At 36.7% G+C, this 288358-nt stretch overlaps 40 non-coding genes and 11 pseudogenes across 40 annotated transcripts; all 51 read left to right on the forward strand.

The window, feature by feature from the left end:
* Positions 1-778: 778 nt before the first annotated feature.
* LOC127010516 (small subunit ribosomal RNA) lies at positions 779-2773 on the forward strand. The gene has a single exon (XR_007763272.1). It is a non-coding gene; the product is annotated as a small subunit ribosomal RNA (ribosomal RNA).
* Positions 2774-3976: 1203 nt separating this feature from the next.
* LOC127010563 (5.8S ribosomal RNA) lies at positions 3977-4155 on the forward strand. The gene has a single exon (XR_007763311.1). It is a non-coding gene; the product is annotated as a 5.8S ribosomal RNA (ribosomal RNA).
* Positions 4156-4557: 402 nt separating this feature from the next.
* Positions 4558-8528, forward strand: LOC127010551 (large subunit ribosomal RNA). Its single transcript, XR_007763307.1, has one exon. It is a non-coding gene; the product is annotated as a large subunit ribosomal RNA (ribosomal RNA).
* Positions 8529-14222: 5694 nt separating this feature from the next.
* LOC127010517 (small subunit ribosomal RNA) lies at positions 14223-16217 on the forward strand. Its single transcript, XR_007763273.1, has one exon. It is a non-coding gene; the product is annotated as a small subunit ribosomal RNA (ribosomal RNA).
* A 1203-nt stretch (positions 16218-17420) lies between these two features.
* Positions 17421-17599, forward strand: LOC127010574 (5.8S ribosomal RNA). The gene has a single exon (XR_007763312.1). It is a non-coding gene; the product is annotated as a 5.8S ribosomal RNA (ribosomal RNA).
* A 402-nt stretch (positions 17600-18001) lies between these two features.
* Positions 18002-27445, forward strand: LOC127010565 (large subunit ribosomal RNA; annotated as a pseudogene).
* Positions 27446-33741: 6296 nt separating this feature from the next.
* Positions 33742-35736, forward strand: LOC127010535 (small subunit ribosomal RNA). The gene has a single exon (XR_007763291.1). It is a non-coding gene; the product is annotated as a small subunit ribosomal RNA (ribosomal RNA).
* A 1204-nt stretch (positions 35737-36940) lies between these two features.
* On the forward strand, positions 36941-37119 carry LOC127010581 (5.8S ribosomal RNA). The gene has a single exon (XR_007763313.1). It is a non-coding gene; the product is annotated as a 5.8S ribosomal RNA (ribosomal RNA).
* A 402-nt stretch (positions 37120-37521) lies between these two features.
* On the forward strand, positions 37522-47000 carry LOC127010557 (large subunit ribosomal RNA; annotated as a pseudogene).
* A 6434-nt stretch (positions 47001-53434) lies between these two features.
* On the forward strand, positions 53435-55429 carry LOC127010519 (small subunit ribosomal RNA). The gene has a single exon (XR_007763275.1). It is a non-coding gene; the product is annotated as a small subunit ribosomal RNA (ribosomal RNA).
* A 1203-nt stretch (positions 55430-56632) lies between these two features.
* LOC127010582 (5.8S ribosomal RNA) lies at positions 56633-56811 on the forward strand. Its single transcript, XR_007763314.1, has one exon. It is a non-coding gene; the product is annotated as a 5.8S ribosomal RNA (ribosomal RNA).
* A 402-nt stretch (positions 56812-57213) lies between these two features.
* On the forward strand, positions 57214-61184 carry LOC127010550 (large subunit ribosomal RNA). The gene has a single exon (XR_007763306.1). It is a non-coding gene; the product is annotated as a large subunit ribosomal RNA (ribosomal RNA).
* Positions 61185-66916: 5732 nt separating this feature from the next.
* LOC122817935 (small subunit ribosomal RNA) lies at positions 66917-68911 on the forward strand. Its single transcript, XR_006367476.1, has one exon. It is a non-coding gene; the product is annotated as a small subunit ribosomal RNA (ribosomal RNA).
* Positions 68912-70114: 1203 nt separating this feature from the next.
* LOC127010583 (5.8S ribosomal RNA) lies at positions 70115-70293 on the forward strand. The gene has a single exon (XR_007763315.1). It is a non-coding gene; the product is annotated as a 5.8S ribosomal RNA (ribosomal RNA).
* A 402-nt stretch (positions 70294-70695) lies between these two features.
* On the forward strand, positions 70696-74666 carry LOC127010543 (large subunit ribosomal RNA). The gene has a single exon (XR_007763299.1). It is a non-coding gene; the product is annotated as a large subunit ribosomal RNA (ribosomal RNA).
* Positions 74667-80361: 5695 nt separating this feature from the next.
* On the forward strand, positions 80362-82356 carry LOC127010520 (small subunit ribosomal RNA). Its single transcript, XR_007763276.1, has one exon. It is a non-coding gene; the product is annotated as a small subunit ribosomal RNA (ribosomal RNA).
* Positions 82357-83559: 1203 nt separating this feature from the next.
* LOC122817918 (5.8S ribosomal RNA) lies at positions 83560-83738 on the forward strand. The gene has a single exon (XR_006367462.2). It is a non-coding gene; the product is annotated as a 5.8S ribosomal RNA (ribosomal RNA).
* Positions 83739-84140: 402 nt separating this feature from the next.
* LOC122817919 (large subunit ribosomal RNA) lies at positions 84141-88111 on the forward strand. The gene has a single exon (XR_006367463.1). It is a non-coding gene; the product is annotated as a large subunit ribosomal RNA (ribosomal RNA).
* Positions 88112-94256: 6145 nt separating this feature from the next.
* LOC127010521 (small subunit ribosomal RNA) lies at positions 94257-96251 on the forward strand. Its single transcript, XR_007763277.1, has one exon. It is a non-coding gene; the product is annotated as a small subunit ribosomal RNA (ribosomal RNA).
* A 1203-nt stretch (positions 96252-97454) lies between these two features.
* Positions 97455-97633, forward strand: LOC127010584 (5.8S ribosomal RNA). The gene has a single exon (XR_007763316.1). It is a non-coding gene; the product is annotated as a 5.8S ribosomal RNA (ribosomal RNA).
* Positions 97634-98035: 402 nt separating this feature from the next.
* LOC127010555 (large subunit ribosomal RNA) lies at positions 98036-102356 on the forward strand (annotated as a pseudogene).
* A 4671-nt stretch (positions 102357-107027) lies between these two features.
* LOC127010534 (small subunit ribosomal RNA) lies at positions 107028-109022 on the forward strand. Its single transcript, XR_007763290.1, has one exon. It is a non-coding gene; the product is annotated as a small subunit ribosomal RNA (ribosomal RNA).
* A 1203-nt stretch (positions 109023-110225) lies between these two features.
* On the forward strand, positions 110226-110404 carry LOC127010585 (5.8S ribosomal RNA). Its single transcript, XR_007763317.1, has one exon. It is a non-coding gene; the product is annotated as a 5.8S ribosomal RNA (ribosomal RNA).
* A 402-nt stretch (positions 110405-110806) lies between these two features.
* Positions 110807-114777, forward strand: LOC127010549 (large subunit ribosomal RNA). The gene has a single exon (XR_007763305.1). It is a non-coding gene; the product is annotated as a large subunit ribosomal RNA (ribosomal RNA).
* Positions 114778-121071: 6294 nt separating this feature from the next.
* Positions 121072-123066, forward strand: LOC127010522 (small subunit ribosomal RNA). Its single transcript, XR_007763278.1, has one exon. It is a non-coding gene; the product is annotated as a small subunit ribosomal RNA (ribosomal RNA).
* A 1203-nt stretch (positions 123067-124269) lies between these two features.
* LOC127010586 (5.8S ribosomal RNA) lies at positions 124270-124448 on the forward strand. The gene has a single exon (XR_007763318.1). It is a non-coding gene; the product is annotated as a 5.8S ribosomal RNA (ribosomal RNA).
* A 402-nt stretch (positions 124449-124850) lies between these two features.
* On the forward strand, positions 124851-134288 carry LOC127010561 (large subunit ribosomal RNA; annotated as a pseudogene).
* A 5695-nt stretch (positions 134289-139983) lies between these two features.
* LOC127010523 (small subunit ribosomal RNA) lies at positions 139984-141978 on the forward strand. Its single transcript, XR_007763279.1, has one exon. It is a non-coding gene; the product is annotated as a small subunit ribosomal RNA (ribosomal RNA).
* Positions 141979-143183: 1205 nt separating this feature from the next.
* On the forward strand, positions 143184-143362 carry LOC127010587 (5.8S ribosomal RNA). Its single transcript, XR_007763319.1, has one exon. It is a non-coding gene; the product is annotated as a 5.8S ribosomal RNA (ribosomal RNA).
* A 402-nt stretch (positions 143363-143764) lies between these two features.
* LOC127010566 (large subunit ribosomal RNA) lies at positions 143765-153204 on the forward strand (annotated as a pseudogene).
* Positions 153205-159917: 6713 nt separating this feature from the next.
* On the forward strand, positions 159918-161912 carry LOC127010530 (small subunit ribosomal RNA). Its single transcript, XR_007763286.1, has one exon. It is a non-coding gene; the product is annotated as a small subunit ribosomal RNA (ribosomal RNA).
* Positions 161913-162848: 936 nt separating this feature from the next.
* On the forward strand, positions 162849-163027 carry LOC127010588 (5.8S ribosomal RNA). Its single transcript, XR_007763320.1, has one exon. It is a non-coding gene; the product is annotated as a 5.8S ribosomal RNA (ribosomal RNA).
* A 402-nt stretch (positions 163028-163429) lies between these two features.
* Positions 163430-172740, forward strand: LOC127010558 (large subunit ribosomal RNA; annotated as a pseudogene).
* Positions 172741-184411: 11671 nt separating this feature from the next.
* LOC127010589 (5.8S ribosomal RNA) lies at positions 184412-184590 on the forward strand. The gene has a single exon (XR_007763321.1). It is a non-coding gene; the product is annotated as a 5.8S ribosomal RNA (ribosomal RNA).
* A 402-nt stretch (positions 184591-184992) lies between these two features.
* Positions 184993-194392, forward strand: LOC127010572 (large subunit ribosomal RNA; annotated as a pseudogene).
* A 6438-nt stretch (positions 194393-200830) lies between these two features.
* Positions 200831-202825, forward strand: LOC127010506 (small subunit ribosomal RNA). Its single transcript, XR_007763262.1, has one exon. It is a non-coding gene; the product is annotated as a small subunit ribosomal RNA (ribosomal RNA).
* A 1203-nt stretch (positions 202826-204028) lies between these two features.
* On the forward strand, positions 204029-204207 carry LOC127010590 (5.8S ribosomal RNA). The gene has a single exon (XR_007763322.1). It is a non-coding gene; the product is annotated as a 5.8S ribosomal RNA (ribosomal RNA).
* A 403-nt stretch (positions 204208-204610) lies between these two features.
* On the forward strand, positions 204611-207393 carry LOC127010579 (large subunit ribosomal RNA; annotated as a pseudogene).
* A 3920-nt stretch (positions 207394-211313) lies between these two features.
* LOC127010559 (large subunit ribosomal RNA) lies at positions 211314-220701 on the forward strand (annotated as a pseudogene).
* An 8842-nt stretch (positions 220702-229543) lies between these two features.
* On the forward strand, positions 229544-231538 carry LOC127010524 (small subunit ribosomal RNA). Its single transcript, XR_007763280.1, has one exon. It is a non-coding gene; the product is annotated as a small subunit ribosomal RNA (ribosomal RNA).
* Positions 231539-232745: 1207 nt separating this feature from the next.
* On the forward strand, positions 232746-232924 carry LOC127010591 (5.8S ribosomal RNA). Its single transcript, XR_007763323.1, has one exon. It is a non-coding gene; the product is annotated as a 5.8S ribosomal RNA (ribosomal RNA).
* Positions 232925-233326: 402 nt separating this feature from the next.
* On the forward strand, positions 233327-242803 carry LOC122817945 (large subunit ribosomal RNA; annotated as a pseudogene).
* Positions 242804-248450: 5647 nt separating this feature from the next.
* On the forward strand, positions 248451-250445 carry LOC127010533 (small subunit ribosomal RNA). Its single transcript, XR_007763289.1, has one exon. It is a non-coding gene; the product is annotated as a small subunit ribosomal RNA (ribosomal RNA).
* Positions 250446-251648: 1203 nt separating this feature from the next.
* LOC127010593 (5.8S ribosomal RNA) lies at positions 251649-251827 on the forward strand. Its single transcript, XR_007763325.1, has one exon. It is a non-coding gene; the product is annotated as a 5.8S ribosomal RNA (ribosomal RNA).
* Positions 251828-252229: 402 nt separating this feature from the next.
* Positions 252230-256200, forward strand: LOC127010552 (large subunit ribosomal RNA). The gene has a single exon (XR_007763308.1). It is a non-coding gene; the product is annotated as a large subunit ribosomal RNA (ribosomal RNA).
* A 5835-nt stretch (positions 256201-262035) lies between these two features.
* Positions 262036-264030, forward strand: LOC127010505 (small subunit ribosomal RNA). Its single transcript, XR_007763261.1, has one exon. It is a non-coding gene; the product is annotated as a small subunit ribosomal RNA (ribosomal RNA).
* Positions 264031-265235: 1205 nt separating this feature from the next.
* Positions 265236-265414, forward strand: LOC127010594 (5.8S ribosomal RNA). The gene has a single exon (XR_007763326.1). It is a non-coding gene; the product is annotated as a 5.8S ribosomal RNA (ribosomal RNA).
* A 402-nt stretch (positions 265415-265816) lies between these two features.
* Positions 265817-268902, forward strand: LOC127010578 (large subunit ribosomal RNA; annotated as a pseudogene).
* A 7760-nt stretch (positions 268903-276662) lies between these two features.
* LOC122817996 (small subunit ribosomal RNA) lies at positions 276663-278657 on the forward strand. The gene has a single exon (XR_006367531.2). It is a non-coding gene; the product is annotated as a small subunit ribosomal RNA (ribosomal RNA).
* Positions 278658-279862: 1205 nt separating this feature from the next.
* LOC122817995 (5.8S ribosomal RNA) lies at positions 279863-280041 on the forward strand. The gene has a single exon (XR_006367530.1). It is a non-coding gene; the product is annotated as a 5.8S ribosomal RNA (ribosomal RNA).
* A 402-nt stretch (positions 280042-280443) lies between these two features.
* Positions 280444-284414, forward strand: LOC127010548 (large subunit ribosomal RNA). Its single transcript, XR_007763304.1, has one exon. It is a non-coding gene; the product is annotated as a large subunit ribosomal RNA (ribosomal RNA).
* Positions 284415-288358: the final 3944 nt, after the last annotated feature.

Raw genomic sequence — 288358 nt, forward strand, 5'->3', positions numbered from 1 at the left:
CGGTTAATATTTTAAGCCCAAAGATAATAACGTTGAAACAAAGGCCAAGTTTCTATTGTACATAGAATAACAAATTGTTTCCGAATTTTATCGTTAATTTTAGGAGGTAGGCTAACATGATTTATATTATATGTGTATTATTAAATAATAATAGTACATAAAAGTCTACCAAAGAAATATAAAAATGTAATTATGAATACATTTTCAATATTAATATCAACTTATATTGTTGATAATAAAAAATAGCTATTAAGAGAGTTATTTAAGAAATTATATAATATATAATAAAGAGTATATATATAAATAATATATAAGTATATATTATTTAAGAAATAAATATAGTAGTAATAATTATATATATACACTCGGTTCTATTTTATATATTACCAGAGACTTATATGGATATATATAGATAAATTTTAAATTTATCGTCAAAATACAAATGATTAACTCAATATCTTATATTGGTTAAACAAAAATTGTACATGTGTGGATACAATATATTATGTATGTCGAACAAAAATGATATTTTAGAATGAAATGTGCATATATAAAGAAAATATATGAAAAATAAATATTGTGTTTATAAAGAATATGATTCTTTTTGACATCAATAAAAACTTGTTATTATTAGTGGCGAAACAAGTATAAATTGGAAAACAAACGTATACGAATGCTATATAAAAATGGCCGTATTCGATAGAAATAAAATCTATAACAACATATATATTGCTAATTTCTATTCAAAAAATATGAATGAAATATGAATAAAAACATTATTCTGGTTGATCCTGCCAGTAGTTATATGCTTGTCTCAAAGATTAAGCCATGCATGTCTAAGTACACACGAATTAAAAGTGAAACCGCAAAAGGCTCATTATATCAGTTATGGTTCCTTAGATCGTTAACAGTTACTTGGATAACTGTGGTAATTCTAGAGCTAATACATGCAATTAAAACATGAACCTTATGGAACATGTGCTTTTATTAGGCTAAAACCAAGCGATCGCAAGATCGTTATATTGGTTGAACTCTAGATAACATGCAGATCGTATGGTCTTGTACCGACGACAGATCTTTCAAATGTCTGCCCTATCAACTTTTGATGGTAGTATCTAGGACTACCATGGTTGCAACGGGTAACGGGGAATCAGGGTTCGATTCCGGAGAGGGAGCCTGAGAAACGGCTACCACATCTAAGGAAGGCAGCAGGCGCGTAAATTACCCACTCCCAGCTCGGGGAGGTAGTGACGAAAAATAACAATACAGGACTCATATCCGAGGCCCTGTAATTGGAATGAGTACACTTTAAATCCTTTAACAAGGACCAATTGGAGGGCAAGTCTGGTGCCAGCAGCCGCGGTAATTCCAGCTCCAATAGCGTATATTAAAGTTGTTGCGGTTAAAACGTTCGTAGTTGAACTTGTGCTTCATACGGGTAGTACAACTTACAATTGTGGTTAGTACTATACCTTTATGTATGTAAGCGTATTACCGGTGGAGTTCTTACATGTGCTTAGATACTTGTATTTTTTCATATGTTCCTCCTATTTAAAAACCTGCATTAGTGCTCTTAAACGAGTGTTATTGTGGGCCGGTACAATTACTTTGAACAAATTAGAGTGCTTAAAGCAGGCTTCAAATGCCTGAATATTCTGTGCATGGGATAATGAAATAAGACCTCTGTTCTGCTTTCATTGGTTTTCAGATCAAGAGGTAATGATTAATAGAAGCAGTTTGGGGGCATTAGTATTACGACGCGAGAGGTGAAATTCTTGGACCGTCGTAAGACTAACTTAAGCGAAAGCATTTGCCAAAGATGTTTTCATTAATCAAGAACGAAAGTTAGAGGTTCGAAGGCGATCAGATACCGCCCTAGTTCTAACCATAAACGATGCCAGCTAGCAATTGGGTGTAGCTACTTTTATGGCTCTCTCAGTCGCTTCCCGGGAAACCAAAGCTTTTGGGCTCCGGGGGAAGTATGGTTGCAAAGCTGAAACTTAAAGGAATTGACGGAAGGGCACCACCAGGAGTGGAGCCTGCGGCTTAATTTGACTCAACACGGGAAAACTTACCAGGTCCGAACATAAGTGTGTAAGACAGATTGATAGCTCTTTCTCGAATCTATGGGTGGTGGTGCATGGCCGTTCTTAGTTCGTGGAGTGATTTGTCTGGTTAATTCCGATAACGAACGAGACTCAAATATATTAAATAGATATCTTCAGGATTATGGTGTTGAAGCTTATATAGCCTTCATTCATGGTGGCAGTAAAATGTTTATTGTGTTTGAATGTGTTTATATAAGTGGAGCCGTACCTGTTGGTTTGTCCCATTATAAGGACACTAGCTTCTTAAATGGACAAATTGCGTCTAGCAATAATGAGATTGAGCAATAACAGGTCTGTGATGCCCTTAGATGTCCTGGGCTGCACGCGCGCTACAATGAAAGTATCAACGTGTATTTCCTAGACCGAGAGGTCCGGGTAAACCGCTGAACCACTTTCATGCTTGGGATTGTGAACTGAAACTGTTCACATGAACTTGGAATTCCCAGTAAGTGTGAGTCATTAACTCGCATTGATTACGTCCCTGCCCTTTGTACACACCGCCCGTCGCTACTACCGATTGAATTATTTAGTGAGGTCTCCGGACGTGATCACTGTGACGCCTTGCGTGTTACGGTTGTTTCGCAAAAGTTGACCGAACTTGATTATTTAGAGGAAGTAAAAGTCGTAACAAGGTTTCCGTAGGTGAACCTGCGGAAGGATCATTAATGTTTTAATATCCTTACTGTTAATAAAATATTTGTTTATATTATAATAAATACATTATAGTATTACAAATAAAATATGAATTGCCAAAATGTATATGAGATCTATTATAGATCAAATGAAATTTCGAACAAGCAAATCGAAATAATGCAAATATTAAAATTATATATTGTATTTAATACATATGAGAGAAATTAATAAGCAGCCAAAGCAAACAAATAAAAATTCGAACAAGCAAATCGAATTATTAAAATAATAATATTAAATTATTATTGTATATCCTTACCGTTAATAAAATATTTGTTTATATTATAATAAATACATTATAATAATACAAATAAAATATGAATTGCCAAAATGTATATGAGATCTAATATAGATCAAATAAAATTTCGAACAAGCAAATCGAAATAATGCAAATATTAAAATTATATATTGTATTTAATACATATGAGAGAAATAATAAGCAGCCAAAGCAAACAAATAAAAATTCGAACAAGCAAATCGAATTATTAAAATAATAATATTAAATTATTATTGTATATCCTTACCGTTAATAAAATATTTGTTTATATTATAATAAATACATTATAGTAATACAAATAAAATATGAATTGCCAAAATGTATATGATCTAATATAGATCAAATGAAATTTCGAACAAGCAAATCGAAATAATGCAAATATTAAAATTATATATTGTATTTAATACATATGAGAGAAATAATAAGCAGCCAAAACAAACAAATAAAAATTCGAACAAGCAAATCGAATTATTAAAATAATAATATTAAATTATTATTGTATATAAACACAATTAAAATACTGTGTGTATATGGATCATAATATACACGCGTTGCGATATGTATTGTTCATCTCAGTTATGCGCATACATTGGATAATGCAACAACCTAAAATGTACAATGTTGTACCTGGTTTTATACAGGTTAATGTTTTATATAAATTTCAATTTATATCGCTAAAAAAGTATTAATATATATATATATATATTTATTTACAATAAATGCAATTTAAAAAGAAATACTTTGATATATATTGGTTATATAAAACTAAGACATTTCGCAGCATTCGTTTTAGGTATAAAAATAAATTTATTGAAGGAATTGATATATGCCAGTAAAATGGTGTATTTTTAATTTCTTTCAATAAAAACATATTTGACAAAATTAAGAAACCAATTTATAAAACTCTAAGCGGTGGATCACTCGGCTCATGGGTCGATGAAGAACGCAGCAAACTGTGCGTCATCGTGTGAACTGCAGGACACATGAACATCGACATTTTGAACGCATATCGCAGTCCATGCTGTTATGTACTTTAATTAATTTTATAGTGCTGCTTGGACTACATATGGTTGAGGGTTGTAAGACTATGCTAATTAAGTTGCTTATACAAATTTTATAATGAAATTTTATAAGCATATGGTATATTATTGGATAATAATAATTTAATTATTTTATTCATAATATTAAAAAATATATGAAAAACATTATCTCACATTAGTAAATAATTTGAATGTGAAAAACGAAGAGAAATATTTTCTTTTTCAATCAAATGATACTGAGAAATGTCTAGCATAAAAATTTATCTAGAATTGTCTCTTATTAATGATTAGAAAATAGAAAACCGTTGACAATATTATTGTTCTTCGTTGATTCGTTAAATCAAACAAATGCCATTTATATACAGATATTATTAATATAACGAATTTAATAAAATGTTTTATCATTATATATAAAGAATTAATTGCATATAAAAGTTATACACAACCTCAACTCATATGGGACTACCCCCTGAATTTAAGCATATTAATTAGGGGAGGAAAAGAAACTAACAAGGATTTTCTTAGTAGCGGCGAGCGAAAAGAAATCAGTTCAGCACTAAGTCACTTTGTCTATATGGCAAATGTGAGATGCAGTGTATGGAGCGTCAATATTCTAGTATGAGAAATTAACGATTTAAGTCCTTCTTAAATGAGGCCATTTACCCATAGAGGGTGCCAGGCCCGTATAACGTTAATGATTACTAGATGATGTTTCCAAAGAGTCGTGTTGCTTGATAGTGCAGCACTAAGTGGGTGGTAAACTCCATCTAAAACTAAATATAACCATGAGACCGATAGTAAACAAGTACCGTGAGGGAAAGTTGAAAAGAACTCTGAATAGAGAGTTAAACAGTACGTGAAACTGCTTAGAGGTTAAGCCCGATGAACCTGAATATCCGTTATGGAAAATTCATCATTAGAATTGTAATATTTAAACAATATTATGATAATAGTGTGCATTTTTTCCATATAAGGACATTGTAATCTATTAGCATACCAAATTTATCATAAAATATAACTTATAGTTTATTCAAATTAATTTGCTTGCATTTTAACACAGAATAAATGTTATTAATTTGATAAAGTGCTGATAGATTTATATGAATACAGTGCGTTAATTTTTCGGAATTATATAATGGCATAATTATCATTGATTTTTGTGTTTATTATATGCACTTGTAGGATTAACAATGCGAAAGATTCAGGATACCTTCGGGACCCGTCTTGAAACACGGACCAAGGAGTCTAACATATGTGCAAGTTATTGGGATATAAACCTAATAGCGTAATTAACTTGACTAATAATGGGATTAGTTTTTTAACTATTTATAGCTAATTAACACAATCCCGGGGCGTTCTATATAGTTATGTATAATGATATTTATATTATTTATGCCTCTAACTGGAACGTACCTTGAGCATATATGCTGTGACCCGAAAGATGGTGAACTATACTTGATCAGGTTGAAGTCAGGGGAAACCCTGATGGAAGACCGAAACAGTTCTGACGTGCAAATCGATTGTCAGAATTGAGTATAGGGGCGAAAGACCAATCGAACCATCTAGTAGCTGGTTCCTTCCGAAGTTTCCCTCAGAATAGCTGGTGCATTTTAATATTATATAAAATAATCTTATCTGGTAAAGCGAATGATTAGAGGCCTTAGGGTCGAAACGATCTTAACCTATTCTCAAACTTTAAATGGGTAAGAACCTTAACTTTCTTGATATGAAGTTCAAGGTTATGATATAATGTGCCCAGTGGGCCACTTTTGGTAAGCAGAACTGGCGCTGTGGGATGAACCAAACGTAATGTTACGGTGCCCAAATTAACAACTCATGCAGATACCATGAAAGGCGTTGGTTGCTTAAAACAGCAGGACGGTGATCATGGAAGTCGAAATCCGCTAAGGAGTGTGTAACAACTCACCTGCCGAAGCAACTAGCCCTTAAAATGGATGGCGCTTAAGTTGTATACCTATACATTACCGCTAAAGTAGATGATTTATATTACTTGTAATATAAATTTTGAAACTTTAGTGAGTAGGAAGGTACAATGGTATGCGTAGAAGTGTTTGGCGTAAGCCTGCATGGAGCTGCCATTGGTACAGATCTTGGTGGTAGTAGCAAATAATCGAATGAGACCTTGGAGGACTGAAGTGGAGAAGGGTTTCGTGTGAACAGTGGTTGATCACGAGTTAGTCGGTCCTAAGTTCAAGGCGAAAGCCGAAAATTTTCAAGTAAAATACAAATGCCAAACAAATATATATATTATATAAAATCTAGCTAAATTAATATACTTGAATAATTTTGAACGAAAGGGAATACGGTTCCAATTCCGTAACCTGTTGAGTATCCGTTTGTTATTAAATATGGGCCTCGTGCTCATCCTGGCAACAGGAACGACCATAAAGAAGCCGTCGAGAGATATCGGAAGAGTTTTCTTTTCTGTTTTATAGCCGTACTACCATGGAAGTCTTTCGCAGAGAGATATGGTAGATGGGCTAGAAGAGCATGACATATACTGTTGTGTCGATATTTTCTCCTCGGACCTTGAAAATTTATGGTGGGGACACGCAAACTTCTCAACAGGCCGTACCAATATCCGCAGCTGGTCTCCAAGGTGAAGAGTCTCTAGTCGATAGAATAATGTAGGTAAGGGAAGTCGGCAAATTAGATCCGTAACTTCGGGATAAGGATTGGCTCTGAAGATTGAGATAGTCGGGCTTGATTGGGAAACAATAACATGGTTTATGTGCTCGTTCTGGGTAAATAGAGTTTCTAGCATTTATGTTAGTTACTTGTTCCCCGGATAGTTTAGTTACGTAGCCAATTGTGGAACTTTCTTGCTAAAATTTTTAAGAATACTAATTGGGTTAAACCAATTAGTTCTTATTAATTATAACGATTATCAATTAACAATCAATTCAGAACTGGCACGGACTTGGGGAATCCGACTGTCTAATTAAAACAAAGCATTGTGATGGCCCTAGCGGGTGTTGACACAATGTGATTTCTGCCCAGTGCTCTGAATGTCAAAGTGAAGAAATTCAAGTAAGCGCGGGTCAACGGCGGGAGTAACTATGACTCTCTTAAGGTAGCCAAATGCCTCGTCATCTAATTAGTGACGCGCATGAATGGATTAACGAGATTCCTACTGTCCCTATCTACTATCTAGCGAAACCACAGCCAAGGGAACGGGCTTGGAATAATTAGCGGGGAAAGAAGACCCTTTTGAGCTTGACTCTAATCTGGCAGTGTAAGGAGACATAAGAGGTGTAGAATAAGTGGGAGATATTAGACCTCGGTTTGGTATCGCCAATGAAATACCACTACTCTTATTGTTTCCTTACTTACTTGATTAAATGGAACGTGTATCATTTCCTAGCCATTATACGGATATATTTATTATATCTTATGGTATTGGGTTTTGATGCAAGCTTCTTGATCAAAGTATCACGAGTTTGTTATATAATCGCAAACAAATTCTTTAATAAAACGGTGCATTTATGTATTTTTGATTTGAAAATTTGGTATAACTCCAATTACTCAGGTATGATCCAATTCAAGGACATTGCCAGGTAGGGAGTTTGACTGGGGCGGTACATCTCTCAAATAATAACGGAGGTGTCCCAAGGCCAGCTCAGTGCGGACAGAAACCACACATAGAGCAAAAGGGCAAATGCTGACTTGATCTCGGTGTTCAGTACACACAGGGACAGCAAAAGCTCGGCCTATCGATCCTTTTGGTTTAAAGAGTTTTTAACAAGAGGTGTCAGAAAAGTTACCATAGGGATAACTGGCTTGTGGCGGCCAAGCGTTCATAGCGACGTCGCTTTTTGATCCTTCGATGTCGGCTCTTCCTATCATTGTGAAGCAAAATTCACCAAGCGTTGGATTGTTCACCCATGCAAGGGAACGTGAGCTGGGTTTAGACCGTCGTGAGACAGGTTAGTTTTACCCTACTAATGACAAAACGTTGTTGCGACAGCATTCCTGCGTAGTACGAGAGGAACCGCAGGTACGGACCAATGGCACAATACTTGTTCGAGCGAACAGTGGTATGACGCTACGTCCGTTGGATTATGCCTGAACGCCTCTAAGGTCGTATCCGTGCTGGACTGCAATGATAAATAAGGGGCAATTTGCATTGTATGGCTTCTAAACCATTTAAAGTTTATAATTTACTTTTTAAACGACAATGGATGTGATGCCAATGTAATTTGTAACATAGTAAATTGGGAGGATCTTTGATCACCTGATGCCGCGCTAGTTACATATAAAAGCATTATTTAATACAATGACAAAGCCTAGAATCAATTGTAAACGACTTTTGTAACAGGCAAGGTGTTGTAAGTGGTTGAGCAGCTGCCATACTGCGATCCACTGAAGCTTATCCTTTGCTTGATGATTCGATAATAAAATTGCATAATTTATTTGTTGTGTTGAACTTCTTATATAAAGTTCAACCAACAATCTATTTGTATGCATTGATTGTTTGCTTGGCTTTGTGGCGAATTTTTAATCCTTTATATATTACATTCCTAAGGTCTAGATTTTCAAGTAAGAGACCAATTTGATTAACATATCAATATAAGTACAACTCGACCATCTAATAATAACAATATGAATCGTCATCTTATTAGTGACGCGAAGATTGGCAAACATATAATATAAAAATATTCCTAAGGTCTAGATTTTCAAGTAAGAGACCAATTTGATTAACATATCAATATAAGTACAACTCGACCATCTAATAATAACAATATGAATCGTCATCTTATTAGTGACGCGAAGATTGGCAAACATATAATATAAAAATATTCCTAAGGTCTAGATTTTCAAGTAAGAGACCAATTTGATTAACATATCAATATAAGTACAACTCGACCATCTAATAATAATATGAATCGTCATCTTATTAGTGACGCGAAGATTGGCAAACATATAATATAAAAATATTCCTAAGGTCTAGATTTTCAAGTAAGAGACCAATTTGATTAACATATCAATATAAGTACAACTCGACCATCTAATAATAACAATATGAATCGTCATCTTATTAGTGACGCGAAGATTGGCAAACATATAATATAAAAATATTCCTAAGGTCTAGATTTTCAAGTAAGAGACCAATTTGATTAACATATCAATATAAGTACAACTCGACCATCTAATAATAACAATATGAATCGTCATCTTATTAGTGACGCGAAGATTGGCAAACATATAATATAAAAATATTCCTAAGGTCTAGATTTTCAAGTAAGAGACCAATTTGATTAACATATCAATATAAGTACAACTCGACCATCTAATAATAACAATATGAATCGTCATCTTATTAGTGACGCGAAGATTGGCAAACATATAATATAAAAATATTCCTAAGGTCTAGATTTTCAAGTAAGAGACCAATTTGATTAACATATCAATATAAGTACAACTCGACCATCTAATAATAACAATATGAATCGTCATCTTATTAGTGACGCGAAGATTGGCAAACATATAATATAAAAATATTCCTAAGGTCTAGATTTTCAAGTAAGAGACCAATTTGATTAACATATCAATATAAGTACAACTCGACCATCTAATAATAACAATATGAATCGTCATCTTATTACTGACGCGAAGATTGGCAAACATATAATATACAAATATTCCTAAGGTCTAGATTTTCAAGTAAGAGACCAATTTGATTAACATATCAATATAAGTACAACTCGACCATCTAATAATAACAATATGAATCGTCATCTTATTAGTGACGCGAAGATTGGCAAACATATAATATAAAAATATTCCTAAGGTCTAGATTTTCAAGTAAGAGACCAATTTGATTAACATATCAATATAAGTACAACTCGACCATCTAATAATAACAATATGAATCGTCATCTTTTTAGTGACGCGAAGATTGGCAAACATATAATATAAAAATATTCCTAAGGTCTAGAATCTTAAGCAATAGACCAATTCAACTAAGAGTTGACATATAAAAATATGTTCCTTTTAATGTTAGCAAAATTTTATCGTCACATACTGTTAGTGACGCGAACGTTTTTTTCTCCATGTTTATATGAATGTTTATTCAAAGGTAGAAAGGCAGGATCGTTATTTTATAAGTGAAGCGATAAAAAAATATTATGCAATAGGACATCTATTTATAAATATTTTTAAGTCTTAGAAATTCAAGTAAAGAGATTCAAGAAATTCATTCAACTTAGAGCGCACATATAATTAAAACTATTCCTGAGGTTTAGAAACCAAATTAAATAAAGAGGACATATAAACGTATGTGGTATTTTGATGGTAGTAAAAATGTATCGCGATATTATTAGTGACGCGACCAATTTTTATACTCTTTGCTCCATGTGCAAATATATCTAGTGTTTAGATAGTCAATTAAAAATGACAATTTTAACTAAAAGACTTAAAAAAGTGTTTGTCAAACTTATAATTTTGTCAATACTATATAAAACGCCAATCATATCCTTATAAAAGTAAATACGGTATATGGTTATAAATACAAAACCATATATAAATAAAAAAATGAAATCGTATGTATATGGCTTATAGGTATAATACCTATAAGGCATAATAATGTATAATATTAGCAAATATACATATAAAAGTGCATAAATTGTATAGATATGGCATAAAGAAGGCATTTATGAGAATAGCTAGTAGAATTTGCCCATACACTACTAGCGAAATGAGATATTTATACCTAGTGAGGGCGGCACTAGTACTATAAATTGTGGCAAAATAAATCTTATGCAAATGCATAGGATTTTGTCAATACCGTACAAAAAACTAAGTAAAACGTATGGATATTGAAAAATAAATGGATTATATTCATAAAATACGAATATTTCTTGCATTCTCTTGTTATACGAGAGAATATCATACGGAGCGGGCAGCCCCTAGTATAGTAAGCAGTCGAATGGGAGACAGCGTGTCCAAAAACACCTATAGGGAGGTGGTCGTTGGCGGACCTCTCCTCGTATTGGTCAAACTTATGATTTTGTCAATACTATATAAAACGCCAATCATATCCATATAAAAGTGAATACAGTATATGGATATGAATAAAAAACCATACATAAATAAAAAAAAATATGTATAAAAAATTATACATATATTTATATTAAGCAATCGTATGGATGTGGCTTATAGGTATAATACCTATAAGGCATAATAATGTATAATATAGCAAATATACATATAAAAGTGCATGAATTGTATAGATATGGCATATAAGTGACATATTTATGAGAATAGCTAGTAGAATTTGCCCATACACTACTAGCGAAATGAGATATTTATACCTAGTGAGGGCGGCACTAGTACTATAAATTGTGGCAAAATAAATCTTATGCAAATGCATAGGATTTTGTCAATACCGTACAAAAAACTAAGTAAAACGTATGGATATTGAAAAATAAATGGATTATATTCATAAAATACGAATATTTCTTGCATTCTCTTGTTATATGAGAGAATATCATACGGAGCGGGTAGCCCCTAGTATAGTAAGCAGTCGAATGGGAGACAGCGTGTCCAAAAACACCTATAGGGAGGTGGTCGTTGGCGGACCTCTCCTCGTATTGGTCAAACTTATGATTTTGTCAATACTATATAAAACGCCAATCATATCCATATAAAAGTGAATACAGTATATGGATATGAATAAAAAACCATACATAAATAAAAAAAAATATGTATAAAAAATTATACATATATTTATATTAAGCAATCGTATGGATGTGGCTTATAGGTATAATACCTATAAGGCATAATAATGTATAATATAGCAAATATACATATAAAAGTGCATGAATTGTATAGATATGGCATATAAGTGACATATTTATGAGAATAGCTAGTAGAATTTCCCCATACACTACTAGCGAAATGAGATATTTATACCTAGTGAGGGCGGCACTAGTACTATAAATTGTGGCAAAATAAATCTTATGCAAATGCATAGGATTTTGTCAATACCGTACAAAAAACTAAGTAAAACGTATGGATATTGAAAAATAAATGGATTATATTCATAAAATACGAATATTTCTTGCATTCTCTTGTTATATGAGAGAATATCATACGGAGCGGGTAGCCCCTAGTATAGTAAGCAGTCGAATGGGAGACAGCGTGTCCAAAAACACCTATAGGGAGGTGGTCGTTGGCGGACCTCTCCTCGTATTGGTCAAACTTATGATTTTGTCAATACTATATAAAACGCCAATCATATCCATATAAAAGTGAATACAGTATATGGATATGAATAAAAAACCATACATAAATAAAAAAAAAATATGTATAAAAAATTATACATATATTTATATTAAGCAATCGTATGGATGTGGCTTATAGGTATAATACCTATAAGGCATAATAATGTATAATATAGCAAATATACATATAAAAGTGCATGAATTGTATAGATATGGCATATAAGTGACATATTTATGAGAATAGCTAGTAGAATTTGCCCATACACTACTAGCGAAATGAGATATTTATACCTAGTGAGGGCGGCACTAGTACTATAAATTGTGGCAAAATAAATCTTATGCAAATGCATAGGATTTTGTCAATACCATACATAAACCGTATGGATATTGAGAAGTTAATAGATTACATCTATAATATGAGAAGTATTTTAGTATTCTTATTAAATAAGAGAATACTATAAGGGTGAGTGGCAAAGAGAATTGAATATACCCGAATGGGAGACAGCGTGTCCAAAAACTACTATAGGTGGTGTGGCAAATATGAGGAAGGCAATATATCCATATAATGAAAATAAAAGTGCGTTTTCTTATTATATAAGAGAACACTATATGGGTGAGTGGCAAAGTAAATTGAATATACCCGAATGGGAGACAGCGTGTCCAAAAACTACTATAGGTGGTGTGGCAAATATGAGGAAGGCAATATATCCATATAATGAAAATAAAAGTGCGTTTTCTTATTATATAAGAGAACACTATATGGGTGAGTGGCAAAGTAAATTGAATATACCCGAATGGGAGACAGCGTGTCCAAAAACTACTATAGGTGGTGTGGCAAATATGAGGAAGGCAATATATCCATATAATGAATATAAAAGTGCGTTGTCTTATTATATAAGAGAACACTATATGGGTGAGTGGCAAAGTAAATTGAATATACCCGAATGGGAGACAGCGTGTCCAAAAACTACTATAGGATGGTCAATGGGCCGGCCGTCTGCTATTGACATATGTCAGTAGAGAAGATATTATCCGTCAAATTTGTTTCTTTATTCATTTATTTGAATACGAGACTTGGCTCCGCGGTTAATATTTTAAGCCCAAAGATAATAACGTTGAAACAAAGGCCAAGTTTCTATTGTACATAGAATAACAAATTGTTTCCGAATTTTATCGTTAATTTTAGGAGGTAGGCTAACATGATTTATATTATATGTGTATTATTAAATAATAATAGTACATAAAAGTCTACCAAAGAAATATAAAAATGTAATTATGAATACATTTTCAATATTAATATCAACTTATATTGTTGATAATAAAAAATAGCTATTAAGAGAGTTATTTAAGAAATTATATAATATATAATAAAGAGTATATATATAAATAATATATAAGTATATATTATTTAAGAAATAAATATAGTAGTAATAATTATATATATACACTCGGTTCTATTTTATATATTACCAGAGACTTATATGGATATATATAGATAAATTTTAAATTTATCGTCAAAATACAAATGATTAACTCAATATCTTATATTGGTTAAACAAAAATTGTACATGTGTGGATACAATATATTATGTATGTCGAACAAAAATGATATTTTAGAATGAAATGTGCATATATAAAGAAAATATATGAAAAATAAATATTGTGTTTATAAAGAATATGATTCTTTTTGACATCAATAAAAACTTGTTATTATTAGTGGCGAAACAAGTATAAATTGGAAAACAAACGTATACGAATGCTATATAAAAATGGCCGTATTCGATAGAAATAAAATCTATAACAACATATATATTGCTAATTTCTATTCAAAAAATATGAATGAAATATGAATAAAAACATTATTCTGGTTGATCCTGCCAGTAGTTATATGCTTGTCTCAAAGATTAAGCCATGCATGTCTAAGTACACACGAATTAAAAGTGAAACCGCAAAAGGCTCATTATATCAGTTATGGTTCCTTAGATCGTTAACAGTTACTTGGATAACTGTGGTAATTCTAGAGCTAATACATGCAATTAAAACATGAACCTTATGGAACATGTGCTTTTATTAGGCTAAAACCAAGCGATCGCAAGATCGTTATATTGGTTGAACTCTAGATAACATGCAGATCGTATGGTCTTGTACCGACGACAGATCTTTCAAATGTCTGCCCTATCAACTTTTGATGGTAGTATCTAGGACTACCATGGTTGCAACGGGTAACGGGGAATCAGGGTTCGATTCCGGAGAGGGAGCCTGAGAAACGGCTACCACATCTAAGGAAGGCAGCAGGCGCGTAAATTACCCACTCCCAGCTCGGGGAGGTAGTGACGAAAAATAACAATACAGGACTCATATCCGAGGCCCTGTAATTGGAATGAGTACACTTTAAATCCTTTAACAAGGACCAATTGGAGGGCAAGTCTGGTGCCAGCAGCCGCGGTAATTCCAGCTCCAATAGCGTATATTAAAGTTGTTGCGGTTAAAACGTTCGTAGTTGAACTTGTGCTTCATACGGGTAGTACAACTTACAATTGTGGTTAGTACTATACCTTTATGTATGTAAGCGTATTACCGGTGGAGTTCTTACATGTGCTTAGATACTTGTATTTTTTCATATGTTCCTCCTATTTAAAAACCTGCATTAGTGCTCTTAAACGAGTGTTATTGTGGGCCGGTACAATTACTTTGAACAAATTAGAGTGCTTAAAGCAGGCTTCAAATGCCTGAATATTCTGTGCATGGGATAATGAAATAAGACCTCTGTTCTGCTTTCATTGGTTTTCAGATCAAGAGGTAATGATTAATAGAAGCAGTTTGGGGGCATTAGTATTACGACGCGAGAGGTGAAATTCTTGGACCGTCGTAAGACTAACTTAAGCGAAAGCATTTGCCAAAGATGTTTTCATTAATCAAGAACGAAAGTTAGAGGTTCGAAGGCGATCAGATACCGCCCTAGTTCTAACCATAAACGATGCCAGCTAGCAATTGGGTGTAGCTACTTTTATGGCTCTCTCAGTCGCTTCCCGGGAAACCAAAGCTTTTGGGCTCCGGGGGAAGTATGGTTGCAAAGCTGAAACTTAAAGGAATTGACGGAAGGGCACCACCAGGAGTGGAGCCTGCGGCTTAATTTGACTCAACACGGGAAAACTTACCAGGTCCGAACATAAGTGTGTAAGACAGATTGATAGCTCTTTCTCGAATCTATGGGTGGTGGTGCATGGCCGTTCTTAGTTCGTGGAGTGATTTGTCTGGTTAATTCCGATAACGAACGAGACTCAAATATATTAAATAGATATCTTCAGGATTATGGTGTTGAAGCTTATATAGCCTTCATTCATGGTGGCAGTAAAATGTTTATTGTGTTTGAATGTGTTTATATAAGTGGAGCCGTACCTGTTGGTTTGTCCCATTATAAGGACACTAGCTTCTTAAATGGACAAATTGCGTCTAGCAATAATGAGATTGAGCAATAACAGGTCTGTGATGCCCTTAGATGTCCTGGGCTGCACGCGCGCTACAATGAAAGTATCAACGTGTATTTCCTAGACCGAGAGGTCCGGGTAAACCGCTGAACCACTTTCATGCTTGGGATTGTGAACTGAAACTGTTCACATGAACTTGGAATTCCCAGTAAGTGTGAGTCATTAACTCGCATTGATTACGTCCCTGCCCTTTGTACACACCGCCCGTCGCTACTACCGATTGAATTATTTAGTGAGGTCTCCGGACGTGATCACTGTGACGCCTTGCGTGTTACGGTTGTTTCGCAAAAGTTGACCGAACTTGATTATTTAGAGGAAGTAAAAGTCGTAACAAGGTTTCCGTAGGTGAACCTGCGGAAGGATCATTAATGTTTTAATATCCTTACCGTTAATAAAATATTTGTTTATATTATAATAAATACATTATAGTATTACAAATAAAATATGAATTGCCAAAATGTATATGAGATCTATTATAGATCAAATGAAATTTCGAACAAGCAAATCGAAATAATGCAAATATTAAAATTATATATTGTATTTAATACATATGAGAGAAATTAATAAGCAGCCAAAGCAAACAAATAAAAATTCGAACAAGCAAATCGAATTATTAAAATAATAATATTAAATTATTATTGTATATCCTTACCGTTAATAAAATATTTGTTTATATTATAATAAATACATTATAATAATACAAATAAAATATGAATTGCCAAAATGTATATGAGATCTAATATAGATCAAATAAAATTTCGAACAAGCAAATCGAAATAATGCAAATATTAAAATTATATATTGTATTTAATACATATGAGAGAAATAATAAGCAGCCAAAGCAAACAAATAAAAATTCGAACAAGCAAATCGAATTATTAAAATAATAATATTAAATTATTATTGTATATCCTTACCGTTAATAAAATATTTGTTTATATTATAATAAATACATTATAGTAATACAAATAAAATATGAATTGCCAAAATGTATATGATCTAATATAGATCAAATGAAATTTCGAACAAGCAAATCGAAATAATGCAAATATTAAAATTATATATTGTATTTAATACATATGAGAGAAATAATAAGCAGCCAAAACAAACAAATAAAAATTCGAACAAGCAAATCGAATTATTAAAATAATAATATTAAATTATTATTGTATATAAACACAATTAAAATACTGTGTGTATATGGATCATAATATACACGCGTTGCGATATGTATTGTTCATCTCAGTTATGCGCATACATTGGATAATGCAACAACCTAAAATGTACAATGTTGTACCTGGTTTTATACAGGTTAATGTTTTATATAAATTTCAATTTATATCGCTAAAAAAGTATTAATATATATATATATATATTTATTTACAATAAATGCAATTTAAAAAGAAATACTTTGATATATATTGGTTATATAAAACTAAGACATTTCGCAGCATTCGTTTTAGGTATAAAAATAAATTTATTGAAGGAATTGATATATGCCAGTAAAATGGTGTATTTTTAATTTCTTTCAATAAAAACATATTTGACAAAATTAAGAAACCAATTTATAAAACTCTAAGCGGTGGATCACTCGGCTCATGGGTCGATGAAGAACGCAGCAAACTGTGCGTCATCGTGTGAACTGCAGGACACATGAACATCGACATTTTGAACGCATATCGCAGTCCATGCTGTTATGTACTTTAATTAATTTTATAGTGCTGCTTGGACTACATATGGTTGAGGGTTGTAAGACTATGCTAATTAAGTTGCTTATACAAATTTTATAATGAAATTTTATAAGCATATGGTATATTATTGGATAATAATAATTTAATTATTTTATTCATAATATTAAAAAATATATGAAAAACATTATCTCACATTAGTAAATAATTTGAATGTGAAAAACGAAGAGAAATATTTTCTTTTTCAATCAAATGATACTGAGAAATGTCTAGCATAAAAATTTATCTAGAATTGTCTCTTATTAATGATTAGAAAATAGAAAACCGTTGACAATATTATTGTTCTTCGTTGATTCGTTAAATCAAACAAATGCCATTTATATACAGATATTATTAATATAACGAATTTAATAAAATGTTTTATCATTATATATAAAGAATTAATTGCATATAAAAGTTATACACAACCTCAACTCATATGGGATTACCCCCTGAATTTAAGCATATTAATTAGGGGAGGAAAAGAAACTAACAAGGATTTTCTTAGTAGCGGCGAGCGAAAAGAAATCAGTTCAGCACTAAGTCACTTTGTCTATATGGCAAATGTGAGATGCAGTGTATGGAGCGTCAATATTCTAGTATGAGAAATTAACGATTTAAGTCCTTCTTAAATGAGGCCATTTACCCATAGAGGGTGCCAGGCCCGTATAACGTTAATGATTACTAGATGATGTTTCCAAAGAGTCGTGTTGCTTGATAGTGCAGCACTAAGTGGGTGGTAAACTCCATCTAAAACTAAATATAACCATGAGACCGATAGTAAACAAGTACCGTGAGGGAAAGTTGAAAAGAACTCTGAATAGAGAGTTAAACAGTACGTGAAACTGCTTAGAGGTTAAGCCCGATGAACCTGAATATCCGTTATGGAAAATTCATCATTAGAATTGTAATATTTAAACAATATTATGATAATAGTGTGCATTTTTTCCATATAAGGACATTGTAATCTATTAGCATACCAAATTTATCATAAAATATAACTTATAGTTTATTCAAATTAATTTGCTTGCATTTTAACACAGAATAAATGTTATTAATTTGATAAAGTGCTGATAGATTTATATGAATACAGTGCGTTAATTTTTCGGAATTATATAATGGCATAATTATCATTGATTTTTGTGTTTATTATATGCACTTGTAGGATTAACAATGCGAAAGATTCAGGATACCTTCGGGACCCGTCTTGAAACACGGACCAAGGAGTCTAACATATGTGCAAGTTATTGGGATATAAACCTAATAGCGTAATTAACTTGACTAATAATGGGATTAGTTTTTTAACTATTTATAGCTAATTAACACAATCCCGGGGCGTTCTATATAGTTATGTATAATGATATTTATATTATTTATGCCTCTAACTGGAACGTACCTTGAGCATATATGCTGTGACCCGAAAGATGGTGAACTATACTTGATCAGGTTGAAGTCAGGGGAAACCCTGATGGAAGACCGAAACAGTTCTGACGTGCAAATCGATTGTCAGAATTGAGTATAGGGGCGAAAGACCAATCGAACCATCTAGTAGCTGGTTCCTTCCGAAGTTTCCCTCAGGATAGCTGGTGCATTTTAATATTATATAAAATAATCTTATCTGGTAAAGCGAATGATTAGAGGCCTTAGGGTCGAAACGATCTTAACCTATTCTCAAACTTTAAATGGGTAAGAACCTTAACTTTCTTGATATGAAGTTCAAGGTTATGATATAATGTGCCCAGTGGGCCACTTTTGGTAAGCAGAACTGGCGCTGTGGGATGAACCAAACGTAATGTTACGGTGCCCAAATTAACAACTCATGCAGATACCATGAAAGGCGTTGGTTGCTTAAAACAGCAGGACGGTGATCATGGAAGTCGAAATCCGCTAAGGAGTGTGTAACAACTCACCTGCCGAAGCAACTAGCCCTTAAAATGGATGGCGCTTAAGTTGTATACCTATACATTACCGCTAAAGTAGATGATTTATATTACTTGTAATATAAATTTTGAAACTTTAGTGAGTAGGAAGGTACAATGGTATGCGTAGAAGTGTTTGGCGTAAGCCTGCATGGAGCTGCCATTGGTACAGATCTTGGTGGTAGTAGCAAATAATCGAATGAGACCTTGGAGGACTGAAGTGGAGAAGGGTTTCGTGTGAACAGTGGTTGATCACGAGTTAGTCGGTCCTAAGTTCAAGGCGAAAGCCGAAAATTTTCAAGTAAAATACAAATGCCAAACAAATATATATATTATATAAAATCTAGCTAAATTAATATACTTGAATAATTTTGAACGAAAGGGAATACGGTTCCAATTCCGTAACCTGTTGAGTATCCGTTTGTTATTAAATATGGGCCTCGTGCTCATCCTGGCAACAGGAACGACCATAAAGAAGCCGTCGAAAGATATCGGAAGAGTTTTCTTTTCTGTTTTATAGCCGTACTACCATGGAAGTCTTTCGCAGAGAGATATGGTAGATGGGCTAGAAGAGCATGACATATACTGTTGTGTCGATATTTTCTCCTCGGACCTTGAAAATTTATGGTGGGGACACGCAAACTTCTCAACAGGCCGTACCAATATCCGCAGCTGGTCTCCAAGGTGAAGAGTCTCTAGTCGATAGAATAATGTAGGTAAGGGAAGTCGGCAAATTAGATCCGTAACTTCGGGATAAGGATTGGCTCTGAAGATTGAGATAGTCGGGCTTGATTGGGAAACAATAACATGGTTTATGTGCTCGTTCTGGGTAAATAGAGTTTCTAGCATTTATGTTAGTTACTTGTTCCCCGGATAGTTTAGTTACGTAGCCAATTGTGGAACTTTCTTGCTAAAATTTTTAAGAATACTAATTGGGTTAAACCAATTAGTTCTTATTAATTATAACGATTATCAATTAACAATCAATTCAGAACTGGCACGGACTTGGGGAATCCGACTGTCTAATTAAAACAAAGCATTGTGATGGCCCTAGCGGGTGTTGACACAATGTGATTTCTGCCCAGTGCTCTGAATGTCAAAGTGAAGAAATTCAAGTAAGCGCGGGTCAACGGCGGGAGTAACTATGACTCTCTTAAGGTAGCCAAATGCCTCGTCATCTAATTAGTGACGCGCATGAATGGATTAACGAGATTCCTACTGTCCCTATCTACTCAGTCGGTGTTAGATTGCTCGTGCGAACAGACGTGTTTTCCGTACGCTCCGCGAGTGTAGCCAATATTGACTGATAGAGACCAGATACGAAGCTAGAAACAGCACGAAAATTCGTGTTTTGTGCCTGCGAACCCAGTGCGCGTGTTTTCCCTGTGTAAAAGTGGTGAAACCGGGTGAAATTGGGTTTTTCCCATTGGAAATTTTCCATTGCGCCACGTGTGTCACGAGAGAGGCGCTCTCTTGAGAGAGGCGTTAGGCTTATTTAGGCACATTTTGCCTAAAACAGCTGTGCGGTTTGTGTCATCGCTAAACTTTTATCAGCTGATCAGCTGATAGAGCTTTCCGACCAGCTGATAATAAAGGGGTAAGTCCTTGGTGGAAAAGCTTTTGGGTTGGAACTGCCGATAACCGGCGGATGGCGCCACCCAAAATGGATGTTGGAGATTCTGGCAGTGAGAGTGCTAGTAGTAGGGGAAGCAGTGGGGGCAGAGGACGACCCAGAGGTAAGCGCAATAAAGCGCCGCTGAGGGACGCCTCTAGGTGCAAGTTGATGGCACTGGATGCAACTGCCGCTGACACTGCGACAGCCCCTGCCGCTGCCGCTGCCGCTGCCGCTGCCCCTGCTGCTGCCGCTGCCGCTGCCCCTGTCGCTGCCCTTGCCGCAGCCCCTGCCGCTCCCGCAGCCCCCGCCGCTGCTGCATCCTCTGCTGAACACGAGAAGACCTTCGTTGCACCAGCCAGTCCTCTAAAATCCTTCTCGGATAGGGAGTGGAGAGGTAATGGTGCCGTCGCTGCCGAGATGGGGGACATCCGATCGGAGATCGGTAGGATGTTCATGGTCTCCTATGCCAACCCGGCCACAAATGTGAAGGTGCAGTCCGTAGCCAACCGCTACGAGGAGGTTGTTGCAGCCCTCCTTATACGGATTGGAGTGCTTGAGGACCGCCTTAAGAAGCAGGCACCGGTTGCCTCGGCCGTCTCATACGCAGCCGCCGCTGCTAGAGGCGCGCACCTTATCGCCTCACCTGCTGCCCCTGTCGCCCCCTATGCCCCTGTAGCCGCACCGCGGAAAATCCGGGAGACCTGGTCGGCAGTCGTTGCATGTGATGATCCGGCCTTATCAGGGAGGCAAATTGCGGACAAGGTCCGCAAAGAGGTAGCGCCTGCTTTGGGCGTCAGAGTGCATGAGGTGCGAGAGTTGAAGCGGGGCGGCGCGATTATTCGCACGCCATCGCAGGCGGAGATGTCGAAAATCGTTGCCTCCGCAAAATTCGCTGAGGTGGGCCTTAAGGTGTCCAAAAACACTGCCGCAAAACCCAGGGTGACGGTACAGGATGTGGACACCACTGTGACGCCGGATGAGTTCATGATGGAGTTAAAAGAGAAAAACTTCGAGGAGATGTCGCTGAAGGAGTTCCAGAAGGCGGTAGTCCTGGCGACCAAGCCCTGGTCAGCAGCTAACAGCGCCACTATAAACGTGACGCTGGAAGTAGATGATCAGGCTTTGGCCGTTCTCGAAAGCGGGAGGGTGTATATCAAGTGGTTCTCTTACCGCTGCCGCTCTCAAGTGCGCACCTATGCGTGCCACCGATGCCTTGGTTTTGACCACAAAGTCAGCGAGTGTCGGTACGCTAGAGAAAATCAGGTCTGCCGCCAGTGCGGACAGAACGACCACGTCGCGGCGAAGTGCAAAAATGCGGTGGACTGCCGTAACTGCCGCCATAAAGGGCTACCCTCGGGGCACTATATGCTCTCGGTTGGATGCCCGATATATAGCGCTGTGCTAGCCAGGGTGCAAGCTAGACATTAACATGTTCAGCTTCATCCAAGCGAATTGTGGTCGAGGCCGTTGCGCTGTCATCGAGCTTGCAAAGCGGATGAGAGATGCTGGCCACCTGTTCGCACTCATTCAGGAGCCCTATGTGGACGCAGGCAAGCGTCTCACTGGACTCCCTGGAGGCATGAGAATCTTCGCTGACAAAAGGAAGAAAGCTGCCATCATCGTGGACGACCCGTCTGCCATCTGCATGCCCATCGAGACATTGACGACGGATTATGGAGTGTGCGTGAGTGTCACAGGAAAATACGGCACCATTTTTCTGTCCTCCGTATACTGCCAGTACTCAGCTGCCCTGCAGCCCTACACTGACTACCTGGATACGGTTCTGCTGCTAGCCAGCAGGACACCGACAATCCTCGGACTTGATGCGAATGCGGTTTCCCCGATGTGGTTCAGCAAAACTCCAGCTAACTCTGGAGACCGTCTGAATCGCGAACGGGGACAGCACATGGACGAGTGGATCATCGCAAGCGGTGTCTGTGTGCTTAATACGGCCAGCCAGGTGTTCACGTTCGATAATCACCGCTCCAGAAGTGATATCGACGTGACCTTCACCAACGAAGCAGCGCGTGTGTGGGCAACATACGAATGGAGAGTTGACTTCTGGGAGCTGAGTGACCACAACATCATCACTGTTGAGGTTACTCCAGATCCAAGCAGTACCGTTGAGAGCCTAGCTCCGGTACCGCAATGGAGGCTCTCCAATGCAAGTTGGCGAAGATTCAGAGTAGAACTAAGGGATGTAGCTGAATGTCTCGAGGAACTGGAGGAATCGCCGTTGGATGATCATGTGTCAGCCCTTCGCTCCATCGTACACGAAGTGTGCGACAGGGTAATAGGGCGCAGGATACCTGCAGCAAGGGGAAACGTAATATGGTGGAATCCTGAACTGAGTACCAAGCGCCAAGAGGTCAGGAGACTGAGGCGCAGGCTGCAGGCAGCTCGTCGGAGTGGCACCGGCGATGTTGAGCGACTTGCCGCTGGATTAAGGCTTGCCTCAGGCCAGTATAAGAAGCTTATCCTGATGACAAAGGAACAAAACTGGCGGGACTTCGTGGGACGGCACAAGGATGATCCATGGGGGCACGCCTACCGAATATGCCGAGGCCGGAAAAAGACAACCGATCTTGGATGTCTTAGGTCGAACGGCGCGCTACTTACGACATGGCACGACTGCGCAGATATACTCCTCCGCAACTTCTTCCCTGTTGCGGAATCCACAGTGCGTGAGGGTATAACTCCTGCTGCTCCACCGACCCTCGAAGCCTTCGAGGTGGCAACCAGCGTCGCGAAGCTGAGAAGCCGGCGATCGCCGGGAATGGACGGCATCACGGGTGGGATCGTCAAGGAGGTATGGCGTGCTATCCCTCAGCACCTGACGAAGTTGTACTCTCGATGCCTCTCGGAAGGATATTTTCCTGCCGAGTGGAAACACCCGAGAGTGATACCGCTGGTAAAGGGGCCAGATAAGGACAGGAGCGATCCTGCCTCTTATCGTGGCATATGCCTTTTGCCAGTGTTCGGAAAGGTGCTGGAAGGGATCATGGTGAATCGACTGAAGGATGTGCTACCGGATGGCTGCAGATGGCAATTTGGATTTCGGCCTGGACGCTGCGTTGAGGATGCGTGGATGCACGCTAAAAACACCGTTTCCACCAGCCGCGAGAGGAGGGTGCTGGGAATCTTTGTTGATTTCAAGGGTGCCTTCGACAATGTTGAGTGGAACGCGGTGCTGGATCGGCTTATCGACGTCGGCTGTCGAGAGATAGACTTGTGGAAAAGTTATTTCTCCGGTCGAAGTGCCAGTATCATCAGCAGTTACGAAGCGGCCACAGTGTCGGTTACACGGGGCTGCCCGCAAGGGTCCGTCAGTGGTCCATTTATTTGGAACCTACTGATGGATGTGCTGCTTCAGCGCCTGGAGCCACATTGTGCTCTGAGCGCGTTTGCAGATGACTTGCTACTTTTCGTCGATGGGAATTCCCGTGCCGATCTGGAGCGAAAGGGCGAGCAGTTGATGGACATCGTGGGAGCCTGGGGAGCTGAGGTTGGAGTGAGTGTGTCAACCAGCAAGACGGCAATCATGTTGCTGAAAGGGAATCTTTCAGACACTAGGAGACCGACCGTACGGTTTGCTGGAGCAAGCCTGCCATACGTCACCAAATGCCGGTACCTTGGCATCTTAGTCGGCGAGCGGATGAGCTTTCTCCCGCATATCTCTGCTCTCAGAGATCGGCTGGCTGGAGTTGCCGGAGGGCTAGCACGGGTGCTCCGAGTCGATTGGGGGCTCAGCTCCCGTGCTAAGAGGACGATATACAGCGGACTCATGGTCCCCTGTGCACTCTTCGGTGCCTCGGTCTGGTACAAGGCGGCGAGCAAGGGCAAGTCCTTAAGACTCCTCACCTCGTGCCAGAGGACCATCCTATTAGGATGCCTACCGGTATGCCGCACAGTGTCCACGGTGGCACTGCAGGTGCTTGCTGGTGCTCCTCCAATGGATTTAGATGCTCACAGGATGGCAGTGAAGTTTAAGCTCAGAAAGCACGTTCCCCTGGACGAGAGCGACTGGCTCTATGGACAGGACTTGTCTGTGTTGGACTGGAAATCCAAGATGGCTCTGCTAGACGAATGTCTGCTAAATGAGTGGCAACTCAGATGGGACCAAGCGGCTCACGGTTTTGTGACTCGCCAGTTTTTCCCAGAGGCAGCGTTCGTCTACAAGAGGAAGGACTTTGTCTTCACCTTAAGAGCCGGATTCTTGCTGACAGGACACGGGTCGTTCAACGCTTTCCTCCATGGTAGAACCCTCAGCACCACAACCGCATGCTCATGTGGAGAGGAGAGTGAGGACTGGCTTCACGTACTATGTGAGTGCCGCCTCTATAGCGATTTGCGTGACTTGGATGCCCTTGGCATTGTTCGAGTCCAAGAACGATGGAACGTCGCAGGAGTAGTCGAGACCCCAGAACGGATGCGTCTCCTAGGAGCTTTTGCTGATGCTGCCTTCTCGAGGCGTAGGATGGAAGCGACGAGGGATGAACCGCAGGCGCCGGGACAATAGTCCCAAAACCCCCTTGCCGTGTGGCAACGGCGAAGAATACTGCCACAGCTTGTCATTGCTTGTCGTAGGAGGCGACTAATATGACATGGTTGCCCCATCCGAGCTTGTCGGAGCTGAAGGGGTGAGGCCCACCGAGCCTGAAATTTCGGTGCCACGGGTTGAGTGGTTCTCCAAGGCTACTCATTGAGGTCGGCCCCCTTGTGGGAGTTTCGTGGTGGCTGTGGTTGACACCTATATCGCGGGTAGAGTCCCCGGGCTCGACGTGGATGTTGCGTTAATACAACTCGGGTGCTGCGACCCAAAGAACAGTAGAGATTTTAGATAGATCTCGCCCCTATGCAAGGGGGAGTGCTTGCCCGACAAGCAAGTACTTAAATTGCTACTGGGGTGGTTGCTATGTACATAGCTATAGCTTCTAGTCCAGGGCGTTGGTTTGGCGCTTAACCCAGACCCTTGCATTATATACTCCCTTGTGGGTATATTAGAATGCCGTGGCTGTAATCCCTTCAGTGCGGAACACGTCACGTTAAATAAGTTCGGAGGGATCCGAGACACACCTGTCCCTATCTACTATCTAGCGAAACCACAGCCAAGGGAACGGGCTTGGAATAATTAGCGGGGAAAGAAGACCCTTTTGAGCTTGACTCTAATCTGGCAGTGTAAGGAGACATAAGAGGTGTAGAATAAGTGGGAGATATTAGACCTCGGTTTGGTATCGCCAATGAAATACCACTACTCTTATTGTTTCCTTACTTACTTGATTAAATGGAACGTGTATCATTTCCTAGCCATTATACGGATATATTTATTATATCTTATGGTATTGGGTTTTGATGCAAGCTTCTTGATCAAAGTATCACGAGTTTGTTATATAATCGCAAACAAATTCTTTAATAAAACGGTGCATTTATGTATTTTTGATTTGAAAATTTGGTATAACTCCAATTACTCAGGTATGATCCAATTCAAGGACATTGCCAGGTAGGGAGTTTGACTGGGGCGGTACATCTCTCAAATAATAACGGAGGTGTCCCAAGGCCAGCTCAGTGCGGACAGAAACCACACATAGAGCAAAAGGGCAAATGCTGACTTGATCTCGGTGTTCAGTACACACAGGGACAGCAAAAGCTCGGCCTATCGATCCTTTTGGTTTAAAGAGTTTTTAACAAGAGGTGTCAGAAAAGTTACCATAGGGATAACTGGCTTGTGGCGGCCAAGCGTTCATAGCGACGTCGCTTTTTGATCCTTCGATGTCGGCTCTTCCTATCATTGTGAAGCAAAATTCACCAAGCGTTGGATTGTTCACCCATGCAAGGGAACGTGAGCTGGGTTTAGACCGTCGTGAGACAGGTTAGTTTTACCCTACTAATGACAAAACGTTGTTGCGACAGCATTCCTGCGTAGTACGAGAGGAACCGCAGGTACGGACCAATGGCACAATACTTGTTCGAGCGAACAGTGGTATGACGCTACGTCCGTTGGATTATGCCTGAACGCCTCTAAGGTCGTATCCGTGCTGGACTGCAATGATAAATAAGGGGCAATTTGCATTGTATGGCTTCTAAACCATTTAAAGTTTATAATTTACTTTTTAAACGACAATGGATGTGATGCCAATGTAATTTGTAACATAGTAAATTGGGAGGATCTTTGATCACCTGATGCCGCGCTAGTTACATATAAAAGCATTATTTAATACAATGACAAAGCCTAGAATCAATTGTAAACGACTTTTGTAACAGGCAAGGTGTTGTAAGTGGTTGAGCAGCTGCCATACTGCGATCCACTGAAGCTTATCCTTTGCTTGATGATTCGATAATAAAATTGCATAATTTATTTGTTGTGTTGAACTTCTTATATAAAGTTCAACCAACAATCTATTTGTATGCATTGATTGTTTGCTTGGCTTTGTGGCGAATTTTTAATCCTTTATATATTACATTCCTAAGGTCTAGATTTTCAAGTAAGAGACCAATTTGATTAACATATCAATATAAGTACAACTCGACCATCTAATAATAACAATATGAATCGTCATCTTATTAGTGACGCGAAGATTGGCAAACATATAATATAAAAATATTCCTAAGGTCTAGATTTTCAAGTAAGAGACCAATTTGATTAACATATCAATATAAGTACAACTCGACCATCTAATAATAACAATATGAATCGTCATCTTATTAGTGACGCGAAGATTGGCAAACATATAATATAAAAATATTCCTAAGGTCTAGATTTTCAAGTAAGAGACCAATTTGATTAACATATCAATATAAGTACAACTCGACCATCTAATAATAATATGAATCGTCATCTTATTAGTGACGCGAAGATTGGCAAACATATAATATAAAAATATTCCTAAGGTCTAGATTTTCAAGTAAGAGACCAATTTGATTAACATATCAATATAAGTACAACTCGACCATCTAATAATAACAATATGAATCGTCATCTTATTAGTGACGCGAAGATTGGCAAACATATAATATAAAAATATTCCTAAGGTCTAGATTTTCAAGTAAGAGACCAATTTGAATAACATATCAATATAAGTACAACTCGACCATCTAATAATAACAATATGAATCGTCATCTTATTAGTGACGCGAAGATTGGCAAACATATAATATACAAATATTCCTAAGGTCTAGATTTTCAAGTAAGAGACCAATTTGATTAACATATCAATATAAGTACAACTCGACCATCTAATAATAACAATATGAATCGTCATCTTATTAGTGACGCGAAGATTGGCAAACATATAATATAAAAATATTCCTAAGGTCTAGATTTTCAAGTAAGAGACCAATTTGATTAACATATCAATATAAGTACAACTCGACCATCTAATAATAACAATATGAATCGTCATCTTATTAGTGACGCGAAGATTGGCAAACATATAATATAAAAATATTCCTAAGGTCTAGATTTTCAAGTAAGAGACCAATTTGATTAACATATCAATATAAGTACAACTCGACCATCTAATAATAACAATATGAATCGTCATCTTATTACTGACGCGAAGATTGGCAAACATATAATATACAAATATTCCTAAGGTCTAGATTTTCAAGTAAGAGACCAATTTGATTAACATATCAATATAAGTACAACTCGACCATCTAATAATAACAATATGAATCGTCATCTTATTAGTGACGCGAAGATTGGCAAACATATAATATAAAAATATTCCTAAGGTCTAGATTTTCAAGTAAGAGACCAATTTGATTAACATATCAATATAAGTACAACTCGACCATCTAATAATAACAATATGAATCGTCATCTTTTTAGTGACGCGAAGATTGGCAAACATATAATATAAAAATATTCCTAAGGTCTAGAATCTTAAGCAATAGACCAATTCAACTAAGAGTTGACATATAAAAATATGTTCCTTTTAATGTTAGCAAAATTTTATCGTCACATACTGTTAGTGACGCGAACGTTTTTTTCTCCATGTTTATATGAATGTTTATTCAAAGGTAGAAAGGCAGGATCGTTATTTTATAAGTGAAGCGATAAAAAAATTTTATGCAATAGGACATCTATTTATAAATATTTTTAAGTCTTAGAAATTCAAGTAAAGAGATTCAAGAAATTCATTCAACTTAGAGCGCACATATAATTAAAACTATTCCTGAGGTTTAGAAACCAAATTAAATAAAGAGGACATATAAACGTATGTGGTATTTTGATGGTAGTGAAAATGTATCGCGATATTATTAGTGACGCGACCAATTTTTATACTCTTTGCTCCATGTGCAAATATATCTAGTGTTTAGATAGTCAATTAAAAATGACAATTTTAACTAAAAGACTTAAAAAAGTGTTTGTCAAACTTATAATTTTGTCAATACTATATAAAACGCCAATCATATCCTTATAAAAGTAAATACGGTATATGGTTATAAATACAAAACCATATATAAATAAAAAAATGAAATCGTATGTATATGGCTTATAGGTATAATACCTATAAGGCATAATAATGTATAATATTAGCAAATATACATATAAAAGTGCATAAATTGTATAGATATGGCATAAAGAAGGCATTTATGAGAATAGCTAGTAGAATTTGCCCATACACTACTAGCGAAATGAGATATTTATACCTAGTGAGGGCGGCACTAGTACGATAAATTGTGGCAAAATAAATCTTATGCAAATGCATAGGATTTTGTCAATACCGTACAAAAAACTAAGTAAAACGTATGGATATTGAAAAATAAATGGATTATATTCATAAAATACGAATATTTCTTGCATTCTCTTGTTATACGAGAGAATATCATACGGAGCGGGCAGCCCCTAGTATAGTAAGCAGTCGAATGGGAGACAGCGTGTCCAAAAACACCTATAGGGAGGTGGTCGTTGGCGGACCTCTCCTCGTATTGGTCAAACTTATGATTTTGTCAATACTATATAAAACGCCAATCATATCCATATAAAAGTGAATACAGTATATGGATATGAATAAAAAACCATACATAAATAAAAAAAAATATGTATAAAAAATTATACATATATTTATATTAAGCAATCGTATGGATGTGGCTTATAGGTATAATACCTATAAGGCATAATAATGTATAATATAGCAAATATACATATAAAAGTGCATGAATTGTATAGATATGGCATATAAGTGACATATTTATGAGAATAGCTAGTAGAATTTGCCCATACACTACTAGCGAAATGAGATATTTATACCTAGTGAGGGCGGCACTAGTACTATAAATTGTGGCAAAATAAATCTTATGCAAATGCATAGGATTTTGTCAATACCGTACAAAAAACTAAGTAAAACGTATGGATATTGAAAAATAAATGGATTATATTCATAAAATACGAATATTTCTTGCATTCTCTTGTTATATGAGAGAATATCATACGGAGCGGGTAGCCCCTAGTATAGTAAGCAGTCGAATGGGAGACAGCGTGTCCAAAAACACCTATAGGGAGGTGGTCGTTGGCGGACCTCTCCTCGTATTGGTCAAACTTATGATTTTGTCAATACTATATAAAACGCCAATCATATCCATATAAAAGTGAATACAGTATATGGATATGAATAAAAAACCATACATAAATAAAAAAAAATATGTATAAAAAATTATACATATATTTATATTAAGCAATCGTATGGATGTGGCTTATAGGTATAATACCTATAAGGCATAATAATGTATAATATAGCAAATATACATATAAAAGTGCATGAATTGTATAGATATGGCATATAAGTGACATATTTATGAGAATAGCTAGTAGAATTTGCCCATACACTACTAGCGAAATGAGATATTTATACCTAGTGAGGGCGGCACTAGTACTATAAATTGTGGCAAAATAAATCTTATGCAAATGCATAGGATTTTGTCAATACCGTACAAAAAACTAAGTAAAACGTATGGATATTGAAAAATAAATGGATTATATTCATAAAATACGAATATTTCTTGCATTCTCTTGTTATATGAGAGAATATCATACGGAGCGGGTAGCCCCTAGTATAGTAAGCAGTCGAATGGGAGACAGCGTGTCCAAAAACACCTATAGGGAGGTGGTCGTTGGCGGACCTCTCCTCGTATTGGTCAAACTTATGATTTTGTCAATACTATATAAAACGCCAATCATATCCATATAAAATTGAATACAGTATATGGATATGAATAAAAAACCATACATAAATAAAAAAAAAATATGTATAAAAAATTATACATATATTTATATTAAGCAATCGTATGGATGTGGCTTATAGGTATAATACCTATAAGGCATAATAATGTATAATATAGCAAATATACATATAAAAGTGCATGAATTGTATAGATATGGCATATAAGTGACATATTTATGAGAATAGCTAGTAGAATTTCCCCATACACTACTAGCGAAATGAGATATTTATACCTAGTGAGGGCGGCACTAGTACTATAAATTGTGGCAAAATAAATCTTATGCAAATGCATAGGATTTTGTCAATACCGTACAAAAAACTAAGTAAAACGTATGGATATTGAAAAATAAATGGATTATATTCATAAAATACGAATATTTCTTGCATTCTCTTGTTATATGAGAGAATATCATACGGAGCGGGTAGCCCCTAGTATAGTAAGCAGTCGAATGGGAGACAGCGTGTCCAAAAACACCTATAGGGAGGTGGTCGTTGGCGGACCTCTCCTCGTATTGGTCAAACTTATGATTTTGTCAATACTATATAAAACGCCAATCATATCCATATAAAAGTGAATACAGTATATGGATATGAATAAAAAACCATACATAAATAAAAAAAAAATATGTATAAAAAATTATACATATATTTATATTAAGCAATCGTATGGATGTGGCTTATAGGTATAATACCTATAAGGCATAATAATGTATAATATAGCAAATATACATATAAAAGTGCATGAATTGTATAGATATGGCATATAAGTGACATATTTATGAGAATAGCTAGTAGAATTTGCCCATACACTACTAGCGAAATGAGATATTTATACCTAGTGAGGGCGGCACTAGTACTATAAATTGTGGCAAAATAAATCTTATGCAAATGCATAGGATTTTGTCAATACCATACATAAACCGTATGGATATTGAGAAGTTAATAGATTACATCTATAATATGAGAAGTATTTTAGTATTCTTATTAAATAAGAGAATACTATAAGGGTGAGTGGCAAAGAGAATTGAATATACCCGAATGGGAGACAGCGTGTCCAAAAACTACTATAGGTGGTGTGGCAAATATGAGGAAGGCAATATATCCATATAATGAAAATAAAAGTGCGTTTTCTTATTATATAAGAGAACACTATATGGGTGAGTGGCAAAGTAAATTGAATATACCCGAATGGGAGACAGCGTGTCCAAAAACTACTATAGGTGGTGTGGCAAATATGAGGAAGGCAATATATCCATATAATGAAAATAAAAGTGCGTTTTCTTATTATATAAGAGAACACTATATGGGTGAGTGGCAAAGTAAATTGAATATACCCGAATGGGAGACAGCGTGTCCAAAAACTACTATAGGTGGTGTGGCAAATATGAGGAAGGCAATATATCCATATAATGAATATAAAAGTGCGTTGTCTTATTATATAAGAGAACACTATATGGGTGAGTGGCAAAGTAAATTGAATATACCCGAATGGGAGACAGCGTGTCCAAAAACTACTATAGGATGGTCAATGGGCCGGCCGTCTGCTATTGACATATGTCAGTAGAGAAGATATTATCCGTCAAATTTGTTTCTTTATTCATTTATTTGAATACGAGACTTGGCTCCGCGGTTAATATTTTAAGCCCAAAGATAATAACGTTGAAACAAAGGCCAAGTTTCTATTGTACATAGAATAACAAATTGTTTCCGAATTTTATCGTTAATTTTAGGAGGTAGGCTAACATGATTTATATTATATGTGTATTATTAAATAATAATAGTACATAAAAGTCTACCAAAGAAATATAAAAATGTAATTATGAATACATTTTCAATATTAATATCAACTTATATTGTTGATAATAAAAAATAGCTATTAAGAGAGTTATTTAAGAAATTATATAATATATAATAAAGAGTATATATATAAATAATATATAAGTATATATTATTTAAGAAATAAATATAGTAGTAATAATTATATATATACACTCGGTTCTATTTTATATATTACCAGAGACTTATATGGATATATATAGATAAATTTTAAATTTATCGTCAAAATACAAATGATTAACTCAATATCTTATATTGGTTAAACAAAAATTGTACATGTGTGGATACAATATATTATGTATGTCGAACAAAAATGATATTTTAGAATGAAATGTGCATATATAAAGAAAATATATGAAAAATAAATATTGTGTTTATAAAGAATATGATTCTTTTTGACATCAATAAAAACTTGTTATTATTAGTGGCGAAACAAGTATAAATTGGAAAACAAACGTATACGAATGCTATATAAAAATGGCCGTATTCGATAGAAATAAAATCTATAACAACATATATATTGCTAATTTCTATTCAAAAAATATGAATGAAATATGAATAAAAACATTATTCTGGTTGATCCTGCCAGTAGTTATATGCTTGTCTCAAAGATTAAGCCATGCATGTCTAAGTACACACGAATTAAAAGTGAAACCGCAAAAGGCTCATTATATCAGTTATGGTTCCTTAGATCGTTAACAGTTACTTGGATAACTGTGGTAATTCTAGAGCTAATACATGCAATTAAAACATGAACCTTATGGAACATGTGCTTTTATTAGGCTAAAACCAAGCGATCGCAAGATCGTTATATTGGTTGAACTCTAGATAACATGCAGATCGTATGGTCTTGTACCGACGACAGATCTTTCAAATGTCTGCCCTATCAACTTTTGATGGTAGTATCTAGGACTACCATGGTTGCAACGGGTAACGGGGAATCAGGGTTCGATTCCGGAGAGGGAGCCTGAGAAACGGCTACCACATCTAAGGAAGGCAGCAGGCGCGTAAATTACCCACTCCCAGCTCGGGGAGGTAGTGACGAAAAATAACAATACAGGACTCATATCCGAGGCCCTGTAATTGGAATGAGTACACTTTAAATCCTTTAACAAGGACCAATTGGAGGGCAAGTCTGGTGCCAGCAGCCGCGGTAATTCCAGCTCCAATAGCGTATATTAAAGTTGTTGCGGTTAAAACGTTCGTAGTTGAACTTGTGCTTCATACGGGTAGTACAACTTACAATTGTGGTTAGTACTATACCTTTATGTATGTAAGCGTATTACCGGTGGAGTTCTTACATGTGCTTAGATACTTGTATTTTTTCATATGTTCCTCCTATTTAAAAACCTGCATTAGTGCTCTTAAACGAGTGTTATTGTGGGCCGGTACAATTACTTTGAACAAATTAGAGTGCTTAAAGCAGGCTTCAAATGCCTGAATATTCTGTGCATGGGATAATGAAATAAGACCTCTGTTCTGCTTTCATTGGTTTTCAGATCAAGAGGTAATGATTAATAGAAGCAGTTTGGGGGCATTAGTATTACGACGCGAGAGGTGAAATTCTTGGACCGTCGTAAGACTAACTTAAGCGAAAGCATTTGCCAAAGATGTTTTCATTATTCAAGAACGAAAGTTAGAGGTTCGAAGGCGATCAGATACCGCCCTAGTTCTAACCATAAACGATGCCAGCTAGCAATTGGGTGTAGCTACTTTTATGGCTCTCTCAGTCGCTTCCCGGGAAACCAAAGCTTTTGGGCTCCGGGGGAAGTATGGTTGCAAAGCTGAAACTTAAAGGAATTGACGGAAGGGCACCACCAGGAGTGGAGCCTGCGGCTTAATTTGACTCAACACGGGAAAACTTACCAGGTCCGAACATAAGTGTGTAAGACAGATTGATAGCTCTTTCTCGAATCTATGGGTGGTGGTGCATGGCCGTTCTTAGTTCGTGGAGTGATTTGTCTGGTTAATTCCGATAACGAACGAGACTCAAATATATTAAATAGATATCTTCAGGATTATGGTGTTGAAGCTTATATAGCCTTCATTCATGGTGGCAGTAAAATGTTTATTGTGTTTGAATGTGTTTATATAAGTGGAGCCGTACCTGTTGGTTTGTCCCATTATAAGGACACTAGCTTCTTAAATGGACAAATTGCGTCTAGCAATAATGAGATTGAGCAATAACAGGTCTGTGATGCCCTTAGATGTCCTGGGCTGCACGCGCGCTACAATGAAAGTATCAACGTGTATTTCCTAGACCGAGAGGTCCGGGTAAACCGCTGAACCACTTTCATGCTTGGGATTGTGAACTGAAACTGTTCACATGAACTTGGAATTCCCAGTAAGTGTGAGTCATTAACTCGCATTGATTACGTCCCTGCCCTTTGTACACACCGCCCGTCGCTACTACCGATTGAATTATTTAGTGAGGTCTCCGGACGTGATCACTGTGACGCCTTGCGTGTTACGGTTGTTTCGCAAAAGTTGACCGAACTTGATTATTTAGAGGAAGTAAAAGTCGTAACAAGGTTTCCGTAGGTGAACCTGCGGAAGGATCATTAATGTTTTAATATCCTTACCGTTAATAAAATATTTGTTTATATTATAATAAATACATTATAGTATTACAAATAAAATATGAATTGCCAAAATGTATATGAGATCTATTATAGATCAAATGAAATTTCGAACAAGCAAATCGAAATAATGCAAATATTAAAATTATATATTGTATTTAATACATATGAGAGAAATTAATAAGCAGCCAAAGCAAACAAATAAAAATTCGAACAAGCAAATCGAATTATTAAAATAATAATATTAAATTATTATTGTATATCCTTACCGTTAATAAAATATTTGTTTATATTATAATAAATACATTATAATAATACAAATAAAATATGAATTGCCAAAATGTATATGAGATCTAATATAGATCAAATAAAATTTCGAACAAGCAAATCGAAATAATGCAAATATTAAAATTATATATTGTATTTAATACATATGAGAGAAATAATAAGCAGCCAAAGCAAACAAATAAAAATTCGAACAAGCAAATCGAATTATTAAAATAATAATATTAAATTATTATTGTATATCCTTACCGTTAATAAAATATTTGTTTATATTATAATAAATACATTATAGTAATACAAATAAAATATGAATTGCCAAAATGTATATGATCTAATATAGATCAAATGAAATTTCGAACAAGCAAATCGAAATAATGCAAATATTAAAATTATATATTGTATTTAATACATATGAGAGAAATAATAAGCAGCCAAAACAAACAAATAAAAATTCGAACAAGCAAATCGAATTATTAAAATAATAATATTAAATTATTATTGTATATAAACACAATTAAAATACTGTGTGTATATGGACCATAATATACACGCGTTGCGATATGTATTGTTCATCTCAGTTATGCGCATACATTGGATAATGCAACAACCTAAAATGTACAATGTTGTACCTGGTTTTATACAGGTTAATGTTTTATATAAATTTCAATTTATATCGCTAAAAAGTATTAATATATATATATATATATATTTATTTACAATAAATGCAATTTAAAAAGAAATACTTTGATATATATTGGTTATATAAAACTAAGACATTTCGCAGCATTCGTTTTAGGTATAAAAATAAATTTATTGAAGGAATTGATATATGCCAGTAAAATGGTGTATTTTTAATTTCTTTCAATAAAAACATATTTGACAAAATTAAGAAACCAATTTATAAAACTCTAAGCGGTGGATCACTCGGCTCATGGGTCGATGAAGAACGCAGCAAACTGTGCGTCATCGTGTGAACTGCAGGACACATGAACATCGACATTTTGAACGCATATCGCAGTCCATGCTGTTATGTACTTTAATTAATTTTATAGTGCTGCTTGGACTACATATGGTTGAGGGTTGTAAGACTATGCTAATTAAGTTGCTTATACAAATTTTATAATGAAATTTTATAAGCATATGGTATATTATTGGATAATAATAATTTAATTATTTTATTCATAATATTAAAAAATATATGAAAAACATTATCTCACATTAGTAAATAATTTGAATGTGAAAAACGAAGAGAAATATTTTCTTTTTCAATCAAATGATACTGAGAAATGTCTAGCATAAAAATTTATCTAGAATTGTCTCTTATTAATGATTAGAAAATAGAAAACCGTTGACAATATTATTGTTCTTCGTTGATTCGTTAAATCAAACAAATGCCATTTATATACAGATATTATTAATATAACGAATTTAATAAAATGTTTTATCATTATATATAAAGAATTAATTGCATATAAAAGTTATACACAACCTCAACTCATATGGGACTACCCCCTGAATTTAAGCATATTAATTAGGGGAGGAAAAGAAACTAACAAGGATTTTCTTAGTAGCGGCGAGCGAAAAGAAATCAGTTCAGCACTAAGTCACTTTGTCTATATGGCAAATGTGAGATGCAGTGTATGGAGCGTCAATATTCTAGTATGAGAAATTAACGATTTAAGTCCTTCTTAAATGAGGCCATTTACCCATAGAGGGTGCCAGGCCCGTATAACGTTAATGATTACTAGATGATGTTTCCAAAGAGTCGTGTTGCTTGATAGTGCAGCACTAAGTGGGTGGTAAACTCCATCTAAAACTAAATATAACCATGAGACCGATAGTAAACAAGTACCGTGAGGGAAAGTTGAAAAGAACTCTGAATAGAGAGTTAAACAGTACGTGAAACTGCTTAGAGGTTAAGCCCGATGAACCTGAATATCCGTTATGGAAAATTCATCATTAGAATTGTAATATTTAAACAATATTATGATAATAGTGTGCATTTTTTCCATATAAGGACATTGTAATCTATTAGCATACCAAATTTATCATAAAATATAACTTATAGTTTATTCAAATTAATTTGCTTGCATTTTAACACAGAATAAATGTTATTAATTTGATAAAGTGCTGATAGATTTATATGAATACAGTGCGTTAATTTTTCGGAATTATATAATGGCATAATTATCATTGATTTTTGTGTTTATTATATGCACTTGTAGGATTAACAATGCGAAAGATTCAGGATACCTTCGGGACCCGTCTTGAAACACGGACCAAGGAGTCTAACATATGTGCAAGTTATTGGGATATAAACCTAATAGCGTAATTAACTTGACTAATAATGGGATTAGTTTTTTAACTATTTATAGCTAATTAACACAATCCCGGGGCGTTCTATATAGTTATGTATAATGATATTTATATTATTTATGCCTCTAACTGGAACGTACCTTGAGCATATATGCTGTGACCCGAAAGATGGTGAACTATACTTGATCAGGTTGAAGTCAGGGGAAACCCTGATGGAAGACCGAAACAGTTCTGACGTGCAAATCGATTGTCAGAATTGAGTATAGGGGCGAAAGACCAATCGAACCATCTAGTAGCTGGTTCCTTCCGAAGTTTCCCTCAGGATAGCTGGTGCATTTTAATATTATATAAAATAATCTTATCTGGTAAAGCGAATGATTAGAGGCCTTAGGGTCGAAACGATCTTAACCTATTCTCAAACTTTAAATGGGTAAGAACCTTAACTTTCTTGATATGAAGTTCAAGGTTATGATATAATGTGCCCAGTGGGCCACTTTTGGTAAGCAGAACTGGCGCTGTGGGATGAACCAAACGTAATGTTACGGTGCCCAAATTAACAACTCATGCAGATACCATGAAAGGCGTTGGTTGCTTAAAACAGCAGGACGGTGATCATGGAAGTCGAAATCCGCTAAGGAGTGTGTAACAACTCACCTGCCGAAGCAACTAGCCCTTAAAATGGATGGCGCTTAAGTTGTATACCTATACATTACCGCTAAAGTAGATGATTTATATTACTTGTAATATAAATTTTGAAACTTTAGTGAGTAGGAAGGTACAATGGTATGCGTAGAAGTGTTTGGCGTAAGCCTGCATGGAGCTGCCATTGGTACAGATCTTGGTGGTAGTAGCAAATAATCGAATGAGACCTTGGAGGACTGAAGTGGAGAAGGGTTTCGTGTGAACAGTGGTTGATCACGAGTTAGTCGGTCCTAAGTTCAAGGCGAAAGCCGAAAATTTTCAAGTAAAATACAAATGCCAAACAAATATATATATTATATAAAATCTAGCTAAATTAATATACTTGAATAATTTTGAACGAAAGGGAATACGGTTCCAATTCCGTAACCTGTTGAGTATCCGTTTGTTATTAAATATGGGCCTCGTGCTCATCCTGGCAACAGGAACGACCATAAAGAAGCCGTCGAGAGATATCGGAAGAGTTTTCTTTTCTGTTTTATAGCCGTACTACCATGGAAGTCTTTCGCAGAGAGATATGGTAGATGGGCTAGAAGAGCATGACATATACTGTTGTGTCGATATTTTCTCCTCGGACCTTGAAAATTTATGGTGGGGACACGCAAACTTCTCAACAGGCCGTACCAATATCCGCAGCTGGTCTCCAAGGTGAAGAGTCTCTAGTCGATAGAATAATGTAGGTAAGGGAAGTCGGCAAATTAGATCCGTAACTTCGGGATAAGGATTGGCTCTGAAGATTGAGATAGTCGGGCTTGATTGGGAAACAATAACATGGTTTATGTGCTCGTTCTGGGTAAATAGAGTTTCTAGCATTTATGTTAGTTACTTGTTCCCCGGATAGTTTAGTTACGTAGCCAATTGTGGAACTTTCTTGCTAAAATTTTTAAGAATACTAATTGGGTTAAACCAATTAGTTCTTATTAATTATAACGATTATCAATTAACAATCAATTCAGAACTGGCACGGACTTGGGGAATCCGACTGTCTAATTAAAACAAAGCATTGTGATGGCCCTAGCGGGTGTTGACACAATGTGATTTCTGCCCAGTGCTCTGAATGTCAAAGTGAAGAAATTCAAGTAAGCGCGGGTCAACGGCGGGAGTAACTATGACTCTCTTAAGGTAGCCAAATGCCTCGTCATCTAATTAGTGACGCGCATGAATGGATTAACGACGGACGTGTGTTTTCTCGTGGTCCCAATCAAACGGTCATTTCAAAGTTATTTCTGGGTGTACAGAGCTCGAAATTGGACTAAAATTCGCAGTTTAGTGCAAGGAAGACGCCTGTGTAAAAACAATTTTGAAAAGTGAGCGGTAAGAGTGGAAATCGCCGTTTTCCTTTTTGGAAAATTTCCACACGTGCGCGTGGGTGAGTGCAGCCGCGAGAACTTTCGTGAGAGCAAAAGCGGCGAGAGCGAGCTTTCTCTCTCGCAGTCAGCTGTTCTAGCGGGTGTGTGTACCGGCTAAACTTGCGTATCGGGTAAGTGTACTTGCTCGAGTAAGTTTGGTGGTAGGAGGAAAATGGCTCCATCTCCGATGGAGACGGCAGGTGGATGCTCGGGCAGTGAGTCTGCGAGCAGTCGTAGCGGCAGTGTTAGCCGTGATAGGCAGGGTCGGTCGAAGGGAAAGCGTGGCAGAGGTGCAGCTGCGAGGGATGCCTCACAGGCCAAGTATGTGGCCATCGACGGAGGCAGTGGTGGACCGAAGCAACTTGTGGAGAAGACGCTGTCATCGCTGGAGATGCCGCCGCCGCCGGCTCCCGTTGCTGCCATCGTCCCCGCTGCTGGCACTGTCCCCGCTGCCTCCTCTGCCGATGCCTGCGTCGGCGTCGCAGCTGGCGCCGCTGCTGGCGCCGCTGCCACCGGAGAAGGAGAATGCGTAGAGGAGCTCGAGGCAATGGAGATCGTGAGAGGTGGCCTCGGCCGAATTTCCGCGGAGATCGCGAAAATTAGGTCGGAGATCGTGCTGGACGTCACCACCTGCCTGGGACGAAGCTCAACGAGGGAGTTACTCAGAGTCGCCGCAAAGTACGAGGCCCTGATCTCGGCGCTCACGGTGCGCAATGCGATTTTGGAGGACCGGTGGAAGCAAATGAAGAGGACGCCGCTGCCAACGCCGCCACCGCCGCCACCGCCGCCACCGCCGACTATCCAACATGGAGCCGCCCATATGCCCTCGGTGTATGCCACTGCGTACCCCAGCCTGCCGGTGTCCTCTGTCATGCCCCCTGCCGTGCCGGTCCCGATGCCGAGGAAGCCGCGCGAGACCTGGTCGGCTGTGGTTCACAGCTCAGACCCGAATATTTTGGGGCAGCAGCTGGCTGAAAAGGTGCGGAAGGAGATTGCTCCTTCACTAGGAGTCCGTCTACACGAAGTCAGAGGACTGGCGCGTGGCGGTGCCATTATCCGCACCCCGTCGTCCGGGGAAATAAGGAAGGTTGTGGCAAATAGGAAGTTTGCAGAAGCTGGCTTGGAGGTGAAGCAAAGCCCAGCCCAGACTCCAAAAGTTCTGGTCAGCAATGTTGATACTGCGACGCCACCGGCTGATTTTATGAGCGAGTTGTTTAAAAACAACTTCGCAGACCGAATGGACCTGGAGGCCTTCAAAAAGCAGGTGCGGCTAGAGAAATCGTGGTCGCAGGCGGATGGCGCCACTGTAAATGTGACGCTGGAAGTCAGCACCACGGCCCTCGACGTGCTTGACGGCGGCAAGGCGTACATTGGCTGGTTTGCGTACAACTGCCGGGCGTTGGTGCGCACTTACGCATGCCACAGGTGCGTGGGTTTCGACCACAAGGTGAAGGACTGCCGGTATAAGGAGAATGTCTGCCGACAGTGCGGACAAACTGGCCACAGTGCACGCGAGTGCCAGAAGCCGGTGGACTGCCGGAACTGCCGGTTTAAGGGCTACCCGTCGGGACACCACATGCTGTCCCCGGGATGTCCCGTATATGCGGCAGTGCTTGCGAGGGTGAACTCTAGACATTAATGTTTAGGTTCATCCAAGCAAACTGTGGTCGAGGACGAGCGGCGACCATCGAGCTCGGAGTCCGGTTGCTTGAAAGCAAGAGTCTGTTCGCACTGGTTCAGGAGCCTTACGCAGGTGACGAGAGGATAGACGTGTTGCCGGATGGAGTGCGAAGCTTCGTCGATCGGCGAGGGAAGGCAGCCATCTTTGTCAGCCACCAGGATGTCATCTGCATGCCAGTGGAGCCGCTCACCAACAACTACGGCGTGTGTGTGTGCATTAAAGGAAGTTTTGGCTCAATCTTCCTTTGCGCCGCATACTGCCAGTTCGATAGCAGACCAAATGGTAGACCGAACCCGCAACCGGATGAATACAGCTACAACCTCCAGTCGTACCTAAGGTACTTGGATTCTGTCCTGCTGCTGGCCAGCAGTACTCCAGCAATCTTCGGACTTGACGCGAACGCAGCGTCCCCCATGTGGTTTAGTAAACTCCCTCCTCGACCGGAGGGACTAACTAACTACTCCCGGGGTGAGCTGCTGTCCGAGTGGATGCTGACGAAGGGAGCGGTGGTCTTGAACCAACCTAGTCAAAGCTACACGTTCGATAACATAAGATCGCACAGCGATATCGACGTGACATTCGCCAACTCAGCAGGACATATGCTAGCCACATATGAGTGGAGAGTGGACGAGTGGGAATTGAGTGACCACAACGTAATTTCCGTTGTGGCCAGCACCTCGACCGCGAATGCCGTTGGGAGATTATCTCCGGTACCGTCCTGGAACTTCTCCAATGCACGTTGGCGTCTGTTCGAACAGGAATTGGTGAATAGGGCAGCCGAGATTCCGGAAGACTTCCAAGGATTGCCGCTGGACCAACAAGTGTCTAGACTCCGCAGGATGGTGCACGATGTGTGCGACCTTGCGTTGGGAAGGAGAACGCCCGGACAGCCGAGAACGAGGGTAAGTTGGTGGACCGCTGACCTTTGCGCAAAGCGCCGCCAAGTCAGGAGACTCAGGCGCCGTCTTCAGGATGCCAGACGCCATCAGCATGATGACGTGGCCGAGCTGACTGTAGTGGAGCTGAGGCTTGCCACAGCCGACTACAGGAAGCTTATCGTGAGGACCAAGGAGAACAGCTGGAGACGCATCGTGGGAGAAAACTCGCACGATCCCTGGGGGCGCGTCTACAAGATGTGCCGAGGTCGCAAGAGACGGACGGAGATTGGGTGCCTCCGCGTGAATGGCGAGCTGGTCACCAATTGGAGTGACTGTGCGCGAGTGCTCCTCCGCAACTTTTTCCCAGCTGCGGAGTCTGACGCACCGATTGCCCCCGTGGAGGAAATCCCACCGCCCTTGAATGTCTCGGAAGTTGATGCTTGTGTCGCCAGGTTGAAGAGCAAGCGCTCGCCTGGCATGGACGGTATCAACGGGACGATTTGCAAGGCTGTGTGGCGTGCCATACCTCAGCATCTGACGGTGCTGTATTCAAACTGCGTCCGGTCGGGGTACTTCCCCGCAGAGTGGAAATGCCCACGTGTAGTGGCACTGCTCAAGGGACCCGACAAGGACAAGTGCGAACCGTCGTCATATCGCGGAATTTGCCTGCTGCCGGTTTTTGGCAAGGTGCTCGAGGCCATTATGGTGGATCGTGTGAGGGAAGTTCTTCCGGAAGGCTGTAGATGGCAATTCGGATTTCGCCAAGGACGTTGTGTGGAGGACGCTTGGATGCACGTTAAGAGCAGTGTTCATGCCAGCCCGGCGAAATACGTGCTCGGAATTTTCGTGGACTTCAAGGGAGCCTTTGACAACGTGGAATGGAGTGCTGCATTGCGCCGATTAGCCGAACTGGGATGCCGAGAGATGGGCTTGTGGCAGAGCTTTTTCTCAGGCAGAAGCGCAGTGATCCGAAGCAGTTACGAGGCAGTTAATGTTCCCGTAACTAGAGGCTGTCCGCAGGGATCAATCAGCGGCCCATTTATATGGGACTTGCTGATGGACGTTCTGCTCCGACGCCTTGAGTCGTACTGCGCCTTGAGCGCGTACGCGGATGACCTGCTGCTTCTCGTCGAGGGAGAATCCCGAAGCGTGCTAGAGACAAAAGGAGCGCAGCTAATGTCCATCGTAGAAGCGTGGGGGATGGAAGTCGGCGTTGCCGTCTCCACCAGCAAGACGGTGATAATGCTGCTTAAGGAGAACGCCCGCCCACCTTTGGCACGTAATCCTTCGGGTGTGCTTAGTCGGCCCCCAGCGGTCAAGCTTGCTGGAGCAAGCTTGCCGTATGTAAGCAGCTGCCGGTATCTTGGCATCACGGTCGAAGAATGCTTGAAATTCTCCAAGCACTTCACCTCGCTCAAGCAGCGAATGACCGGAGTCGTTGGAGCATTGGTGCGTGTGCTTCGAGCAGACTGGGGATTCAGTCCTCGAGCCAAGCGGACCATCTATGCCGGACTCATGGTACCCTGTGTGCTATTTGGTGCCCCGATATGGTATGTCGATACGACGCAGGAAGTAGTGGCCAGGAAGCGACTTCTTTCTTGCCAGAGGCTCATCCTGCTTGGTAGCCTCCCGGTTTGCCGAACAGTGTCTACTGTGGCACTGCAGGTTCTTGCTGGCGCTCCCCCGCTTGATTTGGTCGCCAAGCAAGTGGCAGCCAAATACAAGCTTAAGCGTGGATACCCGTTGGAGGAGTACGATCTGTGTTATGGCGAGGACCTCACAAGTCTTAGCCGAGGGCAGATGAAGGTGCGTACTGAGCAGTGCATACTGCACGCGTGGCAAGACAGATGGGATAGCGTAGAGTCATCCGGCCGGGTGACCTACAAGTTCATCCCGGATGTCGAATTTGCCTATCGCGATCCTAACTTTGGATTCACGATGCGTACCGGATTCTTGCTTACAGGACATGGATCGCTAAACGCATTTCTGTTTGGTGTCAGAGCGTCGGGCACTGCCGCATGCTCATGTGGCGACCCATATGAGGACTGGCAACATGTTCTATGCGACTGCCCGAACTATGAAGATTTGCGAGACCTCGATGGACTTGGTGTGCAGCAAGTTGGCGAAAGATGGATTGGATTCGATGGCATACTAGCGGATCAGGAGAAGACCAGAAGGCTTACAGCGTTTGCCGAGGAGGCGTTCAACCGGAGGAGGGACTCTTAGTCCTCATCCCTGCCGTGTGGTAGCAGCGAAGAATACTGCCACAGTCTGTCATTGCTTGTCGTAGGAGGCGACTAATATGACATGGTTGCCCCATCCGAGCTTGTCGGAGCTGAAGGGGTGAGGCCCACCGAGCCTGTAATTTTCGGTACCACGGGTTGAGCAGTTATCCAAGGCTGCTCATTGAGGTCGGCCCCCTTGTGGGAGTTTCGTGGTGGCTGTGGTTGACACCTATATCGCGGGTAGAGTCCCCGGGCTCGACGTGGATGTTGCGTTTATACAACTCGGGTGCTGCGACCCAAAGAACAGTAGAGATTTTAGATAGATCTCGCCCCAACGCAAGGGGAAGTGCTTGCCCGACAAGCAAGTACTTAAATTGCTACTGGGGTGGTTGCTATGTACATAGCTATAGCTTCTAGTCCGGGGCGTTGGTCTGGCGCTTAACCTAGACCCGCTGCACTATATGCTCCAAAGTGGGCATATGTGAGTGCCGTGGTTGTAATCCCTTTAGTGTGGAACACGCCACGTTAAATAAGTTCGGAGGGATCCGATTCCCACACTGTCCCTATCTACTATCTAGCGAAACCACAGCCAAGGGAACGGGCTTGGAATAATTAGCGGGGAAAGAAGACCCTTTTGAGCTTGACTCTAATCTGGCAGTGTAAGGAGACATAAGAGGTGTAGAATAAGTGGGAGATATTAGACCTCGGTTTGGTATCGCCAATGAAATACCACTACTCTTATTGTTTCCTTACTTACTTGATTAAATGGAACGTGTATCATTTCCTAGCCATTATACGGATATATTTATTATATCTTATGGTATTGGGTTTTGATGCAAGCTTCTTGATCAAAGTATCACGAGTTTGTTATATAATCGCAAACAAATTCTTTAATAAAACGGTGCATTTATGTATTTTTGATTTGAAAATTTGGTATAACTCCAATTACTCAGGTATGATCCAATTCAAGGACATTGCCAGGTAGGGAGTTTGACTGGGGCGGTACATCTCTCAAATAATAACGGAGGTGTCCCAAGGCCAGCTCAGTGCGGACAGAAACCACACATAGAGCAAAAGGGCAAATGCTGACTTGATCTCGGTGTTCAGTACACACAGGGACAGCAAAAGCTCGGCCTATCGATCCTTTTGGTTTAAAGAGTTTTTAACAAGAGGTGTCAGAAAAGTTACCATAGGGATAACTGGCTTGTGGCGGCCAAGCGTTCATAGCGACGTCGCTTTTTGATCCTTCGATGTCGGCTCTTCCTATCATTGTGAAGCAAAATTCACCAAGCGTTGGATTGTTCACCCATGCAAGGGAACGTGAGCTGGGTTTAGACCGTCGTGAGACAGGTTAGTTTTACCCTACTAATGACAAAACGTTGTTGCGACAGCATTCCTGCGTAGTACGAGAGGAACCGCAGGTACGGACCAATGGCACAATACTTGTTCGAGCGAACAGTGGTATGACGCTACGTCCGTTGGATTATGCCTGAACGCCTCTAAGGTCGTATCCGTGCTGGACTGCAATGATAAATAAGGGGCAATTTGCATTGTATGGCTTCTAAACCATTTAAAGTTTATAATTTACTTTTTAAACGACAATGGATGTGATGCCAATGTAATTTGTAACATAGTAAATTGGGAGGATCTTTGATCACCTGATGCCGCGCTAGTTACATATAAAAGCATTATTTAATACAATGACAAAGCCTAGAATCAATTGTAAACGACTTTTGTAACAGGCAAGGTGTTGTAAGTGGTTGAGCAGCTGCCATACTGCGATCCACTGAAGCTTATCCTTTGCTTGATGATTCGATAATAAAATTGCATAATTTATTTGTTGTGTTGAACTTCTTATATAAAGTTCAACCAACAATCTATTTGTATGCATTGATTGTTTGCTTGGCTTTGTGGCGAATTTTTAATCCTTTATATATTACATTCCTAAGGTCTAGATTTTCAAGTAAGAGACCAATTTGATTAACATATCAATATAAGTACAACTCGACCATCTAATAATAACAATATGAATCGTCATCTTATTAGTGACGCGAAGATTGGCAAACATATAATATAAAAATATTCCTAAGGTCTAGATTTTCAAGTAAGAGACCAATTTGATTAACATATCAATATAAGTACAACTCGACCATCTAATAATAACAATATGAATCGTCATCTTATTAGTGACGCGAAGATTGGCAAACATATAATATAAAAATATTCCTAAGGTCTAGATTTTCAAGTAAGAGACCAATTTGATTAACATATCAATATAAGTACAACTCGACCATCTAATAATAATATGAATCGTCATCTTATTAGTGACGCGAAGATTGGCAAACATATAATATAAAAATATTCCTAAGGTCTAGATTTTCAAGTAAGAGACCAATTTGATTAACATATCAATATAAGTACAACTCGACCATCTAATAATAATATGAATCGTCATCTTATTAGTGACGCGAAGATTGGCAAACATATAATATAAAAATATTCCTAAGGTCTAGATTTTCAAGTAAGAGACCAATTTGATTAACATATCAATATAAGTACAACTCGACCATCTAATAATAACAATATGAATCGTCATCTTATTAGTGACGCGAAGATTGGCAAACATATAATATAAAAATATTCCTAAGGTCTAGATTTTCAAGTAAGAGACCAATTTGATTAACATATCAATATAAGTACAACTCGACCATCTAATAATAACAATATGAATCGTCATCTTATTAGTGACGCGAAGATTGGCAAACATATAATATAAAAATATTCCTAAGGTCTAGATTTTCAAGTAAGAGACCAATTTGATTAACATATCAATATAAGTACAACTCGACCATCTAATAATAACAATATGAATCGTCATCTTATTAGTGACGCGAAGATTGGCAAACATATAATATAAAAATATTCCTAAGGTCTAGATTTTCAAGTAAGAGACCAATTTGATTAACATATCAATATAAGTACAACTCGACCATCTAATAATAACAATATGAATCGTCATCTTATTAGTGACGCGAAGATTGGCAAACATATAATATAAAAATATTCCTAAGGTCTAGATTTTCAAGTAAGAGACCAATTTGATTAACATATCAATATAAGTACAACTCGACCATCTAATAATAACAATATGAATCGTCATCTTATTACTGACGCGAAGATTGGCAAACATATAATATACAAATATTCCTAAGGTCTAGATTTTCAAGTAAGAGACCAATTTGATTAACATATCAATATAAGTACAACTCGACCATCTAATAATAACAATATGAATCGTCATCTTATTAGTGACGCGAAGATTGGCAAACATATAATATAAAAATATTCCTAAGGTCTAGATTTTCAAGTAAGAGACCAATTTGATTAACATATCAATATAAGTACAACTCGACCATCTAATAATAACAATATGAATCGTCATCTTTTTAGTGACGCGAAGATTGGCAAACATATAATATAAAAATATTCCTAAGGTCTAGAATCTTAAGCAATAGACCAATTCAACTAAGAGTTGACATATAAAAATATGTTCCTTTTAATGTTAGCAAAATTTTATCGTCACATACTGTTAGTGACGCGAACGTTTTTTTCTCCATGTTTATATGAATGTTTATTCAAAGGTAGAAAGGCAGGATCGTTATTTTATAAGTGAAGCGATAAAAAAATATTATGCAATAGGACATCTATTTATAAATATTTTTAAGTCTTAGAAATTCAAGTAAAGAGATTCAAGAAATTCATTCAACTTAGAGCGCACATATAATTAAAACTATTCCTGAGGTTTAGAAACCAAATTAAATAAAGAGGACATATAAACGTATGTGGTATTTTGATGGTAGTAAAAATGTATCGCGATATTATTAGTGACGCGACCAATTTTTATACTCTTTGCTCCATGTGCAAATATATCTAGTGTTTAGATAGTCAATTAAAAATGACAATTTTAACTAAAAGACTTAAAAAAGTGTTTGTCAAACTTATAATTTTGTCAATACTATATAAAACGCCAATCATATCCTTATAAAAGTAAATACGGTATATGGTTATAAATACAAAACCATATATAAATAAAAAAATGAAATCGTATGTATATGGCTTATAGGTATAATACCTATAAGGCATAATAATGTATAATATTAGCAAATATACATATAAAAGTGCATAAATTGTATAGATATGGCATAAAGAAGGCATTTATGAGAATAGCTAGTAGAATTTGCCCATACACTACTAGCGAAATGAGATATTTATACCTAGTGAGGGCGGCACTAGTACTATAAATTGTGGCAAAATAAATCTTATGCAAATGCATAGGATTTTGTCAATACCGTACAAAAAACTAAGTAAAACGTATGGATATTGAAAAATAAATGGATTATATTCATAAAATACGAATATTTCTTGCATTCTCTTGTTATACGAGAGAATATCATACGGAGCGGGCAGCCCCTAGTATAGTAAGCAGTCGAATGGGAGACAGCGTGTCCAAAAACACCTATAGGGAGGTGGTCGTTGGCGGACCTCTCCTCGTATTGGTCAAACTTATGATTTTGTCAATACTATATAAAACGCCAATCATATCCATATAAAAGTGAATACAGTATATGGATATGAATAAAAAACCATACATAAATAAAAAAAAATATGTATAAAAAATTATACATATATTTATATTAAGCAATCGTATGGATGTGGCTTATAGGTATAATACCTATAAGGCATAATAATGTATAATATAGCAAATATACATATAAAAGTGCATGAATTGTATAGATATGGCATATAAGTGACATATTTATGAGAATAGCTAGTAGAATTTGCCCATACACTACTAGCGAAATGAGATATTTATACCTAGTGAGGGCGGCACTAGTACTATAAATTGTGGCAAAATAAATCTTATGCAAATGCATAGGATTTTGTCAATACCGTACAAAAAACTAAGTAAAACGTATGGATATTGAAAAATAAATGGATTATATTCATAAAATACGAATATTTCTTGCATTCTCTTGTTATATGAGAGAATATCATACGGAGCGGGTAGCCCCTAGTATAGTAAGCAGTCGAATGGGAGACAGCGTGTCCAAAAACACCTATAGGGAGGTGGTCGTTGGCGGACCTCTCCTCGTATTGGTCAAACTTATGATTTTGTCAATACTATATAAAACGCCAATCATATCCATATAAAAGTGAATACAGTATATGGATATGAATAAAAAACCATACATAAATAAAAAAAAATATGTATAAAAAATTATACATATATTTATATTAAGCAATCGTATGGATGTGGCTTATAGGTATAATACCTATAAGGCATAATAATGTATAATATAGCAAATATACATATAAAAGTGCATGAATTGTATAGATATGGCATATAAGTGACATATTTATGAGAATAGCTAGTAGAATTTGCCCATACACTACTAGCGAAATGAGATATTTATACCTAGTGAGGGCGGCACTAGTACTATAAATTGTGGCAAAATAAATCTTATGCAAATGCATAGGATTTTGTCAATACCGTATAAAAAACTAAGTAAAACGTATGGATATTGAAAAATAAATGGATTATATTCATAAAATACGAATATTTCTTGCATTCTCTTGTTATATGAGAGAATATCATACGGAGCGGGTAGCCCCTAGTATAGTAAGCAGTCGAATGGGAGACAGCGTGTCCAAAAACACCTATAGGGAGGTGGTCGTTGGCGGACCTCTCCTCGTATTGGTCAAACTTATGATTTTGTCAATACTATATAAAACGCCAATCATATCCATATAAAATTGAATACAGTATATGGATATGAATAAAAAACCATACATAAATAAAAAAAAAATATGTATAAAAAATTATACATATATTTATATTAAGCAATCGTATGGATGTGGCTTATAGGTATAATACCTATAAGGCATAATAATGTATAATATAGCAAATATACATATAAAAGTGCATGAATTGTATAGATATGGCATATAAGTGACATATTTATGAGAATAGCTAGTAGAATTTCCCCATACACTACTAGCGAAATGAGATATTTATACCTAGTGAGGGCGGCACTAGTACTATAAATTGTGGCAAAATAAATCTTATGCAAATGCATAGGATTTTGTCAATACCGTACAAAAAACTAAGTAAAACGTATGGATATTGAAAAATAAATGGATTATATTCATAAAATACGAATATTTCTTGCATTCTCTTGTTATATGAGAGAATATCATACGGAGCGGGTAGCCCCTAGTATAGTAAGCAGTCGAATGGGAGACAGCGTGTCCAAAAACACCTATAGGGAGGTGGTCGTTGGCGGACCTCTCCTCGTATTGGTCAAACTTATGATTTTGTCAATACTATATAAAACGCCAATCATATCCATATAAAAGTGAATACAGTATATGGATATGAATAAAAAACCATACATAAATAAAAAAAAAATATGTATAAAAAATTATACATATATTTATATTAAGCAATCGTATGGATGTGGCTTATAGGTATAATACCTATAAGGCATAATAATGTATAATATAGCAAATATACATATAAAAGTGCATGAATTGTATAGATATGGCATATAAGTGACATATTTATGAGAATAGCTAGTAGAATTTGCCCATACACTACTAGCGAAATGAGATATTTATACCTAGTGAGGGCGGCACTAGTACTATAAATTGTGGCAAAATAAATCTTATGCAAATGCATAGGATTTTGTCAATACGATACATAAACCGTATGGATATTGAGAAGTTAATAGATTACATCTATAATATGAGAAGTATTTTAGTATTCTTATTAAATAAGAGAATACTATAAGGGTGAGTGGCAAAGAGAATTGAATATACCCGAATGGGAGACAGCGTGTCCAAAAACTACTATAGGTGGTGTGGCAAATATGAGGAAGGCAATATATCCATATAATGAAAATAAAAGTGCGTTTTCTTATTATATAAGAGAACACTATATGGGTGAGTGGCAAAGTAAATTGAATATACCCGAATGGGAGACAGCGTGTCCAAAAACTACTATAGGTGGTGTGGCAAATATGAGGAAGGCAATATATCCATATAATGAAAATAAAAGTGCGTTTTCTTATTATATAAGAGAACACTATATGGGTGAGTGGCAAAGTAAATTGAATATACCCGAATGGGAGACAGCGTGTCCAAAAACTACTATAGGTGGTGTGGCAAATATGAGGAAGGCAATATATCCATATAATGAATATAAAAGTGCGTTGTCTTATTATATAAGAGAACACTATATGGGTGAGTGGCAAAGTAAATTGAATATACCCGAATGGGAGACAGCGTGTCCAAAAACTACTATAGGATGGTCAATGGGCCGGCCGTCTGCTATTGACATATGTCAGTAGAGAAGATATTATCCGTCAAATTTGTTTCTTTATTCATTTATTTGAATACGAGACTTGGCTCCGCGGTTAATATTTTAAGCCCAAAGATAATAACGTTGAAACAAAGGCCAAGTTTCTATTGTACATAGAATAACAAATTGTTTCCGAATTTTATCGTTAATTTTAGGAGGTAGGCTAACATGATTTATATTATATGTGTATTATTAAATAATAATAGTACATAAAAGTCTACCAAAGAAATATAAAAATGTAATTATGAATACATTTTCAATATTAATATCAACTTATATTGTTGATAATAAAAAATAGCTATTAAGAGAGTTATTTAAGAAATTATATAATATATAATAAAGAGTATATATATAAATAATATATAAGTATATATTATTTAAGAAATAAATATAGTAGTAATAATTATATATATACACTCGGTTCTATTTTATATATTACCAGAGACTTATATGGATATATATAGATAAATTTTAAATTTATCGTCAAAATACAAATGATTAACTCAATATCTTATATTGGTTAAACAAAAATTGTACATGTGTGGATACAATATATTATGTATGTCGAACAAAAATGATATTTTAGAATGAAATGTGCATATATAAAGAAAATATATGAAAAATAAATATTGTGTTTATAAAGAATATGATTCTTTTTGACATCAATAAAAACTTGTTATTATTAGTGGCGAAACAAGTATAAATTGGAAAACAAACGTATACGAATGCTATATAAAAATGGCCGTATTCGATAGAAATAAAATCTATAACAACATATATATTGCTAATTTCTATTCAAAAAATATGAATGAAATATGAATAAAAACATTATTCTGGTTGATCCTGCCAGTAGTTATATGCTTGTCTCAAAGATTAAGCCATGCATGTCTAAGTACACACGAATTAAAAGTGAAACCGCAAAAGGCTCATTATATCAGTTATGGTTCCTTAGATCGTTAACAGTTACTTGGATAACTGTGGTAATTCTAGAGCTAATACATGCAATTAAAACATGAACCTTATGGAACATGTGCTTTTATTAGGCTAAAACCAAGCGATCGCAAGATCGTTATATTGGTTGAACTCTAGATAACATGCAGATCGTATGGTCTTGTACCGACGACAGATCTTTCAAATGTCTGCCCTATCAACTTTTGATGGTAGTATCTAGGACTACCATGGTTGCAACGGGTAACGGGGAATCAGGGTTCGATTCCGGAGAGGGAGCCTGAGAAACGGCTACCACATCTAAGGAAGGCAGCAGGCGCGTAAATTACCCACTCCCAGCTCGGGGAGGTAGTGACGAAAAATAACAATACAGGACTCATATCCGAGGCCCTGTAATTGGAATGAGTACACTTTAAATCCTTTAACAAGGACCAATTGGAGGGCAAGTCTGGTGCCAGCAGCCGCGGTAATTCCAGCTCCAATAGCGTATATTAAAGTTGTTGCGGTTAAAACGTTCGTAGTTGAACTTGTGCTTCATACGGGTAGTACAACTTACAATTGTGGTTAGTACTATACCTTTATGTATGTAAGCGTATTACCGGTGGAGTTCTTACATGTGCTTAGATACTTGTATTTTTTCATATGTTCCTCCTATTTAAAAACCTGCATTAGTGCTCTTAAACGAGTGTTATTGTGGGCCGGTACAATTACTTTGAACAAATTAGAGTGCTTAAAGCAGGCTTCAAATGCCTGAATATTCTGTGCATGGGATAATGAAATAAGACCTCTGTTCTGCTTTCATTGGTTTTCAGATCAAGAGGTAATGATTAATAGAAGCAGTTTGGGGGCATTAGTATTACGACGCGAGAGGTGAAATTCTTGGACCGTCGTAAGACTAACTTAAGCGAAAGCATTTGCCAAAGATGTTTTCATTAATCAAGAACGAAAGTTAGAGGTTCGAAGGCGATCAGATACCGCCCTAGTTCTAACCATAAACGATGCCAGCTAGCAATTGGGTGTAGCTACTTTTATGGCTCTCTCAGTCGCTTCCCGGGAAACCAAAGCTTTTGGGCTCCGGGGGAAGTATGGTTGCAAAGCTGAAACTTAAAGGAATTGACGGAAGGGCACCACCAGGAGTGGAGCCTGCGGCTTAATTTGACTCAACACGGGAAAACTTACCAGGTCCGAACATAAGTGTGTAAGACAGATTGATAGCTCTTTCTCGAATCTATGGGTGGTGGTGCATGGCCGTTCTTAGTTCGTGGAGTGATTTGTCTGGTTAATTCCGATAACGAACGAGACTCAAATATATTAAATAGATATCTTCAGGATTATGGTGTTGAAGCTTATATAGCCTTCATTCATGGTGGCAGTAAAATGTTTATTGTGTTTGAATGTGTTTATATAAGTGGAGCCGTACCTGTTGGTTTGTCCCATTATAAGGACACTAGCTTCTTAAATGGACAAATTGCGTCTAGCAATAATGAGATTGAGCAATAACAGGTCTGTGATGCCCTTAGATGTCCTGGGCTGCACGCGCGCTACAATGAAAGTATCAACGTGTATTTCCTAGACCGAGAGGTCCGGGTAAACCGCTGAACCACTTTCATGCTTGGGATTGTGAACTGAAACTGTTCACATGAACTTGGAATTCCCAGTAAGTGTGAGTCATTAACTCGCATTGATTACGTCCCTGCCCTTTGTACACACCGCCCGTCGCTACTACCGATTGAATTATTTAGTGAGGTCTCCGGACGTGATCACTGTGACGCCTTGCGTGTTACGGTTGTTTCGCAAAAGTTGACCGAACTTGATTATTTAGAGGAAGTAAAAGTCGTAACAAGGTTTCCGTAGGTGAACCTGCGGAAGGATCATTAATGTTTTAATATCCTTACCGTTAATAAAATATTTGTTTATATTATAATAAATACATTATAGTATTACAAATAAAATATGAATTGCCAAAATGTATATGAGATCTATTATAGATCAAATGAAATTTCGAACAAGCAAATCGAAATAATGCAAATATTAAAATTATATATTGTATTTAATACATATGAGAGAAATTAATAAGCAGCCAAAGCAAACAAATAAAAATTCGAACAAGCAAATCGAATTATTAAAATAATAATATTAAATTATTATTGTATATCCTTACCGTTAATAAAATATTTGTTTATATTATAATAAATACATTATAATAATACAAATAAAATATGAATTGCCAAAATGTATATGAGATCTAATATAGATCAAATAAAATTTCGAACAAGCAAATCGAAATAATGCAAATATTAAAATTATATATTGTATTTAATACATATGAGAGAAATAATAAGCAGCCAAAGCAAACAAATAAAAATTCGAACAAGCAAATCGAATTATTAAAATAATAATATTAAATTATTATTGTATATCCTTACCGTTAATAAAATATTTGTTTATATTATAATAAATACATTATAGTAATACAAATAAAATATGAATTGCCAAAATGTATATGATCTAATATAGATCAAATGAAATTTCGAACAAGCAAATCGAAATAATGCAAATATTAAAATTATATATTGTATTTAATACATATGAGAGAAATAATAAGCAGCCAAAACAAACAAATAAAAATTCGAACAAGCAAATCGAATTATTAAAATAATAATATTAAATTATTATTGTATATAAACACAATTAAAATACTGTGTGTATATGGACCATAATATACACGCGTTGCGATATGTATTGTTCATCTCAGTTATGCGCATACATTGGATAATGCAACAACCTAAAATGTACAATGTTGTACCTGGTTTTATACAGGTTAATGTTTTATATAAATTTCAATTTATATCGCTAAAAAAGTATTAATATATATATATATATATTTATTTACAATAAATGCAATTTAAAAAGAAATACTTTGATATATATTGGTTATATAAAACTAAGACATTTCGCAGCATTCGTTTTAGGTATAAAAATAAATTTATTGAAGGAATTGATATATGCCAGTAAAATGGTGTATTTTTAATTTCTTTCAATAAAAACATATTTGACAAAATTAAGAAACCAATTTATAAAACTCTAAGCGGTGGATCACTCGGCTCATGGGTCGATGAAGAACGCAGCAAACTGTGCGTCATCGTGTGAACTGCAGGACACATGAACATCGACATTTTGAACGCATATCGCAGTCCATGCTGTTATGTACTTTAATTAATTTTATAGTGCTGCTTGGACTACATATGGTTGAGGGTTGTAAGACTATGCTAATTAAGTTGCTTATACAAATTTTATAATGAAATTTTATAAGCATATGGTATATTATTGGATAATAATAATTTAATTATTTTATTCATAATATTAAAAAATATATGAAAAACATTATCTCACATTAGTAAATAATTTGAATGTGAAAAACGAAGAGAAATATTTTCTTTTTCAATCAAATGATACTGAGAAATGTCTAGCATAAAAATTTATCTAGAATTGTCTCTTATTAATGATTAGAAAATAGAAAACCGTTGACAATATTATTGTTCTTCGTTGATTCGTTAAATCAAACAAATGCCATTTATATACAGATATTATTAATATAACGAATTTAATAAAATGTTTTATCATTATATATAAAGAATTAATTGCATATAAAAGTTATACACAACCTCAACTCATATGGGACTACCCCCTGAATTTAAGCATATTAATTAGGGGAGGAAAAGAAACTAACAAGGATTTTCTTAGTAGCGGCGAGCGAAAAGAAATCAGTTCAGCACTAAGTCACTTTGTCTATATGGCAAATGTGAGATGCAGTGTATGGAGCGTCAATATTCTAGTATGAGAAATTAACGATTTAAGTCCTTCTTAAATGAGGCCATTTACCCATAGAGGGTGCCAGGCCCGTATAACGTTAATGATTACTAGATGATGTTTCCAAAGAGTCGTGTTGCTTGATAGTGCAGCACTAAGTGGGTGGTAAACTCCATCTAAAACTAAATATAACCATGAGACCGATAGTAAACAAGTACCGTGAGGGAAAGTTGAAAAGAACTCTGAATAGAGAGTTAAACAGTACGTGAAACTGCTTAGAGGTTAAGCCCGATGAACCTGAATATCCGTTATGGAAAATTCATCATTAGAATTGTAATATTTAAACAATATTATGATAATAGTGTGCATTTTTTCCATATAAGGACATTGTAATCTATTAGCATACCAAATTTATCATAAAATATAACTTATAGTTTATTCAAATTAATTTGCTTGCATTTTAACACAGAATAAATGTTATTAATTTGATAAAGTGCTGATAGATTTATATGAATACAGTGCGTTAATTTTTCGGAATTATATAATGGCATAATTATCATTGATTTTTGTGTTTATTATATGCACTTGTAGGATTAACAATGCGAAAGATTCAGGATACCTTCGGGACCCGTCTTGAAACACGGACCAAGGAGTCTAACATATGTGCAAGTTATTGGGATATAAACCTAATAGCGTAATTAACTTGACTAATAATGGGATTAGTTTTTTAACTATTTATAGCTAATTAACACAATCCCGGGGCGTTCTATATAGTTATGTATAATGATATTTATATTATTTATGCCTCTAACTGGAACGTACCTTGAGCATATATGCTGTGACCCGAAAGATGGTGAACTATACTTGATCAGGTTGAAGTCAGGGGAAACCCTGATGGAAGACCGAAACAGTTCTGACGTGCAAATCGATTGTCAGAATTGAGTATAGGGGCGAAAGACCAATCGAACCATCTAGTAGCTGGTTCCTTCCGAAGTTTCCCTCAGGATAGCTGGTGCATTTTAATATTATATAAAATAATCTTATCTGGTAAAGCGAATGATTAGAGGCCTTAGGGTCGAAACGATCTTAACCTATTCTCAAACTTTAAATGGGTAAGAACCTTAACTTTCTTGATATGAAGTTCAAGGTTATGATATAATGTGCCCAGTGGGCCACTTTTGGTAAGCAGAACTGGCGCTGTGGGATGAACCAAACGTAATGTTACGGTGCCCAAATTAACAACTCATGCAGATACCATGAAAGGCGTTGGTTGCTTAAAACAGCAGGACGGTGATCATGGAAGTCGAAATCCGCTAAGGAGTGTGTAACAACTCACCTGCCGAAGCAACTAGCCCTTAAAATGGATGGCGCTTAAGTTGTATACCTATACATTACCGCTAAAGTAGATGATTTATATTACTTGTAATATAAATTTTGAAACTTTAGTGAGTAGGAAGGTACAATGGTATGCGTAGAAGTGTTTGGCGTAAGCCTGCATGGAGCTGCCATTGGTACAGATCTTGGTGGTAGTAGCAAATAATCGAAGGAGACCTTGGAGGACTGAAGTGGAGAAGGGTTTCGTGTGAACAGTGGTTGATCACGAGTTAGTCGGTCCTAAGTTCAAGGCGAAAGCCGAAAATTTTCAAGTAAAATACAAATGCCAAACAAATATATATATTATATAAAATCTAGCTAAATTAATATACTTGAATAATTTTGAACGAAAGGGAATACGGTTCCAATTCCGTAACCTGTTGAGTATCCGTTTGTTATTAAATATGGGCCTCGTGCTCATCCTGGCAACAGGAACGACCATAAAGAAGCCGTCGAGAGATATCGGAAGAGTTTTCTTTTCTGTTTTATAGCCGTACTACCATGGAAGTCTTTCGCAGAGAGATATGGTAGATGGGCTAGAAGAGCATGACATATACTGTTGTGTCGATATTTTCTCCTCGGACCTTGAAAATTTATGGTGGGGACACGCAAACTTCTCAACAGGCCGTACCAATATCCGCAGCTGGTCTCCAAGGTGAAGAGTCTCTAGTCGATAGAATAATGTAGGTAAGGGAAGTCGGCAAATTAGATCCGTAACTTCGGGATAAGGATTGGCTCTGAAGATTGAGATAGTCGGGCTTGATTGGGAAACAATAACATGGTTTATGTGCTCGTTCTGGGTAAATAGAGTTTCTAGCATTTATGTTAGTTACTTGTTCCCCGGATAGTTTAGTTACGTAGCCAATTGTGGAACTTTCTTGCTAAAATTTTTAAGAATACTAATTGGGTTAAACCAATTAGTTCTTATTAATTATAACGATTATCAATTAACAATCAATTCAGAACTGGCACGGACTTGGGGAATCCGACTGTCTAATTAAAACAAAGCATTGTGATGGCCCTAGCGGGTGTTGACACAATGTGATTTCTGCCCAGTGCTCTGAATGTCAAAGTGAAGAAATTCAAGTAAGCGCGGGTCAACGGCGGGAGTAACTATGACTCTCTTAAGGTAGCCAAATGCCTCGTCATCTAATTAGTGACGCGCATGAATGGATTAACGAGATTCCTACTGTCCCTATCTACTATCTAGCGAAACCACAGCCAAGGGAACGGGCTTGGAATAATTAGCGGGGAAAGAAGACCCTTTTGAGCTTGACTCTAATCTGGCAGTGTAAGGAGACATAAGAGGTGTAGAATAAGTGGGAGATATTAGACCTCGGTTTGGTATCGCCAATGAAATACCACTACTCTTATTGTTTCCTTACTTACTTGATTAAATGGAACGTGTATCATTTCCTAGCCATTATACGGATATATTTATTATATCTTATGGTATTGGGTTTTGATGCAAGCTTCTTGATCAAAGTATCACGAGTTTGTTATATAATCGCAAACAAATTCTTTAATAAAACGGTGCATTTATGTATTTTTGATTTGAAAATTTGGTATAACTCCAATTACTCAGGTATGATCCAATTCAAGGACATTGCCAGGTAGGGAGTTTGACTGGGGCGGTACATCTCTCAAATAATAACGGAGGTGTCCCAAGGCCAGCTCAGTGCGGACAGAAACCACACATAGAGCAAAAGGGCAAATGCTGACTTGATCTCGGTGTTCAGTACACACAGGGACAGCAAAAGCTCGGCCTATCGATCCTTTTGGTTTAAAGAGTTTTTAACAAGAGGTGTCAGAAAAGTTACCATAGGGATAACTGGCTTGTGGCGGCCAAGCGTTCATAGCGACGTCGCTTTTTGATCCTTCGATGTCGGCTCTTCCTATCATTGTGAAGCAAAATTCACCAAGCGTTGGATTGTTCACCCATGCAAGGGAACGTGAGCTGGGTTTAGACCGTCGTGAGACAGGTTAGTTTTACCCTACTAATGACAAAACGTTGTTGCGACAGCATTCCTGCGTAGTACGAGAGGAACCGCAGGTACGGACCAATGGCACAATACTTGTTCGAGCGAACAGTGGTATGACGCTACGTCCGTTGGATTATGCCTGAACGCCTCTAAGGTCGTATCCGTGCTGGACTGCAATGATAAATAAGGGGCAATTTGCATTGTATGGCTTCTAAACCATTTAAAGTTTATAATTTACTTTTTAAACGACAATGGATGTGATGCCAATGTAATTTGTAACATAGTAAATTGGGAGGATCTTTGATCACCTGATGCCGCGCTAGTTACATATAAAAGCATTATTTAATACAATGACAAAGCCTAGAATCAATTGTAAACGACTTTTGTAACAGGCAAGGTGTTGTAAGTGGTTGAGCAGCTGCCATACTGCGATCCACTGAAGCTTATCCTTTGCTTGATGATTCGATAATAAAATTGCATAATTTATTTGTTGTGTTGAACTTCTTATATAAAGTTCAACCAACAATCTATTTGTATGCATTGATTGTTTGCTTGGCTTTGTGGCGAATTTTTAATCCTTTATATATTACATTCCTAAGGTCTAGATTTTCAAGTAAGAGACCAATTTGATTAACATATCAATATAAGTACAACTCGACCATCTAATAATAACAATATGAATCGTCATCTTATTAGTGACGCGAAGATTGGCAAACATATAATATAAAAATATTCCTAAGGTCTAGATTTTCAAGTAAGAGACCAATTTGATTAACATATCAATATAAGTACAACTCGACCATCTAATAATAATATGAATCGTCATCTTATTAGTGACGCGAAGATTGGCAAACATATAATATAAAAATATTCCTAAGGTCTAGATTTTCAAGTAAGAGACCAATTTGATTAACATATCAATATAAGTACAACTCGACCATCTAATAATAACAATATGAATCGTCATCTTATTAGTGACGCGAAGATTGGCAAACATATAATATAAAAATATTCCTAAGGTCTAGATTTTCAAGTAAGAGACCAATTTGATTAACATATCAATATAAGTACAACTCGACCATCTAATAATAACAATATGAATCGTCATCTTATTAGTGACGCGAAGATTGGCAAACATATAATATAAAAATATTCCTAAGGTCTAGATTTTCAAGTAAGAGACCAATTTGATTAACATATCAATATAAGTACAACTCGACCATCTAATAATAACAATATGAATCGTCATCTTATTAGTGACGCGAAGATTGGCAAACATATAATATAAAAATATTCCTAAGGTCTAGATTTTCAAGTAAGAGACCAATTTGATTAACATATCAATATAAGTACAACTCGACCATCTAATAATAACAATATGAATCGTCATCTTTTTAGTGACGCGAAGATTGGCAAACATATAATATAAAAATATTCCTAAGGTCTAGAATCTTAAGCAATAGACCAATTCAACTAAGAGTTGACATATAAAAATATGTTCCTTTTAATGTTAGCAAAATTTTATCGTCACATACTGTTAGTGACGCGAACGTTTTTTTCTCCATGTTTATATGAATGTTTATTCAAAGGTAGAAAGGCAGGATCGTTATTTTATAAGTGAAGCGATAAAAAAATATTATGCAATAGGACATCTATTTATAAATATTTTTAAGTCTTAGAAATTCAAGTAAAGAGATTCAAGAAATTCATTCAACTTAGAGCGCACATATAATTAAAACTATTCCTGAGGTTTAGAAACCAAATTAAATAAAGAGGACATATAAACGTATGTGGTATTTTGATGGTAGTAAAAATGTATCGCGATATTATTAGTGACGCGACCAATTTTTATACTCTTTGCTCCATGTGCAAATATATCTAGTGTTTAGATAGTCAATTAAAAATGACAATTTTAACTAAAAGACTTAAAAAAGTGTTTGTCAAACTTATAATTTTGTCAATACTATATAAAACGCCAATCATATCCTTATAAAAGTAAATACGGTATATGGTTATAAATACAAAACCATATATAAATAAAAAAATGAAATCGTATGTATATGGCTTATAGGTATAATACCTATAAGGCATAATAATGTATAATATTAGCAAATATACATATAAAAGTGCATAAATTGTATAGATATGGCATAAAGAAGGCATTTATGAGAATAGCTAGTAGAATTTGCCCATACACTACTAGCGAAATGAGATATTTATACCTAGTGAGGGCGGCACTAGTACTATAAATTGTGGCAAAATAAATCTTATGCAAATGCATAGGATTTTGTCAATACCGTACAAAAAACTAAGTAAAACGTATGGATATTGAAAAATAAATGGATTATATTCATAAAATACGAATATTTCTTGCATTCTCTTGTTATACGAGAGAATATCATACGGAGCGGGCAGCCCCTAGTATACTAAGCAGTCGAATGGGAGACAGCGTGTCCAAAAACACCTATAGGGAGGTGGTCGTTGGCGGACCTCTCCTCGTATTGGTCAAACTTATGATTTTGTCAATACTATATAAAACGCCAATCATATCCATATAAAAGTGAATACAGTATATGGATATGAATAAAAAACCATACATAAATAAAAAAAAATATGTATAAAAAATTATACATATATTTATATTAAGCAATCGTATGGATGTGGCTTATAGGTATAATACCTATAAGGCATAATAATGTATAATATAGCAAATATACATATAAAAGTGCATGAATTGTATAGATATGGCATATAAGTGACATATTTATGAGAATAGCTAGTAGAATTTGCCCATACACTACTAGCGAAATGAGATATTTATACCTAGTGAGGGCGGCACTAGTACTATAAATTGTGGCAAAATAAATCTTATGCAAATGCATAGGATTTTGTCAATACCGTACAAAAAACTAAGTAAAACGTATGGATATTGAAAAATAAATGGATTATATTCATAAAATACGAATATTTCTTGCATTCTCTTGTTATATGAGAGAATATCATACGGAGCGGGTAGCCCCTAGTATAGTAAGCAGTCGAATGGGAGACAGCGTGTCCAAAAACACCTATAGGGAGGTGGTCGTTGGCGGACCTCTCCTCGTATTGGTCAAACTTATGATTTTGTCAATACTATATAAAACGCCAATCATATCCATATAAAAGTGAATACAGTATATGGATATGAATAAAAAACCATACATAAATAAAAAAAAATATGTATAAAAAATTATACATATATTTATATTAAGCAATCGTATGGATGTGGCTTATAGGTATAATACCTATAAGGCATAATAATGTATAATATAGCAAATATACATATAAAAGTGCATGAATTGTATAGATATGGCATATAAGTGACATATTTATGAGAATAGCTAGTAGAATTTGCCCATACACTACTAGCGAAATGAGATATTTATACCTAGTGAGGGCGGCACTAGTACTATAAATTGTGGCAAAATAAATCTTATGCAAATGCATAGGATTTTGTCAATACCGTACAAAAAACTAAGTAAAACGTATGGATATTGAAAAATAAATGGATTATATTCATAAAATACGAATATTTCTTGCATTCTCTTGTTATATGAGAGAATATCATACGGAGCGGGTAGCCCCTAGTATAGTAAGCAGTCGAATGGGAGACAGCGTGTCCAAAAACACCTATAGGGAGGTGGTCGTTGGCGGACCTCTCCTCGTATTGGTCAAACTTATGATTTTGTCAATACTATATAAAACGCCAATCATATCCATATAAAAGTGAATACAGTATATGGATATGAATAAAAAACCATACATAAATAAAAAAAAAATATGTATAAAAAATTATACATATATTTATATTAAGCAATCGTATGGATGTGGCTTATAGGTATAATACCTATAAGGCATAATAATGTATAATATAGCAAATATACATATAAAAGTGCATGAATTGTATAGATATGGCATATAAGTGACATATTTATGAGAATAGCTAGTAGAATTTCCCCATACACTACTAGCGAAATGAGATATTTATACCTAGTGAGGGCGGCACTAGTACTATAAATTGTGGCAAAATAAATCTTATGCAAATGCATAGGATTTTGTCAATACCGTACAAAAAACTAAGTAAAACGTATGGATATTGAAAAATAAATGGATTATATTCATAAAATACGAATATTTCTTGCATTCTCTTGTTATATGAGAGAATATCATACGGAGCGGGTAGCCCCTAGTATAGTAAGCAGTCGAATGGGAGACAGCGTGTCCAAAAACACCTATAGGGAGGTGGTCGTTGGCGGACCTCTCCTCGTATTGGTCAAACTTATGATTTTGTCAATACTATATAAAACGCCAATCATATCCATATAAAAGTGAATACAGTATATGGATATGAATAAAAAACCATACATAAATAAAAAAAAAATATGTATAAAAAATTATACATATATTTATATTAAGCAATCGTATGGATGTGGCTTATAGGTATAATACCTATAAGGCATAATAATGTATAATATAGCAAATATACATATAAAAGTGCATGAATTGTATAGATATGGCATATAAGTGACATATTTATGAGAATAGCTAGTAGAATTTGCCCATACACTACTAGCGAAATGAGATATTTATACCTAGTGAGGGCGGCACTAGTACTATAAATTGTGGCAAAATAAATCTTATGCAAATGCATAGGATTTTGTCAATACCATACATAAACCGTATGGATATTGAGAAGTTAATAGATTACATCTATAATATGAGAAGTATTTTAGTATTCTTATTAAATAAGAGAATACTATAAGGGTGAGTGGCAAAGAGAATTGAATATACCCGAATGGGAGACAGCGTGTCCAAAAACTACTATAGGTGGTGTGGCAAATATGAGGAAGGCAATATATCCATATAATGAAAATAAAAGTGCGTTTTCTTATTATATAAGAGAACACTATATGGGTGAGTGGCAAAGTAAATTGAATATACCCGAATGGGAGACAGCGTGTCCAAAAACTACTATAGGTGGTGTGGCAAATATGAGGAAGGCAATATATCCATATAATGAAAATAAAAGTGCGTTTTCTTATTATATAAGAGAACACTATATGGGTGAGTGGCAAAGTAAATTGAATATACCCGAATGGGAGACAGCGTGTCCAAAAACTACTATAGGTGGTGTGGCAAATATGAGGAAGGCAATATATCCATATAATGAATATAAAAGTGCGTTGTCTTATTATATAAGAGAACACTATATGGGTGAGTGGCAAAGTAAATTGAATATACCCGAATGGGAGACAGCGTGTCCAAAAACTACTATAGGATGGTCAATGGGCCGGCCGTCTGCTATTGACATATGTCAGTAGAGAAGATATTATCCGTCAAATTTGTTTCTTTATTCATTTATTTGAATACGAGACTTGGCTCCGCGGTTAATATTTTAAGCCCAAAGATAATAACGTTGAAACAAAGGCCAAGTTTCTATTGTACATAGAATAACAAATTGTTTCCGAATTTTATCGTTAATTTTAGGAGGTAGGCTAACATGATTTATATTATATGTGTATTATTAAATAATAATAGTACATAAAAGTCTACCAAAGAAATATAAAAATGTAATTATGAATACATTTTCAATATTAATATCAACTTATATTGTTGATAATAAAAAATAGCTATTAAGAGAGTTATTTAAGAAATTATATAATATATAATAAAGAGTATATATATAAATAATATATAAGTATATATTATTTAAGAAATAAATATAGTAGTAATAATTATATATATACACTCGGTTCTATTTTATATATTACCAGAGACTTATATGGATATATATAGATAAATTTTAAATTTATCGTCAAAATACAAATGATTAACTCAATATCTTATATTGGTTAAACAAAAATTGTACATGTGTGGATACAATATATTATGTATGTCGAACAAAAATGATATTTTAGAATGAAATGTGCATATATAAAGAAAATATATGAAAAATAAATATTGTGTTTATAAAGAATATGATTCTTTTTGACATCAATAAAAACTTGTTATTATTAGTGGCGAAACAAGTATAAATTGGAAAACAAACGTATACGAATGCTATATAAAAATGGCCGTATTCGATAGAAATAAAATCTATAACAACATATATATTGCTAATTTCTATTCAAAAAATATGAATGAAATATGAATAAAAACATTATTCTGGTTGATCCTGCCAGTAGTTATATGCTTGTCTCAAAGATTAAGCCATGCATGTCTAAGTACACACGAATTAAAAGTGAAACCGCAAAAGGCTCATTATATCAGTTATGGTTCCTTAGATCGTTAACAGTTACTTGGATAACTGTGGTAATTCTAGAGCTAATACATGCAATTAAAACATGAACCTTATGGAACATGTGCTTTTATTAGGCTAAAACCAAGCGATCGCAAGATCGTTATATTGGTTGAACTCTAGATAACATGCAGATCGTATGGTCTTGTACCGACGACAGATCTTTCAAATGTCTGCCCTATCAACTTTTGATGGTAGTATCTAGGACTACCATGGTTGCAACGGGTAACGGGGAATCAGGGTTCGATTCCGGAGAGGGAGCCTGAGAAACGGCTACCACATCTAAGGAAGGCAGCAGGCGCGTAAATTACCCACTCCCAGCTCGGGGAGGTAGTGACGAAAAATAACAATACAGGACTCATATCCGAGGCCCTGTAATTGGAATGAGTACACTTTAAATCCTTTAACAAGGACCAATTGGAGGGCAAGTCTGGTGCCAGCAGCCGCGGTAATTCCAGCTCCAATAGCGTATATTAAAGTTGTTGCGGTTAAAACGTTCGTAGTTGAACTTGTGCTTCATACGGGTAGTACAACTTACAATTGTGGTTAGTACTATACCTTTATGTATGTAAGCGTATTACCGGTGGAGTTCTTACATGTGCTTAGATACTTGTATTTTTTCATATGTTCCTCCTATTTAAAAACCTGCATTAGTGCTCTTAAACGAGTGTTATTGTGGGCCGGTACAATTACTTTGAACAAATTAGAGTGCTTAAAGCAGGCTTCAAATGCCTGAATATTCTGTGCATGGGATAATGAAATAAGACCTCTGTTCTGCTTTCATTGGTTTTCAGATCAAGAGGTAATGATTAATAGAAGCAGTTTGGGGGCATTAGTATTACGACGCGAGAGGTGAAATTCTTGGACCGTCGTAAGACTAACTTAAGCGAAAGCATTTGCCAAAGATGTTTTCATTAATCAAGAACGAAAGTTAGAGGTTCGAAGGCGATCAGATACCGCCCTAGTTCTAACCATAAACGATGCCAGCTAGCAATTGGGTGTAGCTACTTTTATGGCTCTCTCAGTCGCTTCCCGGGAAACCAAAGCTTTTGGGCTCCGGGGGAAGTATGGTTGCAAAGCTGAAACTTAAAGGAATTGACGGAAGGGCACCACCAGGAGTGGAGCCTGCGGCTTAATTTGACTCAACACGGGAAAACTTACCAGGTCCGAACATAAGTGTGTAAGACAGATTGATAGCTCTTTCTCGAATCTATGGGTGGTGGTGCATGGCCGTTCTTAGTTCGTGGAGTGATTTGTCTGGTTAATTCCGATAACGAACGAGACTCAAATATATTAAATAGATATCTTCAGGATTATGGTGTTGAAGCTTATATAGCCTTCATTCATGGTGGCAGTAAAATGTTTATTGTGTTTGAATGTGTTTATATAAGTGGAGCCGTACCTGTTGGTTTGTCCCATTATAAGGACACTAGCTTCTTAAATGGACAAATTGCGTCTAGCAATAATGAGATTGAGCAATAACAGGTCTGTGATGCCCTTAGATGTCCTGGGCTGCACGCGCGCTACAATGAAAGTATCAACGTGTATTTCCTAGACCGAGAGGTCCGGGTAAACCGCTGAACCACTTTCATGCTTGGGATTGTGAACTGAAACTGTTCACATGAACTTGGAATTCCCAGTAAGTGTGAGTCATTAACTCGCATTGATTACGTCCCTGCCCTTTGTACACACCGCCCGTCGCTACTACCGATTGAATTATTTAGTGAGGTCTCCGGACGTGATCACTGTGACGCCTTGCGTGTTACGGTTGTTTCGCAAAAGTTGACCGAACTTGATTATTTAGAGGAAGTAAAAGTCGTAACAAGGTTTCCGTAGGTGAACCTGCGGAAGGATCATTAATGTTTTAATATCCTTACCGTTAATAAAATATTTGTTTATATTATAATAAATACATTATAGTATTACAAATAAAATATGAATTGCCAAAATGTATATGAGATCTATTATAGATCAAATGAAATTTCGAACAAGCAAATCGAAATAATGCAAATATTAAAATTATATATTGTATTTAATACATATGAGAGAAATTAATAAGCAGCCAAAGCAAACAAATAAAAATTCGAACAAGCAAATCGAATTATTAAAATAATAATATTAAATTATTATTGTATATCCTTACCGTTAATAAAATATTTGTTTATATTATAATAAATACATTATAATAATACAAATAAAATATGAATTGCCAAAATGTATATGAGATCTAATATAGATCAAATAAAATTTCGAACAAGCAAATCGAAATAATGCAAATATTAAAATTATATATTGTATTTAATACATATGAGAGAAATAATAAGCAGCCAAAGCAAACAAATAAAAATTCGAACAAGCAAATCGAATTATTAAAATAATAATATTAAATTATTATTGTATATCCTTACCGTTAATAAAATATTTGTTTATATTATAATAAATACATTATAGTAATACAAATAAAATATGAATTGCCAAAATGTATATGATCTAATATAGATCAAATGAAATTTCGAACAAGCAAATCGAAATAATGCAAATATTAAAATTATATATTGTATTTAATACATATGAGAGAAATAATAAGCAGCCAAAACAAACAAATAAAAATTCGAACAAGCAAATCGAATTATTAAAATAATAATATTAAATTATTATTGTATATAAACACAATTAAAATACTGTGTGTATATGGACCATAATATACACGCGTTGCGATATGTATTGTTCATCTCAGTTATGCGCATACATTGGATAATGCAACAACCTAAAATGTACAATGTTGTACCTGGTTTTATACAGGTTAATGTTTTATATAAATTTCAATTTATATCGCTAAAAAAGTATTAATATATATATATATATATTTATTTACAATAAATGCAATTTAAAAAGAAATACTTTGATATATATTGGTTATATAAAACTAAGACATTTCGCAGCATTCGTTTTAGGTATAAAAATAAATTTATTGAAGGAATTGATATATGCCAGTAAAATGGTGTATTTTTAATTTCTTTCAATAAAAACATATTTGACAAAATTAAGAAACCAATTTATAAAACTCTAAGCGGTGGATCACTCGGCTCATGGGTCGATGAAGAACGCAGCAAACTGTGCGTCATCGTGTGAACTGCAGGACACATGAACATCGACATTTTGAACGCATATCGCAGTCCATGCTGTTATGTACTTTAATTAATTTTATAGTGCTGCTTGGACTACATATGGTTGAGGGTTGTAAGACTATGCTAATTAAGTTGCTTATACAAATTTTATAATGAAATTTTATAAGCATATGGTATATTATTGGATAATAATAATTTAATTATTTTATTCATAATATTAAAAAATATATGAAAAACATTATCTCACATTAGTAAATAATTTGAATGTGAAAAACGAAGAGAAATATTTTCTTTTTCAATCAAATGATACTGAGAAATGTCTAGCATAAAAATTTATCTAGAATTGTCTCTTATTAATGATTAGAAAATAGAAAACCGTTGACAATATTATTGTTCTTCGTTGATTCGTTAAATCAAACAAATGCCATTTATATACAGATATTATTAATATAACGAATTTAATAAAATGTTTTATCATTATATATAAAGAATTAATTGCATATAAAAGTTATACACAACCTCAACTCATATGGGACTACCCCCTGAATTTAAGCATATTAATTAGGGGAGGAAAAGAAACTAACAAGGATTTTCTTAGTAGCGGCGAGCGAAAAGAAATCAGTTCAGCACTAAGTCACTTTGTCTATATGGCAAATGTGAGATGCAGTGTATGGAGCGTCAATATTCTAGTATGAGAAATTAACGATTTAAGTCCTTCTTAAATGAGGCCATTTACCCATAGAGGGTGCCAGGCCCGTATAACGTTAATGATTACTAGATGATGTTTCCAAAGAGTCGTGTTGCTTGATAGTGCAGCACTAAGTGGGTGGTAAACTCCATCTAAAACTAAATATAACCATGAGACCGATAGTAAACAAGTACCGTGAGGGAAAGTTGAAAAGAACTCTGAATAGAGAGTTAAACAGTACGTGAAACTGCTTAGAGGTTAAGCCCGATGAACCTGAATATCCGTTATGGAAAATTCATCATTAGAATTGTAATATTTAAACAATATTATGATAATAGTGTGCATTTTTTCCATATAAGGACATTGTAATCTATTAGCATACCAAATTTATCATAAAATATAACTTATAGTTTATTCAAATTAATTTGCTTGCATTTTAACACAGAATAAATGTTATTAATTTGATAAAGTGCTGATAGATTTATATGAATACAGTGCGTTAATTTTTCGGAATTATATAATGGCATAATTATCATTGATTTTTGTGTTTATTATATGCACTTGTAGGATTAACAATGCGAAAGATTCAGGATACCTTCGGGACCCGTCTTGAAACACGGACCAAGGAGTCTAACATATGTGCAAGTTATTGGGATATAAACCTAATAGCGTAATTAACTTGACTAATAATGGGATTAGTTTTTTAACTATTTATAGCTAATTAACACAATCCCGGGGCGTTCTATATAGTTATGTATAATGATATTTATATTATTTATGCCTCTAACTGGAACGTACCTTGAGCATATATGCTGTGACCCGAAAGATGGTGAACTATACTTGATCAGGTTGAAGTCAGGGGAAACCCTGATGGAAGACCGAAACAGTTCTGACGTGCAAATCGATTGTCAGAATTGAGTATAGGGGCGAAAGACCAATCGAACCATCTAGTAGCTGGTTCCTTCCGAAGTTTCCCTCAGGATAGCTGGTGCATTTTAATATTATATAAAATAATCTTATCTGGTAAAGCGAATGATTAGAGGCCTTAGGGTCGAAACGATCTTAACCTATTCTCAAACTTTAAATGGGTAAGAACCTTAACTTTCTTGATATGAAGTTCAAGGTTATGATATAATGTGCCCAGTGGGCCACTTTTGGTAAGCAGAACTGGCGCTGTGGGATGAACCAAACGTAATGTTACGGTGCCCAAATTAACAACTCATGCAGATACCATGAAAGGCGTTGGTTGCTTAAAACAGCAGGACGGTGATCATGGAAGTCGAAATCCGCTAAGGAGTGTGTAACAACTCACCTGCCGAAGCAACTAGCCCTTAAAATGGATGGCGCTTAAGTTGTATACCTATACATTACCGCTAAAGTAGATGATTTATATTACTTGTAATATAAATTTTGAAACTTTAGTGAGTAGGAAGGTACAATGGTATGCGTAGAAGTGTTTGGCGTAAGCCTGCATGGAGCTGCCATTGGTACAGATCTTGGTGGTAGTAGCAAATAATCGAATGAGACCTTGGAGGACTGAAGTGGAGAAGGGTTTCGTGTGAACAGTGGTTGATCACGAGTTAGTCGGTCCTAAGTTCAAGGCGAAAGCCGAAAATTTTCAAGTAAAATACAAATGCCAAACAAATATATATATTATATAAAATCTAGCTAAATTAATATACTTGAATAATTTTGAACGAAAGGGAATACGGTTCCAATTCCGTAACCTGTTGAGTATCCGTTTGTTATTAAATATGGGCCTCGTGCTCATCCTGGCAACAGGAACGACCATAAAGAAGCCGTCGAGAGATATCGGAAGAGTTTTCTTTTCTGTTTTATAGCCGTACCACCATGGAAGTCTTTCGCAGAGAGATATGGTAGATGGGCTAGAAGAGCATGACATATACTGTTGTGTCGATATTTTCTCCTCGGACCTTGAAAATTTATGGTGGGGACACGCAAACTTCTCAACAGGCCGTACCAATATCCGCAGCTGGTCTCCAAGGTGAAGAGTCTCTAGTCGATAGAATAATGTAGGTAAGGGAAGTCGGCAAATTAGATCCGTAACTTCGGGATAAGGATTGGCTCTGAAGATTGAGATAGTCGGGCTTGATTGGGAAACAATAACATGGTTTATGTGCTCGTTCTGGGTAAATAGAGTTTCTAGCATTTATGTTAGTTACTTGTTCCCCGGATAGTTTAGTTACGTAGCCAATTGTGGAACTTTCTTGCTAAAATTTTTAAGAATACTAATTGGGTTAAACCAATTAGTTCTTATTAATTATAACGATTATCAATTAACAATCAATTCAGAACTGGCACGGACTTGGGGAATCCGACTGTCTAATTAAAACAAAGCATTGTGATGGCCCTAGCGGGTGTTGACACAATGTGATTTCTGCCCAGTGCTCTGAATGTCAAAGTGAAGAAATTCAAGTAAGCGCGGGTCAACGGCGGGAGTAACTATGACTCTCTTAAGGTAGCCAAATGCCTCGTCATCTAATTAGTGACGCGCATGAATGGATTAACGAGATTCCTACTGTCCCTATCTACTATCTAGCGAAACCACAGCCAAGGGAACGGGCTTGGAATAATTAGCGGGGAAAGAAGACCCTTTTGAGCTTGACTCTAATCTGGCAGTGTAAGGAGACATAAGAGGTGTAGAATAAGTGGGAGATATTAGACCTCGGTTTGGTATCGCCAATGAAATACCACTACTCTTATTGTTTCCTTACTTACTTGATTAAATGGAACGTGTATCATTTCCTAGCCATTATACGGATATATTTATTATATCTTATGGTATTGGGTTTTGATGCAAGCTTCTTGATCAAAGTATCACGAGTTTGTTATATAATCGCAAACAAATTCTTTAATAAAACGGTGCATTTATGTATTTTTGATTTGAAAATTTGGTATAACTCCAATTACTCAGGTATGATCCAATTCAAGGACATTGCCAGGTAGGGAGTTTGACTGGGGCGGTACATCTCTCAAATAATAACGGAGGTGTCCCAAGGCCAGCTCAGTGCGGACAGAAACCACACATAGAGCAAAAGGGCAAATGCTGACTTGATCTCGGTGTTCAGTACACACAGGGACAGCAAAAGCTCGGCCTATCGATCCTTTTGGTTTAAAGAGTTTTTAACAAGAGGTGTCAGAAAAGTTACCATAGGGATAACTGGCTTGTGGCGGCCAAGCGTTCATAGCGACGTCGCTTTTTGATCCTTCGATGTCGGCTCTTCCTATCATTGTGAAGCAAAATTCACCAAGCGTTGGATTGTTCACCCATGCAAGGGAACGTGAGCTGGGTTTAGACCGTCGTGAGACAGGTTAGTTTTACCCTACTAATGACAAAACGTTGTTGCGACAGCATTCCTGCGTAGTACGAGAGGAACCGCAGGTACGGACCAATGGCACAATACTTGTTCGAGCGAACAGTGGTATGACGCTACGTCCGTTGGATTATGCCTGAACGCCTCTAAGGTCGTATCCGTGCTGGACTGCAATGATAAATAAGGGGCAATTTGCATTGTATGGCTTCTAAACCATTTAAAGTTTATAATTTACTTTTTAAACGACAATGGATGTGATGCCAATGTAATTTGTAACATAGTAAATTGGGAGGATCTTTGATCACCTGATGCCGCGCTAGTTACATATAAAAGCATTATTTAATACAATGACAAAGCCTAGAATCAATTGTAAACGACTTTTGTAACAGGCAAGGTGTTGTAAGTGGTTGAGCAGCTGCCATACTGCGATCCACTGAAGCTTATCCTTTGCTTGATGATTCGATAATAAAATTGCATAATTTATTTGTTGTGTTGAACTTCTTATATAAAGTTCAACCAACAATCTATTTGTATGCATTGATTGTTTGCTTGGCTTTGTGGCGAATTTTTAATCCTTTATATATTACATTCCTAAGGTCTAGATTTTCAAGTAAGAGACCAATTTGATTAACATATCAATATAAGTACAACTCGACCATCTAATAATAACAATATGAATCGTCATCTTATTAGTGGCGCGAAAATTGGCAAACATATAATATAAAAATATTCCTAAGGTCTAGATTTTCAAGTAAGAGACCAATTTGATTAACATATCAATATAAGTACAACTCGACCATCTAATAATAACAATATGAATCGTCATCTTATTAGTGACGCGAAGATTGGCAAACATATAATATAAAAATATTCCTAAGGTCTAGATTTTCAAGTAAGAGACCAATTTGATTAACATATCAATATAAGTACAACTCGACCATCTAATAATAATATGAATCGTCATCTTATTAGTGACGCGAAGATTGGCAAACATATAATATAAAAATATTCCTAAGGTCTAGATTTTCAAGTAAGAGACCAATTTGATTAACATATCAATATAAGTACAACTCGACCATCTAATAATAACAATATGAATCGTCATCTTATTAGTGACGCGAAGATTGGCAAACATATAATATAAAAATATTCCTAAGGTCTAGATTTTCAAGTAAGAGACCAATTTGATTAACATATCAATATAAGTACAACTCGACCATCTAATAATAACAATATGAATCGTCATCTTATTAGTGACGCGAAGATTGGCAAACATATAATATAAAAATATTCCTAAGGTCTAGATTTTCAAGTAAGAGACCAATTTGATTAACATATCAATATAAGTACAACTCGACCATCTAATAATAACAATATGAATCGTCATCTTATTAGTGACGCGAAGATTGGCAAACATATAATATAAAAATATTCCTAAGGTCTAGATTTTCAAGTAAGAGACCAATTTGATTAACATATCAATATAAGTACAACTCGACCATCTAATAATAACAATATGAATCGTCATCTTATTAGTGACGCGAAGATTGGCAAACATATAATATAAAAATATTCCTAAGGTCTAGATTTTCAAGTAAGAGACCAATTTGATTAACATATCAATATAAGTACAACTCGACCATCTAATAATAACAATATGAATCGTCATCTTATTACTGACGCGAAGATTGGCAAACATATAATATACAAATATTCCTAAGGTCTAGATTTTCAAGTAAGAGACCAATTTGATTAACATATCAATATAAGTACAACTCGACCATCTAATAATAACAATATGAATCGTCATCTTATTAGTGACGCGAAGATTGGCAAACATATAATATAAAAATATTCCTAAGGTCTAGATTTTCAAGTAAGAGACCAATTTGATTAACATATCAATATAAGTACAACTCGACCATCTAATAATAACAATATGAATCGTCATCTTTTTAGTGACGCGAAGATTGGCAAACATATAATATAAAAATATTCCTAAGGTCTAGAATCTTAAGCAATAGACCAATTCAACTAAGAGTTGACATATAAAAATATGTTCCTTTTAATGTTAGCAAAATTTTATCGTCACATACTGTTAGTGACGCGAACGTTTTTTTCTCCATGTTTATATGAATGTTTATTCAAAGGTAGAAAGGCAGGATCGTTATTTTATAAGTGAAGCGATAAAAAAATATTATGCAATAGGACATCTATTTATAAATATTTTTAAGTCTTAGAAATTCAAGTAAAGAGATTCAAGAAATTCATTCAACTTAGAGCGCACATATAATTAAAACTATTCCTGAGGTTTAGAAACCAAATTAAATAAAGAGGACATATAAACGTATGTGGTATTTTGATGGTAGTAAAAATGTATCGCGATATTATTAGTGACGCGACCAATTTTTATACTCTTTGCTCCATGTGCAAATATATCTAGTGTTTAGATAGTCAATTAAAAATGACAATTTTAACTAAAAGACTTAAAAAAGTGTTTGTCAAACTTATAATTTTGTCAATACTATATAAAACGCCAATCATATCCTTATAAAAGTAAATACGGTATATGGTTATAAATACAAAACCATATATAAATAAAAAAATGAAATCGTATGTATATGGCTTATAGGTATAATACCTATAAGGCATAATAATGTATAATATTAGCAAATATACATATAAAAGTGCATAAATTGTATAGATATGGCATAAAGAAGGCATTTATGAGAATAGCTAGTAGAATTTGCCCATACACTACTAGCGAAATGAGATATTTATACCTAGTGAGGGCGGCACTAGTACTATAAATTGTGGCAAAATAAATCTTATGCAAATGCATAGGATTTTGTCAATACCGTACAAAAAACTAAGTAAAACGTATGGATATTGAAAAATAAATGGATTATATTCATAAAATACGAATATTTCTTGCATTCTCTTGTTATACGAGAGAATATCATACGGAGCGGGCAGCCCCTAGTATAGTAAGCAGTCGAATGGGAGACAGCGTGTCCAAAAACACCTATAGGGAGGTGGTCGTTGGCGGACCTCTCCTCGTATTGGTCAAACTTATGATTTTGTCAATACTATATAAAACGCCAATCATATCCATATAAAAGTGAATACAGTATATGGATATGAATAAAAAACCATACATAAATAAAAAAAAATATGTATAAAAAATTATACATATATTTATATTAAGCAATCGTATGGATGTGGCTTATAGGTATAATACCTATAAGGCATAATAATGTATAATATAGCAAATATACATATAAAAGTGCATGAATTGTATAGATATGGCATATAAGTGACATATTTATGAGAATAGCTAGTAGAATTTGCCCATACACTACTAGCGAAATGAGATATTTATACCTAGTGAGGGCGGCACTAGTACTATAAATTGTGGCAAAATAAATCTTATGCAAATGCATAGGATTTTGTCAATACCGTACAAAAAACTAAGTAAAACGTATGGATATTGAAAAATAAATGGATTATATTCATAAAATACGAATATTTCTTGCATTCTCTTGTTATATGAGAGAATATCATACGGAGCGGGTAGCCCCTAGTATAGTAAGCAGTCGAATGGGAGACAGCGTGTCCAAAAACACCTATAGGGAGGTGGTCGTTGGCGGACCTCTCCTCGTATTGGTCAAACTTATGATTTTGTCAATACTATATAAAACGCCAATCATATCCATATAAAATTGAATACAGTATATGGATATGAATAAAAAACCATACATAAATAAAAAAAAAATATGTATAAAAAATTATACATATATTTATATTAAGCAATCGTATGGATGTGGCTTATAGGTATAATACCTATAAGGCATAATAATGTATAATATAGCAAATATACATATAAAAGTGCATGAATTGTATAGATATGGCATATAAGTGACATATTTATGAGAATAGCTAGTAGAATTTCCCCATACACTACTAGCGAAATGAGATATTTATACCTAGTGAGGGCGGCACTAGTACTATAAATTGTGGCAAAATAAATCTTATGCAAATGCATAGGATTTTGTCAATACCGTACAAAAAACTAAGTAAAACGTATGGATATTGAAAAATAAATGGATTATATTCATAAAATACGAATATTTCTTGCATTCTCTTGTTATATGAGAGAATATCATACGGAGCGGGTAGCCCCTAGTATAGTAAGCAGTCGAATGGGAGACAGCGTGTCCAAAAACACCTATAGGGAGGTGGTCGTTGGCGGACCTCTCCTCGTATTGGTCAAACTTATGATTTTGTCAATACTATATAAAACGCCAATCATATCCATATAAAAGTGAATACAGTATATGGATATGAATAAAAAACCATACATAAATAAAAAAAAAATATGTATAAAAAATTATACATATATTTATATTAAGCAATCGTATGGATGTGGCTTATAGGTATAATACCTATAAGGCATAATAATGTATAATATAGCAAATATACATATAAAAGTGCATGAATTGTATAGATATGGCATATAAGTGACATATTTATGAGAATAGCTAGTAGAATTTGCCCATACACTACTAGCGAAATGAGATATTTATACCTAGTGAGGGCGGCACTAGTACTATAAATTGTGGCAAAATAAATCTTATGCAAATGCATAGGATTTTGTCAATACCATACATAAACCGTATGGATATTGAGAAGTTAATAGATTACATCTATAATATGAGAAGTATTTTAGTATTCTTATTAAATAAGAGAATACTATAAGGGTGAGTGGCAAAGAGAATTGAATATACCCGAATGGGAGACAGCGTGTCCAAAAACTACTATAGGTGGTGTGGCAAATATGAGGAAGGCAATATATCCATATAATGAAAATAAAAGTGCGTTTTCTTATTATATAAGAGAACACTATATGGGTGAGTGGCAAAGTAAATTGAATATACCCGAATGGGAGACAGCGTGTCCAAAAACTACTATAGGTGGTGTGGCAAATATGAGGAAGGCAATATATCCATATAATGAAAATAAAAGTGCGTTTTCTTATTATATAAGAGAACACTATATGGGTGAGTGGCAAAGTAAATTGAATATACCCGAATGGGAGACAGCGTGTCCAAAAACTACTATAGGTGGTGTGGCAAATATGAGGAAGGCAATATATCCATATAATGAATATAAAAGTGCGTTGTCTTATTATATAAGAGAACACTATATGGGTGAGTGGCAAAGTAAATTGAATATACCCGAATGGGAGACAGCGTGTCCAAAAACTACTATAGGATGGTCAATGGGCCGGCCGTCTGCTATTGACATATGTCAGTAGAGAAGATATTATCCGTCAAATTTGTTTCTTTATTCATTTATTTGAATACGAGACTTGGCTCCGCGGTTAATATTTTAAGCCCAAAGATAATAACGTTGAAACAAAGGCCAAGTTTCTATTGTACATAGAATAACAAATTGTTTCCGAATTTTATCGTTAATTTTAGGAGGTAGGCTAACATGATTTATATTATATGTGTATTATTAAATAATAATAGTACATAAAAGTCTACCAAAGAAATATAAAAATGTAATTATGAATACATTTTCAATATTAATATCAACTTATATTGTTGATAATAAAAAATAGCTATTAAGAGAGTTATTTAAGAAATTATATAATATATAATAAAGAGTATATATATAAATAATATATAAGTATATATTATTTAAGAAATAAATATAGTAGTAATAATTATATATATACACTCGGTTCTATTTTATATATTACCAGAGACTTATATGGATATATATAGATAAATTTTAAATTTATCGTCAAAATACAAATGATTAACTCAATATCTTATATTGGTTAAACAAAAATTGTACATGTGTGGATACAATATATTATGTATGTCGAACAAAAATGATATTTTAGAATGAAATGTGCATATATAAAGAAAATATATGAAAAATAAATATTGTGTTTATAAAGAATATGATTCTTTTTGACATCAATAAAAACTTGTTATTATTAGTGGCGAAACAAGTATAAATTGGAAAACAAACGTATACGAATGCTATATAAAAATGGCCGTATTCGATAGAAATAAAATCTATAACAACATATATATTGCTAATTTCTATTCAAAAAATATGAATGAAATATGAATAAAAACATTATTCTGGTTGATCCTGCCAGTAGTTATATGCTTGTCTCAAAGATTAAGCCATGCATGTCTAAGTACACACGAATTAAAAGTGAAACCGCAAAAGGCTCATTATATCAGTTATGGTTCCTTAGATCGTTAACAGTTACTTGGATAACTGTGGTAATTCTAGAGCTAATACATGCAATTAAAACATGAACCTTATGGAACATGTGCTTTTATTAGGCTAAAACCAAGCGATCGCAAGATCGTTATATTGGTTGAACTCTAGATAACATGCAGATCGTATGGTCTTGTACCGACGACAGATCTTTCAAATGTCTGCCCTATCAACTTTTGATGGTAGTATCTAGGACTACCATGGTTGCAACGGGTAACGGGGAATCAGGGTTCGATTCCGGAGAGGGAGCCTGAGAAACGGCTACCACATCTAAGGAAGGCAGCAGGCGCGTAAATTACCCACTCCCAGCTCGGGGAGGTAGTGACGAAAAATAACAATACAGGACTCATATCCGAGGCCCTGTAATTGGAATGAGTACACTTTAAATCCTTTAACAAGGACCAATTGGAGGGCAAGTCTGGTGCCAGCAGCCGCGGTAATTCCAGCTCCAATAGCGTATATTAAAGTTGTTGCGGTTAAAACGTTCGTAGTTGAACTTGTGCTTCATACGGGTAGTACAACTTACAATTGTGGTTAGTACTATACCTTTATGTATGTAAGCGTATTACCGGTGGAGTTCTTACATGTGCTTAGATACTTGTATTTTTTCATATGTTCCTCCTATTTAAAAACCTGCATTAGTGCTCTTAAACGAGTGTTATTGTGGGCCGGTACAATTACTTTGAACAAATTAGAGTGCTTAAAGCAGGCTTCAAATGCCTGAATATTCTGTGCATGGGATAATGAAATAAGACCTCTGTTCTGCTTTCATTGGTTTTCAGATCAAGAGGTAATGATTAATAGAAGCAGTTTGGGGGCATTAGTATTACGACGCGAGAGGTGAAATTCTTGGACCGTCGTAAGACTAACTTAAGCGAAAGCATTTGCCAAAGATGTTTTCATTAATCAAGAACGAAAGTTAGAGGTTCGAAGGCGATCAGATACCGCCCTAGTTCTAACCATAAACGATGCCAGCTAGCAATTGGGTGTAGCTACTTTTATGGCTCTCTCAGTCGCTTCCCGGGAAACCAAAGCTTTTGGGCTCCGGGGGAAGTATGGTTGCAAAGCTGAAACTTAAAGGAATTGACGGAAGGGCACCACCAGGAGTGGAGCCTGCGGCTTAATTTGACTCAACACGGGAAAACTTACCAGGTCCGAACATAAGTGTGTAAGACAGATTGATAGCTCTTTCTCGAATCTATGGGTGGTGGTGCATGGCCGTTCTTAGTTCGTGGAGTGATTTGTCTGGTTAATTCCGATAACGAACGAGACTCAAATATATTAAATAGATATCTTCAGGATTATGGTGTTGAAGCTTATATAGCCTTCATTCATGGTGGCAGTAAAATGTTTATTGTGTTTGAATGTGTTTATATAAGTGGAGCCGTACCTGTTGGTTTGTCCCATTATAAGGACACTAGCTTCTTAAATGGACAAATTGCGTCTAGCAATAATGAGATTGAGCAATAACAGGTCTGTGATGCCCTTAGATGTCCTGGGCTGCACGCGCGCTACAATGAAAGTATCAACGTGTATTTCCTAGACCGAGAGGTCCGGGTAAACCGCTGAACCACTTTCATGCTTGGGATTGTGAACTGAAACTGTTCACATGAACTTGGAATTCCCAGTAAGTGTGAGTCATTAACTCGCATTGATTACGTCCCTGCCCTTTGTACACACCGCCCGTCGCTACTACCGATTGAATTATTTAGTGAGGTCTCCGGACGTGATCACTGTGACGCCTTGCGTGTTACGGTTGTTTCGCAAAAGTTGACCGAACTTGATTATTTAGAGGAAGTAAAAGTCGTAACAAGGTTTCCGTAGGTGAACCTGCGGAAGGATCATTAATGTTTTAATATCCTTACCGTTAATAAAATATTTGTTTATATTATAATAAATACATTATAGTATTACAAATAAAATATGAATTGCCAAAATGTATATGAGATCTATTATAGATCAAATGAAATTTCGAACAAGCAAATCGAAATAATGCAAATATTAAAATTATATATTGTATTTAATACATATGAGAGAAATTAATAAGCAGCCAAAGCAAACAAATAAAAATTCGAACAAGCAAATCGAATTATTAAAATAATAATATTAAATTATTATTGTATATCCTTACCGTTAATAAAATATTTGTTTATATTATAATAAATACATTATAATAATACAAATAAAATATGAATTGCCAAAATGTATATGAGATCTAATATAGATCAAATAAAATTTCGAACAAGCAAATCGAAATAATGCAAATATTAAAATTATATATTGTATTTAATACATATGAGAGAAATAATAAGCAGCCAAAGCAAACAAATAAAAATTCGAACAAGCAAATCGAATTATTAAAATAATAATATTAAATTATTATTGTATATCCTTACCGTTAATAAAATATTTGTTTATATTATAATAAATACATTATAGTAATACAAATAAAATATGAATTGCCAAAATGTATATGATCTAATATAGATCAAATGAAATTTCGAACAAGCAAATCGAAATAATGCAAATATTAAAATTATATATTGTATTTAATACATATGAGAGAAATAATAAGCAGCCAAAACAAACAAATAAAAATTCGAACAAGCAAATCGAATTATTAAAATAATAATATTAAATTATTATTGTATATAAACACAATTAAAATACTGTGTGTATATGGACCATAATATACACGCGTTGCGATATGTATTGTTCATCTCAGTTATGCGCATACATTGGATAATGCAACAACCTAAAATGTACAATGTTGTACCTGGTTTTATACAGGTTAATGTTTTATATAAATTTCAATTTATATCGCTAAAAAAGTATTAATATATATATATATATATTTATTTACAATAAATGCAATTTAAAAAGAAATACTTTGATATATATTGGTTATATAAAACTAAGACATTTCGCAGCATTCGTTTTAGGTATAAAAATAAATTTATTGAAGGAATTGATATATGCCAGTAAAATGGTGTATTTTTAATTTCTTTCAATAAAAACATATTTGACAAAATTAAGAAACCAATTTATAAAACTCTAAGCGGTGGATCACTCGGCTCATGGGTCGATGAAGAACGCAGCAAACTGTGCGTCATCGTGTGAACTGCAGGACACATGAACATCGACATTTTGAACGCATATCGCAGTCCATGCTGTTATGTACTTTAATTAATTTTATAGTGCTGCTTGGACTACATATGGTTGAGGGTTGTAAGACTATGCTAATTAAGTTGCTTATACAAATTTTATAATGAAATTTTATAAGCATATGGTATATTATTGGATAATAATAATTTAATTATTTTATTCATAATATTAAAAAATATATGTAAAACATTATCTCACATTAGTAAATAATTTGAATGTGAAAAACGAAGAGAAATATTTTCTTTTTCAATCAAATGATACTGAGAAATGTCTAGCATAAAAATTTATCTAGAATTGTCTCTTATTAATGATTAGAAAATAGAAAACCGTTGACAATATTATTGTTCTTCGTTGATTCGTTAAATCAAACAAATGCCATTTATATACAGATATTATTAATATAACGAATTTAATAAAATGTTTTATCATTATATATAAAGAATTAATTGCATATAAAAGTTATACACAACCTCAACTCATATGGGACTACCCCCTGAATTTAAGCATATTAATTAGGGGAGGAAAAGAAACTAACAAGGATTTTCTTAGTAGCGGCGAGCGAAAAGAAATCAGTTCAGCACTAAGTCACTTTGTCTATATGGCAAATGTGAGATGCAGTGTATGGAGCGTCAATATTCTAGTATGAGAAATTAACGATTTAAGTCCTTCTTAAATGAGGCCATTTACCCATAGAGGGTGCCAGGCCCGTATAACGTTAATGATTACTAGATGATGTTTCCAAAGAGTCGTGTTGCTTGATAGTGCAGCACTAAGTGGGTGGTAAACTCCATCTAAAACTAAATATAACCATGAGACCGATAGTAAACAAGTACCGTGAGGGAAAGTTGAAAAGAACTCTGAATAGAGAGTTAAACAGTACGTGAAACTGCTTAGAGGTTAAGCCCGATGAACCTGAATATCCGTTATGGAAAATTCATCATTAGAATTGTAATATTTAAACAATATTATGATAATAGTGTGCATTTTTTCCATATAAGGACATTGTAATCTATTAGCATACCAAATTTATCATAAAATATAACTTATAGTTTATTCAAATTAATTTGCTTGCATTTTAACACAGAATAAATGTTATTAATTTGATAAAGTGCTGATAGATTTATATGAATACAGTGCGTTAATTTTTCGGAATTATATAATGGCATAATTATCATTGATTTTTGTGTTTATTATATGCACTTGTAGGATTAACAATGCGAAAGATTCAGGATACCTTCGGGACCCGTCTTGAAACACGGACCAAGGAGTCTAACATATGTGCAAGTTATTGGGATATAAACCTAATAGCGTAATTAACTTGACTAATAATGGGATTAGTTTTTTAACTATTTATAGCTAATTAACACAATCCCGGGGCGTTCTATATAGTTATGTATAATGATATTTATATTATTTATGCCTCTAACTGGAACGTACCTTGAGCATATATGCTGTGACCCGAAAGATGGTGAACTATACTTGATCAGGTTGAAGTCAGGGGAAACCCTGATGGAAGACCGAAACAGTTCTGACGTGCAAATCGATTGTCAGAATTGAGTATAGGGGCGAAAGACCAATCGAACCATCTAGTAGCTGGTTCCTTCCGAAGTTTCCCTCAGGATAGCTGGTGCATTTTAATATTATATAAAATAATCTTATCTGGTAAAGCGAATGATTAGAGGCCTTAGGGTCGAAACGATCTTAACCTATTCTCAAACTTTAAATGGGTAAGAACCTTAACTTTCTTGATATGAAGTTCAAGGTTATGATATAATGTGCCCAGTGGGCCACTTTTGGTAAGCAGAACTGGCGCTGTGGGATGAACCAAACGTAATGTTACGGTGCCCAAATTAACAACTCATGCAGATACCATGAAAGGCGTTGGTTGCTTAAAACAGCAGGACGGTGATCATGGAAGTCGAAATCCGCTAAGGAGTGTGTAACAACTCACCTGCCGAAGCAACTAGCCCTTAAAATGGATGGCGCTTAAGTTGTATACCTATACATTACCGCTAAAGTAGATGATTTATATTACTTGTAATATAAATTTTGAAACTTTAGTGAGTAGGAAGGTACAATGGTATGCGTAGAAGTGTTTGGCGTAAGCCTGCATGGAGCTGCCATTGGTACAGATCTTGGTGGTAGTAGCAAATAATCGAATGAGACCTTGGAGGACTGAAGTGGAGAAGGGTTTCGTGTGAACAGTGGTTGATCACGAGTTAGTCGGTCCTAAGTTCAAGGCGAAAGCCGAAAATTTTCAAGTAAAATACAAATGCCAAACAAATATATATATTATATAAAATCTAGCTAAATTAATATACTTGAATAATTTTGAACGAAAGGGAATACGGTTCCAATTCCGTAACCTGTTGAGTATCCGTTTGTTATTAAATATGGGCCTCGTGCTCATCCTGGCAACAGGAACGACCATAAAGAAGCCGTCGAGAGATATCGGAAGAGTTTTCTTTTCTGTTTTATAGCCGTACTACCATGGAAGTCTTTCGCAGAGAGATATGGTAGATGGGCTAGAAGAGCATGACATATACTGTTGTGTCGATATTTTCTCCTCGGACCTTGAAAATTTATGGTGGGGACACGCAAACTTCTCAACAGGCCGTACCAATATCCGCAGCTGGTCTCCAAGGTGAAGAGTCTCTAGTCGATAGAATAATGTAGGTAAGGGAAGTCGGCAAATTAGATCCGTAACTTCGGGATAAGGATTGGCTCTGAAGATTGAGATAGTCGGGCTTGATTGGGAAACAATAACATGGTTTATGTGCTCGTTCTGGGTAAATAGAGTTTCTAGCATTTATGTTAGTTACTTGTTCCCCGGATAGTTTAGTTACGTAGCCAATTGTGGAACTTTCTTGCTAAAATTTTTAAGAATACTAATTGGGTTAAACCAATTAGTTCTTATTAATTATAACGATTATCAATTAACAATCAATTCAGAACTGGCACGGACTTGGGGAATCCGACTGTCTAATTAAAACAAAGCATTGTGATGGCCCTAGCGGGTGTTGACACAATGTGATTTCTGCCCAGTGCTCTGAATGTCAAAGTGAAGAAATTCAAGTAAGCGCGGGTCAACGGCGGGAGTAACTATGACTCTCTTAAGGTAGCCAAATGCCTCGTCATCTAATTAGTGACGCGCATGAATGGATTAACGAGATTCCTACTGTCCCTATCTACTATCTAGCGAAACCACAGCCAAGGGAACGGGCTTGGAATAATTAGCGGGGAAAGAAGACCCTTTTGAGCTTGACTCTAATCTGGCAGTGTAAGGAGACATAAGAGGTGTAGAATAAGTGGGAGATATTAGACCTCGGTTTGGTATCGCCAATGAAATACCACTACTCTTATTGTTTCCTTACTTACTTGATTAAATGGAACGTGTATCATTTCCTAGCCATTATACGGATATATTTATTATATCTTATGGTATTGGGTTTTGATGCAAGCTTCTTGATCAAAGTATCACGAGTTTGTTATATAATCGCAAACAAATTCTTTAATAAAACGGTGCATTTATGTATTTTTGATTTGAAAATTTGGTATAACTCCAATTACTCAGGTATGATCCAATTCAAGGACATTGCCAGGTAGGGAGTTTGACTGGGGCGGTACATCTCTCAAATAATAACGGAGGTGTCCCAAGGCCAGCTCAGTGCGGACAGAAACCACACATAGAGCAAAAGGGCAAATGCTGACTTGATCTCGGTGTTCAGTACACACAGGGACAGCAAAAGCTCGGCCTATCGATCCTTTTGGTTTAAAGAGTTTTTAACAAGAGGTGTCAGAAAAGTTACCATAGGGATAACTGGCTTGTGGCGGCCAAGCGTTCATAGCGACGTCGCTTTTTGATCCTTCGATGTCGGCTCTTCCTATCATTGTGAAGCAAAATTCACCAAGCGTTGGATTGTTCACCCATGCAAGGGAACGTGAGCTGGGTTTAGACCGTCGTGAGACAGGTTAGTTTTACCCTACTAATGACAAAACGTTGTTGCGACAGCATTCCTGCGTAGTACGAGAGGAACCGCAGGTACGGACCAATGGCACAATACTTGTTCGAGCGAACAGTGGTATGACGCTACGTCCGTTGGATTATGCCTGAACGCCTCTAAGGTCGTATCCGTGCTGGACTGCAATGATAAATAAGGGGCAATTTGCATTGTATGGCTTCTAAACCATTTAAAGTTTATAATTTACTTTTTAAACGACAATGGATGTGATGCCAATGTAATTTGTAACATAGTAAATTGGGAGGATCTTTGATCACCTGATGCCGCGCTAGTTACATATAAAAGCATTATTTAATACAATGACAAAGCCTAGAATCAATTGTAAACGACTTTTGTAACAGGCAAGGTGTTGTAAGTGGTTGAGCAGCTGCCATACTGCGATCCACTGAAGCTTATCCTTTGCTTGATGATTCGATAATAAAATTGCATAATTTATTTGTTGTGTTGAACTTCTTATATAAAGTTCAACCAACAATCTATTTGTATGCATTGATTGTTTGCTTGGCTTTGTGGCGAATTTTTAATCCTTTATATATTACATTCCTAAGGTCTAGATTTTCAAGTAAGAGACCAATTTGATTAACATATCAATATAAGTACAACTCGACCATCTAATAATAACAATATGAATCGTCATCTTTTTAGTGACGCGAAGATTGGCAAACATATAATATAAAAATATTCCTAAGGTCTAGATTTTCAAGTAAGAGACCAATTTGATTAACATATCAATATAAGTACAACTCGACCATCTAATAATAACAATATGAATCGTCATCTTATTAGTGACGCGAAGATTGGCAAACATATAATATAAAAATATTCCTAAGGTCTAGATTTTCAAGTAAGAGACCAATTTGATTAACATATCAATATAAGTACAACTCGACCATCTAATAATAATATGAATCGTCATCTTATTAGTGACGCGAAGATTGGCAAACATATAATATAAAAATATTCCTAAGGTCTAGATTTTCAAGTAAGAGACCAATTTGATTAACATATCAATATAAGTACAACTCGACCATCTAATAATAACAATATGAATCGTCATCTTATTAGTGACGCGAAGATTGGCAAACATATAATATACAAATATTCCTAAGGTCTAGATTTTCAAGTAAGAGACCAATTTGATTAACATATCAATATAAGTACAACTCGACCATCTAATAATAACAATATGAATCGTCATCTTATTAGTGACGCGAAGATTGGCAAACATATAATATAAAAATATTCCTAAGGTCTAGATTTTCAAGTAAGAGACCAATTTGATTAACATATCAATATAAGTACAACTCGACCATCTAATAATAACAATATGAATCGTCATCTTATTAGTGACGCGAAGATTGGCAAACATATAATATAAAAATATTCCTAAGGTCTAGATTTTCAAGTAAGAGACCAATTTGATTAACATATCAATATAAGTACAACTCGACCATCTAATAATAACAATATGAATCGTCATCTTATTAGTGACGCGAAGATTGGCAAACATATAATATAAAAATATTCCTAAGGTCTAGATTTTCAAGTAAGAGACCAATTTGATTAACATATCAATATAAGTACAACTCGACCATCTAATAATAACAATATGAATCGTCATCTTATTACTGACGCGAAGATTGGCAAACATATAATATACAAATATTCCTAAGGTCTAGATTTTCAAGTAAGAGACCAATTTGATTAACATATCAATATAAGTACAACTCGACCATCTAATAATAACAATATGAATCGTCATCTTATTAGTGACGCGAAGATTGGCAAACATATAATATAAAAATATTCCTAAGGTCTAGATTTTCAAGTAAGAGACCAATTTGATTAACATATCAATATAAGTACAACTCGACCATCTAATAATAACAATATGAATCGTCATCTTTTTAGTGACGCGAAGATTGGCAAACATATAATATAAAAATATTCCTAAGGTCTAGAATCTTAAGCAATAGACCAATTCAACTAAGAGTTGACATATAAAAATATGTTCCTTTTAATGTTAGCAAAATTTTATCGTCACATACTGTTAGTGACGCGAACGTTTTTTTCTCCATGTTTATATGAATGTTTATTCAAAGGTAGAAAGGCAGGATCGTTATTTTATAAGTGAAGCGATAAAAAAATATTATGCAATAGGACATCTATTTATAAATATTTTTAAGTCTTAGAAATTCAAGTAAAGAGATTCAAGAAATTCATTCAACTTAGAGCGCACATATAATTAAAACTATTCCTGAGGTTTAGAAACCAAATTAAATAAAGAGGACATATAAACGTATGTGGTATTTTGATGGTAGTAAAAATGTAACTCGATATTATTAGTGACGCGACCAATTTTTATACTCTTTGCTCCATGTGCAAATATATCTAGTGTTTAGATAGTCAATTAAAAATGACAATTTTAACTAAAAGACTTAAAAAAGTGTTTGTCAAACTTATAATTTTGTCAATACTATATAAAACGCCAATCATATCCTTATAAAAGTAAATACGGTATATGGTTATAAATACAAAACCATATATAAATAAAAAAATGAAATCGTATGTATATGGCTTATAGGTATAATACCTATAAGGCATAATAATGTATAATATTAGCAAATATACATATAAAAGTGCATAAATTGTATAGATATGGCATAAAGAAGGCATTTATGAGAATAGCTAGTAGAATTTGCCCATACACTACTAGCGAAATGAGATATTTATACCTAGTGAGGGCGGCACTAGTACTATAAATTGTGGCAAAATAAATCTTATGCAAATGCATAGGATTTTGTCAATACCGTACAAAAAACTAAGTAAAACGTATGGATATTGAAAAATAAATGGATTATATTCATAAAATACGAATATTTCTTGCATTCTCTTGTTATACGAGAGAATATCATACGGAGCGGGCAGCCCCTAGTATAGTAAGCAGTCGAATGGGAGACAGCGTGTCCAAAAACACCTATAGGGAGGTGGTCGTTGGCGGACCTCTCCTCGTATTGGTCAAACTTATGATTTTGTCAATACTATATAAAACGCCAATCATATCCATATAAAAGTGAATACAGTATATGGATATGAATAAAAAACCATACATAAATAAAAAAAAATATGTATAAAAAATTATACATATATTTATATTAAGCAATCGTATGGATGTGGCTTATAGGTATAATACCTATAAGGCATAATAATGTATAATATAGCAAATATACATATAAAAGTGCATGAATTGTATAGATATGGCATATAAGTGACATATTTATGAGAATAGCTAGTAGAATTTCCCCATACACTACTAGCGAAATGAGATATTTATACCTAGTGAGGGCGGCACTAGTACTATAAATTGTGGCAAAATAAATCTTATGCAAATGCATAGGATTTTGTCAATACCGTACAAAAAACTAAGTAAAACGTATGGATATTGAAAAATAAATGGATTATATTCATAAAATACGAATATTTCTTGCATTCTCTTGTTATATGAGAGAATATCATACGGAGCGGGTAGCCCCTAGTATAGTAAGCAGTCGAATGGGAGACAGCGTGTCCAAAAACACCTATAGGGAGGTGGTCGTTGGCGGACCTCTCCTCGTATTGGTCAAACTTATGATTTTGTCAATACTATATAAAACGCCAATCATATCCATATAAAAGTGAATACAGTATATGGATATGAATAAAAAACCATACATAAATAAAAAAAAATATGTATAAAAAATTATACATATATTTATATTAAGCAATCGTATGGATGTGGCTTATAGGTATAATACCTATAAGGCATAATAATGTATAATATAGCAAATATACATATAAAAGTGCATGAATTGTATAGATATGGCATATAAGTGACATATTTATGAGAATAGCTAGTAGAATTTGCCCATACACTACTAGCGAAATGAGATATTTATACCTAGTGAGGGCGGCACTAGTACTATAAATTGTGGCAAAATAAATCTTATGCAAATGCATAGGATTTTGTCAATACCGTACAAAAAACTAAGTAAAACGTATGGATATTGAAAAATAAATGGATTATATTCATAAAATACGAATATTTCTTGCATTCTCTTGTTATATGAGAGAATATCATAAGGAGCGGGTAGCCCCTAGTATAGTAAGCAGTCGAATGGGAGACAGCGTGTCCAAAAACACCTATAGGGAGGTGGTCGTTGGCGGACCTCTCCTCGTATTGGTCAAACTTATGATTTTGTCAATACTATATAAAACGCCAATCATATCCATATAAAATTGAATACAGTATATGGATATGAATAAAAAACCATACATAAATAAAAAAAAAATATGTATAAAAAATTATACATATATTTATATTAAGCAATCGTATGGATGTGGCTTATAGGTATAATACATATAAGGCATAATAATGTATAATATAGCAAATATACATATAAAAGTGCATGAATTGTATAGATATGGCATATAAGTGACATATTTATGAGAATAGCTAGTAGAATTTCCCCATACACTACTAGCGAAATGAGATATTTATACCTAGTGAGGGCGGCACTAGTACTATAAATTGTGGCAAAATAAATCTTATGCAAATGCATAGGATTTTGTCAATACCGTACAAAAAACTAAGTAAAACGTATGGATATTGAAAAATAAATGGATTATATTCATAAAATACGAATATTTCTTGCATTCTCTTGTTATATGAGAGAATATCATACGGAGCGGGTAGCCCCTAGTATAGTAAGCAGTCGAATGGGAGACAGCGTGTCCAAAAACACCTATAGGGAGGTGGTCGTTGGCGGACCTCTCCTCGTATTGGTCAAACTTATGATTTTGTCAATACTATATAAAACGCCAATCATATCCATATAAAAGTGAATACAGTATATGGATATGAATAAAAAACCATACATAAATAAAAAAAAATATGTATAAAAAATTATACATATATTTATATTAAGCAATCGTATGGATGTGGCTTATAGGTATAATACCTATAAGGCATAATAATGTATAATATAGCAAATATACATATAAAAGTGCATGAATTGTATAGATATGGCATATAAGTGACATATTTATGAGAATAGCTAGTAGAATTTGCCCATACACTACTAGCGAAATGAGATATTTATACCTAGTGAGGGCGGCACTAGTACTATAAATTGTGGCAAAATAAATCTTATGCAAATGCATAGGATTTTGTCAATACCATACATAAACCGTATGGATATTGAGAAGTTAATAGATTACATCTATAATATGAGAAGTATTTTAGTATTCTTATTAAATAAGAGAATACTATAAGGGTGAGTGGCAAAGAGAATTGAATATACCCGAATGGGAGACAGCGTGTCCAAAAACTACTATAGGTGGTGTGGCAAATATGAGGAAGGCAATATATCCATATAATGAAAATAAAAGTGCGTTTTCTTATTATATAAGAGAACACTATATGGGTGAGTGGCAAAGTAAATTGAATATACCCGAATGGGAGACAGCGTGTCCAAAAACTACTATAGGTGGTGTGGCAAATATGAGGAAGGCAATATATCCATATAATGAAAATAAAAGTGCGTTTTCTTATTATATAAGAGAACACTATATGGGTGAGTGGCAAAGTAAATTGAATATACCCGAATGGGAGACAGCGTGTCCAAAAACTACTATAGGATGGTCAATGGGCCGGCCGTCTGCTATTGACATATGTCAGTAGAGAAGATATTATCCGTCAAATTTGTTTCTTTATTCATTTATTTGAATACGAGACTTGGCTCCGCGGTTAATATTTTAAGCCCAAAGATAATAACGTTGAAACAAAGGCCAAGTTTCTATTGTACATAGAATAACAAATTGTTTCCGAATTTTATCGTTAATTTTAGGAGGTAGGCTAACATGATTTATATTATATGTGTATTATTAAATAATAATAGTACATAAAAGTCTACCAAAGAAATATAAAAATGTAATTATGAATACATTTTCAATATTAATATCAACTTATATTGTTGATAATAAAAAATAGCTATTAAGAGAGTTATTTAAGAAATTATATAATATATAATAAAGAGTATATATATAAATAATATATAAGTATATATTATTTAAGAAATAAATATAGTAGTAATAATTATATATATACACTCGGTTCTATTTTATATATTACCAGAGACTTATATGGATATATATAGATAAATTTTAAATTTATCGTCAAAATACAAATGATTAACTCAATATCTTATATTGGTTAAACAAAAATTGTACATGTGTGGATACAATATATTATGTATGTCGAACAAAAATGATATTTTAGAATGAAATGTGCATATATAAAGAAAATATATGAAAAATAAATATTGTGTTTATAAAGAATATGATTCTTTTTGACATCAATAAAAACTTGTTATTATTAGTGGCGAAACAAGTATAAATTGGAAAACAAACGTATACGAATGCTATATAAAAATGGCCGTATTCGATAGAAATAAAATCTATAACAACATATATATTGCTAATTTCTATTCAAAAAATATGAATGAAATATGAATAAAAACATTATTCTGGTTGATCCTGCCAGTAGTTATATGCTTGTCTCAAAGATTAAGCCATGCATGTCTAAGTACACACGAATTAAAAGTGAAACCGCAAAAGGCTCATTATATCAGTTATGGTTCCTTAGATCGTTAACAGTTACTTGGATAACTGTGGTAATTCTAGAGCTAATACATGCAATTAAAACATGAACCTTATGGAACATGTGCTTTTATTAGGCTAAAACCAAGCGATCGCAAGATCGTTATATTGGTTGAACTCTAGATAACATGCAGATCGTATGGTCTTGTACCGACGACAGATCTTTCAAATGTCTGCCCTATCAACTTTTGATGGTAGTATCTAGGACTACCATGGTTGCAACGGGTAACGGGGAATCAGGGTTCGATTCCGGAGAGGGAGCCTGAGAAACGGCTACCACATCTAAGGAAGGCAGCAGGCGCGTAAATTACCCACTCCCAGCTCGGGGAGGTAGTGACGAAAAATAACAATACAGGACTCATATCCGAGGCCCTGTAATTGGAATGAGTACACTTTAAATCCTTTAACAAGGACCAATTGGAGGGCAAGTCTGGTGCCAGCAGCCGCGGTAATTCCAGCTCCAATAGCGTATATTAAAGTTGTTGCGGTTAAAACGTTCGTAGTTGAACTTGTGCTTCATACGGGTAGTACAACTTACAATTGTGGTTAGTACTATACCTTTATGTATGTAAGCGTATTACCGGTGGAGTTCTTACATGTGCTTAGATACTTGTATTTTTTCATATGTTCCTCCTATTTAAAAACCTGCATTAGTGCTCTTAAACGAGTGTTATTGTGGGCCGGTACAATTACTTTGAACAAATTAGAGTGCTTAAAGCAGGCTTCAAATGCCTGAATATTCTGTGCATGGGATAATGAAATAAGACCTCTGTTCTGCTTTCATTGGTTTTCAGATCAAGAGGTAATGATTAATAGAAGCAGTTTGGGGGCATTAGTATTACGACGCGAGAGGTGAAATTCTTGGACCGTCGTAAGACTAACTTAAGCGAAAGCATTTGCCAAAGATGTTTTCATTAATCAAGAACGAAAGTTAGAGGTTCGAAGGCGATCAGATACCGCCCTAGTTCTAACCATAAACGATGCCAGCTAGCAATTGGGTGTAGCTACTTTTATGGCTCTCTCAGTCGCTTCCCGGGAAACCAAAGCTTTTGGGCTCCGGGGGAAGTATGGTTGCAAAGCTGAAACTTAAAGGAATTGACGGAAGGGCACCACCAGGAGTGGAGCCTGCGGCTTAATTTGACTCAACACGGGAAAACTTACCAGGTCCGAACATAAGTGTGTAAGACAGATTGATAGCTCTTTCTCGAATCTATGGGTGGTGGTGCATGGCCGTTCTTAGTTCGTGGAGTGATTTGTCTGGTTAATTCCGATAACGAACGAGACTCAAATATATTAAATAGATATCTTCAGGATTATGGTGTTGAAGCTTATATAGCCTTCATTCATGGTGGCAGTAAAATGTTTATTGTGTTTGAATGTGTTTATATAAGTGGAGCCGTACCTGTTGGTTTGTCCCATTATAAGGACACTAGCTTCTTAAATGGACAAATTGCGTCTAGCAATAATGAGATTGAGCAATAACAGGTCTGTGATGCCCTTAGATGTCCTGGGCTGCACGCGCGCTACAATGAAAGTATCAACGTGTATTTCCTAGACCGAGAGGTCCGGGTAAACCGCTGAACCACTTTCATGCTTGGGATTGTGAACTGAAACTGTTCACATGAACTTGGAATTCCCAGTAAGTGTGAGTCATTAACTCGCATTGATTACGTCCCTGCCCTTTGTACACACCGCCCGTCGCTACTACCGATTGAATTATTTAGTGAGGTCTCCGGACGTGATCACTGTGACGCCTTGCGTGTTACGGTTGTTTCGCAAAAGTTGACCGAACTTGATTATTTAGAGGAAGTAAAAGTCGTAACAAGGTTTCCGTAGGTGAACCTGCGGAAGGATCATTAATGTTTTAATATCCTTACCGTTAATAAAATATTTGTTTATATTATAATAAATACATTATAGTATTACAAATAAAATATGAATTGCCAAAATGTATATGAGATCTATTATAGATCAAATGAAATTTCGAACAAGCAAATCGAAATAATGCAAATATTAAAATTATATATTGTATTTAATACATATGAGAGAAATTAATAAGCAGCCAAAGCAAACAAATAAAAATTCGAACAAGCAAATCGAATTATTAAAATAATAATATTAAATTATTATTGTATATCCTTACCGTTAATAAAATATTTGTTTATATTATAATAAATACATTATAATAATACAAATAAAATATGAATTGCCAAAATGTATATGAGATCTAATATAGATCAAATAAAATTTCGAACAAGCAAATCGAAATAATGCAAATATTAAAATTATATATTGTATTTAATACATATGAGAGAAATAATAAGCAGCCAAAGCAAACAAATAAAAATTCGAACAAGCAAATCGAATTATTAAAATAATAATATTAAATTATTATTGTATATCCTTACCGTTAATAAAATATTTGTTTATATTATAATAAATACATTATAGTAATACAAATAAAATATGAATTGCCAAAATGTATATGATCTAATATAGATCAAATGAAATTTCGAACAAGCAAATCGAAATAATGCAAATATTAAAATTATATATTGTATTTAATACATATGAGAGAAATAATAAGCAGCCAAAACAAACAAATAAAAATTCGAACAAGCAAATCGAATTATTAAAATAATAATATTAAATTATTATTGTATATAAACACAATTAAAATACTGTGTGTATATGGACCATAATATACACGCGTTGCGATATGTATTGTTCATCTCAGTTATGCGCATACATTGGATAATGCAACAACCTAAAATGTACAATGTTGTACCTGGTTTTATACAGGTTAATGTTTTATATAAATTTCAATTTATATCGCTAAAAAAGTATTAATATATATATATATATATTTATTTACAATAAATGCAATTTAAAAAGAAATACTTTGATATATATTGGTTATATAAAACTAAGACATTTCGCAGCATTCGTTTTAGGTATAAAAATAAATTTATTGAAGGAATTGATATATGCCAGTAAAATGGTGTATTTTTAATTTCTTTCAATAAAAACATATTTGACAAAATTAAGAAACCAATTTATAAAACTCTAAGCGGTGGATCACTCGGCTCATGGGTCGATGAAGAACGCAGCAAACTGTGCGTCATCGTGTGAACTGCAGGACACATGAACATCGACATTTTGAACGCATATCGCAGTCCATGCTGTTATGTACTTTAATTAATTTTATAGTGCTGCTTGGACTACATATGGTTGAGGGTTGTAAGACTATGCTAATTAAGTTGCTTATACAAATTTTATAATGAAATTTTATAAGCATATGGTATATTATTGGATAATAATAATTTAATTATTTTATTCATAATATTAAAAAATATATGAAAAACATTATCTCACATTAGTAAATAATTTGAATGTGAAAAACGAAGAGAAATATTTTCTTTTTCAATCAAATGATACTGAGAAATGTCTAGCATAAAAATTTATCTAGAATTGTCTCTTATTAATGATTAGAAAATAGAAAACCGTTGACAATATTATTGTTCTTCGTTGATTCGTTAAATCAAACAAATGCCATTTATATACAGATATTATTAATATAACGAATTTAATAAAATGTTTTATCATTATATATAAAGAATTAATTGCATATAAAAGTTATACACAACCTCAACTCATATGGGACTACCCCCTGAATTTAAGCATATTAATTAGGGGAGGAAAAGAAACTAACAAGGATTTTCTTAGTAGCGGCGAGCGAAAAGAAATCAGTTCAGCACTAAGTCACTTTGTCTATATGGCAAATGTGAGATGCAGTGTATGGAGCGTCAATATTCTAGTATGAGAAATTAACGATTTAAGTCCTTCTTAAATGAGGCCATTTACCCATAGAGGGTGCCAGGCCCGTATAACGTTAATGATTACTAGATGATGTTTCCAAAGAGTCGTGTTGCTTGATAGTGCAGCACTAAGTGGGTGGTAAACTCCATCTAAAACTAAATATAACCATGAGACCGATAGTAAACAAGTACCGTGAGGGAAAGTTGAAAAGAACTCTGAATAGAGAGTTAAACAGTACGTGAAACTGCTTAGAGGTTAAGCCCGATGAACCTGAATATCCGTTATGGAAAATTCATCATTAGAATTGTAATATTTAAACAATATTATGATAATAGTGTGCATTTTTTCCATATAAGGACATTGTAATCTATTAGCATACCAAATTTATCATAAAATATAACTTATAGTTTATTCAAATTAATTTGCTTGCATTTTAACACAGAATAAATGTTATTAATTTGATAAAGTGCTGATAGATTTATATGAATACAGTGCGTTAATTTTTCGGAATTATATAATGGCATAATTATCATTGATTTTTGTGTTTATTATATGCACTTGTAGGATTAACAATGCGAAAGATTCAGGATACCTTCGGGACCCGTCTTGAAACACGGACCAAGGAGTCTAACATATGTGCAAGTTATTGGGATATAAACCTTATAGCGTAATTAACTTGACTAATAATGGGATTAGTTTTTTAACTATTTATAGCTAATTAACACAATCCCGGGGCGTTCTATATAGTTATGTATAATGATATTTATATTATTTATGCCTCTAACTGGAACGTACCTTGAGCATATATGCTGTGACCCGAAAGATGGTGAACTATACTTGATCAGGTTGAAGTCAGGGGAAACCCTGATGGAAGACCGAAACAGTTCTGACGTGCAAATCGATTGTCAGAATTGAGTATAGGGGCGAAAGACCAATCGAACCATCTAGTAGCTGGTTCCTTCCGAAGTTTCCCTCAGGATAGCTGGTGCATTTTAATATTATATAAAATAATCTTATCTGGTAAAGCGAATGATTAGAGGCCTTAGGGTCGAAACGATCTTAACCTATTCTCAAACTTTAAATGGGTAAGAACCTTAACTTTCTTGATATGAAGTTCAAGGTTATGATATAATGTGCCCAGTGGGCCACTTTTGGTAAGCAGAACTGGCGCTGTGGGATGAACCAAACGTAATGTTACGGTGCCCAAATTAACAACTCATGCAGATACCATGAAAGGCGTTGGTTGCTTAAAACAGCAGGACGGTGATCATGGAAGTCGAAATCCGCTAAGGAGTGTGTAACAACTCACCTGCCGAAGCAACTAGCCCTTAAAATGGATGGCGCTTAAGTTGTATACCTATACATTACCGCTAAAGTAGATGATTTATATTACTTGTAATATAAATTTTGAAACTTTAGTGAGTAGGAAGGTACAATGGTATGCGTAGAAGTGTTTGGCGTAAGCCTGCATGGAGCTGCCATTGGTACAGATCTTGGTGGTAGTAGCAAATAATCGAATGAGACCTTGGAGGACTGAAGTGGAGAAGGGTTTCGTGTGAACAGTGGTTGATCACGAGTTAGTCGGTCCTAAGTTCAAGGCGAAAGCCGAAAATTTTCAAGTAAAATACAAATGCCAAACAAATATATATATTATATAAAATCTAGCTAAATTAATATACTTGAATAATTTTGAACGAAAGGGAATACGGTTCCAATTCCGTAACCTGTTGAGTATCCGTTTGTTATTAAATATGGGCCTCGTGCTCATCCTGGCAACAGGAACGACCATAAAGAAGCCGTCGAGAGATATCGGAAGAGTTTTCTTTTCTGTTTTATAGCCGTACTACCATGGAAGTCTTTCGCAGAGAGATATGGTAGATGGGCTAGAAGAGCATGACATATACTGTTGTGTCGATATTTTCTCCTCGGACCTTGAAAATTTATGGTGGGGACACGCAAACTTCTCAACAGGCCGTACCAATATCCGCAGCTGGTCTCCAAGGTGAAGAGTCTCTAGTCGATAGAATAATGTAGGTAAGGGAAGTCGGCAAATTAGATCCGTAACTTCGGGATAAGGATTGGCTCTGAAGATTGAGATAGTCGGGCTTGATTGGGAAACAATAACATGGTTTATGTGCTCGTTCTGGGTAAATAGAGTTTCTAGCATTTATGTTAGTTACTTGTTCCCCGGATAGTTTAGTTACGTAGCCAATTGTGGAACTTTCTTGCTAAAATTTTTAAGAATACTAATTGGGTTAAACCAATTAGTTCTTATTAATTATAACGATTATCAATTAACAATCAATTCAGAACTGGCACGGACTTGGGGAATCCGACTGTCTAATTAAAACAAAGCATTGTGATGGCCCTAGCGGGTGTTGACACAATGTGATTTCTGCCCAGTGCTCTGAATGTCAAAGTGAAGAAATTCAAGTAAGCGCGGGTCAACGGCGGGAGTAACTATGACTCTCTTAAGGTAGCCAAATGCCTCGTCATCTAATTAGTGACGCGCATGAATGGATTAACGAGATTCCTACTGTCCCTATCTATATCTACCTACCTATATCGCGGGTAGAGTCCCCGGGCTCGACGTGGATGTTGCGTTAATACAACTCGGGTGCTGCGACCCAAAGAACAGTAAAGATTTTAGATAGATCTCGCCCCTATGCAAGGGGGAGTGCTTGCCCGACAAGCAAGTACTTAAATTGCTACTGGGGTGGTTGCTATGTACATAGCTATAGCTTCTAGTCCAGGGCGTTGGTTTGGCGCTTAACCCAGACCCTTGCATTATATACTCCCTTGTGGGTATATTAGAATGCCGTGGCTGTAATCCCTTCAGTGCGGAACACGTCACGTTAAATAAGTTCGGAGGGATCCGAGACACACCTGTCCCTATCTACTATCTAGCGAAACCACAGCCAAGGGAACGGGCTTGGAATAATTAGCGGGGAAAGAAGACCCTTTTGAGCTTGACTCTAATCTGGCAGTGTAAGGAGACATAAGAGGTGTAGAATAAGTGGGAGATATTAGACCTCGGTTTGGTATCGCCAATGAAATACCACTACTCTTATTGTTTCCTTACTTACTTGATTAAATGGAACGTGTATCATTTCCTAGCCATTATACGGATATATTTATTATATCTTATGGTATTGGGTTTTGATGCAAGCTTCTTGATCAAAGTATCACGAGTTTGTTATATAATCGCAAACAAATTCTTTAATAAAACGGTGCATTTATGTATTTTTGATTTGAAAATTTGGTATAACTCCAATTACTCAGGTATGATCCAATTCAAGGACATTGCCAGGTAGGGAGTTTGACTGGGGCGGTACATCTCTCAAATAATAACGGAGGTGTCCCAAGGCCAGCTCAGTGCGGACAGAAACCACACATAGAGCAAAAGGGCAAATGCTGACTTGATCTCGGTGTTCAGTACACACAGGGACAGCAAAAGCTCGGCCTATCGATCCTTTTGGTTTAAAGAGTTTTTAACAAGAGGTGTCAGAAAAGTTACCATAGGGATAACTGGCTTGTGGCGGCCAAGCGTTCATAGCGACGTCGCTTTTTGATCCTTCGATGTCGGCTCTTCCTATCATTGTGAAGCAAAATTCACCAAGCGTTGGATTGTTCACCCATGCAAGGGAACGTGAGCTGGGTTTAGACCGTCGTGAGACAGGTTAGTTTTACCCTACTAATGACAAAACGTTGTTGCGACAGCATTCCTGCGTAGTACGAGAGGAACCGCAGGTACGGACCAATGGCACAATACTTGTTCGAGCGAACAGTGGTATGACGCTACGTCCGTTGGATTATGCCTGAACGCCTCTAAGGTCGTATCCGTGCTGGACTGCAATGATAAATAAGGGGCAATTTGCATTGTATGGCTTCTAAACCATTTAAAGTTTATAATTTACTTTTTAAACGACAATGGATGTGATGCCAATGTAATTTGTAACATAGTAAATTGGGAGGATCTTTGATCACCTGATGCCGCGCTAGTTACATATAAAAGCATTATTTAATACAATGACAAAGCCTAGAATCAATTGTAAACGACTTTTGTAACAGGCAAGGTGTTGTAAGTGGTTGAGCAGCTGCCATACTGCGATCCACTGAAGCTTATCCTTTGCTTGATGATTCGATAATAAAATTGCATAATTTATTTGTTGTGTTGAACTTCTTATATAAAGTTCAACCAACAATCTATTTGTATGCATTGATTGTTTGCTTGGCTTTGTGGCGAATTTTTAATCCTTTATATATTACATTCCTAAGGTCTAGATTTTCAAGTAAGAGACCAATTTGATTAACATATCAATATAAGTACAACTCGACCATCTAATAATAACAATATGAATCGTCATCTTATTAGTGACGCGAAGATTGGCAAACATATAATATAAAAATATTCCTAAGGTCTAGATTTTCAAGTAAGAGACCAATTTGATTAACATATCAATATAAGTACAACTCGACCATCTAATAATAACAATATGAATCGTCATCTTATTAGTGACGCGAAGATTGGCAAACATATAATATAAAAATATTCCTAAGGTCTAGATTTTCAAGTAAGAGACCAATTTGATTAACATATCAATATAAGTACAACTCGACCATCTAATAATAATATGAATCGTCATCTTATTAGTGACGCGAAGATTGGCAAACATATAATATAAAAATATTCCTAAGGTCTAGATTTTCAAGTAAGAGACCAATTTGATTAACATATCAATATAAGTACAACTCGACCATCTAATAATAACAATATGAATCGTCATCTTATTAGTGACGCGAAGATTGGCAAACATATAATATAAAAATATTCCTAAGGTCTAGATTTTCAAGTAAGAGACCAATTTGATTAACATATCAATATAAGTACAACTCGACCATCTAATAATAACAATATGAATCGTCATCTTATTAGTGACGCGAAGATTGGCAAACATATAATATAAAAATATTCCTAAGGTCTAGATTTTCAAGTAAGAGACCAATTTGATTAACATATCAATATAAGTACAACTCGACCATCTAATAATAACAATATGAATCGTCATCTTATTAGTGACGCGAAGATTGGCAAACATATAATATAAAAATATTCCTAAGGTCTAGATTTTCAAGTAAGAGACCAATTTGATTAACATATCAATATAAGTACAACTCGACCATCTAATAATAACAATATGAATCGTCATCTTTTTAGTGACGCGAAGATTGGCAAACATATAATATAAAAATATTCCTAAGGTCTAGAATCTTAAGCAATAGACCAATTCAACTAAGAGTTGACATATAAAAATATGTTCCTTTTAATGTTAGCAAAATTTTATCGTCACATACTGTTAGTGACGCGAACGTTTTTTTCTCCATGTTTATATGAATGTTTATTCAAAGGTAGAAAGGCAGGATCGTTATTTTATAAGTGAAGCGATAAAAAAATATTATGCAATAGGACATCTATTTATAAATATTTTTAAGTCTTAGAAATTCAAGTAAAGAGATTCAAGAAATTCATTCAACTTAGAGCGCACATATAATTAAAACTATTCCTGAGGTTTAGAAACCAAATTAAATAAAGAGGACATATAAACGTATGTGGTATTTTGATGGTAGTAAAAATGTATCGCGATATTATTAGTGACGCGACCAATTTTTATACTCTTTGCTCCATGTGCAAATATATCTAGTGTTTAGATAGTCAATTAAAAATGACAATTTTAACTAAAAGACTTAAAAAAGTGTTTGTCAAACTTATAATTTTGTCAATACTATATAAAACGCCAATCATATCCTTATAAAAGTAAATACGGTATATGGTTATAAATACAAAACCATATATAAATAAAAAAATGAAATCGTATGTATATGGCTTATAGGTATAATACCTATAAGGCATAATAATGTATAATATTAGCAAATATACATATAAAAGTGCATAAATTGTATAGATATGGCATAAAGAAGGCATTTATGAGAATAGCTAGTAGAATTTGCCCATACACTACTAGCGAAATGAGATATTTATACCTAGTGAGGGCGGCACTAGTACTATAAATTGTGGCAAAATAAATCTTATGCAAATGCATAGGATTTTGTCAATACCGTACAAAAAACTAAGTAAAACGTATGGATATTGAAAAATAAATGGATTATATTCATAAAATACGAATATTTCTTGCATTCTCTTGTTATACGAGAGAATATCATACGGAGCGGGCAGCCCCTAGTATAGTAAGCAGTCGAATGGGAGACAGCGTGTCCAAAAACACCTATAGGGAGGTGGTCGTTGGCGGACCTCTCCTCGTATTGGTCAAACTTATGATTTTGTCAATACTATATAAAACGCCAATCATATCCATATAAAAGTGAATACAGTATATGGATATGAATAAAAAACCATACATAAATAAAAAAAAAATATGTATAAAAAATTATACATATATTTATATTAAGCAATCGTATGGATGTGGCTTATAGGTATAATACCTATAAGGCATAATAATGTATAATATAGCAAATATACATATAAAAGTGCATGAATTGTATAGATATGGCATATAAGTGACATATTTATGAGAATAGCTAGTAGAATTTGCCCATACACTACTAGCGAAATGAGATATTTATACCTAGTGAGGGCGGCACTAGTACTATAAATTGTGGCAAAATAAATCTTATGCAAATTCATAGGATTTTGTCAATACCGTACAAAAAACTAAGTAAAACGTATGGATATTGAAAAATAAATGGATTATATTCATAAAATACGAATATTTCTTGCATTCTCTTGTTATATGAGAGAATATCATACGGAGCGGGTAGCCCCTAGTATAGTAAGCAGTCGAATGGGAGACAGCGTGTCCAAAAACACCTATAGGGAGGTGGTCGTTGGCGGACCTCTCCTCGTATTGGTCAAACTTATGATTTTGTCAATACTATATAAAACGCCAATCATATCCATATAAAAGTGAATACAGTATATGGATATGAATAAAAAACCATACATAAATAAAAAAAAAATATGTATAAAAAATTATACATATATTTATATTAAGCAATCGTATGGATGTGGCTTATAGGTATAATACCTATAAGGCATAATAATGTATAATATAGCAAATATACATATAAAAGTGCATGAATTGTATAGATATGGCATATAAGTGACATATTTATGAGAATAGCTAGTAGAATTTGCCCATACACTACTAGCGAAATGAGATATTTATACCTAGTGAGGGCGGCACTAGTACTATAAATTGTGGCAAAATAAATCTTATGCAAATGCATAGGATTTTGTCAATACCATACATAAACCGTATGGATATTGAGAAGTTAATAGATTACATCTATAATATGAGAAGTATTTTAGTATTCTTATTAAATAAGAGAATACTATAAGGGTGAGTGGCAAAGAGAATTGAATATACCCGAATGGGAGACAGCGTGTCCAAAAACTACTATAGGTGGTGTGGCAAATATGAGGAAGGCAATATATCCATATAATGAAAATAAAAGTGCGTTTTCTTATTATATAAGAGAACACTATATGGGTGAGTGGCAAAGTAAATTGAATATACCCGAATGGGAGACAGCGTGTCCAAAAACTACTATAGGTGGTGTGGCAAATATGAGGAAGGCAATATATCCATATAATGAAAATAAAAGTGCGTTTTCTTATTATATAAGAGAACACTATATGGGTGAGTGGCAAAGTAAATTGAATATACCCGAATGGGAGACAGCGTGTCCAAAAACTACTATAGGTGGTGTGGCAAATATGAGGAAGGCAATATATCCATATAATGAATATAAAAGTGCGTTGTCTTATTATATAAGAGAACACTATATGGGTGAGTGGCAAAGTAAATTGAATATACCCGAATGGGAGACAGCGTGTCCAAAAACTACTATAGGATGGTCAATGGGCCGGCCGTCTGCTATTGACATATGTCAGTAGAGAAGATATTATCCGTCAAATTTGTTTCTTTATTCATTTATTTGAATACGAGACTTGGCTCCGCGGTTAATATTTTAAGCCCAAAGATAATAACGTTGAAACAAAGGCCAAGTTTCTATTGTACATAGAATAACAAATTGTTTCCGAATTTTATCGTTAATTTTAGGAGGTAGGCTAACATGATTTATATTATATGTGTATTATTAAATAATAATAGTACATAAAAGTCTACCAAAGAAATATAAAAATGTAATTATGAATACATTTTCAATATTAATATCAACTTATATTGTTGATAATAAAAAATAGCTATTAAGAGAGTTATTTAAGAAATTATATAATATATAATAAAGAGTATATATATAAATAATATATAAGTATATATTATTTAAGAAATAAATATAGTAGTAATAATTATATATATACACTCGGTTCTATTTTATATATTACCAGAGACTTATATGGATATATATAGATAAATTTTAAATTTATCGTCAAAATACAAATGATTAACTCAATATCTTATATTGGTTAAACAAAAATTGTACATGTGTGGATACAATATATTATGTATGTCGAACAAAAATGATATTTTAGAATGAAATGTGCATATATAAAGAAAATATATGAAAAATAAATATTGTGTTTATAAAGAATATGATTCTTTTTGACATCAATAAAAACTTGTTATTATTAGTGGCGAAACAAGTATAAATTGGAAAACAAACGTATACGAATGCTATATAAAAATGGCCGTATTCGATAGAAATAAAATCTATAACAACATATATATTGCTAATTTCTATTCAAAAAATATGAATGAAATATGAATAAAAACATTATTCTGGTTGATCCTGCCAGTAGTTATATGCTTGTCTCAAAGATTAAGCCATGCATGTCTAAGTACACACGAATTAAAAGTGAAACCGCAAAAGGCTCATTATATCAGTTATGGTTCCTTAGATCGTTAACAGTTACTTGGATAACTGTGGTAATTCTAGAGCTAATACATGCAATTAAAACATGAACCTTATGGAACATGTGCTTTTATTAGGCTAAAACCAAGCGATCGCAAGATCGTTATATTGGTTGAACTCTAGATAACATGCAGATCGTATGGTCTTGTACCGACGACAGATCTTTCAAATGTCTGCCCTATCAACTTTTGATGGTAGTATCTAGGACTACCATGGTTGCAACGGGTAACGGGGAATCAGGGTTCGATTCCGGAGAGGGAGCCTGAGAAACGGCTACCACATCTAAGGAAGGCAGCAGGCGCGTAAATTACCCACTCCCAGCTCGGGGAGGTAGTGACGAAAAATAACAATACAGGACTCATATCCGAGGCCCTGTAATTGGAATGAGTACACTTTAAATCCTTTAACAAGGACCAATTGGAGGGCAAGTCTGGTGCCAGCAGCCGCGGTAATTCCAGCTCCAATAGCGTATATTAAAGTTGTTGCGGTTAAAACGTTCGTAGTTGAACTTGTGCTTCATACGGGTAGTACAACTTACAATTGTGGTTAGTACTATACCTTTATGTATGTAAGCGTATTACCGGTGGAGTTCTTACATGTGCTTAGATACTTGTATTTTTTCATATGTTCCTCCTATTTAAAAACCTGCATTAGTGCTCTTAAACGAGTGTTATTGTGGGCCGGTACAATTACTTTGAACAAATTAGAGTGCTTAAAGCAGGCTTCAAATGCCTGAATATTCTGTGCATGGGATAATGAAATAAGACCTCTGTTCTGCTTTCATTGGTTTTCAGATCAAGAGGTAATGATTAATAGAAGCAGTTTGGGGGCATTAGTATTACGACGCGAGAGGTGAAATTCTTGGACCGTCGTAAGACTAACTTAAGCGAAAGCATTTGCCAAAGATGTTTTCATTAATCAAGAACGAAAGTTAGAGGTTCGAAGGCGATCAGATACCGCCCTAGTTCTAACCATAAACGATGCCAGCTAGCAATTGGGTGTAGCTACTTTTATGGCTCTCTCAGTCGCTTCCCGGGAAACCAAAGCTTTTGGGCTCCGGGGGAAGTATGGTTGCAAAGCTGAAACTTAAAGGAATTGACGGAAGGGCACCACCAGGAGTGGAGCCTGCGGCTTAATTTGACTCAACACGGGAAAACTTACCAGGTCCGAACATAAGTGTGTAAGACAGATTGATAGCTCTTTCTCGAATCTATGGGTGGTGGTGCATGGCCGTTCTTAGTTCGTGGAGTGATTTGTCTGGTTAATTCCGATAACGAACGAGACTCAAATATATTAAATAGATATCTTCAGGATTATGGTGTTGAAGCTTATATAGCCTTCATTCATGGTGGCAGTAAAATGTTTATTGTGTTTGAATGTGTTTATATAAGTGGAGCCGTACCTGTTGGTTTGTCCCATTATAAGGACACTAGCTTCTTAAATGGACAAATTGCGTCTAGCAATAATGAGATTGAGCAATAACAGGTCTGTGATGCCCTTAGATGTCCTGGGCTGCACGCGCGCTACAATGAAAGTATCAACGTGTATTTCCTAGACCGAGAGGTCCGGGTAAACCGCTGAACCACTTTCATGCTTGGGATTGTGAACTGAAACTGTTCACATGAACTTGGAATTCCCAGTAAGTGTGAGTCATTACTTCCCATTGATTACGTCCCTGCCCTTTGTACACACCGCCCGTCGCTACTACCGATTGAATTATTTAGTGAGGTCTCCGGACGTGATCACTGTGACGCCTTGCGTGTTACGGTTGTTTCGCAAAAGTTGACCGAACTTGATTATTTAGAGGAAGTAAAAGTCGTAACAAGGTTTCCGTAGGTGAACCTGCGGAAGGATCATTAATGTTTTAATATCCTTACCGTTAATAAAATATTTGTTTATATTATAATAAATACATTATAGTATTACAAATAAAATATGAATTGCCAAAATGTATATGAGATCTATTATAGATCAAATGAAATTTCGAACAAGCAAATCGAAATAATGCAAATATTAAAATTATATATTGTATTTAATACATATGAGAGAAATTAATAAGCAGCCAAAGCAAACAAATAAAAATTCGAACAAGCAAATCGAATTATTAAAATAATAATATTAAATTATTATTGTATATCCTTACCGTTAATAAAATATTTGTTTATATTATAATAAATACATTATAATAATACAAATAAAATATGAATTGCCAAAATGTATATGAGATCTAATATAGATCAAATAAAATTTCGAACAAGCAAATCGAAATAATGCAAATATTAAAATTATATATTGTATTTAATACATATGAGAGAAATAATAAGCAGCCAAAGCAAACAAATAAAAATTCGAACAAGCAAATCGAATTATTAAAATAATAATATTAAATTATTATTGTATATCCTTACCGTTAATAAAATATTTGTTTATATTATAATAAATACATTATAGTAATACAAATAAAATATGAATTGCCAAAATGTATATGATCTAATATAGATCAAATGAAATTTCGAACAAGCAAATCGAAATAATGCAAATATTAAAATTATATATTGTATTTAATACATATGAGAGAAATAATAAGCAGCCAAAACAAACAAATAAAAATTCGAACAAGCAAATCGAATTATTAAAATAATAATATTAAATTATTATTGTATATAAACACAATTAAAATACTGTGTGTATATGGACCATAATATACACGCGTTGCGATATGTATTGTTCATCTCAGTTATGCGCATACATTGGATAATGCAACAACCTAAAATGTACAATGTTGTACCTGGTTTTATACAGGTTAATGTTTTATATAAATTTCAATTTATATCGCTAAAAAAGTATTAATATATATATATATATATTTATTTACAATAAATGCAATTTAAAAAGAAATACTTTGATATATATTGGTTATATAAAACTAAGACATTTCGCAGCATTCGTTTTAGGTATAAAAATAAATTTATTGAAGGAATTGATATATGCCAGTAAAATGGTGTATTTTTAATTTCTTTCAATAAAAACATATTTGACAAAATTAAGAAACCAATTTATAAAACTCTAAGCGGTGGATCACTCGGCTCATGGGTCGATGAAGAACGCAGCAAACTGTGCGTCATCGTGTGAACTGCAGGACACATGAACATCGACATTTTGAACGCATATCGCAGTCCATGCTGTTATGTACTTTAATTAATTTTATAGTGCTGCTTGGACTACATATGGTTGAGGGTTGTAAGACTATGCTAATTAAGTTGCTTAAACAAATTTTATAATGAAATTTTATAAGCATATGGTATATTATTGGATAATAATAATTTAATTATTTTATTCATAATATTAAAAAATATATGAAAAACATTATCTCACATTAGTAAATAATTTGAATGTGAAAAACGAAGAGAAATATTTTCTTTTTCAATCAAATGATACTGAGAAATGTCTAGCATAAAAATTTATCTAGAATTGTCTCTTATTAATGATTAGAAAATAGAAAACCGTTGACAATATTATTGTTCTTCGTTGATTCGTTAAATCAAACAAATGCCATTTATATACAGATATTATTAATATAACGAATTTAATAAAATGTTTTATCATTATATATAAAGAATTAATTGCATATAAAAGTTATACACAACCTCAACTCATATGGGACTACCCCCTGAATTTAAGCATATTAATTAGGGGAGGAAAAGAAACTAACAAGGATTTTCTTAGTAGCGGCGAGCGAAAAGAAATCAGTTCAGCACTAAGTCACTTTGTCTATATGGCAAATGTGGGATGCAGTGTATGGAGCGTCAATATTCTAGTATGAGAAATTAACGATTTAAGTCCTTCTTAAATGAGGCCATTTACCCATAGAGGGTGCCAGGCCCGTATAACGTTAATGATTACTAGATGATGTTTCCAAAGAGTCGTGTTGCTTGATAGTGCAGCACTAAGTGGGTGGTAAACTCCATCTAAAACTAAATATAACCATGAGACCGATAGTAAACAAGTACCGTGAGGGAAAGTTGAAAAGAACTCTGAATAGAGAGTTAAACAGTACGTGAAACTGCTTAGAGGTTAAGCCCGATGAACCTGAATATCCGTTATGGAAAATTCATCATTAGAATTGTAATATTTAAACAATATTATGATAATAGTGTGCATTTTTTCCATATAAGGACATTGTAATCTATTAGCATACCAAATTTATCATAAAATATAACTTATAGTTTATTCAAATTAATTTGCTTGCATTTTAACACAGAATAAATGTTATTAATTTGATAAAGTGCTGATAGATTTATATGAATACAGTGCGTTAATTTTTCGGAATTATATAATGGCATAATTATCATTGATTTTTGTGTTTATTATATGCACTTGTAGGATTAACAATGCGAAAGATTCAGGATACCTTCGGGACCCGTCTTGAAACACGGACCAAGGAGTCTAACATATGTGCAAGTTATTGGGATATAAACCTAATAGCGTAATTAACTTGACTAATAATGGGATTAGTTTTTTAACTATTTATAGCTAATTAACACAATCCCGGGGCGTTCTATATAGTTATGTATAATGATATTTATATTATTTATGCCTCTAACTGGAACGTACCTTGAGCATATATGCTGTGACCCGAAAGATGGTGAACTATACTTGATCAGGTTGAAGTCAGGGGAAACCCTGATGGAAGACCGAAACAGTTCTGACGTGCAAATCGATTGTCAGAATTGAGTATAGGGGCGAAAGACCAATCGAACCATCTAGTAGCTGGTTCCTTCCGAAGTTTCCCTCAGGATAGCTGGTGCATTTTAATATTATATAAAATAATCTTATCTGGTAAAGCGAATGATTAGAGGCCTTAGGGTCGAAACGATCTTAACCTATTCTCAAACTTTAAATGGGTAAGAACCTTAACTTTCTTGATATGAAGTTCAAGGTTATGATATAATGTGCCCAGTGGGCCACTTTTGGTAAGCAGAACTGGCGCTGTGGGATGAACCAAACGTAATGTTACGGTGCCCAAATTAACAACTCATGCAGATACCATGAAAGGCGTTGGTTGCTTAAAACAGCAGGACGGTGATCATGGAAGTCGAAATCCGCTAAGGAGTGTGTAACAACTCACCTGCCGAAGCAACTAGCCCTTAAAATGGATGGCGCTTAAGTTGTATACCTATACATTACCGCTAAAGTAGATGATTTATATTACTTGTAATATAAATTTTGAAACTTTAGTGAGTAGGAAGGTACAATGGTATGCGTAGAAGTGTTTGGCGTAAGCCTGCATGGAGCTGCCATTGGTACAGATCTTGGTGGTAGTAGCAAATAATCGAATGAGACCTTGGAGGACTGAAGTGGAGAAGGGTTTCGTGTGAACAGTGGTTGATCACGAGTTAGTCGGTCCTAAGTTCAAGGCGAAAGCCGAAAATTTTCAAGTAAAATACAAATGCCAAACAAATATATATATTATATAAAATCTAGCTAAATTAATATACTTGAATAATTTTGAACGAAAGGGAATACGGTTCCAATTCCGTAACCTGTTGAGTATCCGTTTGTTATTAAATATGGGCCTCGTGCTCATCCTGGCAACAGGAACGACCATAAAGAAGCCGTCGAGAGATATCGGAAGAGTTTTCTTTTCTGTTTTATAGCCGTACTACCATGGAAGTCTTTCGCAGAGAGATATGGTAGATGGGCTAGAAGAGCATGACATATACTGTTGTGTCGATATTTTCTCCTCGGACCTTGAAAATTTATGGTGGGGACACGCAAACTTCTCAACAGGCCGTACCAATATCCGCAGCTGGTCTCCAAGGTGAAGAGTCTCTAGTCGATAGAATAATGTAGGTAAGGGAAGTCGGCAAATTAGATCCGTAACTTCGGGATAAGGATTGGCTCTGAAGATTGAGATAGTCGGGCTTGATTGGGAAACAATAACATGGTTTATGTGCTCGTTCTGGGTAAATAGAGTTTCTAGCATTTATGTTAGTTACTTGTTCCCCGGATAGTTTAGTTACGTAGCCAATTGTGGAACTTTCTTGCTAAAATTTTTAAGAATACTAATTGGGTTAAACCAATTAGTTCTTATTAATTATAACGATTATCAATTAACAATCAATTCAGAACTGGCACGGACTTGGGGAATCCGACTGTCTAATTAAAACAAAGCATTGTGATGGCCCTAGCGGGTGTTGACACAATGTGATTTCTGCCCAGTGCTCTGAATGTCAAAGTGAAGAAATTCAAGTAAGCGCGGGTCAACGGCGGGAGTAACTATGACTCTCTTAAGGTAGCCAAATGCCTCGTCATCTAATTAGTGACGCGCATGAATGGATTAACGAGATTCCTACTGTCCCTATCTACTATCTAGCGAAACCACAGCCAAGGGAACGGGCTTGGAATAATTAGCGGGGAAAGAAGACCCTTTTGAGCTTGACTCTAATCTGGCAGTGTAAGGAGACATAAGAGGTGTAGAATAAGTGGGAGATATTAGACCTCGGTTTGGTATCGCCAATGAAATACCACTACTCTTATTGTTTCCTTACTTACTTGATTAAATGGAACGTGTATCATTTCCTAGCCATTATACGGATATATTTATTATATCTTATGGTATTGGGTTTTGATGCAAGCTTCTTGATCAAAGTATCACGAGTTTGTTATATAATCGCAAACAAATTCTTTAATAAAACGGTGCATTTATGTATTTTTGATTTGAAAATTTGGTATAACTCCAATTACTCAGGTATGATCCAATTCAAGGACATTGCCAGGTAGGGAGTTTGACTGGGGCGGTACATCTCTCAAATAATAACGGAGGTGTCCCAAGGCCAGCTCAGTGCGGACAGAAACCACACATAGAGCAAAAGGGCAAATGCTGACTTGATCTCGGTGTTCAGTACACACAGGGACAGCAAAAGCTCGGCCTATCGATCCTTTTGGTTTAAAGAGTTTTTAACAAGAGGTGTCAGAAAAGTTACCATAGGGATAACTGGCTTGTGGCGGCCAAGCGTTCATAGCGACGTCGCTTTTTGATCCTTCGATGTCGGCTCTTCCTATCATTGTGAAGCAAAATTCACCAAGCGTTGGATTGTTCACCCATGCAAGGGAACGTGAGCTGGGTTTAGACCGTCGTGAGACAGGTTAGTTTTACCCTACTAATGACAAAACGTTGTTGCGACAGCATTCCTGCGTAGTACGAGAGGAACCGCAGGTACGGACCAATGGCACAATACTTGTTCGAGCGAACAGTGGTATGACGCTACGTCCGTTGGATTATGCCTGAACGCCTCTAAGGTCGTATCCGTGCTGGACTGCAATGATAAATAAGGGGCAATGTGCATTGTATGGCTTCTAAACCATTTAAAGTTTATAATTTACTTTTTAAACGACAATGGATGTGATGCCAATGTAATTTGTAACATAGTAAATTGGGAGGATCTTTGATCACCTGATGCCGCGCTAGTTACATATAAAAGCATTATTTAATACAATGACAAAGCCTAGAATCAATTGTAAACGACTTTTGTAACAGGCAAGGTGTTGTAAGTGGTTGAGCAGCTGCCATACTGCGATCCACTGAAGCTTATCCTTTGCTTGATGATTCGATAATAAAATTGCATAATTTATTTGTTGTGTTGAACTTCTTATATAAAGTTCAACCAACAATCTATTTGTATGCATTGATTGTTTGCTTGGCTTTGTGGCGAATTTTTAATCCTTTATATATTACATTCCTAAGGTCTAGATTTTCAAGTAAGAGACCAATTTGATTAACATATCAATATAAGTACAACTCGACCATCTAATAATAACAATATGAATCGTCATCTTATTAGTGACGCGAAGATTGGCAAACATATAATATAAAAATATTCCTAAGGTCTAGATTTTCAAGTAAGAGACCAATTTGATTAACATATCAATATAAGTACAACTCGACCATCTAATAATAACAATATGAATCGTCATCTTATTAGTGACGCGAAGATTGGCAAACATATAATATAAAAATATTCCTAAGGTCTAGATTTTCAAGTAAGAGACCAATTTGATTAACATATCAATATAAGTACAACTCGACCATCTAATAATAATATGAATCGTCATCTTATTAGTGACGCGAAGATTGGCAAACATATAATATAAAAATATTCCTAAGGTCTAGATTTTCAAGTAAGAGACCAATTTGATTAACATATCAATATAAGTACAACTCGACCATCTAATAATAACAATATGAATCGTCATCTTATTAGTGACGCGAAGATTGGCAAACATATAATATAAAAATATTCCTAAGGTCTAGATTTTCAAGTAAGAGACCAATTTGATTAACATATCAATATAAGTACAACTCGACCATCTAATAATAACAATATGAATCGTCATCTTATTAGTGACGCGAAGATTGGCAAACATATAATATAAAAATATTCCTAAGGTCTAGATTTTCAAGTAAGAGACCAATTTGATTAACATATCAATATAAGTACAACTCGACCATCTAATAATAACAATATGAATCGTCATCTTATTAGTGACGCGAAGATTGGCAAACATATAATATAAAAATATTCCTAAGGTCTAGATTTTCAAGTAAGAGACCAATTTGATTAACATATCAATATAAGTACAACTCGACCATCTAATAATAACAATATGAATCGTCATCTTATTAGTGACGCGAAGATTGGCAAACATATAATATAAAAATATTCCTAAGGTCTAGATTTTCAAGTAAGAGACCAATTTGATTAACATATCAATATAAGTACAACTCGACCATCTAATAATAACAATATGAATCGTCATCTTATTACTGACGCGAAGATTGGCAAACATATAATATACAAATATTCCTAAGGTCTAGATTTTCAAGTAAGAGACCAATTTGATTAACATATCAATATAAGTACAACTCGACCATCTAATAATAACAATATGAATCGTCATCTTATTAGTGACGCGAAGATTGGCAAACATATAATATAAAAATATTCCTAAGGTCTAGATTTTCAAGTAAGAGACCAATTTGATTAACATATCAATATAAGTACAACTCGACCATCTAATAATAACAATATGAATCGTCATCTTTTTAGTGACGCGAAGATTGGCAAACATATAATATAAAAATATTCCTAAGGTCTAGAATCTTAAGCAATAGACCAATTCAACTAAGAGTTGACATATAAAAATATGTTCCTTTTAATGTTAGCAAAATTTTATCGTCACATACTGTTAGTGACGCGAACGTTTTTTTCTCCATGTTTATATGAATGTTTATTCAAAGGTAGAAAGGCAGGATCGTTATTTTATAAGTGAAGCGATAAAAAAATATTATGCAATAGGACATCTATTTATAAATATTTTTAAGTCTTAGAAATTCAAGTAAAGAGATTCAAGAAATTCATTCAACTTAGAGCGCACATATAATTAAAACTATTCCTGAGGTTTAGAAACCAAATTAAATAAAGAGGACATATAAACGTATGTGGTATTTTGATGGTAGTAAAAATGTATCGCGATATTATTAGTGACGCGACCAATTTTTATACTCTTTGCTCCATGTGCAAATATATCTAGTGTTTAGATAGTCAATTAAAAATGACAATTTTAACTAAAAGACTTAAAAAAGTGTTTGTCAAACTTATAATTTTGTCAATACTATATAAAACGCCAATCATATCCTTATAAAAGTAAATACGGTATATGGTTATAAATACAAAACCATATATAAATAAAAAAATGAAATCGTATGTATATGGCTTATAGGTATAATACCTATAAGGCATAATAATGTATAATATTAGCAAATATACATATAAAAGTGCATAAATTGTATAGATATGGCATAAAGAAGGCATTTATGAGAATAGCTAGTAGAATTTGCCCATACACTACTAGCGAAATGAGATATTTATACCTAGTGAGGGCGGCACTAGTACTATAAATTGTGGCAAAATAAATCTTATGCAAATGCATAGGATTTTGTCAATACCGTACAAAAAACTAAGTAAAACGTATGGATATTGAAAAATAAATGGATTATATTCATAAAATACGAATATTTCTTGCATTCTCTTGTTATACGAGAGAATATCATACGGAGCGGGCAGCCCCTAGTATACTAAGCAGTCGAATGGGAGACAGCGTGTCCAAAAACACCTATAGGGAGGTGGTCGTTGGCGGACCTCTCCTCGTATTGGTCAAACTTATGATTTTGTCAATACTATATAAAACGCCAATCATATCCATATAAAAGTGAATACAGTATATGGATATGAATAAAAAACCATACATAAATAAAAAAAAATATGTATAAAAAATTATACATATATTTATATTAAGCAATCGTATGGATGTGGCTTATAGGTATAATACCTATAAGGCATAATAATGTATAATATAGCAAATATACATATAAAAGTGCATGAATTGTATAGATATGGCATATAAGTGACATATTTATGAGAATAGCTAGTAGAATTTGCCCATACACTACTAGCGAAATGAGATATTTATACCTAGTGAGGGCGGCACTAGTACTATAAATTGTGGCAAAATAAATCTTATGCAAATGCATAGGATTTTGTCAATACCGTACAAAAAACTAAGTAAAACGTATGGATATTGAAAAATAAATGGATTATATTCATAAAATACGAATATTTCTTGCATTCTCTTGTTATATGAGAGAATATCATACGGAGCGGGTAGCCCCTAGTATAGTAAGCAGTCGAATGGGAGACAGCGTGTCCAAAAACACCTATAGGGAGGTGGTCGTTGGCGGACCTCTCCTCGTATTGGTCAAACTTATGATTTTGTCAATACTATATAAAACGCCAATCATATCCATATAAAAGTGAATACAGTATATGGATATGAATAAAAAACCATACATAAATAAAAAAAAATATGTATAAAAAATTATACATATATTTATATTAAGCAATCGTATGGATGTGGCTTATAGGTATAATACCTATAAGGCATAATAATGTATAATATAGCAAATATACATATAAAAGTGCATGAATTGTATAGATATGGCATATAAGTGACATATTTATGAGAATAGCTAGTAGAATTTGCCCATACACTACTAGCGAAATGAGATATTTATACCTAGTGAGGGCGGCACTAGTACTATAAATTGTGGCAAAATAAATCTTATGCAAATGCATAGGATTTTGTCAATACCGTACAAAAAACTAAGTAAAACGTATGGATATTGAAAAATAAATGGATTATATTCATAAAATACGAATATTTCTTGCATTCTCTTGTTATATGAGAGAATATCATACGGAGCGGGTAGCCCCTAGTATAGTAAGCAGTCGAATGGGAGACAGCGTGTCCAAAAACACCTATAGGGAGGTGGTCGTTGGCGGACCTCTCCTCGTATTGGTCAAACTTATGATTTTGTCAATACTATATAAAACGCCAATCATATCCATATAAAATTGAATACAGTATATGGATATGAATAAAAAACCATACATAAATAAAAAAAAAATATGTATAAAAAATTATACATATATTTATATTAAGCAATCGTATGGATGTGGCTTATAGGTATAATACCTATAAGGCATAATAATGTATAATATAGCAAATATACATATAAAAGTGCATGAATTGTATAGATATGGCATATAAGTGACATATTTATGAGAATAGCTAGTAGAATTTCCCCATACACTACTAGCGAAATGAGATATTTATACCTAGTGAGGGCGGCACTAGTACTATAAATTGTGGCAATATAAATCTTATGCAAATGCATAGGATTTTGTCAATACCGTACAAAAAACTAAGTAAAACGTATGGATATTGAAAAATAAATGGATTATATTCATAAAATACGAATATTTCTTGCATTCTCTTGTTATATGAGAGAATATCATACGGAGCGGGTAGCCCCTAGTATAGTAAGCAGTCGAATGGGAGACAGCGTGTCCAAAAACACCTATAGGGAGGTGGTCGTTGGCGGACCTCTCCTCGTATTGGTCAAACTTATGATTTTGTCAATACTATATAAAACGCCAATCATATCCATATAAAAGTGAATACAGTATATGGATATGAATAAAAAACCATACATAAATAAAAAAAAAATATGTATAAAAAATTATACATATATTTATATTAAGCAATCGTATGGATGTGGCTTATAGGTATAATACCTATAAGGCATAATAATGTATAATATAGCAAATATACATATAAAAGTGCATGAATTGTATAGATATGGCATATAAGTGACATATTTATGAGAATAGCTAGTAGAATTTGCCCATACACTACTAGCGAAATGAGATATTTATACCTAGTGAGGGCGGCACTAGTACTATAAATTGTGGCAAAATAAATCTTATGCAAATGCATAGGATTTTGTCAATACCATACATAAACCGTATGGATATTGAGAAGTTAATAGATTACATCTATAATATGAGAAGTATTTTAGTATTCTTATTAAATAAGAGAATACTATAAGGGTGAGTGGCAAAGAGAATTGAATATACCCGAATGGGAGACAGCGTGTCCAAAAACTACTATAGGTGGTGTGGCAAATATGAGGAAGGCAATATATCCATATAATGAAAATAAAAGTGCGTTTTCTTATTATATAAGAGAACACTATATGGGTGAGTGGCAAAGTAAATTGAATATACCCGAATGGGAGACAGCGTGTCCAAAAACTACTATAGGTGGTGTGGCAAATATGAGGAAGGCAATATATCCATATAATGAAAATAAAAGTGCGTTTTCTTATTATATAAGAGAACACTATATGGGTGAGTGGCAAAGTAAATTGAATATACCCGAATGGGAGACAGCGTGTCCAAAAACTACTATAGGTGGTGTGGCAAATATGAGGAAGGCAATATATCCATATAATGAATATAAAAGTGCGTTGTCTTATTATATAAGAGAACACTATATGGGTGAGTGGCAAAGTAAATTGAATATACCCGAATGGGAGACAGCGTGTCCAAAAACTACTATAGGATGGTCAATGGGCCGGCCGTCTGCTATTGACATATGTCAGTAGAGAAGATATTATCCGTCAAATTTGTTTCTTTATTCATTTATTTGAATACGAGACTTGGCTCCGCGGTTAATATTTTAAGCCCAAAGATAATAACGTTGAAACAAAGGCCAAGTTTCTATTGTACATAGAATAACAAATTGTTTCCGAATTTTATCGTTAATTTTAGGAGGTAGGCTAACATGATTTATATTATATGTGTATTATTAAATAATAATAGTACATAAAAGTCTACCAAAGAAATATAAAAATGTAATTATGAATACATTTTCAATATTAATATCAACTTATATTGTTGATAATAAAAAATAGCTATTAAGAGAGTTATTTAAGAAATTATATAATATATAATAAAGAGTATATATATAAATAATATATAAGTATATTATTTAAGAAATAAATATAGTAGTAATAATTATATATATACACTCGGTTCTATTTTATATATTACCAGAGACTTATATGGATATATATAGATAAATTTTAAATTTATCGTCAAAATACAAATGATTAACTCAATATCTTATATTGGTTAAACAAAAATTGTACATGTGTGGATACAATATATTATGTATGTCGAACAAAAATGATATTTTAGAATGAAATGTGCATATATAAAGAAAATATATGAAAAATAAATATTGTGTTTATAAAGAATATGATTCTTTTTGACATCAATAAAAACTTGTTATTATTAGTGGCGAAACAAGTATAAATTGGAAAACAAACGTATACGAATGCTATATAAAAATGGCCGTATTCGATAGAAATAAAATCTATAACAACATATATATTGCTAATTTCTATTCAAAAAATATGAATGAAATATGAATAAAAACATTATTCTGGTTGATCCTGCCAGTAGTTATATGCTTGTCTCAAAGATTAAGCCATGCATGTCTAAGTACACACGAATTAAAAGTGAAACCGCAAAAGGCTCATTATATCAGTTATGGTTCCTTAGATCGTTAACAGTTACTTGGATAACTGTGGTAATTCTAGAGCTAATACATGCAATTAAAACATGAACCTTATGGAACATGTGCTTTTATTAGGCTAAAACCAAGCGATCGCAAGATCGTTATATTGGTTGAACTCTAGATAACATGCAGATCGTATGGTCTTGTACCGACGACAGATCTTTCAAATGTCTGCCCTATCAACTTTTGATGGTAGTATCTAGGACTACCATGGTTGCAACGGGTAACGGGGAATCAGGGTTCGATTCCGGAGAGGGAGCCTGAGAAACGGCTACCACATCTAAGGAAGGCAGCAGGCGCGTAAATTACCCACTCCCAGCTCGGGGAGGTAGTGACGAAAAATAACAATACAGGACTCATATCCGAGGCCCTGTAATTGGAATGAGTACACTTTAAATCCTTTAACAAGGACCAATTGGAGGGCAAGTCTGGTGCCAGCAGCCGCGGTAATTCCAGCTCCAATAGCGTATATTAAAGTTGTTGCGGTTAAAACGTTCGTAGTTGAACTTGTGCTTCATACGGGTAGTACAACTTACAATTGTGGTTAGTACTATACCTTTATGTATGTAAGCGTATTACCGGTGGAGTTCTTACATGTGCTTAGATACTTGTATTTTTTCATATGTTCCTCCTATTTAAAAACCTGCATTAGTGCTCTTAAACGAGTGTTATTGTGGGCCGGTACAATTACTTTGAACAAATTAGAGTGCTTAAAGCAGGCTTCAAATGCCTGAATATTCTGTGCATGGGATAATGAAATAAGACCTCTGTTCTGCTTTCATTGGTTTTCAGATCAAGAGGTAATGATTAATAGAAGCAGTTTGGGGGCATTAGTATTACGACGCGAGAGGTGAAATTCTTGGACCGTCGTAAGACTAACTTAAGCGAAAGCATTTGCCAAAGATGTTTTCATTAATCAAGAACGAAAGTTAGAGGTTCGAAGGCGATCAGATACCGCCCTAGTTCTAACCATAAACGATGCCAGCTAGCAATTGGGTGTAGCTACTTTTATGGCTCTCTCAGTCGCTTCCCGGGAAACCAAAGCTTTTGGGCTCCGGGGGAAGTATGGTTGCAAAGCTGAAACTTAAAGGAATTGACGGAAGGGCACCACCAGGAGTGGAGCCTGCGGCTTAATTTGACTCAACACGGGAAAACTTACCAGGTCCGAACATAAGTGTGTAAGACAGATTGATAGCTCTTTCTCGAATCTATGGGTGGTGGTGCATGGCCGTTCTTAGTTCGTGGAGTGATTTGTCTGGTTAATTCCGATAACGAACGAGACTCAAATATATTAAATAGATATCTTCAGGATTATGGTGTTGAAGCTTATATAGCCTTCATTCATGGTGGCAGTAAAATGTTTATTGTGTTTGAATGTGTTTATATAAGTGGAGCCGTACCTGTTGGTTTGTCCCATTATAAGGACACTAGCTTCTTAAATGGACAAATTGCGTCTAGCAATAATGAGATTGAGCAATAACAGGTCTGTGATGCCCTTAGATGTCCTGGGCTGCACGCGCGCTACAATGAAAGTATCAACGTGTATTTCCTAGACCGAGAGGTCCGGGTAAACCGCTGAACCACTTTCATGCTTGGGATTGTGAACTGAAACTGTTCACATGAACTTGGAATTCCCAGTAAGTGTGAGTCATTAACTCGCATTGATTACGTCCCTGCCCTTTGTACACACCGCCCGTCGCTACTACCGATTGAATTATTTAGTGAGGTCTCCGGACGTGATCACTGTGACGCCTTGCGTGTTACGGTTGTTTCGCAAAAGTTGACCGAACTTGATTATTTAGAGGAAGTAAAAGTCGTAACAAGGTTTCCGTAGGTGAACCTGCGGAAGGATCATTAATGTTTTAATATCCTTACCGTTAATAAAATATTTGTTTATATTATAATAAATACATTATAGTATTACAAATAAAATATGAATTGCCAAAATGTATATGAGATCTATTATAGATCAAATGAAATTTCGAACAAGCAAATCGAAATAATGCAAATATTAAAATTATATATTGTATTTAATACATATGAGAGAAATTAATAAGCAGCCAAAGCAAACAAATAAAAATTCGAGCAAGCAAATCGAATTATTAAAATAATAATATTAAATTATTATTGTATATCCTTACCGTTAATAAAATATTTGTTTATATTATAATAAATACATTATAATAATACAAATAAAATATGAATTGCCAAAATGTATATGAGATCTAATATAGATCAAATAAAATTTCGAACAAGCAAATCGAAATAATGCAAATATTAAAATTATATATTGTATTTAATACATATGAGAGAAATAATAAGCAGCCAAAGCAAACAAATAAAAATTCGAACAAGCAAATCGAATTATTAAAATAATAATATTAAATTATTATTGTATATCCTTACCGTTAATAAAATATTTGTTTATATTATAATAAATACATTATAGTAATACAAATAAAATATGAATTGCCAAAATGTATATGATCTAATATAGATCAAATGAAATTTCGAACAAGCAAATCGAAATAATGCAAATATTAAAATTATATATTGTATTTAATACATATGAGAGAAATAATAAGCAGCCAAAACAAACAAATAAAAATTCGAACAAGCAAATCGAATTATTAAAATAATAATATTAAATTATTATTGTATATAAACACAATTAAAATACTGTGTGTATATGGACCATAATATACACGCGTTGCGATATGTATTGTTCATCTCAGTTATGCGCATACATTGGATAATGCAACAACCTAAAATGTACAATGTTGTACCTGGTTTTATACAGGTTAATGTTTTATATAAATTTCAATTTATATCGCTAAAAAAGTATTAATATATATATATATATATTTATTTACAATAAATGCAATTTAAAAAGAAATACTTTGATATATATTGGTTATATAAAACTAAGACATTTCGCAGCATTCGTTTTAGGTATAAAAATAAATTTATTGAAGGAATTGATATATGCCAGTAAAATGGTGTATTTTTAATTTCTTTCAATAAAAACATATTTGACAAAATTAAGAAACCAATTTATAAAACTCTAAGCGGTGGATCACTCGGCTCATGGGTCGATGAAGAACGCAGCAAACTGTGCGTCATCGTGTGAACTGCAGGACACATGAACATCGACATTTTGAACGCATATCGCAGTCCATGCTGTTATGTACTTTAATTAATTTTATAGTGCTGCTTGGACTACATATGGTTGAGGGTTGTAAGACTATGCTAATTAAGTTGCTTATACAAATTTTATAATGAAATTTTATAAGCATATGGTATATTATTGGATAATAATAATTTAATTATTTTATTCATAATATTAAAAAATATATGAAAAACATTATCTCACATTAGTAAATAATTTGAATGTGAAAAACGAAGAGAAATATTTTCTTTTTCAATCAAATGATACTGAGAAATGTCTAGCATAAAAATTTATCTAGAATTGTCTCTTATTAATGATTAGAAAATAGAAAACCGTTGACAATATTATTGTTCTTCGTTGATTCGTTAAATCAAACAAATGCCATTTATATACAGATATTATTAATATAACGAATTTAATAAAATGTTTTATCATTATATATAAAGAATTAATTGCATATAAAAGTTATACACAACCTCAACTCATATGGGACTACCCCCTGAATTTAAGCATATTAATTAGGGGAGGAAAAGAAACTAACAAGGATTTTCTTAGTAGCGGCGAGCGAAAAGAAATCAGTTCAGCACTAAGTCACTTTGTCTATATGGCAAATGTGAGATGCAGTGTATGGAGCGTCAATATTCTAGTATGAGAAATTAACGATTTAAGTCCTTCTTAAATGAGGCCATTTACCCATAGAGGGTGCCAGGCCCGTATAACGTTAATGATTACTAGATGATGTTTCCAAAGAGTCGTGTTGCTTGATAGTGCAGCACTAAGTGGGTGGTAAACTCCATCTAAAACTAAATATAACCATGAGACCGATAGTAAACAAGTACCGTGAGGGAAAGTTGAAAAGAACTCTGAATAGAGAGTTAAACAGTACGTGAAACTGCTTAGAGGTTAAGCCCGATGAACCTGAATATCCGTTATGGAAAATTCATCATTAGAATTGTAATATTTAAACAATATTATGATAATAGTGTGCATTTTTTCCATATAAGGACATTGTAATCTATTAGCATACCAAATTTATCATAAAATATAACTTATAGTTTATTCAAATTAATTTGCTTGCATTTTAACACAGAATAAATGTTATTAATTTGATAAAGTGCTGATAGATTTATATGAATACAGTGCGTTAATTTTTCGGAATTATATAATGGCATAATTATCATTGATTTTTGTGTTTATTATATGCACTTGTAGGATTAACAATGCGAAAGATTCAGGATACCTTCGGGACCCGTCTTGAAACACGGACCAAGGAGTCTAACATATGTGCAAGTTATTGGGATATAAACCTAATAGCGTAATTAACTTGACTAATAATGGGATTAGTTTTTTAACTATTTATAGCTAATTAACACAATCCCGGGGCGTTCTATATAGTTATGTATAATGATATTTATATTATTTATGCCTCTAACTGGAACGTACCTTGAGCATATATGCTGTGACCCGAAAGATGGTGAACTATACTTGATCAGGTTGAAGTCAGGGGAAACCCTGATGGAAGACCGAAACAGTTCTGACGTGCAAATCGATTGTCAGAATTGAGTATAGGGGCGAAAGACCAATCGAACCATCTAGTAGCTGGTTCCTTCCGAAGTTTCCCTCAGGATAGCTGGTGCATTTTAATATTATATAAAATAATCTTATCTGGTAAAGCGAATGATTAGAGGCCTTAGGGTCGAAACGATCTTAACCTATTCTCAAACTTTAAATGGGTAAGAACCTTAACTTTCTTGATATGAAGTTCAAGGTTATGATATAATGTGCCCAGTGGGCCACTTTTGGTAAGCAGAACTGGCGCTGTGGGATGAACCAAACGTAATGTTACGGTGCCCAAATTAACAACTCATGCAGATACCATGAAAGGCGTTGGTTGCTTAAAACAGCAGGACGGTGATCATGGAAGTCGAAATCCGCTAAGGAGTGTGTAACAACTCACCTGCCGAAGCAACTAGCCCTTAAAATGGATGGCGCTTAAGTTGTATACCTATACATTACCGCTAAAGTAGATGATTTATATTACTTGTAATATAAATTTTGAAACTTTAGTGAGTAGGAAGGTACAATGGTATGCGTAGAAGTGTTTGGCGTAAGCCTGCATGGAGCTGCCATTGGTACAGATCTTGGTGGTAGTAGCAAATAATCGAATGAGACCTTGGAGGACTGAAGTGGAGAAGGGTTTCGTGTGAACAGTGGTTGATCACGAGTTAGTCGGTCCTAAGTTCAAGGCGAAAGCCGAAAATTTTCAAGTAAAATACAAATGCCAAACAAATATATATATTATATAAAATCTAGCTAAATTAATATACTTGAATAATTTTGAACGAAAGGGAATACGGTTCCAATTCCGTAACCTGTTGAGTATCCGTTTGTTATTAAATATGGGCCTCGTGCTCATCCTGGCAACAGGAACGACCATAAAGAAGCCGTCGAGAGATATCGGAAGAGTTTTCTTTTCTGTTTTATAGCCGTACTACCATGGAAGTCTTTCGCAGAGAGATATGGTAGATGGGCTAGAAGAGCATGACATATACTGTTGTGTCGATATTTTCTCCTCGGACCTTGAAAATTTATGGTGGGGACACGCAAACTTCTCAACAGGCCGTACCAATATCCGCAGCTGGTCTCCAAGGTGAAGAGTCTCTAGTCGATAGAATAATGTAGGTAAGGGAAGTCGGCAAATTAGATCCGTAACTTCGGGATAAGGATTGGCTCTGAAGATTGAGATAGTCGGGCTTGATTGGGAAACAATAACATGGTTTATGTGCTCGTTCTGGGTAAATAGAGTTTCTAGCATTTATGTTAGTTACTTGTTCCCCGGATAGTTTAGTTACGTAGCCAATTGTGGAACTTTCTTGCTAAAATTTTTAAGAATACTAATTGGGTTAAACCAATTAGTTCTTATTAATTATAACGATTATCAATTAACAATCAATTCAGAACTGGCACGGACTTGGGGAATCCGACTGTCTAATTAAAACAAAGCATTGTGATGGCCCTAGCGGGTGTTGACACAATGTGATTTCTGCCCAGTGCTCTGAATGTCAAAGTGAAGAAATTCAAGTAAGCGCGGGTCAACGGCGGGAGTAACTATGACTCTCTTAAGGTAGCCAAATGCCTCGTCATCTAATTAGTGACGCGCATGAATGGATTAACGAGATTCCTACTGTCCCTATCTACTCAGTCGGTGTTAGATTGCTCGTGCGAACAGACGTGTTTTCCGTACGCTCCGCGAGTGTAGCCAATATTGACTGATAGAGACCAGATACGAAGCTAGAAACAGCACGAAAATTCGTGTTTTGTGCCTGCGAACCCAGTGCGCGTGTTTTCCCTGTGTAAAAGTGGTGAAACCGGGTGAAATTGGGTTTTTCCCATTGGAAATTTTCCATTGCGCCACGTGTGTCACGAGAGAGGCGCTCTCTTGAGAGAGGCGTTAGGCTTATTTAGGCACATTTTGCCTAAAACAGCTGTGCGGTTTGTGTCATCGCTAAACTTTTATCAGCTGATCAGCTGATAGAGCTTTCCGACCAGCTGATAATAAAGGGGTAAGTCCTTGGTGGAAAAGCTTTTGGGTTGGAACTGCCGATAACCGGCGGATGGCGCCACCCAAAATGGATGTTGGAGATTCTGGCAGTGAGAGTGCTAGTAGTAGGGGAAGCAGTGGGGGCAGAGGACGACCCAGAGGTAAGCGCAATAAAGCGCCGCTGAGGGACGCCTCTAGGTGCAAGTTGATGGCACTGGATGCAACTGCCGCTGACACTGCGACAGCCCCTGCCGCTGCCGCTGCCGCTGCCCCTGCTGCTGCCGCTGCCGCTGACCCTGTCGCTGCCCTTGCCGCAGCCCCTGCCGCTCCCGCAGCCCCCGCCGCTGCTGCATCCTATGCTGAACACGAGAAGACCTTCGTTGCACCAGCCAGTCCTCTAAAATCCTTCTCGGATAGGGAGTGGAGAGGTAATGGTGCCGTCGCTGCCGAGATGGGGGACATCCGATCGGAGATCGGTAGGATGTTCATGGTCTCCTATGCCAACCCGGCCACAAATGTGAAGGTGCAGTCCGTAGCCAACCGCCACGAGGAGGTTGTTGCAGCCCTCCTTATACGGATTGGAGTGCTTGAGGACCGCCTTAAGAAGCAGACACCGGTTGCCTCGGCCGTCTCATACGCAGCCGCCGCTGCTAGAGGCGCGCACCTTATCGCCTCACCTGCTGCCCCTGTCGCCCCCTATGCCCCTGTAGCCGCACCGCGGAAAATCCGGGAGACCTGGTCGGCAGTCGTTGCATGTGATGATCCGGCCTTATCAGGGAGGCAAATTGCGGACAAGGTCCGCAAAGAGGTAGCGCCTGCTTTGGGCGTCAGAGTGCATGAGGTGCGAGAGTTGAAGCGGGGCGGCGCGATTATTCGCACGCCATCGCAGGCGGAGATGTCGAAAATCGTTGCCTCCGCAAAATTCGCTGAGGTGGGCCTTAAGGTGTCCAAAAACACTGCCGCAAAACCCAGGGTGACGGTACAGGATGTGGACACCACTGTGACGCCGGATGAGTTCATGATGGAGTTAAAAGAGAAAAACTTCGAGGAGATGTCGCTGAAGGAGTTCCAGAAGGCGGTAGTCCTGGCGACCAAGCCCTGGTCAGCAGCTAACAGCGCCACTATAAACGTGACGCTGGAAGTAGATGATCAGGCGTTGGCCGTTCTCGAAAGCGGGAGGGTGTATATCAAGTGGTTCTCTTACCGCTGCCGCTCTCAAGTGCGCACCTATGCGTGCCACCGATGCCTTGGTTTTGACCACAAAGTCAGCGAGTGTCGGTACGCTAGAGAAAACCAGGTCTGCCGCCAGTGCGGACAGAACGACCACGTCGCGGCGAAGTGCAAAAATGCGGTGGACTGCCGTAACTGCCGCCATAAAGGGCTACCCTCGGGGCACTATATGCTCTCGGGTGGATGCCCGATATATAGCGCTGTGCTAGCCAGGGTGCAAGCTAGACATTAACATGTTCAGCTTCATCCAAGCGAATTGTGGTCGAGGCCGTTGCGCTGTCATCGAGCTTGCAAAGCGGATGAGAGATGCTGGCCACCTGTTCGCACTCATTCAGGAGCCCTATGTGGACGCAGGCAAGCGTCTCACTGGACTCCCTGGAGGCATGAGAATCTTCGCTGACAAAAGGAAGAAAGCTGCCATCATCGTGGACGACCCGTCTGCCATCTGCATGCCCATCGAGACATTGACGACGGATTATGGAGTGTGCGTGAGTGTCACAGGAAAATACGGCACCATTTTTCTGTCCTCCGTATACTGCCAGTACTCAGCTGCCCTGCAGCCCTACACTGACTACCTGGATACGGTTCTGCTGCTAGCCAGCAGGACACCGACAATCCTCGGACTTGATGCGAATGCGGTTTCCCCGATGTGGTTCAGCAAAACTCCAGCTAACTCTGGAGACCGTCTGAATCGCGAACGGGGACAGCACATGGACGAGTGGATCATCGCAAGCGGTGTCTGTGTGCTTAATACGGCCAGCCAGGTGTTCACGTTCGATAATCACCGCTCCAGAAGTGATATCGACGTGACCTTCACCAACGAAGCAGCGCGTGTGTGGGCAACATACGAATGGAGAGTTGACTTCTGGGAGCTGAGTGACCACAACATCATCACTGTTGAGGTTACTCCAGATCCAAGCAGTACTGTTGAGAGCCTAGCTCCGGTACCGCAATGGAGGCTCTCCAATGCAAGTTGGCGAAGATTCAGAGTAGAACTAAGGGATGTAGCTGAATGTCTCGAGGAACTGGAGGAATCGCCGTTGGATGATCATGTGTCAGCCCTTCGCTCCATCGTACACGAAGTGTGCGACAGGGTAATAGGGCGCAGGATACCTGCAGCAAGGGGAAACGTAATATGGTGGAATCCTGAACTGAGTACCAAGCGCCAAGAGGTCAGGAGACTGAGGCGCAGGCTGCAGGCAGCTCGTCGGAGTGGCACCGGCGATGTTGAGCGACTTGCCGCTGGATTAAGGCTTGCCTCAGGCCAGTATAAGAAGCTTATCCTGATGACAAAGGAACAAAACTGGCGGGACTTCGTGGGACGGCACAAGGATGATCCATGGGGGCACGCCTACCGAATATGCCGAGGCCGGAAAAAGACAACCGATCTTGGATGTCTTAGGTCGAACGGCGCGCTACTTACGACATGGCACGACTGCGCAGATATACTCCTCCGCAACTTCTTCCCTGTTGCGGAATCCACAGTGCGTGAGGGTATAACTCCTGCTGCTCCACCGACCCTCGAAGCCTTCGAGGTGGCAACCAGCGTCGCGAAGCTGAGAAGCCGGCGATCGCCGGGAATGGACGGCATCACGGGTGGGATCGTCAAGGAGGTATGGCGTGCTATCCCTCAGCACCTGACGAAGTTGTACTCTCGATGCCTCTCGGAAGGATATTTTCCTGCCGAGTGGAAACACCCGAGAGTGATACCGCTGGTAAAGGGGCCAGATAAGGACAGGAGCGATCCTGCCTCTTATCGTGGCATATGCCTTTTGCCAGTGTTCGGAAAGGTGCTGGAAGGGATCATGGTGAATCGACTGAAGGATGTGCTACCGGATGGCTGCAGATGGCAATTTGGATTTCGGCCTGGACGCTGCGTTGAGGATGCGTGGATGCACGCTAAAAACACCGTTTCCACCAGCCGCGAGAGGAGGGTGCTGGGAATCTTTGTTGATTTCAAGGGTGCCTTCGACAATGTTGAGTGGAACGCGGTGCTGGATCGGCTTATCGACGTCGGCTGTCGAGAGATAGACTTGTGGAAAAGTTATTTCTCCGGTCGAAGTGCCAGTATCATCAGCAGTTACGAAGCGGCCACAGTGTCGGTTACACGGGGCTGCCCGCAAGGGTCCGTCAGTGGTCCATTTATTTGGAACCTACTGATGGATGTGCTGCTTCAGCGCCTGGAGCCACATTGTGCTCTGAGCGCGTTTGCAGATGACTTGCTACTTTTCGTCGATGGGAATTCCCGTGCCGATCTGGAGCGAAAGGGTGAGCAGTTGATGGACATCGTGGGAGCCTGGGGAGCTGAGGTTGGAGTGAGTGTGTCAACCAGCAAGACGGCAATCATGTTGCTGAAAGGGAATCTTTCAGACACTAGGAGACCGACGGTACGGTTTGCTGGAGCAAGCCTGCCATACGTCACCAAATGCCGGTACCTTGGCATCTTAGTCGGCGAGCGGATGAGCTTTCTCCCGCATATCTCTGCTCTCAGAGATCGGCTGGCTGGAGTTGCCGGAGGGCTAGCACGGGTGCTCCGAGTCGATTGGGGGCTCAGCTCCCGTGCTAAGAGGACGATATACAGCGGACTCATGGTCCCCTGTGCACTCTTCGGTGCCTCGGTCTGGTACAAGGCGGCGAGCAAGGGCAAGTCCTTAAGACTCCTCACCTCGTGCCAGAGGACCATCCTATTAGGATGCCTACCGGTATGCCGCACAGTGTCCACGGTGGCACTGCAGGTGCTTGCTGGTGCTCCTCCAATGGATTTAGATGCTCACAGGATGGCAGTGAAGTTTAAGCTCAGAAAGCACGTTCCCCTGGACGAGAGCGACTGGCTCTATGGACAGGACTTGTCTGTGTTGGACTGGAAATCCAAGATGGCTCTGCTAGACGAATGTCTGCTAAATGAGTGGCAACTCAGATGGGACCAAGCGGCTCACGGTTTTGTGACTCGCCAGTTTTTCCCAGAGGCAGCGTTCGTCTACAAGAGGAAGGACTTTGTCTTCACCTTAAGAGCCGGATTCTTGCTGACAGGACACGGGTCGTTCAACGCTTTCCTCCATGGTAGAACCCTCAGCACCACAACCGCATGCTCATGTGGAGAGGAGAGTGAGGACTGGCTTCACGTACTATGTGAGTGCCGCCTCTATAGCGATTTGCGTGACTTGGATGCCCTTGGCATTGTTCGAGTCCAAGAACGATGGAACGTCGCAGGAGTAGTCGAGACCCCAGAACGGATGCGTCTCCTAGGAGCTTTTGCTGATGCTGCCTTCTCGAGGCGTAGGATGGAAGCGACGAGGGATGAACCGCAGGCGCCGGGACAATAGTCCCAAAACCCCCTTGCCGTGTGGCAACGGCGAAGAATACTGCCACAGCTTGTCATTGCTTGTCGTAGGAGGCGACTAATATGACATGGTTGCCCCATCCGAGCTTGTCGGAGCTGAAGGGGTGAGGCCCACCGAGCCTGAAATTTCGGTGCCACGGGTTGAGTGGTTCTCCAAGGCTACTCATTGAGGTCGGCCCCCTAGTGGGAGTTTCGTGGTGGCTGTGGTTGACACCTATATCGCGGGTAGAGTCCCCGGGCTCGACGTGGATGTTGCGTTAATACAACTCGGGTGCTGCGACCCAAAGAACAGTAGAGATTTTAGATAGATCTCGCCCCTATGCAAGGGGGAGTGCTTGCCCGACAAGCAAGTACTTAAATTGCTACTGGGGTGGTTGCTATGTACATAGCTATAGCTTCTAGTCCAGGGCGTTGGTTTGGCGCTTAACCCAGACCCTTGCATTATATACTCCCTTGTGGGTATATTAGAATGCCGTGGCTGTAATCCCTTCAGTGCGGAACACGTCACGTTAAATAAGTTCGGAGGGATCCGAGACACACCTGTCCCTATCTACTATCTAGCGAAACCACAGCCAAGGGAACGGGCTTGGAATAATTAGCGGGGAAAGAAGACCCTTTTGAGCTTGACTCTAATCTGGCAGTGTAAGGAGACATAAGAGGTGTAGAATAAGTGGGAGATATTAGACCTCGGTTTGGTATCGCCAATGAAATACCACTACTCTTATTGTTTCCTTACTTACTTGATTAAATGGAACGTGTATCATTTCCTAGCCATTATACGGATATATTTATTATATCTTATGGTATTGGGTTTTGATGCAAGCTTCTTGATCAAAGTATCACGAGTTTGTTATATAATCGCAAACAAATTCTTTAATAAAACGGTGCATTTATGTATTTTTGATTTGAAAATTTGGTATAACTCCAATTACTCAGGTATGATCCAATTCAAGGACATTGCCAGGTAGGGAGTTTGACTGGGGCGGTACATCTCTCAAATAATAACGGAGGTGTCCCAAGGCCAGCTCAGTGCGGACAGAAACCACACATAGAGCAAAAGGGCAAATGCTGACTTGATCTCGGTGTTCAGTACACACAGGGACAGCAAAAGCTCGGCCTATCGATCCTTTTGGTTTAAAGAGTTTTTAACAAGAGGTGTCAGAAAAGTTACCATAGGGATAACTGGCTTGTGGCGGCCAAGCGTTCATAGCGACGTCGCTTTTTGATCCTTCGATGTCGGCTCTTCCTATCATTGTGAAGCAAAATTCACCAAGCGTTGGATTGTTCACCCATGCAAGGGAACGTGAGCTGGGTTTAGACCGTCGTGAGACAGGTTAGTTTTACCCTACTAATGACAAAACGTTGTTGCGACAGCATTCCTGCGTAGTACGAGAGGAACCGCAGGTACGGACCAATGGCACAATACTTGTTCGAGCGAACAGTGGTATGACGCTACGTCCGTTGGATTATGCCTGAACGCCTCTAAGGTCGTATCCGTGCTGGACTGCAATGATAAATAAGGGGCAATTTGCATTGTATGGCTTCTAAACCATTTAAAGTTTATAATTTACTTTTTAAACGACAATGGATGTGATGCCAATGTAATTTGTAACATAGTAAATTGGGAGGATCTTTGATCACCTGATGCCGCGCTAGTTACATATAAAAGCATTATTTAATACAATGACAAAGCCTAGAATCAATTGTAAACGACTTTTGTAACAGGCAAGGTGTTGTAAGTGGTTGAGCAGCTGCCATACTGCGATCCACTGAAGCTTATCCTTTGCTTGATGATTCGATAATAAAATTGCATAATTTATTTGTTGTGTTGAACTTCTTATATAAAGTTCAACCAACAATCTATTTGTATGCATTGATTGTTTGCTTGGCTTTGTGGCGAATTTTTAATCCTTTATATATTACATTCCTAAGGTCTAGATTTTCAAGTAAGAGACCAATTTGATTAACATATCAATATAAGTACAACTCGACCATCTAATAATAACAATATGAATCGTCATCTTATTAGTGACGCGAAGATTGGCAAACATATAATATAAAAATATTCCTAAGGTCTAGATTTTCAAGTAAGAGACCAATTTGATTAACATATCAATATAAGTACAACTCGACCATCTAATAATAACAATATGAATCGTCATCTTATTAGTGACGCGAAGATTGGCAAACATATAATATAAAAATATTCCTAAGGTCTAGATTTTCAAGTAAGAGACCAATTTGATTAACATATCAATATAAGTACAACTCGACCATCTAATAATAATATGAATCGTCATCTTATTAGTGACGCGAAGATTGGCAAACATATAATATAAAAATATTCCTAAGGTCTAGATTTTCAAGTAAGAGACCAATTTGATTAACATATCAATATAAGTACAACTCGACCATCTAATAATAACAATATGAATCGTCATCTTATTAGTGACGCGAAGATTGGCAAACATATAATATAAAAATATTCCTAAGGTCTAGATTTTCAAGTAAGAGACCAATTTGATTAACATATCAATATAAGTACAACTCGACCATCTAATAATAACAATATGAATCGTCATCTTATTAGTGACGCGAAGATTGGCAAACATATAATATAAAAATATTCCTAAGGTCTAGATTTTCAAGTAAGAGACCAATTTGATTAACATATCAATATAAGTACAACTCGACCATCTAATAATAACAATATGAATCGTCATCTTATTAGTGACGCGAAGATTGGCAAACATATAATATAAAAATATTCCTAAGGTCTAGATTTTCAAGTAAGAGACCAATTTGATTAACATATCAATATAAGTACAACTCGACCATCTAATAATAACAATATGAATCGTCATCTTATTAGTGACGCGAAGATTGGCAAACATATAATATAAAAATATTCCTAAGGTCTAGATTTTCAAGTAAGAGACCAATTTGATTAACATATCAATATAAGTACAACTCGACCATCTAATAATAACAATATGAATCGTCATCTTATTACTGACGCGAAGATTGGCAAACATATAATATACAAATATTCCTAAGGTCTAGATTTTCAAGTAAGAGACCAATTTGATTAACATATCAATATAAGTACAACTCGACCATCTAATAATAACAATATGAATCGTCATCTTATTAGTGACGCGAAGATTGGCAAACATATAATATAAAAATATTCCTAAGGTCTAGATTTTCAAGTAAGAGACCAATTTGATTAACATATCAATATAAGTACAACTCGACCATCTAATAATAACAATATGAATCGTCATCTTTTTAGTGACGCGAAGATTGGCAAACATATAATATAAAAATATTCCTAAGGTCTAGAATCTTAAGCAATAGACCAATTCAACTAAGAGTTGACATATAAAAATATGTTCCTTTTAATGTTAGCAAAATTTTATCGTCACATACTGTTAGTGACGCGAACGTTTTTTTCTCCATGTTTATATGAATGTTTATTCAAAGGTAGAAAGGCAGGATCGTTATTTTATAAGTGAAGCGATAAAAAAATATTATGCAATAGGACATCTATTTATAAATATTTTTAAGTCTTAGAAATTCAAGTAAAGAGATTCAAGAAATTCATTCAACTTAGAGCGCACATATAATTAAAACTATTCCTGAGGTTTAGAAACCAAATTAAATAAAGAGGACATATAAACGTATGTGGTATTTTGATGGTAGTAAAAATGTATCGCGATATTATTAGTGACGCGACCAATTTTTATACTCTTTGCTCCATGTGCAAATATATCTAGTGTTTAGATAGTCAATTAAAAATGACAATTTTAACTAAAAGACTTAAAAAAGTGTTTGTCAAACTTATAATTTTGTCAATACTATATAAAACGCCAATCATATCCTTATAAAAGTAAATGCGGTATATGGTTATAAATACAAAACCATATATAAATAAAAAAATGAAATCGTATGTATATGGCTTATAGGTATAATACCTATAAGGCATAATAATGTATAATATTAGCAAATATACATATAAAAGTGCATAAATTGTATAGATATGGCATAAAGAAGGCATTTATGAGAATAGCTAGTAGAATTTGCCCATACACTACTAGCGAAATGAGATATTTATACCTAGTGAGGGCGGCACTAGTACTATAAATTGTGGCAAAATAAATCTTATGCAAATGCATAGGATTTTGTCAATACCGTACAAAAAACTAAGTAAAACGTATGGATATTGAAAAATAAATGGATTATATTCATAAAATACGAATATTTCTTGCATTCTCTTGTTATACGAGAGAATATCATACGGAGCGGGCAGCCCCTAGTATAGTAAGCAGTCGAATGGGAGACAGCGTGTCCAAAAACACCTATAGGGAGGTGGTCGTTGGCGGACCTCTCCTCGTATTGGTCAAACTTATGATTTTGTCAATACTATATAAAACGCCAATCATATCCATATAAAAGTGAATACAGTATATGGATATGAATAAAAAACCATACATAAATAAAAAAAAATATGTATAAAAAATTATACATATATTTATATTAAGCAATCGTATGGATGTGGCTTATAGGTATAATACCTATAAGGCATAATAATGTATAATATAGCAAATATACATATAAAAGTGCATGAATTGTATAGATATGGCATATAAGTGACATATTTATGAGAATAGCTAGTAGAATTTGCCCATACACTACTAGCGAAATGAGATATTTATACCTAGTGAGGGCGGCACTAGTACTATAAATTGTGGCAAAATAAATCTTATGCAAATGCATAGGATTTTGTCAATACCGTACAAAAAACTAAGTAAAACGTATGGATATTGAAAAATAAATGGATTATATTCATAAAATACGAATATTTCTTGCATTCTCTTGTTATATGAGAGAATATCATACGGAGCGGGTAGCCCCTAGTATAGTAAGCAGTCGAATGGGAGACAGCGTGTCCAAAAACACCTATAGGGAGGTGGTCGTTGGCGGACCTCTCCTCGTATTGGTCAAACTTATGATTTTGTCAATACTATATAAAACGCCAATCATATCCATATAAAATTGAATACAGTATATGGATATGAATAAAAAACCATACATAAATAAAAAAAAAATATGTATAAAAAATTATACATATATTTATATTAAGCAATCGTATGGATGTGGCTTATAGGTATAATACCTATAAGGCATAATAATGTATAATATAGCAAATATACATATAAAAGTGCATGAATTGTATAGATATGGCATATAAGTGACATATTTATGAGAATAGCTAGTAGAATTTCCCCATACACTACTAGCGAAATGAGATATTTATACCTAGTGAGGGCGGCACTAGTACTATAAATTGTGGCAAAATAAATCTTATGCAAATGCATAGGATTTTGTCAATACCGTACAAAAAACTAAGTAAAACGTATGGATATTGAAAAATAAATGGATTATATTCATAAAATACGAATATTTCTTGCATTCTCTTGTTATATGAGAGAATATCATACGGAGCGGGTAGCCCCTAGTATAGTAAGCAGTCGAATGGGAGACAGCGTGTCCAAAAACACCTATAGGGAGGTGGTCGTTGGCGGACCTCTCCTCGTATTGGTCAAACTTATGATTTTGTCAATACTATATAAAACGCCAATCATATCCATATAAAAGTGAATACAGTATATGGATATGAATAAAAAACCATACATAAATAAAAAAAAAATATGTATAAAAAATTATACATATATTTATATTAAGCAATCGTATGGATGTGGCTTATAGGTATAATACCTATAAGGCATAATAATGTATAATATAGCAAATATACATATAAAAGTGCATGAATTGTATAGATATGGCATATAAGTGACATATTTATGAGAATAGCTAGTAGAATTTGCCCATACACTACTAGCGAAATGAGATATTTATACCTAGTGAGGGCGGCACTAGTACTATAAATTGTGGCAAAATAAATCTTATGCAAATGCATAGGATTTTGTCAATACCATACATAAACCGTATGGATATTGAGAAGTTAATAGATTACATCTATAATATGAGAAGTATTTTAGTATTCTTATTAAATAAGAGAATACTATAAGGGTGAGTGGCAAAGAGAATTGAATATACCCGAATGGGAGACAGCGTGTCCAAAAACTACTATAGGTGGTGTGGCAAATATGAGGAAGGCAATATATCCATATAATGAAAATAAAAGTGCGTTTTCTTATTATATAAGAGAACACTATATGGGTGAGTGGCAAAGTAAATTGAATATACCCGAATGGGAGACAGCGTGTCCAAAAACTACTATAGGTGGTGTGGCAAATATGAGGAAGGCAATATATCCATATAATGAAAATAAAAGTGCGTTTTCTTATTATATAAGAGAACACTATATGGGTGAGTGGCAAAGTAAATTGAATATACCCGAATGGGAGACAGCGTGTCCAAAAACTACTATAGGTGGTGTGGCAAATATGAGGAAGGCAATATATCCATATAATGAATATAAAAGTGCGTTGTCTTATTATATAAGAGAACACTATATGGGTGAGTGGCAAAGTAAATTGAATATACCCGAATGGGAGACAGCGTGTCCAAAAACTACTATAGGATGGTCAATGGGCCGGCCGTCTGCTATTGACATATGTCAGTAGAGAAGATATTATCCGTCAAATTTGTTTCTTTATTCATTTATTTGAATACGAGACTTGGCTCCGCGGTTAATATTTTAAGCCCAAAGATAATAACGTTGAAACAAAGGCCAAGTTTCTATTGTACATAGAATAACAAATTGTTTCCGAATTTTATCGTTAATTTTAGGAGGTAGGCTAACATGATTTATATTATATGTGTATTATTAAATAATAATAGTACATAAAAGTCTACCAAAGAAATATAAAAATGTAATTATGAATACATTTTCAATATTAATATCAACTTATATTGTTGATAATAAAAAATAGCTATTAAGAGAGTTATTTAAGAAATTATATAATATATAATAAAGAGTATATATATAAATAATATATAAGTATATATTATTTAAGAAATAAATATAGTAGTAATAATTATATATATACACTCGGTTCTATTTTATATATTACCAGAGACTTATATGGATATATATAGATAAATTTTAAATTTATCGTCAAAATACAAATGATTAACTCAATATCTTATATTGGTTAAACAAAAATTGTACATGTGTGGATACAATATATTATGTATGTCGAACAAAAATGATATTTTAGAATGAAATGTGCATATATAAAGAAAATATATGAAAAATAAATATTGTGTTTATAAAGAATATGATTCTTTTTGACATCAATAAAAACTTGTTATTATTAGTGGCGAAACAAGTATAAATTGGAAAACAAACGTATACGAATGCTATATAAAAATGGCCGTATTCGATAGAAATAAAATCTATAACAACATATATATTGCTAATTTCTATTCAAAAAATATGAATGAAATATGAATAAAAACATTATTCTGGTTGATCCTGCCAGTAGTTATATGCTTGTCTCAAAGATTAAGCCATGCATGTCTAAGTACACACGAATTAAAAGTGAAACCGCAAAAGGCTCATTATATCAGTTATGGTTCCTTAGATCGTTAACAGTTACTTGGATAACTGTGGTAATTCTAGAGCTAATACATGCAATTAAAACATGAACCTTATGGAACATGTGCTTTTATTAGGCTAAAACCAAGCGATCGCAAGATCGTTATATTGGTTGAACTCTAGATAACATGCAGATCGTATGGTCTTGTACCGACGACAGATCTTTCAAATGTCTGCCCTATCAACTTTTGATGGTAGTATCTAGGACTACCATGGTTGCAACGGGTAACGGGGAATCAGGGTTCGATTCCGGAGAGGGAGCCTGAGAAACGGCTACCACATCTAAGGAAGGCAGCAGGCGCGTAAATTACCCACTCCCAGCTCGGGGAGGTAGTGACGAAAAATAACAATACAGGACTCATATCCGAGGCCCTGTAATTGGAATGAGTACACTTTAAATCCTTTAACAAGGACCAATTGGAGGGCAAGTCTGGTGCCAGCAGCCGCGGTAATTCCAGCTCCAATAGCGTATATTAAAGTTGTTGCGGTTAAAACGTTCGTAGTTGAACTTGTGCTTCATACGGGTAGTACAACTTACAATTGTGGTTAGTACTATACCTTTATGTATGTAAGCGTATTACCGGTGGAGTTCTTACATGTGCTTAGATACTTGTATTTTTTCATATGTTCCTCCTATTTAAAAACCTGCATTAGTGCTCTTAAACGAGTGTTATTGTGGGCCGGTACAATTACTTTGAACAAATTAGAGTGCTTAAAGCAGGCTTCAAATGCCTGAATATTCTGTGCATGGGATAATGAAATAAGACCTCTGTTCTGCTTTCATTGGTTTTCAGATCAAGAGGTAATGATTAATAGAAGCAGTTTGGGGGCATTAGTATTACGACGCGAGAGGTGAAATTCTTGGACCGTCGTAAGACTAACTTAAGCGAAAGCATTTGCCAAAGATGTTTTCATTAATCAAGAACGAAAGTTAGAGGTTCGAAGGCGATCAGATACCGCCCTAGTTCTAACCATAAACGATGCCAGCTAGCAATTGGGTGTAGCTACTTTTATGGCTCTCTCAGTCGCTTCCCGGGAAACCAAAGCTTTTGGGCTCCGGGGGAAGTATGGTTGCAAAGCTGAAACTTAAAGGAATTGACGGAAGGGCACCACCAGGAGTGGAGCCTGCGGCTTAATTTGACTCAACACGGGAAAACTTACCAGGTCCGAACATAAGTGTGTAAGACAGATTGATAGCTCTTTCTCGAATCTATGGGTGGTGGTGCATGGCCGTTCTTAGTTCGTGGAGTGATTTGTCTGGTTAATTCCGATAACGAACGAGACTCAAATATATTAAATAGATATCTTCAGGATTATGGTGTTGAAGCTTATATAGCCTTCATTCATGGTGGCAGTAAAATGTTTATTGTGTTTGAATGTGTTTATATAAGTGGAGCCGTACCTGTTGGTTTGTCCCATTATAAGGACACTAGCTTCTTAAATGGACAAATTGCGTCTAGCAATAATGAGATTGAGCAATAACAGGTCTGTGATGCCCTTAGATGTCCTGGGCTGCACGCGCGCTACAATGAAAGTATCAACGTGTATTTCCTAGACCGAGAGGTCCGGGTAAACCGCTGAACCACTTTCATGCTTGGGATTGTGAACTGAAACTGTTCACATGAACTTGGAATTCCCAGTAAGTGTGAGTCATTAACTCGCATTGATTACGTCCCTGCCCTTTGTACACACCGCCCGTCGCTACTACCGATTGAATTATTTAGTGAGGTCTCCGGACGTGATCACTGTGACGCCTTGCGTGTTACGGTTGTTTCGCAAAAGTTGACCGAACTTGATTATTTAGAGGAAGTAAAAGTCGTAACAAGGTTTCCGTAGGTGAACCTGCGGAAGGATCATTAATGTTTTAATATCCTTACCGTTAATAAAATATTTGTTTATATTATAATAAATACATTATAGTATTACAAATAAAATATGAATTGCCAAAATGTATATGAGATCTATTATAGATCAAATGAAATTTCGAACAAGCAAATCGAAATAATGCAAATATTAAAATTATATATTGTATTTAATACATATGAGAGAAATTAATAAGCAGCCAAAGCAAACAAATAAAAATTCGAACAAGCAAATCGAATTATTAAAATAATAATATTAAATTATTATTGTATATCCTTACCGTTAATAAAATATTTGTTTATATTATAATAAATACATTATAATAATACAAATAAAATATGAATTGCCAAAATGTATATGAGATCTAATATAGATCAAATAAAATTTCGAACAAGCAAATCGAAATAATGCAAATATTAAAATTATATATTGTATTTAATACATATGAGAGAAATAATAAGCAGCCAAAGCAAACAAATAAAAATTCGAACAAGCAAATCGAATTATTAAAATAATAATATTAAATTATTATTGTATATCCTTACCGTTAATAAAATATTTGTTTATATTATAATAAATACATTATAGTAATACAAATAAAATATGAATTGCCAAAATGTATATGATCTAATATAGATCAAATGAAATTTCGAACAAGCAAATCGAAATAATGCAAATATTAAAATTATATATTGTATTTAATACATATGAGAGAAATAATAAGCAGCCAAAACAAACAAATAAAAATTCGAACAAGCAAATCGAATTATTAAAATAATAATATTAAATTATTATTGTATATAAACACAATTAAAATACTGTGTGTATATGGACCATAATATACACGCGTTGCGATATGTATTGTTCATCTCAGTTATGCGCATACATTGGATAATGCAACAACCTAAAATGTACAATGTTGTACCTGGTTTTATACAGGTTAATGTTTTATATAAATTTCAATTTATATCGCTAAAAAAGTATTAATATATATATATATATATATTTATTTACAATAAATGCAATTTAAAAAGAAATACTTTGATATATATTGGTTATATAAAACTAAGACATTTAGCAGCATTCGTTTTAGGTATAAAAATAAATTTATTGAAGGAATTGATATATGCCAGTAAAATGGTGTATTTTTAATTTCTTTCAATAAAAACATATTTGACAAAATTAAGAAACCAATTTATAAAACTCTAAGCGGTGGATCACTCGGCTCATGGGTCGATGAAGAACGCAGCAAACTGTGCGTCATCGTGTGAACTGCAGGACACATGAACATCGACATTTTGAACGCATATCGCAGTCCATGCTGTTATGTACTTTAATTAATTTTATAGTGCTGCTTGGACTACATATGGTTGAGGGTTGTAAGACTATGCTAATTAAGTTGCTTATACAAATTTTATAATGAAATTTTATAAGCATATGGTATATTATTGGATAATAATAATTTAATTATTTTATTCATAATATTAAAAAATATATGAAAAACATTATCTCACATTAGTAAATAATTTGAATGTGAAAAACGAAGAGAAATATTTTCTTTTTCAATCAAATGATACTGAGAAATGTCTAGCATAAAAATTTATCTAGAATTGTCTCTTATTAATGATTAGAAAATAGAAAACCGTTGACAATATTATTGTTCTTCGTTGATTCGTTAAATCAAACAAATGCCATTTATATACAGATATTATTAATATAACGAATTTAATAAAATGTTTTATCATTATATATAAAGAATTAATTGCATATAAAAGTTATACACAACCTCAACTCATATGGGACTACCCCCTGAATTTAAGCATATTAATTAGGGGAGGAAAAGAAACTAACAAGGATTTTCTTAGTAGCGGCGAGCGAAAAGAAATCAGTTCAGCACTAAGTCACTTTGTCTATATGGCAAATGTGAGATGCAGTGTATGGAGCGTCAATATTCTAGTATGAGAAATTAACGATTTAAGTCCTTCTTAAATGAGGCCATTTACCCATAGAGGGTGCCAGGCCCGTATAACGTTAATGATTACTAGATGATGTTTCCAAAGAGTCGTGTTGCTTGATAGTGCAGCACTAAGTGGGTGGTAAACTCCATCTAAAACTAAATATAACCATGAGACCGATAGTAAACAAGTACCGTGAGGGAAAGTTGAAAAGAACTCTGAATAGAGAGTTAAACAGTACGTGAAACTGCTTAGAGGTTAAGCCCGATGAACCTGAATATCCGTTATGGAAAATTCATCATTAGAATTGTAATATTTAAACAATATTATGATAATAGTGTGCATTTTTTCCATATAAGGACATTGTAATCTATTAGCATACCAAATTTATCATAAAATATAACTTATAGTTTATTCAAATTAATTTGCTTGCATTTTAACACAGAATAAATGTTATTAATTTGATAAAGTGCTGATAGATTTATATGAATACAGTGCGTTAATTTTTCGGAATTATATAATGGCATAATTATCATTGATTTTTGTGTTTATTATATGCACTTGTAGGATTAACAATGCGAAAGATTCAGGATACCTTCGGGACCCGTCTTGAAACACGGACCAAGGAGTCTAACATATGTGCAAGTTATTGGGATATAAACCTAATAGCGTAATTAACTTGACTAATAATGGGATTAGTTTTTTAACTATTTATAGCTAATTAACACAATCCCGGGGCGTTCTATATAGTTATGTATAATGATATTTATATTATTTATGCCTCTAACTGGAACGTACCTTGAGCATATATGCTGTGACCCGAAAGATGGTGAACTATACTTGATCAGGTTGAAGTCAGGGGAAACCCTGATGGAAGACCGAAACAGTTCTGACGTGCAAATCGATTGTCAGAATTGAGTATAGGGGCGAAAGACCAATCGAACCATCTAGTAGCTGGTTCCTTCCGAAGTTTCCCTCAGGATAGCTGGTGCATTTTAATATTATATAAAATAATCTTATCTGGTAAAGCGAATGATTAGAGGCCTTAGGGTCGAAACGATCTTAACCTATTCTCAAACTTTAAATGGGTAAGAACCTTAACTTTCTTGATATGAAGTTCAAGGTTATGATATAATGTGCCCAGTGGGCCACTTTTGGTAAGCAGAACTGGCGCTGTGGGATGAACCAAACGTAATGTTACGGTGCCCAAATTAACAACTCATGCAGATACCATGAAAGGCGTTGGTTGCTTAAAACAGCAGGACGGTGATCATGGAAGTCGAAATCCGCTAAGGAGTGTGTAACAACTCACCTGCCGAAGCAACTAGCCCTTAAAATGGATGGCGCTTAAGTTGTATACCTATACATTACCGCTAAAGTAGATGATTTATATTACTTGTAATATAAATTTTGAAACTTTAGTGAGTAGGAAGGTACAATGGTATGCGTAGAAGTGTTTGGCGTAAGCCTGCATGGAGCTGCCATTGGTACAGATCTTGGTGGTAGTAGCAAATAATCGAATGAGACCTTGGAGGACTGAAGTGGAGAAGGGTTTCGTGTGAACAGTGGTTGATCACGAGTTAGTCGGTCCTAAGTTCAAGGCGAAAGCCGAAAATGTTCAAGTAAAATACAAATGCCAAACAAATATATATATTATATAAAATCTAGCTAAATTAATATACTTGAATAATTTTGAACGAAAGGGAATACGGTTCCAATTCCGTAACCTGTTGAGTATCCGTTTGTTATTAAATATGGGCCTCGTGCTCATCCTGGCAACAGGAACGACCATAAAGAAGCCGTCGAGAGATATCGGAAGAGTTTTCTTTTCTGTTTTATAGCCGTACTACCATGGAAGTCTTTCGCAGAGAGATATGGTAGATGGGCTAGAAGAGCATGACATATACTGTTGTGTCGATATTTTCTCCTCGGACCTTGAAAATTTATGGTGGGGACACGCAAACTTCTCAACAGGCCGTACCAATATCCGCAGCTGGTCTCCAAGGTGAAGAGTCTCTAGTCGATAGAATAATGTAGGTAAGGGAAGTCGGCAAATTAGATCCGTAACTTCGGGATAAGGATTGGCTCTGAAGATTGAGATAGTCGGGCTTGATTGGGAAACAATAACATGGTTTATGTGCTCGTTCTGGGTAAATAGAGTTTCTAGCATTTATGTTAGTTACTTGTTCCCCGGATAGTTTAGTTACGTAGCCAATTGTGGAACTTTCTTGCTAAAATTTTTAAGAATACTAATTGGGTTAAACCAATTAGTTCTTATTAATTATAACGATTATCAATTAACAATCAATTCAGAACTGGCACGGACTTGGGGAATCCGACTGTCTAATTAAAACAAAGCATTGTGATGGCCCTAGCGGGTGTTGACACAATGTGATTTCTGCCCAGTGCTCTGAATGTCAAAGTGAAGAAATTCAAGTAAGCGCGGGTCAACGGCGGGAGTAACTATGACTCTCTTAAGGTAGCCAAATGCCTCGTCATCTAATTAGTGACGCGCATGAATGGATTAACGAGATTCCTACTGTCCCTATCTACTCACAGTCGGTGTTAGATTGCTCGTGCGAACAGACGTGTTTTCCGTACGCTCCGCGAGTGTAGCCAATATTGACTGATAGAGACCAGATACGAAGCTAGAAACAGCACGAAAATTCGTGTTTTGTGCCTGCGAACCCAGTGCGCGTGTTTTCCCTGTGTAAAAGTGGTGAAACCGGGTGAAATTGGGTTTTTCCCATTGGAAATTTTCCATTGCGCCACGTGTGTCACGAGAGAGGCGCTCTCTTGAGAGAGGCGTTAGGCTTATTTAGGCACATTTTGCCTAAAACAGCTGTGCGGTTTGTGTCATCGCTAAACTTTTATCAGCTGATCAGCTGATAGAGCTTTCCGACCAGCTGATAATAAAGGGGTAAGTCCTTGGTGGAAAAGCTTTTGGGTTGGAACTGCCGATAACCGGCGGATGGCGCCACCCAAAATGGATGTTGGAGATTCTGGCAGTGAGAGTGCTAGTAGTAGGGGAAGCAGTGGGGGCAGAGGACGACCCAGAGGTAAGCGCAATAAAGCGCCGCTGAGGGACGCCTCTAGGTGCAAGTTGATGGCACTGGATGCAACTGCCGCTGACACTGCGACAGCCCCTGCCGCTGCCGCTGCCGCTGCCCCTGCTGCTGCCGCTGCCGCTGCCCCTGTCGCTGCCCTTGCCGCAGCCCCTGCCGCTCCCGCAGCCCCCGCCGCTGCTGCATCCTATGCTGAACACGAGAAGACCTTCGTTGCACCAGCCAGTCCTCTAAAATCCTTCTCGGATAGGGAGTGGAGAGGTAATGGTGCCGTCGCTGCCGAGATGGGGGACATCCGATCGGAGATCGGTAGGATGTTCATGGTCTCCTATGCCAACCCGGCCACAAATGTGAAGGTGCAGTCCGTAGCCAACCGCTACGAGGAGGTTGTTGCAGCCCTCCTTATACGGATTGGAGTGCTTGAGGACCGCCTTAAGAAGCAGACACCGGTTGCCTCGGCCGTCTCATACGCAGCCGCCGCTGCTAGAGGCGCGCACCTTATCGCCTCACCTGCTGCCCCTGTCGCCCCCTATGCCCCTGTAGCCGCACCGCGGAAAATCCGGGAGACCTGGTCGGCAGTCGTTGCATGTGATGATCCGGCCTTATCAGGGAGGCAAATTGCGGACAAGGTCCGCAAAGAGGTAGCGCCTGCTTTGGGCGTCAGAGTGCATGAGGTGCGAGAGTTGAAGCGGGGCGGCGCGATTATTCGCACGCCATCGCAGGCGGAGATGTCGAAAATCGTTGCCTCCGCAAAATTCGCTGAGGTGGGCCTTAAGGTGTCCAAAAACACTGCCGCAAAACCCAGGGTGACGGTACAGGATGTGGACACCACTGTGACGCCGGATGAGTTCATGATGGAGTTAAAAGAGAAAAACTTCGAGGAGATGTCGCTGAAGGAGTTCCAGAAGGCGGTAGTCCTGGCGACCAAGCCCTGGTCAGCAGCTAACAGCGCCACTATAAACGTGACGCTGGAAGTAGATGATCAGGCGTTGGCCGTTCTCGAAAGCGGGAGGGTGTATATCAAGTGGTTCTCTTACCGCTGCCGCTCTCAAGTGCGCACCTATGCGTGCCACCGATGCCTTGGTTTTGACCACAAAGTCAGCGAGTGTCGGTACGCTAGAGAAAACCAGGTCTGCCGCCAGTGCGGACACAACGACCACGTCGCGGCGAAGTGCAAAAATGCGGTGGACTGCCGTAACTGCCGCCATAAAGGGCTACCCTCGGGGCACTATATGCTCTCGGGTGGATGCCCGATATATAGCGCTGTGCTAGCCAGGGTGCAAGCTAGACATTAACATGTTCAGCTTCATCCAAGCGAATTGTGGTCGAGGCCGTTGCGCTGTCATCGAGCTTGCAAAGCGGATGAGAGATGCTGGCCACCTGTTCGCACTCATTCAGGAGCCCTATGTGGACGCAGGCAAGCGTCTCACTGGACTCCCTGGAGGCATGAGAATCTTCGCTGACAAAAGGAAGAAAGCTGCCATCATCGTGGACGACCCGTCTGCCATCTGCATGCCCATCGAGACATTGACGACGGATTATGGAGTGTGCGTGAGTGTCACAGGAAAATACGGCACCATTTTTCTGTCCTCCGTATACTGCCAGTACTCAGCTGCCCTGCAGCCCTACACTGACTACCTGGATACGGTTCTGCTGCTAGCCAGCAGGACACCGACAATCCTCGGACTTGATGCGAATGCGGTTTCCCCGATGTGGTTCAGCAAAACTCCAGCTAACTCTGGAGACCGTCTGAATCGCGAACGGGGACAGCACATGGACGAGTGGATCATCGCAAGCGGTGTCTGTGTGCTTAATACGGCCAGCCAGGTGTTCACGTTCGATAATCACCGCTCCAGAAGTGATATCGACGTGACCTTCACCAACGAAGCAGCGCGTGTGTGGGCAACATACGAATGGAGAGTTGACTTCTGGGAGCTGAGTGACCACAACATCATCACTGTTGAGGTTACTCCAGATCCAAGCAGTACTGTTGAGAGCCTAGCTCCGGTACCGCAATGGAGGCTCTCCAATGCAAGTTGGCGAAGATTCAGAGTAGAACTAAGGGATGTAGCTGAATGTCTCGAGGAACTGGAGGAATCGCCGTTGGATGATCATGTGTCAGCCCTTCGCTCCATCGTACACGAAGTGTGCGACAGGGTAATAGGGCGCAGGATACCTGCAGCAAGGGGAAACGTAATATGGTGGAATCCTGAACTGAGTACCAAGCGCCAAGAGGTCAGGAGACTGAGGCGCAGGCTGCAGGCAGCTCGTCGGAGTGGCACCGGCGATGTTGAGCGACTTGCCGCTGGATTAAGGCTTGCCTCAGGCCAGTATAAGAAGCTTATCCTGATGACAAAGGAACAAAACTGGCGGGACTTCGTGGGACGGCACAAGGATGATCCATGGGGGCACGCCTACCGAATATGCCGAGGCCGGAAAAAGACAACCGATCTTGGATGTCTTAGGTCGAACGGCGCGCTACTTACGACATGGCACGACTGCGCAGATATACTCCTCCGCAACTTCTTCCCTGTTGCGGAATCCACAGTGCGTGAGGGTATAACTCCTGCTGCTCCACCGACCCTCGAAGCCTTCGAGGTGGCAACCAGCGTCGCGAAGCTGAGAAGCCGGCGATCGCCGGGAATGGACGGCATCACGGGTGGGATCGTCAAGGAGGTATGGCGTGCTATCCCTCAGCACCTGACGAAGTTGTACTCTCGATGCCTCTCGGAAGGATATTTTCCTGCCGAGTGGAAACACCCGAGAGTGATACCGCTGGTAAAGGGGCCAGATAAGGACAGGAGCGATCCTGCCTCTTATCGTGGCATATGCCTTTTGCCAGTGTTCGGAAAGGTGCTGGAAGGGATCATGGTGAATCGACTGAAGGATGTGCTACCGGATGGCTGCAGATGGCAATTTGGATTTCGGCCTGGACGCTGCGTTGAGGATGCGTGGATGCACGCTAAAAACACCGTTTCCACCAGCCGCGAGAGGAGGGTGCTGGGAATCTTTGTTGATTTCAAGGGTGCCTTCGACAATGTTGAGTGGAACGCGGTGCTGGATCGGCTTATCGACGTCGGCTGTCGAGAGATAGACTTGTGGAAAAGTTATTTCTCCGGTCGAAGTGCCAGTATCATCAGCAGTTACGAAGCGGCCACAGTGTCGGTTACACGGGGCTGCCCGCAAGGGTCCGTCAGTGGTCCATTTATTTGGAACCTACTGATGGATGTGCTGCTTCAGCGCCTGGAGCCACATTGTGCTCTGAGCGCGTTTGCAGATGACTTGCTACTTTTCGTCGATGGGAATTCCCGTGCCGATCTGGAGCGAAAGGGTGAGCAGTTGATGGACATCGTGGGAGCCTGGGGAGCTGAGGTTGGAGTGAGTGTGTCAACCAGCAAGACGGCAATCATGTTGCTGAAAGGGAATCTTTCAGACACTAGGAGACCGACGGTACGGTTTGCTGGAGCAAGCCTGCCATACGTCACCAAATGCCGGTACCTTGGCATCTTAGTCGGCGAGCGGATGAGCTTTCTCCCGCATATCTCTGCTCTCAGAGATCGGCTGGCTGGAGTTGCCGGAGGGCTAGCACGGGTGCTCCGAGTCGATTGGGGGCTCAGCTCCCGTGCTAAGAGGACGATATACAGCGGACTCATGGTCCCCTGTGCACTCTTCGGTGCCTCGGTCTGGTACAAGGCGGCGAGCAAGGGCAAGTCCTTAAGACTCCTCACCTCGTGCCAGAGGACCATCCTATTAGGATGCCTACCGGTATGCCGCACAGTGTCCACGGTGGCACTGCAGGTGCTTGCTGGTGCTCCTCCAATGGATTTAGATGCTCACAGGATGGCAGTGAAGTTTAAGCTCAGAAAGCACGTTCCCCTGGACGAGAGCGACTGGCTCTATGGACAGGACTTGTCTGTGTTGGACTGGAAATCCAAGATGGCTCTGCTAGACGAATGTCTGCTAAATGAGTGGCAACTCAGATGGGACCAAGCGGCTCACGGTTTTGTGACTCGCCAGTTTTTCCCAGAGGCAGCGTTCGTCTACAAGAGGAAGGACTTTGTCTTCACCTTAAGAGCCGGATTCTTGCTGACAGGACACGGGTCGTTCAACGCTTTCCTCCATGGTAGAACCCTCAGCACCACAACCGCATGCTCATGTGGAGAGGAGAGTGAGGACTGGCTTCACGTACTATGTGAGTGCCGCCTCTATAGCGATTTGCGTGACTTGGATGCCCTTGGCATTGTTCGAGTCCAAGAACGATGGAACGTCGCAGGAGTAGTCGAGACCCCAGAACGGATGCGTCTCCTAGGAGCTTTTGCTGATGCTGCCTTCTCGAGGCGTAGGATGGAAGCGACGAGGGATGAACCGCAGGCGCCGGGACAATAGTCCCAAAACCCCCTTGCCGTGTGGCAACGGCGAAGAATACTGCCACAGCTTGTCATTGCTTGTCGTAGGAGGCGACTAATATGACATGGTTGCCCCATCCGAGCTTGTCGGAGCTGAAGGGGTGAGGCCCACCGAGCCTGAAATTTCGGTGCCACGGGTTGAGTGGTTCTCCAAGGCTACTCATTGAGGTCGGCCCCCTAGTGGGAGTTTCGTGGTGGCTGTGGTTGACACCTATATCGCGGGTAGAGTCCCCGGGCTCGACGTGGATGTTGCGTTAATACAACTCGGGTGCTGCGACCCAAAGAACAGTAGAGATTTTAGATAGATCTCGCCCCTATGCAAGGGGGAGTGCTTGCCCGACAAGCAAGTACTTAAATTGCTACTGGGGTGGTTGCTATGTACATAGCTATAGCTTCTAGTCCAGGGCGTTGGTTTGGCGCTTAACCCAGACCCTTGCATTATATACTCCCTTGTGGGTATATTAGAATGCCGTGGCTGTAATCCCTTCAGTGCGGAACACGTCACGTTAAATAAGTTCGGAGGGATCCGAGACACACCTGTCCCTATCTACTATCTAGCGAAACCACAGCCAAGGGAACGGGCTTGGAATAATTAGCGGGGAAAGAAGACCCTTTTGAGCTTGACTCTAATCTGGCAGTGTAAGGAGACATAAGAGGTGTAGAATAAGTGGGAGATATTAGACCTCGGTTTGGTATCGCCAATGAAATACCACTACTCTTATTGTTTCCTTACTTACTTGATTAAATGGAACGTGTATCATTTCCTAGCCATTATACGGATATATTTATTATATCTTATGGTATTGGGTTTTGATGCAAGCTTCTTGATCAAAGTATCACGAGTTTGTTATATAATCGCAAACAAATTCTTTAATAAAACGGTGCATTTATGTATTTTTGATTTGAAAATTTGGTATAACTCCAATTACTCAGGTATGATCCAATTCAAGGACATTGCCAGGTAGGGAGTTTGACTGGGGCGGTATATCTCTCAAATAATAACGGAGGTGTCCCAAGGCCAGCTCAGTGCGGACAGAAACCACACATAGAGCAAAAGGGCAAATGCTGACTTGATCTCGGTGTTCAGTACACACAGGGACAGCAAAAGCTCGGCCTATCGATCCTTTTGGTTTAAAGAGTTTTTAACAAGAGGTGTCAGAAAAGTTACCATAGGGATAACTGGCTTGTGGCGGCCAAGCGTTCATAGCGACGTCGCTTTTTGATCCTTCGATGTCGGCTCTTCCTATCATTGTGAAGCAAAATTCACCAAGCGTTGGATTGTTCACCCATGCAAGGGAACGTGAGCTGGGTTTAGACCGTCGTGAGACAGGTTAGTTTTACCCTACTAATGACAAAACGTTGTTGCGACAGCATTCCTGCGTAGTACGAGAGGAACCGCAGGTACGGACCAATGGCACAATACTTGTTCGAGCGAACAGTGGTATGACGCTACGTCCGTTGGATTATGCCTGAACGCCTCTAAGGTCGTATCCGTGCTGGACTGCAATGATAAATAAGGGGCAATTTGCATTGTATGGCTTCTAAACCATTTAAAGTTTATAATTTACTTTTTAAACGACAATGGATGTGATGCCAATGTAATTTGTAACATAGTAAATTGGGAGGATCTTTGATCACCTGATGCCGCGCTAGTTACATATAAAAGCATTATTTAATACAATGACAAAGCCTAGAATCAATTGTAAACGACTTTTGTAACAGGCAAGGTGTTGTAAGTGGTTGAGCAGCTGCCATACTGCGATCCACTGAAGCTTATCCTTTGCTTGATGATTCGATAATAAAATTGCATAATTTATTTGTTGTGTTGAACTTCTTATATAAAGTTCAACCAACAATCTATTTGTATGCATTGATTGTTTGCTTGGCTTTGTGGCGAATTTTTAATCCTTTATATATTACATTCCTAAGGTCTAGATTTTCAAGTAAGAGACCAATTTGATTAACATATCAATATAAGTACAACTCGACCATCTAATAATAACAATATGAATCGTCATCTTATTAGTGACGCGAAGATTGGCAAACATATAATATAAAAATATTCCTAAGGTCTAGATTTTCAAGTAAGAGACCAATTTGATTAACATATCAATATAAGTACAACTCGACCATCTAATAATAATATGAATCGTCATCTTATTAGTGACGCGAAGATTGGCAAACATATAATATAAAAATATTCCTAAGGTCTAGATTTTCAAGTAAGAGACCAATTTGATTAACATATCAATATAAGTACAACTCGACCATCTAATAATAACAATATGAATCGTCATCTTATTAGTGACGCGAAGATTGGCAAACAAATAATATAAAAATATTCCTAAGGTCTAGATTTTCAAGTAAGAGACCAATTTGATTAACATATCAATATAAGTACAACTCGACCATCTAATAATAACAATATGAATCGTCATCTTATTAGTGACGCGAAGATTGGCAAACATATAATATAAAAATATTCCTAAGGTCTAGATTTTCAAGTAAGAGACCAATTTGATTAACATATCAATATAAGTACAACTCGACCATCTAATAATAACAATATGAATCGTCATCTTATTAGTGACGCGAAGATTGGCAAACATATAATATAAAAATATTCCTAAGGTCTAGATTTTCAAGTAAGAGACCAATTTGATTAACATATCAATATAAGTACAACTCGACCATCTAATAATAATATGAATCGTCATCTTATTAGTGACGCGAAGATTGGCAAACATATAATATAAAAATATTCCTAAGGTCTAGATTTTCAAGTAAGAGACCAATTTGATTAACATATCAATATAAGTACAACTCGACCATCTAATAATAACAATATGAATCGTCATCTTATTAGTGACGCGAAGATTGGCAAACATATAATATAAAAATATTCCTAAGGTCTAGATTTTCAAGTAAGAGACCAATTTGATTAACATATCAATATAAGTACAACTCGACCATCTAATAATAACAATATGAATCGTCATCTTATTAGTGACGCGAAGATTGGCAAACATATAATATAAAAATATTCCTAAGGTCTAGATTTTCAAGTAAGAGACCAATTTGATTAACATATCAATATAAGTACAACTCGACCATCTAATAATAACAATATGAATCGTCATCTTATTAGTGACGCGAAGATTGGCAAACATATAATATAAAAATATTCCTAAGGTCTAGATTTTCAAGTAAGAGACCAATTTGATTAACATATCAATATAAGTACAACTCGACCATCTAATAATAATATGAATCGTCATCTTATTAGTGACGCGAAGATTGGCAAACATATAATATAAAAATATTCCTAAGGTCTAGATTTTCAAGTAAGAGACCAATTTGATTAACATATCAATATAAGTACAACTCGACCATCTAATAATAACAATATGAATCGTCATCTTATTACTGACGCGAAGATTGGCAAACATATAATATACAAATATTCCTAAGGTCTAGATTTTCAAGTAAGAGACCAATTTGATTAACATATCAATATAAGTACAACTCGACCATCTAATAATAACAATATGAATCGTCATCTTATTAGTGACGCGAAGATTGGCAAACATATAATATAAAAATATTCCTAAGGTCTAGATTTTCAAGTAAGAGACCAATTTGATTAACATATCAATATAAGTACAACTCGACCATCTAATAATAACAATATGAATCGTCATCTTTTTAGTGACGCGAAGATTGGCAAACATATAATATAAAAATATTCCTAAGGTCTAGAATCTTAAGCAATAGACCAATTCAACTAAGAGTTGACATATAAAAATATGTTCCTTTGAATGTTAGCAAAATTTTATCGTCACATACTGTTAGTGACGCGAACGTTTTTTTCTCCATGTTTATATGAATGTTTATTCAAAGGTAGAAAGGCAGGATCGTTATTTTATAAGTGAAGCGATAAAAAAATATTATGCAATAGGACATCTATTTATAAATATTTTTAAGTCTTAGAAATTCAAGTAAAGAGATTCAAGAAATTCATTCAACTTAGAGCGCACATATAATTAAAACTATTCCTGAGGTTTAGAAACCAAATTAAATAAAGAGGACATATAAACGTATGTGGTATTTTGATGGTAGTAAAAATGTATCGCGATATTATTAGTGACGCGACCAATTTTTATACTCTTTGCTCCATGTGCAAATATATCTAGTGTTTAGATAGTCAATTAAAAATGACAATTTTAACTAAAAGACTTAAAAAAGTGTTTGTCAAACTTATAATTTTGTCAATACTATATAAAACGCCAATCATATCCTTATAAAAGTAAATACGGTATATGGTTATAAATACAAAACCATATATAAATAAAAAAATGAAATCGTATGTATATGGCTTATAGGTATAATACCTATAAGGCATAATAATGTATAATATTAGCAAATATACATATAAAAGTGCATAAATTGTATAGATATGGCATAAAGAAGGCATTTATGAGAATAGCTAGTAGAATTTGCCCATACACTACTAGCGAAATGAGATATTTATACCTAGTGAGGGCGGCACTAGTACTATAAATTGTGGCAAAATAAATCTTATGCAAATGCATAGGATTTTGTCAATACCGTACAAAAAACTAAGTAAAACGTATGGATATTGAAAAATAAATGGATTATATTCATAAAATACGAATATTTCTTGCATTCTCTTGTTATACGAGAGAATATCATACGGAGCGGGCAGCCCCTAGTATAGTAAGCAGTCGAATGGGAGACAGCGTGTCCAAAAACACCTATAGGGAGGTGGTCGTTGGCGGACCTCTCCTCGTATTGGTCAAACTTATGATTTTGTCAATACTATATAAAACGCCAATCATATCCATATAAAAGTGAATACAGTATATGGATATGAATAAAAAACCATACATAAATAAAAAAAAATATGTATAAAAAATTATACATATATTTATATTAAGCAATCGTATGGATGTGGCTTATAGGTATAATACCTATAAGGCATAATAATGTATAATATAGCAAATATACATATAAAAGTGCATGAATTGTATAGATATGGCATATAAGTGACATATTTATGAGAATAGCTAGTAGAATTTGCCCATACACTACTAGCGAAATGAGATATTTATACCTAGTGAGGGCGGCACTAGTACTATAAATATTGGCAAAATAAATCTTATGCAAATGCATAGGATTTTGTCAATACCGTACAAAAAACTAAGTAAAACGTATGGATATTGAAAAATAAATGGATTATATTCATAAAATACGAATATTTCTTGCATTCTCTTGTTATATGAGAGAATATCATACGGAGCGGGTAGCCCCTAGTATAGTAAGCAGTCGAATGGGAGACAGCGTGTCCAAAAACACCTATAGGGAGGTGGTCGTTGGCGGACCTCTCCTCGTATTGGTCAAACTTATGATTTTGTCAATACTATATAAAACGCCAATCATATCCATATAAAAGTGAATACAGTATATGGATATGAATAAAAAACCATACATAAATAAAAAAAAATATGTATAAAAAATTATACATATATTTATATTAAGCAATCGTATGGATGTGGCTTATAGGTATAATACCTATAAGGCATAATAATGTATAATATAGCAAATATACATATAAAAGTGCATGAATTGTATAGATATGGCATATAAGTGACATATTTATGAGAATAGCTAGTAGAATTTGCCCATACACTACTAGCGAAATGAGATATTTATACCTAGTGAGGGCGGCACTAGTACTATAAATTGTGGCAAAATAAATCTTATGCAAATGCATAGGATTTTGTCAATACCGTACAAAAAACTAAGTAAAACGTATGGATATTGAAAAATAAATGGATTATATTCATAAAATACGAATATTTCTTGCATTCTCTTGTTATATGAGAGAATATCATACGGAGCGGGTAGCCCCTAGTATAGTAAGCAGTCGAATGGGAGACAGCGTGTCCAAAAACACCTATAGGGAGGTGGTCGTTGGCGGACCTCTCCTCGTATTGGTCAAACTTATGATTTTGTCAATACTATATAAAACGCCAATCATATCCATATAAAATTGAATACAGTATATGGATATGAATAAAAAACCATACATAAATAAAAAAAAAATATGTATAAAAAATTATACATATATTTATATTAAGCAATCGTATGGATGTGGCTTATAGGTATAATACCTATAAGGCATAATAATGTATAATATAGCAAATATACATATAAAAGTGCATGAATTGTATAGATATGGCATATAAGTGACATATTTATGAGAATAGCTAGTAGAATTTGCCCATACACTACTAGCGAAATGAGATATTTATACCTAGTGAGGGCGGCACTAGTACTATAAATTGTGGCAAAATAAATCTTATGCAAATGCATAGGATTTTGTCAATACCGTACAAAAAACTAAGTAAAACGTATGGATATTGAAAAATAAATGGATTATATTCATAAAATACGAATATTTCTTGCATTCTCTTGTTATATGAGAGAATATCATACGGAGCGGGTAGCCCCTAGTATAGTAAGCAGTCGAATGGGAGACAGCGTGTCCAAAAACACCTATAGGGAGGTGGTCGTTGGCGGACCTCTCCTCGTATTGGTCAAACTTATGATTTTGTCAATACTATATAAAACGCCAATCATATCCATATAAAAGTGAATACAGTATATGGATATGAATAAAAAACCATACATAAATAAAAAAAAAATATGTATAAAAAATTATACATATATTTATATTAAGCAATCGTATGGATGTGGCTTATAGGTATAATACCTATAAGGCATAATAATGTATAATATAGCAAATATACATATAAAAGTGCATGAATTGTATAGATATGGCATATAAGTGACATATTTATGAGAATAGCTAGTAGAATTTGCCCATACACTACTAGCGAAATGAGATATTTATACCTAGTGAGGGCGGCACTTGTACTATAAATTGTGGCAAAATAAATCTTATGCAAATGCATAGGATTTTGTCAATACCATACATAAACCGTATGGATATTGAGAAGTTAATAGATTACATCTATAATATGAGAAGTATTTTAGTATTCTTATTAAATAAGAGAATACTATAAGGGTGAGTGGCAAAGAGAATTGAATATACCCGAATGGGAGACAGCGTGTCCAAAAACTACTATAGGTGGTGTGGCAAATATGAGGAAGGCAATATATCCATATAATGAAAATAAAAGTGCGTTTTCTTATTATATAAGAGAACACTATATGGGTGAGTGGCAAAGTAAATTGAATATACCCGAATGGGAGACAGCGTGTCCAAAAACTACTATAGGTGGTGTGGCAAATATGAGGAAGGCAATATATCCATATAATGAAAATAAAAGTGCGTTTTCTTATTATATAAGAGAACACTATATGGGTGAGTGGCAAAGTAAATTGAATATACCCGAATGGGAGACAGCGTGTCCAAAAACTACTATAGGTGGTGTGGCAAATATGAGGAAGGCAATATATCCATATAATGAATATAAAAGTGCGTTGTCTTATTATATAAGAGAACACTATATGGGTGAGTGGCAAAGTAAATTGAATATACCCGAATGGGAGACAGCGTGTCCAAAAACTACTATAGGATGGTCAATGGGCCGGCCGTCTGCTATTGACATATGTCAGTAGAGAAGATATTATCCGTCAAATTTGTTTCTTTATTCATTTATTTGAATACGAGACTTGGCTCCGCGGTTAATATTTTAAGCCCAAAGATAATAACGTTGAAACAAAGGCCAAGTTTCTATTGTACATAGAATAACAAATTGTTTCCGAATTTTATCGTTAATTTTAGGAGGTAGGCTAACATGATTTATATTATATGTGTATTATTAAATAATAATAGTACATAAAAGTCTACCAAAGAAATATAAAAATGTAATTATGAATACATTTTCAATATTAATATCAACTTATATTGTTGATAATAAAAAATAGCTATTAAGAGAGTTATTTAAGAAATTATATAATATATAATAAAGAGTATATATATAAATAATATACAAGTATATATTATTTAAGAAATAAATATAGTAGTAATAATTATATATATACACTCGGTTCTATTTTATATATTACCAGAGACTTATATGGATATATATAGATAAATTTTAAATTTATCGTCAAAATACAAATGATTAACTCAATATCTTATATTGGTTAAACAAAAATTGTACATGTGTGGATACAATATATTATGTATGTCGAACAAAAATGATATTTTAGAATGAAATGTGCATATATAAAGAAAATATATGAAAAATAAATATTGTGTTTATAAAGAATATGATTCTTTTTGACATCAATAAAAACTTGTTATTATTAGTGGCGAAACAAGTATAAATTGGAAAACAAACGTATACGAATGCTATATAAAAATGGCCGTATTCGATAGAAATAAAATCTATAACAACATATATATTGCTAATTTCTATTCAAAAAATATGAATGAAATATGAATAAAAACATTATTCTGGTTGATCCTGCCAGTAGTTATATGCTTGTCTCAAAGATTAAGCCATGCATGTCTAAGTACACACGAATTAAAAGTGAAACCGCAAAAGGCTCATTATATCAGTTATGGTTCCTTAGATCGTTAACAGTTACTTGGATAACTGTGGTAATTCTAGAGCTAATACATGCAATTAAAACATGAACCTTATGGAACATGTGCTTTTATTAGGCTAAAACCAAGCGATCGCAAGATCGTTATATTGGTTGAACTCTAGATAACATGCAGATCGTATGGTCTTGTACCGACGACAGATCTTTCAAATGTCTGCCCTATCAACTTTTGATGGTAGTATCTAGGACTACCATGGTTGCAACGGGTAACGGGGAATCAGGGTTCGATTCCGGAGAGGGAGCCTGAGAAACGGCTACCACATCTAAGGAAGGCAGCAGGCGCGTAAATTACCCACTCCCAGCTCGGGGAGGTAGTGACGAAAAATAACAATACAGGACTCATATCCGTGGCCCTGTAATTGGAATGAGTACACTTTAAATCCTTTAACAAGGACCAATTGGAGGGCAAGTCTGGTGCCAGCAGCCGCGGTAATTCCAGCTCCAATAGCGTATATTAAAGTTGTTGCGGTTAAAACGTTCGTAGTTGAACTTGTGCTTCATACGGGTAGTACAACTTACAATTGTGGTTAGTACTATACCTTTATGTATGTAAGCGTATTACCGGTGGAGTTCTTACATGTGCTTAGATACTTGTATTTTTTCATATGTTCCTCCTATTTAAAAACCTGCATTAGTGCTCTTAAACGAGTGTTATTGTGGGCCGGTACAATTACTTTGAACAAATTAGAGTGCTTAAAGCAGGCTTCAAATGCCTGAATATTCTGTGCATGGGATAATGAAATAAGACCTCTGTTCTGCTTTCATTGGTTTTCAGATCAAGAGGTAATGATTAATAGAAGCAGTTTGGGGGCATTAGTATTACGACGCGAGAGGTGAAATTCTTGGACCGTCGTAAGACTAACTTAAGCGAAAGCATTTGCCAAAGATGTTTTCATTAATCAAGAACGAAAGTTAGAGGTTCGAAGGCGATCAGATACCGCCCTAGTTCTAACCATAAACGATGCCAGCTAGCAATTGGGTGTAGCTACTTTTATGGCTCTCTCAGTCGCTTCCCGGGAAACCAAAGCTTTTGGGCTCCGGGGGAAGTATGGTTGCAAAGCTGAAACTTAAAGGAATTGACGGAAGGGCACCACCAGGAGTGGAGCCTGCGGCTTAATTTGACTCAACACGGGAAAACTTACCAGGTCCGAACATAAGTGTGTAAGACAGATTGATAGCTCTTTCTCGAATCTATGGGTGGTGGTGCATGGCCGTTCTTAGTTCGTGGAGTGATTTGTCTGGTTAATTCCGATAACGAACGAGACTCAAATATATTAAATAGATATCTTCAGGATTATGGTGTTGAAGCTTATATAGCCTTCATTCATGGTGGCAGTAAAATGTTTATTGTGTTTGAATGTGTTTATATAAGTGGAGCCGTACCTGTTGGTTTGTCCCATTATAAGGACACTAGCTTCTTAAATGGACAAATTGCGTCTAGCAATAATGAGATTGAGCAATAACAGGTCTGTGATGCCCTTAGATGTCCTGGGCTGCACGCGCGCTACAATGAAAGTATCAACGTGTATTTCCTAGACCGAGAGGTCCGGGTAAACCGCTGAACCACTTTCATGCTTGGGATTGTGAACTGAAACTGTTCACATGAACTTGGAATTCCCAGTAAGTGTGAGTCATTAACTCGCATTGATTACGTCCCTGCCCTTTGTACACACCGCCCGTCGCTACTACCGATTGAATTATTTAGTGAGGTCTCCGGACGTGATCACTGTGACGCCTTGCGTGTTACGGTTGTTTCGCAAAAGTTGACCGAACTTGATTATTTAGAGGAAGTAAAAGTCGTAACAAGGTTTCCGTAGGTGAACCTGCGGAAGGATCATTAATGTTTTAATATCCTTACCGTTAATAAAATATTTGTTTATATTATAATAAATACATTATAGTATTACAAATAAAATATGAATTGCCAAAATGTATATGAGATCTAATATAGATCAAATAAAATTTCGAACAAGCAAATCGAAATAATGCAAATATTAAAATTATATATTGTATTTAATACATATGAGAGAAATAATAAGCAGCCAAAGCAAACAAATAAAAATTCGAAGAAGCAAATCGAATTATTAAAATAATAATATTAAATTATTATTGTATATCCTTACCGTTAATAAAAATTTGTTTATATTATAATAAATACATTATAGTAATACAAATAAAATATGAATTGCCAAAATGTATATGATCTAATATAGATCAAATGAAATTTCGAACAAGCAAATCGAAATAATGCAAATATTAAAATTATATATTGTATTTAATACATATGAGAGAAATAATAAGCAGCCAAAACAAACAAATAAAAATTCGAACAAGCAAATCGAATTATTAAAATAATAATATTAAATTATTATTGTATATAAACACAATTAAAATACTGTGTGTATATGGACCATAATATACACGCGTTGCGATATGTATTGTTCATCTCAGTTATGCGCATACATTGGATAATGCAACAACCTAAAATGTACAATGTTGTACCTGGTTTTATACAGGTTAATGTTTTATATAAATTTCAATTTATATCGCTAAAAAAGTATTAATATATATATATATATATTTATTTACAATAAATGCAATTTAAAAAGAAATACTTTGATATATATTGGTTATATAAAACTAAGACATTTCGCAGCATTCGTTTTAGGTATAAAAATAAATTTATTGAAGGAATTGATATATGCCAGTAAAATGGTGTATTTTTAATTTCTTTCAATAAAAACATATTTGACAAAATTAAGAAACCAATTTATAAAACTCTAAGCGGTGGATCACTCGGCTCATGGGTCGATGAAGAACGCAGCAAACTGTGCGTCATCGTGTGAACTGCAGGACACATGAACATCGACATTTTGAACGCATATCGCAGTCCATGCTGTTATGTACTTTAATTAATTTTATAGTGCTGCTTGGACTACATATGGTTGAGGGTTGTAAGACTATGCTAATTAAGTTGCTTATACAAATTTTATAATGAAATTTTATAAGCATATGGTATATTATTGGATAATAATAATTTAATTATTTTATTCATAATATTAAAAAATATATGAAAAACATTATCTCACATTAGTAAATAATTTGAATGTGAAAAACGAAGAGAAATATTTTCTTTTTCAATCAAATGATACTGAGAAATGTCTAGCATAAAAATTTATCTAGAATTGTCTCTTATTAATGATTAGAAAATAGAAAACCGTTGACAATATTATTGTTCTTCGTTGATTCGTTAAATCAAACAAATGCCATTTATATACAGATATTATTAATATAACGAATTTAATAAAATGTTTTATCATTATATATAAAGAATTAATTGCATATAAAAGTTATACACAACCTCAACTCATATGGGACTACCCCCTGAATTTAAGCATATTAATTAGGGGAGGAAAAGAAACTAACAAGGATTTTCTTAGTAGCGGCGAGCGAAAAGAAATCAGTTCAGCACTAAGTCACTTTGTCTATATGGCAAATGTGAGATGCAGTGTATGGAGCGTCAATATTCTAGTATGAGAAATTAACGATTTAAGTCCTTCTTAAATGAGGCCATTTACCCATAGAGGGTGCCAGGCCCGTATAACGTTAATGATTACTAGATGATGTTTCCAAAGAGTCGTGCTGCTTGATAGTGCAGCACTAAGTGGGTGGTAAACTCCATCTAAAACTAAATATAACCATGAGACCGATAGTAAACAAGTACCGTGAGGGAAAGTTGAAAAGAACTCTGAATAGAGAGTTAAACAGTACGTGAAACTGCTTAGAGGTTAAGCCCGATGAACCTGAATATCCGTTATGGAAAATTCATCATTAGAATTGTAATATTTAAACAATATTATGATAATAGTGTGCATTTTTTCCATATAAGGACATTGTAATCTATTAGCATACCAAATTTATCATAAAATATAACTTATAGTTTATTCAAATTAATTTGCTTGCATTTTAACACAGAATAAATGTTATTAATTTGATAAAGTGCTGATAGATTTATATGAATACAGTGCGTTAATTTTTCGGAATTATATAATGGCACAATTATCATTGATTTTTGTGTTTATTATATGCACTTGTAGGATTAACAATGCGAAAGATTCAGGATACCTTCGGGACCCGTCTTGAAACACGGACCAAGGAGTCTAACATATGTGCAAGTTATTGGGATATAAACCTAATAGCGTAATTAACTTGACTAATAATGGGATTAGTTTTTTAACTATTTATAGCTAATTAACACAATCCCGGGGCGTTCTATATAGTTATGTATAATGATATTTATATTATTTATGCCTCTAACTGGAACGTACCTTGAGCATATATGCTGTGACCCGAAAGATGGTGAACTATACTTGATCAGGTTGAAGTCAGGGGAAACCCTGATGGAAGACCGAAACAGTTCTGACGTGCAAATCGATTGTCAGAATTGAGTATAGGGGCGAAAGACCAATCGAACCATCTAGTAGCTGGTTCCTTCCGAAGTTTCCCTCAGGATAGCTGGTGCATTTTAATATTATATAAAATAATCTTATCTGGTAAAGCGAATGATTAGAGGCCTTAGGGTCGAAACGATCTTAACCTATTCTCAAACTTTAAATGGGTAAGAACCTTAACTTTCTTGATATGAAGTTCAAGGTTATGATATAATGTGCCCAGTGGGCCACTTTTGGTAAGCAGAACTGGCGCTGTGGGATGAACCAAACGTAATGTTACGGTGCCCAAATTAACAACTCATGCAGATACCATGAAAGGCGTTGGTTGCTTAAAACAGCAGGACGGTGATCATGGAAGTCGAAATCCGCTAAGGAGTGTGTAACAACTCACCTGCCGAAGCAACTAGCCCTTAAAATGGATGGCGCTTAAGTTGTATACCTATACATTACCGCTAAAGTAGATGATTTATATTACTTGTAATATAAATTTTGAAACTTTAGTGAGTAGGAAGGTACAATGGTATGCGTAGAAGTGTTTGGCGTAAGCCTGCATGGAGCTGCCATTGGTACAGATCTTGGTGGTAGTAGCAAATAATCGAATGAGACCTTGGAGGACTGAAGTGGAGAAGGGTTTCGTGTGAACAGTGGTTGATCACGAGTTAGTCGGTCCTAAGTTCAAGGCGAAAGCCGAAAATTTTCAAGTAAAATACAAATGCCAAACAAATATATATATTATATAAAATCTAGCTAAATTAATATACTTGAATAATTTTGAACGAAAGGGAATACGGTTCCAATTCCGTAACCTGTTGAGTATCCGTTTGTTATTAAATATGGGCCTCGTGCTCATCCTGGCAACAGGAACGACCATAAAGAAGCCGTCGAGAGATATCGGAAGAGTTTTCTTTTCTGTTTTATAGCCGTACTACCATGGAAGTCTTTCGCAGAGAGATATGGTAGATGGGCTAGAAGAGCATGACATATACTGTTGTGTCGATATTTTCTCCTCGGACCTTGAAAATTTATGGTGGGGACACGCAAACTTCTCAACAGGCCGTACCAATATCCGCAGCTGGTCTCCAAGGTGAAGAGTCTCTAGTCGATAGAATAATGTAGGTAAGGGAAGTCGGCAAATTAGATCCGTAACTTCGGGATAAGGATTGGCTCTGAAGATTGAGATAGTCGGGCTTGATTGGGAAACAATAACATGGTTTATGTGCTCGTTCTGGGTAAATAGAGTTTCTAGCATTTATGTTAGTTACTTGTTCCCCGGATAGTTTAGTTACGTAGCCAATTGTGGAACTTTCTTGCTAAAATTTTTAAGAATACTAATTGGGTTAAACCAATTAGTTCTTATTAATTATAACGATTATCAATTAACAATCAATTCAGAACTGGCACGGACTTGGGGAATCCGACTGTCTAATTAAAACAAAGCATTGTGATGGCCCTAGCGGGTGTTGACACAATGTGATTTCTGCCCAGTGCTCTGAATGTCAAAGTGAAGAAATTCAAGTAAGCGCGGGTCAACGGCGGGAGTAACTATGACTCTCTTAAGGTAGCCAAATGCCTCGTCATCTAATTAGTGACGCGCATGAATGGATTAACGAGATTCCTACTGTCCCTATCTACTCAGTCGGTGTTAGATTGCTCGTGCGAACAGACGTGTTTTCCGTACGCTCCGCGAGTGTAGCCAATATTGACTGATAGAGACCAGATACGAAGCTAGAAACAGCACGAAAATTCGTGTTTTGTGCCTGCGAACCCAGTGCGCGTGTTTTCCCTGTGTAAAAGTGGTGAAACCGGGTGAAATTGGGTTTTTCCCATTGGAAATTTTCCATTGCGCCACGTGTGTCACGAGAGAGGCGCTCTCTTGAGAGAGGAGTTAGGCTTATTTAGGCACATTTTGCCTAAAACAGCTGTGCGGTTTGTGTCATCGCTAAACTTTTATCAGCTGATCAGCTGATAGAGCTTTCCGACCAGCTGATAATAAAGGGGTAAGTCCTTGGTGGAAAAGCTTTTGGGTTGGAACTGCCGATAACCGGCGGATGGCGCCACCCAAAATGGATGTTGGAGATTCTGGCAGTGAGAGTGCTAGTAGTAGGGGAAGCAGTGGGGGCAGAGGACGACCCAGAGGTAAGCGCAATAAAGCGCCGCTGAGGGACGCCTCTAGGTGCAAGTTGATGGCACTGGATGCAACTGCCGCTGACACTGCGACAGCCCCTGCCGCTGCCCCTGCTGCTGCCGCTGCCGCTGCGCCTGTCGCTGCCCTTGCCGCAGCCCCTGCCGCTCCCGCAGCCCCCGCCGCTGCTGCATCCTCTGCTGAACACGAGAAGACCTTCGTTGCACCAGCCAGTCCTCTAAAATCCTTCTCGGATAGGGAGTGGAGAGGTAATGGTGCCGTCGCTGCCGAGATGGGGGACATCCGATCGGAGATCGGTAGGATGTTCATGGTCTCCTATGCCAACCCGGCCACAAATGTGAAGGTACAGTCCGTAGCCAACCGCTACGAGGAGGTTGTTGCAGCCCTCCTTATACGGATTGGAGTGCTTGAGGACCGCCTTAAGAAGCAGACACCGGTTGCCTCGGCCGTCTCATACGCAGCCGCCGCTGCTAGAGGCGCGCACCTTATCGCCTCACCTGCTGCCCCTGTCGCCCCCTATGCCCCTGTAGCCGCACCGCGGAAAATCCGGGAGACCTGGTCGGCAGTCGTTGCATGTGATGATCCGGCCTTATCAGGGAGGCAAATTGCGGACAAGGTCCGCAAAGAGGTAGCGCCTGCTTTGGGCGTCAGAGTGCATGAGGTGCGAGAGTTGAAGCGGGGCGGCGCGATTATTCGCACGCCATCGCAGGCGGAGATGTCGAAAATCGTTGCCTCCGCAAAATTCGCTGAGGTGGGCCTTAAGGTGTCCAAAAACACTGCCGCAAAACCCAGGGTGACGGTACAGGATGTGGACACCACTGTGACGCCGGATGAGTTCATGATGGAGTTAAAAGAGAAAAACTTCGAGGAGATGTCGCTGAAGAAGTTCCAGAAGGCGGTAGTCCTGGCGACCAAGCCCTGGTCAGCAGCTAACAGCGCCACTATAAACGTGACGCTGGAAGTAGATGATCAGGCGTTGGCCGTTCTCGAAAGCGGGAGGGTGTATATCAAGTGGTTCTCTTACCGCTGCCGCTCTCAAGTGCGCACCTATGCGTGCCACCGATGCCTTGGTTTTGACCACAAAGTCAGCGAGTGTCGGTACGCTAGAGAAAACCAGGTCTGCCGCCAGTGCGGACAGAACGACCACGTCGCGGCGAAGTGCAAAAATGCGGTGGACTGCCGTAACTGCCGCCATAAAGGGCTACCCTCGGGGCACTATATGCTCTCGGGTGGATGCCCGATATATAGCGCTGTGCTAGCCAGGGTGCAAGCTAGACATTAACATGTTCAGCTTCATCCAAGCGAATTGTGGTCGAGGCCGTTGCGCTGTCATCGAGCTTGCAAAGCGGATGAGAGATGCTGGCCACCTGTTCGCACTCATTCAGGAGCCCTATGTGGACGCAGGCAAGCGTCTCACTGGACTCCCTGGAGGCATGAGAATCTTCGCTGACAAAAGGAAGAAAGCTGCCATCATCGTGGACGACCCGTCTGCCATCTGCATGCCCATCGAGACATTGACGACGGATTATGGAGTGTGCGTGAGTGTCACAGGAAAATACGGCACCATTTTTCTGTCCTCCGTATACTGCCAGTACTCAGCTGCCCTGCAGCCCTACACTGACTACCTGGATACGGTTCTGCTGCTAGCCAGCAGGACACCGACAATCCTCGGACTTGATGCGAATGCGGTTTCCCCGATGTGGTTCAGCAAAACTCCAGCTAACTCTGGAGACCGTCTGAATCGCGAACGGGGACAGCACATGGACGAGTGGATCATCGCAAGCGGTGTCTGTGTGCTTAATACGGCCAGCCAGGTGTTCACGTTCGATAATCACCGCTCCAGAAGTGATATCGACGTGACCTTCACCAACGAAGCAGCGCGTGTGTGGGCAACATACGAATGGAGAGTTGACTTCTGGGAGCTGAGTGACCACAACATCATCACTGTTGAGGTTACTCCAGATCCAAGCAGTACCGTTGAGAGCCTAGCTCCGGTACCGCAATGGAGGCTCTCCAATGCAAGTTGGCGAAGATTCAGAGTAGAACTAAGGGATGTAGCTGAATGTCTCGAGGAACTGGAGGAATCGCCGTTGGATGATCATGTGTCAGCCCTTCGCTCCATCGTACACGAAGTGTGCGACAGGGTAATAGGGCGCAGGATACCTGCAGCAAGGGGAAACGTAATATGGTGGAATCCTGAACTGAGTACCAAGCGCCAAGAGGTCAGGAGACTGAGGCGCAGGCTGCAGGCAGCTCGTCGGAGTGGCACCGGCGATGTTGAGCGACTTGCCGCTGGATTAAGGCTTGCCTCAGGCCAGTATAAGAAGCTTATCCTGATGACAAAGGAACAAAACTGGCGGGACTTCGTGGGACGGCACAAGGATGATCCATGGGGGCACGCCTACCGAATATGCCGAGGCCGGAAAAAGACAACCGATCTTGGATGTCTTAGGTCGAACGGCGCGCTACTTACGACATGGCACGACTGCGCAGATATACTCCTCCGCAACTTCTTCCCTGTTGCGGAATCCACAGTGCGTGAGGGTATAACTCCTGCTGCTCCACCGACCCTCGAAGCCTTCGAGGTGGCAACCAGCGTCGCGAAGCTGAGAAGCCGGCGATCGCCGGGAATGGACGGCATCACGGGTGGGATCGTCAAGGAGGTATGGCGTGCTATCCCTCAGCACCTGACGAAGTTGTACTCTCGATGCCTCTCGGAAGGATATTTTCCTGCCGAGTGGAAACACCCGAGAGTGATACCGCTGGTAAAGGGGCCAGATAAGGACAGGAGCGATCCTGCCTCTTATCGTGGCATATGCCTTTTGCCAGTGTTCGGAAAGGTGCTGGAAGGGATCATGGTGAATCGACTGAAGGATGTGCTACCGGATGGCTGCAGATGGCAATTTGGATTTCGGCCTGGACGCTGCGTTGAGGATGCGTGGATGCACGCTAAAAACACCGTTTCCACCAGCCGCGAGAGGAGGGTGCTGGGAATCTTTGTTGATTTCAAGGGTGCCTTCGACAATGTTGAGTGGAACGCGGTGCTGGATCGGCTTATCGACGTCGGCTGTCGAGAGATAGACTTGTGGAAAAGTTATTTCTCCGGTCGAAGTGCCAGTATCATCAGCAGTTACGAAGCGGCCACAGTGTCGGTTACACGGGGCTGCCCGCAAGGGTCCGTCAGTGGTCCATTTATTTGGAACCTACTGATGGATGTGCTGCTTCAGCGCCTGGAGCCACATTGTGCTCTGAGCGCGTTTGCAGATGACTTGCTACTTTTCGTCGATGGGAATTCCCGTGCCGATCTGGAGCGAAAGGGCGAGCAGTTGATGGACATCGTGGGAGCCTGGGGAGCTGAGGTTGGAGTGAGTGTGTCAACCAGCAAGACGGCAATCATGTTGCTGAAAGGGAATCTTTCAGACACTAGGAGACCGACCGTACGGTTTGCTGGAGCAAGCCTGCCATACGTCACCAAATGCCGGTACCTTGGCATCTTAGTCGGCGAGCGGATGAGCTTTCTCCCGCATATCTCTGTGCACTCTTCGGTGCCTCGGTCTGGTACAAGGCGGCGAGCAAGGGCAAGTCCTTAAGACTCCTCACCTCGTGCCAGAGGACCATCCTATTAGGATGCCTACCGGTATGCCGCACAGTGTCCACGGTGGCACTGCAGGTGCTTGCTGGTGCTCCTCCAATGGATTTAGATGCTCACAGGATGGCAGTGAAGTTTAAGCTCAGAAAGCACGTTCCCCTGGACGAGAGCGACTGGCTCTATGGACAGGACTTGTCTGTGTTGGACTGGAAATCCAAGATGGCTCTGCTAGACGAATGTCTGCTAAATGAGTGGCAACTCAGATGGGACCAAGCGGCTCACGGTTTTGTGACTCGCCAGTTTTTCCCAGAGGCAGCGTTCGTCTACAAGAGGAAGGACTTTGTCTTCACCTTAAGAGCCGGATTCTTGCTGACAGGACACGGGTCGTTCAACGCTTTCCTCCATGGTAGAACCCTCAGCACCACAACCGCATGCTCATGTGGAGAGGAGAGTGAGGACTGGCTTCACGTACTATGTGAGTGCCGCCTCTATAGCGATTTGCGTGACTTGGATGCCCTTGGCATTGTTCGAGTCCAAGAACGATGGAACGTCGCAGGAGTAGTCGAGACCCCAGAACGGATGCGTCTCCTATGAGCTTTTGCTGATGCTGCCTTCTCGAGGCGTAGGATGGAAGCGACGAGGGATGAACCGCAGGCGCCGGGACAATAGTCCCAAAACCCCCTTGCCGTGTGGCAACGGCGAAGAATACTGCCACAGCTTGTCATTGCTTGTCGTAGGAGGCGACTAATATGACATGGTTGCCCCATCCGAGCTTGTCGGAGCTGAAGGGGTGAGGCCCACCGAGCCTGAAATTTCGGTGCCACGGGTTGAGTGGTTCTCCAAGGCTACTCATTGAGGTCGGCCCCCTAGTGGGAGTTTCGTGGTGGCTGTGGTTGACACCTATATCGCGGGTAGAGTCCCCGGGCTCGACGTGGATGTTGCGTTAATACAACTCGGGTGCTGCGACCCAAAGAACAGTAGAGATTTTAGATAGATCTCGCCCCTATGCAAGGGGGAGTGCTTGCCCGACAAGCAAGTACTTAAATTGCTACTGGGGTGGTTGCTATGTACATAGCTATAGCTTCTAGTCCAGGGCGTTGGTTTGGCGCTTAACCCAGACCCTTGCATTATATACTCCCTTGTGGGTATATTAGAATGCCGTGGCTGTAATCCCTTCAGTGCGGAACACGTCACGTTAAATAAGTTCGGAGGGATCCGAGACACACCTGTCCCTATCTACTATCTAGCGAAACCACAGCCAAGGGAACGGGCTTGGAATAATTAGCGGGGAAAGAAGACCCTTTTGAGCTTGACTCTAATCTGGCAGTGTAAGGAGACATAAGAGGTGTAGAATAAGTGGGAGATATTAGACCTCGGTTTGGTATCGCCAATGAAATACCACTACTCTTATTGTTTCCTTACTTACTTGATTAAATGGAACGTGTATCATTTCCTAGCCATTATACGGATATATTTATTATATCTTATGGTATTGGGTTTTGATGCAAGCTTCTTGATCAAAGTATCACGAGTTTGTTATATAATCGCAAACAAATTCTTTAATAAAACGGTGCATTTATGTATTTTTGATTTGAAAATTTGGTATAACTCCAATTACTCAGGTATGATCCAATTCAAGGACATTGCCAGGTAGGGAGTTTGACTGGGGCGGTACATCTCTCAAATAATAACGGAGGTGTCCCAAGGCCAGCTCAGTGCGGACAGAAACCACACATAGAGCAAAAGGGCAAATGCTGACTTGATCTCGGTGTTCAGTACACACAGGGACAGCAAAAGCTCGGCCTATCGATCCTTTTGGTTTAAAGAGTTTTTAACAAGAGGTGTCAGAAAAGTTACCATAGGGATAACTGGCTTGTGGCGGCCAAGCGTTCATAGCGACGTCGCTTTTTGATCCTTCGATGTCGGCTCTTCCTATCATTGTGAAGCAAAATTCACCAAGCGTTGGATTGTTCACCCATGCAAGGGAACGTGAGCTGGGTTTAGACCGTCGTGAGACAGGTTAGTTTTACCCTACTAATGACAAAACGTTGTTGCGACAGCATTCCTGCGTAGTACGAGAGGAACCGCAGGTACGGACCAATGGCACAATACTTGTTCGAGCGAACAGTGGTATGACGCTACGTCCGTTGGATTATGCCTGAACGCCTCTAAGGTCGTATCCGTGCTGGACTGCAATGATAAATAAGGGGCAATTTGCATTGTATGGCTTCTGAACCATTTAAAGTTTATAATTTACTTTTTAAACGACAATGGATGTGATGCCAATGTAATTTGTAACATAGTAAATTGGGAGGATCTTTGATCACCTGATGCCGCGCTAGTTACATATAAAAGCATTATTTAATACAATGACAAAGCCTAGAATCAATTGTAAACGACTTTTGTAACAGGCAAGGTGTTGTAAGTGGTTGAGCAGCTGCCATACTGCGATCCACTGAAGCTTATCCTTTGCTTGATGATTCGATAATAAAATTGCATAATTTATTTGTTGTGTTGAACTTCTTATATAAAGTTCAACCAACAATCTATTTGTATGCATTGATTGTTTGCTTGGCTTTGTGGCGAATTTTTAATCCTTTATATATTACATTCCTAAGGTCTAGATTTTCAAGTAAGAGACCAATTTGATTAACATATCAATATAAGTACAACTCGACCATCTAATAATAACAATATGAATCGTCATCTTATTAGTGACGCGAAGATTGGCAAACATATAATATAAAAATATTCCTAAGGTCTAGATTTTCAAGTAAGAGACCAATTTGATTAACATATCAATATAAGTACAACTCGACCATCTAATAATAACAATATGAATCGTCATCTTATTAGTGACGCGAAGATTGGCAAACATATAATATAAAAATATTCCTAAGGTCTAGATTTTCAAGTAAGAGACCAATTTGATTAACATATCAATATAAGTACAACTCGACCATCTAATAATAACAATATGAATCGTCATCTTATTAGTGACGCGAAGATTGGCAAACACATAATATAAAAATATTCCTAAGGTCTAGATTTTCAAGTAAGAGACCAATTTGATTAACATATCAATATAAGTACAACTCGACCATCTAATAATAATTTGAATCGTCATCTTATTAGTGACGCGAAGATTGGCAAACATATAATATAAAAATATTCCTAAGGTCTAGATTTTCAAGTAAGAGACCAATTTGATTAACATATCAATATAAGTACAACTCGACCATCTAATAATAACAATATGAATCGTCATCTTATTAGTGACGCGAAGATTGGCAAACATATAATATAAAAATATTCCTAAGGTCTAGATTTTCAAGTAAGAGACCAATTTGATTAACATATCAATATAAGTACAACTCGACCATCTAATAATAACAATATGAATCGTCATCTTATTAGTGACGCGAAGATTGGCAAACATATAATATAAAAATATTCCTAAGGTCTAGATTTTCAAGTAAGAGACCAATTTGATTAACATATCAATATAAGTACAACTCGACCATCTAATAATAACAATATGAATCGTCATCTTATTAGTGACGCGAAGATTGGCAAACATATAATATAAAAATATTCCTAAGGTCTAGATTTTCAAGTAAGAGACCAATTTGATTAACATATCAATATAAGTACAACTCGACCATCTAATAATAATATGAATCGTCATCTTATTAGTGACGCGAAGATTGGCAAACATATAATATAAAAATATTCCTAAGGTCTAGATTTTCAAGTAAGAGACCAATTTGATTAACATATCAATATAAGTACAACTCGACCATCTAATAATAACAATATGAATCGTCATCTTATTAGTGACGCGAAGATTGGCAAACATATAATATAAAAATATTCCTAAGGTCTAGATTTTCAAGTAAGAGACCAATTTGATTAACATATCAATATAAGTACAACTCGACCATCTAATAATAACAATATGAATCGTCATCTTATTAGTGACGCGAAGATTGGCAAACATATAATATAAAAATATTCCTAAGGTCTAGATTTTCAAGTAAGAGACCAATTTGATTAACATATCAATATAAGTACAACTCGACCATCTAATAATAACAATATGAATCGTCATCTTATTAGTGACGCGAAGATTGGCAAACATATAATATAAAAATATTCCTAAGGTCTAGATTTTCAAGTAAGAGACCAATTTGATTAACATATCAATATAAGTACAACTCGACCATCTAATAATAACAATATGAATCGTCATCTTATTAGTGACGCGAAGATTGGCAAACATATAATATAAAAATATTCCTAAGGTCTAGATTTTCAAGTAAGAGACCAATTTGATTAACATATCAATATAAGTACAACTCGACCATCTAATAATAACAATATGAATCGTCATCTTTTTAGTGACGCGAAGATTGGCAAACATATAATATAAAAATATTCCTAAGGTCTAGAATCTTAAGCAATAGACCAATTCAACTAAGAGTTGACATATAAAAATATGTTCCTTTGAATGTTAGCAAAATTTTATCGTCACATACTGTTAGTGACGCGAACGTTTTTTTCTCCATGTTTATATGAATGTTTATTCAAAGGTAGAAAGGCAGGATCGTTATTTTATAAGTGAAGCGATAAAAAAATATTATGCAATAGGACATCTATTTATAAATATTTTTAAGTCTTAGAAATTCAAGTAAAGAGATTCAAGAAATTCATTCAACTTAGAGCGCACATATAATTAAAACTATTCCTGAGGTTTAGAAACCAAATTAAATAAAGAGGACATATAAACGTATGTGGTATTTTGATGGTAGTAAAAATGTATCGCGATATTATTAGTGACGCGACCAATTTTTATACTCTTTGCTCCATGTGCAAATATATCTAGTGTTTAGATGGTCAATTAAAAATGACAATTTTAACTAAAAGACTTAAAAAAGTGTTTGTCAAACTTATAATTTTGTCAATACTATATAAAACGCCAATCATATCCTTATAAAAGTAAATACGGTATATGGTTATAAATACAAAACCATATATAAATAAAAAAATGAAATCGTATGTATATGGCTTATAGGTATAATACCTATAAGGCATAATAATGTATAATATTAGCAAATATACATATAAAAGTGCATAAATTGTATAGATATGGCATAAAGAAGGCATTTATGAGAATAGCTAGTAGAATTTGCCCATACACTACTAGCGAAATGAGATATTTATACCTAGTGAGGGCGGCACTAGTACTATAAATTGTGGCAAAATAAATCTTATGCAAATGCATAGGATTTTGTCAATACCGTACAAAAAACTAAGTAAAACGTATGGATATTGAAAAATAAATGGATTATATTCATAAAATACGAATATTTCTTGCATTCTCTTGTTATACGAGAGAATATCATACGGAGCGGGCAGCCCCTAGTATAGTAAGCAGTCGAATGGGAGACAGCGTGTCCAAAAACACCTATAGGGAGGTGGTCGTTGGCGGACCTCTCCTCGTATTGGTCAAACTTATGATTTTGTCAATACTATATAAAACGCCAATCATATCCATATAAAAGTGAATACAGTATATGGATATGAATAAAAAACCATACATAAATAAAAAAAAATATGTATAAAAAATTATACATATATTTATATTAAGCAATCGTATGGATGTGGCTTATAGGTATAATACCTATAAGGCATAATAATGTATAATATAGCAAATATACATATAAAAGTGCATGAATTGTATAGATATGGCATATAAGTGACATATTTATGAGAATAGATAGTAGAATTTGCCCATACACTACTAGCGAAATGAGATATTTATACCTAGTGAGGGCGGCACTAGTACTATAAATTGTGGCAAAATAAATCTTATGCAAATGCATAGGATTTTGTCAATACCGTACAAAAAACTAAGTAAAACGTATGGATATTGAAAAATAAATGGATTATATTCATAAAATACGAATATTTCTTGCATTCTCTTGTTATATGAGAGAATATCATACGGAGCGGGTAGCCCCTAGTATAGTAAGCAGTCGAATGGGAGACAGCGTGTCCAAAAACACCTATAGGGAGGTGGTCGTTGGCGGACCTCTCCTCGTATTGGTCAAACTTATGATTTTGTCAATACTATATAAAACGCCAATCATATCCATATAAAAGTGAATACAGTATATGGATATGAATAAAAAACCATACATAAATAAAAAAAAATATGTATAAAAAATTATACATATATTTATATTAAGCAATCGTATGGATGTGGCTTATAGGTATAATACCTATAAGGCATAATAATGTATAATATAGCAAATATACATATAAAAGTGCATGAATTGTATAGATATGGCATATAAGTGACATATTTATGAGAATAGCTAGTAGAATTTGCCCATACACTACTAGCGAAATGAGATATTTATACCTAGTGAGGGCGGCACTAGTACTATAAATTGTGGCAAAATAAATCTTATGCAAATGCATAGGATTTTGTCAATACCGTACAAAAAACTAAGTAAAACGTATGGATATTGAAAAATAAATGGATTATATTCATAAAATACGAATATTTCTTGCATTCTCTTGTTATATGAGAGAATATCATACGGAGCGGGTAGCCCCTAGTATAGTAAGCAGTCGAATGGGAGACAGCGTGTCCAAAAACACCTATAGGGAGGTGGTCGTTGGCGGACCTCTCCTCGTATTGGTCAAACTTATGATTTTGTCAATACTATATAAAACGCCAATCATATCCATATAAAATTGAATACAGTATATGGATATGAATAAAAAACCATACATAAATAAAAAAAAAATATGTATAAAAAATTATACATATATTTATATTAAGCAATCGTATGGATGTGGCTTATAGGTATAATACCTATAAGGCATAATAATGTATAATATAGCAAATATACATATAAAAGTGCATGAATTGTATAGATATGGCATATAAGTGACATATTTATGAGAATAGCTAGTAGAATTTCCCCATACACTACTAGCGAAATGAAATATTTATACCTAGTGAGGGCGGCACTAGTACTATAAATTGTGGCAAAATAAATCTTATGCAAATGCATAGGATTTTGTCAATACCGTACAAAAAACTAAGTAAAACGTATGGATATTGAAAAATAAATGGATTATATTCATAAAATACGAATATTTCTTGCATTCTCTTGTTATATGAGAGAATATCATACGGAGCGGGTAGCCCCTAGTATAGTAAGCAGTCGAATGGGAGACAGCGTGTCCAAAAACACCTATAGGGAGGTGGTCGTTGGCGGACCTCTCCTCGTATTGGTCAAACTTATGATTTTGTCAATACTATATAAAACGCCAATCATATCCATATAAAAGTGAATACAGTATATGGATATGAATAAAAAACCATACATAAATAAAAAAAAAATATGTATAAAAAATTATACATATATTTATATTAAGCAATCGTATGGATGTGGCTTATAGGTATAATACCTATAAGGCATAATAATGTATAATATAGCAAATATACATATAAAAGTGCATGAATTGTATAGATATGGCATATAAGTGACATATTTATGAGAATAGCTAGTAGAATTTGCCCATACACTACTAGCGAAATGAGATATTTATACCTAGTGAGGGCGGCACTAGTACTATAAATTGTGGCAAAATAAATCTTATGCAAATGCATAGGATTTTGTCAATACCGTACAAAAAACTAAGTAAAACGTATGGATATTGAAAAATAAATGGATTATATTCATAAAATACGAATATTTCTTGCATTCTCTTGTTATATGAGAGAATATCATACGGAGCGGGTAGCCCCTAGTATAGTAAGCAGTCGAATGGGAGACAGCGTGTCCAAAAACACCTATAGGGAGGTGGTCGTTGGCGGACCTCTCCTCGTATTGGTCAAACTTATGATTTTGTCAATACTATATAAAACGCCAATCATATCCATATAAAAGTGAATACAGTATATGGATATGAATAAAAAACCATACATAAATAAAAAAAAATATGTATAAAAAATTATACATATATTTATATTAAGCAATCGTATGGATGTGGCTTATAGGTATAATACCTATAAGGCATAATAATGTATAATATAGCAAATATACATATAAAAGTGCATGAATTGTATAGATATGGCATATAAGTGACATATTTATGAGAATAGCTAGTAGAATTTGCCCATACACTACTAGCGAAATGAGATATTTATACCTAGTGAGGGCGGCACTAGTACTATACATTGTGGCAAAATAAATCTTATGCAAATGCATAGGATTTTGTCAATACCGTACAAAAAACTAAGTAAAACGTATGGATATTGAAAAATAAATGGATTATATTCATAAAATACGAATATTTCTTGCATTCTCTTGTTATATGAGAGAATATCATACGGAGCGGGTAGCCCCTAGTATAGTAAGCAGTCGAATGGGAGACAGCGTGTCCAAAAACACCTATAGGGAGGTGGTCGTTGGCGGACCTCTCCTCGTATTGGTCAAACTTATGATTTTGTCAATACTATATAAAACGCCAATCATATCCATATAAAATTGAATACAGTATATGGATATGAATAAAAAACCATACATAAATAAAAAAAAAATATGTATAAAAAATTATACATATATTTATATTAAGCAATCGTATGGATGTGGCTTATAGGTATAATACCTATAAGGCATAATAATGTATAATATAGCAAATATACATATAAAAGTGCATGAATTGTATAGATATGGCATATAAGTGACATATTTATGAGAATAGCTAGTAGAATTTCCCCATACACTACTAGCGAAATGAGATATTTATACCTAGTGAGGGCGGCACTAGTACTATAAATTGTGGCAAAATAAATCTTATGCAAATGCATAGGATTTTGTCAATACCGTACAAAAAACTAAGTAAAACGTATGGATATTGAAAAATAAATGGATTATATTCATAAAATACGAATATTTCTTGCATTCTCTTGTTATATGAGAGAATATCATACGGAGCGGGTAGCCCCTAGTATAGTAAGCAGTCGAATGGGAGACAGCGTGTCCAAAAACACCTATAGGGAGGTGGTCGTTGGCGGACCTCTCCTCGTATTGGTCAAACTTATGATTTTGTCAATACTATATAAAACGCCAATCATATCCATATAAAAGTGAATACAGTATATGGATATGAATAAAAAACCATACATAAATAAAAAAAAAATATGTATAAAAAATTATACATATATTTATATTAAGCAATCGTATGGATGTGGCTTATAGGTATAATACCTATAAGGCATAATAATGTATAATATAGCAAATATACATATAAAAGTGCATGAATTGTATAGATATGGCATATAAGTGACATATTTATGAGAATAGCTAGTAGAATTTGCCCATACACTACTAGCGAAATGAGATATTTATACCTAGTGAGGGCGGCACTAGTACTATAAATTGTGGCAAAATAAATCTTATGCAAATGCATAGGATTTTGTCAATACCATACATAAACCGTATGGATATTGAGAAGTTAATAGATTACATCTATAATATGAGAAGTATTTTAGTATTCTTATTAAATAAGAGAATACTATAAGGGTGAGTGGCAAAGAGAATTGAATATACCCGAATGGGAGACAGCGTGTCCAAAAACTACTATAGGTGGTGTGGCAAATATGAGGAAGGCAATATATCCATATAATGAATATAAAAGTGCGTTGTCTTATTATATAAGAGAACACTATATGGGTGAGTGGCAAAGTAAATTGAATATACCCGAATGGGAGACAGCGTGTCCAAAAACTACTATAGGTGGTGTGGCAAATATGAGGAAGGCAATATATCCATATAATGAAAATAAAAGTGCGTTTTCTTATTATATAAGAGAACACTATATGGGTGAGTGGCAAAGTAAATTGAATATACCCGAATGGGAGACAGCGTGTCCAAAAACTACTATAGGTGGTGTGGCAAATATGAGGAAGGCAATATATCCATATAATGAATATAAAAGTGCGTTGTCTTATTATATAAGAGAACACTATATGGGTGAGTGGCAAAGTAAATTGAATATACCCGAATGGGAGACAGCGTGTCCAAAAACTACTATAGGATGGTCAATGGGCCGGCCGTCTGCTATTGACATATGTCAGTAGAGAAGATATTATCCGTCAAATTTGTTTCTTTATTCATTTATTTGAATACGAGACTTGGCTCCGCGGTTAATATTTTAAGCCCAAAGATAATAACGTTGAAACAAAGGCCAAGTTTCTATTGTACATAGAATAACAAATTGTTTCCGAATTTTATCGTTAATTTTAGGAGGTAGGCTAACATGATTTATATTATATGTGTATTATTAAATAATAATAGTACATAAAAGTCTACCAAAGAAATATAAAAATGTAATTATGAATACATTTTCAATATTAATATCAACTTATATTGTTGATAATAAAAAATAGCTATTAAGAGAGTTATTTAAGAAATTATATAATATATAATAAAGAGTATATATATAAATAATATATAAGTATATATTATTTAAGAAATAAATATAGTAGTAATAATTATATATATACACTCGGTTCTATTTTATATATTACCAGAGACTTATATGGATATATATAGATAAATTTTAAATTTATCGTCAAAATACAAATGATTAACTCAATATCTTATATTGGTTAAACAAAAATTGTACATGTGTGGATACAATATATTATGTATGTCGAACAAAAATGATATTTTAGAATGAAATGTGCATATATAAAGAAAATATATGAAAAATAAATATTGTGTTTATAAAGAATATGATTCTTTTTGACATCAATAAAAACTTGTTATTATTAGTGGCGAAACAAGTATAAATTGGAAAACAAACGTATACGAATGCTATATAAAAATGGCCGTATTCGATAGAAATAAAATCTATAACAACATATATATTGCTAATTTCTATTCAAAAAATATGAATGAAATATGAATAAAAACATTATTCTGGTTGATCCTGCCAGTAGTTATATGCTTGTCTCAAAGATTAAGCCATGCATGTCTAAGTACACACGAATTAAAAGTGAAACCGCAAAAGGCTCATTATATCAGTTATGGTTCCTTAGATCGTTAACAGTTACTTGGATAACTGTGGTAATTCTAGAGCTAATACATGCAATTAAAACATGAACCTTATGGAACATGTGCTTTTATTAGGCTAAAACCAAGCGATCGCAAGATCGTTATATTGGTTGAACTCTAGATAACATGCAGATCGTATGGTCTTGTACCGACGACAGATCTTTCAAATGTCTGCCCTATCAACTTTTGATGGTAGTATCTAGGACTACCATGGTTGCAACGGGTAACGGGGAATCAGGGTTCGATTCCGGAGAGGGAGCCTGAGAAACGGCTACCACATCTAAGGAAGGCAGCAGGCGCGTAAATTACCCACTCCCAGCTCGGGGAGGTAGTGACGAAAAATAACAATACAGGACTCATATCCGTGGCCCTGTAATTGGAATGAGTACACTTTAAATCCTTTAACAAGGACCAATTGGAGGGCAAGTCTGGTGCCAGCAGCCGCGGTAATTCCAGCTCCAATAGCGTATATTAAAGTTGTTGCGGTTAAAACGTTCGTAGTTGAACTTGTGCTTCATACGGGTAGTACAACTTACAATTGTGGTTAGTACTATACCTTTATGTATGTAAGCGTATTACCGGTGGAGTTCTTACATGTGCTTAGATACTTGTATTTTTTCATATGTTCCTCCTATTTAAAAACCTGCATTAGTGCTCTTAAACGAGTGTTATTGTGGGCCGGTACAATTACTTTGAACAAATTAGAGTGCTTAAAGCAGGCTTCAAATGCCTGAATATTCTGTGCATGGGATAATGAAATAAGACCTCTGTTCTGCTTTCATTGGTTTTCAGATCAAGAGGTAATGATTAATAGAAGCAGTTTGGGGGCATTAGTATTACGACGCGAGAGGTGAAATTCTTGGACCGTCGTAAGACTAACTTAAGCGAAAGCATTTGCCAAAGATGTTTTCATTAATCAAGAACGAAAGTTAGAGGTTCGAAGGCGATGTATAGCTACTTTTATGGCTCTCTCAGTCGCTTCCCGGGAAACCAAAGCTTTTGGGCTCCGGGGGAAGTATGGTTGCAAAGCTGAAACTTAAAGGAATTGACGGAAGGGCACCACCAGGAGTGGAGCCTGCGGCTTAATTTGACTCAACACGGGAAAACTTACCAGGTCCGAACATAAGTGTGTAAGACAGATTGATAGCTCTTTCTCGAATCTATGGGTGGTGGTGCATGGCCGTTCTTAGTTCGTGGAGTGATTTGTCTGGTTAATTCCGATAACGAACGAGACTCAAATATATTAAATAGATATCTTCAGGATTATGGTGTTAAAGCTTATATAGCCTTCATTCATGGTGGCAGTAAAATGTTTATTGTGTTTGAATGTGTTTATATAAGTGGAGCCGTACCTGTTGGTTTGTCCCATTATAAGGACACTAGCTTCTTAAATGGACAAATTGCGTCTAGCAATAATGAGATTGAGCAATAACAGGTCTGTGATGCCCTTAGATGTCCTGGGCTGCACGCGCGCTACAATGAAAGTATCAACGTGTATTTCCTAGACCGAGAGGTCCGGGTAAACCGCTGAACCACTTTCATGCTTGGGATTGTGAACTGAAACTGTTCACATGAACTTGGAATTCCCAGTAAGTGTGAGTCATTAACTCGCATTGATTACGTCCCTGCCCTTTGTACACACCGCCCGTCGCTACTACCGATTGAATTATTTAGTGAGGTCTCCGGACGTGATCACTGTGACGCCTTGCGTGTTACGGTTGTTTCGCAAAAGTTGACCGAACTTGATTATTTAGAGGAAGTAAAAGTCGTAACAAGGTTTCCGTAGGTGAACCTGCGGAAGGATCATTAATGTTTTAATATCCTTACCGTTAATAAAATATTTGTTTATATTATAATAAATACATTATAGTATTACAAATAAAATATGAATTGCCAAAATGTATATGAGATCTATTATAGATCAAATGAAATTTCGAACAAGCAAATCGAAAAAATGCAAATATTAAAATTATATATTGTATTTAATACATATGAGAGAAATTAATAAGCAGCCAAAGCAAACAAATAAAAATTCGAACAAGCAAATCGAATTATTAAAATAATAATATTAAATTATTATTGTATATCCTTACCGTTAATAAAATATTTGTTTATATTATAATAAATACATTATAATAATACAAATAAAATATGAATTGCCAAAATGTATATGAGATCTAATATAGATCAAATAAAATTTCGAACAAGCAAATCGAAATAATGCAAATATTAAAATTATATGTTGTATTTAATACATATGAGAGAAATAATAAGCAGCCAAAGCAAACAAATAAAAATTCGAACAAGCAAATCGAATTATTAAAATAATAATATTAAATTATTATTGTATATCCTTACCGTTAATAAAATATTTGTTTATATTATAATAAATACATTATAGTAATACAAATAAAATATGAATTGCCAAAATGTATATGATCTAATATAGATCAAATGAAATTTCGAACAAGCAAATCGAAATAATGCAAATATTAAAATTATATATTGTATTTAATACATATGAGAGAAATAATAAGCAGCCAAAACAAACAAATAAAAATTCGAACAAGCAAATCGAATTATTAAAATAATAATATTAAATTATTATTGTATATAAACACAATTAAAATACTGTGTGTATATGGACCATAATATACACGCGTTGCGATATGTATTGTTCATCTCAGTTATGCGCATACATTGGATAATGCAACAACCTAAAATGTACAATGTTGTACCTGGTTTTATACAGGTTAATGTTTTATATAAATTTCAATTTATATCGCTAAAAAAGTATTAATATATATATATATATATTTATTTACAATAAATGCAATTTAAAAAGAAATACTTTGATATATATTGGTTATATAAAACTAAGACATTTCGCAGCATTCGTTTTAGGTATAAAAATAAATTTATTGAAGGAATTGATATATGCCAGTAAAATGGTGTATTTTTAATTTCTTTCAATAAAAACATATTTGACAAAATTAAGAAACCAATTTATAAAACTCTAAGCGGTGGATCACTCGGCTCATGGGTCGATGAAGAACGCAGCAAACTGTGCGTCATCGTGTGAACTGCAGGACACATGAACATCGACATTTTGAACGCATATCGCAGTCCATGCTGTTATGTACTTTAATTAATTTTATAGTGCTGCTTGGACTACATATGGTTGAGGGTTGTAAGACTATGCTAATTAAGTTGCTTATACAAATTTTATAATGAAATTTTATAAGCATATGGTATATTATTGGATAATAATAATTTAATTATTTTATTCATAATATTAAAAAATATATGAAAAACATTATCTCACATTAGTAAATAATTTGAATGTGAAAAACGAAGAGAAATATTTTCTTTTTCAATCAAATGATACTGAGAAATGTCTAGCATAAAAATTTATCTAGAATTGTCTCTTATTAATGATTAGAAAATAGAAAACCGTTGACAATATTATTGTTCTTCGTTGATTCGTTAAATCAAACAAATGCCATTTATATTCAGATATTATTAATATAACGAATTTAATAAAATGTTTTATCATTATATATAAAGAATTAGTTGCATATAAAAGTTATACACAACCTCAACTCATATGGGACTACCCCCTGAATTTAAGCATATTAATTAGGGGAGGAAAAGAAACTAACAAGGATTTTCTTAGTAGCGGCGAGCGAAAAGAAATCAGTTCAGCACTAAGTCACTTTGTCTATATGGCAAATGTGAGATGCAGTGTATGGAGCGTCAATATTCTAGTATGAGAAATTAACGATTTAAGTCCTTCTTAAATGAGGCCATTTACCCATAGAGGGTGCCAGGCCCGTATAACGTTAATGATTACTAGATGATGTTTCCAAAGAGTCGTGTTGCTTGATAGTGCAGCACTAAGTGGGTGGTAAACTCCATCTAAAACTAAATATAACCATGAGACCGATAGTAAACAAGTACCGTGAGGGAAAGTTGAAAAGAACTCTGAATAGAGAGTTAAACAGTACGTGAAACTGCTTAGAGGTTAAGCCCGATGAACCTGAATATCCGTTATGGAAAATTCATCATTAGAATTGTAATATTTAAACAATATTATGATAATAGTGTGCATTTTTTCCATATAAGGACATTGTAATCTATTAGCATACCAAATTTATCATAAAATATAACTTATAGTTTATTCAAATTAATTTGCTTGCATTTTAACACAGAATAAATGTTATTAATTTGATAAAGTGCTGATAGATTTATATGAATACAGTGCGTTAATTTTTCGGAATTATATAATGGCATAATTATCATTGATTTTTGTGTTTATTATATGCACTTGTAGGATTAACAATGCGAAAGATTCAGGATACCTTCGGGACCCGTCTTGAAACACGGACCAAGGAGTCTAACATATGTGCAAGTTATTGGGATATAAACCTAATAGCGTAATTAACTTGACTAATAATGGGATTAGTTTTTTAACTATTTATAGCTAATTAACACAATCCCGGGGCGTTCTATATAGTTATGTATAATGATATTTATATTATTTATGCCTCTAACTGGAACGTACCTTGAGCATATATGCTGTGACCCGAAAGATGGTGAACTATACTTGATCAGGTTGAAGTCAGGGGAAACCCTGATGGAAGACCGAAACAGTTCTGACGTGCAAATCGATTGTCAGAATTGAGTATAGGGGCGAAAGACCAATCGAACCATCTAGTAGCTGGTTCCTTCCGAAGTTTCCCTCAGGATAGCTGGTGCATTTTAATATTATATAAAATAATCTTATCTGGTAAAGCGAATGATTAGAGGCCTTAGGGTCGAAACGATCTTAACCTATTCTCAAACTTTAAATGGGTAAGAACCTTAACTTTCTTGATATGAAGTTCAAGGTTATGATATAATGTGCCCAGTGGGCCACTTTTGGTAAGCAGAACTGGCGCTGTGGGATGAACCAAACGTAATGTTACGGTGCCCAAATTAACAACTCATGCAGATACCATGAAAGGCGTTGGTTGCTTAAAACAGCAGGACGGTGATCATGGAAGTCGAAATCCGCTAAGGAGTGTGTAACAACTCACCTGCCGAAGCAACTAGCCCTTAAAATGGATGGCGCTTAAGTTGTATACCTATACATTACCGCTAAAGTAGATGATTTATATTACTTGTAATATAAATTTTGAAACTTTAGTGAGTAGGAAGGTACAATGGTATGCGTAGAAGTGTTTGGCGTAAGCCTGCATGGAGCTGCCATTGGTACAGATCTTGGTGGTAGTAGCAAATAATCGAATGAGACCTTGGAGGACTGAAGTGGAGAAGGGTTTCGTGTGAACAGTGGTTGATCACGAGTTAGTCGGTCCTAAGTTCAAGGCGAAAGCCGAAAATTTTCAAGTAAAATACAAATGCCAAACAAATATATATATTATATAAAAGTTTGTTATTAAATATGGGCCTCGTGCTCATCCTGGCAACAGGAACGACCATAAAGAAGCCGTCGAGAGATATCGGAAGAGTTTTCTTTTCTGTTTTATAGCCGTACTACCATGGAAGTCTTTCGCAGAGAGATATGGTAGATGGGCTAGAAGAGCATGACATATACTGTTGTGTCGATATTTTCTCCTCGGACCTTGAAAATTTATGGTGGGGACACGCAAACTTCTCAACAGGCCGTACCAATATCCGCAGCTGGTCTCCAAGGTGAAGAGTCTCTAGTCGATAGAATAATGTAGGTAAGGGAAGTCGGCAAATTAGATCCGTAACTTCGGGATAAGGATTGGCTCTGAAGATTGAGATAGTCGGGCTTGATTGGGAAACAATAACATGGTTTATGTGCTCGTTCTGGGTAAATAGAGTTTCTAGCATTTATGTTAGTTACTTGTTCCCCGGATAGTTTAGTTACGTAGCCAATTGTGGAACTTTCTTGCTAAAATTTTTAAGAATACTAATTGGGTTAAACCAATTAGTTCTTATTAATTATAACGATTATCAATTAACAATCAATTCAGAACTGGCACGGACTTGGGGAATCCGACTGTCTAATTAAAACAAAGCATTGTGATGGCCCTAGCGGGTGTTGACACAATGTGATTTCTGCCCAGTGCTCTGAATGTCAAAGTGAAGAAATTCAAGTAAGCGCGGGTCAACGGCGGGAGTAACTATGACTCTCTTAAGGTAGCCAAATGCCTCGTCATCTAATTAGTGACGCGCATGAATGGATTAACGACGGACGTGTGTTTTCTCGTGGTCCCAATCAAACGGTCATTTCAAAGTTATTTCTGGGTGTACAGAGCTCGAAATTGGACTAAAATTCGCAGTTTAGTGCAAGGAAGACGCCTGTGTAAAAACAATTTTGAAAAGTGAGCGGTAAGAGTGGAAATCGCCGTTTTCCTTTTTGGAAAATTTCCACACGTGCGCGTGGGTGAGTGCAGCCGCGAGAACTTTCGTGAGAGCAAAAGCGGCGAGAGCGAGCTTTCTCTCTCGCAGTCAGCTGTTCTAGCGGGTGTGTGTACCGGCTAAACTTGCGTATCGGGTAAGTGTACTTGCTCGAGTAAGTTTGGTGGTAGGAGGAAAATGGCTCCATCTCCGATGGAGACGGCAGGTGGATGCTCGGGCAGTGAGTCTGCGAGCAGTCGTAGCGGCAGTGTTAGCCGTGATAGGCAGGGTCGGTCGAAGGGAAAGCGTGGCAGAGGTGCAGCTGCGAGGGATGCCTCACAGGCCAAGTATGTGGCCATCGACGGAGGCAGTGGTGGACCGAAGCAACTTGTGGAGAAGACGCTGTCATCGCTGGAGATGCCGCCGCCGCCGGCTCCCGTTGCTGCCATCGTCCCCGCTGCTGGCACTGTCCCCGCTGCCTCCTCTGCCGATGCCTGCGTCGGCGTCGCAGCTGGCGCCGCTGCTGGCGCCGCTGCCACCGGAGAAGGAGAATGCGTAGAGGAGCTCGAGGCAATGGAGATCGTGAGAGGTGGCCTCGGCCGAATTTCCGCGGAGATCGCGAAAATTAGGTCGGAGATCGTGCTGGACGTCACCACCTGCCTGGGACGAAGCTCAACGAGGGAGTTACTCAGAGTCGCCGCAAAGTACGAGGCCCTGATCTCGGCGCTCACGGTGCGCAATGCGATTTTGGAGGACCGGTGGAAGCAAATGAAGAGGACGCCGCTGCCAACGCCGCCACCGCCGCCACCGCCGCCACCGCCGACTATCCAACATGGAGCCGCCCATATGCCCTCGGTGTATGCCACTGCGTACCCCAGCCTGCCGGTGTCCTCTGTCATGCCCCCTGCCGTGCCGGTCCCGATGCCGAGGAAGCCGCGCGAGACCTGGTCGGCTGTGGTTCACAGCTCAGACCCGAATATTTCGGGGCAGCAGCTGGCTGAAAAGGTGCGGAAGGAGATTGCTCCTTCACTAGGAGTCCGTCTACACGAAGTCAGAGGACTGGCGCGTGGCGGTGCCATTATCCGCACCCCGTCGTCCGGGGAAATAAGGAAGGTTGTGGCAAATAGGAAGTTTGCAGAAGCTGGCTTGGAGGTGAAGCAAAGCCCAGCCCAGACTCCAAAAGTTCTGGTCAGCAATGTTGATACTGCGACGCCACCGGCTGATTTTATGAGCGAGTTGTTTAAAAACAACTTCGCAGACCGAATGGACCTGGAGGCCTTCAAAAAGCAGGTGCGGCTAGAGAAATCGTGGTCGCAGGCGGATGGCGCCACTGTAAATGTGACGCTGGAAGTCAGCACCACGGCCCTCGACGTGCTTGACGGTGGCAAGGCGTACATTGGCTGGTTTGCGTACAACTGCCGGGCGTTGGTGCGCACTTACGCATGCCACAGGTGCGTGGGTTTCGACCACAAGGTGAAGGACTGCCGGTATAAGGAGAATGTCTGCCGACAGTGCGGACAAACTGGCCACAGTGCACGCGAGTGCCAGAAGCCGGTGGACTGCCGGAACTGCCGGTTTAAGGGCTACCCGTCGGGACACCACATGCTGTCCCCGGGATGTCCCGTATATGCGGCAGTGCTTGCGAGGGTGAACTCTAGACATTAATGTTTAGGTTCATCCAAGCAAACTGTGGTCGAGGACGAGCGGCGACCATCGAGCTCGGAGTCCGGTTGCTTGAAAGCAAGAGTCTGTTCGCACTGGTTCAGGAGCCTTACGCAGGTGACGAGAGGATAGACGTGTTGCCGGATGGAGTGCGAAGCTTCGTCGATCGGCGAGGGAAGGCAGCCATCTTTGTCAGCCACCAGGATGTCATCTGCATGCCAGTGGAGCCGCTCACCAACAACTACGGCGTGTGTGTGTGCATTAAAGGAAGTTTTGGCTCAATCTTCCTTTGCGCCGCATACTGCCAGTTCGATAGCAGACCAAATGGTAGACCGAACCCGCAACCGGATGAATACAGCTACAACCTCCAGTCGTACCTAAGGTACTTGGATTCTGTCCTGCTGCTGGCCAGCAGTACTCCAGCAATCTTCGGACTTGATGCGAACGCAGCGTCCCCCATGTGGTTTAGTAAACTCCCTCCTCGACCGGAGGGACTAACTAACTACTCCCGGGGTGAGCTGCTGTCCGAGTGGATGCTGACGAAGGGAGCGGTGGTCTTGAACCAACCTAGTCAAAGCTACACGTTCGATAACATAAGATCGCACAGCGATATCGACGTGACATTCGCCAACTCAGCAGGACATATGCTAGCCACATATGAGTGGAGAGTGGACGAGTGGGAATTGAGTGACCACAACGTAATTTCCGTTGTGGCCAGCACCTCGACCGCGAATGCCGTTGGGAGATTATCTCCGGTACCGTCCTGGAACTTCTCCAATGCACGTTGGCGTCTGTTCGAACAGGAATTGGTGAATAGGGCAGCCGAGATTCCGGAAGACTTCCAAGGATTGCCGCTGGACCAACAAGTGTCTAGACTCCGCAGGATGGTGCACGATGTGTGCGACCTTGCGTTGGGAAGGAGAACGCCCGGACAGCCGAGAACGAGGGTAAGTTGGTGGACCGCTGACCTTTGCGCAAAGCGCCGCCAAGTCAGGAGACTCAGGCGCCGTCTTCAGGATGCCAGACGCCATCAGCATGATGACGTGGCCGAGCTGACTGTAGTGGAGCTGAGGCTTGCCACAGCCGACTACAGGAAGCTTATCGTGAGGACCAAGGAGAACAGCTGGAGACGCATCGTGGGAGAAAACTCGCACGATCCCTGGGGGCGCGTCTACAAGATGTGCCGAGGTCGCAAGAGACGGACGGAGATTGGGTGCCTCCGCGTGAATGGCGAGCTGGTCACCAATTGGAGTGACTGTGCGCGAGTGCTCCTCCGCAACTTTTTCCCAGCTGCGGAGTCTGACGCACCGATTGCCCCCGTGGAGGAAATCCCACCGCCCTTGAATGTCTCGGAAGTTGATGCTTGTGTCGCCAGGTTGAAGAGCAAGCGCTCGCCTGGCATGGACGGTATCAACGGGACGATTTGCAAGGCTGTGTGGCGTGCCATACCTCAGCATCTGACGGTGCTGTATTCAAACTGCGTCCGGTCGGGGTACTTCCCCGCAGAGTGGAAATGCCCACGTGTAGTGGCACTGCTCAAGGGACCCGACAAGGACAAGTGCGAACCGTCGTCATATCGCGGAATTTGCCTGCTGCCGGTTTTTGGCAAGGTGCTCGAGGCCATTATGGTGGATCGTGTGAGGGAAGTTCTTCCGGAAGGCTGTAGATGGCAATTCGGATTTCGCCAAGGACGTTGTGTGGAGGACGCTTGGATGCACGTTAAGAGCAGTGTTCATGCCAGCCCGGCGAAATACGTGCTCGGAATTTTCGTGGACTTCAAGGGAGCCTTTGACAACGTGGAATGGAGTGCTGCATTGCGCCGATTAGCCGAACTGGGATGCCGAGAGATGGGCTTGTGGCAGAGCTTTTTCTCAGGCAGAAGCGCAGTGATCCGAAGCAGTTACGAGGCAGTTAATGTTCCCGTAACTAGAGGCTGTCCGCAGGGATCAATCAGCGGCCCATTTATATGGGACTTGCTGATGGACGTTCTGCTCCGACGCCTTGAGTCGTACTGCGCCTTGAGCGCGTACGCGGATGACCTGCTGCTTCTCGTCGAGGGAGAATCCCGAAGCGTGCTAGAGACAAAAGGAGCGCAGCTAATGTCCATCGTAGAAGCGTGGGGGATGGAAGTCGGCGTTGCCGTCTCCACCAGCAAGACGGTGATAATGCTGCTTAAGGAGAACGCCCGCCCACCTTTGGCACGTAATCCTTCGGGTGTGCTTAGTCGGCCCCCAGCGGTCAAGCTTGCTGGAGCAAGCTTGCCGTATGTAAGCAGCTGCCGGTATCTTGGCATCACGGTCGAAGAATGCTTGAAATTCTCCAAGCACTTCACCTCGCTCAAGCAGCGAATGACCGGAGTCGTTGGAGCATTGGCGCGTGTGCTTCGAGCAGACTGGGGATTCAGTCCTCGAGCCAAGCGGACCATCTATGCCGGACTCATGGTACCCTGTGTGCTATTTGGTGCCCCGATATGGTATGTCGATACGACGCAGGAAGTAGTGGCCAGGAAGCGACTTCTTTCTTGCCAGAGGCTCATCCTGCTTGGTAGCCTCCCGGTTTGCCGAACAGTGTCTACTGTGGCACTGCAGGTTCTTGCTGGCGCTCCCCCGCTTGATTTGGTCGCCAAGCAAGTGGCAGCCAAATACAAGCTTAAGCGTGGATACCCGTTGGAGGAGTACGATCTGTGTTATGGCGAGGACCTCACAAGTCTTAGCCGAGGGCAGATGAAGGTGCGTACTGAGCAGTGCATACTGCACGCGTGGCAAGACAGATGGGATAGCGTAGAGTCATCCGGCCGGGTGACCTACAAGTTCATCCCGGATGTCGAATTTGCCTATCGCGATCCTAACTTTGGATTCACGATGCGTACCGGATTCTTGCTTACAGGACATGGATCGCTAAACGCATTTCTGTTTGGTGTCAGAGCGTCGGGCACTGCCGCATGCTCATGTGGCGACCCATATGAGGACTGGCAACATGTTCTATGCGACTGCCCGAACTATGAAGATTTGCGAGACCTCGATGGACTTGGTGTGCAGCAAGTTGGCGAAAGATGGATTGGATTCGATGGCATACTAGCGGATCAGGAGAAGACCAGAAGGCTTACAGCGTTTGCCGAGGAGGCGTTCAACCGGAGGAGGGACTCTTAGTCCTCATCCCTGCCGTGTGGTAGCAGCGAAGAATACTGCCACAGTCTGTCATTGCTTGTCGTAGGAGGCGACTAATATGACATGGTTGCCCCATCCGAGCTTGTCGGAGCTGAAGGGGTGAGGCCCACCGAGCCTGTAATTTTCGGTACCACGGGTTGAGCAGTTATCCAAGGCTGCTCATTGAGGTCGGCCCCCTTGTGGGAGTTTCGTGGTGGCTGTGGTTGACACCTATATCGCGGGTAGAGTCCCCGGGCTCGACGTGGATGTTGCGTTTATACAACTCGGGTGCTGCGACCCAAAGAACAGTAGAGATTTTAGATAGATCTCGCCCCAACGCAAGGGGAAGTGCTTGCCCGACAAGCAAGTACTTAAATTGCTACTGGGGTGGTTGCTATGTACATAGCTATAGCTTCTAGTCCGGGGCGTTGGTCTGGCGCTTAACCTAGACCCGCTGCACTATATGCTCCAAAGTGGGCATATGTGAGTGCCGTGGTTGTAATCCCTTTAGTGTGGAACACGCCACGTTAAATAAGTTCGGAGGGATCCGATTCCCACTGTCCCTATCTACTATCTAGCGAAACCACAGCCAAGGGAACGGGCTTGGAATAATTAGCGGGGAAAGAAGACCCTTTTGAGCTTGACTCTAATCTGGCAGTGTAAGGAGACATAAGAGGTGTAGAATAAGTGGGAGATATTAGACCTCGGTTTGGTATCGCCAATGAAATACCACTACTCTTATTGTTTCCTTACTTACTTGATTAAATGGAACGTGTATCATTTCCTAGCCATTATACGGATATATTTATTATATCTTATGGTATTGGGTTTTGATGCAAGCTTCTTAATCAAAGTATCACGAGTTTGTTATATAATCGCAAACAAATTCTTTAATAAAACGGTGCATTTATGTATTTTTGATTTGAAAATTTGGTATAACTCCAATTACTCAGGTATGATCCAATTCAAGGACATTGCCAGGTAGGGAGTTTGACTGGGGCGGTACATCTCTCAAATAATAACGGAGGTGTCCCAAGGCCAGCTCAGTGCGGACAGAAACCACACATAGAGCAAAAGGGCAAATGCTGACTTGATCTCGGTGTTCAGTACACACAGGGACAGCAAAAGCTCGGCCTATCGATCCTTTTGGTTTAAAGAGTTTTTAACAAGAGGTGTCAGAAAAGTTACCATAGGGATAACTGGCTTGTGGCGGCCAAGCGTTCATAGCGACGTCGCTTTTTGATCCTTCGATGTCGGCTCTTCCTATCATTGTGAAGCAAAATTCACCAAGCGTTGGATTGTTCACCCATGCAAGGGAACGTGAGCTGGGTTTAGACCGTCGTGAGACAGGTTAGTTTTACCCTACTAATGACAAAACGTTGTTGCGACAGCATTCCTGCGTAGTACGAGAGGAACCGCAGGTACGGACCAATGGCACAATACTTGTTCGAGCGAACAGTGGTATGACGCTACGTCCGTTGGATTATGCCTGAACGCCTCTAAGGTCGTATCCGTGCTGGACTGCAATGATAAATAAGGGGCAATTTGCATTGTATGGCTTCTAAACCATTTAAAGTTTATAATTTACTTTTTAAACGACAATGGATGTGATGCCAATGTAATTTGTAACATAGTAAATTGGGAGGATCTTTGATCACCTGATGCCGCGCTAGTTACATATAAAAGCATTATTTAATACAATGACAAAGCCTAGAATCAATTGTAAACGACTTTTGTAACAGGCAAGGTGTTGTAAGTGGTTGAGCAGCTGCCATACTGCGATCCACTGAAGCTTATCCTTTGCTTGATGATTCGATAATAAAATTGCATAATTTATTTGTTGTGTTGAACTTCTTATATAAAGTTCAACCAACAATCTATTTGTATGCATTGATTGTTTGCTTGGCTTTGTGGCGAATTTTTAATCCTTTATATATTACATTCCTAAGGTCTAGATTTTCAAGTAAGAGACCAATTTGATTAACATATCAATATAAGTACAACTCGACCATCTAATAATAACAATATGAATCGTCATCTTATTAGTGACGCGAAGATTGGCAAACATATAATATAAAAATATTCCTAAGGTCTAGATTTTCAAGTAAGAGACCAATTTGATTAACATATCAATATAAGTACAACTCGACCATCTAATAATAACAATATGAATCGTCATCTTATTAGTGACGCGAAGATTGGCAAACATATAATATAAAAATATTCCTAAGGTCTAGATTTTCAAGTAAGAGACCAATTTGATTAAAATATCAATATAAGTACAACTCGACCATCTAATAATAACAATATGAATCGTCATCTTATTAGTGACGCGAAGATTGGCAAACATATAATATAAAAATATTCCTAAGGTCTAGATTTTCAAGTAAGAGACCAATTTGATTAACATATCAATATAAGTACAACTCGACCATCTAATAATAATATGAATCGTCATCTTATTAGTGACGCGAAGATTGGCAAACATATAATATAAAAATATTCCTAAGGTCTAGATTTTCAAGTAAGAGACCAATTTGATTAACATATCAATATAAGTACAACTCGACCATCTAATAATAACAATATGAATCGTCATCTTATTAGTGACGCGAAGATTGGCAAACATATAATATAAAAATATTCCTAAGGTCTAGATTTTCAAGTAAGAGACCAATTTGATTAACATATCAATATAAGTACAACTCGACCATCTAATAATAACAATATGAATCGTCATCTTATTAGTGACGCGAAGATTGGCAAACATATAATATAAAAATATTCCTAAGGTCTAGATTTTCAAGTAAGAGACCAATTTGATTAACATATCAATATAAGTACAACTCGACCATCTAATAATAACAATATGAATCGTCATCTTATTAGTGACGCGAAGATTGGCAAACATATAATATAAAAATATTCCTAAGGTCTAGATTTTCAAGTAAGAGACCAATTTGATTAACATATCAATATAAGTACAACTCGACCATCTAATAATAACAATATGAATCGTCATCTTATTAGTGACGCGAAGATTGGCAAACATATAATATAAAAATATTCCTAAGGTCTAGATTTTCAAGTAAGAGACCAATTTGATTAACATATCAATATAAGTACAACTCGACCATCTAATAATAACAATATGAATCGTCATCTTATTACTGACGCGAAGATTGGCAAACATATAATATACAAATATTCCTAAGGTCTAGATTTTCAAGTAAGAGACCAATTTGATTAACATATCAATATAAGTACAACTCGACCATCTAATAATAACAATATGAATCGTCATCTTATTAGTGACGCGAAGATTGGCAAACATATAATATAAAAATATTCCTAAGGTCTAGATTTTCAAGTAAGAGACCAATTTGATTAACATATCAATATAAGTACAACTCGACCATCTAATAATAACAATATGAATCGTCATCTTTTTAGTGACGCGAAGATTGGCAAACATATAATATAAAAATATTCCTAAGGTCTAGAATCTTAAGCAATAGACCAATTCAACTAAGAGTTGACATATAAAAATATGTTCCTTTTAATGTTAGCAAAATTTTATCGTCACATACTGTTAGTGACGCGAACGTTTTTTTCTCCATGTTTATATGAATGTTTATTCAAAGGTAGAAAGGCAGGATCGTTATTTTATAAGTGAAGCGATAAAAAAATATTATGCAATAGGACATCTATTTATAAATATTTTTAAGTCTTAGAAATTCAAGTAAAGAGATTCAAGAAATTCATTCAACTTAGAGCGCACATATAATTAAAACTATTCCTGAGGTTTAGAAACCAAATTAAATAAAGAGGACATATAAACGTATGTGGTATTTTGATGGTAGTAAAAATGTATCGCGATATTATTAGTGACGCGACCAATTTTTATACTCTTTGCTCCATGTGCAAATATATCTAGTGTTTAGATAGTCAATTAAAAATGACAATTTTAACTAAAAGACTTAAAAAAGTGTTTGTCAAACTTATAATTTTGTCAATACTATATAAAACGCCAATCATATCCTTATAAAAGTAAATACGGTATATGGTTATAAATACAAAACCATATATAAATAAAAAAATGAAATCGTATGTATATGGCTTATAGGTATAATACCTATAAGGCATAATAATGTATAATATTAGCAAATATACATATAAAAGTGCATAAATTGTATAGATATGGCATGAAGAAGGCATTTATGAGAATAGCTAGTAGAATTTGCCCATACACTACTAGCGAAATGAGATATTTATACCTAGTGAGGGCGGCACTAGTACTATAAATTGTGGCAAAATAAATCTTATGCAAATGCATAGGATTTTGTCAATACCGTACAAAAAACTAAGTAAAACGTATGGATATTGAAAAATAAATGGATTATATTCATAAAATACGAATATTTCTTGCATTCTCTTGTTATATGAGAGAATATCATACGGAGCGGGTAGCCCCTAGTATAGTAAGCAGTCGAATGGGAGACAGCGTGTCCAAAAACACCTATAGGGAGGTGGTCGTTGGCGGACCTCTCCTCGTATTGGTCAAACTTATGATTTTGTCAATACTATATAAAACGCCAATCATATCCATATAAAATTGAATACAGTATATGGATATGAATAAAAAACCATACATAAATAAAAAAAAAATATGTATAAAAAATTATACATATATTTATATTAAGCAATCGTATGGATGTGGCTTATAGGTATAATACCTATAAGGCATAATAATGTATAATATAGCAAATATACATATAAAAGTGCATGAATTGTATAGATATGGCATATAAGTGACATATTTATGAGAATAGCTAGTAGAATTTCCCCATACACTACTAGCGAAATGAGATATTTATACCTAGTGAGGGCGGCACTAGTACTATAAATTGTGGCAAAATAAATCTTATGCAAATGCATAGGATTTTGTCAATACCGTACAAAAAACTAAGTAAAACGTATGGATATTGAAAAATAAATGGATTATATTCATAAAATACGAATATTTCTTGCATTCTCTTGTTATATGAGAGAATATCATACGGAGCGGGTAGCCCCTAGTATAGTAAGCAGTCGAATGGGAGACAGCGTGTCCAAAAACACCTATAGGGAGGTGGTCGTTGGCGGACCTCTCCTCGTATTGGTCAAACTTATGATTTTGTCAATACTATATAAAACGCCAATCATATCCATATAAAAGTGAATACAGTATATGGATATGAATAAAAAACCATACATAAATAAAAAAAAATATGTATAAAAAATTATACATATATTTATATTAAGCAATCGTATGGATGTGGCTTATAGGTATAATACCTATAAGGCATAATAATGTATAATATAGCAAATATACATATAAAAGTGCATGAATTGTATAGATATGGCATATAAGTGACATATTTATGAGAATAGCTAGTAGAATTTGCCCATACACTACTAGCGAAATGAGATATTTATACCTAGTGAGGGCGGCACTAGTACTATAAATTGTGGCAAAATAAATCTTATGCAAATGCATAGGATTTTGTCAATACCGTACAAAAAACTAAGTAAAACGTATGGATATTGAAAAATAAATGGATTATATTCATAAAATACGAATATTTCTTGCATTCTCTTGTTATATGAGAGAATATCATACGGAGCGGGTAGCCCCTAGTATAGTAAGCAGTCGAATGGGAGACAGCGTGTCCAAAAACACCTATAGGGAGGTGGTCGTTGGCGGACCTCTCCTCGTATTGGTCAAACTTATGATTTTGTCAATACTATATAAAACGCCAATCATATCCATATAAAATTGAATACAGTATATGGATATGAATAAAAAACCATACATAAATAAAAAAAAAATATGTATAAAAAATTATACATATATTTATATTAAGCAATCGTATGGATGTGGCTTATAGGTATAATACCTATAAGGCATAATAATGTATAATATAGCAAATATACATATAAAAGTGCATGAATTGTATAGATATGGCATATAAGTGACATATTTATGAGAATAGCTAGTAGAATTTGCCCATACACTACTAGCGAAATGAGATATTTATACCTAGTGAGGGCGGCACTAGTACTATAAATTGTGGCAAAATAAATCTTATGCAAATGCATAGGATTTTGTCAATACCGTACAAAAAACTAAGTAAAACGTATGGATATTGAAAAATAAATGGATTATATTCATAAAATACGAATATTTCTTGCATTCTCTTGTTATATGAGAGAATATCATACGGAGCGGGTAGCCCCTAGTATAGTAAGCAGTCGAATGGGAGACAGCGTGTCCAAAAACACCTATAGGGAGGTGGTCGTTGGCGGACCTCTCCTCGTATTGGTCAAACTTATGATTTTGTCAATACTATATAAAACGCCAATCATATCCATATAAAAGTGAATACAGTATATGGATATGAATAAAAAACCATACATAAATAAAAAAAAAATATGTATAAAAAATTATACATATATTTATATTAAGCAATCGTATGGATGTGGCTTATAGGTATAATACCTATAAGGCATAATAATGTATAATATAGCAAATATACATATAAAAGTGCATGAATTGTATAGATATGGCATATAAGTGACATATTTATGAGAATAGCTAGTAGAATTTGCCCATACACTACTAGCGAAATGAGATATTTATACCTAGTGAGGGCGGCACTAGTACTATAAATTGTGGCAAAATAAATCTTATGCAAATGCATAGGATTTTGTCAATACCATACATAAACCGTATGGATATTGAGAAGTTAATAGATTACATCTATAATATGAGAAGTATTTTAGTATTCTTATTAAATAAGAGAATACTATAAGGGTGAGTGGCAAAGAGAATTGAATATACCCGAATGGGAGACAGCGTGTCCAAAAACTACTATAGGTGGTGTGGCAAATATGAGGAAGGCAATATATCCATATAATGAAAATAAAAGTGCGTTTTCTTATTATATAAGAGAACACTATATGGGTGAGTGGCAAAGTAAATTGAATATACCCGAATGGGAGACAGCGTGTCCAAAAACTACTATAGGTGGTGTGGCAAATATGAGGAAGGCAATATATCCATATAATGAAAATAAAAGTGCGTTTTCTTATTATATAAGAGAACACTATATGGGTGAGTGGCAAAGTAAATTGAATATACCCGAATGGGAGACAGCGTGTCCAAAAACTACTATAGGTGGTGTGGCAAATATGAGGAAGGCAATATATCCATATAATGAATATAAAAGTGCGTTGTCTTATTATATAAGAGAACACTATATGGGTGAGTGGCAAAGTAAATTGAATATACCCGAATGGGAGACAGCGTGTCCAAAAACTACTATAGGATGGTCAATGGGCCGGCCGTCTGCTATTGACATATGTCAGTAGAGAAGATATTATCCGTCAAATTTGTTTCTTTATTCATTTATTTGAATACGAGACTTGGCTCCGCGGTTAATATTTTAAGCCCAAAGATAATAACGTTGAAACAAAGGCCAAGTTTCTATTGTACATAGAATAACAAATTGTTTCCGAATTTTATCGTTAATTTTAGGAGGTAGGCTAACATGATTTATATTATATGTGTATTATTAAATAATAATAGTACATAAAAGTCTACCAAAGAAATATAAAAATGTAATTATGAATACATTTTCAATATTAATATCAACTTATATTGTTGATAATAAAAAATAGCTATTAAGAGAGTTATTTAAGAAATTATATAATATATAATAAAGAGTATATATATAAATAATATATAAGTATATATTATTTAAGAAATAAATATAGTAGTAATAATTATATATATACACTCGGTTCTATTTTATATATTACCAGAGACTTATATGGATATATATAGATAAATTTTAAATTTATCGTCAAAATACAAATGATTAACTCAATATCTTATATTGGTTAAACAAAAATTGTACATGTGTGGATACAATATATTATGTATGTCGAACAAAAATGATATTTTAGAATGAAATGTGCATATATAAAGAAAATATATGAAAAATAAATATTGTGTTTATAAAGAATATGATTCTTTTTGACATCAATAAAAACTTGTTATTATTAGTGGCGAAACAAGTATAAATTGGAAAACAAACGTATACGAATGCTATATAAAAATGGCCGTATTCGATAGAAATAAAATCTATAACAACATATATATTGCTAATTTCTATTCAAAAAATATGAATGAAATATGAATAAAAACATTATTCTGGTTGATCCTGCCAGTAGTTATATGCTTGTCTCAAAGATTAAGCCATGCATGTCTAAGTACACACGAATTAAAAGTGAAACCGCAAAAGGCTCATTATATCAGTTATGGTTCCTTAGATCGTTAACAGTTACTTGGATAACTGTGGTAATTCTAGAGCTAATACATGCAATTAAAACATGAACCTTATGGAACATGTGCTTTTATTAGGCTAAAACCAAGCGATCGCAAGATCGTTATATTGGTTGAACTCTAGATAACATGCAGATCGTATGGTCTTGTACCGACGACAGATCTTTCAAATGTCTGCCCTATCAACTTTTGATGGTAGTATCTAGGACTACCATGGTTGCAACGGGTAACGGGGAATCAGGGTTCGATTCCGGAGAGGGAGCCTGAGAAACGGCTACCACATCTAAGGAAGGCAGCAGGCGCGTAAATTACCCACTCCCAGCTCGGGGAGGTAGTGACGAAAAATAACAATACAGGACTCATATCCGAGGCCCTGTAATTGGAATGAGTACACTTTAAATCCTTTAACAAGGACCAATTGGAGGGCAAGTCTGGTGCCAGCAGCCGCGGTAATTCCAGCTCCAATAGCGTATATTAAAGTTGTTGCGGTTAAAACGTTCGTAGTTGAACTTGTGCTTCATACGGGTAGTACAACTTACAATTGTGGTTAGTACTATACCTTTATATATGTAAGCGTATTACCGGTGGAGTTCTTACATGTGCTTAGATACTTGTATTTTTTCATATGTTCCTCCTATTTAAAAACCTGCATTAGTGCTCTTAAACGAGTGTTATTGTGGGCCGGTACAATTACTTTGAACAAATTAGAGTGCTTAAAGCAGGCTTCAAATGCCTGAATATTCTGTGCATGGGATAATGAAATAAGACCTCTGTTCTGCTTTCATTGGTTTTCAGATCAAGAGGTAATGATTAATAGAAGCAGTTTGGGGGCATTAGTATTACGACGCGAGAGGTGAAATTCTTGGACCGTCGTAAGACTAACTTAAGCGAAAGCATTTGCCAAAGATGTTTTCATTAATCAAGAACGAAAGTTAGAGGTTCGAAGGCGATCAGATACCGCCCTAGTTCTAACCATAAACGATGCCAGCTAGCAATTGGGTGTAGCTACTTTTATGGCTCTCTCAGTCGCTTCCCGGGAAACCAAAGCTTTTGGGCTCCGGGGGAAGTATGGTTGCAAAGCTGAAACTTAAAGGAATTGACGGAAGGGCACCACCAGGAGTGGAGCCTGCGGCTTAATTTGACTCAACACGGGAAAACTTACCAGGTCCGAACATAAGTGTGTAAGACAGATTGATAGCTCTTTCTCGAATCTATGGGTGGTGGTGCATGGCCGTTCTTAGTTCGTGGAGTGATTTGTCTGGTTAATTCCGATAACGAACGAGACTCAAATATATTAAATAGATATCTTCAGGATTATGGTGTTGAAGCTTATATAGCCTTCATTCATGGTGGCAGTAAAATGTTTATTGTGTTTGAATGTGTTTATATAAGTGGAGCCGTACCTGTTGGTTTGTCCCATTATAAGGACACTAGCTTCTTAAATGGACAAATTGCGTCTAGCAATAATGAGATTGAGCAATAACAGGTCTGTGATGCCCTTAGATGTCCTGGGCTGCACGCGCGCTACAATGAAAGTATCAACGTGTATTTCCTAGACCGAGAGGTCCGGGTAAACCGCTGAACCACTTTCATGCTTGGGATTGTGAACTGAAACTGTTCACATGAACTTGGAATTCCCAGTAAGTGTGAGTCATTAACTCGCATTGATTACGTCCCTGCCCTTTGTACACACCGCCCGTCGCTACTACCGATTGAATTATTTAGTGAGGTCTCCGGACGTGATCACTGTGACGCCTTGCGTGTTACGGTTGTTTCGCAAAAGTTGACCGAACTTGATTATTTAGAGGAAGTAAAAGTCGTAACAAGGTTTCCGTAGGTGAACCTGCGGAAGGATCATTAATGTTTTAATATCCTTACCGTTAATAAAATATTTGTTTATATTATAATAAATACATTATAGTATTACAAATAAAATATGAATTGCCAAAATGTATATGAGATCTATTATAGATCAAATGAAATTTCGAACAAGCAAATCGAAATAATGCAAATATTAAAATTATATATTGTATTTAATACATATGAGAGAAATTAATAAGCAGCCAAAGCAAACAAATAAAAATTCGAACAAGCAAATCGAATTATTAAAATAATAATATTAAATTATTATTGTATATCCTTACCGTTAATAAAATATTTGTTTATATTATAATAAATACATTATAATAATACAAATAAAATATGAATTGCCAAAATGTATATGAGATCTAATATAGATCAAATAAAATTTCGAACAAGCAAATCGAAATAATGCAAATATTAAAATTATATATTGTATTTAATACATATGAGAGAAATAATAAGCAGCCAAAGCAAACAAATAAAAATTCGAACAAGCAAATCGAATTATTAAAATAATAATATTAAATTATTATTGTATATCCTTACCGTTAATAAAATATTTGTTTATATTATAATAAATACATTATAGTAATACAAATAAAATATGAATTGCCAAAATGTATATGATCTAATATAGATCAAATGAAATTTCGAACAAGCAAATCGAAATAATGCAAATATTAAAATTATATATTGTATTTAATACATATGAGAGAAATAATAAGCAGCCAAAACAAACAAATAAAAATTCGAACAAGCAAATCGAATTATTAAAATAATAATATTAAATTATTATTGTATATAAACACAATTAAAATACTGTGTGTATATGGACCATAATATACACGCGTTGCGATATGTATTGTTCATCTCAGTTATGCGCATACATTGGATAATGCAACAACCTAAAATGTACAATGTTGTACCTGGTTTTATACAGGTTAATGTTTTATATAAATTTCAATTTATATCGCTAAAAAAGTATTAATATATATATATATATATTTATTTACAATAAATGCAATTTAAAAAGAAATACTTTGATATATATTGGTTATATAAAACTAAGACATTTCGCAGCATTCGTTTTAGGTATAAAAATAAATTTATTGAAGGAATTGATATATGCCAGTAAAATGGTGTATTTTTAATTTCTTTCAATAAAAACATATTTGACAAAATTAAGAAACCAATTTATAAAACTCTAAGCGGTGGATCACTCGGCTCATGGGTCGATGAAGAACGCAGCAAACTGTGCGTCATCGTGTGAACTGCAGGACACATGAACATCGACATTTTGAACGCATATCGCAGTCCATGCTGTTATGTACTTTAATTAATTTTATAGTGCTGCTTGGACTACATATGGTTGAGGGTTGTAAGACTATGCTAATTAAGTTGCTTATACAAATTTTATAATGAAATTTTATAAGCATATGGTATATTATTGGATAATAATAATTTAATTATTTTATTCATAATATTAAAAAATATATGAAAAACATTATCTCACATTAGTAAATAATTTGAATGTGAAAAACGAAGAGAAATATTTTCTTTTTCAATCAAATGATACTGAGAAATGTCTAGCATAAAAAATTTATCTAGAATTGTCTCTTATTAATGATTAGAAAATAGAAAACCGTTGACAATATTATTGTTCTTCGTTGATTCGTTAAATCAAACAAATGCCATTTATATACAGATATTATTAATATAACGAATTTAATAAAATGTTTTATCATTATATATAAAGAATTAATTGCATATAAAAGTTATACACAACCTCAACTCATATGGGACTACCCCCTGAATTTAAGCATATTAATTAGGGGAGGAAAAGAAACTAACAAGGATTTTCTTAGTAGCGGCGAGCGAAAAGAAATCAGTTCAGCACTAAGTCACTTTGTCTATATGGCAAATGTGAGATGCAGTGTATGGAGCGTCAATATTCTAGTATGAGAAATTAACGATTTAAGTCCTTCTTAAATGAGGCCATTTACCCATAGAGGGTGCCAGGCCCGTATAACGTTAATGATTACTAGATGATGTTTCCAAAGAGTCGTGTTGCTTGATAGTGCAGCACTAAGTGGGTGGTAAACTCCATCTAAAACTAAATATAACCATGAGACCGATAGTAAACAAGTACCGTGAGGGAAAGTTGAAAAGAACTCTGAATAGAGAGTTAAACAGTACGTGAAACTGCTTAGAGGTTAAGCCCGATGAACCTGAATATCCGTTATGGAAAATTCATCATTAGAATTGTAATATTTAAACAATATTATGATAATAGTGTGCATTTTTTCCATATAAGGACATTGTAATCTATTAGCATACCAAATTTATCATAAAATATAACTTATAGTTTATTCAAATTAATTTGCTTGCATTTTAACACAGAATAAATGTTATTAATTTGATAAAGTGCTGATAGATTTATATGAATACAGTGCGTTAATTTTTCGGAATTATATAATGGCATAATTATCATTGATTTTTGTGTTTATTATATGCACTTGTAGGATTAACAATGCGAAAGATTCAGGATACCTTCGGGACCCGTCTTGAAACACGGACCAAGGAGTCTAACATATGTGCAAGTTATTGGGATATAAACCTAATAGCGTAATTAACTTGACTAATAATGGGATTAGTTTTTTAACTATTTATAGCTAATTAACACAATCCCGGGGCGTTCTATATAGTTATGTATAATGATATTTATATTATTTATGCCTCTAACTGGAACGTACCTTGAGCATATATGCTGTGACCCGAAAGATGGTGAACTATACTTGATCAGGTTGAAGTCAGGGGAAACCCTGATGGAAGACCGAAACAGTTCTGACGTGCAAATCGATTGTCAGAATTGAGTATAGGGGCGAAAGACCAATCGAACCATCTAGTAGCTGGTTCCTTCCGAAGTTTCCCTCAGGATAGCTGGTGCATTTTAATATTATATAAAATAATCTTATCTGGTAAAGCGAATGATTAGAGGCCTTAGGGTCGAAACGATCTTAACCTATTCTCAAACTTTAAATGGGTAAGAACCTTAACTTTCTTGATATGAAGTTCAAGGTTATGATATAATGTGCCCAGTGGGCCACTTTTGGTAAGCAGAACTGGCGCTGTGGGATGAACCAAACGTAATGTTACGGTGCCCAAATTAACAACTCATGCAGATACCATGAAAGGCGTTGGTTGCTTAAAACAGCAGGACGGTGATCATGGAAGTCGAAATCCGCTAAGGAGTGTGTAACAACTCACCTGCCGAAGCAACTAGCCCTTAAAATGGATGGCGCTTAAGTTGTATACCTATACATTACCGCTAAAGTAGATGATTTATATTACTTGTAATATAAATTTTGAAACTTTAGTGAGTAGGAAGGTACAATGGTATGCGTAGAAGTGTTTGGCGTAAGCCTGCATGGAGCTGCCATTGGTACAGATCTTGGTGGTAGTAGCAAATAATCGAATGAGACCTTGGAGGACTGAAGTGGAGAAGGGTTTCGTGTGAACAGTGGTTGATCACGAGTTAGTCGGTCCTAAGTTCAAGGCGAAAGCCGAAAATTTTCAAGTAAAATACAAATGCCAAACAAATATATATATTATATAAAATCTAGCTAAATTAATATACTTGAATAATTTTGAACGAAAGGGAATACGGTTCCAATTCCGTAACCTGTTGAGTATCCGTTTGTTATTAAATATGGGCCTCGTGCTCATCCTGGCAACAGGAACGACCATAAAGAAGCCGTCGAGAGATATCGGAAGAGTTTTCTTTTCTGTTTTATAGCCGTACTACCATGGAAGTCTTTCGCAGAGAGATATGGTAGATGGGCTAGAAGAGCATGACATATACTGTTGTGTCGATATTTTCTCCTCGGACCTTGAAAATTTATGGTGGGGACACGCAAACTTCTCAACAGGCCGTACCAATATCCGCAGCTGGTCTCCAAGGTGAAGAGTCTCTAGTCGATAGAATAATGTAGGTAAGGGAAGTCGGCAAATTAGATCCGTAACTTCGGGATAAGGATTGGCTCTGAAGATTGAGATAGTCGGGCTTGATTGGGAAACAATAACATGGTTTATGTGCTCGTTCTGGGTAAATAGAGTTTCTAGCATTTATGTTAGTTACTTGTTCCCCGGATAGTTTAGTTACGTAGCCAATTGTGGAACTTTCTTGCTAAAATTTTTAAGAATACTAATTGGGTTAAACCAATTAGTTCTTATTAATTATAACGATTATCAATTAACAATCAATTCAGAACTGGCACGGACTTGGGGAATCCGACTGTCTAATTAAAACAAAGCATTGTGATGGCCCTAGCGGGTGTTGACACAATGTGATTTCTGCCCAGTGCTCTGAATGTCAAAGTGAAGAAATTCAAGTAAGCGCGGGTCAACGGCGGGAGTAACTATGACTCTCTTAAGGTAGCCAAATGCCTCGTCATCTAATTAGTGACGCGCATGAATGGATTAACGAGATTCCTACTGTCCCTATCTACACAGTCGGTGTTAGATTGCTCGTGCGAACAGACGTGTTTTCCGTACGCTCCGCGAGTGTAGCCAATATTGACTGATAGAGACCAGATACGAAGCTAGAAACAGCACGAAAATTCGTGTTTTGTGCCTGCGAACCCAGTGCGCGTGTTTTCCCTGTGTAAAAGTGGTGAAACCGGGTGAAATTGGGTTTTTCCCATTGGAAATTTTCCATTGCGCCACGTGTGTCACGAGAGAGGCGCTCTCTTGAGAGAGGCGTTAGGCTTATTTAGGCACATTTTGCCTAAAACAGCTGTGCGGTTTGTGTCATCGCTAAACTTTTATCAGCTGATCAGCTGATAGAGCTTTCCGACCAGCTGATAATAAAGGGGTAAGTCCTTGGTGGAAAAGCTTTTGGGTTGGAACTGCCGATAACCGGCGGATGGCGCCACCCAAAATGGATGTTGGAGATTCTGGCAGTGAGAGTGCTAGTAGTAGGGGAAGCAGTGGGGGCAGAGGACGACCCAGAGGTAAGCGCAATAAAGCGCCGCTGAGGGACGCCTCTAGGTGCAAGTTGATGGCACTGGATGCAACTGCCGCTGACACTGCGACAGCCCCTGCCGCTGCCGCTGCCGCTGCCCCTGCTGCTGCCGCTGCCGCTGCCCCTGTCGCTGCCCTTGCCGCAGCCCCTGCCGCTCCCGCAGCCCCCGCCGCTGCTGCATCATCTGCTGAACACGAGAAGACCTTCGTTGCACCAGCCAGTCCTCTAAAATCCTTCTCGGATAGGGAGTGGAGAGGTAATGGTGCCGTCGCTGCCGAGATGGGGGACATCCGATCGGAGATCGGTAGGATGTTCATGGTCTCCTATGCCAACCCGGCCACAAATGTGAAGGTGCAGTCCGTAGCCAACCGCTACGAGGAGGTTGTTGCAGCCCTCCTTATACGGATTGGAGTGCTTGAGGACCGCCTTAAGAAGCAGGCACCGGTTGCCTCGGCCGTCTCATACGCAGCCGCCGCTGCTAGAGGCGCGCACCTTATCGCCTCACCTGCTGCCCCTGTCGCCCCCTATGCCCCTGTAGCCGCACCGCGGAAAATCCGGGAGACCTGGTCGGCAGTCGTTGCATGTGATGATCCGGCCTTATCAGGGAGGCAAATTGCGGACAAGGTCCGCAAAGAGGTAGCGCCTGCTTTGGGCGTCAGAGTGCATGAGGTGCGAGAGTTGAAGCGGGGCGGCGCGATTATTCGCACGCCATCGCAGGCGGAGATGTCGAAAATCGTTGCCTCCGCAAAATTCGCTGAGGTGGGCCTTAAGGTGTCCAAAAACACTGCCGCAAAACCCAGGGTGACGGTACAGGATGTGGACACCACTGTGACGCCGGATGAGTTCATGATGGAGTTAAAAGAGAAAAACTTCGAGGAGATGTCGCTGAAGGAGTTCCAGAAGGCGGTAGTCCTGGCGACCAAGCCCTGGTCAGCAGCTAACAGCGCCACTATAAACGTGACGCTGGAAGTAGATGATCAGGCGTTGGCCGTTCTCGAAAGCGGGAGGGTGTATATCAAGTGGTTCTCTTACCGCTGCCGCTCTCAAGTGCGCACCTATGCGTGCCACCGATGCCTTGGTTTTGACCACAAAGTCAGCGAGTGTCGGTACGCTAGAGAAAACCAGGTCTGCCGCCAGTGCGGACAGAACGACCACGTCGCGGCGAAGTGCAAAAATGCGGTGGACTGCCGTAACTGCCGCCATAAAGGGCTACCCTCGGGGCACTATATGCTCTCGGGTGGATGCCCGATATATAGCGCTGTGCTAGCCAGGGTGCAAGCTAGACATTAACATGTTCAGCTTCATCCAAGCGAATTGTGGTCGAGGCCGCTGCGCTGTCATCGAGCTTGCAAAGCGGATGAGAGATGCTGGCCACCTGTTCGCACTCATTCAGGAGCCCTATGTGGACGCAGGCAAGCGTCTCACTGGACTCCCTGGAGGCATGAGAATCTTCGCTGACAAAAGGAAGAAAGCTGCCATCATCGTGGACGACCCGTCTGCCATCTGCATGCCCATCGAGACATTGACGACGGATTATGGAGTGTGCGTGAGTGTCACAGGAAAATACGGCACCATTTTTCTGTCCTCCGTATACTGCCAGTACTCAGCTGCCCTGCAGCCCTACACTGACTACCTGGATACGGTTCTGCTGCTAGCCAGCAGGACACCGACAATCCTCGGACTTGATGCGAATGCGGTTTCCCCGATGTGGTTCAGCAAAACTCCAGCTAACTCTGGAGACCGTCTGAATCGCGAACGGGGACAGCACATGGACGAGTGGATCATCGCAAGCGGTGTCTGTGTGCTTAATACGGCCAGCCAGGTGTTCACGTTCGATAATCACCGCTCCAGAAGTGATATCGACGTGACCTTCACCAACGAAGCAGCGCGTGTGTGGGCAACATACGAATGGAGAGTTGACTTCTGGGAGCTGAGTGACCACAACATCATCACTGTTGAGGTTACTCCAGATCCAAGCAGTACCGTTGAGAGCCTAGCTCCGGTACCGCAATGGAGGCTCTCCAATGCAAGTTGGCGAAGATTCAGAGTAGAACTAAGGGATGTAGCTGAATGTCTCGAGGAACTGGAGGAATCGCCGTTGGATGATCATGTGTCAGCCCTTCGCTCCATCGTACACGAAGTGTGCGACAGGGTAATAGGGCGCAGGATACCTGCAGCAAGGGGAAACGTAATATGGTGGAATCCTGAACTGAGTACCAAGCGCCAAGAGGTCAGGAGACTGAGGCGCAGGCTGCAGGCAGCTCGTCGGAGTGGCACCGGCGATGTTGAGCGACTTGCCGCTGGATTAAGGCTTGCCTCAGGCCAGTATAAGAAGCTTATCCTGATGACAAAGGAACAAAACTGGCGGGACTTCGTGGGACGGCACAAGGATGATCCATGGGGGCACGCCTACCGAATATGCCGAGGCCGGAAAAAGACAACCGATCTTGGATGTCTTAGGTCGAACGGCGCGCTACTTACGACATGGCACGACTGCGCAGATATACTCCTCCGCAACTTCTTCCCTGTTGCGGAATCCACAGTGCGTGAGGGTATAACTCCTGCTGCTCCACCGACCCTCGAAGCCTTCGAGGTGGCAACCAGCGTCGCGAAGCTGAGAAGCCGGCGATCGCCGGGAATGGACGGCATCACGGGTGGGATCGTCAAGGAGGTATGGCGTGCTATCCCTCAGCACCTGACGAAGTTGTACTCTCGATGCCTCTCGGAAGGATATTTTCCTGCCGAGTGGAAACACCCGAGAGTGATACCGCTGGTAAAGGGGCCAGATAAGGACAGGAGCGATCCTGCCTCTTATCGTGGCATATGCCTTTTGCCAGTGTTCGGAAAGGTGCTGGAAGGGATCATGGTGAATCGACTGAAGGATGTGCTACCGGATGGCTGCAGATGGCAATTTGGATTTCGGCCTGGACGCTGCGTTGAGGATGCGTGGATGCACGCTAAAAACACCGTTTCCACCAGCCGCGAGAGGAGGGTGCTGGGAATCTTTGTTGATTTCAAGGGTGCCTTCGACAATGTTGAGTGGAACGCGGTGCTGGATCGGCTTATCGACGTCGGCTGTCGAGAGATAGACTTGTGGAAAAGTTATTTCTCCGGTCGAAGTGCCAGTATCATCAGCAGTTACGAAGCGGCCACAGTGTCGGTTACACGGGGCTGCCCGCAAGGGTCCGTCAGTGGTCCATTTATTTGGAACCTACTGATGGATGTGCTGCTTCAGCGCCTGGAGCCACATTGATACTGAGAAATGTCTAGCATAAAAAATTTATCTAGAATTGTCTCTTATTAATGATTAGAAAATAGAAAACCGTTGACAATATTATTGTTCTTCGTTGATTCGTTAAATCAAACAAATGCCATTTATATACAGATATTATTAATATAACGAATTTAATAAAATGTTTTATCATTATATATAAAGAATTAATTGCATATAAAAGTTATACACAACCTCAACTCATATGGGACTACCCCCTGAATTTAAGCATATTAATTAGGGGAGGAAAAGAAACTAACAAGGATTTTCTTAGTAGCGGCGAGCGAAAAGAAATCAGTTCAGCACTAAGTCACTTTGTCTATATGGCAAATGTGAGATGCAGTGTATGGAGCGTCAATATTCTAGTATGAGAAATTAACGATTTAAGTCCTTCTTAAATGAGGCCATTTACCCATAGAGGGTGCCAGGCCCGTATAACGTTAATGATTACTAGATGATGTTTCCAAAGAGTCGTGTTGCTTGATAGTGCAGCACTAAGTGGGTGGTAAACTCCATCTAAAACTAAATATAACCATGAGACCGATAGTAAACAAGTACCGTGAGGGAAAGTTGAAAAGAACTCTGAATAGAGAGTTAAACAGTACGTGAAACTGCTTAGAGGTTAAGCCCGATGAACCTGAATATCCGTTATGGAAAATTCATCATTAGAATTGTAATATTTAAACAATATTATGATAATAGTGTGCATTTTTTCCATATAAGGACATTGTAATCTATTAGCATACCAAATTTATCATAAAATATAACTTATAGTTTATTCAAATTAATTTGCTTGCATTTTAACACAGAATAAATGTTATTAATTTGATAAAGTGCTGATAGATTTATATGAATACAGTGCGTTAATTTTTCGGAATTATATAATGGCATAATTATCATTGATTTTTGTGTTTATTATATGCACTTGTAGGATTAACAATGCGAAAGATTCAGGATACCTTCGGGACCCGTCTTGAAACACGGACCAAGGAGTCTAACATATGTGCAAGTTATTGGGATATAAACCTAATAGCGTAATTAACTTGACTAATAATGGGATTAGTTTTTTAACTATTTATAGCTAATTAACACAATCCCGGGGCGTTCTATATAGTTATGTATAATGATATTTATATTATTTATGCCTCTAACTGGAACGTACCTTGAGCATATATGCTGTGACCCGAAAGATGGTGAACTATACTTGATCAGGTTGAAGTCAGGGGAAACCCTGATGGAAGACCGAAACAGTTCTGACGTGCAAATCGATTGTCAGAATTGAGTATAGGGGCGAAAGACCAATCGAACCATCTAGTAGCTGGTTCCTTCCGAAGTTTCCCTCAGGATAGCTGGTGCATTTTAATATTATATAAAATAATCTTATCTGGTAAAGCGAATGATTAGAGGCCTTAGGGTCGAAACGATCTTAACCTATTCTCAAACTTTAAATGGGTAAGAACCTTAACTTTCTTGATATGAAGTTCAAGGTTATGATATAATGTGCCCAGTGGGCCACTTTTGGTAAGCAGAACTGGCGCTGTGGGATGAACCAAACGTAATGTTACGGTGCCCAAATTAACAACTCATGCAGATACCATGAAAGGCGTTGGTTGCTTAAAACAGCAGGACGGTGATCATGGAAGTCGAAATCCGCTAAGGAGTGTGTAACAACTCACCTGCCGAAGCAACTAGCCCTTAAAATGGATGGCGCTTAAGTTGTATACCTATACATTACCGCTAAAGTAGATGATTTATATTACTTGTAATATAAATTTTGAAACTTTAGTGAGTAGGAAGGTACAATGGTATGCGTAGAAGTGTTTGGCGTAAGCCTGCATGGAGCTGCCATTGGTACAGATCTTGGTGGTAGTAGCAAATAATCGAATGAGACCTTGGAGGACTGAAGTGGAGAAGGGTTTCGTGTGAACAGTGGTTGATCACGAGTTAGTCGGTCCTAAGTTCAAGGCGAAAGCCGAAAATTTTCAAGTAAAATACAAATGCCAAACAAATATATATATTATATAAAATCTAGCTAAATTAATATACTTGAATAATTTTGAACGAAAGGGAATACGGTTCCAATTCCGTAACCTGTTGAGTATCCGTTTGTTATTAAATATGGGCCTCGTGCTCATCCTGGCAACAGGAACGACCATAAAGAAGCCGTCGAGAGATATCGGAAGAGTTTTCTTTTCTGTTTTATAGCCGTACTACCATGGAAGTCTTTCGCAGAGAGATATGGTAGATGGGCTAGAAGAGCATGACATATACTGTTGTGTCGATATTTTCTCCTCGGACCTTGAAAATTTATGGTGGGGACACGCAAACTTCTCAACAGGCCGTACCAATATCCGCAGCTGGTCTCCAAGGTGAAGAGTCTCTAGTCGATAGAATAATGTAGGTAAGGGAAGTCGGCAAATTAGATCCGTAACTTCGGGATAAGGATTGGCTCTGAAGATTGAGATAGTCGGGCTTGATTGGGAAACAATAACATGGTTTATGTGCTCGTTCTGGGTAAATAGAGTTTCTAGCATTTATGTTAGTTACTTGTTCCCCGGATAGTTTAGTTACGTAGCCAATTGTGGAACTTTCTTGCTAAAATTTTTAAGAATACTAATTGGGTTAAACCAATTAGTTCTTATTAATTATAACGATTATCAATTAACAATCAATTCAGAACTGGCACGGACTTGGGGAATCCGACTGTCTAATTAAAACAAAGCATTGTGATGGCCCTAGCGGGTGTTGACACAATGTGATTTCTGCCCAGTGCTCTGAATGTCAAAGTGAAGAAATTCAAGTAAGCGCGGGTCAACGGCGGGAGTAACTATGACTCTCTTAAGGTAGCCAAATGCCTCGTCATCTAATTAGTGACGCGCATGAATGGATTAACGAGATTCCTACTGTCCCTATCTACACAGTCGGTGTTAGATTGCTCGTGCGAACAGACGTGTTTTCCGTACGCTCCGCGAGTGTAGCCAATATTGACTGATAGAGACCAGATACGAAGCTAGAAACAGCACGAAAATTCGTGTTTTGTGCCTGCGAACCCAGTGCGCGTGTTTTCCCTGTGTAAAAGTGGTGAAACCGGGTGAAATTGGGTTTTTCCCATTGGAAATTTTCCATTGCGCCACGTGTGTCACGAGAGAGGCGCTCTCTTGAGAGAGGCGTTAGGCTTATTTAGGCACATTTTGCCTAAAACAGCTGTGCGGTTTGTGTCATCGCTAAACTTTTATCAGCTGATCAGCTGATAGAGCTTTCCGACCAGCTGATAATAAAGGGGTAAGTCCTTGGTGGAAAAGCTTTTGGGTTGGAACTGCCGATAACCGGCGGATGGCGCCACCCAAAATGGATGTTGGAGATTCTGGCAGTGAGAGTGCTAGTAGTAGGGGAAGCAGTGGGGGCAGAGGACGACCCAGAGGTAAGCGCAATAAAGCGCCGCTGAGGGACGCCTCTAGGTGCAAGTTGATGGCACTGGATGCAACTGCCGCTGACACTGCGACAGCCCCTGCCGCTGCCGCTGCCGCTGCCCCTGCTGCTGCCGCTGCCGCTGCCCCTGTCGCTGCCCTTGCCGCAGCCCCTGCCGCTCCCGCAGCCCCCGCCGCTGCTGCATCATCTGCTGAACACGAGAAGACCTTCGTTGCACCAGCCAGTCCTCTAAAATCCTTCTCGGATAGGGAGTGGAGAGGTAATGGTGCCGTCGCTGCCGAGATGGGGGACATCCGATCGGAGATCGGTAGGATGTTCATGGTCTCCTATGCCAACCCGGCCACAAATGTGAAGGTGCAGTCCGTAGCCAACCGCTACGAGGAGGTTGTTGCAGCCCTCCTTATACGGATTGGAGTGCTTGAGGACCGCCTTAAGAAGCAGGCACCGGTTGCCTCGGCCGTCTCATACGCAGCCGCCGCTGCTAGAGGCGCGCACCTTATCGCCTCACCTGCTGCCCCTGTCGCCCCCTATGCCCCTGTAGCCGCACCGCGGAAAATCCGGGAGACCTGGTCGGCAGTCGTTGCATGTGATGATCCGGCCTTATCAGGGAGGCAAATTGCGGACAAGGTCCGCAAAGAGGTAGCGCCTGCTTTGGGCGTCAGAGTGCATGAGGTGCGAGAGTTGAAGCGGGGCGGCGCGATTATTCGCACGCCATCGCAGGCGGAGATGTCGAAAATCGTTGCCTCCGCAAAATTCGCTGAGGTGGGCCTTAAGGTGTCCAAAAACACTGCCGCAAAACCCAGGGTGACGGTACAGGATGTGGACACCACTGTGACGCCGGATGAGTTCATGATGGAGTTAAAAGAGAAAAACTTCGAGGAGATGTCGCTGAAGGAGTTCCAGAAGGCGGTAGTCCTGGCGACCAAGCCCTGGTCAGCAGCTAACAGCGCCACTATAAACGTGACGCTGGAAGTAGATGATCAGGCGTTGGCCGTTCTCGAAAGCGGGAGGGTGTATATCAAGTGGTTCTCTTACCGCTGCCGCTCTCAAGTGCGCACCTATGCGTGCCACCGATGCCTTGGTTTTGACCACAAAGTCAGCGAGTGTCGGTACGCTAGAGAAAACCAGGTCTGCCGCCAGTGCGGACAGAACGACCACGTCGCGGCGAAGTGCAAAAATGCGGTGGACTGCCGTAACTGCCGCCATAAAGGGCTACCCTCGGGGCACTATATGCTCTCGGGTGGATGCCCGATATATAGCGCTGTGCTAGCCAGGGTGCAAGCTAGACATTAACATGTTCAGCTTCATCCAAGCGAATTGTGGTCGAGGCCGCTGCGCTGTCATCGAGCTTGCAAAGCGGATGAGAGATGCTGGCCACCTGTTCGCACTCATTCAGGAGCCCTATGTGGACGCAGGCAAGCGTCTCACTGGACTCCCTGGAGGCATGAGAATCTTCGCTGACAAAAGGAAGAAAGCTGCCATCATCGTGGACGACCCGTCTGCCATCTGCATGCCCATCGAGACATTGACGACGGATTATGGAGTGTGCGTGAGTGTCACAGGAAAATACGGCACCATTTTTCTGTCCTCCGTATACTGCCAGTACTCAGCTGCCCTGCAGCCCTACACTGACTACCTGGATACGGTTCTGCTGCTAGCCAGCAGGACACCGACAATCCTCGGACTTGATGCGAATGCGGTTTCCCCGATGTGGTTCAGCAAAACTCCAGCTAACTCTGGAGACCGTCTGAATCGCGAACGGGGACAGCACATGGACGAGTGGATCATCGCAAGCGGTGTCTGTGTGCTTAATACGGCCAGCCAGGTGTTCACGTTCGATAATCACCGCTCCAGAAGTGATATCGACGTGACCTTCACCAACGAAGCAGCGCGTGTGTGGGCAACATACGAATGGAGAGTTGACTTCTGGGAGCTGAGTGACCACAACATCATCACTGTTGAGGTTACTCCAGATCCAAGCAGTACCGTTGAGAGCCTAGCTCCGGTACCGCAATGGAGGCTCTCCAATGCAAGTTGGCGAAGATTCAGAGTAGAACTAAGGGATGTAGCTGAATGTCTCGAGGAACTGGAGGAATCGCCGTTGGATGATCATGTGTCAGCCCTTCGCTCCATCGTACACGAAGTGTGCGACAGGGTAATAGGGCGCAGGATACCTGCAGCAAGGGGAAACGTAATATGGTGGAATCCTGAACTGAGTACCAAGCGCCAAGAGGTCAGGAGACTGAGGCGCAGGCTGCAGGCAGCTCGTCGGAGTGGCACCGGCGATGTTGAGCGACTTGCCGCTGGATTAAGGCTTGCCTCAGGCCAGTATAAGAAGCTTATCCTGATGACAAAGGAACAAAACTGGCGGGACTTCGTGGGACGGCACAAGGATGATCCATGGGGGCACGCCTACCGAATATGCCGAGGCCGGAAAAAGACAACCGATCTTGGATGTCTTAGGTCGAACGGCGCGCTACTTACGACATGGCACGACTGCGCAGATATACTCCTCCGCAACTTCTTCCCTGTTGCGGAATCCACAGTGCGTGAGGGTATAACTCCTGCTGCTCCACCGACCCTCGAAGCCTTCGAGGTGGCAACCAGCGTCGCGAAGCTGAGAAGCCGGCGATCGCCGGGAATGGACGGCATCACGGGTGGGATCGTCAAGGAGGTATGGCGTGCTATCCCTCAGCACCTGACGAAGTTGTACTCTCGATGCCTCTCGGAAGGATATTTTCCTGCCGAGTGGAAACACCCGAGAGTGATACCGCTGGTAAAGGGGCCAGATAAGGACAGGAGCGATCCTGCCTCTTATCGTGGCATATGCCTTTTGCCAGTGTTCGGAAAGGTGCTGGAAGGGATCATGGTGAATCGACTGAAGGATGTGCTACCGGATGGCTGCAGATGGCAATTTGGATTTCGGCCTGGACGCTGCGTTGAGGATGCGTGGATGCACGCTAAAAACACCGTTTCCACCAGCCGCGAGAGGAGGGTGCTGGGAATCTTTGTTGATTTCAAGGGTGCCTTCGACAATGTTGAGTGGAACGCGGTGCTGGATCGGCTTATCGACGTCGGCTGTCGAGAGATAGACTTGTGGAAAAGTTATTTCTCCGGTCGAAGTGCCAGTATCATCAGCAGTTACGAAGCGGCCACAGTGTCGGTTACACGGGGCTGCCCGCAAGGGTCCGTCAGTGGTCCATTTATTTGGAACCTACTGATGGATGTGCTGCTTCAGCGCCTGGAGCCACATTGTGCTCTGAGCGCGTTTGCAGATGACTTGCTACTTTTCGTCGATGGGAATTCCCGTGCCGATCTGGAGCGAAAGGGCGAGCAGTTGATGGACATCGTGGGAGCCTGGGGAGCTGAGGTTGGAGTGAGTGTGTCAACCAGCAAGACGGCAATCATGTTGCTGAAAGGGAATCTTTCAGACACTAGGAGACCGACGGTACGGTTTGCTGGAGCAAGCCTGCCATACGTCACCAAATGCCGGTACCTTGGCATCTTAGTCGGCGAGCGGATGAGCCTTCTCCCGCATATCTCTGCTCTCAGAGATCGGCTGGCTGGAGTTGCCGGAGGGCTAGCACGGGTGCGGACTCATGGTCCCCTGTGCACTCTTCGGTGCCTCGGTCTGGTACAAGGCGGCGAGCAAGGGCAAGTCCTTAAGACTCCTCACCTCGTGCCAGAGGACCATCCTATTAGGATGCCTACCGGTATGCCGCACAGTGTCCACGGTGGCACTGCAGGTGCTTGCTGGTGCTCCTCCAATGGATTTAGATGCTCACAGGATGGCAGTGAAGTTTAAGCTCAGAAAGCACGTTCCCCTGGACGAGAGCGACTGGCTCTATGGACAGGACTTGTCTGTGTTGGACTGGAAATCCAAGATGGCTCTGCTAGACGAATGTCTGCTAAATGAGTGGCAACTCAGATGGGACCAAGCGGCTCACGGTTTTGTGACTCGCCAGTTTTTCCCAGAGGCAGCGTTCGTCTACAAGAGGAAGGACTTTGTCTTCACCTTAAGAGCCGGATTCTTGCTGACAGGACACGGGTCGTTCAACGCTTTCCTCCATGGTAGAACCCTCAGCACCACAACCGCATGCTCATGTGGAGAGGAGAGTGAGGACTGGCTTCACGTACTATGTGAGTGCCGCCTCTATAGCGATTTGCGTGACTTGGATGCCCTTGGCATTGTTCGAGTCCAAGAACGATGGAACGTCGCAGGAGTAGTCGAGACCCCAGAACGGATGCGTCTCCTAGGAGCTTTTGCTGATGCTGCCTTCTCGAGGCGTAGGATGGAAGCGACGAGGGATGAACCGCAGGCGCCGGGACAATAGTCCCAAAACCCCCTTGCCGTGTGGCAACGGCGAAGAATACTGCCACAGCTTGTCATTGCTTGTCGTAGGAGGCGACTAATATGACATGGTTGCCCCATCCGAGCTTGTCGGAGCTGAAGGGGTGAGGCCCACCGAGCCTGAAATTTCGGTGCCACGGGTTGAGTGGTTCTCCAAGGCTACTCATTGAGGTCGGCCCCCTAGTGGGAGTTTCGTGGTGGCTGTGGTTGACACCTATATCGCGGGTAGAGTCCCCGGGCTCGACGTGGATGTTGCGTTAATACAACTCGGGTGCTGCGACCCAAAGAACAGTAGAGATTTTAGATAGATCTCGCCCCTATGCAAGGGGGAGTGCTTGCCCGACAAGCAAGTACTTAAATTGCTACTGGGGTGGTTGCTATGTACATAGCTATAGCTTCTAGTCCAGGGCGTTGGTTTGGCGCTTAACCCAGACCCTTGCATTATATACTCCCTTGTGGGTATATTAGAATGCCGTGGCTGTAATCCCTTCAGTGCGGAACACGTCACGTTAAATAAGTTCGGAGGGATCCGAGACACACCTGTCCCTATCTACTATCTAGCGAAACCACAGCCAAGGGAACGGGCTTGGAATAATTAGCGGGGAAAGAAGACCCTTTTGAGCTTGACTCTAATCTGGCAGTGTAAGGAGACATAAGAGGTGTAGAATAAGTGGGAGATATTAGACCTCGGTTTGGTATCGCCAATGAAATACCACTACTCTTATTGTTTCCTTACTTACTTGATTAAATGGAACGTGTATCATTTCCTAGCCATTATACGGATATATTTATTATATCTTATGGTATTGGGTTTTGATGCAAGCTTCTTGATCAAAGTATCACGAGTTTGTTATATAATCGCAAACAAATTCTTTAATAAAACGGTGCATTTATGTATTTTTGATTTGAAAATTTGGTATAACTCCAATTACTCAGGTATGATCCAATTCAAGGACATTGCCAGGTAGGGAGTTTGACTGGGGCGGTACATCTCTCAAATAATAACGGAGGTGTCCCAAGGCCAGCTCAGTGCGGACAGAAACCACACATAGAGCAAAAGGGCAAATGCTGACTTGATCTCGGTGTTCAGTACACACAGGGACAGCAAAAGCTCGGCCTATCGATCCTTTTGGTTTAAAGAGTTTTTAACAAGAGGTGTCAGAAAAGTTACCATAGGGATAACTGGCTTGTGGCGGCCAAGCGTTCATAGCGACGTCGCTTTTTGATCCTTCGATGTCGGCTCTTCCTATCATTGTGAAGCAAAATTCACCAAGCGTTGGATTGTTCACCCATGCAAGGGAACGTGAGCTGGGTTTAGACCGTCGTGAGACAGGTTAGTTTTACCCTACTAATGACAAAACGTTGTTGCGACAGCATTCCTGCGTAGTACGAGAGGAACCGCAGGTACGGACCAATGGCACAATACTTGTTCGAGCGAACAGTGGTATGACGCTACGTCCGTTGGATTATGCCTGAACGCCTCTAAGGTCGTATCCGTGCTGGACTGCAATGATAAATAAGGGGCAATTTGCATTGTATGGCTTCTAAACCATTTAAAGTTTATAATTTACTTTTTAAACGACAATGGATGTGATGCCAATGTAATTTGTAACATAGTAAATTGGGAGGATCTTTGATCACCTGATGCCGCGCTAGTTACATATAAAAGCATTATTTAATACAATGACAAAGCCTAGAATCAATTGTAAACGACTTTTGTAACAGGCAAGGTGTTGTAAGTGGTTGAGCAGCTGCCATACTGCGATCCACTGAAGCTTATCCTTTGCTTGATGATTCGATAATAAAATTGCATAATTTATTTGTTGTGTTGAACTTCTTATATAAAGTTCAACCAACAATCTATTTGTATGCATTGATTGTTTGCTTGGCTTTGTGGCGAATTTTTAATCCTTTATATATTACATTCCTAAGGTCTAGATTTTCAAGTAAGAGACCAATTTGATTAACATATCAATATAAGTACAACTCGACCATCTAATAATAACAATATGAATCGTCATCTTATTAGTGACGCGAAGATTGGCAAACATATAATATAAAAATATTCCTAAGGTCTAGATTTTCAAGTAAGAGACCAATTTGATTAACATATCAATATAAGTACAACTCGACCATCTAATAATAACAATATGAATCGTCATCTTATTAGTGACGCGAAGATTGGCAAACATATAATATAAAAATATTCCTAAGGTCTAGATTTTCAAGTAAGAGACCAATTTGATTAACATATCAATATAAGTACAACTCGACCATCTAATAATAACAATATGAATCGTCATCTTATTAGTGACGCGAAGATTGGCAAACATATAATATAAAAATATTCCTAAGGTCTAGATTTTCAAGTAAGAGACCAATTTGATTAACATATCAATATAAGTACAACTCGACCATCTAATAATAATATGAATCGTCATCTTATTAGTGACGCGAAGATTGGCAAACATATAATATAAAAATATTCCTAAGGTCTAGATTTTCAAGTAAGAGACCAATTTGATTAACATATCAATATAAGTACAACTCGACCATCTAATAATAACAATATGAATCGTCATCTTATTAGTGACGCGAAGATTGGCAAACATATAATATAAAAATATTCCTAAGGTCTAGATTTTCAAGTAAGAGACCAATTTGATTAACATATCAATATAAGTACAACTCGACCATCTAATAATAACAATATGAATCGTCATCTTATTAGTGACGCGAAGATTGGCAAACATATAATATAAAAATATTCCTAAGGTCTAGATTTTCAAGTAAGAGACCAATTTGATTAACATATCAATATAAGTACAACTCGACCATCTAATAATAACAATATGAATCGTCATCTTATTAGTGACGCGAAGATTGGCAAACATATAATATAAAAATATTCCTAAGGTCTAGATTTTCAAGTAAGAGACCAATTTGATTAACATATCAATATAAGTACAACTCGACCATCTAATAATAACAATATGAATCGTCATCTTATTAGTGACGCGAAGATTGGCAAACATATAATATAAAAATATTCCTAAGGTCTAGATTTTCAAGTAAGAGACCAATTTGATTAACATATCAATATAAGTACAACTCGACCATCTAATAATAACAATATGAATCGTCATCTTATTACTGACGCGAAGATTGGCAAACATATAATATACAAATATTCCTAAGGTCTAGATTTTCAAGTAAGAGACCAATTTGATTAACATATCAATATAAGTACAACTCGACCATCTAATAATAACAATATGAATCGTCATCTTATTAGTGACGCGAAGATTGGCAAACATATAATATAAAAATATTCCTAAGGTCTAGATTTTCAAGTAAGAGACCAATTTGATTAACATATCAATATAAGTACAACTCGACCATCTAATAATAACAATATGAATCGTCATCTTTTTAGTGACGCGAAGATTGGCAAACATATAATATAAAAATATTCCTAAGGTCTAGAATCTTAAGCAATAGACCAATTCAACTAAGAGTTGACATATAAAAATATGTTCCTTTTAATGTTAGCAAAATTTTATCGTCACATACTGTTAGTGACGCGAACGTTTTTTTCTCCATGTTTATATGAATGTTTATTCAAAGGTAGAAAGGCAGGATCGTTATTTTATAAGTGAAGCGATAAAAAAATATTATGCAATAGGACATCTATTTATAAATATTTTTAAGTCTTAGAAATTCAAGTAAAGAGATTCAAGAAATTCATTCAACTTAGAGCGCACATATAATTAAAACTATTCCTGAGGTTTAGAAACCAAATTAAATAAAGAGGACATATAAACGTATGTGGTATTTTGATGGTAGTAAAAATGTATCGCGATATTATTAGTGACGCGACCAATTTTTATACTCTTTGCTCCATGTGCAAATATATCTAGTGTTTAGATAGTCAATTAAAAATGACAATTTTAACTAAAAGACTTAAAAAAGTGTTTGTCAAACTTATAATTTTGTCAATACTATATAAAACGCCAATCATATCCTTATAAAAGTAAATACGGTATATGGTTATAAATACAAAACCATATATAAATAAAAAAATGAAATCGTATGTATATGGCTTATAGGTATAATACCTATAAGGCATAATAATGTATAATATTAGCAAATATACATATAAAAGTGCATAAATTGTATAGATATGGCATAAAGAAGGCATTTATGAGAATAGCTAGTAGAATTTGCCCATACACTACTAGCGAAATGAGATATTTATACCTAGTGAGAGCGGCACTAGTACTATAAATTGTGGCAAAATAAATCTTATGCAAATGCATAGGATTTTGTCAATACCGTACAAAAAACTAAGTAAAACGTATGGATATTGAAAAATAAATGGATTATATTCATAAAATACGAATATTTCTTGCATTCTCTTGTTATACGAGAGAATATCATACGGAGCGGGCAGCCCCTAGTATAGTAAGCAGTCGAATGGGAGACAGCGTGTCCAAAAACACCTATAGGGAGGTGGTCGTTGGCGGACCTCTCCTCGTATTGGTCAAACTTATGATTTTGTCAATACTATATAAAACGCCAATCATATCCATATAAAAGTGAATACAGTATATGGATATGAATAAAAAACCATACATAAATAAAAAAAAATATGTATAAAAAATTATACATATATTTATATTAAGCAATCGTATGGATGTGGCTTATAGGTATAATACCTATAAGGCATAATAATGTATAATATAGCAAATATACATATAAAAGTGCATGAATTGTATAGATATGGCATATAAGTGACATATTTATGAGAATAGCTAGTAGAATTTGCCCATACACTACTAGCGAAATGAGATATTTATACCTAGTGAGGGCGGCACTAGTACTATAAATTGTGGCAAAATAAATCTTATGCAAATGCATAGGATTTTGTCAATACCGTACAAAAAACTAAGTAAAACGTATGGATATTGAAAAATAAATGGATTATATTCATAAAATACGAATATTTCTTGCATTCTCTTGTTATATGAGAGAATATCATACGGAGCGGGTAGCCCCTAGTATAGTAAGCAGTCGAATGGGAGACAGCGTGTCCAAAAACACCTATAGGGAGGTGGTCGTTGGCGGACCTCTCCTCGTATTGGTCAAACTTATGATTTTGTCAATACTATATAAAACGCCAATCATATCCATATAAAAGTGAATACAGTATATGGATATGAATAAAAAACCATACATAAATAAAAAAAAATATGTATAAAAAATTATACATATATTTATATTAAGCAATCGTATGGATGTGGCTTATAGGTATAATACCTATAAGGCATAATAATGTATAATATAGCAAATATACATATAAAAGTGCATGAATTGTATAGATATGGCATATAAGTGACATATTTATGAGAATAGCTAGTAGAATTTGCCCATACACTACTAGCGAAATGAGATATTTATACCTAGTGAGGGCGGCACTAGTACTATAAATTGTGGCAAAATAAATCTTATGCAAATGCATAGGATTTTGTCAATACCGTACAAAAAACTAAGTAAAACGTATGGATATTGAAAAATAAATGGATTATATTCATAAAATACGAATATTTCTTGCATTCTCTTGTTATATGAGAGAATATCATACGGAGCGGGTAGCCCCTAGTATAGTAAGCAGTCGAATGGGAGACAGCGTGTCCAAAAACACCTATAGGGAGGTGGTCGTTGGCGGACCTCTCCTCGTATTGGTCAAACTTATGATTTTGTCAATACTATATAAAACGCCAATCATATCCATATAAAATTGAATACAGTATATGGATATGAATAAAAAACCATACATAAATAAAAAAAAAATATGTATAAAAAATTATACATATATTTATATTAAGCAATCGTATGGATGTGGCTTATAGGTATAATACCTATAAGGCATAATAATGTATAATATAGCAAATATACATATAAAAGTGCATGAATTGTATAGATATGGCATATAAGTGACATATTTATGAGAATAGCTAGTAGAATTTGCCCATACACTACTAGCGAAATGAGATATTTATACCTAGTGAGGGCGGCACTAGTACTATAAATTGTGGCAAAATAAATCTTATGCAAATGCATAGGATTTTGTCAATACCGTACAAAAAACTAAGTAAAACGTATGGATATTGAAAAATAAATGGATTATATTCATAAAATACGAATATTTCTTGCATTCTCTTGTTATATGAGAGAATATCATACGGAGCGGGTAGCCCCTAGTATAGTAAGCAGTCGAATGGGAGACAGCGTGTCCAAAAACACCTATAGGGAGGTGGTCGTTGGCGGACCTCTCCTCGTATTGGTCAAACTTATGATTTTGTCAATACTATATAAAACGCCAATCATATCCATATAAAATTGAATACAGTATATGGATATGAATAAAAAACCATACATAAATAAAAAAAAAATATGTATAAAAAATTATACATATATTTATATTAAGCAATCGTATGGATGTGGCTTATAGGTATAATACCTATAAGGCATAATAATGTATAATATAGCAAATATACATATAAAAGTGCATGAATTGTATAGATATGGCATATAAGTGACATATTTATGAGAATAGCTAGTAGAATTTCCCCATACACTACTAGCGAAATGAGATATTTATACCTAGTGAGGGCGGCACTAGTACTATAAATTGTGGCAAAATAAATCTTATGCAAATGCATAGGATTTTGTCAATACCGTACAAAAAACTAAGTAAAACGTATGGATATTGAAAAATAAATGGATTATATTCATAAAATACGAATATTTCTTGCATTCTCTTGTTATACGAGAGAATATCATACGGAGCGGGCAGCCCCTAGTATAGTAAGCAGTCGAATGGGAGACAGCGTGTCCAAAAACACCTATAGGGAGGTGGTCGTTGGCGGACCTCTCCTCGTATTGGTCAAACTTATGATTTTGTCAATACTATATAAAACGCCAATCATATCCATATAAAAGTGAATACAGTATATGGATATGAATAAAAAACCATACATAAATAAAAAAAAATATGTATAAAAAATTATACATATATTTATATTAAGCAATCGTATGGATGTGGCTTATAGGTATAATACCTATAAGGCATAATAATGTATAATATAGCAAATATACATATAAAAGTGCATGAATTGTATAGATATGGCATATAAGTGACATATTTATGAGAATAGCTAGTAGAATTTGCCCATACACTACTAGCGAAATGAGATATTTATACCTAGTGAGGGCGGCACTAGTACTATAAATTGTGGCAAAATAAATCTTATGCAAATGCATAGGATTTTGTCAATACCGTACAAAAAACTAAGTAAAACGTATGGATATTGAAAAATAAATGGATTATATTCATAAAATACGAATATTTCTTGCATTCTCTTGTTATATGAGAGAATATCATACGGAGCGGGTAGCCCCTAGTATAGTAAGCAGTCGAATGGGAGACAGCGTGTCCAAAAACACCTATAGGGAGGTGGTCGTTGGCGGACCTCTCCTCGTATTGGTCAAACTTATGATTTTGTCAATACTATATAAAACGCCAATCATATCCATATAAAAGTGAATACAGTATATGGATATGAATAAAAAACCATACATAAATAAAAAAAAATATGTATAAAAAATTATACATATATTTATATTAAGCAATCGTATGGATGTGGCTTATAGGTATAATACCTATAAGGCATAATAATGTATAATATAGCAAATATACATATAAAAGTGCATGAATTGTATAGATATGGCATATAAGTGACATATTTATGAGAATAGCTAGTAGAATTTGCCCATACACTACTAGCGAAATGAGATATTTATACCTAGTGAGGGCGGCACTAGTACTATAAATTGTGGCAAAATAAATCTTATGCAAATGCATAGGATTTTGTCAATACCGTACAAAAAACTAAGTAAAACGTATGGATATTGAAATATAAATGGATTATATTCATAAAATACGAATATTTCTTGCATTCTCTTGTTATATGAGAGAATATCATACGGAGCGGGTAGCCCCTAGTATAGTAAGTAGTCGAATGGGAGACAGCGTGTCCAAAAACACCTATAGGGAGGTGGTCGTTGGCGGACCTCTCCTCGTATTGGTCAAACTTATGATTTTGTCAATACTATATAAAACGCCAATCATATCCATATAAAATTGAATACAGTATATGGATATGAATAAAAAACCATACATAAATAAAAAAAAATATGTATAAAAAATTATACATATATTTATATTAAGCAATCGTATGGATGTGGCTTATAGGTATAATACCTATAAGGCATAATAATGTATAATATAGCAAATATACATATAAAAGTGCATGAATTGTATAGATATGGCATATAAGTGACATATTTATGAGAATAGCTAGTAGAATTTGCCCATACACTACTAGCGAAATGAGATATTTATACCTAGTGAGGGCGGCACTAGTACTATAAATTGTGGCAAAATAAATCTTATGCAAATGCATAGGATTTTGTCAATACCGTACAAAAAACTAAGTAAAACGTATGGATATTGAAAAATAAATGGATTATATTCATAAAATACGAATATTTCTTGCATTCTCTTGTTATATGAGAGAATATCATACGGAGCGGGTAGCCCCTAGTATAGTAAGCAGTCGAATGGGAGACAGCGTGTCCAAAAACACCTATAGGGAGGTGGTCGTTGGCGGACCTCTCCTCGTATTGGTCAAACTTATGATTTTGTCAATACTATATAAAACGCCAATCATATCCATATAAAATTGAATACAGTATATGGATATGAATAAAAAACCATATATAAATAAAAAAAAAATATGTATAAAAAATTATACATATATTTATATTAAGCAATCGTATGGATGTGGCTTATAGGTATAATACCTATAAGGCATAATAATGTATAATATAGCAAATATACATATAAAAGTGCATGAATTGTATAGATATGGCATATAAGTGACATATTTATGAGAATAGCTAGTAGAATTTGCCCATACACTACTAGCGAAATGAGATATTTATACCTAGTGAGGGCGGCACTAGTACTATAAATTGTGGCAAAATAAATCTTATGCAAATGCATAGGATTTTGTCAATACCATACATAAACCGTATGGATATTGAGAAGTTAATAGATTACATCTATAATATGAGAAGTATTTTAGTATTCTTATTAAATAAGAGAATACTATAAGGGTGAGTGGCAAAGAGAATTGAATATACCCGAATGGGAGACAGCGTGTCCAAAAACTACTATAGGTGGTGTGGCAAATATGAGGAAGGCAATATATCCATATAATGAAAATAAAAGTGCGTTTTCTTATTATATAAGAGAACACTATATGGGTGAGTGGCAAAGTAAATTGAATATACCCGAATGGGAGACAGCGTGTCCAAAAACTACTATAGGTGGTGTGGCAAATATGAGGAAGGCAATATATCCATATAATGAAAATAAAAGTGCGTTTTCTTATTATATAAGAGAACACTATATGGGTGAGTGGCAAAGTAAATTGAATATACCCGAATGGGAGACAGCGTGTCCAAAAACTACTATAGGTGGTGTGGCAAATATGAGGAAGGCAATATATCCATATAATGAATATAAAAGTGCGTTGTCTTATTATATAAGAGAACACTATATGGGTGAGTGGCAAAGTAAATTGAATATACCCGAATGGGAGACAGCGTGTCCAAAAACTACTATAGGATGGTCAATGGGCCGGCCGTCTGCTATTGACATATGTCAGTAGAGAAGATATTATCCGTCAAATTTGTTTCTTTATTCATTTATTTGAATACGAGACTTGGCTCCGCGGTTAATATTTTAAGCCCAAAGATAATAACGTTGAAACAAAGGCCAAGTTTCTATTGTACATAGAATAACAAATTGTTTCCGAATTTTATCGTTAATTTTAGGAGGTAGGCTAACATGATTTATATTATATGTGTATTATTAAATAATAATAGTACATAAAAGTCTACCAAAGAAATATAAAAATGTAATTATGAATACATTTTCAATATTAATATCAACTTATATTGTTGATAATAAAAAATAGCTATTAAGAGAGTTATTTAAGAAATTATATAATATATAATAAAGAGTATATATATAAATAATATATAAGTATATATTATTTAAGAAATAAATATAGTAGTAATAATTATATATATACACTCGGTTCTATTTTATATATTACCAGAGACTTATATGGATATATATAGATAAATTTTAAATTTATCGTCAAAATACAAATGATTAACTCAATATCTTATATTGGTTAAACAAAAATTGTACATGTGTGGATACAATATATTATGTATGTCGAACAAAAATGATATTTTAGAATGAAATGTGCATATATAAAGAAAATATATGAAAAATAAATATTGTGTTTATAAAGAATATGATTCTTTTTGACATCAATAAAAACTTGTTATTATTAGTGGCGAAACAAGTATAAATTGGAAAACAAACGTATACGAATGCTATATAAAAATGGCCGTATTCGATAGAAATAAAATCTATAACAACATATATATTGCTAATTTCTATTCAAAAAATATGAATGAAATATGAATAAAAACATTATTCTGGTTGATCCTGCCAGTAGTTATATGCTTGTCTCAAAGATTAAGCCATGCATGTCTAAGTACACACGAATTAAAAGTGAAACCGCAAAAGGCTCATTATATCAGTTATGGTTCCTTAGATCGTTAACAGTTACTTGGATAACTGTGGTAATTCTAGAGCTAATACATGCAATTAAAACATGAACCTTATGGAACATGTGCTTTTATTAGGCTAAAACCAAGCGATCGCAAGATCGTTATATTGGTTGAACTCTAGATAACATGCAGATCGTATGGTCTTGTACCGACGACAGATCTTTCAAATGTCTGCCCTATCAACTTTTGATGGTAGTATCTAGGACTACCATGGTTGCAACGGGTAACGGGGAATCAGGGTTCGATTCCGGAGAGGGAGCCTGAGAAACGGCTACCACATCTAAGGAAGGCAGCAGGCGCGTAAATTACCCACTCCCAGCTCGGGGAGGTAGTGACGAAAAATAACAATACAGGACTCATATCCGAGGCCCTGTAATTGGAATGAGTACACTTTAAATCCTTTAACAAGGACCAATTGGAGGGCAAGTCTGGTGCCAGCAGCCGCGGTAATTCCAGCTCCAATAGCGTATATTAAAGTTGTTGCGGTTAAAACGTTCGTAGTTGAACTTGTGCTTCATACGGGTAGTACAACTTACAATTGTGGTTAGTACTATACCTTTATGTATGTAAGCGTATTACCGGTGGAGTTCTTACATGTGCTTAGATACTTGTATTTTTTCATATGTTCCTCCTATTTAAAAACCTGCATTAGTGCTCTTAAACGAGTGTTATTGTGGGCCGGTACAATTACTTTGAACAAATTAGAGTGCTTAAAGCAGGCTTCAAATGCCTGAATATTCTGTGCATGGGATAATGAAATAAGACCTCTGTTCTGCTTTCATTGGTTTTCAGATCAAGAGGTAATGATTAATAGAAGCAGTTTGGGGGCATTAGTATTACGACGCGAGAGGTGAAATTCTTGGACCGTCGTAAGACTAACTTAAGCGAAAGCATTTGCCAAAGATGTTTTCATTAATCAAGAACGAAAGTTAGAGGTTCGAAGGCGATCAGATACCGCCCTAGTTCTAACCATAAACGATGCCAGCTAGCAATTGGGTGTAGCTACTTTTATGGCTCTCTCAGTCGCTTCCCGGGAAACCAAAGCTTTTGGGCTCCGGGGGAAGTATGGTTGCAAAGCTGAAACTTAAAGGAATTGACGGAAGGGCACCACCAGGAGTGGAGCCTGCGGCTTAATTTGACTCAACACGGGAAAACTTACCAGGTCCGAACATAAGTGTGTAAGACAGATTGATAGCTCTTTCTCGAATCTATGGGTGGTGGTGCATGGCCGTTCTTAGTTCGTGGAGTGATTTGTCTGGTTAATTCCGATAACGAACGAGACTCAAATATATTAAATAGATATCTTCAGGATTATGGTGTTGAAGCTTATATAGCCTTCATTCATGGTGGCAGTAAAATGTTTATTGTGTTTGAATGTGTTTATATAAGTGGAGCCGTACCTGTTGGTTTGTCCCATTATAAGGACACTAGCTTCTTAAATGGACAAATTGCGTCTAGCAATAATGAGATTGAGCAATAACAGGTCTGTGATGCCCTTAGATGTCCTGGGCTGCACGCGCGCTACAATGAAAGTATCAACGTGTATTTCCTAGACCGAGAGGTCCGGGTAAACCGCTGAACCACTTTCATGCTTGGGATTGTGAACTGAAACTGTTCACATGAACTTGGAATTCCCAGTAAGTGTGAGTCATTAACTCGCATTGATTACGTCCCTGCCCTTTGTACACACCGCCCGTCGCTACTACCGATTGAATTATTTAGTGAGGTCTCCGGACGTGATCACTGTGACGCCTTGCGTGTTACGGTTGTTTCGCAAAAGTTGACCGAACTTGATTATTTAGAGGAAGTAAAAGTCGTAACAAGGTTTCCGTAGGTGAACCTGCGGAAGGATCATTAATGTTTTAATATCCTTACCGTTAATAAAATATTTGTTTATATTATAATAAATACATTATAGTATTACAAATAAAATATGAATTGCCAAAATGTATATGAGATCTATTATAGATCAAATGAAATTTCGAACAAGCAAATCGAAATAATGCAAATATTAAAATTATATATTGTATTTATTACATATGAGAGAAATTAATAAGCAGCCAAAGCAAACAAATAAAAATTCGAACAAGCAAATCGAATTATTAAAATAATAATATTAAATTATTATTGTATATCCTTACCGTTAATAAAATATTTGTTTATATTATAATAAATACATTATAATAATACAAATAAAATATGAATTGCCAAAATGTATATGAGATCTAATATAGATCAAATAAAATTTCGAACAAGCAAATCGAAATAATGCAAATATTAAAATTATATATTGTATTTAATACATATGAGAGAAATAATAAGCAGCCAAAGCAAACAAATAAAAATTCGAACAAGCAAATCGAATTATTAAAATAATAATATTAAATTATTATTGTATATCCTTACCGTTAATAAAATATTTGTTTATATTATAATAAATACATTATAGTAATACAAATAAAATATGAATTGCCAAAATGTATATGATCTAATATAGATCAAATGAAATTTCGAACAAGCAAATCGAAATAATGCAAATATTAAAATTATATATTGTATTTAATACATATGAGAGAAATAATAAGCAGCCAAAACAAACAAATAAAAATTCGAACAAGCAAATCGAATTATTAAAATAATAATATTAAATTATTATTGTATATAAACACAATTAAAATACTGTGTGTATATGGACCATAATATACACGCGTTGCGATATGTATTGTTCATCTCAGTTATGCGCATACATTGGATAATGCAACAACCTAAAATGTACAATGTTGTACCTGGTTTTATACAGGTTAATGTTTTATATAAATTTCAATTTATATCGCTAAAAAAGTATTAATATATATATATATATATTTATTTACAATAAATGCAATTTAAAAAGAAATACTTTGATATATATTGGTTATATAAAACTAAGACATTTCGCAGCATTCGTTTTAGGTATAAAAATAAATTTATTTATTGGCATTATTGATATATGCCAGTAAAATGGTGTATTTTTAATTTCTTTCAATAAAAACATATTTGACAAAATTAAGAAACCAATTTATAAAACTCTAAGCGGTGGATCACTCGGCTCATGGGTCGATGAAGAACGCAGCAAACTGTGCGTCATCGTGTGAACTGCAGGACACATGAACATCGACATTTTGAACGCATATCGCAGTCCATGCTGTTATGTACTTTAATTAATTTTATAGTGCTGCTTGGACTACATATGGTTGAGGGTTGTAAGACTATGCTAATTAAGTTGCTTATACAAATTTTATAATGAAATTTTATAAGCATATGGTATATTATTGGATAATAATAATTTAATTATTTTATTCATAATATTAAAAAATATATGAAAAACATTATCTCACATTAGTAAATAATTTGAATGTGAAAAACGAAGAGAAATATTTTCTTTTTCAATCAAATGATACTGAGAAATGTCTAGCATAAAAATGTATCTAGAATTGTCTCTTATTAATGATTAGAAAATAGAAAACCGTTGACAATATTATTGTTCTTCGTTGATTCGTTAAATCAAACAAATGCCATTTATATACAGATATTATTAATATAACGAATTTAATAAAATGTTTTATCATTATATATAAAGAATTAATTGCATATAAAAGTTATACACAACCTCAACTCATATGGGACTACCCCCTGAATTTAAGCATATTAATTAGGGGAGGAAAAGAAACTAACAAGGATTTTCTTAGTAGCGGCGAGCGAAAAGAAATCAGTTCAGCACTAAGTCACTTTGTCTATATGGCAAATGTGAGATGCAGTGTATGGAGCGTCAATATTCTAGTATGAGAAATTAACGATTTAAGTCCTTCTTAAATGAGGCCATTTACCCATAGAGGGTGCCAGGCCCGTATAACGTTAATGATTACTAGATGATGTTTCCAAAGAGTCGTGTTGCTTGATAGTGCAGCACTAAGTGGGTGGTAAACTCCATCTAAAACTAAATATAACCATGAGACCGATAGTAAACAAGTACCGTGAGGGAAAGTTGAAAAGAACTCTGAATAGAGAGTTAAACAGTACGTGAAACTGCTTAGAGGTTAAGCCCGATGAACCTGAATATCCGTTATGGAAAATTCATCATTAGAATTGTAATATTTAAACAATATTATGATAATAGTGTGCATTTTTTCCATATAAGGACATTGTAATCTATTAGCATACCAAATTTATCATAAAATATAACTTATAGTTTATTCAAATTAATTTGCTTGCATTTTAACACAGAATAAATGTTATTAATTTGATAAAGTGCTGATAGATTTATATGAATACAGTGCGTTAATTTTTCGGAATTATATAATGGCATAATTATCATTGATTTTTGTGTTTATTATATGCACTTGTAGGATTAACAATGCGAAAGATTCAGGATACCTTCGGGACCCGTCTTGAAACACGGACCAAGGAGTCTAACATATGTGCAAGTTATTGGGATATAAACCTAATAGCGTAATTAACTTGACTAATAATGGGATTAGTTTTTTAACTATTTATAGCTAATTAACACAATCCCGGGGCGTTCTATATAGTTATGTATAATGATATTTATATTATTTATGCCTCTAACTGGAACGTACCTTGAGCATATATGCTGTGACCCGAAAGATGGTGAACTATACTTGATCAGGTTGAAGTCAGGGGAAACCCTGATGGAAGACCGAAACAGTTCTGACGTGCAAATCGATTGTCAGAATTGAGTATAGGGGCGAAAGACCAATCGAACCATCTAGTAGCTGGTTCCTTCCGAAGTTTCCCTCAGGATAGCTGGTGCATTTTAATATTATATAAAATAATCTTATCTGGTAAAGCGAATGATTAGAGGCCTTAGGGTCGAAACGATCTTAACCTATTCTCAAACTTTAAATGGGTAAGAACCTTAACTTTCTTGATATGAAGTTCAAGGTTATGATATAATGTGCCCAGTGGGCCACTTTTGGTAAGCAGAACTGGCGCTGTGGGATGAACCAAACGTAATGTTACGGTGCCCAAATTAACAACTCATGCAGATACCATGAAAGGCGTTGGTTGCTTAAAACAGCAGGACGGTGATCATGGAAGTCGAAATCCGCTAAGGAGTGTGTAACAACTCACCTGCCGAAGCAACTAGCCCTTAAAATGGATGGCGCTTAAGTTGTATACCTATACATTACCGCTAAAGTAGATGATTTATATTACTTGTAATATAAATTTTGAAACTTTAGTGAGTAGGAAGGTACAATGGTATGCGTAGAAGTGTTTGGCGTAAGCCTGCATGGAGCTGCCATTGGTACAGATCTTGGTGGTAGTAGCAAATAATCGAATGAGACCTTGGAGGACTGAAGTGGAGAAGGGTTTCGTGTGAACAGTGGTTGATCACGAGTTAGTCGGTCCTAAGTTCAAGGCGAAAGCCGAAAATTTTCAAGTAAAATACAAATGCCAAACAAATATATATATTATATAAAATCTAGCTAAATTAATATACTTGAATAATTTTGAACGAAAGGGAATACGGTTCCAATTCCGTAACCTGTTGAGTATCCGTTTGTTATTAAATATGGGCCTCGTGCTCATCCTGGCAACAGGAACGACCATAAAGAAGCCGTCGAGAGATATCGGAAGAGTTTTCTTTTCTGTTTTATAGCCGTACTACCATGGAAGTCTTTCGCAGAGAGATATGGTAGATGGGCTAGAAGAGCATGACATATACTGTTGTGTCGATATTTTCTCTTCGGACCTTGAAAATTTATGGTGGGGACACGCAAACTTCTCAACAGGCCGTACCAATATCCGCAGCTGGTCTCCAAGGTGAAGAGTCTCTAGTCGATAGAATAATGTAGGTAAGGGAAGTCGGCAAATTAGATCCGTAACTTCGGGATAAGGATTGGCTCTGAAGATTGAGATAGTCGGGCTTGATTGGGAAACAATAACATGGTTTATGTGCTCGTTCTGAGTAAATAGAGTTTCTAGCATTTATGTTAGTTACTTGTTCCCCGGATAGTTTAGTTACGTAGCCAATTGTGGAACTTTCTTGCTAAAATTTTTAAGAATACTAATTGGGTTAAACCAATTAGTTCTTATTAATTATAACGATTATCAATTAACAATCAATTCAGAACTGGCACGGACTTGGGGAATCCGACTGTCTAATTAAAACAAAGCATTGTGATGGCCCTAGCGGGTGTTGACACAATGTGATTTCTGCCCAGTGCTCTGAATGTCAAAGTGAAGAAATTCAAGTAAGCGCGGGTCAACGGCGGGAGTAACTATGACTCTCTTAAGGTAGCCAAATGCCTCGTCATCTAATTAGTGACGCGCATGAATGGATTAACGACGGACGTGTGTTTTCTCGTGGTCTTAATCAAACGGTCATTTCAAAGTTATTTCTGGGTGTACAGAGCTCGAAATTGGACTAAAATTCGCAGCTTAGTGCAAGGAAGACGCCTGTGTAAAAACAATTTTGAAAAGTGAGCGGTAAGAGTGGAAATCGCCGTTTTCCTTTTTGGAAAATTTCCACACGTGCGCGTGGGTGAGTGCAGCCGCGAGAACTTTCGTGAGAGCAAAAGCGGCGAGAGCGAGCTTTCTCTCTCGCAGTCAGCTGTTCTAGCGGGTGTGTGTACCGGCTAAACTTGCGTATCGGGTAAGTGTACTTGCTCGAGTAAGTTTGGTGGTAGGAGGAAAATGGCTCCATCTCCGATGGAGACGGCAGGTGGATGCTCGGGCAGTGAGTCTGCGAGCAGTCGTAGCGGCAGTGTTAGCCGTGATAGGCAGGGTCGGTCGAAGGGAAAGCGTGGCAGAGGTGCAGCTGCGAGGGATGCCTCACAGGCCAAGTATGTGGCCATCGACGGAGGCAGTGGTGGACCGAAGCAACTTGTGGAGAAGACGCTGTCATCGCTGGAGATGCCGCCGCCGCCGGCTCCCGTTGCTGCCATCGTCCCCGCTGCTGGCACTGTCCCCGCTGCCTCCTCTGCCGATGCCTGCGTCGGCGTCGCAGCTGGCGCCGCTGCTGGCGCCGCTGCCACCGGAGAAGGAGAATGCGTAGAGGAGCTCGAGGCAATGGAGATCGTGAGAGGTGGCCTCGGCCGAATTTCCGCGGAGATCGCGAAAATTAGGTCGGAGATCGTGCTGGACGTCACCACCTGCCTGGGACGAAGCTCAACGAGGGAGTTACTCAGAGTCGCCGCAAAGTACGAGGCCCTGATCTCGGCGCTCACGGTGCGCAATGCGATTTTGGAGGACCGGTGGAAGCAAATGAAGAGGACGCCGCTGCCAACGCCGCCACCGCCGCCACCGCCGCCACCGCCGACTATCCAACATGGAGCCGCCCATATGCCCTCGGTGTATGCCACTGCGTACCCCAGCCTGCCGGTGTCCTCTGTCATGCCCCCTGCCGTGCCGGTCCCGATGCCGAGGAAGCCGCGCGAGACCTGGTCGGCTGTGGTTCACAGCTCAGACCCGAATATTTCGGGGCAGCAGCTGGCTGAAAAGGTGCGGAAGGAGATTGCTCCTTCACTAGGAGTCCGTCTACACGAAGTCAGAGGACTGGCGCGTGGCGGTGCCATTATCCGCACCCCGTCGTCCGGGGAAATAAGGAAGGTTGTGGCAAATAGGAAGTTTGCAGAAGCTGGCTTGGAGGTGAAGCAAAGCCCAGCCCAGACTCCAAAAGTTCTGGTCAGCAATGTTGATACTGCGACGCCACCGGCTGATTTTATGAGCGAGTTGTTTAAAAACAACTTCGCAGACCGAATGGACCTGGAGGCCTTCAAATGGCAGGTGCGGCTAGAGAAATCGTGGTCGCAGGCGGATGGCGCCACTGTAAATGTGACGCTGGAAGTCAGCACCACGGCCCTCGACGTGCTTGACGGCGGCAAGGCGTACATTGGCTGGTTTGCGTACAACTGCCGGGCGTTGGTGCGCACTTACGCATGCCACAGGTGCGTGGGTTTCGACCACAAGGTGAAGGACTGCCGGTATAAGGAGAATGTCTGCCGACAGTGCGGACAAACTGGCCACAGTGCACGCGAGTGCCAGAAGCCGGTGGACTGCCGGAACTGCCGGTTTAAGGGCTACCCGTCGGGACACCACATGCTGTCCCCGGGATGTCCCGTATATGCGGCAGTGCTTGCGAGGGTGAACTCTAGACATTAATGTTTAGGTTCATCCAAGCAAACTGTGGTCGAGGACGAGCGGCGACCATCGAGCTCGGAGTCCGGTTGCTTGAAAGCAAGAGTCTGTTCGCACTGGTTCAGGAGCCTTACGCAGGTGACGAGAGGATAGACGTGTTGCCGGATGGAGTGCGAAGCTTCGTCGATCGGCGAGGGAAGGCAGCCATCTTTGTCAGCCACCAGGATGTCATCTGCATGCCAGTGGAGCCGCTCACCAACAACTACGGCGTGTGTGTGTGCATTAAAGGAAGTTTTGGCTCAATCTTCCTTTGCGCCGCATACTGCCAGTTCGATAGCAGACCAAATGGTAGACCGAACCCGCAACCGGATGAATACAGCTACAACCTCCAGTCGTACCTAAGGTACTTGGATTCTGTCCTGCTGCTGGCCAGCAGTACTCCAGCAATCTTCGGACTTGACGCGAACGCAGCGTCCCCTATGTGGTTTAGTAAACTCCCTCCTCGACCGGAGGGACTAACTAACTACTCCCGGGGTGAGCTGCTGTCCGAGTGGATGCTGACGAAGGGAGCGGTGGTCTTGAACCAACCTAGTCAAAGCTACACGTTCGATAACATAAGATCGCACAGCGATATCGACGTGACATTCGCCAACTCAGCAGGACATATGCTAGCCACATATGAGTGGAGAGTGGACGAGTGGGAATTGAGTGACCACAACGTAATTTCCGTTGTGGCCAGCACCTCGACCGCGAATGCCGTTGGGAGATTATCTCCGGTACCGTCCTGGAACTTCTCCAATGCACGTTGGCGTCTGTTCGAACAGGAATTGGTGAATAGGGCAGCCGAGATTCCGGAAGACTTCCAAGGATTGCCGCTGGACCAACAAGTGTCTAGACTCCGCAGGATGGTGCACGATGTGTGCGACCTTGCGTTGGGAAGGAGAACGCCCGGACAGCCGAGAACGAGGGTAAGTTGGTGGACCGCTGACCTTTGCGCAAAGCGCCGCCAAGTCAGGAGACTCAGGCGCCGTCTTCAGGATGCCAGACGCCATCAGCATGATGACGTGGCCGAGCTGACTGTAGTGGAGCTGAGGCTTGCCACAGCCGACTACAGGAAGCTTATCGTGAGGACCAAGGAGAACAGCTGGAGACGCATCGTGGGAGAAAACTCGCACGATCCCTGGGGGCGCGTCTACAAGATGTGCCGAGGTCGCAAGAGACGGACGGAGATTGGGTGCCTCCGCGTGAATGGCGAGCTGGTCACCAATTGGAGTGACTGTGCGCGAGTGCTCCTCCGCAACTTTTTCCCAGCTGCGGAGTCTGACGCACCGATTGCCCCCGTGGAGGAAATCCCACCGCCCTTGAATGTCTCGGAAGTTGATGCTTGTGTCGCCAGGTTGAAGAGCAAGCGCTCGCCTGGCATGGACGGTATCAACGGGACGATTTGCAAGGCTGTGTGGCGTGCCATACCTCAGCATCTGACGGTGCTGTATTCAAACTGCGTCCGGTCGGGGTACTTCCCCGCAGAGTGGAAATGCCCACGTGTAGTGGCACTGCTCAAGGGACCCGACAAGGACAAGTGCGAACCGTCGTCATATCGCGGAATTTGCCTGCTGCCGGTTTTTGGCAAGGTGCTCGAGGCCATTATGGTGGATCGTGTGAGGGAAGTTCTTCCGGAAGGCTGTAGATGGCAATTCGGATTTCGCCAAGGACGTTGTGTGGAGGACGCTTGGATGCACGTTAAGAGCAGTGTTCATGCCAGCCCGGCGAAATACGTGCTCGGAATTTTCGTGGACTTCAAGGGAGCCTTTGACAACGTGGAATGGAGTGCTGCATTGCGCCGATTAGCCGAACTGGGATGCCGAGAGATGGGCTTGTGGCAGAGCTTTTTCTCAGGCAGAAGCGCAGTGATCCGAAGCAGTTACGAGGCAGTTAATGTTCCCGTAACTAGAGGCTGTCCGCAGGGATCAATCAGCGGCCCATTTATATGGGACTTGCTGATGGACGTTCTGCTCCGACGCCTTGAGTCGTACTGCGCCTTGAGCGCGTACGCGGATGACCTGCTGCTTCTCGTCGAGGGAGAATCCCGAAGCGTGCTAGAGACAAAAGGAGCGCAGCTAATGTCCATCGTAGAAGCGTGGGGGATGGAAGTCGGCGTTGCCGTCTCCACCAGCAAGACGGTGATAATGCTGCTTAAGGAGAACGCCCGCCCACCTTTGGCACGTAATCCTTCGGGTGTGCTTAGTCGGCCCCCAGCGGTCAAGCTTGCTGGAGCAAGCTTGCCGTATGTAAGCAGCTGCCGGTATCTTGGCATCACGGTCGAAGAATGCTTGAAATTCTCCAAGCACTTCACCTCGCTCAAGCAGCGAATGACCGGAGTCGTTGGAGCATTGGCGCGTGTGCTTCGAGCAGACTGGGGATTCAGTCCTCGAGCCAAGCGGACCATCTATGCCGGACTCATGGTACCCTGTGTGCTATTTGGTGCCCCGATATGGTATGTCGATACGACGCAGGAAGTAGTGGCCAGGAAGCGACTTCTTTCTTGCCAGAGGCTCATCCTGCTTGGTAGCCTCCCGGTTTGCCGAACAGTGTCTACTGTGGCACTGCAGGTTCTTGCTGGCGCTCCCCCGCTTGATTTGGTCGCCAAGCAAGTGGCAGCCAAATACAAGCTTAAGCGTGGATACCCGTTGGAGGAGTACGATCTGTGTTATGGCGAGGACCTCACAAGTCTTAGCCGAGGGCAGATGAAGGTGCGTACTGAGCAGTGCATACTGCACGCGTGGCAAGACAGATGGGATAGCGTAGAGTCATCCGGCCGGGTGACCTACAAGTTCATCCCGGATGTCGAATTTGCCTATCGCGATCCTAACTTTGGATTCACGATGCGTACCGGATTCTTGCTTACAGGACATGGATCGCTAAACGCATTTCTGTTTGGTGTCAGAGCGTCGGGCACTGCCGCATGCTCATGTGGCGACCCATATGAGGACTGGCAACATGTTCTATGCGACTGCCCGAACTATGAAGATTTGCGAGACCTCGATGGACTTGGTGTGCAGCAAGTTGGCGAAAGATGGATTGGATTCGATGGCATACTAGCGGATCAGGAGAAGACCAGAAGGCTTACAGCGTTTGCCGAGGAGGCGTTCAACCGGAGGAGGGACTCTTAGTCCTCATCCCTGCCGTGTGGTAGCAGCGAAGAATACTGCCACAGTCTGTCATTGCTTGTCGTAGGAGGCGACTAATATGACATGGTTGCCCCATCCGAGCTTGTCGGAGCTGAAGGGGTGAGGCCCACCGAGCCTGTAATTTTCGGTACCACGGGTTGAGCAGTTATCCAAGGCTGCTCATTGAGGTCGGCCCCCTTGTGGGAGTTTCGTGGTGGCTGTGGTTGACACCTATATCGCGGGTAGAGTCCCCGGGCTCGACGTGGATGTTGCGTTTATACAACTCGGGTGCTGCGACCCAAAGAACAGTAGAGATTTTAGATAGATCTCGCCCCAACGCAAGGGGAAGTGCTTGCCCGACAAGCAAGTACTTAAATTGCTACTGGGGTGGTTGCTATGTACATAGCTATAGCTTCTAGTCCGGGGCGTTGGTCTGGCGCTTAACCTAGACCCGCTGCACTATATGCTCCAAAGTGGGCATATGTGAGTGCCGTGGTTGTAATCCCTTTAGTGTGGAACACGCCACGTTAAATAAGTTCGGAGGGATCCGATTCCCACTGTCCCTATCTACTATCTAGCGAAACCACAGCCAAGGGAACGGGCTTGGAATAATTAGCGGGGAAAGAAGACCCTTTTGAGCTTGACTCTAATCTGGCAGTGTAAGGAGACATAAGAGGTGTAGAATAAGTGGGAGATATTAGACCTCGGTTTGGTATCGCCAATGAAATACCACTACTCTTATTGTTTCCTTACTTACTTGATTAAATGGAACGTGTATCATTTCCTAGCCATTATACGGATATATTTATTATATCTTATGGTATTGGGTTTTGATGCAAGCTTCTTGATCAAAGTATCACGAGTTTGTTATATAATCGCAAACAAATTCTTTAATAAAACGGTGCATTTATGTATTTTTGATTTGAAAATTTGGTATAACTCCAATTACTCAGGTATGATCCAATTCAAGGACATTGCCAGGTAGGGAGTTTGACTGGGGCGGTACATCTCTCAAATAATAACGGAGGTGTCCCAAGGCCAGCTCAGTGCGGACAGAAACCACACATAGAGCAAAAGGGCAAATGCTGACTTGATCTCGGTGTTCAGTACACACAGGGACAGCAAAAGCTCGGCCTATCGATCCTTTTGGTTTAAAGAGTTTTTAACAAGAGGTGTCAGAAAAGTTACCATAGGGATAACTGGCTTGTGGCGGCCAAGCGTTCATAGCGACGTCGCTTTTTGATCCTTCGATGTCGGCTCTTCCTATCATTGTGAAGCAAAATTCACCAAGCGTTGGATTGTTCACCCATGCAAGGGAACGTGAGCTGGGTTTAGACCGTCGTGAGACAGGTTAGTTTTACCCTACTAATGACAAAACGTTGTTGCGACAGCATTCCTGCGTAGTACGAGAGGAACCGCAGGTACGGACCAATGGCACAATACTTGTTCGAGCGAACAGTGGTATGACGCTACGTCCGTTGGATTATGCCTGAACGCCTCTAAGGTCGTATCCGTGCTGGACTGCAATGATAAATAAGGGGCAATTTGCATTGTATGGCTTCTAAACCATTTAAAGTTTATAATTTACTTTTTAAACGACAATGGATGTGATGCCAATGTAATTTGTAACATAGTAAATTGGGAGGATCTTTGATCACCTGATGCCGCGCTAGTTACATATAAAAGCATTATTTAATACAATGACAAAGCCTAGAATCAATTGTAAACGACTTTTGTAACAGGCAAGGTGTTGTAAGTGGTTGAGCAGCTGCCATACTGCGATCCACTGAAGCTTATCCTTTGCTTGATGATTCGATAATAAAATTGCATAATTTATTTGTTGTGTTGAACTTCTTATATAAAGTTCAACCAACAATCTATTTGTATGCATTGATTGTTTGCTTGGCTTTGTGGCGAATTTTTAATCCTTTATATATTACATTCCTAAGGTCTAGATTTTCAAGTAAGAGACCAATTTGATTAACATATCAATATAAGTACAACTCGACCATCTAATAATAACAATATGAATCGTCATCTTATTAGTGACGCGAAGATTGGCAAACATATAATATAAAAATATTCCTAAGGTCTAGATTTTCAAGTAAGAGACCAATTTGATTAACATATCAATATAAGTACAACTCGACCATCTAATAATAACAATATGAATCGTCATCTTATTAGTGACGCGAAGATTGGCAAACATATAATATAAAAATATTCCTAAGGTCTAGATTTTCAAGTAAGAGACCAATTTGATTAACATATCAATATAAGTACAACTCGACCATCTAATAATAACAATATGAATCGTCATCTTATTAGTGACGCGAAGATTGGCAAACATATAATATAAAAATATTCCTAAGGTCTAGATTTTCAAGTAAGAGACCAATTTGATTAACATATCAATATAAGTACAACTCGACCATCTAATAATAATATGAATCGTCATCTTATTAGTGACGCGAAGATTGGCAAACATATAATATAAAAATATTCCTAAGGTCTAGATTTTCAAGTAAGAGACCAATTTGATTAACATATCAATATAAGTACAACTCGACCATCTAATAATAACAATATGAATCGTCATCTTATTAGTGACGCGAAGATTGGCAAACATATAATATAAAAATATTCCTAAGGTCTAGATTTTCAAGTAAGAGACCAATTTGATTAACATATCAATATAAGTACAACTCGACCATCTAATAATAACAATATGAATCGTCATCTTATTAGTGACGCGAAGATTGGCAAACATATAATATAAAAATATTCCTAAGGTCTAGATTTTCAAGTAAGAGACCAATTTGATTAACATATCAATATAAGTACAACTCGACCATCTAATAATAACAATATGAATCGTCATCTTATTAGTGACGCGAAGATTGGCAAACATATAATATAAAAATATTCCTAAGGTCTAGATTTTCAAGTAAGAGACCAATTTGATTAACATATCAATATAAGTACAACTCGACCATCTAATAATAATATGAATCGTCATCTTATTAGTGACGCGAAGATTGGCAAACATATAATATAAAAATATTCCTAAGGTCTAGATTTTCAAGTAAGAGACCAATTTGATTAACATATCAATATAAGTACAACTCGACCATCTAATAATAACAATATGAATCGTCATCTTATTAGTGACGCGAAGATTGGCAAACATATAATATAAAAATATTCCTAAGGTCTAGATTTTCAAGTAAGAGACCAATTTGATTAACATATCAATATAAGTACAACTCGACCATCTAATAATAACAATATGAATCGTCATCTTATTAGTGACGCGAAGATTGGCAAACATATAATATAAAAATATTCCTAAGGTCTAGATTTTCAAGTAAGAGACCAATTTGATTAACATATCAATATAAGTACAACTCGACCATCTAATAATAACAATATGAATCGTCATCTTATTAGTGACGCGAAGATTGGCAAACATATAATATAAAAATATTCCTAAGGTCTAGATTTTCAAGTAAGAGACCAATTTGATTAACATATCAATATAAGTACAACTCGACCATCTAATAATAATATGAATCGTCATCTTATTAGTGACGCGAAGATTGGCAAACATATAATATAAAAATATTCCTAAGGTCTAGATTTTCAAGTAAGAGACCAATTTGATTAACATATCAATATAAGTACAACTCGACCATCTAATAATAACAATATGAATCGTCATCTTATTAGTGACGCGAAGATTGGCAAACATATAATATAAAAATATTCCTAAGGTCTAGATTTTCAAGTAAGAGACCAATTTGATTAACATATCAATATAAGTACAACTCGACCATCTAATAATAACAATATGAATCGTCATCTTATTAGTGACGCGAAGATTGGCAAACATATAATATAAAAATATTCCTAAGGTCTAGATTTTCAAGTAAGAGACCAATTTGATTAACATATCAATATAAGTACAACTCGACCATCTAATAATAATATGAATCGTCATCTTATTAGTGACGCGAAGATTGGCAAACATATAATATAAAAATATTCCTAAGGTCTAGATTTTCAAGTAAGAGACCAATTTGATTAACATATCAATATAAGTACAACTCGACCATCTAATAATAACAATATGAATCGTCATCTTATTACTGACGCGAAGATTGGCAAACATATAATATACAAATATTCCTAAGGTCTAGATTTTCAAGTAAGAGACCAATTTGATTAACATATCAATATAAGTACAACTCGACCATCTAATAATAACAATATGAATCGTCATCTTATTAGTGACGCGAAGATTGGCAAACATATAATATAAAAATATTCCTAAGGTCTAGATTTTCAAGTAAGAGACCAATTTGATTAACATATCAATATAAGTACAACTCGACCATCTAATAATAACAATATGAATCGTCATCTTTTTAGTGACGCGAAGATTGGCAAACATATAATATAAAAATATTCCTAAGGTCTAGAATCTTAAGCAATAGACCAATTCAACTAAGAGTTGACATATAAAAATATGTTCCTTTTAATGTTAGCAAAATTTTATCGTCACATACTGTTAGTGACGCGAACGTTTTTTTCTCCATGTTTATATGAATGTTTATTCAAAGGTAGAAAGGCAGGATCGTTATTTTATAAGTGAAGCGATAAAAAAATATTATGCAATAGGACATCTATTTATAAATATTTTTAAGTCTTAGAAATTCAAGTAAAGAGATTCAAGAAATTCATTCAACTTAGAGCGCACATATAATTAAAACTATTCCTGAGGTTTAGAAACCAAATTAAATAAAGAGGACATATAAACGTATGTGGTATTTTGATGGTAGTAAAAATGTATCGCGATATTATTAGTGACGCGACCAATTTTTATACTCTTTGCTCCATGTGCAAATATATCTAGTGTTTAGATAGTCAATTAAAAATGACAATTTTAACTAAAAGACTTAAAAAAGTGTTTGTCAAACTTATAATTTTGTCAATACTATATAAAACGCCAATCATATCCATATAAAAGTGAATACAGTATATGGATATGAATAAAAAACCATACATAAATAAAAAAAAATATGTATAAAAAATTATACATATATTTATATTAAGCAATCGTATGGATGTGGCTTATAGGTATAATACCTATAAGGCATAATAATGTATAATATAGCAAATATACATATAAAAGTGCATGAATTGTATAGATAAGGCATATAAGTGACATATTTATGAGAATAGCTAGTAGAATTTGCCCATACACTACTAGCGAAATGAGATATTTATACCTAGTGAGGGCGGCACTAGTACTATAAATTGTGGCAAAATAAATCTTATGCAAATGCATAGGATTTTGTCAATACCGTACAAAAAACTAAGTAAAACGTATGGATATTGAAAAATAAATGGATTATATTCATAAAATACGAATATTTCTTGCATTCTCTTGTTATATGAGAGAATATCATACGGAGCGGGTAGCCCCTAGTATAGTAAGCAGTCGAATGGGAGACAGCGTGTCCAAAAACACCTATAGGGAGGTGGTCGTTGGCGGACCTCTCCTCGTATTGGTCAAACTTATGATTTTGTCAATACTATAGAAAACGCCAATCATATCCATATAAAAGTGAATACAGTATATGGATATGAATAAAAAACCATACATAAATAAAAAAAAAATATGTATAAAAAATTATACATATATTTATATTAAGCAATCGTATGGATGTGGCTTATAGGTATAATACCTATAAGGCATAATAATGTATAATATAGCAAATATACATATAAAAGTGCATGAATTGTATAGATATGGCATATAAGTGACATATTTATGAGAATAGCTAGTAGAATTTGCCCATACACTACTAGCGAAATGAGATATTTATACCTAGTGAGGGCGGCACTAGTACTATAAATTGTGGCAAAATAAATCTTATGCAAATGCATAGGATTTTGTCAATACCATACATAAACCGTATGGATATTGAGAAGTTAATAGATTACATCTATAATATGAGAAGTATTTTAGTATTCTTATTAAATAAGAGAATACTATAAGGGTGAGTGGCAAAGAGAATTGAATATACCCGAATGGGAGACAGCGTGTCCAAAAACTACTATAGGTGGTGTGGCAAATATGAGGAAGGCAATATATCCATATAATGAAAATAAAAGTGCGTTTTCTTATTATATAAGAGAACACTATATGGGTGAGTGGCAAAGTAAATTGAATATACCCGAATGGGAGACAGCGTGTCCAAAAACTACTATAGGTGGTGTGGCAAATATGAGGAAGGCAATATATCCATATAATGAAAATAAAAGTGCGTTTTCTTATTATATAAGAGAACACTATATGGGTGAGTGGCAAAGTAAATTGAATATACCCGAATGGGAGACAGCGTGTCCAAAAACTACTATAGGTGGTGTGGCAAATATGAGGAAGGCAATATATCCATATAATGAATATAAAAGTGCGTTGTCTTATTATATAAGAGAACACTATATGGGTGAGTGGCAAAGTAAATTGAATATACCCGAATGGGAGACAGCGTGTCCAAAAACTACTATAGGATGGTCAATGGGCCGGCCGTCTGCTATTGACATATGTCAGTAGAGAAGATATTATCCGTCAAATTTGTTTCTTTATTCATTTATTTGAATACGAGACTTGGCTCCGCGGTTAATATTTTAAGCCCAAAGATAATAACGTTGAAACAAAGGCCAAGTTTCTATTGTACATAGAATAACAAATTGTTTCCGAATTTTATCGTTAATTTTAGGAGGTAGGCTAACATGATTTATATTATATGTGTATTATTAAATAATAATAGTACATAAAAGTCTACCAAAGAAATATAAAAATGTAATTATGAATACATTTTCAATATTAATATCAACTTATATTGTTGATAATAAAAAATAGCTATTAAGAGAGTTATTTAAGAAATTATATAATATATAATAAAGAGTATATATATAAATAATATATAAGTATATATTATTTAAGAAATAAATATAGTAGTAATAATTATATATATACACTCGGTTCTATTTTATATATTACCAGAGACTTATATGGATATATATAGATAAATTTTAAATTTATCGTCAAAATACAAATGATTAACTCAATATCTTATATTGGTTAAACAAAAATTGTACATGTGTGGATACAATATATTATGTATGTCGAACAAAAATGATATTTTAGAATGAAATGTGCATATATAAAGAAAATATATGAAAAATAAATATTGTGTTTATAAAGAATATGATTCTTTTTGACATCAATAAAAACTTGTTATTATTAGTGGCGAAACAAGTATAAATTGGAAAACAAACGTATACGAATGCTATATAAAAATGGCCGTATTCGATAGAAATAAAATCTATAACAACATATATATTGCTAATTTCTATTCAAAAAATATGAATGAAATATGAATAAAAACATTATTCTGGTTGATCCTGCCAGTAGTTATATGCTTGTCTCAAAGATTAAGCCATGCATGTCTAAGTACACACGAATTAAAAGTGAAACCGCAAAAGGCTCATTATATCAGTTATGGTTCCTTAGATCGTTAACAGTTACTTGGATAACTGTGGTAATTCTAGAGCTAATACATGCAATTAAAACATGAACCTTATGGAACATGTGCTTTTATTAGGCTAAAACCAAGCGATCGCAAGATCGTTATATTGGTTGAACTCTAGATAACATGCAGATCGTATGGTCTTGTACCGACGACAGATCTTTCAAATGTCTGCCCTATCAACTTTTGATGGTAGTATCTAGGACTACCATGGTTGCAACGGGTAACGGGGAATCAGGGTTCGATTCCGGAGAGGGAGCCTGAGAAACGGCTACCACATCTAAGGAAGGCAGCAGGCGCGTAAATTACCCACTCCCAGCTCGGGGAGGTAGTGACGAAAAATAACAATACAGGACTCATATCCGAGGCCCTGTAATTGGAATGAGTACACTTTAAATCCTTTAACAAGGACCAATTGGAGGGCAAGTCTGGTGCCAGCAGCCGCGGTAATTCCAGCTCCAATAGCGTATATTAAAGTTGTTGCGGTTAAAACGTTCGTAGTTGAACTTGTGCTTCATACGGGTAGTACAACTTACAATTGTGGTTAGTACTATACCTTTATGTATGTAAGCGTATTACCGGTGGAGTTCTTACATGTGCTTAGATACTTGTATTTTTTCATATGTTCCTCCTATTTAAAAACCTGCATTAGTGCTCTTAAATGAGTGTTATTGTGGGCCGGTACAATTACTTTGAACAAATTAGAGTGCTTAAAGCAGGCTTCAAATGCCTGAATATTCTGTGCATGGGATAATGAAATAAGACCTCTGTTCTGCTTTCATTGGTTTTCAGATCAAGAGGTAATGATTAATAGAAGCAGTTTGGGGGCATTAGTATTACGACGCGAGAGGTGAAATTCTTGGACCGTCGTAAGACTAACTTAAGCGAAAGCATTTGCCAAAGATGTTTTCATTAATCAAGAACGAAAGTTAGAGGTTCGAAGGCGATCAGATACCGCCCTAGTTCTAACCATAAACGATGCCAGCTAGCAATTGGGTGTAGCTACTTTTATGGCTCTCTCAGTCGCTTCCCGGGAAACCAAAGCTTTTGGGCTCCGGGGGAAGTATGGTTGCAAAGCTGAAACTTAAAGGAATTGACGGAAGGGCACCACCAGGAGTGGAGCCTGCGGCTTAATTTGACTCAACACGGGAAAACTTACCAGGTCCGAACATAAGTGTGTAAGACAGATTGATAGCTCTTTCTCCAATCTATGGGTGGTGGTGCATGGCCGTTCTTAGTTCGTGGAGTGATTTGTCTGGTTAATTCCGATAACGAACGAGACTCAAATATATTAAATAGATATCTTCAGGATTATGGTGTTGAAGCTTATATAGCCTTCATTCATGGTGGCAGTAAAATGTTTATTGTGTTTGAATGTGTTTATATAAGTGGAGCCGTACCTGTTGGTTTGTCCCATTATAAGGACACTAGCTTCTTAAATGGACAAATTGCGTCTAGCAATAATGAGATTGAGCAATAACAGGTCTGTGATGCCCTTAGATGTCCTGGGCTGCACGCGCGCTACAATGAAAGTATCAACGTGTATTTCCTAGACCGAGAGGTCCGGGTAAACCGCTGAACCACTTTCATGCTTGGGATTGTGAACTGAAACTGTTCACATGAACTTGGAATTCCCAGTAAGTGTGAGTCATTAACTCGCATTGATTACGTCCCTGCCCTTTGTACACACCGCCCGTCGCTACTACCGATTGAATTATTTAGTGAGGTCTCCGGACGTGATCACTGTGACGCCTTGCGTGTTACGGTTGTTTCGCAAAAGTTGACCGAACTTGATTATTTAGAGGAAGTAAAAGTCGTAACAAGGTTTCCGTAGGTGAACCTGCGGAAGGATCATTAATGTTTTAATATCCTTACCGTTAATAAAATATTTGTTTATATTATAATAAATACATTATAGTATTACAAATAAAATATGAATTGCCAAAATGTATATGAGATCTATTATAGATCAAATGAAATTTCGAACAAGCAAATCGAAATAATGCAAATATTAAAATTATATATTGTATTTAATACATATGAGAGAAATTAATAAGCAGCCAAAGCAAACAAATAAAAATTCGAACAAGCAAATCGAATTATTAAAATAATAATATTAAATTATTATTGTATATCCTTACCGTTAATAAAATATTTGTTTATATTATAATAAATACATTATAATAATACAAATAAAATATGAATTGCCAAAATGTATATGAGATCTAATATAGATCAAATAAAATTTCGAACAAGCAAATCGAAATAATGCAAATATTAAAATTATATATTGTATTTAATACATATGAGAGAAATAATAAGCAGCCAAAGCAAACAAATAAAAATTCGAACAAGCAAATCGAATTATTAAAATAATAATATTAAATTATTATTGTATATCCTTACCGTTAATAAAATATTTGTTTATATTATAATAAATACATTATAGTAATACAAATAAAATATGAATTGCCAAAATGTATATGATCTAATATAGATCAAATGAAATTTCGAACAAGCAAATCGAAATAATGCAAATATTAAAATTATATATTGTATTTAATACATATGAGAGAAATAATAAGCAGCCAAAACAAACAAATAAAAATTCGAACAAGCAAATCGAATTATTAAAATAATAATATTAAATTATTATTGTATATAAACACAATTAAAATACTGTGTGTATATGGACCATAATATACACGCGTTGCGATATGTATTGTTCATCTCAGTTATGCGCATACATTGGATAATGCAACAACCTAAAATGTACAATGTTGTACCTGGTTTTATACAGGTTAATGTTTTATATAAATTTCAATTTATATCGCTAAAAAAGTATTAATATATATATATATATATTTATTTACAATAAATGCAATTTAAAAAGAAATACTTTGATATATATTGGTTATATAAAATTAAGACATTTCGCAGCATTCGTTTTAGGTATAAAAATAAATTTATTGAAGGAATTGATATATGCCAGTAAAATGGTGTATTTTTAATTTCTTTCAATAAAAACATATTTGACAAAATTAAGAAACCAATTTATAAAACTCTAAGCGGTGGATCACTCGGCTCATGGGTCGATGAAGAACGCAGCAAACTGTGCGTCATCGTGTGAACTGCAGGACACATGAACATCGACATTTTGAACGCATATCGCAGTCCATGCTGTTATGTACTTTAATTAATTTTATAGTGCTGCTTGGACTACATATGGTTGAGGGTTGTAAGACTATGCTAATTAAGTTGCTTATACAAATTTTATAATGAAATTTTATAAGCATATGGTATATTATTGGATAATAATAATTTAATTATTTTATTCATAATATTAAAAAATATATGAAAAACATTATCTCACATTAGTAAATAATTTGAATGTGAAAAACGAAGAGAAATATTTTCTTTTTCAATCAAATGATACTGAGAAATGTCTAGCATAAAAATTTATCTAGAATTGTCTCTTATTAATGATTAGAAAATAGAAAACCGTTGACAATATTATTGTTCTTCGTTGATTCGTTAAATCAAACAAATGCCATTTATATACAGATATTATTAATATAACGAATTTAATAAAATGTTTTATCATTATATATAAAGAATTAATTGCATATAAAAGTTATACACAACCTCAACTCATATGGGACTACCCCCTGAATTTAAGCATATTAATTAGGGGAGGAAAAGAAACTAACAAGGATTTTCTTAGTAGCGGCGAGCGAAAAGAAATCAGTTCAGCACTAAGTCACTTTGTCTATATGGCAAATGTGAGATGCAGTGTATGGAGCGTCAATATTCTAGTATGAGAAATTAACGATTTAAGTCCTTCTTAAATGAGGCCATTTACCCATAGAGGGTGCCAGGCCCGTATAACGTTAATGATTACTAGATGATGTTTCCAAAGAGTCGTGTTGCTTGATAGTGCAGCACTAAGTGGGTGGTAAACTCCATCTAAAACTAAATATAACCATGAGACCGATAGTAAACAAGTACCGTGAGGGAAAGTTGAAAAGAACTCTGAATAGAGAGTTAAACAGTACGTGAAACTGCTTAGAGGTTAAGCCCGATGAACCTGAATATCCGTTATGGAAAATTCATCATTAGAATTGTAATATTTAAACAATATTATGATAATAGTGTGCATTTTTTCCATATAAGGACATTGTAATCTATTAGCATACCAAATTTATCATAAAATATAACTTATAGTTTATTCAAATTAATTTGCTTGCATTTTAACACAGAATAAATGTTATTAATTTGATAAAGTGCTGATAGATTTATATGAATACAGTGCGTTAATTTTTCGGAATTATATAATGGCATAATTATCATTGATTTTTGTGTTTATTATATGCACTTGTAGGATTAACAATGCGAAAGATTCAGGATACCTTCGGGACCCGTCTTGAAACACGGACCAAGGAGTCTAACATATGTGCAAGTTATTGGGATATAAACCTAATAGCGTAATTAACTTGACTAATAATGGGATTAGTTTTTTAACTATTTATAGCTAATTAACACAATCCCGGGGCGTTCTATATAGTTATGAATAATGATATTTACATTATTTTTGCCTCTAACTGGAACGTACCTTGAGCATATATGCTGTGACCCGAAAGATGGTGAACTATACTTGATCAGGTTGAAGTCAGGGGAAACCCTGATGGAAGACCGAAACAGTTCTGACGTGCAAATCGATTGTCAGAATTGAGTATAGGGGCGAAAGACCAATCGAACCATCTAGTAGCTGGTTCCTTCCGAAGTTTCCCTCAGGATAGCTGGTGCATTTTAATATTATATAAAATAATCTTATCTGGTAAAGCGAATGATTAGAGGCCTTAGGGTCGAAACGATCTTAACCTATTCTCAAACTTTAAATGGGTAAGAACCTTAACTTTCTTGATATGAAGTTCAAGGTTATGATATAATGTGCCCAGTGGGCCACTTTTGGTAAGCAGAACTGGCGCTGTGGGATGAACCAAACGTAATGTTACGGTGCCCAAATTAACAACTCATGCAGATACCATGAAAGGCGTTGGTTGCTTAAAACAGCAGGACGGTGATCATGGAAGTCGAAATCCGTTAAGGAGTGTGTAACAACTCACCTGCCGAAGCAACTAGCCCTTAAAATGGATGGCGCTTAAGTTGTATACCTATACATTACCGCTAAAGTAGATGATTTATATTACTTGTAATATAAATTTTGAAACTTTAGTGAGTAGGAAGGTACAATGGTATGCGTAGAAGTGTTTGGCGTAAGCCTGCATGGAGCTGCCATTGGTACAGATCTTGGTGGTAGTAGCAAATAATCGAATGAGACCTTGGAGGACTGAAGTGGAGAAGGGTTTCGTGTGAACAGTGGTTGATCACGAGTTAGTCGGTCCTAAGTTCAAGGCGAAAGCCGAAAATTTTCAAGTAAAATACAAATGCCAAACAAATATATATATTATATAAAATCTAGCTAAATTAATATACTTGAATAATTTTGAACGAAAGGGAATACGGTTCCAATTCCGTAACCTGTTGAGTATCCGTTTGTTATTAAATATGGGCCTCGTGCTCATCCTGGCAACAGGAACGACCATAAAGAAGCCGTCGAGAGATATCGGAAGAGTTTTCTTTTCTGTTTTATAGCCGTACTACCATGGAAGTCTTTCGCAGAGAGATATGGTAGATGGGCTAGAAGAGCATGACATATACTGTTGTGTCGATATTTTCTCCTCGGACCTTGAAAATTTATGGTGGGGACACGCAAACTTCTCAACAGGCCGTACCAATATCCGCAGCTGGTCTCCAAGGTGAAGAGTCTCTAGTCGATAGAATAATGTAGGTAAGGGAAGTCGGCAAATTAGATCCGTAACTTCGGGATAAGGATTGGCTCTGAAGATTGAGATAGTCGGGCTTGATTGGGAAACAATAACATGGTTTATGTGCTCGTTCTGGGTAAATAGAGTTTCTAGCATTTATGTTAGTTACTTGTTCCCCGGATAGTTTAGTTACGTAGCCAATTGTGGAACTTTCTTGCTAAAATTTTTAAGAATACTAATTGGGTTAAACCAATTAGTTCTTATTAATTATAACGATTATCAATTAACAATCAATTCAGAACTGGCACGGACTTGGGGAATCCGACTGTCTAATTAAAACAAAGCATTGTGATGGCCCTAGCGGGTGTTGACACAATGTGATTTCTGCCCAGTGCTCTGAATGTCAAAGTGAAGAAATTCAAGTAAGCGCGGGTCAACGGCGGGAGTAACTATGACTCTCTTAAGGTAGCCAAATGCCTCGTCATCTAATTAGTGACGCGCATGAATGGATTAACGAGATTCCTACTGTCCCTATCTACTATCTAGCGAAACCACAGCCAAGGGAACGGGCTTGGAATAATTAGCGGGGAAAGAAGACCCTTTTGAGCTTGACTCTAATCTGGCAGTGTAAGGAGACATAAGAGGTGTAGAATAAGTGGGAGATATTAGACCTCGGTTTGGTATCGCCAATGAAATACCACTACTCTTATTGTTTCCTTACTTACTTGATTAAATGGAACGTGTATCATTTCCTAGCCATTATACGGATATATTTATTATATCTTATGGTATTGGGTTTTGATGCAAGCTTCTTGATCAAAGTATCACGAGTTTGTTATATAATCGCAAACAAATTCTTTAATAAAACGGTGCATTTATGTATTTTTGATTTGAAAATTTGGTATAACTCCAATTACTCAGGTATGATCCAATTCAAGGACATTGCCAGGTAGGGAGTTTGACTGGGGCGGTACATCTCTCAAATAATAACGGAGGTGTCCCAAGGCCAGCTCAGTGCGGACAGAAACCACACATAGAGCAAAAGGGCAAATGCTGACTTGATCTCGGTGTTCAGTACACACAGGGACAGCAAAAGCTCGGCCTATCGATCCTTTTGGTTTAAAGAGTTTTTAACAAGAGGTGTCAGAAAAGTTACCATAGGGATAACTGGCTTGTGGCGGCCAAGCGTTCATAGCGACGTCGCTTTTTGATCCTTCGATGTCGGCTTTTCCTATCATTGTGAAGCAAAATTCACCAAGCGTTGGATTGTTCACCCATGCAAGGGAACGTGAGCTGGGTTTAGACCGTCGTGAGACAGGTTAGTTTTACCCTACTAATGACAAAACGTTGTTGCGACAGCATTCCTGCGTAGTACGAGAGGAACCGCAGGTACGGACCAATGGCACAATACTTGTTCGAGCGAACAGTGGTATGACGCTACGTCCGTTGGATTATGCCTGAACGCCTCTAAGGTCGTATCCGTGCTGGACTGCAATGATAAATAAGGGGCAATTTGCATTGTATGGCTTCTAAACCATTTAAAGTTTATAATTTACTTTTTAAACGACAATGGATGTGATGCCAATGTAATTTGTAACATAGTAAATTGGGAGGATCTTTGATCACCTGATGCCGCGCTAGTTACATATAAAAGCATTATTTAATACAATGACAAAGCCTAGAATCAATTGTAAACGACTTTTGTAACAGGCAAGGTGTTGTAAGTGGTTGAGCAGCTGCCATACTGCGATCCACTGAAGCTTATCCTTTGCTTGATGATTCGATAATAAAATTGCATAATTTATTTGTTGTGTTGAACTTCTTATATAAAGTTCAACCAACAATCTATTTGTATGCATTGATTGTTTGCTTGGCTTTGTGGCGAATTTTTAATCCTTTATATATTACATTCCTAAGGTCTAGATTTTCAAGTAAGAGACCAATTTGATTAACATATCAATATAAGTACAACTCGACCATCTAATAATAACAATATGAATCGTCATCTTATTAGTGACGCGAAGATTGGCAAACATATAATATAAAAATATTCCTAAGGTCTAGATTTTCAAGTAAGAGACCAATTTGATTAACATATCAATATAAGTACAACTCGACCATCTAATAATAACAATATGAATCGTCATCTTATTAGTGACGCGAAGATTGGCAAACATATAATATAAAAATATTCCTAAGGTCTAGATTTTCAAGTAAGAGACCAATTTGATTAACATATCAATATAAGTACAACTCGACCATCTAATAATAACAATATGAATCGTCATCTTATTAGTGACGCGAAGATTGGCAAACATATAATATAAAAATATTCCTAAGGTCTAGATTTTCAAGTAAGAGACCAATTTGATTAACATATCAATATAAGTACAACTCGACCATCTAATAATAATATGAATCGTCATCTTATTAGTGACGCGAAGATTGGCAAACATATAATATAAAAATATTCCTAAGGTCTAGATTTTCAAGTAAGAGACCAATTTGATTAACATATCAATATAAGTACAACTCGACCATCTAATAATAACAATATGAATCGTCATCTTATTAGTGACGCGAAGATTGGCAAACATATAATATAAAAATATTCCTAAGGTCTAGATTTTCAAGTAAGAGACCAATTTGATTAACATATCAATATAAGTACAACTCGACCATCTAATAATAACAATATGAATCGTCATCTTATTAGTGACGCGAAGATTGGCAAACATATAATATAAAAATATTCCTAAGGTCTAGATTTTCAAGTAAGAGACCAATTTGATTAACATATCAATATAAGTACAACTCGACCATCTAATAATAACAATATGAATCGTCATCTTATTAGTGACGCGAAGATTGGCAAACATATAATATAAAAATATTCCTAAGGTCTAGATTTTCAAGTAAGAGACCAATTTGATTAACATATCAATATAAGTACAACTCGACCATCTAATAATAACAATATGAATCGTCATCTTATTAGTGACGCGAAGATTGGCAAACATATAATATAAAAATATTCCTAAGGTCTAGATTTTCAAGTAAGAGACCAATTTGATTAACATATCAATATAAGTACAACTCGACCATCTAATAATAACAATATGAATCGTCATCTTATTACTGACGCGAAGATTGGCAAACATTTAATATACAAATATTCCTAAGGTCTAGATTTTCAAGTAAGAGACCAATTTGATTAACATATCAATATAAGTACAACTCGACCATCTAATAATAACAATATGAATCGTCATCTTATTAGTGACGCGAAGATTGGCAAACATATAATATAAAAATATTCCTAAGGTCTAGATTTTCAAGTAAGAGACCAATTTGATTAACATATCAATATAAGTACAACTCGACCATCTAATAATAACAATATGAATCGTCATCTTTTTAGTGACGCGAAGATTGGCAAACATATAATATAAAAATATTCCTAAGGTCTAGAATCTTAAGCAATAGACCAATTCAACTAAGAGTTGACATATAAAAATATGTTCCTTTTAATGTTAGCAAAATTTTATCGTCACATACTGTTAGTGACGCGAACGTTTTTTTCTCCATGTTTATATGAATGTTTATTCAAAGGTAGAAAGGCAGGATCGTTATTTTATAAGTGAAGCGATAAAAAAATATTATGCAATAGGACATCTATTTATAAATATTTTTAAGTCTTAGAAATTCAAGTAAAGAGATTCAAGAAATTCATTCAACTTAGAGCGCACATATAATTAAAACTATTCCTGAGGTTTAGAAACCAAATTAAATAAAGAGGACATATAAACGTATGTGGTATTTTGATGGTAGTAAAAATGTATCGCGATATTATTAGTGACGCGACCAATTTTTATACTCTTTGCTCCATGTGCAAATATATCTAGTGTTTAGATAGTCAATTAAAAATGACAATTTTAACTAAAAGACTTAAAAAAGTGTTTGTCAAACTTATAATTTTGTCAATACTATATAAAACGCCAATCATATCCTTATAAAAGTAAATACGGTATATGGTTATAAATACAAAACCATATATAAATAAAAAAATGAAATCGTATGTATATGGCTTATAGGTATAATACCTATAAGGCATAATAATGTATAATATTAGCAAATATACATATAAAAGTGCATAAATTGTATAGATATGGCATAAAGAAGGCATTTATGAGAATAGCTAGTAGAATTTGCCCATACACTACTAGCGAAATGAGATATTTATACCTAGTGAGGGCGGCACTAGTACTATAAATTGTGGCAAAATAAATCTTATGCAAATGCATAGGATTTTGTCAATACCGTACAAAAAACTAAGTAAAACGTATGGATATTGAAAAATAAATGGATTATATTCATAAAATACGAATATTTCTTGCATTCTCTTGTTATACGAGAGAATATCATACGGAGCGGGCAGCCCCTAGTATAGTAAGCAGTCGAATGGGAGACAGCGTGTCCAAAAACACCTATAGGGAGGTGGTCGTTGGCGGACCTCTCCTCGTATTGGTCAAACTTATGATTTTGTCAATACTATATAAAACGCCAATCATATCCATATAAAAGTGAATACAGTATATGGATATGAATAAAAAACCATACATAAATAAAAAAAAATATGTATAAAAAATTATACATATATTTATATTAAGCAATCGTATGGATGTGGCTTATAGGTATAATACCTATAAGGCATAATAATGTATAATATAGCAAATATACATATAAAAGTGCATGAATTGTATAGATATGGCATATAAGTGACATATTTATGAGAATAGCTAGTAGAATTTGCCCATACACTACTAGCGAAATGAGATATTTATACCTAGTGAGGGCGGCACTAGTACTATAAATTGTGGCAAAATAAATCTTATGCAAATGCATAGGATTTTGTCAATACCGTACAAAAAACTAAGTAAAACGTATGGATATTGAAAAATAAATGGATTATATTCATAAAATACGAATATTTCTTGCATTCTCTTGTTATATGAGAGAATATCATACGGAGCGGGTAGCCCCTAGTATAGTAAGCAGTCGAATGGGAGACAGCGTGTCCAAAAACACCTATAGGGAGGTGGTCGTTGGCGGACCTCTCCTCGTATTGGTCAAACTTATGATTTTGTCAATACTATATAAAACGCCAATCATATCCATATAAAATTGAATACAGTATATGGATATGAATAAAAAACCATACATAAATAAAAAAAAAATATGTATAAAAAATTATACATATATTTATATTAAGCAATCGTATGGATGTGGCTTATAGGTATAATACCTATAAGGCATAATAATGTATAATATAGCAAATATACATATAAAAGTGCATGAATTGTATAGATATGGCATATAAGTGACATATTTATGAGAATAGCTAGTAGAATTTCCCCATACACTACTAGCGAAATGAGATATTTATACCTAGTGAGGGCGGCACTAGTACTATAAATTGTGGCAAAATAAATCTTATGCAAATGCATAGGATTTTGTCAATACCGTACAAAAAACTAAGTAAAACGTATGGATATTGAAAAATAAATGGATTATATTCATAAAATACGAATATTTCTTGCATTCTCTTGTTATATGAGAGAATATCATACGGAGCGGGTAGCCCCTAGTATAGTAAGCAGTCGAATGGGAGACAGCGTGTCCAAAAACACCTATAGGGAGGTGGTCGTTGGCGGACCTCTCCTCGTATTGGTCAAACTTATGATTTTGTCAATACTATATAAAACGCCAATCATATCCATATAAAAGTGAATACAGTATATGGATATGAATAAAAAACCATACATAAATAAAAAAAAAATATGTATAAAAAATTATACATATATTTATATTAAGCAATCGTATGGATGTGGCTTATAGGTATAATACCTATAAGGCATAATAATGTATAATATAGCAAATATACATATAAAAGTGCATGAATTGTATAGATATGGCATATAAGTGACATATTTATGAGAATAGCTAGTAGAATTTGCCCATACACTACTAGCGAAATGAGATATTTATACCTAGTGAGGGCGGCACTAGTACTATAAATTGTGGCAAAATAAATCTTATGCAAATGCATAGGATTTTGTCAATACCATACATAAACCGTATGGATATTGAGAAGTTAATAGATTACATCTATAATATGAGAAGTATTTTAGTATTCTTATTAAATAAGAGAATACTATAAGGGTGAGTGGCAAAGAGAATTGAATATACCCGAATGGGAGACAGCGTGTCCAAAAACTACTATAGGTGGTGTGGCAAATATGAGGAAGGCAATATATCCATATAATGAAAATAAAAGTGCGTTTTCTTATTATATAAGAGAACACTATATGGGTGAGTGGCAAAGTAAATTGAATATACCCGAATGGGAGACAGCGTGTCCAAAAACTACTATAGGTGGTGTGGCAAATATGAGGAAGGCAATATATCCATATAATGAAAATAAAAGTGCGTTTTCTTATTATATAAGAGAACACTATATGGGTGAGTGGCAAAGTAAATTGAATATACCCGAATGGGAGACAGCGTGTCCAAAAACTACTATAGGTGGTGTGGCAAATATGAGGAAGGCAATATATCCATATAATGAATATAAAAGTGCGTTGTCTTATTATATAAGAGAACACTATATGGGTGAGTGGCAAAGTAAATTGAATATACCCGAATGGGAGACAGCGTGTCCAAAACTACTATAGGATGGTCAATGGGCCGGCCGTCTGCTATTGACATATGTCAGTAGAGAAGATATTATCCGTCAAATTTGTTTCTTTATTCATTTATTTGAATACGAGACTTGGCTCCGCGGTTAATATTTTAAGCCCAAAGATAATAACGTTGAAACAAAGGCCAAGTTTCTATTGTACATAGAATAACAAATTGTTTCCGAATTTTATCGTTAATTTTAGGAGGTAGGCTAACATGATTTATATTATATGTGTATTATTAAATAATAATAGTACATAAAAGTCTACCAAAGAAATATAAAAATGTAATTATGAATACATTTTCAATATTAATATCAACTTATATTGTTGATAATAAAAAATAGCTATTAAGAGAGTTATTTAAGAAATTATATAATATATAATAAAGAGTATATATATAAATAATATATAAGTATATATTATTTAAGAAATAAATATAGTAGTAATAATTATATATATACACTCGGTTCTATTTTATATATTACCAGAGAGTTATATGGATATATATAGATAAATTTTAAATTTATCGTCAAAATACAAATGATTAACTCAATATCTTATATTGGTTAAACAAAAATTGTACATGTGTGGATACAATATATTATGTATGTCGAACAAAAATGATATTTTAGAATGAAATGTGCATATATAAAGAAAATATATGAAAAATAAATATTGTGTTTATAAAGAATATGATTCTTTTTGACATCAATAAAAACTTGTTATTATTAGTGGCGAAACAAGTATAAATTGGAAAACAAACGTATACGAATGCTATATAAAAATGGCCGTATTCGATAGAAATAAAATCTATAACAACATATATATTGCTAATTTCTATTCAAAAAATATGAATGAAATATGAATAAAAACATTATTCTGGTTGATCCTGCCAGTAGTTATATGCTTGTCTCAAAGATTAAGCCATGCATGTCTAAGTACACACGAATTAAAAGTGAAACCGCAAAAGGCTCATTATATCAGTTATGGTTCCTTAGATCGTTAACAGTTACTTGGATAACTGTGGTAATTCTAGAGCTAATACATGCAATTAAAACATGAACCTTATGGAACATGTGCTTTTATTAGGCTAAAACCAAGCGATCGCAAGATCGTTATATTGGTTGAACTCTAGATAACATGCAGATCGTATGGTCTTGTACCGACGACAGATCTTTCAAATGTCTGCCCTATCAACTTTTGATGGTAGTATCTAGGACTACCATGGTTGCAACGGGTAACGGGGAATCAGGGTTCGATTCCGGAGAGGGAGCCTGAGAAACGGCTACCACATCTAAGGAAGGCAGCAGGCGCGTAAATTACCCACTCCCAGCTCGGGGAGGTAGTGACGAAAAATAACAATACAGGACTCATATCCGAGGCCCTGTAATTGGAATGAGTACACTTTAAATCCTTTAACAAGGACCAATTGGAGGGCAAGTCTGGTGCCAGCAGCCGCGGTAATTCCAGCTCCAATAGCGTATATTAAAGTTGTTGCGGTTAAAACGTTCGTAGTTGAACTTGTGCTTCATACGGGTAGTACAACTTACAATTGTGGTTAGTACTATACCTTTATGTATGTAAGCGTATTACCGGTGGAGTTCTTACATGTGCTTAGATACTTGTATTTTTTCATATGTTCCTCCCATTTAAAAACCTGCATTAGTGCTCTTAAACGAGTGTTATTGTGGGCCGGTACAATTACTTTGAACAAATTAGAGTGCTTAAAGCAGGCTTCAAATGCCTGAATATTCTGTGCATGGGATAATGAAATAAGACCTCTGTTCTGCTTTCATTGGTTTTCAGATCAAGAGGTAATGATTAATAGAAGCAGTTTGGGGGCATTAGTATTACGACGCGAGAGGTGAAATTCTTGGACCGTCGTAAGACTAACTTAAGCGAAAGCATTTGCCAAAGATGTTTTCATTAATCAAGAACGAAAGTTAGAGGTTCGAAGGCGATCAGATACCGCCCTAGTTCTAACCATAAACGATGCCAGCTAGCAATTGGGTGTAGCTACTTTTATGGCTCTCTCAGTCGCTTCCCGGGAAACCAAAGCTTTTGGGCTCCGGGGGAAGTATGGTTGCAAAGCTGAAACTTAAAGGAATTGACGGAAGGGCACCACCAGGAGTGGAGCCTGCGGCTTAATTTGACTCAACACGGGAAAACTTACCAGGTCCGAACATAAGTGTGTAAGACAGATTGATAGCTCTTTCTCGAATCTATGGGTGGTGGTGCATGGCCGTTCTTAGTTCGTGGAGTGATTTGTCTGGTTAATTCCGATAACGAACGAGACTCAAATATATTAAATAGATATCTTCAGGATTATGGTGTTGAAGCTTATATAGCCTTCATTCATGGTGGCAGTAAAATGTTTATTGTGTTTGAATGTGTTTATATAAGTGGAGCCGTACCTGTTGGTTTGTCCCATTATAAGGACACTAGCTTCTTAAATGGACAAATTGCGTCTAGCAATAATGAGATTGAGCAATAACAGGTCTGTGATGCCCTTAGATGTCCTGGGCTGCACGCGCGCTACAATGAAAGTATCAACGTGTATTTCCTAGACCGAGAGGTCCGGGTAAACCGCTGAACCACTTTCATGCTTGGGATTGTGAACTGAAACTGTTCACATGAACTTGGAATTCCCAGTAAGTGTGAGTCATTAACTCGCATTGATTACGTCCCTGCCCTTTGTACACACCGCCCGTCGCTACTACCGATTGAATTATTTAGTGAGGTCTCCGGACGTGATCACTGTGACGCCTTGCGTGTTACGGTTGTTTCGCAAAAGTTGACCGAACTTGATTATTTAGAGGAAGTAAAAGTCGTAACAAGGTTTCCGTAGGTGAACCTGCGGAAGGATCATTAATGTTTTAATATCCTTACCGTTAATAAAATATTTGTTTATATTATATAATAAATACATTATAGTATTACAAATAAAATATGAATTGCCAAAATGTATATGAGATCTATTATAGATCAAATGAAATTTCGAACAAGCAAATCGAAATAATGCAAATATTAAAATTATATATTGTATTTAATACATATGAGAGAAATTAATAAGCAGCCAAAGCAAACAAATAAAAATTCGAACAAGCAAATCGAATTATTAAAATAATAATATTAAATTATTATTGTATATCCTTACCGTTAATAAAATATTTGTTTATATTATAATAAATACATTATAATAATACAAATAAAATATGAATTGCCAAAATGTATATGAGATCTAATATAGATCAAATAAAATTTCGAACAAGCAAATCGAAATAATGCAAATATTAAAATTATATATTGTATTTAATACATATGAGAGAAATAATAAGCAGCCAAAGCAAACAAATAAAAATTCGAACAAGCAAATCGAATTATTAAAATAATAATATTAAATTATTATTGTATATCCTTACCGTTAATAAAATATTTGTTTATATTATAATAAATACATTATAGTAATACAAATAAAATATGAATTGCCAAAATGTATATGATCTAATATAGATCAAATGAAATTTCGAACAAGCAAATCGAAATAATGCAAATATTAAAATTATATATTGTATTTAATACATATGAGAGAAATAATAAGCAGCCAAAACAAACAAATAAAAATTCGAACAAGCAAATCGAATTATTAAAATAATAATATTAAATTATTATTGTATATAAACACAATTAAAATACTGTGTGTATATGGACCATAATATACACGCGTTGCGATATGTATTGTTCATCTCAGTTATGCGCATACATTGGATAATGCAACAACCTAAAATGTACAATGTTGTACCTGGTTTTATACAGGTTAATGTTTTATATAAATTTCAATTTATATCGCTAAAAAAGTATTAATATATATATATATATATTTATTTACAATAAATGCAATTTAAAAAGAAATACTTTGATATATATTGGTTATATAAAACTAAGACATTTCGCAGCATTCGTTTTAGGTATAAAAATAAATTTATTGAAGGAATTGATATATGCCAGTAAAATGGTGTATTTTTAATTTCTTTCAATAAAAACATATTTGACAAAATTAAGAAACCAATTTATAAAACTCTAAGCGGTGGATCACTCGGCTCATGGGTCGATGAAGAACGCAGCAAACTGTGCGTCATCGTGTGAACTGCAGGACACATGAACATCGACATTTTGAACGCATATCGCAGTCCATGCTGTTATGTACTTTAATTAATTTTATAGTGCTGCTTGGACTACATATGGTTGAGGGTTGTAAGACTATGCTAATTAAGTTGCTTATACAAATTTTATAATGAAATTTTATAAGCATATGGTATATTATTGGATAATAATAATTTAATTATTTTATTCATAATATTAAAAAATATATGAAAAACATTATCTCACATTAGTAAATAATTTGAATGTGAAAAACGAAGAGAAATATTTTCTTTTTCAATCAAATGATACTGAGAAATGTCTAGCATAAAAATTTATCTAGAATTGTCTCTTATTAATGATTAGAAAATAGAAAACCGTTGACAATATTATTGTTCTTCGTTGATTCGTTAAATCAAACAAATGCCATTTATATACAGATATTATTAATATAACGAATTTAATAAAATGTTTTATCATTATATATAAAGAATTAATTGCATATAAAAGTTATACACAACCTCAACTCATATGGGACTACCCCCTGAATTTAAGCATATTAATTAGGGGAGGAAAAGAAACTAACAAGGATTTTCTTAGTAGCGGCGAGCGAAAAGAAATCAGTTCAGCACTAAGTCACTTTGTCTATATGGCAAATGTGAGATGCAGTGTATGGAGCGTCAATATTCTAGTATGAGAAATTAACGATTTAAGTCCTTCTTAAATGAGGCCATTTACCCATAGAGGGTGCCAGGCCCGTATAACGTTAATGATTACTAGATGATGTTTCCAAAGAGTCGTGTTGCTTGATAGTGCAGCACTAAGTGGGTGGTAAACTCCATCTAAAACTAAATATAACCATGAGACCGATAGTAAACAAGTACCGTGAGGGAAAGTTGAAAAGAACTCTGAATAGAGAGTTAAACAGTACGTGAAACTGCTTAGAGGTTAAGCCCGATGAACCTGAATATCCGTTATGGAAAATTCATCATTAGAATTGTAATATTTAAACAATATTATGATAATAGTGTGCATTTTTTCCATATAAGGACATTGTAATCTATTAGCATACCAAATTTATCATAAAATATAACTTATAGTTTATTCAAATTAATTTGCTTGCATTTTAACACAGAATAAATGTTATTAATTTGATAAAGTGCTGATAGATTTATATGAATACAGTGCGTTAATTTTTCGGAATTATATAATGGCATAATTATCATTGATTTTTGTGTTTATTATATGCACTTGTAGGATTAACAATGCGAAAGATTCAGGATACCTTCGGGACCCGTCTTGAAACACGGACCAAGGAGTCTAACATATGTGCAAGTTATTGGGATATAAACCTAATAGCGTAATTAACTTGACTAATAATGGGATTAGTTTTTTAACTATTTATAGCTAATTAACACAATCCCGGGGCGTTCTATATAGTTATGTATAATGATATTTATATTATTTATGCCTCTAACTGGAACGTACCTTGAGCATATATGCTGTGACCCGAAAGATGGTGAACTATACTTGATCAGGTTGAAGTCAGGGGAAACCCTGATGGAAGACCGAAACAGTTCTGACGTGCAAATCGATTGTCAGAATTGAGTATAGGGGCGAAAGACCAATCGAACCATCTAGTAGCTGGTTCCTTCCGAAGTTTCCCTCAGGATAGCTGGTGCATTTTAATATTATATAAAATAATCTTATCTGGTAAAGCGAATGATTAGAGGCCTGAGGGTCGAAACGATCTTAACCTATTCTCAAACTTTAAATGGGTAAGAACCTTAACTTTCTTGATATGAAGTTCAAGGTTATGATATAATGTGCCCAGTGGGCCACTTTTGGTAAGCAGAACTGGCGCTGTGGGATGAACCAAACGTAATGTTACGGTGCCCAAATTAACAACTCATGCAGATACCATGAAAGGCGTTGGTTGCTTAAAACAGCAGGACGGTGATCATGGAAGTCGAAATCCGCTAAGGAGTGTGTAACAACTCACCTGCCGAAGCAACTAGCCCTTAAAATGGATGGCGCTTAAGTTGTATACCTATACATTACCGCTAAAGTAGATGATTTATATTACTTGTAATATAAATTTTGAAACTTTAGTGAGTAGGAAGGTACAATGGTATGCGTAGAAGTGTTTGGCGTAAGCCTGCATGGAGCTGCCATTGGTACAGATCTTGGTGGTAGTAGCAAATAATCGAATGAGACCTTGGAGGACTGAAGTGGAGAAGGGTTTCGTGTGAACAGTGGTTGATCACGAGTTAGTCGGTCCTAAGTTCAAGGCGAAAGCCGAAAATTTTCAAGTAAAATACAAATGCCAAACAAATATATATATTATATAAAATCTAGCTAAATTAATATACTTGAATAATTTTGAACGAAAGGGAATACGGTTCCAATTCCGTAACCTGTTGAGTATCCGTTTGTTATTAAATATGGGCTCATCCTGGCAACAGGAACGACCATAAAGAAGCCGTCGAGAGATATCGGAAGAGTTTTCTTTTCTGTTTTATAGCCGTACTACCATGGAAGTCTTTCGCAGAGAGATATGGTAGATGGGCTAGAAGAGCATGACATATACTGTTGTGTCGATATTTTCTCCTCGGACCTTGAAAATTTATGGTGGGGACACGCAAACTTCTCAACAGGCCGTACCAATATCCGCAGCTGGTCTCCAAGGTGAAGAGTCTCTAGTCGATAGAATAATGTAGGTAAGGGAAGTCGGCAAATTAGATCCGTAACTTCGGGATAAGGATTGGCTCTGAAGATTGAGATAGTCGGTACATCTCTCAAATAATAACGGAGGTGTCCCAAGGCCAGCTCAGTGCGGACAGAAACCACACATAGAGCAAAAGGGCAAATGCTGACTTGATCTCGGTGTTCAGTACACACAGGGACAGCAAAAGCTCGGCCTATCGATCCTTTTGGTTTAAAGAGTTTTTAACAAGAGGTGTCAGAAAAGTTACCATAGGGATAACTGGCTTGTGGCGGCCAAGCGTTCATAGCGACGTCGCTTTTTGATCCTTCGATGTCGGCTCTTCCTATCATTGTGAAGCAAAATTCACCAAGCGTTGGATTGTTCACCCATGCAAGGGAACGTGAGCTGGGTTTAGACCGTCGTGAGACAGGTTAGTTTTACCCTACTAATGACAAAACGTTGTTGCGACAGCATTCCTGCGTAGTACGAGAGGAACCGCAGGTACGGACCAATGGCACAATACTTGTTCGAGCGAACAGTGGTATGACGCTACGTCCGTTGGATTATGCCTGAACGCCTCTAAGGTCGTATCCGTGCTGGACTGCAATGATAAATAAGGGGCAATTTGCATTGTATGGCTTCTAAACCATTTAAAGTTTATAATTTACTTTTTAAACGACAATGGATGTGATGCCAATGTAATTTGTAACATAGTAAATTGGGAGGATCTTTGATCACCTGATGCCGCGCTAGTTACATATAAAAGCATTATTTAATACAATGACAAAGCCTAGAATCAATTGTAAACGACTTTTGTAACAGGCAAGGTGTTGTAAGTGGTTGAGCAGCTGCCATACTGCGATCCACTGAAGCTTATCCTTTGCTTGATGATTCGATAATAAAATTGCATAATTTATATAAAGTTCAACCAACAATCTATTTGTATGCATTGATTGTTTGCTTGGCTTTGTGGCGAATTTTTAATCCTTTATATATTACATTCCTAAGGTCTAGATTTTCAAGTAAGAGACCAATTTGATTAACATATCAATATAAGTACAACTCGACCATCTAATAATAACAATATGAATCGTCATCTTATTAGTGACGCGAAGATTGGCAAACATATAATATAAAAATATTCCTAAGGTCTAGATTTTCAAGTAAGAGACCAATTTGATTAACATATCAATATAAGTACAACTCGACCATCTAATAATAACAATATGAATCGTCATCTTATTAGTGACGCGAAGATTGGCAAACATATAATATAAAAATATTCCTAAGGTCTAGATTTTCAAGTAAGAGACCAATTTGATTAACATATCAATATAAGTACAACTCGACCATCTAATAATAACAATATGAATCGTCATCTTATTAGTGACGCGAAGATTGGCAAACATATAATATAAAAATATTCCTAAGGTCTAGATTTTCAAGTAAGAGACCAATTTGATTAACATATCAATATAAGTACAACTCGACCATCTAATAATAATATGAATCGTCATCTTATTAGTGACGCGAAGATTGGCAAACATATAATATAAAAATATTCCTAAGGTCTAGATTTTCAAGTAAGAGACCAATTTGATTAACATATCAATATAAGTACAACTCGACCATCTAATAATAACAATATGAATCGTCATCTTATTAGTGACGCGAAGATTGGCAAACATATAATATAAAAATATTCCTAAGGTCTAGATTTTCAAGTAAGAGACCAATTTGATTAACATATCAATATAAGTACAACTCGACCATCTAATAATAACAATATGAATCGTCATCTTATTAGTGACGCGAAGATTGGCAAACATATAATATAAAAATATTCCTAAGGTCTAGATTTTCAAGTAAGAGACCAATTTGATTAACATATCAATATAAGTACAACTCGACCATCTAATAATAACAATATGAATCGTCATCTTATTAGTGACGCGAAGATTGGCAAACATATAATATAAAAATATTCCTAAGGTCTAGATTTTCAAGTAAGAGACCAATTTGATTAACATATCAATATAAGTACAACTCGACCATCTAATAATAACAATATGAATCGTCATCTTATTAGTGACGCGAAGATTGGCAAACATATAATATAAAAATATTCCTAAGGTCTAGATTTTCAAGTAAGAGACCAATTTGATTAACATATCAATATAAGTACAACTCGACCATCTAATAATAACAATATGAATCGTCATCTTATTACTGACGCGAAGATTGGCAAACATATAATATACAAATATTCCTAAGGTCTAGATTTTCAAGTAAGAGACCAATTTGATTAACATATCAATATAAGTACAACTCGACCATCTAATAATAACAATATGAATCGTCATCTTATTAGTGACGCGAAGATTGGCAAACATATAATATAAAAATATTCCTAAGGTCTAGATTTTCAAGTAAGAGACCAATTTGATTAACATATCAATATAAGTACAACTCGACCATCCCGTTGGATTATGCCTGAACGCCTCTAAGGTCGTATCCGTGCTGGACTGCAATGATAAATAAGGGGCAATTTGCATTGTATGGCTTCTAAACCATTTAAAGTTTATAATTTACTTTTTAAACGACAATGGATGTGATGCCAATGTAATTTGTAACATAGTAAATTGGGAGGATCTTTGATCACCTGATGCCGCGCTAGTTACATATAAAAGCATTATTTAATACAATGACAAAGCCTAGAATCAATTGTAAACGACTTTTGTAACAGGCAAGGTGTTGTAAGTGGTTGAGCAGCTGCCATACTGCGATCCACTGAAGCTTATCCTTTGCTTGATGATTCGATAATAAAATTGCATAATTTATTTGTTGTGTTGAACTTCTTATATAAAGTTCAACCAACAATCTATTTGTATGCATTGATTGTTTGCTTGGCTTTGTGGCGAATTTTTAATCCTTTATATATTACATTCCTAAGGTCTAGATTTTCAAGTAAGAGACCAATTTGATTAACATATCAATATAAGTACAACTCGACCATCTAATAATAACAATATGAATCGTCATCTTATTAGTGACGCGAAGATTGGCAAACATATAATATAAAAATATTCCTAAGGTCTAGATTTTCAAGTAAGAGACCAATTTGATTAACATATCAATTTAAGTACAACTCGACCATCTAATAATAACAATATGAATCGTCATCTTATTAGTGACGCGAAGATTGGCAAACATATAATATAAAAATATTCCTAAGGTCAAGATTTTCAAGTAAGAGACCAATTTGATTAACATATCAATATAAGTACAACTCGACCATCTAATAATAACAATATGAATCGTCATCTTATTAGTGACGCGAAGATTGGCAAACATATAATATAAAAATATTCCTAAGGTCTAGATTTTCAAGTAAGAGACCAATTTGATTAACATATCAATATAAGTACAACTCGACCATCTAATAATAATATGAATCGTCATCTTATTAGTGACGCGAAGATTGGCAAACATATAATATAAAAATATTCCTAAGGTCTAGATTTTCAAGTAAGAGACCAATTTGATTAACATATCAATATAAGTACAACTCGACCATCTAATAATAACAATATGAATCGTCATCTTATTAGTGACGCGAAGATTGGCAAACATATAATATAAAAATATTCCTAAGGTCTAGATTTTCAAGTAAGAGACCAATTTGATTAACATATCAATATAAGTACAACTCGACCATCTAATAATAACAATATGAATCGTCATCTTATTAGTGACGCGAAGATTGGCAAACATATAATATAAAAATATTCCTAAGGTCTAGATTTTCAAGTAAGAGACCAATTTGATTAACATATCAATATAAGTACAACTCGACCATCTAATAATAACAATATGAATCGTCATCTTATTAGTGACGCGAAGATTGGCAAACATATAATATAAAAATATTCCTAAGGTCTAGATTTTCAAGTAAGAGACCAATTTGATTAACATATCAATATAAGTACAACTCGACCATCTAATAATAACAATATGAATCGTCATCTTATTAGTGACGCGAAGATTGGCAAACATATAATCTAAAAATATTCCTAAGGTCTAGATTTTCAAGTAAGAGACCAATTTGATTAACATATCAATATAAGTACAACTCGACCATCTAATAATAACAATATGAATCGTCATCTTATTACTGACGCGAAGATTGGCAAACATATAATATACAAATATTCCTAAGGTCTAGATTTTCAAGTAAGAGACCAATTTGATTAACATATCAATATAAGTACAACTCGACCATCTAATAATAACAATATGAATCGTCATCTTATTAGTGACGCGAAGATTGGCAAACATATAATATAAAAATATTCCTAAGGTCTAGATTTTCAAGTAAGAGACCAATTTGATTAACATATCAATATAAGTACAACTCGACCATCTAATAATAACAATATGAATCGTCATCTTTTTAGTGACGCGAAGATTGGCAAACATATAATATAAAAATATTCCTAAGGTCTAGAATCTTAAGCAATAGACCAATTCAACTAAGAGTTGACATATAAAAATATGTTCCTTTTAATGTTAGCAAAATTTTATCGTCACATACTGTTAGTGACGCGAACGTTTTTTTCTCCATGTTTATATGAATGTTTATTCAAAGGTAGAAAGGCAGGATCGTTATTTTATAAGTGAAGCGATAAAAAAATATTATGCAATAGGACATCTATTTATAAATATTTTTAAGTCTTAGAAATTCAAGTAAAGAGATTCAAGAAATTCATTCAACTTAGAGCGCACATATAATTAAAACTATTCCTGAGGTTTAGAAACCAAATTAAATAAAGAGGACATATAAACGTATGTGGTATTTTGATGGTAGTAAAAATGTATCGCGATATTATTAGTGACGCGACCAATTTTTATACTCTTTGCTCCATGTGCAAATATATCTAGTGTTTAGATAGTCAATTAAAAATGACAATTTTAACTAAAAGACTTAAAAAAGTGTTTGTCAAACTTATAATTTTGTCAATACTATATAAAACGCCAATCATATCCTTATAAAAGTAAATACGGTATATGGTTATAAATACAAAACCATATATAAATAAAAAAATGAAATCGTATGTATATGGCTTATAGGTATAATACCTATAAGGCATAATAATGTATAATATTAGCAAATATACATATAAAAGTGCATAAATTGTATAGATATGGCATAAAGAAGGCATTTATGAGAATAGCTAGTAGAATTTGCCCATACACTACTAGCGAAATGAGATATTTATACCTAGTGAGGGCGGCACTAGTACTATAAATTGTGGCAAAATAAATCTTATGCAAATGCATAGGATTTTGTCAATACCGTACAAAAAACTAAGTAAAACGTATGGATATTGAAAAATAAATGGATTATATTCATAAAATACGAATATTTCTTGCATTCTCTTGTTATACGAGAGAATATCATACGGAGCGGGCAGCCCCTAGTATAGTAAGCAGTCGAATGGGAGACAGCGTGTCCAAAAACACCTATAGGGAGGTGGTCGTTGGCGGACCTCTCCTCGTATTGGTCAAACTTATGATTTTGTCAATACTATATAAAACGCCAATCATATCCATATAAAAGTGAATACAGTATATGGATATGAATAAAAAACCATACATAAATAAAAAAAAATATGTATAAAAAATTATACATATATTTATATTAAGCAATCGTATGGATGTGGCTTATAGGTATAATACCTATAAGGCATAATAATGTATAATATAGCAAATATACATATAAAAGTGCATGAATTGTATAGATATGGCATATAAGTGACATATTTATGAGAATAGCTAGTAGAATTTGCCCATACACTACTAGCGAAATGAGATATTTATACCTAGTGAGGGCGGCACTAGTACTATAAATTGTGGCAAAATAAATCTTATGCAAATGCATAGGATTTTGTCAATACCGTACAAAAAACTAAGTAAAACGTATGGATATTGAAAAATAAATGGATTATATTCATAAAATACGAATATTTCTTGCATTCTCTTGTTATATGAGAGAATATCATACGGAGCGGGTAGCCCCTAGTATAGTAAGCAGTCGAATGGGAGACAGCGTGTCCAAAAACACCTATAGGGAGGTGGTCGTTGGCGGACCTCTCCTCGTATTGGTCAAACTTATGATTTTGTCAATACTATATAAAACGCCAATCATATCCATATAAAAGTGAATACAGTATATGGATATGAATAAAAAACCATACATAAATAAAAAAAAAATATGTATAAAAAATTATACATATATTTATATTAAGCAATCGTATGGATGTGGCTTATAGGTATAATACCTATAAGGCATAATAATGTATAATATAGCAAATATACATATAAAAGTGCATGAATTGTATAGATATGGCATATAAGTGACATATTTATGAGAATAGCTAGTAGAATTTCCCCATACACTACTAGCGAAATGAGATATTTATACCTAGTGAGGGCGGCACTAGTACTATAAATTGTGGCAAAATAAATCTTATGCAAATGCATAGGATTTTGTCAATACCGTACAAAAAACTAAGTAAAACGTATGGATATTGAAAAATAAATGGATTATATTCATAAAATACGAATATTTCTTGCATTCTCTTGTTATATGAGAGAATATCATACGGAGCGGGTAGCCCCTAGTATAGTAAGCAGTCGAATGGGAGACAGCGTGTCCAAAAACACCTATAGGGAGGTGGTCGTTGGCGGACCTCTCCTCGTATTGGTCAAACTTATGATTTTGTCAATACTATATAAAACGCCAATCATATCCATATAAAAGTGAATACAGTATATGGATATCAATAAAAAACCATACGTAAATAAAAAAAAAATATGTATAAAAAATTATACATATATTTATATTAAGCAATCGTATGGATGTGGCTTATAGGTATAATACCTATAAGGCATAATAATGTATAATATAGCAAATATACATATAAAAGTGCATGAATTGTATAGATATGGCATATAAGTGACATATTTATGAGAATAGCTAGTAGAATTTGCCCAAACACTACTAGCGAAATGAGATATTTATACCTAGTGAGGGCGGCACTAGTACTATAAATTGTGGCAAAATAAATCTTATGCAAATGCATAGGATTTTGTCAATACCATACATAAACCGTATGGATATTGAGAAGTTAATAGATTACATCTATAATATGAGAAGTATTTTAGTATTCTTATTAAATAAGAGAATACTATAAGGGTGAGTGGCAAAGAGAATTGAATATACCCGAATGGGAGACAGCGTGTCCAAAAACTACTATAGGTGGTGTGGCAAATATGAGGAAGGCAATATATCCATATAATGAAAATAAAAGTGCGTTTTCTTATTATATAAGAGAACACTATATGGGTGAGTGGCAAAGTAAATTGAATATACCCGAATGGGAGACAGCGTGTCCAAAAACTACTATAGGTGGTGTGGCAAATATGAGGAAGGCAATATATCCATATAATGAAAATAAAAGTGCGTTTTCTTATTATATAAGAGAACACTATATGGGTGAGTGGCAAAGTAAATTGAATATACCCGAATGGGAGACAGCGTGTCCAAAAACTACTATAGGTGGTGTGGCAAATATGAGGAAGGCAATATATCCATATAATGAATATAAAAGTGCGTTGTCTTATTATATAAGAGAACACTATATGGGTGAGTGGCAAAGTAAATTGAATATACCCGAATGGGAGACAGCGTGTCCAAAAACTACTATAGGATGGTCAATGGGCCGGCCGTCTGCTATTGACATATGTCAGTAGAGAAGATATTATCCGTCAAATTTGTTTCTTTATTCATTTATTTGAATACGAGACTTGGCTCCGCGGTTAATATTTTAAGCCCAAAGATAATAACGTTGAAACAAAGGCCAAGTTTCTATTGTACATAGAATAACAAATTGTTTCCGAATTTTATCGTTAATTTTAGGAGGTAGGCTAACATGATTTATATTATATGTGTATTATTAAATAATAATAGTACATAAAAGTCTACCAAAGAAATATAAAAATGTAATTATGAATACATTTTCAATATTAATATCAACTTATATTGTTGATAATAAAAAATAGCTATTAAGAGAGTTATTTAAGAAATTATATAATATATAATAAAGAGTATATATATAAATAATATATAAGTATATATTATTTAAGAAATAAATATAGTAGTAATAATTATATATATACACTCGGTTCTATTTTATATATTACCAGAGACTTATATGGATATATATAGATAAATTTTAAATTTATCGTCAAAATACAAATGATTAACTCAATATCTTATATTGGTTAAACAAAAATTGTACATGTGTGGATACAATATATTATGTATGTCGAACAAAAATGATATTTTAGAATGAAATGTGCATATATAAAGAAAATATATGAAAAATAAATATTGTGTTTATAAAGAATATGATTCTTTTTGACATCAATAAAAACTTGTTATTATTAGTGGCGAAACAAGTATAAATTGGAAAACAAACGTATACGAATGCTATATAAAAATGGCCGTATTCGATAGAAATAAAATCTATAACAACATATATATTGCTAATTTCTATTCAAAAAATATGAATGAAATATGAATAAAAACATTATTCTGGTTGATCCTGCCAGTAGTTATATGCTTGTCTCAAAGATTAAGCCATGCATGTCTAAGTACACACGAATTAAAAGTGAAACCGCAAAAAGCTCATTATATCAGTTATGGTTCCTTAGATCGTTAACAGTTACTTGGATAACTGTGGTAATTCTAGAGCTAATACATGCAATTAAAACATGAACCTTATGGAACATGTGCTTTTATTAGGCTAAAACCAAGCGATCGCAAGATCGTTATATTGGTTGAACTCTAGATAACATGCAGATCGTATGGTCTTGTACCGACGACAGATCTTTCAAATGTCTGCCCTATCAACTTTTGATGGTAGTATCTAGGACTACCATGGTTGCAACGGGTAACGGGGAATCAGGGTTCGATTCCGGAGAGGGAGCCTGAGAAACGGCTACCACATCTAAGGAAGGCAGCAGGCGCGTAAATTACCCACTCCCAGCTCGGGGAGGTAGTGACGAAAAATAACAATACAGGACTCATATCCGAGGCCCTGTAATTGGAATGAGTACACTTTAAATCCTTTAACAAGGACCAATTGGAGGGCAAGTCTGGTGCCAGCAGCCGCGGTAATTCCAGCTCCAATAGCGTATATTAAAGTTGTTGCGGTTAAAACGTTCGTAGTTGAACTTGTGCTTCATACGGGTAGTACAACTTACAATTGTGGTTAGTACTATACCTTTATGTATGTAAGCGTATTACCGGTGGAGTTCTTACATGTGCTTAGATACTTGTATTTTTTCATATGTTCCTCCTATTTAAAAACCTGCATTAGTGCTCTTAAACGAGTGTTATTGTGGGCCGGTACAATTACTTTGAACAAATTAGAGTGCTTAAAGCAGGCTTCAAATGCCTGAATATTCTGTGCATGGGATAATGAAATAAGACCTCTGTTCTGCTTTCATTGGTTTTCAGATCAAGAGGTAATGATTAATAGAAGCAGTTTGGGGGCATTAGTATTACGACGCGAGAGGTGAAATTCTTGAACCGTCGTAAGACTAACTTAAGCGAAAGCATTTGCCAAAGATGTTTTCATTAATCAAGAACGAAAGTTAGAGGTTCGAAGGCGATCAGATACCGCCCTAGTTCTAACCATAAACGATGCCAGCTAGCAATTGGGTGTAGCTACTTTTATGGCTCTCTCAGTCGCTTCCCGGGAAACCAAAGCTTTTGGGCTCCGGGGGAAGTATGGTTGCAAAGCTGAAACTTAAAGGAATTGACGGAAGGGCACCACCAGGAGTGGAGCCTGCGGCTTAATTTGACTCAACACGGGAAAACTTACCAGGTCCGAACATAAGTGTGTAAGACAGATTGATAGCTCTTTCTCGAATCTATGGGTGGTGGTGCATGGCCGTTCTTAGTTCGTGGAGTGATTTGTCTGGTTAATTCCGATAACGAACGAGACTCAAATATATTAAATAGATATCTTCAGGATTATGGTGTTGAAGCTTATATAGCCTTCATTCATGGTGGCAGTAAAATGTTTATTGTGTTTGAATGTGTTTATATAAGTGGAGCCGTACCTTTTGGTTTGTCCCATTATAAGGACACTAGCTTCTTAAATGGACAAATTGCGTCTAGCAATAATGAGATTGAGCAATAACAGGTCTGTGATGCCCTTAGATGTCCTGGGCTGCACGCGCGCTACAATGAAAGTATCAACGTGTATTTCCTAGACCGAGAGGTCCGGGTAAACCGCTGAACCACTTTCATGCTTGGGATTGTGAACTGAAACTGTTCACATGAACTTGGAATTCCCAGTAAGTGTGAGTCATTAACTCGCATTGATTACGTCCCTGCCCTTTGTACACACCGCCCGTCGCTACTACCGATTGAATTATTTAGTGAGGTCTCCGGACGTGATCACTGTGACGCCTTGCGTGTTACGGTTGTTTCGCAAAAGTTGACCGAACTTGATTATTTAGAGGAAGTAAAAGTCGTAACAAGGTTTCCGTAGGTGAACCTGCGGAAGGATCATTAATGTTTTAATATCCTTACCGTTAATAAAATATTTGTTTATATTATATAATAAATACATTATAGTATTACAAATAAAATATGAATTGCCAAAATGTATATGAGATCTATTATAGATCAAATGAAATTTCGAACAAGCAAATCGAAATAATGCAAATATTAAAATTATATATTGTATTTAATACATATGAGAGAAATTAATAAGCAGCCAAAGCAAACAAATAAAAATTCGAACAAGCAAATCGAATTATTAAAATAATAATATTAAATTATTATTGTATATCCTTACCGTTAATAAAATATTTGTTTATATTATAATAAATACATTATAATAATACAAATAAAATATGAATTGCCAAAATGTATATGAGATCTAATATAGATCAAATAAAATTTCGAACAAGCAAATCGAAATAATGCAAATATTAAAATTATATATTGTATTTAATACATATGAGAGAAATAATAAGCAGCCAAAGCAAACAAATAAAAATTCGAACAAGCAAATCGAATTATTAAAATAATAATATTAAATTATTATTGTATATCCTTACCGTTAATAAAATATTTGTTTATATTATAATAAATACATTATAGTAATACAAATAAAATATGAATTGCCAAAATGTATATGATCTAATATAGATCAAATGAAATTTCGAACAAGCAAATCGAAATAATGCAAATATTAAAATTATATATTGTATTTAATACATATGAGAGAAATAATAAGCAGCCAAAACAAACAAATAAAAATTCGAACAAGCAAATCGAATTATTAAAATAATAATATTAAATTATTATTGTATATAAACACAATTAAAATACTGTGTGTATATGGACCATAATATACACGCGTTGCGATATGTATTGTTCATCTCAGTTATGCGCATACATTGGATAATGCAACAACCTAAAATGTACAATGTTGTACCTGGTTTTATACAGGTTAATGTTTTATATAAATTTCAATTTATATCGCTAAAAAAGTATTAATATATATATATATATATTTATTTACAATAAATGCAATTTAAAAAGAAATACTTTGATATATATTGGTTATATAAAACTAAGACATTTCGCAGCATTCGTTTTAGGTATAAAAATAAATTTATTGAAGGAATTGATATATGCCAGTAAAATGGTGTATTTTTAATTTCTTTCAATAAAAACATATTTGACAAAATTAAGAAACCAATTTATAAAACTCTAAGCGGTGGATCACTCGGCTCATGGGTCGATGAAGAACGCAGCAAACTGTGCGTCATCGTGTGAACTGCAGGACACATGAACATCGACATTTTGAACGCATATCGCAGTCCATGCTGTTATGTACTTTAATTAATTTTATAGTGCTGCTTGGACTACATATGGTTGAGGGTTGTAAGACTATGCTAATTAAGTTGCTTATACAAATTTTATAATGAAATTTTATAAGCATATGGTATATTATTGGATAATAATAATTTAATTATTTTATTCATAATATTAAAAAATATATGAAAAACATTATCTCACATTAGTAAATAATTTGAATGTGAAAAACGAAGAGAAATATTTTCTTTTTCAATCAAATGATACTGAGAAATGTCTAGCATAAAAATTTATCTAGAATTGTCTCTTATTAATGATTAGAAAATAGAAAACCGTTGACAATATTATTGTTCTTCGTTGATTCGTTAAATCAAACAAATGCCATTTATATACAGATATTATTAATATAACGAATTTAATAAAATGTTTTATCATTATATATAAAGAATTAATTGCATATAAAAGTTATACACAACCTCAACTCATATGGGACTACCCCCTGAATTTAAGCATATTAATTAGGGGAGGAAAAGAAACTAACAAGGATTTTCTTAGTAGCGGCGAGCGAAAAGAAATCAGTTCAGCACTAAGTCACTTTGTCTATATGGCAAATGTGAGATGCAGTGTATGGAGCGTCAATATTCTAGTATGAGAAATTAACGATTTAAGTCCTTCTTAAATGAGGCCATTTACCCATAGAGGGTGCCAGGCCCGTATAACGTTAATGATTACTAGATGATGTTTCCAAAGAGTCGTGTTGCTTGATAGTGCAGCACTAAGTGGGTGGTAAACTCCATCTAAAACTAAATATAACCATGAGACCGATAGTAAACAAGTACCGTGAGGGAAAGTTGAAAAGAACTCTGAATAGAGAGTTAAACAGTACGTGAAACTGCTTAGAGGTTAAGCCCGATGAACCTGAATATCCGTTATGGAAAATTCATCATTAGAATTGTAATATTTAAACAATATTATGATAATAGTGTGCATTTTTTCCATATAAGGACATTGTAATCTATTAGCATACCAAATTTATCATAAAATATAACTTATAGTTTATTCAAATTAATTTGCTTGCATTTTAACACAGAATAAATGTTATTAATTTGATAAAGTGCTGATAGATTTATATGAATACAGTGCGTTAATTTTTCGGAATTATATAATGGCATAATTATCATTGATTTTTGTGTTTATTATATGCACTTGTAGGATTAACAATGCGAAAGATTCAGGATACCTTCGGGACCCGTCTTGAAACACGGACCAAGGAGTCTAACATATGTGCAAGTTATTGGGATATAAACCTAATAGCGTAATTAACTTGACTAATAATGGGATTAGTTTTTTAACTATTTATAGCTAATTAACACAATCCCGGGGCGTTCTATATAGTTATGTATAATGATATTTATATTATTTATGCCTCTAACTGGAACGTACCTTGAGCATATATGCTGTGACCCGAAAGATGGTGAACTATACTTGATCAGGTTGAAGTCAGGGGAAACCCTGATGGAAGACCGAAACAGTTCTGACGTGCAAATCGATTGTCAGAATTGAGTATAGGGGCGAAAGACCAATCGAACCATCTAGTAGCTGGTTCCTTCCGAAGTTTCCCTCAGGATAGCTGGTGCATTTTAATATTATATAAAATAATCTTATCTGGTAAAGCGAATGATTAGAGGCCTTAGGGTCGAAACGATCTTAACCTATTCTCAAACTTTAAATGGGTAAGAACCTTAACTTTCTTGATATGAAGTTCAAGGTTATGATATAATGTGCCCAGTGGGCCACTTTTGGTAAGCAGAACTGGCGCTGTGGGATGAACCAAACGTAATGTTACGGTGCCCAAATTAACAACTCATGCAGATACCATGAAAGGCGTTGGTTGCTTAAAACAGCAGGACGGTGATCATGGAAGTCGAAATCCGCTAAGGAGTGTGTAACAACTCACCTGCCGAAGCAACTAGCCCTTAAAATGGATGGCGCTTAAGTTGTATACCTATACATTACCGCTAAAGTAGATGATTTATATTACTTGTAATATAAATTTTGAAACTTTAGTGAGTAGGAAGGTACAATGGTATGCGTAGAAGTGTTTGGCGTAAGCCTGCATGGAGCTGCCATTGGTACAGATCTTGGTGGTAGTAGCAAATAATCGAATGAGACCTTGGAGGACTGAAGTGGAGAAGGGTTTCGTGTGAACAGTGGTTGATCACGAGTTAGTCGGTCCTAAGTTCAAGGCGAAAGCCGAAAATTTTCAAGTAAAATACAAATGCCAAACAAATATATATATTATATAAAATCTAGCTAAATTAATATACTTGAATAATTTTGAACGAAAGGGAATACGGTTCCAATTCCGTAACCTGTTGAGTATCCGTTTGTTATTAAATATGGGCCTCGTGCTCATCCTGGCAACAGGAACGACCATAAAGAAGCCGTCGAGAGATATCGGAAGAGTTTTCTTTTCTGTTTTATAGCCGTACTACCATGGAAGTCTTTCGCAGAGAGATATGGTAGATGGGCTAGAAGAGCATGACATATACTGTTGTGTCGATATTTTCTCCTCGGACCTTGAAAATTTATGGTGGGGACACGCAAACTTCTCAACAGGCCGTACCAATATCCGCAGCTGGTCTCCAAGGTGAAGAGTCTCTAGTCGATAGAATAATGTAGGTAAGGGAAGTCGGCAAATTAGATCCGTAACTTCGGGATAAGGATTGGCTCTGAAGATTGAGATAGTCGGGCTTGATTGGGAAACAATAACATGGTTTATGTGCTCGTTCTGGGTAAATAGAGTTTCTAGCATTTATGTTAGTTACTTGTTCCCCGGATAGTTTAGTTACGTAGCCAATTGTGGAACTTTCTTGCTAAAATTTTTAAGAATACTAATTGGGTTAAACCAATTAGTTCTTATTAATTATAACGATTATCAATTAACAATCAATTCAGAACTGGCACGGACTTGGGGAATCCGACTGTCTAATTAAAACAAAGCATTGTGATGGCCCTAGCGGGTGTTGACACAATGTGATTTCTGCCCAGTGCTCTGAATGTCAAAGTGAAGAAATTCAAGTAAGCGCGGGTCAACGGCGGGAGTAACTATGACTCTCTTAAGGTAGCCAAATGCCTCGTCATCTAATTAGTGACGCGCATGAATGGATTAACGAGATTCCTACTGTCCCTATCTACTATCTAGCGAAACCACAGCCAAGGGAACGGGCTTGGAATAATTAGCGGGGAAAGAAGACCCTTTTGAGCTTGACTCTAATCTGGCAGTGTAAGGAGACATAAGAGGTGTAGAATAAGTGGGAGATATTAGACCTCGGTTTGGTATCGCCAATGAAATACCACTACTCTTATTGTTTCCTTACTTACTTGATTAAATGGAACGTGTATCATTTCCTAGCCATTATACGGATATATTTATTATATCTTATGGTATTGGGTTTTGATGCAAGCTTCTTGATCAAAGTATCACGAGTTTGTTATATAATCGCAAACAAATTCTTTAATAAAACGGTGCATTTATGTATTTTTGATTTGAAAATTTGGTATAACTCCAATTACTCAGGTATGATCCAATTCAAGGACATTGCCAGGTAGGGAGTTTGACTGGGGCGGTACATCTCTCAAATAATAACGGAGGTGTCCCAAGGCCAGCTCAGTGCGGACAGAAACCACACATAGAGCAAAAGGGCAAATGCTGACTTGATCTCGGTGTTCAGTACACACAGGGACAGCAAAAGCTCGGCCTATCGATCCTTTTGGTTTAAAGAGTTTTTAACAAGAGGTGTCAGAAAAGTTACCATAGGGATAACTGGCTTGTGGCGGCCAAGCGTTCATAGCGACGTCGCTTTTTGATCCTTCGATGTCGGCTCTTCCTATCATTGTGAAGCAAAATTCACCAAGCGTTGGATTGTTCACCCATGCAAGGGAACGTGAGCTGGGTTTAGACCGTCGTGAGACAGGTTAGTTTTACCCTACTAATGACAAAACGTTGTTGCGACAGCATTCCTGCGTAGTACGAGAGGAACCGCAGGTACGGACCAATGGCACAATACTTGTTCGAGCGAACAGTGGTATGACGCTACGTCCGTTGGATTATGCCTGAACGCCTCTAAGGTCGTATCCGTGCTGGACTGCAATGATAAATAAGGGGCAATTTGCATTGTATGGCTTCTAAACCATTTAAAGTTTATAATTTACTTTTTAAACGACAATGGATGTGATGCCAATGTAATTTGTAACATAGTAAATTGGGAGGATCTTTGATCACCTGATGCCGCGCTAGTTACATATAAAAGCATTATTTAATACAATGACAAAGCCTAGAATCAATTGTAAACGACTTTTGTAACAGGCAAGGTGTTGTAAGTGGTTGAGCAGCTGCCATACTGCGATCCACTGAAGCTTATCCTTTGCTTGATGATTCGATAATAAAATTGCATAATTTATTTGTTGTGTTGAACTTCTTATATAAAGTTCAACCAACAATCTATTTGTATGCATTGATTGTTTGCTTGGCTTTGTGGAGAATTTTTAATCCTTTATATATTACATTCCTAAGGTCTAGATTTTCAAGTAAGAGACCAATTTGATTAACATATCAATATAAGTACAACTCGACCATCTAATAATAACAATATGAATCGTCATCTTATTAGTGACGCGAAGATTGGCAAACATATAATATAAAAATATTCCTAAGGTCTAGATTTTCAAGTAAGAGACCAATTTGATTAACATATCAATATAAGTACAACTCGACCATCTAATAATAACAATATGAATCGTCATCTTATTAGTGACGCGAAGATTGGCAAACATATAATATAAAAATATTCCTAAGGTCTAGATTTTCAAGTAAGAGACCAATTTGATTAACATATCAATATAAGTACAACTCGACCATCTAATAATAACAATATGAATCGTCATCTTATTAGTGACGCGAAGATTGGCAAACATATAATATAAAAATATTCCTAAGGTCTAGATTTTCAAGTAAGAGACCAATTTGATTAACATATCAATATAAGTACAACTCGACCATCTAATAATAATATGAATCGTCATCTTATTAGTGACGCGAAGATTGGCAAACATATAATATAAAAATATTCCTAAGGTCTAGATTTTCAAGTAAGAGACCAATTTGATTAACATATCAATATAAGTACAACTCGACCATCTAATAATAACAATATGAATCGTCATCTTATTAGTGACGCGAAGATTGGCAAACATATAATATAAAAATATTCCTAAGGTCTAGATTTTCAAGTAAGAGACCAATTTGATTAACATATCAATATAAGTACAACTCGACCATCTAATAATAATATGAATCGTCATCTTATTAGTGACGCGAAGATTGGCAACCATATAATATAAAAATATTCCTAAGGTCTAGATTTTCAAGTAAGAGACCAATTTGATTAACATATCAATATAAGTACAACTCGACCATCTAATAATAACAATATGAATCGTCATCTTATTAGTGACGCGAAGATTGGCAAACATATAATATAAAAATATTCCTAAGGTCTAGATTTTCAAGTAAGAGACCAATTTGATTAACATATCAATATAAGTACAACTCGACCATCTAATAATAACAATATGAATCGTCATCTTATTAGTGACGCGAAGATTGGCAAACATATAATATAAAAATATTCCTAAGGTCTAGATTTTCAAGTAAGAGACCAATTTGATTAACATATCAATATAAGTACAACTCGACCATCTAATAATAACAATATGAATCGTCATCTTATTAGTGACGCGAAGATTGGCAAACATATAATATAAAAATATTCCTAAGGTCTAGATTTTCAAGTAAGAGACCAATTTGATTAACATATCAATATAAGTACAACTCGACCATCTAATAATAATATGAATCGTCATCTTATTAGTGACGCGAAGATTGGCAAACATATAATATAAAAATATTCCTAAGGTCTAGATTTTCAAGTAAGAGACCAATTTGATTAACATATCAATATAAGTACAACTCGACCATCTAATAATAACAATATGAATCGTCATCTTATTACTGACGCGAAGATTGGCAAACATATAATATACAAATATTCCTAAGGTCTAGATTTTCAAGTAAGAGACCAATTTGATTAACATATCAATATAAGTACAACTCGACCATCTAATAATAACAATATGAATCGTCATCTTATTAGTGACGCGAAGATTGGCAAACATATAATATAAAAATATTCCTAAGGTCTAGATTTTCAAGTAAGAGACCAATTTGATTAACATATCAATATAAGTACAACTCGACCATCTAATAATAACAATATGAATCGTCATCTTTTTAGTGACGCGAAGATTGGCAAACATATAATATAAAAATATTCCTAAGGTCTAGAATCTTAAGCAATAGACCAATTCAACTAAGAGTTGACATATAAAAATATGTTCCTTTTAATGTTAGCAAAATTTTATCGTCACATACTGTTAGTGACGCGAACGTTTTTTTCTCCATGTTTATATGAATGTTTATTCAAAGGTAGAAAGGCAGGATCGTTATTTTATAAGTGAAGCGATAAAAAAATATTATGCAATAGGACATCTATTTATAAATATTTTTAAGTCTTAGAAATTCAAGTAAAGAGATTCAAGAAATTCATTCAACTTAGAGCGCACATATAATTAAAACTATTCCTGAGGTTTAGAAACCAAATTAAATAAAGAGGACATATAAACGTATGTGGTATTTTGATGGTAGTAAAAATGTATCGCGATATTATTAGTGACGCGACCAATTTTTATACTCTTTGCTCCATGTGCAAATATATCTAGTGTTTAGATAGTCAATTAAAAATGACAATTTTAACTAAAAGACTTAAAAAAGTGTTTGTCAAACTTATAATTTTGTCAATACTATATAAAACGCCAATCATATCCTTATAAAAGTAAATACGGTATATGGTTATAAATACAAAACCATATATAAATAAAAAAATGAAATCGTATGTATATGGCTTATAGGTATAATACCTATAAGGCATAATAATGTATAATATTAGCAAATATACATATAAAAGTGCATAAATTGTATAGATATGGCATAAAGAAGGCATTTATGAGAATAGCTAGTAGAATTTGCCCATACACTACTAGCGAAATGAGATATTTATACCTAGTGAGGGCGGCACTAGTACTATAAATTGTGGCAAAATAAATCTTATGCAAATGCATAGGATTTTGTCAATACCGTACAAAAAACTAAGTAAAACGTATGGATATTGAAAAATAAATGGATTATATTCATAAAATACGAATATTTCTTGCATTCTCTTGTTATACGAGAGAATATCATACGGAGCGGGCAGCCCCTAGTATAGTAAGCAGTCGAATGGGAGACAGCGTGTCCAAAAACACCTATAGGGAGGTGGTCGTTGGCGGACCTCTCCTCGTATTGGTCAAACTTATGATTTTGTCAATACTATATAAAACGCCAATCATATCCATATAAAAGTGAATACAGTATATGGATATGAATAAAAAACCATACATAAATAAAAAAAAATATGTATAAAAAATTATACATATATTTATATTAAGCAATCGTATGGATGTGGCTTATAGGTATAATACCTATAAGGCATAATAATGTATAATATAGCAAATATACATATAAAAGTGCATGAATTGTATAGATATGGCATATAAGTGACATATTTATGAGAATAGCTAGTAGAATTTGCCCATACACTACTAGCGAAATGAGATATTTATACCTAGTGAGGGCGGCACTAGTACTATAAATTGTGGCAAAATAAATCTTATGCAAATGCATAGGATTTTGTCAATACCGTACAAAAAACTAAGTAAAACGTATGGATATTGAAAAATAAATGGATTATATTCATAAAATACGAATATTTCTTGCATTCTCTTGTTATATGAGAGAATATCATACGGAGCGGGTAGCCCCTAGTATAGTAAGCAGTCGAATGGGAGACAGCGTGTCCAAAAACACCTATAGGGAGGTGGTCGTTGGCGGACCTCTCCTCGTATTGGTCAAACTTATGATTTTGTCAATACTATATAGAACGCCAATCATATCCATATAAAAGTGAATACAGTATATGGATATGAATAAAAAACCATACATAAATAAAAAAAAATATGTATAAAAAATTATACATATATTTATATTAAGCAATCGTATGGATGTGGCTTATAGGTATAATACCTATAAGGCATAATAATGTATAATATAGCAAATATACATATAAAAGTGCATGAATTGTATAGATATGGCATATAAGTGACATATTTATGAGAATAGCTAGTAGAATTTGCCCATACACTACTAGCGAAATGAGATATTTATACCTAGT

Source organism: Drosophila biarmipes, chromosome X (genome assembly GCF_025231255.1).
Source record: "Drosophila biarmipes strain raj3 chromosome X, RU_DBia_V1.1, whole genome shotgun sequence".
In the NCBI taxonomy this organism is placed as follows: Eukaryota; Metazoa; Arthropoda; class Insecta; order Diptera; family Drosophilidae; genus Drosophila; species Drosophila biarmipes.